Source organism: Ammospiza nelsoni, chromosome Z (genome assembly GCF_027579445.1).
Source record: "Ammospiza nelsoni isolate bAmmNel1 chromosome Z, bAmmNel1.pri, whole genome shotgun sequence".
Lineage (NCBI taxonomy): Eukaryota > Metazoa > Chordata > Aves > Passeriformes > Passerellidae > Ammospiza > Ammospiza nelsoni.
The window spans coordinates 75,055,820-75,344,177 of record NC_080669.1 but is presented as its reverse complement, the minus strand read 5'-3'; positions in this window follow the sequence as shown (position 1 = coordinate 75,344,177).

The following is a 288,358-nucleotide window of genomic DNA, read 5'->3' as shown; positions in this document are numbered from 1 at the left end:
AACATGTGTTAGTGCTTCTTGGTTTACAAGATGTTCTTTCAGCCTTCTTGTGCTCAAGAGAAGAGAAAATGAAATTACAGCTGTAGGATATTGCTGCCTGCCATGCTTTGTGGAAGTTGCTCTGCTGCCATTGCTGCACAGAACTTGCAGCACTGTTTTTTTACAGCTTTTGTGAGGAAGGAATGTGCTGGAATGGAGCTGTAAGGATGCTCACATCCTTGAGGGATGAGACAGGCTTCCTCTGGTGCTTGCACGTGCTACCTCCCTGCTTCCAGCAGGTTTGTTGCCTACCCATTCATTGACCTCAAGTTTAAACATTTTATTTTTTATTCAAGGCTTTGTCTCTACAATCTGGTTTACATCCTAGGTGAGATCACTAGAGGAGGATGAGAACTATTATACTTCCCTTGACTGTAATGTGATTGTATATTTTTCAGTGACTAAAGAACTGTTGTCTTCTTTTGTTCCCAAACCATCCTGTATCACCTCATGAACTCCACCATGATGTTCTCACTGACTTTCCTACTTTCATGTCTTCCTTTGTGTGTTTCATGTTGGGTGCTCTTCATGGTGCTGTAATGCATTGCAACCATAATGCACTATCTCACCTCCAGGTGTGTCAGCTCTGAAAGGGCAGGTTGTGTTCCAAAACCCTGCTGTGGTGCTGATGGAATGCCTGCTGCACCACTGCCCTCTGTGCACAAGCCCTTGAGAGGCAGTTCCCAGGGCAGCAGAAATCAGTCCACAGACAGCCCTGGTTTTGAACTGATTTCCACTCTACTTTGTGGCATTCCCCCATTATTATCTTCTAATATTTTAATCATTGGAGGAGTCATCCTTAATTTTTTCAGACATTTTAGCAGCAAATGTATATATGAATGGGAAAACATCAGAAGTATGCCAGTCAACACCCATGGCTGCAGACCGATCTGCTTTTAATACATCTTAGGATCAGGGTTAGAAAGAAAAATGCTCTGATTCTACTAAGGACAGCTTGTCATTCTCCAAGGGTGAGAGGGAACAGCATTCTTCTCAAATTTGTGCTCCAGCTGCCAGACTTTTCAGATGATACAAGTGCTTTCCATAAAAGGTTTGACTATTGAAGTCAGTGGTTTATACTAGTCCTGCTGATCTCTGCCTCAAGATTATTGCTACACAAAGAAAGCAGATTTGGGAGAAAAGCAGCCAGTGCTGAAGAGATGACATCCCCTCATCAGTAACTCTGGAAATGAGGCCGTCATTCAAGAACAATTGCAGGAGAATAACTACCATGTAGTGGTAAGAAAATGCTGTAAACATTTGTCCAGAGAGTGGTGCTCTGATCTCAGCTAATGAAATGTGTTCTTGTTTGTTCAACCCTGCTGCCTTGGGGCTCAGGCAAATTCCTGTCCTAATCTTCAGCCTCACCTGGAGACACACCCCAATATGTGGAGATTTGCAGGCAAGGAGTGGAATTCACTCATGGGGAAACAACTTGAAACATCCTGTTTTAAAGTGAATGCAAAAGGGGCCAAGGAGAATGGAATCTACCTTACTACCACAGCTAAGAAACAGATGACTGAAAATATGTTGCAAAGATTATCTTACTGGTTTAGTAAGAGTGGCAGTATAGTTGTGAATGAGCACTGAGTTACTCCTGCTTTTGCTGAATATTATCTTGAGTGGCTTGACAAGTGTTTATTATATATAAAGTGTCTATATATATAGACAAATGTCTATTATATATAAAATTGCCTTACTTCAGCCATCTGCAATGGAAATCGCAAATGGGTGCAATTCAGAGATCTGTGTAGTCCAACTAGAAGAAATGCACTGGTTTAAAGGTAAAAATTAAAATATTAATCAGAACACTACTTAACTTTTGTCTATAAAGATTTGTATGTGAATTGTCTGTGAACTCAGAGCCTTTAAATATTTTTGTTTATGTTATACTCTTCGTCACATGCTGTTTTAAATTTGCAGCTGTTGCTGCCTCAGATCTGGGGTAGTGAGCTCTTTAGGAAAGACTAATTTCTTTGCTCCCTTTTTCAGCTAGGGTTCTTGGCAAATTTATGATGTTGCCAAAATATTAAAAAATTTCTGAAATAACTACATTAAAATCCACGAGTAATTTGATAGCACTTTTTCTCAAGTAACAGAATAATGGTCAGAATTCCATACATGTTTTTTAAAATGAAAAGGCCTAGTTTTCAAGGGCAGTGAGAATAAAAGTTCTTTTCCTGCCTTGAGAGAGTCTTGGAAATAGGGCTTTGTTCAGGGCTTAATACTTGAAAGGAATCTAACCTGTATTCAGAATTAGCTGTTGTTAATCATGGTGTCATAACCCTCAAATATTGTACCTGGTAAAGTTTGCTGGACTCAGTTATGTGCCAGTGACAAGGTACTTGTTCTCTGCTTAGAAGCTGCTGTTTCCCAAGACTTATTTTGAATTTTGGCTCAGGTTTTATTTGAGACAGCTAATGGGAGTGTGTATATTATGGTAGGAGCTGTGCTTTTCTTTTTTGATCCTAACTTCTGCTTGAAGGCAGGAGACCCTGTTCCATGGAAGAGACAGAGGAATTTAATTGAGCTGTGGTACTTGGATATGAGACAGAACTGGCAATCATATGGCTCTGGTATTTGTTCTTTTTCAGGAGAAATACCCATGAAAACTGTATTTGTTTCCTGCTCCACCATTCTGCCTGATTCCTCAGCTAGTTAAGCCTACTGAATTACACGACAATGCTGGAACGTGGGTTTAAGGTCTAAAACAATTGATGAACTGACTCATAACACTAATTGTTTTAAGTCTGAAGTAATGTTCTGTTGTGCCATAATGACAATGACTCAACAGAGTTTGTCCCTGGAGAGGATAAACTTTTACCCTTAAGAAAGTTTTCCATACTTATCTCTTATTTCTTAATTTAAATTCAATGATGTAAAAGACATGGAATTGAACTGAGTGTTAGTGTTTATGGCTTTCTTCTTATCCATCTATCTAAAAGGCAAAAAGAGCAAATCAATACCCCAGAAATGCTGGCCCTAATCCTAGGAGCACCTTACATTTCCACACTGGGAAATCACATTAAACCACTCAGATTGCCAGTTTCCTTAGAGTCCTAATCAAATCAACAGCAAAATATTATTATCTTATGTTTAATAGGTAGCCAAATCCAACCCTCATTCTGCCTTCTTTCAGTGAACCAGAGATCTTAACTATAAACTATTTGTTTTGTCAAGTGGGAAAGGGGACACGAAACTTTAGGTTAGAGAAAGACTGGAGAGTAACATTTATTATACTTATAATTTCTTTTATTACTCGGGAGTTTTGGATGTGTCTGATGTGAGCTGATATTTAGCGCTCAGTTTCTAAGGACAGCAAATCTTTGCTTTCAGAGTTCAATCCAAGGCCTTGGTTTGCTCCCTGTGGCTCATGGTAGAGACACAGCACCTCATATCTGACAGGAGATGGACAGCAAAAACCTTGTTTTTCCTAAAACTCTCAGATTAAGACTTTAGGCCATTCTCCTAGCTCCTTTGAAAAGCTTATAATCTGTGAGAGCCATATCACTGGAACTTAATTTTGGGCTTCCTTCTGCCTTCTAACTAGTATGGTGCACTTGCTGCTGGTGGTTGGTGTGAGCTCTTTCCTGCTCCCAAAGGATGGGACAGGGCTGGGTCCTTACACTGCATCAAAGGAATCCTTTGCACTAACCTAATTGTTCTGGTGGAAGAACTACTAAAAACCTGGAGAAATCCGGATGGACATCCCCATAGGATTTTTCTTTCAAAAGGTTCCTTCCACAACTTCCAGAAAAATTCTTCGCTATGTAAGACAGCCTTTAAAAATTTAAAACTGCTGTGTAATTTCTCTTACAGCTTTCTCACATTCTTGATGAGAAAATCGGTTTTCCCACCCACTTTTCTTTTTGCTTGCTGCCACATGTATGTTGTGTAGCGTCAGCTTTATCACCATACTGCTCTGCAGTGGTCTCCTCACCTTGGTTACCTTTAGGTGCTCCTGACACTGGCTGATGTTCCTCTGTGGCTCCCAGCTAAACGTTTCCCACCTGTAGCCTTGTCAGAATAAAACACCTGTGGACTGTGCACACCAACAGCTAAGCCTCCTTTTATTCAACTTTTCCCTGCCTCTGCCCTCCTTTGGGGCACAGTGTTTCTATATCTGTTGTTTAGACTGTTCAAGCACCAGGAATAATATTTTTTCTTGGCACAGAAGACAGCAGGCTGAGCCTCTGAATGACTGTGACTGCCTCCAAGATGCAGCTGCCAATACACAGTATTCTGTTGGTAGCTATTGTGATAAATAAGTTAGTTGTAATGAAAAAAACAAAGCTGTGAAGATACACCTATGATGCCATCAGAAAGGAGAATGAGCACAAAGAGTCTGCAGCAAGTACAGCTTGGCAGAATGAGCAGGATGAGCAGTACTGGGGAAAAAACAGCCTTGACATGCATTGGAAAGGAGCAGCTGTACTTTGGTTTCTGATGCAGACACAACTCTGTGGCATGAAGGTGTTGGGCCATAACTACAGTCTGTGTAGTATTAACTAAAGATAAAGTCTGTTTTGCATAAGAAGAAATTTTCTAGTATTGGGATTTTATAATTTTGTCTCCAGCTAACATTAATTTTGTGCACCTGTCTGCCCATGTTATCTTCCAGACAGACAGAGATACCAACAGGGATTTGTTTTGTCATGAAGTACGTTGTTTTACTTGAACACAACAATTAATATGGGAACTTGGAAATTTCTATTTTGATCATTTTTCTGTAATATCTTTAGCTCATCTTTCATTTATTTTGTACATTTTGTAATATTATAGCATCAATCTTACACTCTGTTGTACAGCATTTAAAATATGTTCATTGAAGAAAGTAGGAAAAGTTAAACTTCCTTTCCCTTTAGCTGCTGCAATTTCTCACAGGGTGCACTTGATTTAGCAGGCCTACTTGAGCATTGTTGGATAATTTCCTTTCATATTTAACCCACAACCCCCAAAAAGTGTAATTTCATGGGGATTAGAGGATATTTTCATAGAGTATGTAGGATAGTACTGGAGTTATTCCACAGTTAGCAGAGAAGCTCGAGGCAGCAGCCTGGTTCAGAAGCATTAACAACTGTGTTGTAATGGCTCACCTGTCCCTAATCTTTACTTTTTTGCTATATGCACACAGCTTCCAGACTGTGTGATGCAGATGACAGTCAGAAATGTACCCTGTTTTCACCTCTAGCCCATTTGCAAAAGAATTGTGGTTATTTTCCTTTAGGTAACATGGAGTAATCTAGGAGAAAGAATAAAATACATTTATTTCAGATAATCTGTTGGAAGTCTCCTATCTTATTATTTCCCTTTGAACTAAACAGAAAGTGTAACAAGTGACCAGTGCAGCTACTTTTCATAGTACAACTTAGATTTTATAGAATGCTTTGTGCTTTATAACTAGAACAAGCTCTTGCTTCTAGCCACTTATCTTAAGTCAGACAGATGTGGTAGGGGTAAAAAAAAAAAAAAAAGACAGGACAACATGGAGCTGAAAGGAAAACCTTGCAGAGACATGCTTAGCACAGTCTTCCCAGGATTGCTACACATGCTGCACTTCTGATTACTCAGTGTTCATACCTGTTTTTCTCTTACAAAAACATTATGATTTGGTGCCAGCTGTGGTTTTACTTTTATTAAGTATTACCACTTTTCCCAAATAGATTAAAATACAGATGTAGAAAAGTTCAAAACCACCAAATAGCTGCTTCACCAGAACCATCTCCTTAAAGATAACAACTCTAAATTAACAATAATGAATGCTATACACATTTAGCATTCAAACTGTCTGCCTTGGCTGCTTATGCCCTTTGCATCTTTTAAAAGTGAGAATTTGTAGCATACTCACAAGATCTATGTATTCTGCTTCTGGTAGAATTATGTAAGATGTGGATTTCAGAAACCAAGATAGCATAAAAGTGATATCATGTCTTTAGAAAGAAAAACATTCAGTGAAAGCTGCTGCCTAATAGTAATAATAATAATAACAACAGCAAAAAGATTTTAAATCATTTAAATCTCTTTAATAAGACATTAAACAACTTAAAATATGTCTGATATATGTAAGCATTGGAAGCCTTGACTACATAGTCAGAATTCTAATTTTAAAGATATCTAAGCTGGGATTTCCTTTCCTCTCCACTGTAATGTGAAAAATTAAGAGTAAGTGTGATGAGTTTCTACTGTAGTGAATTCTGGAACTCATAATCCAAAACCCACATACAGCTCAAGCTCTTCACCCCAAGTAGCAAGAAATGCATTTAGACTAATGATTTTTCCCCCAAAGATGAAAGATATGAAAGTAAACACATTCTCGTTATGGCGTGCATGGTCCATAACATTTAGTTCAAGTGCTGAGGGAATTAATAATTATTCTTTGGCCTCTTTCTAGTGCTTGAAATGACATTTTTTTTGGGTATTGCCAGTATGCAAATATGGCCAGGCTCTGGGGAATTTTAAGTATTTAGCCCATTTAGAAACATCATTCTGATATACATAATAAACTTGCAGCTGTATAAAATCCTAATTATTGTAGCTATACTTGAGAAAATTGCGCTTTTGTCTTTATAGACTATTATCCACTTTGTATAATTGTCTAAAATACATAAGAAAACTGATGCAGAGAAAGATGCCAGCTGTCCAAGGAGTGGAACTGTGCAGGAGTAGAAAAAAGTCAGTTTGGGTCAAATGCCTGGCAGGTGCAGAGAGATCCCTGATCTATATGGTGTGCTAATTAGTATTGAGAATTTTATTTTCAAGGAGAGATATTCCATCTGTTCTGCTTTAGAAACCCATGTGAAATGGAAAGAAGTAATAAGTTGAATAAGCTGAAAAGTATTAGTGAAAATAAAATAAGCATTAAAAGCCACAGCAAACTAGCCTGGGCTAATTCATAATTGTCTGCTTTTCAGTGCATTAAAACCCTTCTAAGTTCTGGGTTTATTTGACAGATTCCTAAAGCAGTCAACCTGACTTCTGTGTTTTATTTTGCCACTAAATGGGTGTAAGTTAATTTGGAAGTCTCAGGACAGTTCAGTGGCCCAGTTCTGCTGGTAGTGCCTCACTCCTAAGCTCCTAAACTTCCTTTTTCTCAGCATTTGCTGTCATGTCAATGCACCTCAGAGTGCAGTGATGGTAACATCAGCCTGTGTGGGTGCAATTGTCCTGCCTGCTGATCAGAGCTGGTATCCTTACCTGTGCCTCCTGTGCACATGCCCGTGCTTTTATGACTCTTGTGTTTCACTTTGCAGAGGAATGAAGCAAACCCACGAAAACTGAGCACTGCTATGGACAGATACATTGGTCTGGACATGGTTTTATTTTACATACATCTCACTAAAATTTGTATTAGAAAAAATATTCTCTGACTTCAGTTCTTGTAGCAGGTTTTTGTACGATTAAAGTACAACAGATGGACCATGTTTTTAAGCTTGATTGTATGTGGAAATAAAATCATAATCAGTGTGATTAATCTACTAGAAGTAACAGCTGGTTAAAATATTACAGATGTTCACAGAAATCCCACTCATCAGGACACTTAGTGGTTTTATTTATCTTCCCAAGGGAAAGAAAAGATTCTCAAGAGTGGTCTGGAGCATGGAGAGCTGCCAAGGGTGCAGTCTGATGAAAGACCTTTAAATTCTACAGGAGATTATAAATGAGAATAAAATGATACACAGTGAAAATGCCTTATTCCACCAGTGCCAAAGATCTGCAACCAGATCTACCAAACACTGCAACCTCATCCAGGCCAGTTTAGTAGCACAAAGTGAGCAAAGCATTTCTGGACAGCTTTCCTGTGGATTTTCAACAGGAAATGTCGTGGCTGGGACTGCATAACTGGGCATGAAAACCATATTTCAGGTAAGGAACATGGTGGACACAATAAATTAGCTTGGGTGAGGGATAACAGCCAAAGGAAAGTAAATCCTTGTGAATCTGGGTATATTTAAGAAAACTCCTAAAAGTATTTAATATTGAACCATATCCTGTTTATTGAATTGTCCTAAAGAGAGGGTGGAGTGGTAGATGAGCTTGAAAATATTGTTTGAAGAGTGGTTAAACATCTTTTGCTACTTCTTCCCTCATGACCTCATACACTTCTCTATTTTTGTCAAATGAATAATGCCTCAAGACATTGAATTTAATGACCAAACCCATGTGGTTGATACAAGGGTCAGGATTTTACTCCTGGGGTGTTTTCCGTGCTAAGAGTATTTAAACTTCCAGGAAAATAAGACATCAAAAGAACCTTATAAAAATCTTGACAAATCTCACCTGTGTTTCTGTTTCTCTTTCTTATGTGCTAACCCACTAACTGAGATTAGCAGAGGAGTCATCAGAACCTGCTGCTTTCAGCAGATTGAGTTATTGTCATAAATGCAGCCTTGAACTCCCCAGGTTCTTGAATGTGCCTGAATATTTTCTTGTGTTCAAACACCAGTGCTGGGTTTCCTACACAAAAATGCAAGACTGGCCTCCTAGCTTTGTTCTGTAGCAGTAACAAAGCAAGAAGTGATACTATTCCATCTGTGCTTCCCAAAATGTCCTGCCAGAATGTTATTACTGTGGTCTGAGTACCAAAAGGTACTGAAAATTGTTGAGAAATGCACAGAATGAGAAGATAATTCTGTGGCAGAAGAGAAATCTCATATTTCATGTAAATGGAAAGGTCACACTGACCTCCTAAGAGCTTTAATTCAAGTAGGTTTCCTTTAAAGAATATTTAGATGTTGACTGAGACTTTTTTGGCTGTGGTATGTGCCAGTTATCTGAAAGGGTATTTGTCTATAGCTGAGAGTCACCAAGTGTTGCATCCTTATCAAACAGAAACACTGATGGTATGGTACACAGGGAAGACTCCCCATAATTACTATCCTACAGTATAAAGGATAAAGCCTGTTAATGAGATTTATTCAGCATAACCTATTTCAACTTTTCAAGCATTTGAGTTGATATTTTCCCTCATAAAGTAGCAAAGAGATAAATTTAGCAAAAGGCTATCAACTGACAGAACCAAATGATTCTTTATTGGAGCAGATTCAGCAGTAAAAATATTTGGGGAACATCTGTAGGAGCTCAGAACATTAGGGGGTAATGTGAATGTCACTGATAGCCAGATGGCTCTGGACCCATGCAAGGATGGTTGTTAAGGACACGTGTGAAAAAGAACGGGAATCAGGAGAAGAGACCCTGTAGGTCTCTAGATTTCTGCAGGAGGCAGGGCATCATTTTTTGGGACAAATGTCCTTGTCCTGGCTCCTGGAGAAATGCAGCACAGCCCAGCACAGCAGGAAGTGGATAGGGACTATAATATCAACACCACTCAAGACCCCCAAAGCCTCCAGAAAGGTCAGACAGAATGAACAGCTCATGAGAACTGATTTGCATAGAAAGAGAGAAATTTATCTCCAAGGTGGGAAAAACTTCTCTGTATAAAGGTGCCCCCACCAATCTGGGTCACAGGACACCTCATCAGCTGGATCAGCTCTGGAGCCAGGACTGGCAATCTCTCTCCTTCTCCTATTATGCCTTTCCTTCTCTCTTTAATCCATCTGTTTCTCTTCCCTTCTTTAATCCATCTCTCTCTCCCCTTTCACCCTACCCTTTTGTTCAAAACCCACCTGTTTCAGACATCTTTTGTGAAAAATCCTTTCTTAGGATTTTTCCTGCTGGAGCTGAAAAATTTCAGCAACAAATGTAAAAAATTATTATCTGCTGCTGTGGAATGCAACAAGTCCACCTGTGATAGGCCCCTCTTGAATGTTTATGATTAATGGCCAATTAAGACGGAGCTATCTCAGAGAGTCTGAGAGAGCTGCCTTTGTTATCATTCTTTTCTATTCTATTCTTAGCTAGCCTTCTGAGAACTTTTCTTTCTATTCCTTTTAGTATAGTTATAATGTAGTACATATATCATAAAATAATAAATCAAGCCTTCTGATCATGGAGTCAACATTCTCGTCTCTCTCTCATCCTGAAAACCCTTGTGACCACTGTCACACCCACCTCTGTGTCCTTGGACAAGCAGCTCAGGGACTGATTTATACCAATGCCCATGTCCAGTGTGTTATTTACTAATGGAACTTTGTAAGTTTTTGCAGAACCTCTGATTTCTGTCATTCATTTCTACCACAAACATCAATGATTCTTGGGTGGCTCTTCCCCCTGAGGATGGGACACCACAACATTTTAACATGTTTCACTCAAGCCACCAATCTATTAAAGAAAATATTGCTGCAAGACCACAACAAAAGAAGAGGAAATAGTGTAGTAATTTAAATGTTGCAATATATTTTCACACTGTCCTCAACCCTTTAATAAAAGTTTTCTAGAGCATTACACACCCTGTTGACATGATCTAATTCAAAGGAAGAGCCATTGCTTAAAGAGTTGCAGAGCATGACCAGATGGGTCACTACTGCATCAACAAATGCCTTAATAACACAGTGCTGTGTTCACCCCTCTTTCTGTGCTTTTTGCAGGAAAAGAATAAACTGTGTAGGTAGGTTATGTATTCCTTAAAGTGTTACATCTGGAAGAATATGATTTAAAGTATATATATTTCTGTTTGCCAGAAAGTGAATGAGTTTATTCTCCCCTAGCTTGGAATAGCAGGCACTTGTACATCCACTGGGTTTTAACTGCAAACATAGAAGATTTCAAAAGGAAGCAACTTGAGTAGTAAATTATCAAGGGGTATGGGAATGATGCAGTGTCAAGCATCAAGACTCTTAATAAAGATTTATCTCTTCATTGTTTTGCTTCTTAAGGATGTGCTTTTCCTTTATAAATCAGGATGATCTACAAAATCAAAGACTTGACCAAGACTTAGTTTGCTATTTCCTTTATCCAGCTATGTAATCCGTCAGTACAAAATCAGAGATGATTGCAAGTTTTGTTTTTATAAGTTCATCTACTAGTGAACAGTTTAAATGACTTTTGTTTAATGGCCAAGGCTTGAAACTGTTGTGAAAAGTCAAAAGATTGCAAAAAAATATTAATCAAGTTCCCCTGGTTATTTTGTCCACCAAGACAATCAGAAGCTGTTCTCTGAACAATAACCTAAATAACCATGTTGCAGATCTCAGGTCTCCAATAATTTGCATTTTTATGGAAATTTTTTCTCACTTTGGAAGTTTTTAAAAAGGCCAAGTGTTGACCTTTTAGACTGTGTTTTGTAGTTTCCTGGTTATTTCTTTTAGCTACCTCCTTAAGTGGGGAATTGCTTTCAACACATCCTATAGAGATAATAGATGTATAGTCTATGGTCAAATGCAGGGAATGTTGGGAGCTAGAACTGGTCTTGCCTTAAGAAAGACCTGTTGCACTGTAATGCCAGGAGGAAGCAGTAGGTTCTGTGCTTCACACAGCAGGTGCTGATCTATTGCACCCAGCCGTTGCTGCCTGTAATTCCTGTTCGCACACGCATGGCCCTGGCAGTGTTCTCAGTCCTGCTCCAGGCTCTGCCTGCCCTGTGGATGCAGCCCAGGGTTGGATTTGCCTCTGCACTGACACCTGATCAGCCTGCTGTCTCCACCAGGAGCCCAGATCCCTTTCAGCAAAGTGCTGCCCAGCCACACAGAGCCCCACGCTGCTCTGGGACCTTTGGTCCTGCCATCCCAGCAGCGGGACTTGGCACACATCTTGGTTAAACTTGGTGAAGTTCTAGCTCACTCACTGCTCCAGCCTGTGCAAATCTCTCCTTGTAAGATGGCTCTCCCTTCTAACATGCTCACCTCACCAAAAAGCTTAGTGCTATCAACAAACCAGCTCACTCGTGGAGATGCTGGACAGTGCATCCCAGTACTGACCACTGGGAGACCTGCTGGTGACCAATAGCTCTGATGTGCAGACATGCCTCATGTGTGCACCTGTATGCTAACAGCCACCTGTATGCTAATAGAATATTTGTATGAGTTGCAGATACATTGAAAATCCCCAATAATAAACACTTTTAAGGTTTGTCTTTGCATCCCTATGTTCAAAATAAATGTGTTGCAGCTGTTACTCTGTCAATCTTTTGATCTGATAATCTGAAGATATGAACTTGGAAAAATTTTTGAGAAGATTCTTCAGGAAGATATATTTACTCTTAATTGTTTTAGACTTTACTTTTCCATGTTAATCTATTTAATATTTTTTCCTATATTTGGATATGTATATTGTGAGACACTGCTGTACAACTCTGAAAATTAAATTCCTTTATTTTGTTATGAAACTTCCAATTAAGTGAAATCTTTTACCTTACCCAGGAGGTAATATTAGAATCCTTAATTACTATGAAAATTAGCATTCTACATTTGATTTCAAAGTCTGGTATATCTATCCTCAGTTTAACTCTGAGTTTTGTTTTCAGTAACAAGTTTTGAAGCTTATATTTCTCATTAGGTTAATGAATCATTCATTACATTTGATTATAACTGCAACACTTAGTTCTTTCAGAAAAAAGAACTCTACTATCAAACATTAATTCTACTTTCCTGTCCATAACATATTCAGTCTCATGCAGTCTACAGTGACAACTTGAAATTCAGGCACATTACAAGATTTATTTTAAAGTCTTTAAAATCAGTCCTTTTTACCCTCAGCTGAGCTTTTTTCCTCTCACATGCTCTGATCTAACATTCTTCTCTTCAGCAGAGCCTTCCTCCTCTTTGTAGCTTAGTACTTGTTGCAGGCACTAATTTTTCATTATTTAAACCAAGTAATAGTGAAGAAAAGTGAATGAGAACAGCAGAAGGACAAGAAGACTTTCTTCAGCCAGGAATCTTTCATTACCAGTAACAGTGTGTTTTAGTGCTCCAATGGTGTAAAATTGTGAAAGTCCCAACAAAGTGCTCCTTATCACTGCAAGAGAATTTTGTATGGATTCTGTGCTGAACTGTGTTGGTCCTTGCATAAGGTCCTTGCTATATCTAGAAAATCTTGTCCAAAACACAAAACTGTTTTCCCTGCCAGCTAGCCCACACACAGTCAGTGACCACAAACACACACAGAGCCTGCTGTTATCACTTATACAAATCTCACATTCCAGCACTTGTTACTCACTTCTCCAGCATCCTTGCCTACCTTTCTGAGGGTTAGAAAAATCTCATGCATGGAGGAAAAGGCTGGCAACCAGGAGGTGATAACTTGATTCTGCAGGTAAAGCCTTGTGATCAAACCTTTGCTGTACATCTCAATGAGCATGTGTGCCTCCATAAGACACTGTGATTATCATAAAGTGGATGCAATATTGGGAGTTGCATCATAGATGAATCATGCTATCAATGGGTGCTGCTTTCATGCAGGGCAGGGAAGACTGATCATGTTAATATCTTCCATGAAAAGTGATAGCAGCAAGGTGGATACCAAGAGAATTTCTTCCCTGTGATGACTACAACTTGCTCCACAGCACAATAGCAATGCATTCCCTAAAACCCCAATACCTTATATAGAAATTTTCTTGTAAAGTTTGAAAAAACAATAAAAGAGATAGGTAACTTGGAGCAGGAAAAATTGTATTTCTTTTTATTTGCACTACCATGACTTGAATGTTAATTTTTAATTTTAAAACCTGGAATGTATCCAATTAACTAGCCTTTAGACTACGGTGTGGAAGGCAGAGTGGGTGAAGTGCAGAAGAGGTGTTTTCTCTCTCTTCCTAGTAATGCTATCCCTGTTCTTGTTGAAAGACAGTTAAGTTAATTTTTACATCCAGGTTTCTTCCTGGAAAGGAAACAGATTACATAAAATCTATAATACTTGAAATTTCTTTGTTATGATTGATATGGCTACTTGCTGATTGAAGTGTACTGTGCTATTTGCCTTTTAAAAATGGATTTAAAAGACCTATTATTTAATGCTAGGGGGATTAGCAGAAATTTATTTTTAAAGATTGTTGAAGTCTCAGGGCATTGTATATAAAGGAAAACAATTAGGCACTGACTAAGAGTTCTGGCAAGCATTTCCTATCATGAAGGCTGTGATTTACTTTGCCTCCATTTTCAGTTTTATTCCCTGCTAACATTATTTCATTTAAAAGGAGCAGCAGGCTCCTGAGGCAATAGTTTCAGATGCAGCTGTACAGTCCTGCCATACGATCCATTAGTCTGAATGACGCAGAAGTTAAAAAAAATGGATAATTACTTTGTATTGTAGAATACAATTAATCTATATTCAGACTATGATGTGGCAATTAACTTGAAGGAAATAAAGAAATGCCAATTTCACGTACTGAAATTGCAATTCAGTTTGTAACATGTGAGGTAAAAAGAGATCCACACACAGGTCTGTTTTCTACAAACAATGGGACCCAGAGAGGAATTGGATATGCTTGATAAACCAAAGCTATCATTCTCAGTAGTTGATGTGAAGCATGGCATTTTTTAAAGATCTGTCAATTAGGAAGTTTGGTGTTACAAATAATTAGCTAAGAATTCATGCCAAATTCTTGTGTTTATAGAGCAAAAGCCAAACTCCTTCCCTGCAGGGAGGAGGCATAGCCTCTGGGAGAGGATGCAGTCTGACTTTTCATAGGAGGCAGTCAGTCAGAAAACACTGAGAGCAAAGTCTAGAAAAGTTTTTTTTCTTTATTTTTATTGACCTCTCAGGAATAAGATGTGTGGCTTGGTTTTTTTCCTCCCATAATGCCTTTTCTCTTACAGAATTAAAAGGCACTTCATCTTCAATCTTCCATCTCAGGAGGGTGCTTATAAAAAGTGCCAGTTGTTTTGAGGTAATGAAACTGTGCCCTTAAACTCTGACACTGCTTAATTGCCCAAAGATTACCCTGATTATAGGATAGTTGCAGATTGAAATCTGAAAGTTCAGACTGTAGCTTAAAGGATGTAGACAGCTAATGTGCAGTAACTTGCTATCCTTTGAGATAATTTCTTTGTGTGTTGAACCTCTGGATTTTCAAAACAGTCTGGAGTTTTAATGGAAGGGATATGTGAAAATTCTTAGACTGATCTGAGGAGGGATAGTGGACTGCCAGGTATTTTTCCCCCATAAGGCAGTGTGAAAAGCAGCTTTACTTACATCAATTTCTCCTAAAAAGTCAAATTACAGGAATGGAGACCTGTGGCTTGATACATGTTGCTGTGTGGAATAATTTGCAGGATAACATCCTGGTGACAGAGCAAACTTGCAGAGCTGCAGAATGAATTCTTTGACCTGTATCCTGTTAATCTCATTTCAGGACTCCTTATGTTTGTGGTCCCAGGGTGGCACAGTGGTTTGCACTTTGGCAAGTAGAGAAAAGCATTACTGGGTTGTAGTTAACATTATTACCAATACACCCATCTTTAGGAAGACATGCTTTTATTGGCAAAAGCATTTTTATTTACATCCAGGCTATTAATAAAATTATGATTATCATTGGAGAGCCACAGTTCCTGTTGTCACCTAAAAACATCCCCATTCCACATTTACTTGTCAGTGGCATATACTTTGATGTCTATCAGTCAGCTTTATGAAACTGCTTGTTTGGCATGCTAAGGATATTGCATGGTGTTATTTTTAACCAGAATGTTATGCAGCACCAAGTCAAACAGCTTGTTGTAACAGCAGGCAAGTTGCCTCTCTGTTGTATCTCCACCAAACATGCAGTCTGATTGGCAAAAGCAGTTTCATTTGACAAGATCCAATTTCTATAACATGATGTTAACAAGTATTAATTATGTTCCCATCCTTTCATTTTTTATCTCTTGCATTCCATGTTAACTTATCTCCTGCTTCACCTGGATTAATTGATTGATAAGTATTTAGGTCATTTCCATGCTGTTGTCAATAATTGATTGGTAACTCTCAACCTGTCCCTAGTTTTCTAAGACACATATAAAAGCAGCATTAGTGAGATATTCTTGTCTATCTCTTTTAGGATTCTTGAATGGAAGTCCTCATGATTAAAAAATTTATCTGCAAAGATGATGCTGGATACAGCATCCTCCTTAATAACACATGAGCTAGACAGGACTTTGTTTTCTTTCCTGTACACTGCTGCTTTTAAAACACCCAAAGACACAAAAAATCCACAGAATAAATACAAGCAGTTCTGCCTTTTTATATATAATTCCTGCTTAGTGTACTGAACTATTACAACTACTACTATTACTTTTTCCCCCCACCAGGAATTTTTCACCTGGTTTTTATCCCTCTGAGTTATGGTTTTACACTTGATTTTTGAGCTTTTGGAACATTTCTCCTGCATTATCACTCCTCCTGAATTGTGAGTGCTATGCACTCCTTGTTTCAGTTCTAATTTCTTCTTTCAATTTCCTGATTTTTTTTCCTATGAGAGGACAGTACTTTTTTCCCCTTCATTTCCTTTCATTTAATTTTGAAACATTTGCCTTCAATTGTTGCTCAGTTTTATTATTTTTCTTCAGCTTTGGACGTTTGATTTCTGACTTCTGAGTTTTTCTTTATCTAAGTAGTCTATTACACTTAGGCTGGAATCCAATCAAGTTTCAAGCTAGATTTTGTGTTTCAACTCTTTATGTGAAGAAAAAAGAGCTGGGATGAAAATTCAGGTGTGAAGGTCATCAATGTTTTCATGCATCCAGTTCATACATTGTGCTAATCTGTTTGCCATTATGGAGTGGACACACTCCAGACAGAAGTGCTTTGTAACAAACAGGAGCGCACAGTGAGTGACTGTGTGTCTCTCCAAATGTCAGTCTCACAGCACCTCTGGTCAATGCCATCACCTGAGTATTTGCTATCCTATCTCCTCTTTGGCACTCAAAACAGTAAAAGAGGCCATGAAATTTTTAATCTAGATGTTTTAAGGCTCTTCTTGTCCTTGAAATGAACTTTTTTTTTTTTAACTTTCTGCCTCAGTATTTACATTTTTGTATCTCTTTAATTTACAGAAGCTATGTTTCATCTCCAGGCGCCTGAGCCTTCTGGTGTATGGTATGTCCAAATAATGTATTCATAGGTGTTATTACTACTTTCCCTTTTGCTACTGGTTTCCAGTTGAAAACTGGCACTATCAGGACAAAACATAGACTTAAATAATAGAATTTTATCTACCAAATTGCAATTGAGTGTAAGAATAAAGGAAAACAAGGATAAATGGTGAGATTTAGCTACTAGATTGAGTTACTAGAAGTGTTCTGATCATTGCCCTATCACATTATGAAACCTTGAAAAACTGGGTGTGAATAAAAATTGATTTTCCTGGAAGAATTTATCAACAAAGAACAACACAGTGATTTGCTCAGTCTGCTTGATCAGATTTAGGAGTACTACTTCAGCAAACGAAAGCTAAAATGGATAATTTTTCTTATTTGGGCCCTTTCACTGTCCAATTTTCCTGTCCAAATATCAGTTTAACCATGGTGACGTTCTGTTGCCTTCTTTGGTGCAGGATTTGTCAGCTGGCAGGTTGTGCTGCCCATTTCCAGTCGGGGCCTCCTGTGAAGCTGTGCAATGCCACAAGTTTCTTCTTGGTGACTCACAGCTCTTTTCCCAGCATTACAGCCCTGATCTTTTCAGGGAAGGGACTCTGAATGGAAAAGGAGAGCTGGATCATCCTTTTGTTTTGCTATTGTATGTACCTCTCTGGCTCCTGGTAAGCTGCCAGTGGTGGATGTTTCGTTCTTCTTGCCTTAGCAGGTACTGGGACTTTTTGATGTAAATGGGGAGGTCTTAAAAGCCCTTCTGTGTGAGTCAGGGCCACTCAGCTCGACATAAACTCAGTGGGATCCTCACATTCAGCAGAGAACATTGTCCTCCCAGAATTTCGGGTTTATTCACAGAGATTTTTATTCAGCTTCAGCCATAACAAAAACAAGCAAGAGGAGTGTACCTCCCTCACTTTTTCCTCCAGAAAATTCACAGTGTGTAAACAGAACAAATCATCAGTCTACAGGCTGCCTTCCTCTCTCTTGGTAGTGCTTACGACCTAGTTTCTAGTTAACAAATCCCTGCCTGTTTCCTGATTTCATTGCTCTGGCCAGATGAGATAAGTGTGGATGGAGGGAACAGAGCCTCCTCCTTGCATTTCCATGGAAGCATTTCTAAATGGGACAGTAACATCTAATTCAAATCTATATTTGAAATCAACTTCCAAGTACGTGTTACAGTTGCCAGGGGTACACCCACATCCAGCTTTAAGATCTGCTTCTGTCAGACTTTCCTGCTTCCATTTAATCTCCTAGCTGGTAGTCAGGGCCTAGTAATAGCTTACCCCAAGCATTTTATTGTTTAAGTCCTCCAGACCCTAAGACCAATCCCCAAAATTCTCAGTAATGTTTAAAAGTAGCTATTTGTCTAGTTAAATTTGGGTTAATTTTTTTTTTTAATTTATTTGATTCATTGGTTGGTCTTTATTTTAACTTGAGGGTACCAGTAAATCATATTTTCAAGACTTTCCCTAAACTTATGCAAATTTGAAACCCATCTTTAGAAACAACATCTTAATCTATCCTTACCTAAACATCTGTGCAAAAGTCTTTTAGAATTTTGCCAATATCTTCATTCTCTTTACTTCAGATCAGAAGCCAGAAAAGGTCTTCCAGGCATTATTAAAAAAAAAAAAAAAAAAAGGTAAAACTGAGCAATTTTTTTAGAGATAAGCTGGGTAGTTTCTATGTCAATTGCATGTTGACATGTTTGTTCACTCCTGACTGACCTGGGAGATGTGAAAAACTGCCACCCATCCATGTAGGCTTGATTTCTCTTTTCTCTGTTTCCACATAGCTTGTTCTTGTAACTGTGAGTTCTTTACAGTGCATTGATATCATAAGTTAGGTCAGGGACACCCTCTTATTAAAAAGAATTCCACAGACTAAGAAATGGATTTATCTGTAGCCATAAATGATATTTTTCCACATCAGCAATAGTGTCAAGGGTCTGAAATAGCTTTCAGCATAAACCAAATTAATTTATTAAACATAGCTCATGTTATCTTAACATTTACTCAAAATTTCCACTGCGTATCTTCTTGAGGCCTTCTATTGCATGAAGACCCAATCGCTCATTTTCTGGCAACAAAATGAACAGAAGTTTTATATTAAATTAACCATCAACCTTCTCCACTGATGTGGATTAAACTTTTTCTGTCTTTTACACCTGTTAAGTGCTGACTTAGCCACTTGATCAGAAAGTTCAGATTTCTCTTATATTGCTCTAGTTTTACTATAAAATATTTTTTGTAATTTAGATGAAAATTTACTCTTACTGTGAGAAGAGAGACAAAAAGCTCCATTTCTCAAAATAATCCTCAACACAGTGATGAAGCCTGATAATATTGCTAATACCTAAAAATGGCAGTGCAATTTTAACTGCTCTGCGGTGGTCTTGAACTCCACGCCTTTCCAGTTTTAACACAAGCAAATAAAATTCACATTTATTAATTTAACAACAAATAACTATGTACTTTGTTCTTACATCTGTCTTGTTTTATTCTAGGTTATGAAAACTTTACTTGGAAGACAAATGTTCAATTCTTCTTAAGCCTGATTTCCAATTGTTCCCTCTGGAAATATTATTTATTTAATAATAGCGCTGCAAATAGGCAGAGGAACAGTAGAACTGAAAGTGAGGGATCTTTTGGTAAATTCTGCTTATGACAAAAAAAGGCAGCAAAATACTTACAGTACTCTCTTTGTTATCATCCACATTTGCAAAAGCAACACTAAAGCTGAGTTTTACCATGGGACCATGGACAACTCTGAATCACACGGATCTCCTAGATGGGCTAGGTCTGAAGTATTGTATATGTCTTATCCTTACAAAACAATCTCTGAAAACTGTAGACTTGTAGCTATTACCCTGTATCAAAGTCAATACCTTAGTTTCCACTGTAAACTGAATTTCATGACATCTGAACACCTTTGGAATAAGCAACTGTTCCCACTCTTCTCACCCAGCCAGGAATGAAAGAGACAATTATTCTGGCCTCAAAATTATTTGTTTAAATATGAAAGGAAGTGGAGCTTATCTGCTGTCTCTAATATAAGTAGGAATTCCTTGATCCTGCCATCTCTACAGAGGAATTTTTTAGCATAGTATAAAATGCTTTTTAAACTACTTTGGAAAATGGGACTGATAAAATTTCAGCTTTAGTAGAGAAAAAGGCGAATCTTTATCCTAATAGCCAAAATATGGGCCATTTTAATTACAATTCTGAAACTAAATTTGGTTTAGACTTATGCCATACTATTATATGCCATGGTTTCGACTGTCATACTATCACATACCATGGTTTGCGGAAGTTCTAACATAGCACAGCAAAATATTTTTGGAAATTTATGTTTCCCTTATATTTGGAAAAAAAATTTGCTAGTTACCTTTCAAGGTAAAGCATTCAGATCATATTTCTCTGAAAGTCTTATTTAAAGATGGTGCTGTTAAAGAAGAGCTTCACCATGAAGTTTTACCCTTCTGCAGAATCAGCTGAAGGAGTAGAAATATTCTTTCCTTTTCTAGAAGTCAATGCAACAAGCAATGCTGGGTAAAACTGCAAATAAGGTAAAAGAGTGAATAGTAGGTTTGGAGAGCTGAACACTGCCTGAAAAAAAAAACAGAAAATCAGACCAATTTTGTGGGTGAAGGACAGTGCAGCACCAAGCCTTCCATCTCTTCTGAAATCAGCTTCACATAGAAATATGCACCAAAAATATGGCCCTTGTGGGTACCTTCAAGACATTTCTTACAAGGAAGGGAAGTTTTAGGAAGTCAGGGTTATGGTCTAGAGTAAAGACTTCCTGAGATGGTCAGCTTTAATCCTACACTTCTTCAGTTTATCATGACGAGAAGCGGTCTTGGATTTTGTCCTCTACTGAAAAAATGCGTCCATGAAACATTGACATGACCACAGTGCATTGCAGCAATGTTTATTCCGTTCTGATCACTGCTAAAAGTCACAAGGAAATAAAGTTACTTGAAAAAGACCTCCCATGTTGGCAAAAACTATTGCAGATTCAGATAATAAAGAAACTGGAATGAAATAAAAAGGGAAGCAGATGGTACCAAATAACCTGAATATCAAATCATATGAATTTACACAATTTAGCAATTTTTTTAAGATCAAAGTGGGAAAAACCCACTCCAGAAGTTGCAATGATAGTTTTCAGGGCAGAAAATACTAATACACATAATACATGGAAATACACATGGAAAATGCAGTACGCTGCTGTCACACCAGGTCAAAACCTGTTTCTTGATCTGAGATCAAATTCCCTTCTCTGACTTATCAAGTATGTGTAACAGTCCAAAGAGCAAGTCAAAGTTTGCTGTTTTAAACAATTTACACTTTGAATCAAAATATTTCTTTATGGATGTGAATAGAGTATCATTAAAACAAAACCTTCTTTTAGAGGGTTTTGGAAACACAATTTGTACAGGAATTATATGAGCTTAAACTGGAAAAGCATTAAATGTCTAGTGTTATGATTTTTCAAAAATGCTTTTTTCTTTTTTCACCCCCTTTGAGGGTAAAAAAACCTGCAAGAAAATATAGTATCATTATGAGGAGACATATAGACATATAATGTGTCAAGACATGAAAAAGCTGGGCTCGGCTGACTGGAGGGAGAAAATTGGACACCTATTAGAACTGAAATTTCTCCTTCCCCACCTCTTCATTTTTAAAGCCATAGCATTAATTGATTACTTTTGTGCCTGCATATACTAGTAATTAATGAAAATCTTCTCATAACAGATATTTCATTTAGTCTAGTTTCAAATGCAAAAATTCCTTACATAAAGAAATTCTGTCTTTGAGGCCTCTTTATCTCCCAGTTTGGCTTTTACTTAGAAGAAAATATGTTGCTGAAGACTTTTTTGATATTATTTTTTTTCTTTCTGGCTCTTATTGTATCTATATGTATACCTCCCTGAAGTCCAGCACCCTGAACAAAATCAGACCATCTGTCTCCAGAGCTCATTATACTGTATACAAACATAAATATCAGATGTTCCATGTTTTTAGTGTGAACACATTCTTCTTGAAGTTGGCAGAGTAGTGTTTTCACCTCTATGTAGTGTGATTTTTTTTTTTTTTTGGTTACAGCCAGACATAATTATGTTAATGAAATATCCTCAGGGAATGTACTATTTCAAACAGAACATCTAGTTAGGATATGTTTCTATTTTATTATTATCCTGGGTCAGTGGTTTTTAGAGCTCATCTTCTAGCCAGAGTACCTACAGGTTTCAACATATTCCTTAGCTCAGTACCAAGAATGTTAATTGAACTAATAAAGGGATTATTACGTGTTTCATAGATTTCTTTTAATGTTTAAAATTCAAGATGCCCTAAACTCACCCTATTTTAGACTTAATTTTTTTCTTTAACAATCTGCAAGACCTGCTTCTGGGCTACTTTTATCTATATTCTCTTGGCAGGATTTTCTTTGGTTTTTTGACATAAGTATATCTATACTCCAGGTTTACAAAAAATATGTTGATATGGGAGCACTGGATCCTAACTTATTTGAGTAGTAGAGATCTAAACTACATCTGCCTCTCTCCAACCAAGTTGTGTAACCCCAAACACACTCTGCAGTAGAGTTGTTCTCTTCCTCCTCAGAGCTCAGCACACCAAATCCCAAATCAGTGATGCATATCATCTGCTATTTCCTAGAGAGCATCTCTGGGCTGCTCCCTATAAGGACACTGAATTGCTTGACTTTTTTATATAGGCAAAAAATTGTTAGTGCCTTCAGCATACATATCAAAGCAGTCTTTACCATGGAAATAAAGAGCTTAGTGTCCTAATGAAAGGCTTTCATTCAGGTCAGTGACCTCTGCTTAGCCTTAGATTTTCTAAGTTTAAAGCTTAAACAAAGCCCCATTACAAAATAATTCCACCACCAAAACCTGCAAATGCCATTTAAAGACCTTTAAAATTATATTCTGCAAGCATGCAACATGGTGAATCAGACATTCATTTGCTGCTAGTCCTTCAAACTGCTCAGACAGACAGCAATGGCACCCCTGTTGCATACTGCTGGAAACAAACCACACCACTACGGCTGTAGCCCTATGGTGTGAGTGCAGTGCATGTCCCATGAAATCCCTTCTTGGTGCAAGAACATTTTTCTCTAACAAGCAATATCTTCCTATTACTCCAAAAAAACTCACAATATGTTATTTTTATTCATCCCCAAACCCAAGAAAATTTTAACAGCCCTGCTGCTGCGCTCGCACAGAGCGTATATTCCGTACTCTTGCCATCACACGGTAGAAAACAAGAACTTACAAGTCTTGGGTAGCAGCAATCTCTCTTATGCTGTTTGTATCACGGGCTCCTTTAGCTTTGAAGAACTAACAGAGTTATAATTGTTGCTCACTCTAGACCTGAATGAAAATATTCCAACTGTCACAAGGTGACTCTAGCGTCAGCCATCAGAGTCCCTTGGCTTGTGTTGCGTGAAACACATTCAGAGAAAAAAGGGAACAGAATTGCCTCTAAAGGATTAGATTACATCAGGTCACCTGTGACCCCATTTACTGTTTCAAATTGCAACCCTAGTACTCGATTGCTAAAAATGTGTTGTAATAGTACATCAGCAGCATTTTCTATATTGTATAAAAAGAGATTTTTACAAGGAAAGGGTATTGTACGTAGCAGTAATTTCAGTGATGACTGTGCACAATTCTGAAGTAAAGGAAAAAAAGCACTACTTTTAGTACATTCCAAATAAATATCAATAAGAAATTATAATTTTAAGTTATATTCTTGTGGGTTTTGTTAGCTTTGCCTGTTTCAGCTGATAACCAAAGAAAGAGAAAATTACAATAGAAGAATATAGAATAAAAGAATATAGAAGAAAAGAATAAAAGAAAAATATTTTACAGAAGTAAATAGACTTTTTCCTGTAAAATTCACATCAAGGTAATTCATTATTTCATTTTCATCAGTTTAAATGCAGACAAAATTCATCATGTCTAAAGAGTAATGGACTTAATACAACATAACCTGCTTACAGTAGATACACATCATCTGGCACAAGTTTATTCCAGTTTTATATGGTTTTGGCTTTGATCTGAACTGGGCCATTTTGCTTCTGTTGTGATATTCATGCTAACTTTTATAGTAATGGAAAGGACAGCCAAAAAAACCACAAAACTGGTAATTCTCCAGTGACATCAGAGTGCAAACCTGCAGTAACATGAGCTCTTTATCCTCTTGTCCTCTTGCAGTTACTCCCTGCACAAGATGGGAGTGTGTAGGCATTGAAGGAGGGGCTGGTTGTGTGCAAGTACTTGCTTCCAAAGCCCTCCAGTGCCTTCTGGTTCCAATTTTTTTTTTGCATTTTGCCAGGTATATATAAATAACACTCCTCTGTTTAATAAAAGAAAATTAGCTCAGTTTCAAACCTCAAAGACACATGCCCCTATGAAAACATTGCAAAAATGAGGTATGTATTTTCTTTCATCTTAATGGTATCCTCTAATTTCCTAAATAATCTGTCCATTAATGATGAGTTGCCATCCCTACTGCAGAGCCAGAGGGAATGTGTCAAATATGGACTGAGAGCACAACAGTTTATAGACTACCAAAGAAAAAACCCAGGAACTCCTAAAAGTAGTCAGATAACAGCAGCAATGAAGAAGAAAAGAGCACTTACACTTTTTTTGAAGAAAAGAGCACTTAAAGCCCCCAGAAACATCCACAGCACGTGTGGAGATTGCTGTAAAAGGCTGTTTTGGTTTGACCTATGAAGAAAGAGCAGAAGAGCATTTCAAATAGTCTGAAACAAACCTGATATGTCCAGTAACCTGTGCCCAGGCTGAGAGTAGCCCTGGATGAGAGTAGCTTCTTGTTCCCTTTGTGTTTGCATAAATAGGGACTCCTCTGCACTTCAAAGGTATTAATAGAACTTCTATATTGCCTGGTTAATGGGACTGCTCACACTTGCCTCCAAATAAGGAAATATTTGCCTTTATTTAATTGTGTAACACCTTTCTTCTGCCACTGTATAATTCTCTGACCATAGGGCTGAGCACCTAGTGGCCACTTACAACAAGAAAAAGACTCTTGTTGTCTTCCTTTATTTTGGATCAGATTACTAAGCTAATGTAGTGTGGCCTAATGTACAGACTACTGGCTTCAGACTGAAGAGATCAGTGTCAGGTCCTGACTGAAAGACGTTTTTTGGAACATTTGGGACAAATATGTTAATCATCATGAGCGCTATCTTCCCTAGTCTAGGAACTATTAGAGCAGATGGAGTGTAGAGCTTCCTTCCCTTCTCTTTTCCAGCACTAACCCTTTTGGAATCCTTTTGGATCACATGGGTGGACAAAAAACTCAGTGCCATTAACTTTTCTTCATTGTCCAGCTTTAGTTATGTCTTGTCCTGTTCTCTGCACTCCCCAAAGGTTTCTTTAAAGAACTTTCTTCCCCTAAGGAGCAATAATTTTTTACCTGGAGTCTCACTTGGCTGTAAGTATATGCTTGGCTAGTTGTTAAGCAGTGGGTGGAGGTTTCCTTTCTTCCACAGGCACCCCCCTCTCCTGCTGTACACCATCAAACACCACTGAAAGCCAGTGCATTGACAGAAGACACAATGGGCAAATCCTTTTCATAGATGATGGGGAACAGGGCAGGTCAAAAGGAGACCCTATGATCAGAGGGCAGGTGTGTTAATAAAGGAAGTTTGGAAAAGAAATTAATGAAGTTCAAGATAAAACAATAGTAAGGAGAAAGGAATAAAGTGGTTTTTTACTTGGTTGTTTTAGGTAGCTGCCCTGTCAGAATCTGGTGATAATTTTACCTAATAAACGTTCTTAGTTCTGTTGCATTCACAGGATCACTGTTAGCATAGTAAATGTGAGTATGTTATCTACTACAACTTAGATTCAAAAATAAGATTGAGTTGACTGCTGAAAACTATGGCAATAAGAATGTACAGGAAAAGAAAGAGAAAAATATCTTTTCTTGGCAGCACATTTAGGGCATAATAGTACATAATAAATAATATTACCTATCTTTCATTAAGTGTTCTTCCTCATATGAACAAAGTTGGTCATGTGCATAAATAAATCAGTTCCTTAATTGATAGGGAGACACTTAGAAACACAGGAGGTTTGTGTTTGCTCTAAAAGTAACAGGCTGAAAATTGGGAGTAACCAAATATGGTTAATCTGAAGCTGACATTCATTTTTCCAAGCATCAGTGCCCTTAACAGAATGTTCAGTAAGAAACTGTCAGGTTGGTGGGAGCACTAGCAGCAGTATATATATAAATGCATGGGAAGGTATTAATAATGTGTTTGCTTTTTTATTATGTATTCTCTAGAAATCTGCTTCTGGAGGCTGTCCAGTTTGATCCAGTACAGCTGTTTGCAGGATTTGGTGTGTGGCAATGAGAGTGGCAATGCATCTGTTTCAGTTTGGGAATCCAGCATCTGTTCTTCAGACCTGATGGTTCTACATAAATGTGAAATGTGACTCCCCATTATGAAGAATCATGGCCATGTAAGATGATGAGAAAATGGTCCCAAATTTAAAAACACTTGGGAAAATTTATCAAGTAAAGAAAATCTCTCCAGCAGCTTTTTTATGTCTTAATTTACCAGCGGAAAGTTAAATTTAAAGTGCCTGTGAGTTCAGTTAGATGTTACTGAAGTGTGTCATATTGGCAAAATAGATGAGTCTGTGTTTATTATTGTTTGACTTTTCATCATGTTCTCATGCTTTATCTGCTTTACTCCAGAGCTGCTCTTTATCTGTAATGATATTTGATGAGATTGTTCTAGGAATGAGGAGTGGCACAGAGGAGTAGCTGGGTAGTGCCTGGAATATTGATATCTACAAAGTTTGCTTAACTTCAGACTGTGCTGCTAATGGTTAACCAATCCTTCTTTTCTTTCTCAGATCCATGGTTTTGTTGCACAATTGTCAGATCTTTTCTCATGATTTTAGTTGTCTCCTTTCTGTTTTCTTCCTTGTTTCATGTTATTTCTTGTCTCCTCCTTTCAATGGTCATCTTTACTGATGATTTTTCCCACTCCCAGAAATGAGGTAGGAATATATTATTAATAGCTGGCTATGTAGGCACAGGAGGTGGTACCCTATTAGGTCCTCTGATGTTTTGGATCACAATTTTGAATTAAGATTTTTTTTTTTAAAGTTTGATATTAATTGAAACAGAGATTGAAATTACATAATATAAAATCCATAATACAACATTTTGTTGTCAATATCAGACTGGAATTAATTCAAATTAAATAATTAGATTAAATTAAAAATAATCCATCCTTGCACATGCATTCTTAAAAATCTCAGGTTTGTGGGTTCTATTACCCAGCTAAAGATCCGGACCAAAACCAGTCTTATTGATGACTCATAACTGGCATAAGGAGAATTCATTTTGTATCAGGAGGGGCCCAGAATAGCGTATCTGTTTTCAGTCAGATGGATTAGAACTCTGGCATGTTTTGGCGTTTCTTTCACTACAAAATTAGCTGTTGAATTATAAACTGAAAATAATATATTATCTAAAATCTAAACCACAACTTAGGACTAATTATAAAACTTCCTCTTACATTGTACTTCTTGTGTTGTGGTGACTTTTCTCTTCCTTCCAAGTGGCAAAGTAGGGCACAGATGTTTCTTGTAACAGGTTCATTCCAAATTATTGTGGTACCAGGCCTCTTAAGATTGGAAGTCTGGGAGGTGGATGTGTTCACAAGACAATATTTAGGCATCCTTTTCCTGGCATATTTGTCAGGCACATTTCAGGCAAGTATTAGCTTCACAAAGAACTGCAATTTCACATTTTTATTTAATGAATATGAAAGATCACAGACAGCCCACTGAAGATGATGAGAGGGCTATGTAGCATGGTGGGAAAGACAGGTACCTGGACTTTTCCTCAAACCAGACAATAGAACTCCGAAATAAAATTCCCCCGGTGCTTTGCCAGCATTCTTGTAATTGCTTACCAAACCTCCAAATTTCAGGTTTCATTTGGGTGAGGTCTGGATTATGATTTGGTCTCCACAAGTGATGTCTGTCTTGTGTTTTTCCACCTTTCACTTGTATGAAAAATATAGTCTTAAGTAAGATCTTGTATCAGTAGCATTCAGAAGGATCATGCCCTTAATGTCTCTCTCACCTGTAGCTCTATGTTTTCATCTTTATCAACATAATAACTTCCAAATGCAATCAATTCCCCTAAAATGCATGTGAAGTTCAATGGCATAAGTCAGGTATCTGTCCTCTTTTCCTTATCTGCCATTTTACGTCATGTAATTTAGTTTAAAAATTAAAACATTTTAAAATGGATTTTGCTTATAAATTATTGGAAAATAGTGATAATATAAACAAAAAAGGAAGTAGTTATTGAAAACAACATAAATTGCTATTTCTGCATGCAGGAAACAACTTTCTAGATTTATGAGCTGTTAGCCTTCGTTTAGTTTCAAGCTTCTCTAAAATAAAGAAATACAGACAGTATAACAACTATTGAAACTGGAGCATATTTTGCCTTATGTAATGAACTGCTATCATTAAAAATCATGCCCTGCAATAAATTTCATGTTGCCAACACCAGAGCATGATCCAATTATTTTGAGCTGGGATTTGGCAGGGTTTGGCTGGGTCTTTTTTGCGTCTGTTTATACCAGCATCTGTATGAACAGATTAAATCGTGTCAAGATTAGGATAGAGTGTGACAGCTGGGTAGAATATGTACTGAAATAAGTATTTTGAGCAACCAGCTTATGAAAATGAAGATCTGTTTGTTTTATGAAGGCCAATGTGATCAGTGCAGGTGGGGATTGTTTCTGAAATTGAGGAATTCTTGGGGCTTTCAGCTTTGCCTTGCTTTCAGCCTTGAAACAGCCTAACGAGCACATTTTGGTGTAGCAGGGGGATTATTTATCATGATTGCCTAAATTTCCAAGAAACTGAACTTGATGTCCCAGCATGTCCTGTCCAGGCCTGTATGTTCCAGGTCCAAGCAGAACAGTCTGTGTTCTTCTGAGTCTCTATACCTCTGCCTTTCCTACTATCCATGTCTGAGTTGAATAATGTATAGTTAGTAGTCACTGGCAAGTTCCAGAGAAGGGAATTAATGCAAGAGCTAGCACTGCATTAATTAATGCAAGAGCCAGGACTGCTGGGCTCTCATAGCTGTTTGTCTGCTGCCATAGAATCACAGAATCATAGAAACAGGATGTTGAGATTGGGAGAGAGCACTTCTATCCTTGCTGCCATGGGCAGAGACAGCTTTTGCTGAAGTTGCTCAAGGACCTGTATAACTTGCCTTATCTAAAAATTTTACATCCTTTTTCAACAAAAATATTACAAACTATACCATTTTCTCTTATCACCACAGGGAAATCTTTATGAGATCAGTAACAGCATATTAACTAGATTCTTCTTGTGTCTTCCAGATGAATGCATGCTTAAACAGCAGAATACTGATCAGTTATGCTGATCACCAATATGGGCTGTTATTCTCTCAATGGAAAACCCACTAGTGAAAACATGGAATGTAAATATATCAGGCAGCTTTTTTAGGACAAAAGTAGTCTTCCTCAAATCTGTGTAAGTTTACCTTACTGGAGACAGGAGGAAGATGGCATTCATAGTTTCCTTACTCACAGTGTAAGCCTTCTAACTGGAAAAGGAGATGAAAATTACCAAAAACAATGAATGAACCTGTGGTAGTGGTGGAAGATACTGCTCAATAAAAATAATTCTGAATACTGTAGAACAATCAAAGAGATTAGCCAACTCTTTCCAGACATCTGGTTTAGCCTGGGAGAGCTGGATGTGCTCAAGAAAAACTGAATGTAGATGTGTCTTGCTCCAGAAAGAGGGGAAAAAGAATTTGTGTGCAAATTCCCATCATAATGCGTTTTATGAAATGGGAGTGAAAGACCTGAGTTCAGAAGTCAGAGCAAACATCTGATAATGTCAACATCTCCCTCTGGGTTAGTCACCACATGCTTCCTTTATACCCAGTTGAGGGATAGATAACACCCCTGGCGCTGAAGTCATGCTGCCCTAAAGCAGATGTCTAGAAATAGGTCAGCTGAATCACCCCACCTGGGAGCTGCGGCAGCTCTCCCAGAAGTCATTAATCTGTGCTGCAGACATCTCAAATCAGGATGAATCCCAGCCTTAAGGTCTCTGTTCCAGCTCAGTGTCTTGCACAAACAGCTCTCTGCTTGGGCAGTTTCTGTTGTTCATCTGATCTGGCACAACATGAAACAGGCAGCTTGAGACATGAAATGAAGGGCCCTGCAAATCTGTGTGTGTTGGGAAGCTCTTCAGTAGGAGTAGGGTGTAAGAGAATATGCAGAGGCCTTACCTGGAGTACACAAAACAATCTTTGGCATTACTGATACCACTATGAACAGAAATTAGATTTTTAGTGAGGTACTAAGAAAATTTTGTGGAAAATTTTATTATGGATTCCTGTTTATAAGTTCTGCTGGCATTTCATTAGCTCCATGACAGGTCCACCAATGACTCTGGGACACTTGAGTAGGTCCTGATACAAGCACTTTTGTACAATACCTCCACTGCAGTAGTAATGTCAGGTCTGAGACTTGGCAACATGTGTTCCCAGCTTTTTTATGTTAAGAGCTTTTAATGTAGCTACTTCTGCTTCTATGTCCCTGTGTCAAAACTATGTATGCCTGTGCAATAATTATGATTTGACAAAGATGGAAACTTCACTGAACATGATTGCTTACTCCCTGCAATGCCAACTTATTCTGCTAAAGAAGCCAAAATTGTCTAAAGCAATGATTGATTTTCTGAAAAAATTGCCACGTATCTACAGCAATAAACCAACCTGATGTTTCTGGATGCATGCAAATAGAATAGCAGATTCAATGTATGCAAATAGAATAGCAGATACAATGCCCAAATTGTCACCTTAATGTGTCAGTTGTCACTGAAACAAGGCCATTAACACTAAGTTAGTATAGGAAGGTCTGTTTTGAGACCTACAGACAGAGAAGACAGATGGTTCTAGCTTAACCCATGTGGCATTAGTGCCGCTGAATGTGCGACACTGAGGATGAAAAATCTGTTTATCTAAACTAGGAGATAAGAATAGAGGAAACCCTCACAATGGGATAGCTGAGCGAGCGTTTTATGCTTACATAAGCAGAGATGGTGGGAGCAAGTGAACTTCATGAAGGTGAATATTTGATGAGATGGAAAAGAGCATTTCAGCACACTGTTAACTAATTCCCGTCTTGAGCAATAGCTGATGAGCATCACACCTGGAAGACTTCTTCCAATAACTTCAGGGGCTTTAATCAGCATGTTCTGGGTGTCATGACAAGCCACTGAATCAGTCTGTTTATTCCCTGCTGTGCTGACTCTTTTGCTTCAATAGAGGTGTCATAACTGACCCAGAACTGTGTTTCTGTTTGCCTCTTCCTTTTTTTAAAAGCCATCTGAGTTGCAAGCTTTGGTTCAAGTTGATTACATGTCTTTTAGTCTCATTAAGTAATGTCTGAGTTATAGTGTTTTCCCTTTCTCCAGGTACTTCCTATTATCTTTAAATCCAGTTACCACTTACTCATTTGCCCATTAACTTAGAGGTCATATTGTTTTGTCTAGGAGCTAAGAAACAACAGAAATAAGAAAGCACGCAGTATCCAATAAGGCTGAAATAAATAACATTTAATCTCTGCTTAAGATTAATTTTGATAAATGCCTGTTTAAAAGTATGGGTCTGGATGGCTGTTTGATGTTTTCATTGCAAGTAGAGTGCAAAGCGAATGTATGTCCAGATCATTAGGCACATAACATGATGCTACTTTAGTTAGTCCAATAGCAAAACTGGTGTTTTGCTGAAGTGAGAGGGGACTATTTTTCATTAACTGATGACATAAATCCCCTGGCAAAAGGGTTCAGGAAAGAAGTTTCTGTTCTCTGAAAAGGCATGCTGAAGAGGCTGCATGAAGCAGCACGTACAGCAGGGGTGTTCCGTTTTAAAATGGATAGATTTTTCCATCAAGGGAAGCAGCCTGAACCTGGCCTTGAGCTGATACAAATGTACCCCTACATTATTGCAACTGAATATAAAGGGAAAAACATCTTTAAAATGGTGTTATTTTCACTGGTTGAGTGCATACTGATGCTTTATGCAGATTTTTACATGCACATGTCCAGATCCATTTGGTATCCAGGATTCAGTTCGGAAAGGAATAAAAAGGAATTTCTTCTCAGTATGCACAGCCACAGCTTGGTCTCACCATCATCCTGAGTCAGTAGAGTTTTGTGTTTCTACAGAATTTCAAGCTCTGTGACAGTCCCATGGTATCTTAGCTGATGGTGTTACGGAGGTCAGGATGATCACAACCCAGCTTTGGTTGTGATTGTTGTAAATTTGGTGAATCAATATATATACAGAGGGATAACAGTGTGAAAGAAGCCAAAACTTCATTCATTGGTATAGCCATTAGTGTTTCACTGGCATTCATAAGAGAATAAATATCCACAGAGTCAGGAACTCAGAAGAAGATAGTACTTAAATAATGTCTTTTGGGAAAAAAGCCTCTGTCAAAATATAACATTTCTGTGAACATTTTCAATGGAATTCAAAGTTTGCAAAGTAAAAGGCTGGAGATATTATGTAAGGCATGTTAAATTAAACTTCAAATTTAAAATAACATATAGATCAATATTTTAGGATGTCTGGCTTGGAATTTTGATATATGTGCAACAGATGATACAGTCAGAAAGACATATTTTATCCAACATTATAGTTTACATTGCTGATAATTACATTGCAGACTTTAATAAAGTTATCAGCACACCAAACCAAGTATTTACAATTTTAGGAGAAAGTCTCAGGTATTCATTGTAAGGTGAAGATTTAACATGATAACTTTTACAGTATTTTTTTTCTGTGAAATACTAATTGTAATAGTATTGTAATAGTCATCCTCTTAGTCCTATTCAGGTAGGACTCATGAACATACTGACTATTAAAACCTCAAAATTATTTCCACAGGATATTAGTAATGATGAATGATTTTGAAAAATGCTGTGCTAATCCCTAGACTAGAAAGAAATTTTCATTTAGTCAAAAAAATGTTTGTAATTTAATTCTGCATAATGCCCCACTCTTGCTGGTGAGAGGAGTTTTTGGTTTTATGAATATATGTCTTTCATTTGATTGTACTTCACACAATTTTGCAGTATTGCTGGGGTTAAAATGGTGTTTCAGGTCTGTAACAGAACACATTTTTTCAGACAGGCACATATCTGATTATGTCACTTGAAAATAAGGGTTACTATTTTAATGTATTTTGGTATCTTTTGTTCTATTCAATATAAGAAGGGGAAGGATGATTTTTTTCTTTTGTATGAACAAGCTTTCTAACTTCTCAGCCAAAGAAACAGTCATTCTGACTGCAGTGTGATTTCTTTCATATTAGGCCAATAGGAACAGCGAAGAGTATTTTAGTTACCATTTTCTTACCAGTATTCTCAGCATTATTAATTACCATGGATCTCCAAGAATTTACACACTGAGGTCCCACTTGGGAATGAATAGGACTGCTCCCATTCTGAAAAACACAAGCAGATCAAAAGCAGGTTACTTGAGTTTAAGCAAAATAAAGCAACAATATTTCTGATGTTTGCCACAAGATGTGTTTAGCACTACCATGACATTTAAACATGGCAGGGATAACTGAGAAGCATGGGTTTATAGGTGTGGCTGTTTGTACAGAAGCAATTTATACAGATCACAGGAGAGACAGAATGTTCAATATATTTTTAGGCTGTGCTTTCTAAGCAGATAGGGAAATAAAGGCTAGATTACTTTGGAGTAAGAAACAATACAAACATGGCTGTGTTAACATGCTGCTGTCATGGTAATAATTCTAAAATCATCACCTGTCTCTGCATGCAGCTAAAATATCACCCTGAGTTCTGAATGTACAAATCATAAATATTTTAAAAGAATACTTGTTGCGGATGTCCTATGTCTCTATGGTCTCTTTTAAGTAGTTCCTGAGCTGAAAAGGAGACGTGCCTGTGAAGTGTGCCAAGGAGAACACTTTGGCTTGCTGACTGTTTGCGTCTTTTCAGAAGCGTGACCTGCAATTAAAGCAAGATGGAACACAGAGCTGGGTCCTTGACAGCACTTCATATCAAATCAAGTTTAACAAGATCTCTGCTGCTGCAGCTACGCTTCCAAACCCCTGTATTTCTGATGCAAGAAACCTTAGTGACTCCACTGATTGCAGTTTTATTCATGTTCCACCAATGTTTGTCAGTTTTTCTGCTTTGAAAATTCTTATTTAAAATGGCTTTTGAAAAGTACAAAATCAGTGCAGACATGCACAATGCATGGAGCTGTTATTCATCATATTTTTTACCTAATACAATGTACAGCATCCCAGCCAGTAACCGCAACATGGTGGAAAGTTTCCCATCCTTTTCAGCTTCCTATAAGGAAGTATTGAACCTGTACTTCCTCTATCCAGTTGTTCAAATTATATATATATATATTTTTTTTTTAATCAGGTCTCTAATTTTACATTGCTATTGAAGATGGATTTCAGATAATTCAGAAATTTCACCCAGTAACTTTTGTTAAAGGCTGAGATATCAGAAAACTGTACTTAAATGTTCTTTAATTATTATTATTAGTATAATAAATAGTAATGATTCTATCTTTTCTAAATCTTTAGAAGGGAGAAAAATTGTTTGTTTTTCTGAAGTATTATACAAAATACTAGACTATTTTTGGGACAAATATGCTATAAAAACTAGCATCCTTTTGTTCTGTGCTATGCAGGTAAAATAACATGACAAAAATAACATCCCAAAATTTCCACAGAAAACACATTTGCTAATTACTTTTATAATTTTATATGTGATGTAGTTTAAATGTGGTGCCAGTGATATAAGGGATTTTTAAGGGTGGAAATAACTCAGGGAAATGCCAGGAAAAATATCTTCTCATTTTTGATTGATAATTTTTGAATCATCAAGTCAGAGTGATTTGATAGCTTATAACATGATTCTCCTTAGAATGGAGATCCAGATGATTCTCATCCAAAGGGCATTGGTAGTTCATACCATAGCCTAGGCTGTGGAAGTGAACCTTGGAATGCCTGTACTTCATTTTCTTTGAGTGTTTCATGTGACTGGATGCTGGAACAGGTCATGAAACAGATAAATGGTCATTTTACAAGTAATTCCTACTATGACTCTTGTGAAAATCACTTTGGAGTGATGATAGACCCCAAATTTTCCTAAATAGTGAATGAGTGGGAACCACCCATAGAAATAAACACAGTGTGATACAGTTTGGGTCCATGCAGTATGGCTCTTGCCAGTGTATATATCCATTTTGTAGATTTGGAAATGAGAACTTCAGCTAAAATCACAATTTCATTATTGCCTTAGAGAGCAATTGAAGCCTTTCAGGCGCTGCCAAAGACATTCCTAACCCAGTCCATTCATAATCACATCTGCTTATTCAGCAACATCCTCTGTTCTGAAATTTGAATTATTTTTATTTTTACCTCTATTGAATTCACTCCTTTAATCACTATGTCTGTCATTTGCTGTCATTCCTACCAATGCTATATTTGTTAAATTGAAGGAGTAGAGAGGTCCAGCAGCTGGGATCCCGTCATCCCTGTTCTAAATTCCTGGAGGCCTCTAATCTAAGCCTACAACAGGCTCTTCTTGGATTTCCCTCTGACTTCCTGACTGCCTGCTCTTTATTTTATATCTCTCCACTTGCTGTTCATAATGAATTCCAGCAACTCCTTCACATCTCCTGTCTTTGTGGCCCTTCCTGACTCCCAAGACACACTTCCTTTCCAAATGACACTTCCCTTTTCTTCTTCTATTTAGTCTTTAAAATATTTTTAATGTTCTATCTGAAGATGCCCTACAGATAAAGAAGCAAAAATTTGTCAGGCAACATGAGAAAAGTCTGGTTTTCCTTGCTTTTCTTAATTCAAAGTCTTCATAATACTGGTTGGGGGTGTTTAAGGAGTATTTTGGCCCATGCAATTCTCAAAGCACTTTTCATAATTTTTCAAATCAAACAGTTACATGCATGGCAGAACAAGAAACTGTTTCATTATGTATTTGTAGCAGTAAAAAACAAGGCATTTCTTTTGTTAACCATAAATTAAATTTTAAAAACATATCATAGCCTTTCTACCAAGGTCAAGACTGACAATGACATGCACTTGTGAGAACCATAATCTTAAAAGATAAAAAATCTGATCTATTTGTTTTCTTCTGTGCTTATTGAGAAACCAACAGAAGAAAAAGGCAAAGAGGATTTTAAGGGATTCTCTCTCTATTGAAAGGAAATGAGAGATAATAACTTCCCTATTGTTGCTTAATATGCCATGGCAAACTGTAATAATAATAACAATGAAAAATTACTTCAAAATGATGAAGAAATAAGAGAAAAACCCAGAATTAAGATTTTTCTCATGGAATCCCTAATTTTCTTCTGGTGTGGATTCAGATTTATTGAATGTATGACAATTCTTTAAAGTCCTGCTGAGTATTAATCAGGCAGACAATAAATTGATTAACAATTGTCAAAATGACCATCTCCAGGAATGTGTGGATATGCCACCTCATCAAAGACCTTTATTTATGAAAGGACTCAGTGTGGTATGATGTGAATTCAGTCACGTTCAATAATTCCACCAAGAATTTGAAAGCAACCTTAAAATCACCATTCAAAAATCTCTTCAGAAATTTTATAAGTTTAGGCAAATAGCATATAAAAAGAATTGCCTGATAATGAAGACCTATTAAGAATGCCTTTTCTCATAAAGCTAAATGCTGTGTTAGTCACCTGGAATCAAGGACATTTCATGCTTTTCTGAGTTTCAGCCAGGTTACGTGTCTCCCAGCCTCTCTCTCCTTGTCTCCATGTAAAAGCCCAAGAGTTCTGTAGGTTTATTTTTTAATTTCAGCACCTTTAAGTGTTACTTAGGCATTTGAATTAGAGCCCCCATCCATTTTTATAGAAAAGAGGAGTGAAGAAGGCAATTTCTTCCTTGCACAAAAGAACCTTGCCTCTTTTCCTTTGCCCTAATGAGTTGGGAGGAGCCTTGTACTCCTGGCTTTTGGCAATGGTGAATACGTGTTCTGGTGGGACAAGAATGGAAGGCCGGCTAAGAAACCTCATTGTAACTGTGTTTATGTGAATTGAGATTCTTCAGTGGCTTGCAATTTGTCAAATATCCATGTGCTTTCAGAGAAACAAGCAAATCTCTCTCAAATAACATCTAGCAATGTCCTTAGCAGTCTTTTTAGAGTTCCAAGGATTTTTTACAGATGAGCTGCCCAACTTTTAGCAAGGGCAAAACATATCCTTTCTTGTCTCATTCAATGTTTCATGAGTGAAATTTTGCAAAAATATTTATCATAGATATGGGAAATTTCAGACCCCAGGGGTGAAGTTTTGCAAGTGTATAAGGAACTAAAACCATTTTTTTTACTAGAAAAAGGAAGCCTCAGACAATTCTAATCTCATAAGAGACTAGCAAAAGCAACTTCCTGAAGTTGTCCTTGATCCAATAAGTGACCAGGATGTTAGACAGACAAAATCACTGTGAACAGTTTGCAATAGACAGTCCTTTTTCCTTCCTTTGTCTTAGTGGAAGAGTATATCCATTTGCCATATTCTGTCTCATGTTCAACTTTTGAACATTTTCCTTTTCTCATCCTGGTTGGCCTTGGAGAGGGGTGTGAAACCATCAGTGGTCAGGCACCTTCAGGGCACAAGGGTGCTCATCCCAGCCAGGTGTTACCACAACCACACCAGACATGCCCTTACCCTGCATGAATTCTGCTTGAATCCCATGCCCTTACTCTGCATGAATCCCTGCTGACTTCTGAATCAGGCTTATTGTCCGTGTGTTCTCATTCAAAGCTTCCCAAGCCTGAGACAAAGAAGTTTAGGAGTGGAAATCATATCCATCTGTGCACCTGTTGCACATAGAAAGAGGCAAGGGCTTACCTGGCAGTCTTAGGGGTTCCTCTGGTTCCTGAGGACTTCTACACACATCCCAGTTCCCACTCTGATTCCTTGAAGCCTTACTCTGACCTTGTGTTTTCTGTTGTAAACACATAGCAACATGCATGCTAAACAAACAAATAAACAAATGAAAACCACTTTGCCAACACCAGACCGTCCCCTCCTTCTCCCCCTGGGGAAAAGGAAGAAAACAAACAATATGTGACAAATGTTAGTCGTGTTGCTTAGTGCATGAGTAAAAACACTCAGATGACATGGAAATGACCATGAACAAAGAGAAATAAAATCACAGAATAATTGAGCTGGAAGGAGGTCTTAGGAGATCTTTTGAATGTATTGGAACCCCCTTAAAAGATCTCCTTAAATGCTGAATTTTATTGAGGTAAAAGAAGTCTGAGATACCCAAAAGAAAAAGGAAGCGGGGGAAGTGAGAATTACAATAGTAAGTTTATCATAAACAAACTAAAAGAAGGAAAAACAAACATTTTAGAGGGAAGTAGCATTTAAAGGAAGCATAGTAATTTAAAGTATAAAAGTACCATTTAAAGGAATCATAGAATGTCAGGAAACATAAATCCTCAGTTGTGGGTGACAATGGATCGGATATGTTAGGGACCAACATCAGGGACTACTGCAAGCTTTGCTTGTCTAACACTTCAAACAAACTGTTTCTGAACAGCTTTCTAAAAGATTGGATTAGTGCTCCGAGTCATCTGTGCAGATACCTTAAAGAGACTGGTGAAATTGCATCCTTGAAGTGTCAGCTCAGCCTTAATGCATACTGAGTTGTGAATTCTCATTTGAAAAGTGCAGGGAGGTATTTTGAGGCAAACCAAAGCTAGTGGTAGTGTTTTCTCCAGGAGACCTCATGCTAAATTAAGATGGTTCACCTGCTGCTTTGTGAAAGGCCAGAAAGCAGTGAGCTGCTTTGTGCTGTACTCACCCCAATCCATGGTCAGAGTCTCAGGCTCTCAGGAGAGATTTTGGCACCTGCAGTTAGACTATTTAGAACCAACCAGCGACTACCAGCGATGGCATGCAAGGGGGCCCTGGGCAAAGACACTGCTGGAATGAATTAAATCCTTGTTCTTCAAGAGCACTGAAATGGGTAGGAACTGATTTGGAAAAACTGGTGGACTGGAGTTTGCAGCTAGTTGAAGCCATGTAAATCTGATTGTCTTCCAGTATCACCTATGTTAGTGAGGAAACTGGTGGAACATGTGGTCTGTGCTCAAAACTTTGCTTCTTGGGAATATTTTTGTGATGGCAAATAATGCAGAGAGTTATGCCTTTCCTGGGAATTGGTTTAACAAACCCTTTTGCCAGTGTAAACCATCTCTGCTGGAAACAGCGTGGGAGAAATAGCATACTCAGTCTTCAACCAAAAGTTGGGGCAGAAAACCAATGTCAGTGATTGCTTGTTGTTATTTATTGAATACTTTTGTTATTTTGTTTGTTTTCTTAATTACTCTAATTGGAAACATTCTGTTTTGAGAGGTTTATGGTCAATTAATCACTTGCTGCTGTAGACACTAAAAAATTCTAATCATGTATTAGAGATGTGTCAGTGTTACTTAAGGCTGGTTGATTTAATGCACTGCTGATTATATAAAATCATAGAACAGTTTGGGTTACAAGGGATATTGTTATGGTCATCTGGTCCAACAATTAGCTAGGACTTCTTCAACAATCAGGGTTTTCAGAGCCCTGTTCACACTGACCTTGGATGTTTCCAGTGATGGAGCATTCACACCTTCTCTGGAAAACCTGTTCCAGTTCCTCACCACCCTCACAGTGAAGAATTTCTTCCTGATATCTAATCTAAAAGGAGGATTATGTAGGTAGGTGGTGAAGTGGGCTGCTGTGTTTAACTCAGCTTGGGATGCAAGATGATGATTTGCAGGTCAGAAAAGGGATGCTACAGTAATTTTTGTATTCAGTTTGGACAAGGGGACATGGTGGGGCGAACCAGAAGGACTGCTTTGGTTTGTCCTTACAGGATCCTGGTCAGGAGCAGCTGGTGTGCCAGGTCAGGGCGTGAGGCTGAGGCTGAAGGTAGGGCTCGGGGCTCTGCTGCTGTGGTACAGCTCCTGCAAGGAGGAAGGTGAGCTGTGTCAGCACAGAAATGCCTGCTCTGTGAGACTTCAACCCTGTCTCTTGCCATTGCTGAATGGGCAACATAGGAAAGGTTTTGGCATGGAGAGTGACTGTAGTGTTTGCCCTTCCCTGGGTTTGTGGTGACTGAGTGATAGTCTGTCTGTGACACCATGTCAGAGAAGCAGGAGCTGAGCAGCCCTGAAGGTCTGTTTTTCTTAGAAAGAAGGCAGGGGGTATTAGAAATGTCTTCCATGTCATGGAGTCAGGCTGCAGAAGGAGGATTGTGTCTCCCAAGAAGGTGACAGTGCTGCAGGGCCAGTGACTCCTTCTGAGAAATGTCATCTGCTCTTCACATCCAAAGCACAGTGGCTGCTGGTTAATGGTCTCTGTGGCAGCCACATGGATGGTTAAATTTAAAAAGGTGGGAAACTTGATAACACATGAAAAGTATGGTAATGGGAATGAGATTTTACCTGTTGTATTTTACACAAGGTTTCCACATTTACATATTCTTTCAATGTTGGAACTTTACAGCTGTACATGTAGATTAATTGCCCTCCTATTTTGATAACTCCATGTTTTGTGTAGTCTTTATATCTATGGTTTCAAAATTGATTTATTTGCTGAAAGTCCTGACCCTTTGAATCCAAAAGGACACGCATTCCAGCTTTTTAAGAGGCACTAAACTTTTCATTCCATCAGAAATTTCTCCCTTCTCTTGAAAAAACTTGAATTACCTTCTGAAGCTTGGCATTTCTGGGATGATCAAGATGACCAAGGGTACAGGCTGACCTCCAAATGTTGCAAATGGATTGCATAGTTTCAATATTTTAGGCTTTTATCTGCTGTGTTCAACGCGGAGATATCAGGTGGTCTCTGGGTCAACACTTCTGTTTTTCAATGACCATCGTTTTCAGGGCAAATGATAAAGATCTGGTTCATCAAAAAATCTCAAGAACCCTTGTGAAGACCTATGCAAAGAATTAACTCTATACCACCACATGCTTCAACAACAGCAAATGATTAAAAAATGTTGAATTGCTTAATTTTAGTATCACAGTACCTATGCTAAAAACCTGTATAATGTTACTAAAATTCAAATTCCTAAAACATTGTTTCCAATTACATTTTACAGCTACCCAATGTGAGCACGCATACTCATGGCTGTCTCTCCTTGTTGGTTCAGAGTATGCCCTGCCAAATACTGAAATGTTTAGTTAAGCCCTAATGTTCCAATAATTGTTCTTTCCTTCTTGATGCTGAACCCTGTGGTTAGAAGTTGCAACATCATAATAGGCAGTAATTTGTTTCTCTTAATTCCCTGGGAATAGATTTCCATGCTAGAAGGGGAAAATAGTTATTGAAGAGGTATCTCTGTGAAGGAAAGAGAAGAATGAAGACATGAATTTTGCGTGAAATAGTTAACTAATTGACTGTAATGATATATTTTGGCACAAATCCATGTCTGTGGAAATCAGCTTTATTGATATGCCTCTAAGACTGGGAAGAGGGTTCTAAGCTTCCCATCCCTCGGTAACAGGAGAGACTCCTCCTTGTGTTTTCCATCTCTCTGTGAATGCATGTGTGCCAAGAATTTAGATAGATAAAACAACTGTGCTGGTAATCTGTGGATTTTCATGCAGTGGTAGGTAGACAGGAAAGGGAATGACTCAGTCTGGTGCCTTAGTGCTACCTTTCCATTCAGCTCTACATACATTCTGTCTGGTCCTCATGGTTTAGTCCTTGTCCCTTCCTTTACCATGATTTTGATAACAGCATTGTAGTGAGCGATGGTGATGTAAAGCATGACATCAGAGAGTCACGTAGTGCTGTAAATACTGTGTTTGATGCAACAGGGTTAATGTTGGCCAGAAGAGAACTGGGCAATACACTGAAAAACCAAATCTCAAAGGAAATTCTTTCTTTTCCAAAACAGATAGCTTACAAATGTCATCAGAAACAGCAAGTTCTTTTTCTCTCCAATTCAAGAAAGGAAGGAAATTCAGATCTCCTGATATCTAGAGAAGCTTCCTCATGTCACCTGCTGCAGCTTAGATCCTTCAACATTTCTAGTTGAAGGCAGAACACAAAAGGCGGTCCTCCCATGAGCAGTGAACATCCTACCAGTAGAAAATATCCACAAAAGCCCATATTATCAGCAATGTGATCTTTTTGTCCCACAGACATTCTCCTGCACTCATTTGGAGCAAAAGAAAAAAGCACAGAACATGGAGAGCCCATGAGGTTGAGGCTGTAAAACTTTGGGAAGTAATTTTTTTTGTTACCTCTGCTGTGAACTTCCAAAAACATAGACTCCTCACTCTTCACAGTTTGGCACATCTGGCAGGACCTACTTGGGAAGACAAGTGGAGAGACTGGGGAGTTGATTGCCTAGGTAATGATGCTCTGCAGAAAGCCTTGTCTGGTTCTGTTTGTTGCTGAAACCACTCCTCGTATAAACATTCAACCTCCAAGTTTTTTTCACAAAAGGTGAAAAACATCCCACAGTGTTTTTTCAGCACAGTTGATGGGATAGAGTTTAAAAAACAAAAGTGGGAGGGAAAAGGATAGAACATATTTTCTTGTATCAGAACAGAGATGAAAAATTTTTCATGCGTTCAAATCAGCCTGTTTTCCAGAAATTAAATAAAAACTGACAGCTAAGGCAAGTGTGCATCTAGGCCATGTTCTCATGTAGTAGTTGATAGTTTCTTTGTACAGAATGCTTGAAAAAGGACTCAAATACAATGTATACAAAATACAATGACCAGTTGGAACCACTGGCTATGATTCATTATGAGTCAGCAGGCTTGAGAACTGGGAATAATTTCTGGTGTGAAACTGCAGACCTCAGGTCTTTAAACCAAAAGATTGTAATGAGAATAAACTGTAAGAATTTATGTAGTTTGCTTTCCAGCAATGTGAAATAGCCAAGAGAGAGAACTTTAGCATGGGCCACAGGGAGTAATACTCTTTGTAATTAAATTGTAATCCATGTAATTCACTTGAATTTTTATAAAATTACAGGCAAAATCATGCCTGATTCCAGAAGCCTAGTCTGGAAAAGAAGTAATTCAGGTGAGCTACAAGAGTTTATCACAGACAATCCTAGTAAATTTCTATTTGGACACAATGTAGTTTAACATTTCACCCAAAGTCATACTTGAGATGATAGCTGCTTTCAAAAGTTTTTCAAATTTAAAACTTTCTGCTAAATTCAGTGCTTTACATGGCCCTTTGGAGGACCGGCTAAAAGAGAAAAGACAGTTTCTAATCTTAATTGTAACAAAGTATTTTATTTAGACCCCTTAACAAGTTTATTAATGTCTATATTTAAATACTATTAAAAAAAGACACAGTTACCAAAACCAACAAATATTTAAGCGCTTTCAGTTTCTGAAATTGATTTTGTGGGAAAAAAAAAAAAAATCCAGAGATTCTAAAGGCAGCTGCTGCTCTTTATCTGTAACCTGGATGGTTACTTAATGGTCAGCTCTGCAGATCTGAGTCAGTAGAATATGTTTGGAAGCGTTCCTGAAAGATCTTGCTACATTGCATGCCTTCAAAAGGCAGTGAGAGATGATGCAATGTCTCCAAGAGATCACACAGCAGCCAGGTGATTAAATCAGCATGGCAAGTTTCACAGCAGTCTGAGCTGATAGCAGTGCATCTAGAAATGCTGGAATCCAGTGAGGATAAACTGTTTAGGTCATGCTACTAATGTATTTCAGATGGGAGTTCCCAGGAACTGTTGTTTCTCTCAGGCCCACTCTCTCTCTAGATCAGAGTTTGGTTTGTATATAATGGATGAATTACAAAGTGTACTGTGTAACTGCCAAAAAAAATAATGGACTCTGCTATTCTGAAGGCTGGCCCTGAAGGTAACACATCTCATTAAGGTGGGATTTTACTCCAGGGACTGACAGCAAGATTTTTTTTGCTACAATTTTGCTAATATATATTCTCTAGTTTCTGTTGGTGCACAAAATAATGGAACAGGCACCCATTTAATCAATTTTCTAAGCACAAAACTAAAAAAAAAAATACTGAGGGACTTATGGGATTCTTTTGTTTGTTTGTTTGTTTGTTTGTTGAGGGGTTTTGTGTGTTTGAATAAATAACATATTTCATTTGTCAGTGTTAACTGTGGATAGAGAATTTTCCTGTTGAGTTACATGGCCCTGTCATGGGTAACACAATGGAATAATTTATGTAGTTAATAATCAGATGAGTACAGTCCAGCTGGGAACGGGGTAGGGTGGGAGCAGCAAAGCACCTGTTTTCAAGGTAATTTATGTGCTTGTAATCAAGCATTTGGGCAGTAACTCTCTACTCTGTCCACCACAGGTGTTAGCAGTAAGTTTGATATGGCTCTTTGTGGTTTGTAAAAGCACAAGTCAAGATGGTTGACCGTCATGTAGTCTGACCTCTTGTGTAAACTCTATGGAGAACAACATTCCTCAGGGCCTGTTTAAGTAAAGCTTTCTTAAATTAAAATAAATAAATCCACTCCTGACTTTGCTTTGATAGGTTTAAGCTTTAGAACGATAATAATAAAAACACCTTGTTGTTAATTATTTTAAGCAGAAACACTTTATCTTTTGCTTGTTAACACACAAAGAGAGCAGGAACTCTCTTAGGAAAAAGCCTGGGAAAGTTGGCCTGGCAACATGCCCTAATGCTCGAGTAATAATGGGATTTACTGGGCTAGTGGGGTGGGAAGCAAATTCCAGTAAGAAATAACAAAAATATTTCTTACAGGGAAACTGATTGTCTCAATGACTGAATGTCCCCATGCTTGTCTGGCTTGTGCTGAGTTCAGACCTCGTGTGCTTCATGTCTGTAAGTTTCCCTTTCAAATAACTCTTGCATGAAACATCCAATGTTGGTGGGCTTGTCAAGGGCAGTTTTCTTCTTTTAAACATTTTTGGGTCCTACTGTACCTCTTGAAGATGAGAGAGAGATGTCTGTGAAAGTAAATAAATTAAAAAATATCCTAGTTCTAAATCAATAGCATCTAAAGAAACATTCAGAGACTTTTCACCAGTATTTCAGACTCTTGGTGTGTTTCTGTGTTCATTGTACCCCATTACATTTCTACAGATGATATTTGCCTTTGGCTGCTAATAAAGTTGAAGTGCCTTCATAACTTTTCCCTCTTCTTCCTATGAATTGTACCACCAAATCTTCATAGAAAGATTTTTTTTCTCACTATTGGTTAAGTCCCGGTTGAAATACTTTGAGCTTAAGTTCTGCTTCAACAGAAGTGGGAAGCTTCAGCAGGCTCTGTTCTGTGTGCCACTCTCAATCATTTTACAGCAAATGTACTCACTTTGGTGACTCTAAGCTGAGAGAATCATCCCTTTTACTCTGTAGAAACAGGATTGATAGTGATCACAGCTCCCCCCTTTAGGTTTTTTCTTTGAAGTTGAAGAACAGTTTTCTGCTTAACATTTAGAGAAAGTCTGATTGGAACTTGATTTCTTGATATTTAAGCTTCCCACAGTGTAACTTTTAGTCATTAGTTTTTCTCCTACACTTCACATAACCAGGCTGAAGTTTGTTAGGTTGAAGTTAAAGTGAGATGCTTCCCCTAAAGGAAACCTTGACAGTTGTGTAAGATTTAACCCTTATGCTGCTGAGGGCTGAGGTGCTTTCCATCAAATCATAAACTGAGAAATGGCCAGAAAAATAGTTATTGCTGAATGGATGTGTTAATTGCTTCTCAACATAGTGTGTGGATGAAAGTATTCACATGAGCAGAGGATGGGAGCTCACAGCATGGACAGACACATGAAGGCCTGTTGGTAAAGGTGCAAGGGCAAAGAACCGGGCCAGTAAACCACTATCACCCTGTGAATTTAATCTTTAACCTCTGATATCAATGGAAGAACTTTTTTCACTTACTCTATGAAGCCCTAATGCCTATCTCCTAAAACCTTTCTACCATAGCTGGTTGTGCAACTGGAGTAGGAGGAGAAGCAGGCTTGGAAAAAAACCAGCCTTCCACTGACAGAATTTGTAGTTTATCTGCTGTAGAATGACTTTTTCCTTAAAAATTTCCTGTATGAGTAAACACGCACAAGTGCTTTCAATTCCTTGCCCTTCTTGAACTCCCTTGGGTTTGTGTAATTGACCTTCCTCTTTCCATCTTTGTGGTCACATCATTCCGTAATCATCAGCAACGTCTGCATCTTCATCATTTCAGCCATCACAGTGCTGACAGGGCTTTCATTGTGGAATAAAGGCATACTTCTTCATAGGCATATCAGTGTGAAAATTATCTGCTTTACTATGACATTGTCTAACATCCTCATTCAGCCTTTGTTTTTTTTCTGGCATCTGTAAAGAGCAGTGACTCTAATTGACTCCAGAGCCTTGACACCAGACAAAATAAACCACACCATACCTCTGCTTTGGTAGTGGGTGGGCAGGCAGCACTTTGATCTCTGCTCACTCAGTGCATATGATGCTGGTCCCTGCTTACAGTGAATGCTCTTTGTCCTGGCAGGCTCATGAGCAGAACCCGTCAGTGGGGAGAGAAATGCCAAGGAAGGGGCATTTGACAGGAGAAGTACCTGACACCTCTTGTCAAATGCCATGTTGGGTGCAAGGCTTGGGTTTATCTAAAGCTGAGTTAGGTGGAAGATTTGCTCAGCTCTCTGTCTGTTTGTTAATGGGGGGCTGGCTCGGAGCGTGCCAAAGCTGCAGCTGCATTTTGGCAGCTTGATGGCAGTGACAGCCTTTGCTCAGGAGCAGAGGCCAGGGCAGCACACGGCAGGGTTTTATTTCTTCAGGCTCTTCAGGAGTGGACCTTCAAGAAGCCTTCTGGAAATAAGCATTATGTGATTAGCAAAACTGCTGAGCTGAGATCTGTGCTATGGAGACAGTAATGACAAAATAGAGAGTCTAAGTGTCTCCTTTAGGGCAGCAAATGTTGAAAAGGAGCGAAAGATCACTCAGATGTGACTAAGCAGTAATTTTAGTGCACTCAAATCAGTAAATATAGGTGTACAAAATATTTAATAAGTACATGTTTTTCGATGGTCAATACTCTACTATTCACCGTGTTTTAAATTTGGAATTAAAATATTATAAAGTATGCTTACTCTACACATTTAAAATGCTATATACATTCACAAAAATGTCACTTACCAATCCACTGAAGTCTGGTGTCATGTAAGGGATCTCAGCCTTGGGACACCATCATGAGTGGTGTCCCTGCTCATAGGGAGATCACTGCCATACAGCCAGGTCAACAGGGCCTCATGGTGCAGGCATTTGTGGCATAAAATGCTTGATTTGTAGTAAGATTTTCTGCTCTGCTAATGCCATTTCATCCACTTATCAGTCCAATCCCCAACAAAAGGGTTTTTTCCTTTTTTTTCCTTTTTTTTTCCTTTTTTTTTCTCCTTTTTTTCCCTTTTTCCCCCTTTTTTCCCCCCCTTTTTTTCCTTTTTTTTTTTTTTTCCTTTTTTTTTTCCTTTTTTTTTTCTTTATTTTTTCCTTTCTCTCTCCCCTTTCTCTCTCTCCCCTTTCTCTCCTTCCCCTTTCTCTCTCTCTCCTTTCTCTTTTTTTTTTGGTTGATGATAACCTCACACAATTTGACTGATATTGATTTAGCCTACTTGCTGAACATCAGCCTGGACCAAAGCCTCGTTAGTTCAAACAGGACTGCATCCATCATAGCTAATGAAGAAGATTGTGGAGCTAGTGAAGCCAATTCACCTTTCTCATGCTACTTCTTGCTGCTTCTCACAGTTCAAGAATTGTCTTCAGGTATGGCAACAAGCCACAGCAAAGAAATGCACTTTACATCACACAAATGAGTACACTGCAGGGCCTCACAAGACAGGAGGTTTTGAAAACAAAAAAATCAGTCTTTAAACAAATTAGTCATATTAATGTAGCTTCCTTCCCTGAAGTCATAAATACAGATTTCTCTTGGCCATAGATTGCTGAAAAGCTGGAGGATATGCAGGAGTACTTTTCCTTGTAATTTTCTTTTTTTTTTTCTTGAAGTACTGACTCTTACTCTTTCACCAGATGAAATGAAAGAGCTCCGGCCTCTTTCAGAGTCTCATAATGAGGAAGTCCCCAAGTTTTCCAAAGACAAATAACTGGTGATGATGAACTAGAAAAGCGATAAACAGTGGAGAATGAAAAGTGTGCCCTTGAGCTAAGGGAGATTCTTGTTTGTGCCTTCTGCAGCTGAAAGCTCAGACCACTGTATAGCCTGTCCTGCAGGCTCTGTGCATTTGGATTTCCTGAAGTAAGTCCTCATCTCTTCCCTGACTGATTAAATGATCTGTGCCTTGGATCAGAAAATGTTTTTGTTATTGCCTCTTCAGATTCCTCATTCCCACAGGGATCTGGTAGGAATTTTGCTCCTAGATGCTGTTTGAGAATCTGGACTGAAGATAGTCATAGATGCTTGGTTCTGTTTGGCCTTACCAGTGCCCAAAACCTGCTTCATTATTTGCTGCAAGATCCCTGCAAGAAACATTTTTGTCGAGCTCGTGAGCTCTCAGAGAGGTTCTGTGTTCATAGATATACTGGTATTTTTTCCTCAGTGGTATATATGTATAACTATTAAACAGATTAAGGATATTGGGTTTCATTATTCTAGTAAAGGCACTCCCTCATGTTTTAGAGAGCATTGCAAAGATAGGGCAAAAGGAGGTGTACAGGAAAAATAGAGATCCTGCTTTTAGCATCTTCCCACGTAAAAAGGGCAGAAAAAGTAAATCAATGTCATGTATTTAAGATAAGTTTTTAAATATATAGCTACAGAGAATGTTAAACACTTGCTATAATTGCTTCAGTTAAAGACAGATGATAAAACATTACTTTTGTGTATTGATCAGGATGCTTTATCCCATATTTTAGGTGTGTAGTTTAGAAAACATCTGTATTTTTCTCTTGCCCTGTTGCAGGAGCTTATCATTAATTGCACATTCAGTTGCTGGAAAAGTTATTGTTTTTCCTCATACCAGAGATTAGTGATGTAGTCTGAGAAATCAGAGGGATCAGATGAGCACATTAAATAAAAATCTTGTTCTCATTCTGATATCCTGCTAAGTAGAAAATAGATGAGTGAAAGAAAGCATCAGGGAAATTAAAAATCACTTAAAAGCACATTTCTCTTAATTAGGAGAGTTTCCTCAGATTCCTTGGAGATATTGGCTGCTCTCTCTGGCTGTGATTCAGAAAAGCATTCCTGCTCAAGTTCTTAAGGACACACTTATCTCCTCTTGAATCTGATGGTGCTGGAGTCTGGGGAAGTCTTTGTCTGCACTTGCAAAGGAGGGTACAGCACAGGACTACACGAAAATGTTCTGCCTGCTGGGTCTCTGCATGCTTTGTTGAACATGGGAAAAAGTTTTGTGCAAGTAGACCTACAGAGCTCTTATTGCCCACACCACTTATCTTTCACTAAAACATGCCTTGGGTGCATTGCTAATGTGCATCCTCAAGTGAAGATGCAAAGCTAGAATGATTCAGCTTTGATCAGACTGATTAGAAGATTTATCTGAAGGATGACCTTTGATTGGAATATTGTTTCCTTAATCAAGCAGCCAGCTGATTTTTGGTGCCAATTAAGTAAGTTCCAGAGGAGTTACTGTGACAGTGATTTCCCTTCCAGTATGTTTGTGCTTTGTAAACCTCCCCAGCCGCATCCAGGTTCACACCAGGTTCAAGTGTCATCAGGGCAGTTTGCATGTGGTCAGCACGGGGACATTGCTCATCATTTATCCCTCTCAGAGTAATGCCCTCGCTGACAGTTTTAAATCAACATTCTCTGCAGTCCACTTCATAAGGAAGACAGTCATACAAATAGCGCTGTGCAGATCATGGATTTCTTTGGTGTGTCTGTTGAGCTAAAATGTCAGCGGGAAAGTTTGCAAGTTTCTTTTACTGTTTCTGCTGCACTCCTAACTGATACCAGCCAGGATACTTGTAGATCTAAACAAACAGGTTTGGGCAGAACAGGGTATAACATCTTGTTTTGAATAGCTGTCAGTATTTTCTGAAGGAGTAGGTGAGATTCATAAAACTGCTACTTGTAGGTTATGAACTCCTAAGCCACATCCGAAAATGTTTCAGCCTGTCTCTACAGACATCTAAGTATTTGTTTTAAATTTCCAGATTTCCTTTAAAAGCAACACACACTTTAATACAGTTCTCTAGAAAAGAAAAATATTTCCAAAATGAAAGCAGTAAGTCTTTAAATTTTAATTTGTTTCTGTACTTCTTCTTTATCACTTTCTTCAAGCCTCCTGCTTAATAATGTAAGCCCTTCAGTCTCATCTGTGCAAATTGAGTGAATAGAATGTTTATTTCATATCCTCTAGGAGGTCATTTTGGCATAATGGAGCATTTCACACAGCCTGCTTTCCACTTTTAATTTCGCTGAACTTGCTGACTACACACGAGCTGTTGACAGGATTCAAGTGGGAAATCTTTAATTGTCTGCTTGAAACTCACAGCATGATGTTAGAATAAAATACAAGATAAAAACATTCTAAAATCCTATGTTAAAAACAAGAGTGTTCTAGATGCTTTTATAAATAATAGCCAAAATTTTTGTTCAGCTTGTGCTTCTCACCAAGCCTCACACCAGCTCTGATACTTCAGATAGATATATTGTGCTATTTATTGAGTAAATGGAGTCGCACACAAACCTCAGTTGCTATTGCCAATTTCAAGGCAAACCAATGCTACACTTGAGTAGTAGCATTATAAATAAGGTATCATTTAATTTTGTATATTGAAGGAGAAAAAGAAAAAAACGATTGCAAGATAAAGCAGGTATTACTTTCTAAAAAACCTCTAGGAAAGACACAGTAAAAATTCTTATGAAAATAAAAGCTAAAGCAGTAGAATTCAGCAATGACTTAGCAAAAGTAAGAACTATAATGATTTTTTTTTTATCAATCAGCAACTCAATACCTGTGTTCCACTGTGAGGAGTAAGACCAACACTGGAACAGAAGCTGGAATAGCTGCAAGAATAGTTTTACATTTCCTTCACCTTCACTGCTATAAGGTATTAGTCAGAAAACTTGTCTGTCAAAGGATTATCAAGGATAAATAGCAAAATCATTATAAACCCATAGACATTGAAGTTGTAAAAATACCAAGAGGAAAAGTTGCAACGAGAATTTGTTTTGTCTTTTTGTGCAAGGTATTGTCCCTCAAAATTCTAAGAACAATATTTTCAGGTGATTTATTCTCTCTATCATGCAGTTGTCATAATAGATTTCCTGAAATAGGTGAAACTCCTGAAACAGATTAAACTCAGAGTCACCTGGTAAAGGATTTGGATGGCACAGGTTCTCCTTCTCCCAAGTAGAGTTTAGCAGTACTTGGGCATGAGCTGCCTGCTCAAAACTGTGCAATAAACTGTGCTCAAGGATCATGATCATTAACCAGAGAACAAACAATGGAGGGAAAGAGGTGCTCTGTGATAGTCTGATCTGCTCACAAACTAGAATTATTTTAAGCAAGATAGAAAGGTTTATCTGATGAGATATTCTGCAGTTGGAGGAAAAAAGAAGAAACAGTATTAATTTGCCACATGGCTGATGATATAGCTTTTATTTAAGATTATTAAATTTTTTTTATTTGTGGAATACTGAAGTTCAGCTCTTACAAAGTTTTGTCTCCTATTAAAAAAAGAGTAAAAAATTTTAAAAATAAAAAACAATAAATAGAAAAAACAAAAAAACAAAAAAAAAAAAAAAACAAACAAAAAAACAAAACAAAGGTATTTCCATAGGAAATACAATTGTATAGAAGGAATTGATAAAAGTCATCCAGAAAACTCTGTGAGATGCTACTCTTAATTTCTAAATTTTCTGTAAATCATGGAATTTCCAAAGAATGGGAATAAAAAAGTGTTGCATCAAACCCTGGGACAGGTAAACAGGCCAGCTAGGATAATTTGAGCCTACAAGATAATAAGTAGAGTAATGGATCCTTAGACAACAAAAAAGAATTATATTACTCCACCAATATGTGCAGGATTGTGGAAAAAAGATACTGCAAAACAAATGTAATTTCTTCTGCTTTAGTGGAGGCTTTGATCAATTACCAAGATGTGACACTGAACCTCTGAAAAGTATCTGATACAGTAGTCTGCAACATTTACTTATATCTGCTGTTTTCTAGTTTCTCAGTGTAGGTAGATTAAGAATTGGATTTTAATTGATCTTGACACTTGACTATGACTCAGTGAGGAGTCACAATTTAATTTCATATTTTAACCCTGTGGTATATTGATTTCCTATAGGGGAAAAAAGATGTTGTTGCTGTTGCTATTGACAAAAGTGGCTGATGACATCAAGGTTGAGGCATGAGGAAGAAGATGATAGATGGTGGAGGGTGTTGTAGGCTGATAAATAAGTGATTGAAAAATAAAAGTTACTGAAGCTACTAAGAAAAATGTCTTCTGGAGAAAGCAAGAGAAAAAAACAAGCAAACAAGGAGAAGAGGGGAAAAAAAGTGTGGGTCTAACTTTGGACAGTACCTACCAAGCTAGAAAGACCACAAATAATTTTATATGCATCTCACAGATGATTTCAGATATCTTTGGTATTTGCTTTAGCTTTTAAGGTTTCAGTGTTGCAATATCCAGTAAAGAGTTCTTTCTTAATTTACAGATGCCTGGCAGTCAGTGGGTGTTTTTCCCAGACAACAAAAGATTACTGATCTCTTCTCATGAAAAACCCAAGGGAAAAATGTGAAATTTAACTTCTGTGATACTCCTAAAACATTGAAAACTATTGATCACATAAAAATTTAAAAGGATAACTTATGTCAAACACACTTTCCACTGAAGTAATTCTTGTGTAATGAAGAGTTCAAGCATGGATTTACTTTAGCCAATGGATGTCACTGTTGCTCCATTGCATCTCAGATCCAGCAAATTTCTGCCAGTACTGAAAAAGGCCATCTGTGCTGAAATGAAACGGAGGTGAACAGAAGCTGCAGGTAGGACGTTCTCCTGGTGGGGATGATGATATTGTTTAAGATATGGCTTAGAAGAATCTGCCTCATCAACCATAAAATTTATACCATTTCTTCAGGAAAGATTTTGTACTAGTATCCAAGCATTGGCTGCCTACAAAAGCTGTAAGATGGATGTCAGAGAACAGGATTGACAGGGGAGGAAAGAAATCCTTGCATTAAATCCCAGGAAAGTGTGCATTTCTCAAAAGTAAGAGAATGTTGACAGTCTTACACTGACAGGTCCCCAGGAAAGAAAATCATTATAACCTAGGTGCTGGTGAATTTAGCCCTACCAAACAAACACAATAAGGTGGTGAGGACAATGATGTTAGTAACTAATTGCAGAATAGAGAGGATCAGGTGCCATCAGGTCAAGCAATCAGTCCAAAGACAAAACCCAGAAGGAAAATGACTTTTTTTATTTTGCTTTTATGAGGAGCATAAACTTTTTTTAATGCTAAAACCTACTAGGGAGAAAAATTTGAGAACAGACAAAAATTTTAGGAAGAGGAAGAGGATTATGGGAGATGAGGGAAGGAAAAATCAGAGCAAAGACAAGTCACTCCTTCTACCTCTTACTCATTTTACCTCTTACATCCCCAGCAATAAATTGCAATGGTCTAGAACTCCATCTTGGCTATAAGAATATGAGTACATGCTGTCCCTGTCCATGCACATTGCACCAGAAAACCCCAGTATCCTTGTCTGTACTGCCTGTCAGCACAAAAGAAAACTTCTGCCATTCCCTAAAGTGCTGTGACAATGCTGGCCAGCTTAGGCCAGAATTGTGTCAAGAGCTGTGCTAACAATTACAGCAGATACGTGTCAGGGCCTGACTCTTTAACCCTGGCCAGGAGTAGGCCCCTCAGATAAATGGATACATTAAGGTAAATAAGGTCAGCAGCCTAATAAAGAGTCATGCCAGGCCTGGCCCAGGATACACTTTGTTCAGTCCAAAGCAAGACTTGAACTTGCCCTTGTACAACCTACTGTGAGCATACTTGGCCACTCATTTTCCTTGAAATGCAGAGGAAAACCCCAGGAAAATTAGGCACCTGGTTAGTACTGGAAAAAACCTTCTGGAGAAAATTCTGGAGGAACCCTGAAATGAGCTAGGTTAAGGACTGCACAACACAGTGTTTCTGCAAAGGTCTCCAAAGAGTATGCTGCTGTTTCCTAGATCCTGGCTGGACTCTTGTATTCCACAGGGTGCCATCCCATTTAAGGGTACCAGAGCAATGCTGCACTTTTTCTTACACAGGGGTGGGAAAACCTCCTTGGGCCATCTCTCTCCTTCCTCTTACTGACGACAAGCTCTCTGCAGGATCTGTGTGTTAGTTCTCCTTCAGCACCGTGATGTGCATGGGGACTTGCTGTGTGAAGTGCAGGATGGGAGGATGGAATCCATGCCTCCCTGAATTCAGGGATCAGGGAGGCACCAGCCAGCAGGGCCTTACTGGTCCTGTGGTCACAGGATTTATGGGCAGGGAAGTGATAGCACTCTCCTGGTTGTGTGCATCCAGCATAGAGGAAAACAGAGAGGCTGTGATGCTGTTCTGCACAGTGCAAGGGACACAGGCCTGGCTTCAGCGTGCCACAGAGAGAATCTGCAGAAAGCCTTTTGTGAATCTCATGCTTATGAGGGAATGTGATCTTCCTGCTGGGTATGGCCCTTCTTTCTGGCTTCTTTCTGGTTCCTCTCTTGGGCTGCATGAGAGAGACAATATTGTTCCTGTCAGATAGTGCTGCAGATCTGCTCATCACTGAGTTGTTGGTTGCATTTGCTGTTTCCAGGCATCAACCAGTCTATCAGGTTTGGGTTTGACAAAGGTTATTGAAAATTATTGAAGTTTTTACTGTGGTTTGGGACTTATAGTCTGTCCTCAAGGAGAGATTTGTGTATGCATACACACACCTAAGCTTCAAGAAAATAGAAGTTTTAGAAATTAAAAGGTGCTTGATTTCTGGAAACGGCCCTTTGCTGTGCTGAATGGGAGCCTGCAAGGAATGGGGAGAGTCACAGGGTTTTTCTTGTTCACTCATGATGAAAGTGTGGTTTTTATTTCCTACCTGAGCACCTGAATTAGCACAGCACCCTTTTGTGCTGTCCTGTGGGAGGGAGCCAGCACTAAACCTGAGTGAAACAACCAAATTACCACAGTGTCTTACAGAGGCCCCATTTTCCCTAGAAACCCATTGCCAAGTGCTGTTTTGACCAGACCTGCTGAGCTGAGGTAAGGTCTAGCGGCTGAGCTGTGGCTTGAAGTGGTTTGTGTGCTATGCTGAGAAGTCATAAACAGTTCTTATGTAAACGGTTTATGAGGGAGTGGGGAACCTTTAGCCATGTTAGAAGCAGATCTGAGCTGATAACTTCATACCACACTGTTCTCACAGATTATTTTGTTTCATAGAACAACAACAAAACAAGCCTTTCCCTCCCTTCCCCCAGCTGGGTGCAGGGGTGGTAGGCTCTGTTGGCCTCCAGGGACAAGGCAGATATGGGAGATATTCACACACAGCTGAAGGCTTGAATTTAACAGGCTAAACAGGGAGGCCTGGTCAAAGACCTGCTGTGACAAAGCAAATCAATGCAATCCCTGGTGTAGCATCTGCAGTTGGTGTAGATGCAATGGTAGCTCAACCTGTCTCATCATATTCAAGACACTGAAATCAGTTACTAGTAACTTCTAACACTTTACTAGATTCTAACTTACAGCAAAAGCAGAAAGATGTCTTATGAAAAAATACAAATAATGCAATCACTTCCTTGTTTAGTTTTTGCTTAATGCAGCTTTATAAGGGAAAAGAAAGAATTCAGCTCATGCCCAACATATTGGACAGGTTAAAAGATCAAGATAGAATTGAAGGATAATACAGCAAGAAACGTGAAACTCCCAGTCTTCCCAGGAATTATTTTACAAATCTTATTTTTTGCTTTTCAAACCTAATTTCTAACATGCCTTACTTGCATGAATAGCATTTCTTTGCTTATAATACAAGACTGAGTTTACATGGTGACATGGCTGTAGAAACTAAAATAGCTCCTTACAAGTTAATTTTAGAAAACTTGGATTGTTTATTTGTGAAAAGTCCTCTGGCAAACTGTTCAAGGAGGTAAGGAACTCAATGACTTCCCATGCAGGAGTCACAAATTGAGAAGTATTAAGATAAGTTGTATTTTTCTTGTAAGTTTGAAATTAACCTGTCATGGTTCTATACATGTTTTTCTGCAGGCTCAAATCTTGCATTTTGTTATGAGATGGCATAATCACAACATTCTATTTTTTTTCTTGGTACAGTGATAGGAATTAATCAAAAACTCATCAAATGCAGTAGATATTTCCTCTTCTCCATCTCTTTGTTCAAAAGCACACATACACCTCATAACTGGTCCAGGATGGACCAGAATGCTGTAAGAACTTGAACAGCAAAATGTTCCTGTTCAAAATGCTATCCCAACTAAAGACTGCAAATACTTCTGCAGAAAACTGGCACATCAAGCAAATTGAAAACTGTAGGGTTAGAAATTCTCTTGATGGATAAAGTTAAGCATGAGTCTCAGGTAAGTGCTTCTAGCAGAGAAAATGGTATACATCTAATTGAGCCTCTCAGTAATTTCAACAATTGTTATTTTCAATATGCTTATATCCTCCTTGTTTTATATGTACCAGTATTTATTTCTTCTCTGTATTCAGTTTCTGGGGTCTTTTTATTTTTCTTTTTCAACAATTTCCTTTGTCTTCTGCCAAATAATTTTTATAGTCTTTTCTTTTTCCTCCCTTCAGTTTCCAGGAGAATTGCAGATGACAACTGGTGCTGTTTATGGAATGATTAGGAATCTGAAGAGATTGCTTATTCTTATAACTGGTGTCTCCAGACCACCTGAATTAGAACATTAGCTGATGTTGGCACCTTAGCCTGGCAAAGGAATTCAGATGATCCAGGCACTGCCTGCACACACAGATACCCTAAAAAATTCCTCTAAAACTCCCAAATATGCCAGCTTCTGATGTTTGTTATTAGACTACAGCAACCAAATACATCTGTAACCTCAATCTATTTGACTCAGATTAATTTAGTCAATGTCTGGCTTTCTAGAAAATGCTGTTTGCCATGGGTAAAAAATGGCATTCTAAAAAATAAAAACTCTGAAGCATGGCAAATTCTGAGACATGCTTTGCTGATGTGAATATGTTCCATTGCAAAAGCTTGAATACCTACTAATAAGCTGTTGAAAATTCAGGCAGAAGACCTTATTCCAAATGTCTGGAACAATGTTTTCCTAAAAATACTGTTTCTAGATGAGCACATTCAGCATGTCAGACATAGTCCAGACATGGAAATGCATCTGCCTTCAAGTCAAACCACAAATCATGATGTCTTAAGGCCCAGACCCAAAAGCCTAGAAGATATCTTGGCAGCTTATTTTGAGTTCCCAGATGCAGGCAGCAATGGATTTACCAGGGGCTATTTACCCCACAGCAATAGCCATTGCAATGCCCAGCAGGATGCATTGGCATTTAGGGCTGGGTACTCATGGCATAGTACTCCTTTCACACTGAGATCAGAACTCTACCATCCACCGCCCTTTTGAAGATCAGTATGTCCAATATATTGATTTTTGCCAATTGCTGTAAAAACTGAAACTGTAATGAATGCATAATGCTAGTGTAACTTAGCAATGGCTTTTTCAAGTACATAGTGACTTTTTAATCACCTCCCCCTACTTCTCTCTTGTGGTGGTTTGACCAGAAAGAAGTTGGAATTCTGGGATGTTCTGGTCAAACCAATGGGTGCTTGGATTTTGATATTGGCACCTGGGGTAGCCAGTGGGTTTTAGGACACACCTCCGAGAACACCCAGGGGTTAAAAGCAGAGCTTCGGAGCTGGGAGGTTCTCTTGGGACTTCGAGGGACCGAGGTCGGAGCGCTCCCCCGTTCAGCTGCTGCCGCTGGGCGGGGGAGGGGCAGCCATGCGGTAGGCCTGGGCCTGGACAGACATGGGAGTGAGGAGGCCCTGGAGGATGGAAGGGTGGAGGAAGAGCCCTAAGAGACATCGGACAGCCTTTCCCCCCCCCACCCCCGGAGACAGAGAGAGAGAGAGAGTGCAGCCTGTGTCGTTACCTTGAAATTCAGTAAATATGTGCTGGCAGCAGGCAGCCCAGCTGAGGAGATGGGGGGGAGGGGGGGGGTGCAGCCAGGAGTCCAGCCGCCTGTAGGAGTTTTTAACCCCTTTTGGACAATGAAAACCCTACAGAACATTAACCCTTCTTAGACGTGATAAGAGTGGAGGAGGACAAAGGAAATGAACCAGTGATGGGGGTCTGGACCAGAGAGAGAGAGAGTGAGAGATGTTGAAAGAAAGGAGAAGATGGAGTGGCATTTTATGCTGGACTCTTTTGTGTAGCCATGGACAGAGCCATGTTTCCGTGAGATACAGAGACTGAGTCCAGGGGGAGAAATGTCCCAGTGCCAGAGAAGATTCAGTGTGGGTACCCCTCGGCCCCAGGGGGTATATAAAATATGGGGGGGACGGATGTCCCAAAGGTGAGAAGGTGAGATACTGTGTTTTTCTGGAACTGGACAAAGCATCCTTAAAAAAAGACAACCCTGGAAGCAGTCCTGATCCCTGTTCGGTGGTGAGAGCACCGGAACAAGGACGGAAGAGGCCACCATGACACACAGAAGGACTCCCTCTCCTCTTGAGGAGCTGAAAGTCTGAGCAATCTGAAGGGTGGTGTTGGACCTAGAATTGGTGATTTGGAGGATGTATTGTATTGGGAATTTAGGGGGGAGGAGGAGGAGAGTGTTTTTGTGAGGTTTTCATTTTCCTTGGGTTTTTTTTTTTTTGTTTTTTTTTTTTCCTTTTTTTCTTTTGTGTGTAGTTTAGTAATTGTTTGTGTGTAGCTTAGTTAATAAAATTTTCTTTATGTTTAAGTTTGGAGCCAGCTTTGCTTATTCCTGGTCACATCTCACAGCAGACACCGGGGAGAAGGTGTACTCATGGGGGCTCTGGCTTTGCCAGGCCCAAACCATAACATCTCTATATTTTGTTAGTGTAGCTTGCTCTTTTTCCATGTCTTTCTTCATGTCACAGTGTCTGCCAAACTCACTGTTGGTTGCCTCTTAGCAGGAGATATTCTGTTGACCAGGCCAGATGCAGAGATGATCCTCTCTCAGGGGACCATTATTGCCCCTGACAGTTTTACAGTTCATGATAAGCAGAGAAGCCATTGGCAGCTCCTTGTCCCAAGCAGAGAGCTGGAGAGGACCCATAAGAAAGGGATGGGTTCACTTCTCACACGTCCTGCTACTTAAGGAGCCCACAGGGTGAACTTTGTTCTGTTTAATCCTCAGCTCACAGAAAGGGCTTAACTCTTCAGGCTCCATTTGTTGAGTAAGGAGCCACCTAAATGAGTTAGTGACAAAATGCTGAACTAATTTGGTGCTTTGCTCCAGGAGAACTTGTATCTTGGGTGTGCGGGAAATATCTTAACCACGTAATAGCCAGCAACCCCTTTCATTCAAAAGACAAGGAACTGGAATGTCTCTCTGGAAGTGGAAGCTGCCCTCTGTCTTCATTTCTTACTGAGGAGCTTTGAGTACTGACCTGCTGGATATTCTGGCATTTTCTTAGATTTTCTCACCGAAGTACTATCCTTTTTTTTTTTTGCATAGAACAGTTGTCATTATCCTGGATGACGGAGTCTATCAGTCTACAGCCAAGTATTTAGTGAAAGGGTTGGAAGAGTTATTTAGATGGAAATCTTCTGACACCTCTCTGAGTTCTCTAAACATGGCACTGGTAGTAAACCCTTAGGAGGATGGGGCAACTATTTCAATTTTTGTGCAATGCAAGTAAAGCACTACCTTTTTTCACTAAGCAGAAAACCCCCAAATGAGCTATAAGAAGTTCTGGAAATGCCTGGTAAATCTTATTGATGGCTTCTTGGAGCTTTTCATTTAGGATTAGGACAGCTCCTCACTTAGGATTACCATAGAGAAATAATAATATTTTTCACATCAATTGCGCAGCTATTGTTATTACTAGTACTAATGGGAGTAGTAATTCAGATACCGTAGAGACCAATTTAACAGCTATTCTAAAAGCCTGTACAGCAATATGCACAGCCCATGGCTTGGATATCCAGATATGTGTTGGAGTTACCTTGTCTGGTGTAGGTTTTGCAGGTTAAGGGTGGAGGTGTGTGTGGTTTGGAGAGGGTCCCTTCCCTACAGGTGACTGGGATTAGCCAGGCTTAGGGTGAGAGCCTCTGCAAGGTCTTGCTGACTTCGGCTGAGGCTGCCGCTCCTCAGGGGATGCTGGAGCCCTGCTTTGCCACTGTCAAATAATTACCTCTGGAGCCAGACTTTATGTCAGGGGGCATGTGCTGCCAAGACGAATATCTGTTTTCTTCATTATTTTGGACTGGATTCCATAGAATGAACTGGTCCACGGCTGACATTTTCTGAGTGACCTAGATGAAGTTAAATGCTTGATTAAGCTTCCTTCTGCTATTCCTTGCTGCCCTTGCCCTTCCTGTATTCTGATCCATACTTCCATTATTTTCCTTAGTTTCTCTGTGTTTGCTTACTTTAAAGTTTTCTTGGAAATTTTCCACCAAAATGAATTGAAAAATTAGCAGAATATATAAAAGAGTTTTCCTCTGTTTCTTTGAAGGGTGCCTTTCTCTCAAATCCCTCTTGTTTTGATCACATTGTAGTCAAAAGTACTGTCAGACTCTGGTCAGAATTTAAACAGAAATTAAATGAGGGTATTTGGTAATATTTTACAATTGTTTCCTCAATTTTTAATAATATTTTCTTACATCATCTTTTGATGAGTAAAATTTCAAAGATCTAACATGTACTTTGCTTTCTTGACTTTCTCAAATAAAAGTGGATTTTGGATTTTCTTTTCGAAGAGAAGAAAAAACTTTTCAAAGTGGATGTTTGATTTTCTTCAAATTCACAGTGAATTACCTGTATCCTCTCAAGTCTCAAAAAATAGAATTATTTTCTGGAGCTTTCCTTTTCATGTACGCCTTAGATGCATTGTATCTACGAACTAAAGCAATTTTTTGGGGTTCTGGGCTTTATTTACTCACCATCATTGCCCTCCCATGCCCCCAGCCACCCCAAGCCAGGGTTGGGTTTGGAATCCTTAAATTGATGAGAAGTGTAATCAGTTTTAGCATGCAGCACTTATGTTCTATACTTTCACACCAGGGCATGGAGAGATGGAAAATTTGTAACTTCCCTTACTTCTCCTTGAGTTTTGTGGATATTTCTCACTTCTCAATTATATTTTTCATTTGAGAGAGAAAATGGGTGCAACTTTAAAGAGTAGTGATCAGATAGTACCTAGCCTGAGATCTTTTTTTTTACTTTCTATTTCTTCAAAAATCTTGCTTAAGGCAAAATATTTAGTGCATGTCCCTATGTTAAGGTCTGACGGAGGTAAGAGGCGAGGTGCTCTGCTTTCAAGGTGCAAAAAGTTCAAAATCCCTGATATACATGAGAGACACAAACCTGGGTCTCCAAAGCATATGAATCACTTCACCACCAAGGCATTCTATGCACAAGGGATTCCTCCTTAACCTGTTGGTTTACGCTGTGCTGCATGAAACAGGTTTGCCACACCAACTCTCCCACCACCAAATAAGCAGATTAATTCTCATTTTCTCTAATAGTATCAAAATGTGTGGCCAAGCTAGAGACCTATCTGTTTAGAATTTATTTATACTTCATTGTGTGTGCACCAGACGGCAGCAGAAAGTGGGGGAATGTGGCCAAATGTCACCAATGTTCCTTTTCAGCTGTGAAGGCTAATTACATATTTGACTGTGTTTGTAAGAGTGTAGCCAGCACATTGTGAGGTTGTTATTAACACATTATTCCCATTCACTTAGCAGTCCCAAGGCCACATACGGAGTGTTAAGCAAAGTTTTAGCCAATGAGTACAAGAACATTTGCTGACAATCTGGAGAAAATCTAGGACATAGTGAGCAGGGTCTGGAGCATGATGTACAGGGAGAAACTCAGGGAGTAAAGGTCTGCTTAGCCTGGGAGACAGAGGGCTTGGTCACAGCTGGAGTGATCTTCTCTGAGTGCCTTATTGAGTGCATAAAAAAGATGGAGCCAAAACTTCAACATGCACAGCTATTTTCTGAGAAGAAATAGTCATAAATTGAAACAAGGACTTCCCATATGGATATACAGGAAAAGTTCTTCCCTCACAGATGCCTACTTGGTTCCCACAAAGGCTATAAGACTTCACTTTTGAAGACTTTTAAAACGCAACAGAAGTTAAAGCAACTTCATCTACCTTTGAAGCTGAGCCTGGTTTGATATGGGTGACCCCAAATGAGATGACTCCAAGCCTCCATTTTTATCAAAATTATTCCAGGACTTTTACCAAAGAATTTTGTGTCTGTGAAGTTAGATGGTTTTTGAGACTGCCATTGCTTAATAAATGCCTGTCATAGGCATTCAGAGAGGAGTTTAGGCGCCAAAGTCCAGCTTTTATGTCTAGCCTCCCCAGACTAGGGTTTCTTGACTATTTGACATTTATAAATGAAGGCCTGTTTTGAACTTTACTGCTTGCTTTCCACTATCTTCAGGTCTGCTTTTGATTAAGAGGCTGTGATGTCCTGGCAACAGCACCCAACCATCTACAGGTCCTACAGACTGGATTTACTGCTTAAGCATGGGTTACTCCACACAGCATCTCCACTCCTCCTGCACTTTGGATGCAGAGCCTGTCCTGATGGATGCACATGGGTGGTGGGTGCTGCACCTGTACTGAGCCACGCTGTGCACCTGGCTGCCCAAGAGTGTCACACACATGCAGCAGCGCTGGTCAGTCATGGAACAGTGATCCCTGAATATGGGCCTCTCTCTGGGTACTCCAGAGAGCCAGCTGCAGACTCAAAACCTTGTAGCCAATGTAACTGTGAAGCCAGCTGCACACTCAAAACCTTTCAGTTAATGTAATTCTTGAGTGGGGATCAGTTAACATCTCTTGTGTGCAGCAGACACACTATTCCTGGCATTTACCTTCCGTGTGGGCACTTTCAAGCACTTTGATCTCCAGAAATAGGATATACCTTTGTAAATGGTTCTCTGTCCCAGTTAAGTGTCTAATGGAGCAAATCCAGTGATCAGAAATGACTATTAGGCCAAGTAATCTGGCATAGCAAATCTTGCATAGCAAAAGCATTTACTTCCATCCATTTGGAACAGCTTTATACCCAAACCTGTGAAATTTAGGTGTTGTTCTGGGGCGAGGAGGGGGTAAAACATGTACTCATGATGGCTCAGACACTGAAGTATGCATTAACATATTTGTGATTTCAAAGTAAAAAATTACTAAAATCTATTTATTCTTTCATTAATTATTATATTACATTGGTTATAATTAAGTTAATATTAATAGTGTTATTTATTATGAGTTGATTAATTCAAACGAGGTATGATTGCCTGAGAAGCTCATACCACAGTAACCCATAAAATTATTTGTTCCAGGTTTTTACAGTTTAATATTCCCAAGAAGCTGTTTTGTGGTTTTATTTTAAAATAAAACACATGCTTTTCTTCATTGAAATTTCACTCTTAACTAGTGGAATTAATGACCTGATATGCTAAACCTTACACTTGCTGCTTTTTTTGTTTATTTGGTCCTTATAAAATAGTTCATAACCTGAGTAAGGAATTACTTGTTGGCCTAGTGCCATATGACTTTGGGCAAATTTTTTAATGTATTGTTATTAAATAAACCTTTATAATTACAAAAGCAAACAGCAGCAACTTCTCTGGTATGTTAACTCACATCTCATGGTTGCTGAATCTGGTTTTTTTTCTTGGTCTCAGTTTATTGAATGATGCATCAGGACTGAAATAACTGCATCTATTGGAAAGAGGTGACGGTTGAAAACTTAATGTGTCTGTCTATATGTACATATAGTAGGGAACATTACTTTACATAGGCTAGTGCAGTGACATAAAAGATATCTGAAACTGACCAGCTCTTTGTCTTGTTTCAAAAGTAAGGGTTTGTGTCTATTTACATTACTGTGTAATTTGGCATCTGGGCTGGAGTTCCTCGGTGTTATTCCTGATCATTTGTTCTCTCACCTTCATATAGGACTGGTTTCTGCTGATGTTGCCAGCATTAACTGTTATTGAGATCTGTCAAAACCTCTTTGTTACAACACATTCATCTTAGCTTACTGGCAACTCAGCCAAATATTAGCCTCTTAGGCTACAATTTGCTATGAGGTGACATTGGGCTCACTTAATTTCTTTTTCCAAAACGTTTCAGCCAAAACAGTTTAGCCATTTCCAAGAAAATGATGGAGAAAATATATTGTGTTGCAATGTTAAAACAACCCTGGCAACCTTTTCTTTGAGTAAATATGTACTATCCATACTTTGGAGAAAAGATTTAAAATTTGTTCAGAGTACTGTGTCCTTTCTCTTAGGAAAGTGTGTCTTCCCATCCCCATGAAAAATTTGACATAGTTTTTTGGAAACTCTGAATTTACATGTGCAGAAGTTTTACCTTTTGGCACTAAGGAGCTAAAATCAACTTAAGTGACAGTCTGTCACAGTTTTGACTGCTCTGCATGCAGAGTTTCACTAAACTACTTTGTATAACTGGAAATTGCCAAGTATACACAGCAACATTTCAACTCAGCTTTTTTTGTGTGTGTAAAAGGTGAAAAAAGGGGAGAAAATTATTTCAGAGAGAAGGTAGACACAAAGATTAAAGAGAAGTTGAAACTTCTCTTTATTCTCCTTATTCTCCAAATATCAAGATGGAAACAGATTAAAAATAATAATCTTTGTGAGTGATTTGTGAGAGAGTCAGCATATGCAAATAAAAATGGCACTGAAATCCCAGGAAAGAATGCAAGAAGAAAGCTTCTAAGACACTCCAAGAAACTATTCTCTTCCTGAACTGCAAGCCTAAGTGCAAGAGGGATTAATTTAAAATATTTTGCAGCCAACATTTTGCTTTTGCCACTTTCAAGACGAGTTTTCATCTCAAAACTGATTTCTGACTCTGTGTACCATTTCTGAGAGCACTACTGAATTACAGAGCTCTGTTTTATTTGCTGTCCACAACTCATCTGGGTTCAGTATGGGATGCAATAATGGAACAAATGAGGTTGGAGGGAACTCTGGAGTTCATCTCAGCTGAGTGCCCCTGCTGAAGCAGGCTGCCCAGAACAGTACTGAGATGACTTTTGAAGACCTAAAAGAAGGGAAATTCCACGATTCCTATTAAAAAAAAAAACCAAAACCAACAAAATAACCAAAACCAAAACCAAACCCAAACAAAACAAACTAAAAAAACCCCCCAACAAAACAAACAAAAAACCCCACAACAATCCAACAGAAAACAACATGTTTTTTCTTTATGTTCAGAAAGAGATTCTAGAATATTATCCAGCTTTCCTGACACTGCCTCCCTCTAGGGCCTTACTCTATGTGACCCATCCAAGCAGATCTTTGAAGCAGCCAAAATCTACTCTCCTGAATCCAGGACTGTGGTCCTTCCCTTTTCTGTTCACTATCTCACGGTCATTTCAGCATTCACATACCCTAATGAGCCTTTCCTTTTATGGATTCCAGTGGAATCCCTCTCCTCATCAGCTTTCCCACCACTTGGGTCAGAAGTGGCCACAGGTGACCTTCAGGAGCCTCCTGAATTGCTTGTGCCACACTGTGTTGTCCCTCCAGCCAATAATGGTGTGGTTGAATCTCCCCATGAAGACAAGGGCTTGTGAATGTGAAGCTACATCCAGCTGTCTGCATCCATGTTTGTCCTGAGCAGCAGCCTACAGCAGACACCCCATCATGCCTCATTGTTCATACATGTCTCTTCTTTAATCCTAACCCATGAATGTTGGGTCATGCGTGCCCACCCAGAGCTCTGAACAGCTCTTCTGCTGTTCTCTCACATACAGAGAAACTCTCCTGGCTCCCCTTCCCAGGCTGTCCATCCACGAGCCTGCACCTTGCCATTGCAGCACTCGTCATGGGAGGCTCATGCCACCATTTCTGCAAGATCACACAGGTCTCCAATTCCTCCTGTTTATCCTCCAGACTGCATACATTAGCATACAAGTTCTTGAGAGAGACATCCTGGCTGCTGATACCCTTAAAAGTTGCCAAGGCTTCCCCATGGTGGTGTCTTTCTTGCTTACATGCAGGAGTTTGAGGTGGCTTCAATTATGCCTTGTTTTCATTATGTATTCCCTGTCTCTTCCAGCATCCTAGGCTTTGTGCCTGTAAATTCTGTTCATCACTGCCTACCAGGACTGCTGGTAGTTCCCTCCATGTCTTTTCTAGTTCTAAGTGTTTACTGACTCAGTAAAACAAATGTTTTGATAATTTACAAGGGCATTTACTCATGTCACTCTAAATTTTGAGTGCTGAGCTCTACCTTAGTGGGTTTTCCTTGCTATATGAAATTAATTTTCAGAAGACTTAGAAATGGAACGTTCTGTACACAATTAAGAAGCATTATTTTTTTGTTTGCATGACAGAGTGCCAGGACAGGAGTAAAAAACTTTGTACTGCAGTTCTGCTGGTGTAGCAGATACATTGTTACGGTTCAGGGGTTGTTGTCCAAAACTTCTTAAAATTGCATTTTTAAAACTTACTCTGATCATGTTTGGGACACCCTCAGGAAAGTGACTGTTTTGCTCAGATATGGTAGTGTCTCATGGCCATGGTGATTCTGAAGTGTTTCTACAGGGTGCATGGAGTAGGCCTTCTGAAACTCTCCTGCACCCAAGACAGGATTTGAAATCCCACCTACTCTTCTTGCTGACACTGATAAGCATGGTCACTTGTGAATATTTGGTCGAGATGTTTTTTCTACCTGCCCCCTGCCTCCTGCCCCCCTTTTTTAAAGAAATTACCTTTATTGTCAGGCTATAGGTACAATTTTACTTTCTCTCATATCAGCCTTTACCCACCTAAGAGGCTGCTTTACATAAATACCATTTGAACACTGAAAATGCTTGTTCAGATGCAACTGCTTATTGGGCTTATACAATTTGTCTGCAAATATAAAGAAGAAATGCACTCCTGAAGTTCTTGATTGGAAGAAATGGTTCGGATTATAATTCAGATGAGTGCATCTTCAAATACTTATATTGTAATTATTATGCATCTTCAATTTTAAGATGCATAATATATAGATATAAGATCTATATTATAATTAGATATAAGATCTATATTATAATTATCTTATAATAATATAGATCATTATAAGATCTATAATTATAATGCATCTTCAAATACTTCAGATGAGAAGTATTTGAAGAAAGTATGCAGAATTTTCTTGAGCAGCCTAAAGAATACCAGCATTGAGGACAGTCTGAGGGAACCTGGCATAGTTTTAATCTGTCAGGTGAGAGGCTAAGGAACAATATTATAGCAGCCAACTTGAGGGAATGTCATAAAATTGATGGACCTGGAATCTTCTGAGAAGGGATAGACAGAATAAAAAAGGACAGAGACCACAAATTCTTTGGGAGGTTGGCTGCTAGGAGAAAGGGAGATGGTGCATCTCTGGAGGGAGTTGTGCAAAGGGCCGTGGAAATTCCACTATTGAGTTTGTCATGGCTTTGCGCAGCCAAGTTTCAAAAACCTCCGGTCTGGTATTTTTCACGGACTGACTTCAAGCAGCTTGTCCTGGATGGGTTCCAAGGGTCCCTTCCAGCCAATGCTTCCATGATTCTTGTGTATATCTGTGAGCTTCTGCTTTACATTTTCTTGATTTTTGACACATGTAAGGCCAGAATGTCAAAGTTATTTAGATGCTTAACTTCTGCTGAACTCAGTGGGAGATACAGAGGCTTTTACTTTAAAAGGAAAGTAGAAGAATAAATTTTGAAGATATTATTTTCTTCATCGTAATTAATTTAAACTAAATTCTGTATACTTACTGCTCAGGATCCAACAAGTATGGAAGGGGAGAACCTGGTGTTGTCCCTTATCAGGAAATGGCCATAAAAATGTGTCACGGAATCAAACATGGGAAGGGGGCTATCCAGTGACTTGGGACATGCATGAAATGTCCACATGAAGTTAGTTGTGACTGATGCACTTTTTCTAGTTAAATTAAGTGGAAGGTAGTAATGAGAGATTACTGAGGTGACACCTCAATTTTCAGAAATTTCTGTTGGATGAGATTTGGAGATGAATAATTCTTTATTTTTCTTTGAAACAAGGAAAAACTGCTTATCTTTCCTTGGTTTACCTTCCCCTAGGAAAGAAGAGAATTATGCAATAGCAGTGAAAGAAAGAATTACTTAAGAGGACTTAATTTCTTCTATCCCTATTCCAAAACCCAGATGTTGTTAGGGAGTTTGTCTGTTCATGTCTGATTGTCTCTGAATGGGAACATAGAAAGCAGGCCAAGGTTGGTAACTTCCAGCAGCCTAAAACATTCACTGGAGAGGATTAGGTTTGCAAATAACTGGACAGGCAAAGTCAGATAACTTCTGGTAAATCAATTGTGTGGGATCAGAAAGATCCAAAAGGGGCCAGAGATCCAGATACAAAAATTTGTGGACTGCACAGAGTATTCTCTGATTTTAAACAGTGAAAATGTTGTCTTGATGGGGAACCTTCCTATCCTTTAAGATGAAGACTGTAAAAGTTTATTTTATTTCTGTGTGTTTGCACACTCATTTGTGATTCACAGACACATCCTTCTCTTAATATATTTGCAAGGTGTTCTTTTGAGGCTCAGTTTTATTCATCATTTTGGTTTTAAATGTCCTCTCTCTACTGTAAAATCAAATTACTTATCTGGTTTGAAATTTCATTGAGGTCTTCAGTGATGGCTAACTAATACTGGTAGAGCAAGTTGCTTACCATAAATATTAAGATAGTAGATTTTTTCAAAAACATTTCTCATGGCACAAAATTTATTCTTAGTCAAGTTGCAATGAGTTTCCAGGCCAGGGTGGAACAGCTAAAAGTGAAATCAACTTATTTAAAATGTTTTTGTTTGCTAAGCTGTAATTCATTTTTACGGGCAATGAGTCCTTTCCTATTTTTAATATTGGGAAAATAGGTTTGTTTTTAAGCAATGATAATAAGCGTGCAACTAAAGCATCATAAAATGGATGGGAACGACACACTTTTTGAAGCGCATCCCAAGGTCACATTTATGTTCATTCTGAAGAAAAATACAAGTTGGGATGGAATAAGGAAACTTCAATACGTGCATGGCAGTTTTTCATTTCTTGGCAGAAAATCCAACTGCTAGTTGCTCAAAAGCTGGGGTCAAACCAGGAACATCTATCCCTAGAGAACACTTTGCTTGAACTTGGTTCCCAGTACAGTTTTGCCAGGTTTCCCAATCTCCAAAACTGGCACAAAGCACAATCAACGTCTTCAAAATCACTAAATTTGAAGCAGATAGTTTCTTGTATGGAATTCATATGTTTTAACTTATACAAATACTCACTTTAAATCTGGGAAGAAAAGCTAGTATTAGTTAAATCGTAGTTCATAACAAATTGTTTTCCTCTGCTCTTTTCATAATCATGATCAGGTTTGAGAATGTTCTTGTGATTAACTTCTGGAAAGGGTTAGTTTATTACCACACTGTCTGAAAGGGCTCAACAATTTGATTGTAACTGCTATTGGTCCCATTCTACTTGAATTATGAAGTTATTGCCATGGTATTTATATAAACCAATTTCTACTGTCCTTTTGCTTTAATGTTTCTAAGGAATCAAAATAAAGTTATGATCAAAGGGGCAGAAGTAAAAAGGTGGTCTGCTATGTATGTTCTGAAGTGAAAGATTTCCTCAAAACTGATGTTTAGTAAGACTATAGGTCTGATAAGTAACAGACTAAATTATAAACCTTAAGAAAACTTGTTAGACATCAAGAATAGTCTTTAGTTTTGTTAAAGCTGGTTTAATTGCAATTCAAATGCAAAAGAGTAAAAGACCTCCCTTATAAAAGTAAATTTAGGTTTGGAGAGTAGAGAGTAAATTATGACAAAAAGACTGACATCTGTTTCCTGTTGTCAAGTCGTTATTAAGTGCCTTCAGAATTCTTATATTTCCCTGTGTGACAGACAAAAATACATACTTTAGGGTGAATTTAGATTTTGTAATTGATATTTTATAAACTGCATTATTTACAAGGGTCTTTTTGCAAAACATGTATTAAAGGGACACTACAAAAATTATTCACTGGATAGAGTTCCACAATATGATGTGGTCTCCACAATAAGATGGGAGTATGTAGGGGAAATCTGCTAATCACAAAAATCAGGGCTAGAGGGGACTTCAGGACTTCATTAAATTATCCATCTGCCACAAGGCAGGATCAACTGTACAAAAATTATTACTGAGAGATGTCCTTAAAGACCTCCAAAGACAGACTCAATAAATTTCCCCACAACCCGTTCCAAAGCTTCCATCTCTTTTCTGTTAGGAAGTTTCCCAGACTATCATGGCTTTGGTTTTGTTTACTTGTTTTGTTGTTTTTTAATTTATTTCACTCTGCTTTTTCTATCATGGTGAATTTAGGAAATACCCATTTTATCCCCTTCATCTTTAAAGTTAATCAAAGAACACTCAGTTCCATATGAGTGTATTGTAACTCTGTCAAGATAGGAACAATAATTCTAAAGCACTGATAACTCTTCTACACTGACTAAGAAAGTAGGTTATAGAATTTTCTGTAAACTGACAAAATGTAATCAAAAGTCAGCAGTAGAGGCTGCTTTTTTCAATTTGTTTCCCTGTGCATGCCACTTTTAGGCACCATATTGAGTTTAGCTTTTTTCTTGCATAAGTTGAGAAATCACGTAATTTTGGGAAACAACTTCCAAGTAAAAAAGCTTTTTTTTTTTTTTTAATTGGTCTTGGGATCACCAATGGCAAATTCCTGTAGTAAGGTTAAATTATCAAGTGTTATACAAACCAACAATGAAGGGGTTTACTTCTAGATACTGTATAGCTTTTGGAGTTAAGTTTAAAAGGCTTTTGGAGATAATTGCTAAATTTGCTAAGACAAGCAGCATACTACACCTGCCATGCAACATTAGCATGCCTGCCTAAACAAGACAACAACAAAACCAACAGATTATTTAGGTGTGATCTTAATAACATGGATTTAGAAAGCTTTGAGTGCATTCCTCCAGATCAGCTGCAATTTAAGTGAAGGATGGGAAATTTTTGCGTATGTCCAAGGTTACTCAACTGTTTGTGCAATTTTTTAATAATGTTGACATCTTTTTCCTTTGCTTAGGAAAGACAGGACTTGGAAAGACAGAACTTTGTGTACTGTGGTAATGTAATAATGGATTTAATTTTTTAACTTCATTATTGATACTCCATATAATCTCCAACATATAATCTCCAACAATAAATCTCTTCCTGGAGGAAGTGGGAAGTGCTCTCTGTAGCATTCCTTAGTGGAATGGGAGCTCAGAGGATGAAGAAATAAAGGCATCACATGATACATAATGTAAACCCAAGCCAAGGCCCTTCAGCTAAATGTAAATAGCCAGCAGGTTGTCTTTTACAACAAACAGTTTTGTCAAAATAAGGCTAATATCTTTCTTAATGTTTTTCTTGTTGGCTCTTTTTTGTTGGTTTTGGGAAACCATGAGTTCAGCTGCAGGAGCTTTAGAGTGTCTAAACTTGCCACAAGTGTACTGTACTGTGAAGAGCTGCATTCCAAGTTTTCAGTCACGCAAAAAAGAAAAGAAGTTCCAGTAAGTATCTCTTTCAAGGTCAGACTGCGTTCATCACTGAGACAAGATAATCAGACACAGTTAATACTAAGACAATTTGATTGGACTAAAAGCCTCAGACATATATGAGACCTGGGGCATCAAAGCCCAGATTCCAGATCTTCTGAACTACTTGCAACATGAATCTAACCCAGGAGGCATCTGGAGTCCTGAGATTCTTGCATTTTTTCCATGACAAATTTTCTGAGGGATTGAGGGTCTGCTTCTGCACAGGACAGAATGGTTCAAATCTTGACAGGTCTTTATTTGCTGTCAAGTATCTAACACATAGCTAGTCTCCCTGTATTTCATATGGAAGGATTTCTACCCTTTACCTCCGTCTTAGATCCATCACAGCTCAATAATGTAATGTGATTGCTGGGTGTCACGAATACTCCATTGCCCTCAGTTCCCACTTTCCACACTCTGCTCTGTTGGTTACAGCCTTCACCCAAAGGCCCAGGCACAAGGTCAACAGGAAAGCCACGAAAATACAGATTAAATATAAGTGGGAATCTGTATCTTTTGTGGATTCCTTTTAATATGAAGTGTGCTGATTAGTGATCTTAAAGCAGGACTTTTGAATCTTGGAAAACATCTTTAGGTGCTAGTACAGATATGCTTAGCAGTTTTTGAAATCCTGGAGTTGTCTTTTAGTAAACTACCCAACCATGAAAAGTACAGTGGCTCTTGGGAGGAAGTTACTGAGTAGCCACTGTTTTTCCTAGTGGAACTATTTGAGTAAAAACAGTAAACTCTTCTCTGGGGTGCAATTATCCTCAAAAAGTTACTTAACCTTAAAGCAGACCTTTTGGGAAATATGGAAATATTCTCTGTGTAGAAAGTGATAAATACTAGGAAAAGAATGGTGCTTCCTAAAGACTTGCTTCTTACATGATGCATGGGCAGAGTGTGGGAGAGAGGGCTGAAGTAACTCAAAGAACTCCTGTGGGAGACTCCTGTGTTTTGGGCTGTCGATGCAATCACTGCTACGATAAATGGCTCAAATTCTTACTTTATCTGTATCCAAAAAGACACGTCTAATCAAATGTCATTACCACAGGTCATCTTTCTACTGATTAATATTTTCTCTAAGTAAGTTCTCAAGTGAACAGTGAGGTTTCTTGTGTGTTCTTTTTTTAAACTATATCTGTCATGTCAAGGTTAAAGAGTTGTGGGTAAATAAACATGCTGTTGATATTAAGCAGAACAACTAATCTAGGGTGAAGCTGATTTATATGTTCTGAGTTGTAAAATACTGGAAATTCTCAAGAGGAGATCAAGGCTGTTGATAGCACAGTTGCACTATGTTGCATGAAAGAAAAAAATATTCAAGCTAATGTAAAGAATTTTGTTATTGGTTTGTTAACAATCAGCATTTCAACAAGTCTCCTGAAATTCAAGCTCATCCTTAATGTAGTACAGTCATAAATTATGGAATTTCAGGACATATGAACCAGGTCAAATATATTTATCTCTGATAGTTCACTGTATTTTCACCTGATTTCTCTCATGAAAGGTAAAGGGAAAGCAGTTGCCAAGTTTGCAATTAGAGTCATCCTTTGCTGAAAACAATGGGAACTCCTTTTCTGAGTCTCTTTGAAATTTTGAAAACTCTTTTTTTACTTTAAAGAAAAAGTTCAGCAAGAATGCATGATCTCAATTACATCCTTTCATATCAGAGGAAGAAGGTAGACTAACACAATAGTCATGAATATTTTTATTTCACAGAATCATAGAATGAGAAGGCTTGGAAGGGACTTAAAAGATCATCTAGTCCCAGCCTCCTTTTCCATGTGCAGGGATATATCCCACCAGACCAGGCTGCTCAAGGCCTTGTCCAACCCGGCCTTGAACTCTCACAGGGTCGGAAATCCACAGCCTCCCTGTTTCACCACTCTCACAGTAAACAATTTATGCCTTATATCTAACCTAAATTTCCTTTCTTTCAGTATGTACCTATTACTTCTACATTTCCTGGTGAAAAGATCTTCTCCTGTATTCCCCCTTCAGATACCGGCAGTTTGCCATGAGGTCTCCACACAACCTTCTCTTCTCCAGGCTGAACAGCCCCAACTTTCTCAGCCTGTGTTTGTAGAGGAGGAGCTCCAGTCCTCTTATCAGCTTTGTGGCCTCCTCTGGACTTGTTCCAACAGATCCATGTCCCTCTTGTGCTGGGAACACTGGAGTTTGATGTGGAGCTCCCAGTGGGATCTCACAAAACCAGAGTAGAGGGGCAAAATCCCCTGCCCTGGCCTGCTGGCCAGAATCCTTTTGGTGCAGCCCAGGACTCCCTTGGTTTTGTGGGCTGCGAGCACTCACTGTGGGCTCATGGTCAGTTTTTCATCAGCCACCACCGCCAAGTCCCTCCCCTCAGGGCTGCTCTCAATCACTTCTCTGCCCAGCCTATGGGTGTGTCTGGGATTGACATGATCCAGAAATAGGATCTTGCACCTAGCCTTGCTGAACTTCATGAGGTTTGCATGGTGGCTTCTCTCAAGCCTGTCAAGATCCCTGTGGATCCCTGTTATGATTGATATTCCTAACCAGACTCAATTCTGGCCTTAACTTACTTAGATTTATCCCTGGTTTCCTACTAAATTTCCCTGTATTCCTCATAGGCTACCTGTCCTCCTTTCCAGCTTCTGATTTATTTTTTGCTCTGAGTTTACTCAGCAATTTTTTATTCATCCATAGAGGCCTCCTGGCACTTTTTCCCAATTTCCTCCTTGTTTGGATGCGTTGCTCCTGAGCTTGGAGGGGTGATCCTTCAAATTCAGCCATCATTCTTGGTCCTCTCTGCCTTCTAGGGCTCTGTCCTGTGGGATTCTACAAAGCAGGTCTTTAAAAAGTGAAAGTCTGCTCTTCTGAAGTCAGGGAAGTGAGTTTGCTGTGTGCCCTGTTCACTGCCTCAAGGATCTCCAGTTCCACCACCTTGTGGTAACTGCAGCCAAAGCTGCCTTGGAATGCTGTATTTCCCACCAGCTCCTTCTGTTGGTGGCACCTCTCCTTGCTGGATCCTCTATCACTTCTCTGAGGAAGTTGTAGTTGAAACATTCAAGGAAACCCAAGGATTGTTTGTTCTCTACCATGTTGTCCCTCCAGAAGATATGGGGGTGATTGAAATCCCCCATGAGGATCAGGGCTTGTGAGGCAGATCCTGTCAGCCAACAGAGGGGTTCATCAGCTTCATCCACCTGCTTGGGTATAGTAGATCCCCTTTCTAATATACTGTGTCCTTGCCCTGTCCTTAATCTTGACTCAGAAGCTGTGGGCTGGCTCCTCACCCTTTCCCAGCACAGTTCCATGCTCTCCAGCTTGTCATTGACATAGAGGCCTATACTCCCTCCTCACCTCCCTAGCCTGTCCTTCCTAAAAAGCCTAAAACCTTCCACTCCAATACTCCAGTCAGAGGTGCCACCCCACCATGTCTCTGTGATGCCAGTGATACCATACCCATGCAGGTGTGTGCACATCTCCAGTTTCTCTTGTTTGCTCACCATAGTATGTGCAGCTCCCAGGCTGCTGCTCTCTATCACTGGCACCCACATGGAACACTAATAGCAGCTAATAATCAGTGGGATCAACAAGGCTTGGCATCTTCTCAGTGACATCCCTCATCTGGACTCCCAGAACACATTTCCCTTGAAACATTTTTGAAAGATGACTGCCTCTGTACCTCTTAAAGTAGAATAACTCGCTGGGTTAGTTGTTGGTTTCTTTATTCATGGAATAAATGGTTGGGCTGCTCAAATTAGTCATGGCTGTTCTTCCAGTGTGCAGCCTGCCATTCTAGGTAGGGATGTTCAGCTAGATGGGAATATCTGGTTTAGGAGGAAGCCCCTTCCTTTTATTAGGTCCTTTCCTCTTCCTTTCCAGCTCTTTTCCTGCAGACTTGCTTTCCAGAATATCAGTTCCTGTTTCCTTTCCAGGCCATGACTCCTGGTGCAGGGCTTTGCACGTCCTCTTCTTGAGCTCTGTGAGGCTTTCATCAGCCTATTTCTCAAGCTCTTTAAGTCCCCCCTGCATGGAAGCAGGACTTTCCAGTGTAGCTGTCATTCTGCTCACTTTTACAGAAGAGAAACATGAAGGCTTAGTGCCATGGATGTTTTCAAGCTGGTCCATGCTTTCTCTCATGCAGTTCCCTGGGGCTGTGTCACACTCTTAGCATTTCGTTAACTGACCCCTTCTTATAGAAGGTGATAGAAGTACCTTGGATTTCCACATATATGAATTTGAAGCCTACTAGATTGTTTCCTTCCTCTGCTGTATTTAAACTGGATGAAGATAAGGATAGGGTATGTTTTTGCTGTTTTTCTGTAGTTTTTTCCTGGACAAGAATACACTTGAAATAAACACAATTTAAAAATAGCATTTTAAGCATCCCTAAAAGAGACCAAGTAAAGAAGTGCTGTGTTCACTATCCTCTTCCCTCACACGAGGGACACAAATGTGACGACCACATATGCTTGTTCCTTTGTCTCTCTAGAAGAGTAAATAATTTGCTGTCATGTCACACTGACAAAGGACATCTGGAGCAGCACAGCTTCAAGATATGAGAGCCAGGGATAAAGCATCTGGCTGTTTTCTGGAAGATATGTTTGTTCATATCATAAACAAATAGAGGCTTTATTAAGCTTTTTGTAACTGCTAAATATTTTAGAGATATAGCGGCCAAATTGACTTTCAATGGTTTTCTGTAATGAAACATCAGTCGTAAACTTTATAAAAACATGGGTAACATCAATTACTTTATGAGCTTTTTTTCCCTATCTAAAATAACAACCATTTGGTGTTTTGGTTGGTGATTCATCCACATATTTTATAATCAGTCTGATATTTTTGATTGAAAGGACTGTCATTACTTATATCTGAACACTTGATGTCTTCATATCTCCAAATCTCAATATCTGGTGAGTTTGCTTTAGAACAATTAATTCTGGGGGCAAAACAACTTCAGAAAAAAAATGCAAACAAACACAAAATTTACCCAGAATTGCTAAGGTGAGACCACATGGTGAGTGATTTCTAAGTTGATGTGTGGTCTGTCAGACTGGTTTTCTACTTTCATGTACTAGAGGAACTCAGCTCAGCAGCAGCATCATCCTGCTCAGACCATTTTACCACCTAGCATACCATTTTGGTTTGCATTGCTTACTCTCAGTTGTCTAGAAAGCTAAGTTAATTCCATGTCCTTCTTTCAACTTTAAAATATCATAGCCTTTTATGGCTAATCACATGTTTCTCTATGCCCTCTCATTGGAATAATTAATAATTTAGGTAACACTAGTTTTGAAATAAATCACTGAAATGTAGCATTGTCCTGTGCTATTGTATGCAACTGTAAGAAAGTTAATCTGTGGGTTTCCATGGCAACCAGAAAAATTAACTCACTCTAAATGAAGTCACTGTTGTTTCTTTAAACCTAAATGTAAATATTTATAACTAAAGATATCTAGGCACCATCTGCAGTTAGGTATAAAGAAATTAAGGAGAAAGCAGAGAAATTAAGAAGAAAGCAGAGAATCCCTCCAACATTTTTGGAATATATAACCCATAAAGATGAAATTTCGTTAGATCAGAGATTTTATGATAGCTATATAGTATGTCATCATCTATTTCAGATTAAAGAAAAATATTTTTGAAATTTATTAAAGTTTGTTGTAATGTTTAGATTATGTTGGGGCAAGAAAAACATTTTCAGAATAAAACATTTTGAGTTGAGACAGATTTTTTTCCTTTGGTTAGTTTTTTTTCCAAATCTGTATTATGAGCACATTTGAAGACTCCTCAAGAGCTCTGTGGCAGCCTGAAATTTTGAAACTAAAATATATTTGTTTGGAGGGTTTTTTTAATTTTCTGTCTCATTTCAAAGAAAGTATAGTTACATGTCTAAAAGTCAAATGCCTATGGAATATTTCCTCCAATATAACCCCACTAAAAAGTCTTACTGGCAATATTTTAAGGAGATGTTGTTGAATGGGTTTGCAGCAGCTTCCTATGAGGTAATTTGAAATAGTGTCACAGAAGATGTAGTGTTGGTAGTTGCAGTACTAGAGGTGTTGTGTCATTATTGTGTTGCATGTGTGTAGTATGGCATGAAAGTCATCAACTATCATACTGTCATGGACTTTACAGATCCATCCTGCTATAATGTAGTTCTGGCTTTCACAGAGAACATGCAAATGTTTTCATATTGGACTTTTCATTCCTGTACTCATAGCATGTTTGCCTTATCCAACACTGACAAACCAAAGTGTTTTTTGGCGACCTTATGTTCTGTAAGAAAGAGAAAGTTGACGTTGACTCCTTGAGCTGTGGTTTAGAAACACGATTTTTTGTCAATTCTTAACAAGTAAACAAAAAAAACCCTTTTGTAAATGCTATTTAATTTGCCTTTATTGTGCCTGTCACTCAATTGCTTCAGAGAAAATTTCATGTTTTCAATATGGTTTGAGAATACTGGCTTCCAGAAGATTTATTTTTAACGTATTCTAGCCTGTGAATTTCTAATGTACTTGGGAAGATCATCCTTCTACAAACAGCATACTGGAGGTGCGCCTAAGGTTCATCCAGGGTTCAGATGCTTCATTACCAACAGGCAGGAAATGAACAGGTTAGACTTCAGACCAATATTGCTGTGCAAATAGCAGGAAAATTTGCTGACTAATATCTGCTCTCTGATTCATCACTTACAATTAGCATTGTTGTCCTTTGAGACAGCTGAAGCATTGTAAACACCAGCAGTAAATATTTCATTTATTTGCTAGGTGGCCCAGACAGGATATGGAGGCATGGGGCAGTGCAGATGAAAGACTGGATAGACAAGATAAAAGAGGGGTGGGAGTGGGAGACAGAAGGAAGATTACAGAAATTCCATAATAGCCATGTCACTGCAATGTTAATGTATTTTTAATTAACGTGCAACCTTTCTGTGATATCTGATCACGACTGAGACAACTTTCTGTCTCAATATGAGTATTCCCATGATTTCTGCTTCAGACTTGCACTTTCAGTAGCACCTGTCCAGGCACATTGCTTACAAATAAAAATTAGTTACTTAATCAGCAACTTCACATTTTTGCTAGGTTCTGGGCAAGATGACTTCACTGGTCCTGATCTTAGAACAATTGGATAGGAGTCAGAAGAATGAATCTCAAGGAATATGTAGTAAACAAGAGATTAATTTCATATAAATTCAAAATAAATTTGTCCTAAATGTTGTTCTCTTCCTTGTCCTGTAAAACATTTTAAAAATATATTCACACATTTATGCACAGGAATAATTTCATTTCGGTATATTTTTTTTTTCTGTAAGAATCCATGTGAGTTCAAAACCAACACTTGTTCACGTACCAAGTATGACAATTTAACAAATACAGGAGAATCTCTATTCATTTCTTATTTCTATGGCCTTATTTTTACGGATCCTTTGATAATTAATGCTAGCTTGATAGAATGGTGTACTTATGGGTGTAAAATTATGTCTAGAGAGACATCAAAAAGGTTTCCCTCACTTTACATTAACTTGCATTTTTCTTAATAATAAATCTGTTTCTGACTGTGCTGGTGTTCAGAATGAGTTCAGCGATGAAACAGACTTCTAAAGGTGTTTGAGTGTCTGGGCAGCAATGGATGGATGTTTAGGTAGAAGGACCCAATACAATCCTTCCACTGCAATCCTTCCATGTATTTATGGAATGACTCTTGGTATTTTTATTGTCTGAAGTGCCTACAGTACTAGAATAAAACACTAAATTAATACCAATAAAGATTTATCTGTGCAAGGTGACCTTAATCTAATGTGGGTAGATCTAGTTTTCTAGCTATAAGTATCTTATATTTCAAATTTTAAAATTATTTGGAAGCAGTTTGGGCAGTACAAAATAAGAAGGCTCTGATTTTGGAAAACTGTGACATATGAGAGGAACCTGGATATTCTAGTGACCATTCAGCTGAATGGGACTTTTCCCCCCCAGAAAAGCTGTAATCAGTTGGAAAAATATGGTCCTGGAAGGTGTGAACAGGAAGCATGAAAGCTGTAGATATTTCTTCTGTATTTGGCTGTTGTAATTTTTTGATGTTGTGTCCAGTTTTAGTATCAGTGTAAGAGACTATTAATCAACAAATTAAAGCCACCCTAATAACGATGGAATTGGAAAACACATTTCCTACAGAAATGTTGAAGACATTCTGTCCCTTATCTGTTAAAAATGTTGAACAATGAATAATGGACTAGTATATGTTAATAAATATTTGGTTCTAGAACATGAATTTGGTAAAAGACAGCTCTTCATTCCATTAGACACAAAATTCAAGAGGTGTAAGTTGTATCTTGACATTTAAAGAGGAAAAAAATATGTTTTGCAATCCAAAGATTACTTAGCCTTTTGAGGCTAAGTAATCATTGGAAGACCTTGCCCATGGTGTTGGTGTACCTTGGCAATCAGGATTAAATATCCTTGGAGGAGGGCAAACAACAATGGCTGAAAACTTGATTAAATATAAGAAATGTACTGTGCAAAAGATCAGATTTATAGAGTGTTCACTTCTGGAGTTTTTCTACAATTGTTGTGTACAAGAATAACCTACATAATGACTTTTACTATGTACAACACTAAGTCAGTCTTGATTTACATTTCCATTGCAGATTTTCTGTGTGACTATAAAATTGTTCTCCAGTAGACTTTCCGAGTGTTTATTCTATTCAAAACACCACTTGTCATGGTGAGCATTTCAGCTGAAGGGAAGCCATCCCCAAGTCAGTAAGTGTCTTTATGGACATTGGTCCTTACGAGGTAACCAAGAGAAGTAAGGTCCAAAGGAAGAAGTGGGAAAGCTCATTTCCTCAATTACTATGAATACCACATTCTAAATTAATTTGTAGGGCAGAGTTTAAAAACATATAACGAAGCTGTATTTCTAATGGTAGCTATTTATCATATACGTTATTTCTTTAGTCAAATAGTAAAGTTTGTGTGTAGCTATTTGAAAGACAGGATACAATAGGAACATTCTTTCCCATGCAAACCCTAAAAACTATTTTAGTTACTAGGGTATTTTTACTAACTGTAAAAAGCCTCAACAACCATATATGAGAGTGATGAAAATGAACAATAGTGAACAATAAATATTTGTTATTTTATGTGTTCCACACTACACCAAACATAAACTTGTTGGGAAGAAATAGTGATTGTCAAGTTTCTGCCCGAATTTGTATTGCCAGAAGCCATAGGTTTTAGTCACAGTGACTGACAGTAACATTTTATTTCTTCATTCACCAGTATTTCAGCACTCCAAGAAAAAGAGTTCATGCTGGGAAGAACCTAGCAAAAGCAAACAAATCAACAAATAAACAGATCTGACTACTCAAACCTTACACAAAATGAAGTAAGCACTCACTAGTTGTGAGAATTTATGAAGCTAATTTATTCCTGAAACAAGCAGAATCCATAGAAGTGATTATTCTCATTTATCCTGCCCTCTTAAGAATACAAATACCAACCTCAGGCGGAAAGCTGCTGTATCTTGGAAGGCTGTCTGTACTGGTGTTCCAATGCTTGTGGCACTGCTTAAGTATCTGATACCTGGTACATCCTGTTTTTGAACATCTGTGTGATATGCGGCCATCCATGTGGCTCTGGGTTTAGTTCTGGCACAGTTGCAATTACTTGAAGCTGAGCCTGAGCACTTTCAAAATCACGTCTGGCCCAGTGATGAGGCTTGTCCTTGTTGCCGTCACAGAGTACATCATCTAATCTCTTTGCTGCCCCTGGAGTTTCTGCATTGCTCTCCTTGCAGTTACTCTCTACTGGGTCTGAGAGAGGAAGCAGTCCTTAGGAGTTCTGGATGAGAAGGTGATGTTGGACAGTTTTGGACCGTAAGAAACTGTAGAGTCATATTTCAGCTGAGTAGTCCCTTGTAATCATGAGGAGAGGTTGCTGCAGAAATGAGGTGTTTAAGATGACAGCTTGAGGAGAAAAAACACTGAGAAATTTATGTTCTGTTCTTAGTTCTTATAAGATGATGTCATGGTAATTTTATTCACTGAAGAAAGGAAGGCTGAGAGAATGGTCTTTTTATTAATAAGTAATTAAAGGAGATCAACGGGATAAACAAACAAAGCTGGAATATATACTCCCCCAAAATTCCGGTGAGCGAATATGAGAGAAAATTTAATGAGGGGGAAAAACTGTCTGCCATTAGGGCAAACTGATCTCTACACCTGGTGAGGTTTTGGAAGAGGAAGAAACTGTCTGCATGCAGCCATTGCACTCAGGGAAGATATTATCCATGTTTATAAATACATTAAGGGAAAGTGCAAAGGCAACAGAGACAGGGTTTTTCCAGTCAGCCCCAGTGACAGAAAAAGAGGTAACATTCAGGAGTCATCTGGACATGGTCCTGGGCAGCCTTCAATGGGTGCCTTCCTGGGCATGAGGCTGGACCAGATGATCTCCATGTATAAGAATAATTTTGACCATTCTGTGATTCTCTGAAGAAGCAACAGATACCTGCTCTTCCTGGCAGCAGTAGCAGCAATGGTGGTAAATGCAAGGAGGCACAGACGCTATTTTTCTGATTTGGAATGTGCCTGTAGGCCCCAAAGTCTCCACAGGGGCCAAGTCACAGTGCAGTGGCAAGGAAGGGTTTCTTCTTATTTTACACTTCTTCCTGAACCCTACACAGTAAATTCAAACACACAGCCAGACAAGGTTTCTCCAGAATAGGTCAGTCAGAGCTGCAGTAAGGAAAGTGTCTATAGGCATTTTCTCCGGTGTGAGAACAGCACAAAGAACCTGAAATAATGGGCATTTTCCTGGAGAGACACCAGGCATCTCAGAAGATATGGTATGGTTTCAGTCATGAATGTCCCCTGTCTGAGAAAGACAGACAGACCTGCTTTCTTGGCAGTTCTTAGGCTAGAACAATCTGACTCAAGTAATGAGCATAAATTTTTACTTAGATTTCATGAACTACCCATTTTGCTGCTGAAAAACACTTCATTTTGTGACAATTATACAGAACACAGGAAACAAAAATGTCAGCAGTGTTACTTCTCTTTTTTCTAAGTTAGTGGGAGGAGACTAGGTCAGCTCTTCCCGTGTGAGAAAATTGTCCACTCTTCCAAGAGCTGGCAGATGTTTCAGTCCAGACTCTCTGTCTCATGGCTTCCCCAGCTGCTACACATAGGCTCATTTTTGGTCTTCATTCTTCTGAGAATAAATTGGATTATTTGGTCTTTACTGATTACCCTCATTCTATCTGCACTTCAGCTGTCTGCTTCCTGTTCATTGCCCTTAAATACAGTCCTACCTTGGGATTGCATTTTACTCGTGGCAATTTCTTGTTTATCTCTGGGGAGAAGGAGGAAATGCCTCTATGAAACTTAGAGGGCTTTGCTTCAAATGTTTGAATTCCTGCAGCTGTCTGCTCATGATGCTAAGTACCCCAGGAAAGCTGTGCCAGTCTTTGGCAGGTCTGTGATGGCCACAAGGGCTGTTTCCAGTGCCTGCTCTGACTTTGGGCTCAGGCTGACACAGAGGCAGATGTGCAGCAAAGCTCTGAATCAGTGCCTGCAAATGTGAGTGGGTCTGTTTGGTAAACAACCATCATAAACAACCATGCTTAAACAACTCAGAAGGCAAACGGGACAATATGGGGCAGGTTCAAAGAGTAGAGCAATCAAGATAGCCATTCATAATTTGACAACTATATCATTAGTGGTTTAATAATCACGGCAGAAGCCAGAGAAGGAGAAGTAGCAGAAAAGGTTTCACAGCACACAGCAGGGACAGAAACCTCAGGAAGCCAAAAACAGAACTCATGCACATACTGCAAAATACAGAGGAGTTTTCAGCTGCCCTAGAACAGGGAAGTTTAGCTGCAGAGGGAACGGATTTACTTGAGTGGAAAACATTTATAAGCATAGAACCCAAGATGAAGTAATTGACACGAGTTCACAGAATTGATGAAAGTGCTTTGCAAGATTGAATGACCCTCTTCAAAGGCTGAGTAGATTTTTTCTTTTGGGTATTTCTTTAACCAGTTCCCTTGCAGAGTTTGGGGATGATTTTATTGCCCCTGAAGTCACCAATTTTTGTTTTAATGTTATTGCACTGAAGGGCCAACATCTTAAGTGGTTTAATTGTAAGAATAATGATTGTAAGAATATTTGCAATAGAAGATGGGACACCGTAATAAAATCTGCATTTGGATGCTGAGACAATATAAAATTGCTGGAAGTTTGCTACAATGTAGCTAAAATTCTCAAAATATTATCAAAAGACAGGGAGTAACTAGACAATACAAAACTACTTGATTTTATGGGTTCTTGGTTTTAGAATGACCCTAGAGAAGTGATTGAAAATAACAACCAATGTACAGCTCTAGATGCCAGCCTCAGTAGGTCAGTGAGAATATATTGGATTATTATTATTATTATTATTATTATTATTATTATTATTATTATTATCATACCTCTGTGTTATACAGAACGAGTGGTCAGCACTGCAAAGCAGCTATGTTGGAACTTCTGCTTCAAGTGCTACAAAGCCAAGCTTTTAAAAGAGCGCATGTATAGTTTGTATTGTTCAGAAAGTTACTGGCCAATGGGTAGTGCATGCAAAATGCCAAGACTAGAGCTTAGCATTATCTTTCTACCACAAACTCCATTTGAAAAAGCAACTTTCCTCACAAAACAACCAACAGAAATGTTTTGCAGCTATGTTTAGATAACAAATGCCCTTGTTTTTCCCATGACTTTCTACCCTTCAGAATCCCATTTTTCCCCTGATATCATTAATTACTGAGTTCAGACTTGTCTTGCTTTTCCTGGACTATTTTCAAGATGTAATTTTGTTTTATATTATTCCTTCCTGACCTATATCTTTAGCATTGTAAACTCTTCTGTTAGTTTAATTAAACTTGCTTGAGGGTAATGATTTTTGGTTTTAAATATGAGCATGCTGAATCTGTAGTTTTCCTAGGCTGCTGCTAATTTATTTTTAAAAACCAAAAGAAAAAAAAAAAAAAAAAAGAGAAAGAACAAGACAGTGGGGTTTTAAGGGAGTTTTTGTTTTTTTAGAAGGTTTAAAAAATGAGTCATTGTGGGCACCTGAAATCCAAATACATATATCTGACTTGCAAAGAACCATTTCTGAATGCCTCTGCCACAAATTGTCTTAATGAACAAATTCAAATTTTTAAAAAAACCTAAAAAACATCCAATGCCCTCTCTACCCCCAGACCCTCAAACCCCATCATCTTAATCCCTTTCTCTCATCAAACAATAATAAAAAGCATCAAAATGCTGAGTTTATGTATCTGGAAGTGTAATGGAGTTTATGCTTCTGCAAGATGTCAGTGTAGTGCACGCTGAGGGCAGTGCAAGGCCACCAGGCCTCAGGGGGTTCCTGGATTATATTTTTCTTTCATAACTTGGAGGTGAAAGGTGGTTAGGAGTTGTATGGAGCTGAGAGAGGCAGTGTGGCAAGCAATCCAGGTGATCATACTATTAATGCTACTTTTCCTTTTGACAAGGTGCAGTTTGAAACACCCATTGTCCTGGGGATTTGGGAGCTGCTGTTTCTACCAGATGCCTCTCTTGGAATGCTGCTGCTTCCAGTCTTGCCTTGTGGCACCCAGGAGCTGCAGATGCACTGCAGTGAGTGGCCTGTGTTTGAACCGAGTAAATTTACTTGTGGGCCAGGTCTCTGGTGTCACTTTCAGGTGGAACAAAAGAGCATTAAAGGAAGAGCAGCAGTTACAGAACATATGCATGATTGTAGAGAGGAAAGTAAACAAAGTTTATGCAGCTACTCCCAGCTGTAAATATCATTTCAGCAAAACACATAAAGGCTTAAACATAATACTTGTATAGCAGTTATAGAACCCAAATTAACTCCAAAGAGAGGACCATTGTGGAGGAGAAGAGGGTTTCACAAATGTCAGCAGAGAAAAGGATTCATTCAGTGTCTGCTGTGTTCAGCAAGCCTGGATAGTGTGCTGTTTTCAGCTCTTACCTCTGGGCTCACCTCCAAACTCCTGAGACTGACATCAAAACAGGAATCTTGCATGTCAGAGCTCTCTGGTAGCTGGTATGAAGCAGCGTGTCCAAGAAGTTGCTCCACTGACTGCTGCCTTCCCAGCAGAGGGTGCATCTCCCACCTGTGTACCTCTGGGTGCTCTGGGCCTGGCACACTGCAGAAGGGTTTCTCTAGTGTGGGAAGGGTTACTGAGACTGAGTTAACAGGTACCTCAATACCTGGCCCGGTCTCCTGCTGGGAAACCAACTGTGCAAGGCACTGCTTCCTTGCTTCCCCCCTCATAAATTACTCCCTTTAAAGCTTCTGTCCCATTCAAATCTCCTGCAGTCCGCTGGTGATGCTGCACCCACTGTTTGTGCTGTGATCCTGGAAATGGGGTAAATGCAAAAGCATGAATGGATATGCCAAACGTGCCACCACTGAACAGAAACTCTTTTATGAGCCAGCGGCCATATTGCTAAAACAGCTTTAACTTCAATATTTGGATTGGTTGAAGATTCTGTTTTAGAGGAGACTCCCCTAAGAAGTCACATCCTGTGGACATGGGCTTTACTAAAACGCCATTTGGGGGTTATTGCCAAGGTATACCCCGGATAAGAAAATATGTCAACAAATTCAAACCCCAGAAAGCTGCGTGGATAATGTTCCTCAAAGTCATATGACCAGGGCTCAAGTTCACATGTCAATAAGTGTAAGAGTGATCCATGTCTGTAAGTGTAACAACAATGGCCAAACTCAGCTTCACGAAGTGGAAAAGAATTCAAAATATTTTATGGGGGGAAAATATTAAGGTAGCTTCTAACTCTACAGACCTGATGAGTCATACATGGTGTGTCCTTGCTCAGTTCTTGGGCTGTAGCTTGGGACCAATGTAGTAAATCTGTATTTCAGTGTAAGACAGGCAATGCTGTCTTACTAAATGTCTTACCAAAATACTCTGAAGATCAAAGGGAGATCTGTATGTGGATGTAAATTGGTGGCGCATTTTGTTGCATTGCTCCTGGATTTGTGGTTGTAACTGTAGTTCTTACTGTATTTCTAGCCATAGGCTTACTGGACATGGACTGTATATACATTACTTTTCCAAGTTTATCTTGGCTTGAAAGTAGACATGGAAAGACAAGACGCCATTTAATTCTGTTACACACTGGAGATCATAAACTCTCAACAGATTTTGTCTCAAAAGCATAGCAAGTATTGATACCCCCTTTTATTTAAAGAAATATTAAGAAAGTACTATTTAAGCATATTCCTCTGAAGGAACGCATTAGTCACTGAACTGGGACAACAAAAGCAAGGACAAAAATAAATGCATGCTATAAGATAGTTGCAACAGGAACTAAATTCCATTTTATTTTTTGCAGTTTTGCAAAGCAGTAAAAATTATTTCTTTGCACCATCTCTATCACTGAGTATCAAGAGTAATAAGTAAATAGTGTAATCTCATGAACCTGACATTCTGCCACACTGTTACGTGCATATCAGCCAGATAAAATGCAAGCACAGATAAAATGCAGTGTTTCACATTAAAAATAGCTTATGCAATAATCATGTAAATTACCACAGCTTTTAAATTCCCAAGGACTTTTGTGAACTTTTACTTAATCACACTCATTGTCAGGTAACAATTAAGAAAGGACCTCAGGATTTGGTTTGCAGTAATAGAATTTTTCTTTCTTTTTCATCATGATAGAAATACTTCAGACTAACAGAAAAACTTCAAACTAATAGAAAAACATGTCAAATACAAAGATATTATTAGTCAAGCTAGGTGTTTGGCCAAGACAAAAATTTTAATTGAGTCAGAAGTGCTTCCCAAAAATGAAAAGTTTGCTAAACATTGCCATTTTTAATGGTAGAGATTAGAATATTAAAATGTGTGTGGAAGACAAGGACAAATCAGAGAAATAAGTTGCATTACTAGTACATTTAACAGAAGGGAGTTTGAAAGCCCTGTCAAAGCTGACACTCTGACATATCTTTTATTAGTCTCAATAATCAAGGAGAAAATACTTGATTCAGTCTTTCTGTTATAGATATTGAATCTGAAACTCATCAACCCTAAACAGAAGGACCCTATAAAATACAGATTCCATATAATTACTGTGGGAGGTGAAACAGCACAGAAACATTTGTGGACATTTATTGTTCTTTCTGTCATCTGCACAAAGTACAGTGACCTCTGTGATGGGACACAGCCAGCAAGTGTTTTATTTTATTTTTATTTTCTATAGAAAAGTCACAGTCTGGTTAAGGCTTTGTTCAAGTGCTGTCTTGTTGTGACTGGGGCTGATTCTTCACAGCCTGTATCAACACACAAGGTAATCCTGCCCCAGTGGCAGAGCCATGCAGTTTTTATCTTCACCAGGATTTGTTCAACCTAAACGTTTTGTAGTCTGTCTATATGGATGCTTTGCTGTATTGAGTCAATTTATTTTGGGGAAGAAAAGTCATCAGTGCTTTATACTTCCTTGATTTAGGGTGACTCATTGACATAAAATAGAAAACACACAGATTAGTGACTACAATTGCTTTTTGTAGTGATGCTATTGTGCCTATGTGAACAATATTCCTTTACAAAAGAGGACTTAATGCCAGTGGGTTCAATTAAAAAAGCATGCTTAAAAAGAGAAAAGTTTTTCATTAGTGGTCTTATTTGAATTTCTCTGAGTATAAAATCATAGCCGTAGAAGTGAAAATTTCTATTTTTTTTTAATAATGCCACATTGCCCTGCTCTGAAAGTATGGATGCTGGATACCTAGATATCTGATATGATAGGCACAAAAAGTTTAAAACAATGAAAATATCATAGCAGTCTGCCTATTTTGAATAGGTTCTTCTTGAATAGGTTTTTCTTTCTCATATCTTTGGAGTTGTCCTTCTCAGCCGAAGAGATGTGTCCTATACAGTGTAAACAACATATGGATTTCCCACTGTGATGTATTTATCCTGGCAAATTTAAAAGCTGGGTTGATCTTGAAATACTTTCTCACCTTTCAGCCACAATGTGGATTTTGCAGTTAACGATGTAAGCTACATATTCGTTGTCTCTGGGCAAGGCATTATGTTGTGTTTTATGAAAAATATTTAAGAGAGATGTGTTTGAAGCCCTGCTATATAACTGTGAGGACAAAAACATCTCGTGCTCTACCTAATCTGCATCTGGCACTCATGAAGTGTTTAAGTGTACATTTGGCACATCTTTTTAACCCCTGGTTTGCAAAGAAGGGCTTGGAATGGGTCCAGTTTCCAGTTCAAAATATATCTGCTCGTGTATTAATTGCTTGAACAGCCTCAGTGACAAAGCCCCAAAGATTTGCTCTAGTAGTCAGAAGAATGACAGCCTTGGTGGGAAGGGCTGTGGATGCCCCAGGCACACCATGGTGAGTGCCCAGGCTCCCAGAGGTGACGCCACTGCACCGTCACTCGCCAGCTGTGCCGGGCAGCTCCTTCTGCGCCAGAGCCGGGATGAGCTCTGCCTGCTGCCCGCCCTCAGCCTGGGGACAGAGCCCCTGTGCGCTGAGGAAACACAAGGAAAGGTGAATCATGACTGTTCAGACAGAGGGTGATTTAGTTCTTCCACAGAGAGGGTCCGCAGCTTCCGCTATACGGAGCGTTACGCTAGGAATGTGGAATGGCTGGGAAATCATCTTTCATCTGTATTGTGAGGTTAGTCAGAACATGAGCTAGATATTAAGCATGCACTCTACTCTGGTAGATAGCTCAAAATAACAGAAAGAAAAAAACAAATAGTTCCCACTGTGCTTATGAAGTGATTCTGACAAGAAAGTCTGTTCATCGTTGTGGAAATGTAATTTTCCTTCCGATCAATGAAAGAGTAATCGTCGTGTTGTGTAGATCCACATTGTCTTAAATGGGGATATGTTTACAATCCTTTTGCTTTTATGCAGAGTGTTTTACCATTCAGTTCTGTAACTCCACACTTGTTTTATTCCAATTAACCAGAATTCCTCCAGGAGTTCCTGCTCTTAGGCAAAGCTTAAGTATACGGTAAAAAATTAAGGAGTCAGTGAAGAATGCTGCCCAGAAACCAGTCATCCTGCACTGAGTCTGGCACAGAAAACAAGAGTTGTGAAAGAAATGGTGGAAGCAGGCAGATTGCTTCTATAAACTTCACTGATGGCAATAAATACAGGAAGAAGAAGATTGAGTAAAAGAGGATTTGTCATGAGATGGAGGAATGTTAAGGGCAGCAGAACACACAGTGAAGAAAATGACGTGCTAATACCCCATGTCTTTGGAAAGGCTGCAATTAAGAAAAATACATGCATATAAATTTGGACTTGAAGTTTGGGTTTAGTCAAAACAAAACATTTACTAATTCAGAGAGGTGAAAGGAGAAAGGAAAGCATTTGAAATAACTGAACAATTATACATCAACCCTGAAAAGACACCAAAGACAGGATAGTCTGAAGAAACTGCTGGAAGATCAGCTCTGAATAATGTCAACCAGGAAAGACAGAAAGATAGAAACACCGGCACAGTTTTGGAGAGAAAAAATTCCACTACGGATCAGAGGGGTTCCCCAGCTAGTCTGATTGCAGCCACGTTCCTGCTTCCACTGGAAATCTCACCACTAAAGCAAGACACTGAATTTGCTTCAGGTGAATAGTGGTGGGCTAGAGTAGCAAGTTATAATGCAATATCTTTACTGACCATGATCAATTCATGGAACATGAGTAGATTCAAGGAAAGAAACAAAAATAAATCTGCAATACCATGTTTTCAGAAGGGTCTAATTTGCATTAACTATGCTGAGGTCTTCAAAGATGTGAGTGCAAAAGGCAACTGTAATTTCTCCAAGTCAAAGGCACAACTACCCAGAGCATGTGTACCAAGCAAAAGGAACACTTGGAAGTAATGCTTTCAGTCCATAAGTGTGAAGTTGTGCCTCGGAAAATCCTGCCTCCTCACATTAGACAATGATCTTTGAAGGGATGTGCCTTGCATAACAAGTGGGTTATGTTACTTGGGGAATGGTGGCTGGTAATGTGGCTGCACATCATTTGGAGCAGACCTGGAAGAGCAGAACAGGCCTGGATCACAGCTGCTCAGTTTAGAGCACAGGAACATAAACTGTCTCCACTTGCCTGGTTAAACATACCCTACAATGCAAACAACTTATATTCTAATATTAGATCATCCTAATTGTCTACAAAACTACATTTGACTGCTGCCCTGGTGTAATACCTTAAAACAGAAGATATCTCTGGTGGGAACTGCTTTGGCTTCCCAAGTGACAGCCTCCATTACACATGGTTTTGCCTGCTATTCCAGTGCTGTTCCTATTAACAATGCATTTTGCTAACTAGATGTGCTTTTCTGTTTGGAGTTTGTTTTGTGTTCTCTGGTAACTGCAGCCTGTGCCTTGGCAAACTTGTGCAACAAAAGTTAGCTGCCTCATCGGCGTGCTCTGCACTTCTCAAAATATTGCAGTTTCCTTTCTTTTAAGTAGTCTCATCCTCATAAACATGTGACTTTAAAAAGCATAAAAGGGGTAATCTAGTTTATCTCTTCACTTCTGAAAAACAAGCTGTGTGCTTGCACAACAACATATCCAGAAAGGAACTTTGCTGTGTTTTTTAAATTTGCTTTTTAATGATGGGAAAGACCGTTCATTATGTAACAGCTAGACGTGCTTGTCAGCAACATTATAAAAAACAGCTTGGATGGAAAGAGTGGCAGATGTATCCCTGATGTTAGCTGACTGTAAACAATTTAGGAAGAATTTGACCCTTGGTTGCTCATGGGATAATTCCCTCTCTTCTCAGTTTGCTTTCCCCACTGACACAGCACGGAAGGCCTCTCCATAACTCAGCAGAGATATATGAGGTATTGGAAATGGCCCAAGTCTGAAAACTCCAGACTCCAGAAGCAGTCTGGAGGCAGAATATGACACCAATGATGAGCTGATCAGGCCAGCTAAGAGATGGAGACGCGTGTGTCTGCTGCAACAACATTTTGACACAGGTTTTGTATGTGCTCCTGGGTGGACCCTTTACAGCCTCAGAGCTTGCCCGTAGTGTCATTTAATACTGTCATTCTGCCTAAGCCTGCCTGGTGACATCTGCATTTTTCAGTGGCATAGAGATCACCCTTATGAATGGTGATGTACCTTTTTCTGAAAGTATAAACCTTGACATTTTAAAATTAGATACTTACATTGGTGTGATGCCAGATCATGCCTGCACAGAAGAAAAAGCCCTAGCACACAAACTAAGGAAGGAGATATCACTTTTCTCCTCCCTGCCTTTCTGTGGAGTGTTAGAAGCCAGTTTATAATTTATACTCCTTTCAGATTTCCAGTTTTGCTGTAAGTTGTCATTTACAGTCATCTCACTCCATGGCTCTGTATGTAGCAAAAACAAATCAGGTTTTGGGCAGGGTTTTGTTTCTTTGCTTGGTTTTGTTTGTTTGGGGTATTTTTGGGTGGGAGGTGTTCATTTTTATAAAAAGAGTCTTCTCTGGGTCTTTTTATTCTGGTGAGACTTTCTTTGAAGCAATATTTTTTTGCACTTTCCACATTCTGTATTGACTCTAAAAGGAAAATCAATAAGCATATCAGAGCCAATATTAACATTAATGTAATTCATACTGTGACAATGAGGAAGGTCAAAGTTGTGTGGTGATACAGTGCACCACATTTCCTTACAAAAAATTGCAATAAAATTTTGAAGGAGATTTTCTTCCAGGAATAGTGTTTATGATTTTACTGCATGGTGTGACCTGCACAAGTAAGAATCTCTGAAATACATCAGTAAATGTTGCTGTAGCCCCATGTCCAGGCATAAAAGCCTGTTTGCAATTGATCTGGGGAAGATGTTAACAGCTGACTGAGAGCCTTGTTAATTATTTTGTCAGAAGCTCAGAGTAGATTGTATGATGGGCAGTATTAGGGGATTGCTTATTCTGTTTATTTTAGCAGATACCTAATTATCAAATATAGTACAATGTGGTGGTTTTGGTGGTTTGTCATTTTTTCTTTGAGAATTCAAGTTGAGAACACACAGAAGTCCTCTTACTTCTGAAAATCACCTCCTTTGAGCAGATGAAAGCATTCAGAGTGTGCATGAATAGATAAAGGAAGAGGGATAGATTTTGCACATCTATTCTGTAAAATTTATAATCTCTTCTTTTAAATCTATTCCCAGCCTTATTTAGGAGTCTGGCCATACCAGATATTCCCATTATATCAGTCTTAAAGCAAGAATGTGCTCTTGGTAGCTAACAGTGTGACATCACAGTAAAGTTATTTTAAGAGAGAAGCATGGTTATCTTAATGAGAATAGTCTTTGGTGCAGTTCTTGAAAAAAAAAAACAAAATTCAGTTTGCCCTTTAGGTGACAATGAAATTTGAATTTGTCTCTTTTACCTTCACAGTTCTCAACTGCTGGGAGCAGGAATTCTATCTAAGCTGAGGTAATTCTCTGTTGCTTTTCAGAGGATGAAAAGGCATTAAAATAGTGCTTAAACTTCTCTAACAACTCTCAGATCTCTAGCAGCATCTCTGGTCAAAAATGGTGTGCCTGGTACCCATTCCTAGGCAGCACTTGCAATATTAATTAAGTTTGCCACTGATGGAAGTTCAATCTGCTTTTTTATCTGGCATGGAAACTACAGACATTATATTTTAGGAGCTATGGAACTGTAAGACCTTTCTTTTTGTTGTTCCTTTCTGCATTTGAATTATCAAGTATTTTTAATACAAAGATCTGGTTACCCAGTGTTGCAGGAAAATTGACCTTTGGCATATCGAAATGCTCTGTCTCTTAGTGAATAATTAATGAACAGCTCTGGTAGGCTCACAGAAATCTGGAGCATGAGATAAAGACAAAGCCATTCCTTCATTCTTTGAGTGCCAGATGAGGGCACTCATGGCTAGGTTGTTATCCAAGGGATCTGTTGCCTTGTTTGGCTGGATGCATTTCCTGGCATGACCATGAAAATCTCCCAAAGGTCTTTTTTCACCATGTGGAAGGAAAAATGGCACAGGAGATATGGGATGAATTTTTTTTTCAGGACAGCAAAATTAATTTACTTCAGAGTAAAGTAGGCTCTTGCACTAGAGAAATGAACTTTTTCTATAAATGATACCATTTCTTGCAAAATAGGCGGCCATTTCCATAAAAAATTGTTTGCTGCAAATTTCTTTCTGTATTTGCAGTACCTTTTATTTTCTTCTTTTATTTTTTTTCTTTTCTCTTTGGCTTTAGATTAACATTGGTTAGTTTATTTTAAGCCATAAAAAAGTTTTGATCTTTTTCTAAGGTAGCCTATATTACATGACCCTTGATTTTTACATTTTATGTCAGACAGCATTACAGGTTATGAATAAAACCATTTTAAGAATAAGAACCCTTGACAGTGATTATGCACAGAAATTTATTATTACTGAAGGGTAAATACATATTTTTTTAAGTGTCATAATTTGTTCCTCCCAAAAGTTCCATTTTACCTCAGGCAGAGGAGCAAAAAGTAACACCCTTCAGGTGCCCCATGTAACAGCAATAGTACAAATTACAAAAAGGGCAAAGAATCAGAGCATGTTGAGATGAGGAGACATGCAGGACCTCTGATCCAGAGCACACAAGATGTCCAGTAGACCAGAAAAATCTAGACTAAGAGAAATTATGTAAACTGATTTTTTTTCTTTGATAGATGGGTAATTGCATGATCTATTTCATTGACTTAACTGAGACCTTAATATCTTCTCTCTGGTAAGTCAAATAGTGTGACATTAATTTTTTTAGTACAGCCACAATGATGGATTCTCTCCTGATCCATTTGTTTGGCCTGAGAGTCTCCATTTTTGGTGTGTGTTATGCATTTTTGAGAGGATATGAACTCTTCTGCTTGCTCATCCCTGCTCTTTTTAATGAAGAGTCTGAATGAAACATCTATGAGAGGCTTGATTCTGTTAGGCACATAGAGTATCCCATTTGCAGTAAATTAGGATAATGAAGACCTATACAAATTGTTCAGTAGTGCATGCTTATGAAATTGCTAAGAGAAGGACGTACAGAAAACACACATGGAAAGAATAAATACAGCACAGGAATTCAGCTGGAGTCATCAGATAATCAAGCATAGAAGATATATTTTTGCATATTAAATTCAGTCCTGATGTAGGAGGATCCAAATATCACTGTGGCTCATGGGAGATGCTGCCATAAAAATGTGGAATCTGCCCATCTGCTATCAAGAGAAGAAAGACAACCTGATCAATAGCTCAACTGCTTGGACATATTCACTGTTCTACACCTGCACAGTCTATTTCTGAAAGTCTCAAGTTCAGCTGATGAACAATGTGCAGAAAAGTGGTAGAAAGGAAGTGCTGAAGCATCACCACTAATTGCAATCAGTAAAACAGATGCCCTGGAGAGAAAAATAATTCCCCATGAATAATTTCGTCACTTCAAGTAGATTATTTCTAAAGGTTATGCAGTATTCAATTAAGTTAGTCTGCATCAGAGTAAAAGGAGCCCAGACTGCCATGTAGCTCTATTTCAGTCCAAGGCAAAGCAGATCTATGAGAAATCTGACATCCCTCAATTCATCACAGCACCCCCCTCCATGCTGGGGGACTGATTTGGAGGAGCAGCCACCTGTCTCAATCTTGTCCATACCATCTACTGGAAATGTTCTCCCATGGTTGATGCCCTCCAAACCTTTCCTGAACTTTCGCTTGGTTAGTGCTAATTGTCTTGGGACAAAATTCTGTTACAATGATAACAGCAGGATGGACCATACAGCACTTTAACTGGTTTCTTGGTCATCTCTTGTTCAGTAGTTTATACTTAGTCTGGTGTTTGGGGCATCCTCCTTGAACCTTTTTAACCATACAAAAAAACCAAAAAAACAAAAAATAAAACCTAAAAAATTATCTTTCTGATCTTGTTATTTCTCACATTTTCTCCTGTATCCTGTGATGCAGGGTGATGGGGGACCTATTATAATCTCTACTAGTCTGGATGTCAGTATGTTTGAAAAGAATGGGAGTGTAGCAGACCTGTTCCCCATCATGCCTGAAAGTTGCTGAGGGTTCCAATGAGAGAAAGGCTTTAACTTGGGACCCACACTTGAACATAAATTATGAAAGAACTAAACATAGCTAAGTAAGCAAGCTGTTAGGCTGCCTGCTCAGTAATTTTGAAAATTTCAGACTCTAAGCCTGAGAGTTAAAGTTGTTTCTAAATGTTAAGGAAAGAAAAGCCCATCAAGTCTGTCTGCAGATATTGGTATCAAACTTTTTATTCTCCATTAATGGAAACCTGTAGAAAAATCTCTCCTTGCTTTCTGCCTTCAATAGGGAATGCTAGAATCTGAAATCCTACTGTAACATTCATCAAACAAGGGGACAAGGGCAATTTTTCCTTGCTGTTATTCAGTATAAGGTTATCTCTTTTTGAAATGGTAAATAGCTCCCAAGTAATTGCAAAGGATCTTTTGGGAGTGGCCTTTAAAGGTCACTTTAACCCAGTGTAATGTAATTACTGAATTACTTGGAAACATGTTTTAAAATCTCATTAGCCACATTCATATCTGTCACACAGAAGTTTACTCAGATATCCATACCAAACACACGGGAGTAAGGTCAAAATCTTCTTAGAAGCAAGTGCATGCAAAATGATTTTTTTTTTCATATGTATGATACCAGGGAAAGAAACTATCTCAGAGTTATTCTAGTTTCATCTGCACAGGCAAAAAACATTCCACATTTTAGTTTTATGTAAAAAGTAAGTTGAATGGAAAAAACCTGCATTCTGTTCCCTTTTCACCTTGTTACAATCATGAAATCTACAGGACTGTTGACAGGGCTGGTTGCAGGCACTCCAACATACTACAGAACTCCCTGGCTGATGCTGGAAAATGCAGTGAGACCTGGCATAGGAAGAAGCAGATTTTTCTGTATTTTTAAAATTATTTTTAATAATCCTGGACCATACCATGCAGCTTCCTTAACTAATTTTTGCATGTATCATAACAAAAAAACATGCCACAGTATGGTTCCTGCTTCGTGTCTAGTATATTTAAGTTTACTGTGTTTTCTGTATGTTGACAGACTGCACTTGCATCTCAGTTAAACTGCAAGCTCACTGCAGAAGGTTTTGTGCAGCTTGATTTCTCCAGGATGTGCAAATGCTCTTACTGACAATTGAAATTGTCCTCATTAATTTTCATCAGAGTTGCAGACTGTGTTTGCCATGGTGGAGTCAGATAAAATGAGACAGAGAAGTGACCTGGAGCTCGCCAGAAGGAATGAGCGGTGAATGTTACCTCAGAAATATTTATTCAGCCAGTCTCTCCAGCAGCGTGTCCCACACTCACTAGTCTGTGCATGTTAAGTGTGGGTTTCCTTCATGCTGTATTTGTTTCCAGAGCCATGGGGGTGTTTTATGTCAGGAACTCAGCACTTAGTTTTGATGATGGAAGTTGTTTGCCTTTATGATTTTAACATAAATCTTAGAATCACATTCATATGGCACAAAGCAATGGCAGGTAAAACTTTCCAAATTTTAATATAAGGCAATACTCTTATGATCCTCTGGGACATGAAATAGGATTGTTAAATTGTTTGACACAGACATACAGTGACAACTATGAGAAAGTAATTCTCAAATCTGTTAGAGATATATTATGTGGAAATAAAGTGATCAAATATTCTAGGGACACTGCCAATCAGATTTGTTACACTGACAGGTAGAAATGCTGCCTGATGCTTAGGGGCTCTCCAGTTTCCAGAGAGTAAGGGAAGGATTTGTGTCAAATTTCCTGACCTGGAGTCAGCAGGAGTAAGGCAACAAGCGCCAGCATGTGGAAAGGTACCCTGCTTTGCCCCTAGTACAGGGAAATGATTAAGTACTTTCTTTGCTGTAACACATTTCCCTGCTGACCAGACTTTTGCTGGAGCTCTGTGGTTTTTTTCACACCAGAATTATCACCAGCTTCTGGATAGCAGAAAGTGGACATATCTAATCAGAAAACATATATAAATTAAAATGTTCAGTTCCAATTTGGGATGTTTTTGTTGTTGTTTTGGTGCCTGTTTTTCTAATGTATTTGTTTTAATGGCATCTTAAAATTGATGCTTGAAGGTAAGTATTATAAAATCACTTTGGAAAGTGGATTTCCTTTGCTCAAATGGCAGCCTCTGTAATGAACTAATTCATGATTGTTTAAAACATGGAAGTTCCATCTCTATTATCTCTGCAAACAGTCACTGAAATGGAAGGATACCAGCAGAGCTTGGCAAACTCGATCAGTTTATCATGAAATGATGAAAAAAACCCCAAAAAATTAGAAAATGGTCACTTTTTTTTCCCCATTAGTCTGATCTTTTTTTTGCTTTTTTCTTTTGTAGCACCATATAAAGCTCCATATCCCTGTTTATCATCCCAGAAACTGTCATCCAGTCCCCTCCTCTCAAACACACAATGATGAAAAGGTAGAGAACCTGCAACTCCTGACACTCCTTGAGGAAGGGACACTGGGAACAAGTGCTCCTTTTGGTGCCTTACCAAATGAGAAAATAAGTGATGAAATCCTGCCCACCTTGATTTGCACCCAGGTTGCTTGGACTTGGATGGTCCTTTTGGGTCCCTTCCAGCTCAGGATATCCTATGAACTGCCAAAGGAAAGGATTTCCCCTTTGCTGGGCAGCAGAGAGAGAGGCCTGCTGTTAAAAAGAAAAGGCAGGGATGCACAGCTCTGTCCCTGGGGAAGGAGGGGAGCGCTGACCCCGCCGTGCTGGCCTGCACAATGCCCTGGGAGTGCATGCCTGGGGCCAATGGGATCAGCTGGGATCGGCCGGGATCAGCCGGGATCAGCCGCGCTCCGTGCACACGGCCAGGTCAGCGCAGCCCCTCCATCACTGCCCAGGAAGGGAGTGATATACTGCTTCCAGTTCATTGTGGCAAACAAATTCTTAATCCCCTCCTTCCCAGCCTATTCTGAAGGAGAAGACAGCTGAGAGAAGCTTGGCCCGAGTCACACCAGCACAAAGGCCTTTCCCCGGGGCTGGATGGAGCGCCTTTCCCGTGGGATGGGGAACGGGGGAACAGGGGAGCAAATGTGCTGTGTGGGCTGCTCAGGGGAGGGACACCTACTGCTCCAGAGCCACCCTGCTCCCCGGCATTCAAAAAGAGTCAGGTGGCATCTGCTCTGTTTGGAACACCACTCTGAACAAATGTATCTTGTACCCACATAAAAATAAAATAGATAGATAGATAGATAGATAGATAGATAGATAGATAGATAGATAGATAGATGATAGAGAGATAGAGAGATAGATAGATAGATATAGATATAGATATAGATATAGATATAGATATAGCGATATTGAGATAGAGATATAGAGATATTGAGACAGAGATATAGGGATAGAGATATGGAAATATTTTCAAAGCTATGTTTTTCTTTAAGAAATTTAATTTTATCATCTTCATGCTTATTTATGGAGGTTCACCTAATAACTAAGACTGTTTAGTTATCCTTACTAAGTTACTCTTAAAACTGCTACAAATTGCTGGGGGAAAAAAAATGAAATTCATGACTGAGTTTTTGACATCTTGTCTTCATGCCCTGTATTTGATGTGGGTATTGAATCTTTGAGTGTATATTTTGTTACTTAAGGACAGCCTCTGATTTCTTAAGTTTCTGTTCGAGTGCTGTTGAAATTTTCTTTGTGCATGTGCTGGTACACCTTCACTACTTATGAAAAGAAATTAGGAAATTAAATCTTAAATGTTAAATTATGCACATAGTGAGCTGCCTGTGAGTTAATGTGGCCAGGAAATAAGTCTGATTTTAGACATATACATCTAAAATAGCCTCCCAAAAGGAGGGGAAATAATTTATGTTCGAGTTTTGAAGTGAAGCTTTAACAACTGTAGGAACAAAGTAGCATGACATTACTGTCTGCAGCTACACGTATCTCTTATTATCTTGTATTCCTTAACATAAACATTGAATCAGCCTCAAATTTTGTGAACTAGAGGAGCACAAGTAATTAAAAATACAGAAATTCAAATATATGAAATTTAAAAACTAGATTTCTTGTGCAGAAAGCCATAAAAAGCCATGAACTTCAATTTTGGTATCTGTCTGAGTGTCTACATGAAATTTAGCCTAGAAAAATCCAATGTTAATACACCCTTGGCTCTGAAATACATTTTCTATCTAGCAAATTATAATACAAAATGTGTTGTGTTTAGTGGCATCAGTTTTTAACTGCTAGTACCAAGGGTTTGCTAATGTAAAAGTCACTGATAGCACACTTAAATTGTGCTTGATATTTTACTAATGAAAGAAAAAAAAATGTGCTGTGGGAGAAAGCTGCTGCTGTATTTCTTCTCAGACCATCTCTCTTTCACTGAGCTAATGGAGCAATTCTGTGCTTCAGTAGAGCTGCAGTCATTCCTGTAATTGTCTGCAGTCTTATACTAAATGCTTCATCCAATAAATAAATTTCAGCTTTAAGATATTTCCTCCACTTCAATACAGTGTGCTCAAAGATGTAATTAAAATGTAGTGCTGAAGTCTAACACGAGTTTACCCTTGTCATTCACCGTCTGGAGGTTATGCTATGCAAAGAGATTATTTAAAAAGGAAAACATACTGGTATTTTATTTCACCTGAAAGATATAGAAATAATTTTCATTTGTTTGCTATAAATCAGGAGCAATTCCTCTGTTTACTCATCATAGTAGTGGAGTCATATATGTTTTGACCTGTATGACAATGGCTGTGCAGAAGAGATGAAAATTGAAAAGCCAGAAATAGAAAAAAACAAGGCTTTATTCCTGCTCATCCAAATTTCTTTGCATCTGTCTCAGAAAAATGATGATAAAAGGAGGTAAAACTTTCTTTAGCCTGATTTAATTGGGTAATGCCAGTCCAAAAATAAAAAACCCAAAACCACAAACATTTTTCTTTCTTCATCTGATGTAAAAGAAAAAAAAAAAGAAAAAAAGTCAACAAAACTTCTGTTTTCTCAAGGCTTGTAAAAAGCTTGCTTTTGTTTTGTGTTTTTATTACCTCATTCCTGATGTTAAAACAAAAAATTGTAGAATGAAAAGCACATTCTCAGAAGGCCAGTAAAGAATGGATGATTTTAAAATACATTTATTTTTTAACCTAGAGCATGATTTCAGGTCATACTAGAGGAAGTGACATATGACTTTTACATGCTTTGGTCTGGCCTTATTGAGATATGGCAGTGCAGAGTTAAAGCCCCCGGGGTTATCAGGTGTTAGCTGACTAGCTGGGCCAGCCTCGTGTCCCACTGCTGCCAGAAGGAAAAAGTCTGCCCTGTTTCAATTCCCCTCACTCCTGCTGTGCAGCCCCATCCTTGTGTTTGCACAGATTTTGGCACGTGGTTGCCACTCTGCAAGCTGATTTATCTAACTTGGGAGCAAAGACCTCACCCTCTGCACTGGATTAGCTTTCTCTCACATTAGCAAACTGCTCTGCATCACCACAGGGCTGAGCAGAGCAAGGGGAGGTGCCAGGGAAGAACACTGGGCTTGAACTGGGGAGTAAAGTGGTAAGAAAAGGAACTTTCTGTTTCTGGGGGTAGAAAGCCATACTATTAAGTCACAATAGCTAGAAAATTCACCCTGAGAAGCACAAGGCACCTGACTGCAACAAAAATCAATAAATCAATAAAAGACCTCGATACCTGCCACTAATAGGGCTCTGACAGTTTTCTGACTCCTTCCTCTGCAATGAGATTTCTATCTTCCTCTTCATGTATCTTGAAGACATTTTCTTGGCTCTGAGGGTTTTCTGACTCCTTCCTCTGCAATGAGATTTCTAACATCTTCCTCACTGAACCTGCCCATAGAGCTCCTGACCATTTTCTGTGTGGTGAGGGAACATTCTTTCTGGTGACCATTCTACATACAGCTTTTGTGGTAGCCATAGAGTTAGTAAAACTATTGTAAGAGAAATTCGAAGTAGAGTTTTTAATGTTTATTATCATTAAAATATAGTCCTACTGAAAAAAACAAATTATTTCCAAGTATTAAATAGGGAAGTCTGAGAAAATTTGTACACCCCAAACACTTTTTCATTTTGAAACAAGACTATTCATGCAAACTATAAAAAAAACCCAATAAATTTATAATACAGTTCACATGCTCCCAGACAAAAAATATGTCAGGTATAGAAACCTTTCTTAGTTCACCTTTTAATATTTTGTCTCCTTCATTTTCCCTCCTAGAGAACACTCTGTGTGTGGGATATCGTTGGGGATTGATTTTTCACTTCAAGAAATAAAAAAAAGGCACAGTTGTAAATATTTGAGTGACCTTGAAAATACACTGATAAATGAAGAGCAGGTACTAATCACTGCTCTTTGAGGGATTATTTTCAGCTGCCTTGTCAAGTCGGGAGTTGCAACAGCAAACCAGTAGCAGAATTTCAGATCTCATTTCAAAGACATTCCAATGAAGAACTGCCAGTTGTGACACATGCGCTTTTATTATCCCACAGCTGATTGATATCTTGCTGCAGGCCACAGTACCTGTGAAACATTATGTATCTTTTAAACAATTCCAGTTGCTTCTGCTTTAAAAGTATGGTATTTACAATGGAAAATGGGCACACCAAAAAAAGATCTCTTTTTCCAATATATCATTTATTTCCAGATGTTTAGATGTCTTGGGAGTCTATTCAGGATGTACATACAAACATATATATACATATATAACTGGACATATATATATACATATATCACTGGGCATATATATATGTGTATATATTGATGTTTAAAAGCACCTTTGTACTGACACAAGCATTTTAGAATATGTCTTAGAACAGGTTTTTTTGGTGGTTTTTTTAAGTCAAAAGGAATAAGAGAAAATCCTGGACAATCATTTTATGTCCAAAATGAACATTCCTTCTATTATCATTAATCTTACTATAGGGAAAGTGTGAGAGAATCAACTACTGGCATTAATTGTACATCTGTTTCCACAATACTTGTCCATTTTTTCCAGAGAATATATCCATAAAGATCTCTCTAAAATTAAATTAGAATTGTAGAATGGCCTGGGTCAAAAGAGACCTTAAATATCATCTAATTCCAACCTCCCTGCTGTGGGCAGGGACACCTTTCACTAAACCAGATTATTCCAAATTCCGTCCCACCTGGCCTGAATATTCCAGAAATGGGGTATCCACAACTCCTCTGAGCAACCTGTGCAAGTGCCTCACCACCCTCACACTGAAGAATTTCTTCCTCATATCTAATCTAAACATAGTCTCTTTTAGTTTAAATAAATTCCCCCTTGTCCTGTCACTACATGCTCTTGTAAATAGTGTTTCTCCAGCTTTCTAATAAGCTCCCTTTGGGTACTGGATGGCCACAATTAGGTCACTCTGAAGCTTTCTCTTTTCCAGTCTAAACAATCCCAATTCTCTCAGCCTTTCCTGGTAGGAGAGGTGTTTCATCCCTCCTCTGTGCTCGCTCCAGCCGGTCCCTGTCCCTCCTGTTCAGAGGACCCCAGCTCTGGATGCAGTGCTCCAGGTGGGTCTCAGCAGAGCAGAGCAGAGGGGCAGAATCCCCTCTCTGCCCTGCTGCCCACGGGGCTCTGGGTGCAGCCCAGGACACGTTTGGCTCTCTGTGCTGGGAGTGCCATGGCTGGGCCATGTGCAGCCTCTCACCCACAGCACCCCCAAGCCCTTCTGGGCACGGCTGCTCTGGGGCTGCTCATGCCCAGCCTGGGCTGATAGTGAGGTTGTTCCTACCCAGGTGCAGCACTACCCAGCACCAGCACTTGGCCTTGTTAAACCTCATCAGATTCCAAAGGGCCACTTCTCCAGCTTGTCCAGGTGCCTCTGGATGGTATCTCATTCTTCAGAAGTGTCACCAGCACCACTCAGCTTGGTGTCCTCTGCTAATTTGCTGAGAGTTGCACTTGATTCCTTCATCTGTGTCATTAATGAAGATATCAAATAACACTGGTCCCAGTAGAGACCCCTGAGGGACACCACTTGTCACAGATGTCCCTCAGGACTCCAAGCTGTTAACCATTAACCTGTTGTGGCCATCCAACCATCTTTGTGTCCAACAGTCCACTCAATGAGGCCTCTCTCCAATTCAGAGAAAAGGGTGCTGTGGGGGACTATGTCAAAGGCTTCACAGAAATCTAGAATAAATGACATTTGTAGCCCTGCTCTTGCTCACTGATGTAGCCACTCCATCTAGATGATCACTAGATTGATTGGGCAGGATTTGAAGTTTCACTGGAAGCATATACTTGAGTCTGAAGACAAACTTAATAAACAGGATTAGTTCAATTCTGAGTAATAAAGTTGCTTCCTTGCCAGCTAATTTATACAAGAAAAATGCTTGATGAGCTGTGCTGGTTAATGTCATTGGATTTTACCACCCCTGTTAAATTAAACACCATTTTACAGTCTGCACTTCTAACCCAGAATCCACTTGGTGGCCCAAGCTTTCTTGAGCCAAGAAAATGTCATCAAGATGATTTGGTTTGATTTCAAGAGCAAAAGTGGATGCTTAATGTTTACCCGACGATAATTTATTAAACAATTACAAGCAAAAAATTATGGAAAGCTGGCTTAAGCTGTGCTCCATTCGTTGTTGAAGAAAGTTTTATTGAATGAAAAAGCACTTGGAGATCATCCACTTAAAAACAGAGGTCTTGAAAGGTGGAGCTCTTGAAAGTTGAAAATTACAATGGTTTGATTCTGTGCCAATGTTGATTTACTGGTTTTGGCAGGGATAGAGTTAATTTTCTTCATAGAAGGTTGTATGGGGCTGTGTTTTGTGTTTGTCCTGGAAGCAGTGTTGGTAATACGGGGACATTTTCATTGGTGCTGAAAGTGCTCACGAAAAGCAAAGGCCTTTTCTCCTCCTCATCCCACAGGATGAAGTGACAGATAAAAAGGAATGACATGGGATGAAATCATGGACAAATGAAAAAGATTTACGTTGAAATAATCTCAAGTTAGTTGCATTGTATTGTAAAATGTTCTTTGATTGATACTTTGACAGAACTGGGGAAGTTCATGGCAAGAATTCAGAGTTCTGACCCATTTATATTGCTCCTCTGCAGCAAGATAAATGAATCACTTGTTAAAATTAGGCTGATTCTCTTATCTGCACTATCACTTTTAAGACAATGATGCCACCCAGGGATGTGAGTTTAGTTTTCAGACTTAATTATACATCAAGGTTTTAGCTGAAAGGTATGTGTAGTTTTGTAAATCAGTCTCTTCAGCTCCTTCATGTAATTACAAAGCTTTACCTCAAACACTGAGATCTTGTCAATGAGGTCTCTTCAGAAAGTTATTTTTTATGTAGAATTGTCTTGTGAATGAAAGTGGGGAAATAACCGAATGATTTCTATTGAGAAGAGTAAAGCAGAGTTAATCCTGCTGCTTGTGATCACATAGTGCTAGGGCTGAAGCAATCAATTTTGTCATAACAAGCTGCCTTTGATATCTATTCTTAGTTCTGCCCCATAGGTGAAGTAGATAGAAACACACTTAGAACAGAAATATTTCCTGTATATATAAGGCAAATATCCGTCCTGTGAGGACCTGTTTGGAGTTGGCTGGAAAGTCTATACATATTGTGCCTGAGCAATTACTTTTTTAACACATTTTGAAAGATTAGTTGAAAATTAAATATCAGAAAAACCTCATGTGGAATTTTCCATCCCTTTTTATCAGCTCTTCTGGTCAGTTTTTTCAATAGAAATTTATGAGAATAAAAACTAGTCTCTTTGGTCTCCTGGAGCAAGTGCCTGATATGTGAGTGAGATCCATGGTGCACGACTGACATGGAGCTCACTGGCCCTCATGGCACTGGAGGGATGCTGTGTGCATACAGGGTGGGCATTTGAGCTGTCAAACATCTGGATGACTGCACAGGCCTACAGACAGCAACCTGACCAAGCTGGGGGCAGAAGGAGGCAGATTTCTCCATATGGCAAGCTCGTGAGGAATAGACAGAGACTTGAGATTGATGAGATGTGAAGGGTGAGGAGACCTGAAGCATCAGAGTGCTAATGGGAGAGACAAAGACCCTACAGGATGCTGGGAGGCAAAGCCTCTGTTAGTGGGAGGGGAAATGTCTTATAGCCCTAACCTGTCAAAAGCAGATTTACCCAAGTATGGCTTATTTCCTTCACTCCATTTTTTAAATGAATTTTTTCTTTCCCATACCATATGGAACAGTGGTAATACAGAACTATCTAGAAACACTATGTCTTTTACATAGAAACCCATGTTTGCAGCTGCTGCCAGTGTTAGAATTCTGGGATTGGAACAATCACTCCACTGCAGTGGTTTTCACATGGTGATCGTGTCACCTTCTGTCTGCCACTTATACCAGAGAGCAGACATAAAACATAGACAAAAGTACACAGATATCTTTGTCACAACATCAGCCAAACTTCTTGTCATGGTTTAGCTCCAGCTGGCAAATCAGCCGCATGCAGTTGGTTACTGTCTCCCACTTGGGGGAACAGAGGAGAGAGCCAGAAAGGTAAAGTGAAAAAATCATTCATGGGCTGAGATAAGAGAGTTTAATAGCTAAATCAAAAGGCACATATTCAAGCAAAGCAAAACCATGGAACCAGTCATCACTCCCCACAGGAAGGTAGGTTTTAAGCCACCCCCAGGGTAGCAGAACTCCATCACATGAAAGATGTATTTTTTAAGATGTATTGGGCTATTTGAACATTTTCTAATTGCTCATATCCTCCTGAAACTGCACTATGTTCAGAACCAGTAAGCTGTTTTTATCAAAGCTCTGCAAATTCCACACTTGATAGACATTTTTGCCTGATTTGCAAAATATTTCAGTATGGTTGCTAACAAAGATGAATAAACATTTCTGCTAAACGTAGTACCCTGCTGTTCTGACCAAGAAATCAGGCTTGTACTTAGAACACATACCAAGTTTTTACCCTCTCTAGCGGCATTATCTAAGACAAATGTGCATGTCTTTACTAGTGCCTTGTCTACGGTATCTGAATTGAAAATGGGATCTATTATCAAAATAAAGATGAAAACAATCTCTACTGTCTTTCTGACCGGACACACTTTTTTGCAAGAATGGAGGTGGTTTGGAATTTCTTTTTGGAGTGGTGAAAAGGACACAAAGCACTGAAAAAAGTTTTGCTTGTGGGTGTTACCCATAACAATATTGGAACCATTGCCAAGGTAACACAAGGTTTCTGTGTATAAGGTGCTACCTCTGATACAGCTGGAGCTTCAAGTAGCCAGAGTGCCCCTAACCTATATAAAGACCTTGTCTAAGCTTTTTAAAATTCACTAGCTAGCCACTGTCCTGAGGGGCTGAAAAAAATGTAGGCTGAATAAGTCTCCATGTTTTTTAAAGCCTTTGGTTTGTGTCCATTAACTCTTTGCCTTGAACAGATTTATATCATTTGTTTCTACTATTAAGATAGAAGATTGCCTTTAATTAAGTAAACTCCATTATGATATTCTCTGCTAACTTATCTCAAGTAACTCTAACTTCTCCCAGTTAGTTTTCAAAGCCTTCATTTTTTCCTTTTTGTGTTTATGGTTGAAGGGTGGCACTGTATTTGAGTATTATAAATATATGTTTGTTACATAGAAATAAATGTATACAGCTTTAGAAGATCCCTCCATAAGTTAGTATTATTTTCAAGGCATTAAAGCATCTCACACTCTTCTATCTTTAGGTACTGAAATAAATTAATGAATATGTTTAAAGCCCCAATATGCAAAGGTAAAGAGTCTACATAGGCATCATCCATTCTTCATTGCTGAGCTGACAAACAACTGACATCATGGATGCCATCATGTATCATAGAGCATAAATATCTCTCCAAATCTGCAATATTCCCTTTAGATAATGTAGTTTAGAGTTATACCTTCTGATGGTTTTCACCTAAAAGGAGAAATTTGATTCTCTAACATGGAAATTGGAGTCTTCAGCGCTTAATGGGGAGACAGACAGGAGCTATGATCAGTTCTCACAGCTCTTTCTCAGCAGATCTGGTGCAATTTGTGTATTATCACTGTGGAGAGAGGGGGAGGCAGGAGCTGTCTTCAGGATCTGTGGTTTAAAAGTGCCCTATCTACTTCAGTTTGCTATTTGGTGTTTAAGGAGCACTGATACTTGGGAATTGTGTGCAGAATACACCTAAGCACAAGCAGGTAAAATCTCATTGCCTGAGTATTCAAATCTCATGTCTACCACTATGCTTTAACAGAGGGCCAAAGAGCCACCTGAACATTGTAAAACTCCAGCTAGTATTAGGCAGACTCATGCAGAGCAATCAGGCAGCCTTCCAGAGTGCCAATATCTGTAGATAAGAGATCTGGGAGCTCTGGGCATTGCCAGGAGCAGGAAGGAGGAATTACTGCCTTTACTGTACTTCACAGACTTGCAAGAGCTGGAGAGGGGGCAGAAGGGTTGTCCTATAGATGTATTTTATTTTATTTTTAACAGGAAATTGCTAGGCTTTGAAAAGTTTAGTTTGTCTACTTTCCAGGCAGTTAAACTTTCCCATGGTCCAGCCTTACATTCACTGCATTTGAAGTTTTTGTTTTGTTTTGCTTGAAGAAGTCACTGATATGTGAGGCTGCAGCAACAGAAGACAAATATTAATCTGCTTTAGTTTTTGAGGTATCACAGAGCAGCTGATAGGAAAGTGAGTATTTGATATGGCTGTTCTAATAAAGACAGGCTGTTTGTGGCTTTTTCCAAGGGTTTGGTAATTTTCACTTTGACCTCTGTGGTGCTTAGACAAACAAACTCTTTAGTATTGGGGTCTAGAAGCAGATTAGCATTAGGCTCAAGATAAATCTTTTAGGCTGTCATTTTCAGCTTCACTAAAGACTGTTGAAATAACAAAGGTTTATGCACAGGACCATAGCTTTGGAACAGGCTGCTGTAGAGCCAGGGCATCCTACATGGTGAAAAGCAGGGATTCACATCTGCTGTGTCTTTTGGAAAATCTGTGAACTTTCATGAGTTTCCAAGCACAGAATGAAGGAGAGAAGCCAGAGGATTTGAACTCTGTCACAGCATGCTGCAGCCAGATTTGCTGCAGAAGTGATATAGATAATAGCAAGACATAATCCTCTCTAAGGTGGTAAGAATGGTGGTACAGGGCAACAATCATCACTTTTTAATTGGTTTAATAGAATAATACACAATATTTCTACAAGAAAATATTTCATTATTCAAAATTACAGCTGTAGGAAACTCCCTGGGTGGGGGGGAAATATGCCTGGCAAGAAACTTTCATTTGTTTTGGTTTTGCTTTTTCTTTTTTCAAGAAATTGAAAACATTTTTCAATTTTGTGAGGTTCAGCACAGCCAAAATAAAGCCAACAGAGAGTAGAAATGCCAAATAAAAATATCAAAACTGTTGGTTACAGAGCCAAAGAGTGGGTCTTATTATTTTTTGTCATCATTGCAGTAGATTATATGAAGTAGAAGGGTTTGGGCATTACAGGCTGTGACCTTCAAGTTTGCTTGATTGTTCATTTCTAGTTTTTCCTAGCAGAAATCAGGAACTGATTATGGTGAATGAATTTTTCAAAATAATTGCCTACTTCCACAGAATTCTTGCTGTGTTGAGCATTTTCCCAAGACAAGACTTAATTTGATTACATCATTCAAATTATCAAACCCTATAAAACATTGAGTCTTTGCCAAATAAGAATGCTGTGTATTAAATAATTTTATAGTTTCACTCTCAGAGCCTCAAGGATGTCTGAATTTTCAAAATCAATTCACAGGCTTTTAGTAAAAGAGAGAATGGTTTTGAGCTAACTAGGATAAATCCATACTAGAAAGATTTTTTTTAATATGAGAGTGGTGAAACAAGGGTACAGGTTGCTCAAGAGAGGCTCTGGGTGCCTCATCACTGGAAGCTTTCAAGGCCAGGCTGGACAGGGCTCTGAGCAATCTGCTGTGGTTGAGGGTGTCCCAGCCAATTGCCAGGGAGTTGGACTAGAGGAACTTTACTGGTCCTTTCCAATACAACCCATTCTGTGATTCTTCAATTTTCCTACCATCAGAATCAAGCTACAGAACCCAACATATTTCAGAAAGGCAGGTATCGTATAAATCTAATTTGACATTTTCTTTCATTAAATGGGGGAGGAGGAAAGAGTAGAAACAGAGGTTTTGTTCAAAGACACAAAACTAATAAGAATGGGATCATGTAAGAGCCCTGAATCCCACAGCCTAAGAATGTTATTGAGTGTAAGCACTGGAATCAGATAGATATTTCTCAGAAAGAGACAAAGAGTTTGTGGGTGTATGCTTACAGTAATTACAGCTGCAGAAAAAGCACTGGTATTCACCTTCAGTGCTCTCACTCAACACGAATGAATTTACCTTCCCAGACAACAGAGCAATCTGAAAAATTTGTTTCCTTGACAGCTCTTTCCATTGGTTACAGGAATATTAAAAAAAACTCTGCAGGATTCTGAAGAGTCACATGAGCAAAAAAGATGTATTTAAACAGCAGTGGTGGAGTGCACCATACCCAGACAGCTCTCTGACCATGCTATCTGGAGCATCTTAACTCTCAAACTTCTTGGCCTACAGCTCCCAACACAGCAAATAGTCTGGTCAGTGAGGCAGAGTCATGCACGCTTTCTCCTGTGGCTGTCCATACTGAATTACAGAATTACAGGAATTACAGAATTACAAGAATGCAGCTGTTTGAAATCTCTGCCCTTTTGACCACATTGACTACAATGAGAGATTTCTGGCTTTATGACAATGGTCTCCCACAGGATAAAGTAGGATGAAAGTCAAAATCTCACAGTTTGGTAGTTTCTCATCTCCTACAATCCAGGCCTATCTAGGAAAATATTCTTAATATGATAAATTAAAAAGCAAACTAATAAGAGCTGGGTAATGTGGTGAAATTTAATTTAGTTTTATAAAGAGGTACTGTAATGGCATCTTTAAAAAATGTTAAAAAATGATAAATATCTTCCATATCTTTAAGCATCTTTAGATGAATCACAGTTCAGATTTTTACAGTTCAGATATTTATAACTTTAGGAAACACAGAACCCAGAGAGAACCTTTCAGAAAAGCATTTCCATAACTATAGTATCAAAAATTTATTTAAGAATTGATTGCTCATGGAAAGCAAATACATGAATGTCCAGAATAAGATGGGTCCTGTCAGAAGTGTGTGTTTTGTTCTTGTACACTACTTACTGTGCTAGTACAGAGCAGCATGTGCTCAGTGCGTTTTGGTTTTTCCCCACACCTGACTGTTGACAAATAGCTCAATTCCAAGTCCTTAGCTTCACTTATCACATATGAGCATTTTAAAAGAATCAGAAAATAAGACGTGGAATTTTAGACACATTTATCTCTAGTGCTACCAGCTAAGACACTTTAATCATCTTTAAAATATTTATTTCGCAAAAAAAGAATGTTTGATATTTGATCTTTTTTGTTTCACAACTAAGTAGCATATTATGGCATTCACAAGAAGTAGTATGAGTTTGTCAAGGAGACTGATACTCAGTTGCAGCATTTCTTGACCCATTTTTCAAAAGGAAATTCCTGCTAGAGGAATAGATTCTGTGTTGCTTAGAGAGATCCATTAAAATAAAAAATCTGGCTCATGGAACCTGGTGCTTGCTTAATGCCTAGTATGGGTTCTTAACAGTAGATTAAAAATAGCAAAACTTGGCTTTATAGATGGAAATACAAATTGCAATCATGGAAGGAAATCTTTCTGTTTTGGCAGTGTTGTTTTGAATAGATTCTTTTATAAGCGAGGTGTTACTTGATTGGGGTTTTATTGGGTTTTTTTGTTTTTTTAATCACAACATGAAACTCAAAAAGGCGTTGGCCTTTTATTTTAAGTGGAGGAACTGAAATGTAAATGGTGATACTATCTAAAATTGCTGCAAGCTGTCTGCTAAGTGAAGGCCAAAACTGCATTATCAGGGTTCTAAAATTAGATATATATGTTTTCATTTCTGTTTTGGCTTTTTCTAAGCATAGTCACATTCAAAATGCTGAGAACCTCCTGATTGCACGTAGACAAATGTAAGTTGCATTTCTAAATATCAGTGTTTTCCTGCTAAAATATAGCTGTCCTGTCCTTGCTATCTGCAGACAGAAAACTAAGGTAGATGATATCTTGCATTATTTCAAAATAAATTTACTTTACTGACAGAAGCATTCAGCTGTGCTCCTACAATCCATTGCCTGTGTCACATATGAGTCTTGTATTAAATAACTTCTTCTCAAAAGATTAGAGCCTGAAACAAAATAGAATTTACACTGTGTACTTAAGGAGAGATCATACTCTTTTTCACCTGCAGAAAAGTTGAGCAAAAACTTCAATGACATTTTTCCAACCTCTAATAATAACTGACTGCTACTAAATGCAAATATCATGGAATTATTCTTTAAAGGTCTAACCCCTTCATAATACATTGGCTTAATTAAATTATATCAGCATTCTCTAAGGCAAAAGAGGCATCATGTGACAATAGTAAAATTAAAAATACTGTTGAAGTACATTTCTATCAAATGAGGAGGTTAAAGAACAGCTGCAATAACTGAACTTTCACATTTGTTATTACATGCAGCAGAATAAACAGTCAGGTAGTGTGAAGAGAAATCAAACTCTTCTTCTACCTTAAAATGCTCTAGCCTTGAAATAAGACTGCATTTTGCTAAATTTAGCAAGTCAGCATTTCTGTTTCCATCCTATAGAAAGTTCTGGGGAAGGGCTCTGCAAGTATCCTGATTTCCAAATTCTCAAATGCTTAAAGGCACGAAACATGGCTCTTTATGTCATCAGTTTCCCCTTTTGTGGCCTACCACCAGCTAAATCACACATACGGTTTACTCTTGAGCAACAATTTTCCACTCACTTTTTGGGAAGAGATGCCAAAGGAGCAGCATGAGAGTGGTGCTCATGGGGACCAGGAGGTAATGAAGGTGCACATGCTATGTCAGCAAGGCAAGTGTACAGTGCCTAACTTGGAGGACCATGCTGAGGATTCCCTGAGTTCCTGAACATCAGAGCCAAATGGGCATCATCAGGTGGTTCAAGCAGATCTGACCACCTAACCGTCCCAAACTGCCTTTTAGAAGGTTCTATCCATTGACTCAATATGAAGAAACTTGATACTCACATCCTGTCTCCACCTCACTGGAGGTTTGTTAAGGGAGTGATGAATATCACTGGATATTAAAACCTTCCAAAGTTTCTGATATCCCTCAAGACCACTTTGATGAAGTAGGTGTCAGTAAAGGTAAAGGAGGTATTTTAGGGTGGCAAAGGAAATTGTTTCACTTCAAACTGCAGCCTTCAAAGCCTACTCAAACACGTCTCACACAATATTCCACTTGGCTGAATATATAGAATCCACCAGGCTTAGCATAGTTTTAACAAATAACCACAATAAAGATGAAGTATTTTAATCGGTACATCTTTTTACCATCTCCTTGTCCTCTATCTTCTCATAATGTGATGAAAATGTTAGATTTTAAAATAAAATTTTATAAAATATAATACAATATTAGTCATGATCACACTGAGAAAGTATTCATTAGAAGTCACCTTTGACTTATATAATTATTTTTGAATAGCCTAATAAATTTCTATCAGGGAATTGAGTTTTGGCTTGGAAACAATGGCCTTGCACATACGTAAATTAAGGCTTGAGAGTGGTTTTAAGGTCTTCTGCTGTGCTCAGTTTATACCTCTGATCAGGAAATAACCATGCACCCATTTAAAGCAAGTAAAAGAGAATAGTGGAAAACCTCTGCTTGATTCATGACAGTAGTAACAGATAGTACTACTAATAGAACAGGATGTTTTGGAACTGAGTGGGTTGTTCCTGAGATGTATGTCAGGTGGGAGAGGGACTCCAGAATAGCAGAAGTAGGAGGGTTGTAAGAAGATAAAATAGGCTGTGTAAAAGCATGAGACAGTCTTTAAATTATGAAATAGATTATATCTCTTGTTTGTATTGTATGGCACACAATACTTTAAGGAGGTGGCTGAGCATTGGACTGGAAGCAGTTTAAGGTGTGAGGGCTGGTATTCCCACCACCACTGTTTATGGTTTGAATGGAGTCCAAAACTATGTGAGTTCATTCTACAGATATGTTGGATAGAAGCAAAATAAAATCCAAGGGAATCATCTTCTGGTGTCTTCCCAGAGCGAAGAATATTCCCTACAGTTTCACCAGATGATCTTCATTTTCAAAATATATAGCACTCATTCTCCCATAACCCTTTGTAGAAGATCATCTAACTTGCTTTCAGGGAGTGGTAAAATTTTGTTGTTCACAAATGGGTCCCCAGTACAGAAAAAGTGTTCATGCAATGTGTGTGCTCTTGTATAATGAAGCATTTCTGGTTTAAGGTGTGCTTTAACAGAGTAAAAAATTACAGCAATAAAACTCACTAGATATGTTCCTACATGTCATGAAAACCTTTAAGAGGACCATAGGCATTGTGCCAAAATGTGTCCATATAGCTCCCAGAATAGAACTCAAGATAATAATAGAAAAACAGTAAATATATACACTCAATTTCACATTTCAAGAGTTTTTCTGCAATTATGATCAGAAAACATGTATTCTAAAATATTCTGATTTGAGGTGTAGTTCTCCATATTTAGTATTATCTTTTTATAAACTCAATATTTGAACTGTGAGATCAGCCTTGACTTTATGATGTGGAACATGGAAAACAGCATCCACTGCTCTGGGAGAACAGAAGCACTTAATTCCCATTTTCCATCACCAACCAGGAAAAGCAAATTTAAGGTGTATGGGTTCTGTCAGGAGTAAATAACCAGTGGTTTCAAATAAGTGGAGAAATTCCCTGGGATGAATCTGGGGTATATCTCCTTTGCCTCTGAAAGAGAGCAACAAAATCAGCTTTTGTTCTTAGCTCTTCCAAGGGAAGTTACAGAAGAGTGGTTGGCAGGGTCTGTGGTATCTACCATTCAGATGGATTTGGGGTCTGGGAGTTTTTACTGTGACTGTTGTTTTTGTGATGCTCTGCTATTTCTGGCATGTCTTTGGAGCTTACAGCTAATTGTGCACCCAAGGGAAATAGGAAATGCATAATTTTTGATACAGCAGTTTAGACATGGCTTTTTAACTGCTCAAATGTGTTAGTATGTGTTCCATCTTGCCATGTAGGATGTTATTGTATATCATCTGTCAAGACAACACCAAGTAGAAATATTTTAGCTTTTAAACTGGTTATAAATTTAGAAGCTGATAGATGTCAGAAGTACTTTTGTTGCTGTTGTTGTTTTAAAGTAGTTTCCCCCTAAAGGACAATTTAAATAAGTTCTCTTGTCTTAGTGCACTTATCCAAAGGCACTCTGAGTTCTGTAGCTGGCAGTAACTGCCATCAAGGAAAAGCTGGAGAAGTTACCAAATGTATAAAGATGATTCTTAAAGGCAATTTTTTGTGTTTGGTTGGAACTATTATTATGAAAGCAAATCTGGAATCTCGTTTTTGTGACAATCTCAAAGAAATAACCTGTCTAGAAACAAAAGTTCATATTCTGTTTTCATTAAGTGAGAAAAATAGGGACTGAGACAAATACACAGTTGTAGTTTGCCTACATATCAGTAAAAGTTTCGGTCTCTTAGAGATTTATTTTTCATTTGAAATTAAAAGGCAACCATGTAATCCACAATATAGCCGTTTTAGTCACTGTACGACTTATCCTATCACACTGCTGTCTTTACTGCTTGGCATAAATCAATCCCGAATGGAAAGATGGAAGAACTGAGCCTGAGCTCTTTATGCTCCATTGGAACAGGAAGGGATAACCTGAAGAAGAATTCACAGCCACATTGCTGTCTCCTTTAGTGAAAGTGCTTGGTCTGCTCAGACCAGAGTTCAAAAATTCTCTGGAACTGTTGCAGGACAAATTCCTTGTCTAACTGTTAATGGTTATAAGATACGGCATCTTTGCCTGGCTAGACAATGGCCCAATTTGGCTCTCAGTGACCTCTCCTCCTCTATTGAAGCTTCCATCATATCTTGGTTATTTTACTGTGGTTGGGATGCACTGCAGGAAGACCTTCTCCATTCCTGTAGGAAGTTCAGGGCAATCCCAAAGGTTTGTAGCTTGACTGCTCAAAAACAGAGGTGTTGATCATAGATTCTCTTGGTTTATCATTGAGTTATGAGAAAAATAATTGGCTTCTACTTCTTGAGTAAAGACACATTGAATATAGTTTAGGAGAATCATTTATCTTTAAAAAAAATGTGTGTGCTAATGACAAACGTACAACAAATTATCACTAGAAAATTTCCAGCATGCAATCACCTTCAATGAATAGGAATATATTTTTCAAATATATCTCTTGGGAATTTCCCACGTTGTGACCTATGTCCATTTCCCATCTTTTCACCAAGCAAATCTGAGAAAACTCAACTCAATCTCCTCTATAATGACCTGAAGACAGAAATTAGATTATTCCAGTCCAAACAAAGCCAGCCTTTTCTCTTGGTCTTTTCTTGTACATCCAGTGAGGAAGAATCGGGTGCATTGAGAAGGTGCCTGTACATGTGATAAGGAGTCAGATTCTCTGGGCACAAAGCACAATACACCAAAATATCTACCTAGGTGCTGACAGAATTTGATATAAATAATAATTCAAGTGAATTATTATTTATAGCATTTATAGTTTAGTTTAGCACAAAATATTTATTATTTGTAGTTTGGTGATAGCAGTATATAACCCCAACTTTTCCTTGACTTTCAGACACACCATCAATGTGTTTATCTATGCAAGTAAGGACTTTGGTGCTAAAACAGATGAAGAATGTAAATATGAGAAAATAATATTGGTAGAAGTGGTAGGTGAATGATTGCATATTAAACTACAAGAGCAAAATTGTCTGAATGTTTTACAGAGTCTCTCTCCATGCCCAAAAGTATCAGATGAGACTCTTCTGAAGCACGGGCTCCATTCAAGTGATTCCCAACTGATTGCAGCAACAAATACCTCAAAAGTATGGTGAAGGCTTTGGGAGCAGGAACTCCTTAGAGATGAGACCCAATGGTGCACCCCTTGCTTTCCATAGCAATTGCATTAATGAGTCATTTGTATTCCAAGCAGTGAAGAAATCTGTTTCTTGCCCTGGGTTATAGGGTAGCCCTCCTGTGCTGGGCTTGTCTACTTGGGTAATATATGTTGCAATGGGTTCTGCCCTTTGTCACTTTAACAGGTATTCTGCTGATTTTGAGCAATGAGAACTGCCAAAGCAGATAAAAGCTATGAGAAAACAGATAACAGTTTACTTTATGTGCCATAAATTATAGAAAAATCAAACAATGAAAAATGTAAACACTTGTAATTTTTTTCAGTATATTCTAAAGTGTCTTTTCAATCATAAATAATTTTTAGGGCAAAATAGAACATATTCCTTAAAGAAAAATGTTTAAGCTCTCAAATTGATTTTAAGATTTTATTTTTAATCCCTTTGAGTGATGAGACTTCTCTGATGATAGCTATGTCTTGAGAAACAACAGGCACTAAAAACTAGCTTGGAGAAAAATATAAAAATTTAGAAAATTAGGATAAGCTTCCTAATGTTTGATTGATCCTCTTTTAAAATGAAAAAGTTCCAAACAATCTAAATGTTAATTTATACTCATCACAACCAACTTTTAAAAAACTCTGTTGTCAATAAATATTTCCCCCACCAAACCCAAACAAGTTCTTTACATTTGAGCTAATATGTTGTGTCAGGCTCCGGTCCAATGTAAATTCATTCAAGTTAGAAGCCTTCAGTACAGAGGATGAATAACAAGTACTACCAGAGCCAGGAGTTATTATATGTAACTCTCAGGCATTATATAACTTCAAAAGAAATACCTGGATTCTTCTACTGAGGTTTTGTTTAAAAAAAAAAATATGTCTTTAGTGAAGTCTCCTCAAGAGCGCACTTTGGCTTTGGAAGAATATTTGGCAGAATTTTTTATTGGTTTAAATGCGTACATGAGTGACATAAATTACTATAATGAATGTTCCATCATTTCCCCTCTGGTTACAGAAGATAGAAGCAATATCTCTGATCCTCTTCTGCATTACATAAAAAAGTTGGATAGTCAGAAATGGGTGTTACAGTTCCCAGTACTGGTGCAGGGACATTCAGTACTGTGCTGCCTTCAATGGCCTTGGGGCAAAGTTTGGTATTTTTGGACTACAAGAAGGAGCCTCATTTATTCTCTTCCACAATTACTGATATGCAACATGCATGTAAGGTATTAATGGTAATAAAGGTGTTGTCCTAACAGCTGCTGAGCTTTCTGGACTTGTTTCAACCATGTGCCTACAGCTAAGAGGAGGAGTAGACTCATTGCCTTCAGCTTAACTATCCTGATGAGTAGAACAGCATACCCACAGCCCTCAGGTAACTTGAACAAATTAGATCCCAAATAAAATGATTATGAGCAATCAGGAAGAAAGCTGAAGGGGAGCAGGAAATAATCTGATATTGGGATGAGCAGAACTGAAAGTAGCTCTGATCTGAGAAGAAGGGACTGGTAAACTCCTGGTACGACCACACAGTGTGAATTGTGAATCCAAATGTGAATCTGTTTCTGTCTGAATACACGATGACTGTATATATGACGAAGAAGAAATGCTCACATTGATGGGAAAGGAAATGGGTTGGCAGACACTCCTGTGACAGATGAGGGAGTGCTGACAACTCACTTTTTATCTGCATTTCATTAAGAAGGACTATGCTGAAAAGGAAAGTGTATTTATAGTTATATTTCCATAGAATAACTTACTGCAAAATTAAAGAAGAAAACTCAACTAGCTTTCCTGTTATTCAAGACACATTTGTTTTCTGAGGCGTTGGCTCTGTTGTTTCACAGGGGAAGAGCTTGCATGCAAGACTGGATGTGTATTACAAGAATGGTAAACACACAAACAATAACACCAGATGTAGTCCCACACAGCTACACAGTCAGCTTGCCCAGTTGGTTCAAGTTGCTGAAAAGTAACATGACAACAGCAAAAAGGAATGAAATCAACACCATAACTTGGTTTGAGATGCCGTACTGAGTGCTGCTGCTTACATGCAGGGAAGGTGTGGCCGCGCTACAGTCTGGCTTAGCTTGTCTCACTCTGTTCAGTAATGGTGACAAATATGGTCAAGAGATTAAATATTCATCATGACAAAAAGTTGGATTTTGTATTTGTATTTGTTTGCACTTTGAATTAAAAATGCGCAGTAATTGAGGAAAAATGTATATTATACCCTATAACCGACACCAGACATTCAAGAAGCAATACAAAGAATTTCTAATGAGCAACTTATGAAATCACAGTGCTTGAGGTGGCTGAAAGCTAAAATTTCCATTCTATGGGTAATTTATTCCATTTAAATTAAAACAGATAGTAAAGCTTTTCAGTGGAACAAAATTTTTCAAACGTTAAAATTCATGCCACATGGTGTACTTGATGTTGATGATATTAGATGATGATGATGATGACAATGAACAAATGAAGTTTCAGGAAAAGCTGTTCATTTTTCAGATGAATTAAATTATGTGGGGTTTTTTTAATATTAAGACAGTCAATATTTCAAAATTAAGATAGTCAGATTGAAATACTTATATTGTCAAACTTAAATGTTTTCCTCTACTGAAGCAGAAACATTATTGTGATGTGATATGATCAGAATAAAAGTATCAATCAACATGCAATGTTTAGTTTTCAATGAAACTGCACTTTCCTATGGGCAGAAACTTTTTCATTGAATTTCTGGTCATCTGTCAACAACAGAAAACCCCTGGAGTATTCAGCAGAATCTGCACCCTGCTGCAGACACTGCCAGAAGGAGCAATCTTCCAAAACAAGGTATTTAATGGTCTTCCAGTAGCTATTTTCTTGTTACCTTATAACACTTGTTTGACATTGGAGCTTTGCTGATTATTTTGCTTGTTTAAAGTTGTGGATTTCTGCAGAAAAGATAAGAAAGAATTAACTTAGTGGTCTAACTTCCAAAACTTAAATAACTATCTTAAAACTGGGAATACATTAATGGCACAAGTGTAACAGATAATGAACAAGAATACCTCTCTAGTAAAAGAAAACAGTGAGGAAAAGACATGAATGACTGTGTTATCATAATTTTAGTCCTATAAAACCTTTGTTATCTCAAACTAGCGAGAACAGAGAGCCATTTCAGGACGTCAGCAAAAGTGCTGCATTCCCATTCAGGCCTTGCTTTTAAAGTAGTATATGAGAAAAAGGTGGACACTCCCAAGGAGATCCTGAACATCGTATGAGTTATGAAAAGAAGCCTGAACTATAAGAAAGAAAATGAAGTAAGTAGAGATTCCCCACTGCAGGGAAGAGAAGACTGAGAAAAATATAAATATATAAATGCAAAAAATTGTGGAGGGAGATGCGAGAGAGGCAAGAGATCCTGTTCCAACTACCTTTTAAAACCTGTCTGATGTGGTTGGCATGCACTGCAGCAAAGGAGATTCATAATGCACACTGGGAAAAAGTTCTGGAGACCAAAGCAAAGCAATGGAAATGTTTCTGTAGGAAAACTGCAGAGATTTCCTGACTGTAGCTTTGTGGTGAGAACAGGTTGAGCAGATATCTGGCCAGATGCCATGGGCAGGACCAGGCAATCTCTGCAGAACCCTTCTGTTCCTTGTCTCTGTAAGTCTGTGGTCCCAAACTACAGCTGTGGCTTCTCCTATCCCTGGGAATGACTGTGCACTGAGATCTTTCTCATTCTGTGTTCTCATTCTTGCTCTTCTGTCTCCTGGAAAGCAAGACAATGTACAGAGGCAGGTTTTGATGCAGAAATGAGTTTCAGAGGTCATGTAAAAGAAAATGTGTGAAGGTATGAGAGATAATGTCAGATTGGAAGCTGCAGTGCCAGCAGGATAGCAGGAACATTAGAACGGATCACTGAATATAGTTGCAGCAGTGTATCTCTGCAGCTTTCATGAGCTGCTATTACTGCTCATGCATCTATTTGTGCTCTGACCAAACTAGAGGGCAAATGTCCACCACTTCTCCTTGGGCTTAATCACTGTGTAATGCCAGCTCATGTGCACATGGCCCATGGTGTATGAAAAGGGTGTGTAACTGGATTTTCCCAAGGTTTTGACATGGTCTTCCACTGTACCTCTAGTAAAAACCAGGCTCTGGAGCCGGAGTTGTCATTGGTTGTAAGGTATTTTGTCCTGGTTTAAGTGTACAGCAAATTTTTGGGCAGGAGATTAATCTTCTGTAAAATTCCTAGCATCAAGGGATGTATAAAATGTTGTTTCTCTTAGCTTGGTTACTTTACTGTGAGCTGGGTTGTAGCTTTGGTTTTAGGAGGCTGGTATTTTAGGCAAGTTATTTTTTTGTTTACCTCAGTTTCACATGGCTTTCTATACCACAAATTGACACCTAAATCCAACAGAAGAAACTTTGCAATGTGTAGGAAGGTTCTACACAGGACTATTTTTTTCAGTCTTATTACTGCCTTTGCAAGGAGGCAAGATTTTGTGTGAGAAGGACTACTTTGTTTTCCCTTCATAATGCTCATGTGATAATTTCAAGATTAAGATTTCCACTTAGTACTTTGTAATTAGATAGAGAGACTCTTTAAAAACTGTTAGAACCATAACAGGAATGTCAAGATGCTCAGATGGCGAAAATGGACATTTCTCATATCCGAGAAAGTAATGTTGTGGAAGGCAAAATTTGATTATTAACAGAGTAATTATGTTGCAATATCCATAGTCTCATAAAAAGAGCTGGATCGCTACTGAAGAAAATTCCTGTAGTCACTCATCTTTGTTCCAGGAAGTCTGGCTATTGGTTCAGAATCACAGTGGAAACTAATGTCTTCATAAAGATTAAGAGCCAAAAAATTCACGTATTTGTTCCTTTAAAGCACCTGATTTTTTATGCCAATATTTTGAAAATTATGGAAAATTATGGAAAAAGTATATGGAAATTATGCCAAAAGTAATGATCTGGCAACAAATGGGAAGATAAAGTGTTTAAAACTGCCAAATGGATACAGCAGAAAAAAAATCACTTTGTAAGTGACCTTTTGGTCCATCAACATATCTGGTGAAATCCTGGTTAGCATTCACAGCCAATGGAGCAAAAATACCTACAGGTGGAATTTGTGGCTCTCAAAGCAGGAGAACTGCTGTGGTAGGTGTCTGTGAGGCCATGTAGGTAACAGTGCACCAAGGACTTTGCAAACAGCTGCATAAGCCAAAAGATGGGCTGTTGTGCTCCAGGAGGACCAGGACAGCCACAGGCAGCCATCTATCCCTTCAAACATTCAGTGCAACTCATCTAAGCCAGTTTCTTTAAATGCCAGTGTTTTCAGTGTTTTTAAATGCCTCCACAAAAGGCAGGGAGAATAACTGACTGTATTGCTCCTGATTTCTCTACAAGGTAGTCCGATGAAGACAATCTTATTAAATCATTAGAATAATATTTAGAAGCTTAGCCACACTTGAGTCTCTTCATAGTGAGTTAAACATAATTTTCCTGTTTATTGCACTCCAGCAGCTGGGAGCAGGTGCTAGTGCTCTGCAGGGACTCATAACCTCATTCCTCGTTGTGTTTTTTACTTCTATTGGAACAAGTATTTGCTTTAATCCTTAAATAATTTGTACAAACCTGGAGGCTGTTCTTAAAATCTGCAGGGTCTAGGATTGTCTGTGTTTTGCATGATACTAATTATTTTCTCGGTTTGTCTTGGCAATTTGCTGTGGTAATGTGTTTACCTTGAATTCCCTGCTGGCTATGCCATGGAATTAATAGGCACACAGACAAGATATCAGCAGCAAAGGAAATATATCAAGTTAATTACATTGCATCAGTAAATTAATTTCATTAGCATATTAAAATCATTGTGCCTCAAACAGAAATAGGTCTTATGAATTTGGATCTGGTTTTTAAAAATAATGTATTTTTTGTTTGGCTGACTGGATATTTTGGTTCATGTCTATTTCAAGGTAGGGATTGGAGTCATGCATGAAAACAGGATCGTGTTTTGGTGCCAGACAGCCATACACAACCTGGTTTTACCAACAAATTCCGTTGTTCTGCTCTTTCTATTATCTTTGGGTTTTGCTTATGTGAAGACAGAATGCATGAGTTATTTAGTCATGACAGATCTTTTTCCTCAGTCTGTTTTCTTAATGAGCTATGCCTAAATAAAAGAAAAAGAACATGCATTACTATTCTCAAGAACTCATTTTCTGTGTAAAAGTTTGTATGAAACACTTTTCATGCATCAAAGCCTTCCTTTTAAAATATAATTTATTACATCTATCAATACTGTGCCACACCTAAATGCAAATAGCACTCATCTTTAAAATATGGTAGCTGTTCTTTCAAAGTAGGAAATATAAGGCTCATCACAGATATTTTCCTGTTAGTGATCAGTGGGCTTCTCAAATTACCTCCATTTGTGTAAAGCATCATTAATTTATAACAGCAGTTTATAGATTAGATTATTACATTGAAATGAAAAGTGTTAAAGCCAGCCTTGTATGAGAATTCTACTTTGTGGAAATGTTGCACTAACAGTAATATCTGATATGATTTAAAACCTCAGTAAACAGAGGCATTTCTAAGACCCCAGACTGCTTTTGTCCCATGAATATCAAAGCCCTCTTCTTTGTTTTCCTTGTAGAGTCCTGTTATGGAAATGCACATTTTGAAGGTGGAGACAGAAAACTTTTATTTAGTATACTGCCACTTATTCAGCTATGAATCATTTGTACTTTATACTCAATACAATTTCAGAGAGATGAAGTAGCAAAGCCAGAACCAGAATCTGTAGTAAAATCACAGCCCTATCCAATCCAAGTGGAACTTTACTGATTTTTATCCCTTTTTCCTTGTGTTGCCTTGAGTGGCAAGGCATTTTGGTCGCCAATGTAGATGTTGCAATCTTGTCCTCCGGAAAGTACATTCAAGAGGAACTTTGAGAGGAGAGAAGCTCTAGCACTCCAGCCCTGAGGTGACAGATGTCTTGAAGGCACTGGGCTCTCTGTTGCCTAAAATACTTCGAAAGTGTGTGTCTCTGTAATATCACCCACTACATAACCACTAGAGAAATGAAGATGGAATAATTTAAAATCACATCCGAGAGAAGGTCTTTAAGTTAGTTTAAGACTGATGAAACAATGGCAGCTCAGTTTCAACAAATCTGTTTGGAGTTGTGGGTGTTCTGTGCAGGTCAGTTTGTTAACAGGATGATGCCACCTGCCCTGAGGAAGACCTGAGAAAGGTCTTCTGAGTTGCAAGTAAAAACAGTCAGGTTTCTAAAATCATGCCATTTAATACAAGATACTGAATGCCTCCTCTGTGGTATGCCAGACTGCATTTTTCCTGTTTTCCAATTTCTCTGTGGACTAAAATATTCTCTGTTGACAATGCTCCATTCAAGATGGAGAGTCACCAACAGATCTGGGTTTCTGCTGTTTTCATGGCTGAGTGTCACTGAAAAATAGCAAAGGGTATGGGGGGGAAACAAACAAACCAAACTATTTTCAGAAACTGCTTACATTGCTATATTTGTGGGACTATTCAACATTTGCATGTCAATACTCAGTTGTTAGCAGGTAGTCAGAAAAAATCAGAAAGCTTAAAATAAACTTTAAGCACTGCAACTTCAATTACTTACTAAAAGAATATCCACTCTTTGGTACAATGAAATCAGAGCCAGAAAACTTATTCTAAGACTAGACTATAGAAAATTTAGAGAAATCTTGATCATATTTGCAAGATATTTTTCAAAATGCTGCTGTCAGAGGATTTTATATTGTAAAACTAAGACAGACTGTATCTCGTTTGAATTTCACTGTATAAAAAATGTTGCTATGTGTTATGTCTGATGCAAAACAAAATGCCTTGTTATCATTTCTCTTTTTTCCTTTTTACTTTTCTTCTTTTCTTTTTCCAAATCCACTGCCGTGGTCAGAGACATGTTCCACTAGACCAGGTTGTCCAGGACAATCTCCAGGCTGGCCTTGATTCTTTCTTCACTTATCTCTTCACTTACATCTTTAGTTTTACCTTCTCTTTGTCTCCTCTTTTACTCCTCTCACCTGCCCACTTTTCAGTATGTTAACCCAGTCTTATCTGAGTTTGAGTGAGGTTTCACCTCAGACTTTAGTCTAAATAGAATCAAGGGCAAGCCATACTTGTGTAGTAATCCAAAATGAAAAAACACAAGGAAAGGATCCAAAATGTGCCACACTCCACTTTTCAAAACCTTCCTAAGACTGTGAAGCAGACACTGAAGCCTTGTCTGAGATAAACACCTTCAACATTTCTGTCCTTTAGCACTTTCCTGGTTCTATCAGATTCAAGTAATAGCACTGAAACTAAATTAACATTTGATTAGCTGTAATCTCTGTCACTGATAATCAGATCCCTCTTCTGTGAGCTCTGTATGATCAAATTTATTGTTTTAAAATATTTATACTTTGTTTTGCAAAGCCCTAGGAGTGGAATGACACTGGATTTACAATACAGTAACTCAGTTATAGTCTCACTTAAAAATGAGAAGCCCAGAGTACACAACAAGCTATGTTACAGAAGGACTCCAGCTCTGTAGTTCATGTGAATATGCTTACAGCACTTTGTCAATAGTTTGATAAATGATGGGGCAATCTATGACAAATTTTCTTATGGGAGAAGAGTTGTGAACTCAGAGCTGTTTGCTGTTTACCTAATTTTCCTGGATCACAAATCAAATTATTTTGAGAGGCTTTTGCATCTGCTTTTGAGGAAAGTATGTTGTTTCTTAAGGAAAAAAATTATTTCAGATCAGAGGAAGGTGGTTATAACAATTGTCTCTTCAGCTCTAGAGGAAAAATATAGTTCTGAAAACAAGTATTTGCTATGATTCCCTTCTGGGTTTTGGTTTTGCTACTAGTTTTTCTTGGGGGTGAGGGAGGTGTTTCATGTATGAGTTTTTTATGCTTTAGTAACCCATTTTGGTAACAAAAGATGCTGTACCTGGACAGCACCAGACATTTTATGGTCCACTGATAAGTGCTGTCTTCTGTAAATGCTTCTGGTTGGCTCTGGAAGCCACAGGAGGAGCATGGCTGTGGCACCACGGGGGTGTCATGGCCTGTGTGACTCATGCAAGCAGACAGGGCCTGGCTGGAGCTCTCCTCAGCCTGGGACAGTGCCGAGTGGGTGAAGCTTCTGCTTCACCTCCCTGGTAGGTGCTGTCCTCCATAAATGCTTCTGGTGGGCTCTGGAAGCCACAGGAGGAGCATGGCTGTGGCACCACGGGGGTGTCATGGCCTGTGCCACTCGTGCAAGCAGACAGGGCCTGGCTGGAGCTCTCCTCAGCCTGGGACGGTGCTGAGTGGGTGAAGCTCCTGCTTCACCTTCCTCCCAGCTGCTCTCTGTGTGACTCATCCGGCATCAGGGCTGTGTCCACAGCCACTCGAGTCCATCTGTATTATTCAGAAACCATGGGCATGCTGAAAATTACCTTTATTTTTTTGTTCTGAAAATATAAAATTATATCCATATCATGTAGTTACATGTTAAAAAAATATTTCTGACTTTTGAACTGGTTTAGGGTATAATTTAGTATCTTCTCATATGAAGATTAGCTGATGGTACTGTCCTCCTGCAAAAATACGTGTCTTTTAAAGTATTCTTCTGTTTCTTAATTTATTTCACTGCAGTTTTGCAATCTGCTGGCAGTTATTTCAAGACACAGAAAACAGTGTCTGGAACACACTGTATTTAGTACAAACGTACTGAAAAAAGCAGCTTCTAATTGGAACAGAATACTTTAGCAGTAGTACAATTCTAAGTGAGACAAAGCTGCAAACAAACAAACAAAAAATCCCCAAAGAAAAAAACCCGACAAAGTCCAAACCTCTAACCAACTAAAAAAATTTTGTATGTATTTTCTTCTTAAAAATAGATGAGACTTAGTAATGGTGGTAGCAAAATAGTGACTTGCCCTTCATGGAAACTGATGAGATTGCTTAAGAGGATATTCTTTTAACAATTAGTGGTTTTGTTATTGTTAGGATGAGACCTAATTCAAGTAGGGACAGGGAAGTTAATTAACAGACAATTCACTTTCCAAAAAGGCTATATCCTCTAAATCTGGAATGCTGGTATGAACCACTGCAGGCAGAGGCAAGATTTGGACCAGAGCAGGCCCCACAGCAGCGCATTCTGTATCCAGAGAGTAAATGAGGGCATGCCACAATGCAGTTACAGTAAACATACCTTAGAAAATAGAGATTAATTTTGAAGAATTCAAATAGCGAGGGGATATGAAATAAATAACTGTTGGTTCATGCTTGAAATTAGGAAAACACAGCTGTTCCTCGGTAAAACAGGAAAGCTATAACATTATTTAGTCATTCCCCGTTGGCGTTTATTTAGCAAGTGGAGATTCTAGAAAACAAAACAGATTCTCTTTTTAAATTTAGCCATTCATGTAATTAGTGTTTCCTTCATCATATATGGAGGAAGTGGACCTGAGTTTTTGAATGTCTCAATTCTGTTAAGAGTGAGAGAATTATCCCTCCAGCCAAGTCCTGTCCTCCTTCTGTGGGAAGCAAAGTTCCCATTGCAAAATGTGATGAAGAAAAAATTTGTCAATAATTTTTCTCTCGTTCACATGGCACATGTCCTTTTAAAGACAGACCTCTTATTCTCCAGCTGTCAAGAATATGAGTATAGAGAGAAGGGAAGCATCATTTTTATGGGTCTGTGATCCCCAAGAGCAAAAATAACGAGTAGGTATGTTGCTTTCACTCTCAATCAGAAATTATTTAAATTTATTGCTATGTTTAGTCTCAGAAAAATTAGGGTTTTTCGTAAAGATGACTCAAAAAAGTCTTGTGATTTTGAACTGGAACATTTCTGGTTCTGATTATGGCTGACAAAACTGGTCATTTAATAGGACAAAATAGGGGAAAGTATTGTAGAAAAGGCAAAACTATACATTAGTTCTCCTTCCAAAGGCTTTTTAGTGTGCAATGGCATGCTCAAAACAAGTTATATGGGAACTAAAATTCACATGGCAAATGCATATTGTCAGATCTCTTTCTATAACGAAAACTCATGCGCATTTTTTTATAAAACACTGTGGGTGAATAATATCCAGGACACTTTCTAAATCTCTCACATCATCCATAACCTGAGTAATTAATTACTATCCTCTGGGCTAACACTACCTGTACGTAATGCATTATAAAATGAGAACAGTGTACAACAGCTGCATTATGATTAAATATGCCTGAGAAATTACTCTTTGTGGAGCTTTACTGAGATCAGGACAGATTTTTTCTTTTTATGAGATACAATGGCATAAATTTGTAGCAGTTGTTCTGTGAAAAATGAAGGAAAGAATATATAAAAACATAAATTTTAGAAGTAATACTGAAAACAATTAGGTATAGATCATATGGAAATTACTGTCAGCTAGATGGCTTAAAGTGAAATGACCTAAGTAAATCACCATAACACCAGTATTTATAATAGATAGAGATTGAAAGTTCACATTATTATTACGATGACTAGTGATATATGGTACGTTGATGAAGAGAGATTCTGTATTTCTCTAATACAAGTATAATTCTTGTGACATTTTTATAAGTGTTATACAGAGAGTGTAGTTGATGTACTAAATTTTAATGATTTTCTTGAAAAGTACCAAAAAATGCATCCCATATATTTTTCTATGGGCTACTGTTTGCCCTATGCCTCTATCACAAATTTTAAAACTGCTTAATTTTTTAATAACATTACAATTCAAATGCCTTTACAATATGCTGGTATACTTGCAAACATTGAAAGAGGATATTGACTTTTTTATATTCTCAGATTTTTGCTATTACATTTGGTTAATGTGGCATAAATTGATTTTTCAGTGGTCAGAATCTGCACACTCAATTTTCAACAGTAGATTATACTTATTTTCTATTGTGGTTTGAAAAATATCCTAGATTCTGAAAAGGTTTAATCTTGTCACACGGTAAAATCTGTGTGGCTCTCTACTGAACAGATTACATTAGTTATTAGCCATTCAATGGAAAATTTAAAAACAAGCAAGTGAAAAGTGACACATTCCATATGGTTTTTCAATTTCAATTGTAATGTCTCCAAATATTGTAGGTGTTTATTGACTGAGTTAAAGCTGTAATTTGACAACTCGACAAGTGCATCCCACACATCCCATTGCTGGCAGAGGTAAATTCTCAGTAAAATTTTTTAACTTACTCAATTTGCACACCCACATCTGCCTGCACACAGAAAAGAAATGACTAACTGGCTTTCTAGAAGTCAGAGAGCACAGGATTTCCTGGCTTCTCCCCATCACAACACCTGCAATTTTTATAATTGCTTTATAAGTCTCTTCCCTTAAGCCTCATAAATACCCTCACAGGCTACAGGGGAAGATCCACAGGTTCAGGGTATTAGCACCACAGTGATGTTATTCTTGACATGGAAATGATGCCTGGGATGTTATTGTTGGCATAATATTTGCAGGATGGCTCAGGCAAATTTCTAGAATGGAAAGAGGAGCATGTGTTTGGATCAGAAAGGGCTTATGGATACAAGCTAGTCAATACTTAGCACAGAATTAGTGCGCTGGTGTAGGTGATCTCTAAATGTATGAAAGTGCAAATCTCTGGCCAAAGGATCCTGCTGGAAAAAGGGTTCACATTTTTTAGGGATAACACCTTCTGCAGCTGCTACCATGTCCAAATAACACAAGTTCTGGAATTATTCTGGACCCTGTGTTTTGCAGCCCAAGGTATTATTTAATATGTTTAATATGTTTTACCATTCAAACTGCCTGTCAGAACATGGGAACTTCAGGTATGACACAGAAAATAACCTCACACCATTAACAACTGGGCTGTGGGATAAGAAGGCATGGGAGCCTTGGGGGTTCAAATTCTTCCTAAAGAGAGTTGAAGGAGTGTGGATAGGGTGGCAGAGGGAGCCAGTCTCACAGTCTGCGCGCAGTCTTGGAAGCAGTCCTTAGGGTGAGATGTAATTAGAAAACCTTCAGGGTGTGCCCTGGAGAGAGCCAAAAGCACTACCAGGGAAGCAGCATAGACAAGCAAGACTCTGTGTGTGCTGTCACCTCTGACTGACCCAGAGAGTTACATCCTAATGACTTGTGTTGCAGCACAATAATCACGTATGTTTGAAAAGGGGAGAGTGCTCTGTACACTCTTCTCTGTACTGCTGCATCCTTCACACAGGATTACTCTTTTTCCCAAGTTATTATATGCGTGAGCTTCCCAAGACCTTTCCATCACATGATTTTGAAGTTTTCACTTAATTACTGAAGTACACAGTGGTTGTGTCAGAATATTTTTTTCCATAGCTGCCTAGTATCTGCTCTTGTCATTCATATATTGATACATGGCGATTCAGCTTACCTAAAATAGGAGTAAGCTGGATATTTCCAGGCAATGTTGACTGTGCAACTCAAGCACTGAACCTCTTTGCATATATAGAGCCTTCCTGACAGGCCCCACCTTCCAGAGACATTGGAAATTCCAAACAGAGCCATGGTAACCCTATTTTCAGAGATGGAATGGTGGCTGATGAGCATGCTTAATGCCTTAATCTTTGCATATGTTGGCTCTTTTCTGTTTATCTTGATGTAATTAACTGAACAGTCCCCATATTAGTTCATTTAGTGTCATGAGAATTGGTATCTTCCTCTCGTATCTGCTGCAGCTGTCCTTCCCTGGTTTGACTCCAGTGCACACACTGTACTTCTTGCAGTGACTCATATGCTGAAAAATGTCATAACCACATGAAAACGCAGAGATGGCCTACAGAAAGCACACAGATGCAATCAGATATGCCAGTGGTAAATAATGCTTAACACAGACCAAAAGAGCACAGAAAGCCTAAATGTTTCACTAGCAGTGGAAATGAATGGGAGCAAGCTGAACTTTTCAAATTCATTAAGGAAAATCACCTGACTCATATAGGTCCTTCTATGCAAAAATTACTGTAGGAAGGAGTTGTAGTGAGGCAAATAATGTCCACATGAATGTGCAACATACCTCCTGTGAACAAAACTCGTGACTGTAATTAATTATAAATTCTATTATTTTCGTTCTTAGATTCTTAGAATTACTCTTCATTAGTCACTGGAAAAAATATACATTCCAGTGGCCCATGCACCATCAAAAATAAATCTGCCAAATTTTGCACTTATATTCCTTGCCTGAAAATATAATTTGTATTGTCATATAATGTCATAGGCATTTGTTTAGAACCTGAGTTGAAGCAGGTGATGTATTTCTGCTTCAAATTGCAACAGTCTCTTTGCAGTCCTTCAAATTTTCTTGCAAATTCTCATCTTGTAAGGCTCAGTCTACTGCAGTGTGAAACCTCCCTACAAACTATAGAGGGCAGGTGAGGATTGTGAAGCTGTGGCTGGGCTTGTACACTCCGTGTTTAAGTGCCTCATAGGAGGCATTTTCTAATGTGGACCCAGGCCAGATGTTTCTTCCAGAGGGTGACTTGTCCTCTCTCCTTCTGTAGAGAGACGACTTCTTAGTTTTAAAATACATTCAGGAGTTCACAACTCGAGATAAGGAAAAGGAAACACAGGTGAAAGTTGCTTAGTAGACGGAGTCTAAAATCAAATATTAACAAAGGAAGTTAGATAAAAGAAAGACTGTTAAGTTTCCACCTTTCTTTTGTTTTCCTGCCATCAGAGGTGAACTTGTGTCAACAATTGCCAAAGTATTCATAATTCCAGCATTCAGTTTTATCTGATGTAGGTCATAGAGTTTATCTCGGTCTCAATGTGGTGTGGTGTGGATTTGGGTGGTTTTTTGCTTTCAGATTTAAGGAGTGCAAACTGCAGAGCTCTACAGATAGATGTTTTTAGAGTACTGGGTGGGAAAGCAGCAGTGTGTATATTGACACTGCTTTTTCCAAATGGCTAATGACAGTTATTTCTGAATGATTGCAAATATTGCATTTAGAGAGAGAATGAAATCAGACCTCTCATTCAGGTATTGTATAATCATTTGGAAACATAATATTTAGCTACTTAGCTCAGTAAATAATTTATTTTCAATGTAGTGTTGGGGGGAAAAAAAAGAAAGAAAAACACAGATGTTTAGATGCATAAACTATCTAGTGGGGAAGTGGGTGTAAAATCCCAAAAGAAAGGAAAAATACTGTCAAAATATACAAAGGGATTTTTAGGCTGGTGTCATAGGGAAGATGGTAATGGTGTTGGAATGCAATTTTATCCACTTTCCTTCCACTGCATGGTGTCTTTCTAACAAAGACCATAGCCAGGAAAAATCTGTCTGGTTTGGAATTTTTTTTAAAATGGTTAACTACATAAAAAGTTATATAAATATAGCATATAGGAAAGGAGCAAGAAGGACCATAGCTAGGTAAGAGGAAAGGTTTCCATCTACACTTTTGATTTGTTTAAACTAAAATTTAAATTTGGAAAGTAAATTCTTTATCCTTGTTCTTTAATGTACTTAAAAGGGAGATTAGAGAGGGGAAACACTAATGAAAACTATTATTGTGGAGACTAGCTTTGTTTTAAGATTTTTCAGCTACATAGAAAGCTAACCCAGGTAGATATTCTTATAAAAGTGACATATTCAATTACTTAATCAATCGGTTAATTTTATTAATTACTTTTCAAGTTTGTAATTATAAGATGGCCCAATTTTTAATGAAAACATGAGGTAAATTGATATTATGCAAAGTATGATTGGATATAACAGTACTTCACAGATACTGTGTAACCTCACCAAGGTTCACCCTTAAAAGACAGTTTTTCATTTAGAATGTGTGTCCATGTAGTAATTACTAGACACAATATGTGGATAAATTAATAGCATTATTGTCTAAGCACAGACAAATGCATATCCAGACATGTACATGTAACCACGTATTTACTGCAGGTGTCAAATTTCCATGAGTGAATTCTCAAAACCACAAGTGTACATATGAAATCTTCAGAAGCAGATGAGAACAAAGCTGGGTTTTCCCCCCAGACATTTCCTCTCTTTACTGAAGCTGAGATACCAGGTTTGCACACATGTCTCGTCCAGACTTGGTATACATGGAGAAAGTCCCAGTGCCTTGAGAAAACACATTTGGCAGCTGCTAATATATTAATCAATTGAGTATTGGATTAGCCCAGCTGTTCCCTGGAGCGAGTGCATTACTGAGAACAGCAAGTCAATTGCCAACTTGCTTAATTTGCTTTTGCAAGAATTTCATCACCAAGGCTATGAATATTTATCTATTTTTTCTCTCAGAGAGATGATCCAGGCTGAGGGAATAGCTTTACTGATAATTTATGGACCTGAGACTATGGCCTTGTTTTATTAAACATGATTTATTTACAAGTCTCAAAATAATCTTTTTCCTCCTTAGCCTTTCCCCAAGAATTACAGATTACAGTCACACTTGATTTTTACCTCTGAGTTAATATGTTATATTTGGTCTTTTTGTTTAATGCTTTCTCTTCCTAAGTGTAAAAAAAAATATGGTAAACAATGCCAACTAGAACATTTAATTTTCCTGAGACTACAGCACCTATAAAATTAACCAAAACTACCATTTCTCTGGATTAAATGTAAACTAGAAATTAGTTTTTTTACTTAAGAAATATTCAGGCACTAGTTAAGGCAGTAATGGACATGGATGTTACAGCTCCTCACCAGTGTCTCTTTCTACGCCAGGCTCTCAACCCATCAAGCAATTTACACAGAAAACATTTTCTTTTCTGTTGATGTTTTCATGAATACCACCCTCCTCTGTTTTGTCGGTTCTCTGTCCCCTTCAATAGCAGAAATTTACAAAGTTTAGAGGCTGTACTGGGTAGTACATGTGCAATATGGGACCACATCAGCTTCATTCCTCACAGATTAAACTGCAGGCAGATTCCCTACCCACAGAATTGACCAACATGTATTTTTCTATTTGGAGGAGAAAATCTTCCTTCTTGAGACCATATCCTCTGCTCCTGCTTCCAAAGGGAGCAGTGAGATCTAAGCACAGCTGCAATTTGCAATTTGCACACACAGCTTGGGAAAACTTGTATTTTTGATGTATTTGATTGTATTTCTGTGATAGTCTCTATTCTGTGAGTCCAGTAAAACGTATCCCAAATACAGAGTTTGGCTGTGTCTAGAGTTTTTCCTGTCCAGAGAGCAGGGGCTTAGCTTTTTCATGACAGTAGACTGTTAATTTGGTGTAAATAATTTTAAGAATTCTAATGGTAATATGACCATTTTGCTCTAAGAACTGGATTTAAAAAAATCACAGGAAAACACTATCTTGTTTCCAGTAACATTTCTGATTGTAATTAAAGGAATGAAAGCCTTAAACTTGACAATAATTTTTAGTTATTTTTGTACTCTGAAAATATATAGTTAAATTTTTGTATGAAGAAGTGGATAAGTTCTTCCTGCTTTTATTTTTCATCCAGAAAGATTACTTTGCCTCTATTAGAAAGATCATTGTGAGAAGCCAATGTAACATTGCTTTAAATGACCGATGCAACATTCTAGAGTAAACCCTATGCTAGACTCTCTGTCCTTCATCACTGTAGGAAAATTACCTTAAATTATTATTTCTTGTGAGCAAAATAGTATTTGTTTTTTTAGTTTTCTGAAACACTTTTAGATTTTAAATAATAGTATTAGTGTCCAGTTACTGGATGTATGCGTGGATCTGATCTGCTTTACACAAAAACAAACCAGAACTTACTCCTTTGAAATCCCTGAGATTGCTTTTGCACACAGAGACCAGAAGCAACCCTAGAGGTTGTGAAGATTGCTGATGGGGAGGGAAACAAAAGACTTTTTTTGTGTTAGCTTTTAGCTGACTAGCTAAGAGATGAGTCCAAGTAAATTTCTAAATACTTGGGTACTTCCTTTGACATATCCACTCTAGCATATAATTGAGCAGCAAAGTAATAAATTTCCTGGTTCCCAACCCCTTGCAAAGTGCCTGTCTTTATGACAGACAGGAGTTAACAGTTCTTTTGACCACAGCAATGGGGAGCAGGCCAAGATGTGGTGAAAACAGGGAGGCACAGTTGAAAGCTTAGAAATGTTCTTTCCTTTCCAAGAAGCAAGGCTGCAATGGATGGAGGCTGTTTTAGCCTCCTCAGCTGCATTTTGGGGAAGTGAAGCAAAACCCTACAGTCTCAGTAACCATGATAAAGCCAGATTGTGCTGGCTAGTATCCATGAATAAAAGTAATGCTGCATTTGTTTGTTGTTGTAAAGGATGTATTTTATACATGGATCCAACAAAAACTTGGTTTGAATTAGTAGTGTCTATCTAAAATGCAATGAATCATGGTGTTTACATCTGAGATAAGCAGGAAATCTTGCTTAAATGGTTGTATAATTTCTTATGGACACTTGAGTGGTGAAAGTTGCCAAGATAATAAAGCTTTTATAATTGAAATAATGAGGAAATCTCTGCTAGGAAGTGCTTAATTCAATTGAGAAGCAGAATTCCTAATTGATGCAGAAGCCTCAAAGCTCCCATGACAGATTATGTAAAACTGACACAACAAAACAACAACCAAAAAAAAAAAGGCAATTAAAGGGCAGCAAGGAAAGTTTGAAATGTATAGGCAAGTACTAACAGAGAATTAAGTTGTTTATCTGACAAATTGTGAGGGCTTAGAGGGTTTTCTCTATAATATCTGACTGACAAATTGAATTCCCAGAATGGAGATCTGTTAGGGAGAAAAGTACAGTCCTTGGGGCTGGACAGCCACATCATTGCTGAGCTGCTAATGGATTTGTGCCCAGTGGCACAGAACCTGAGACACTGAAAATTGGCATGTCAGGAGGGAAAGGTTCTCTGTGTCTTCTTCTTATGTATCTTGATTAGGAAATCTCTGATTCTGTACTCTGTTCACACCACTCAGCATCATACTCCACAAGCAGATGTCAGTGGGGCTGCATGAGAATAGAGCTTCAGGCAACGAGCATCACGGTGCTCTCTGTCATTAGATCAGTAATGCGAAAATATTGTTTTACAGAGTGTGCTTGTGTTACCTTGTTGCCTATTGAATGTTTTTTAATAAACCTGTACTTCTTTTTCATACTACTCAAATTAAGTATGTCTTGATAAGTTTGCCACAAAAGCATGAATGTGTTAGCCCAAAAATTCTTTTAACAGTTTTATATTGCAAATGAATGAACATAAAATGACCAATAATTTTAAAGCGTCACATGGATGATTAATTAAGCATGGCTCCACTGTTTAAATGAGATCACACCTGATCATCCTTATTTTTTCTGCCTACCTTGTTACTTCCAGCTGAGAGCCAGGGTAAACTCTTAAAGTTCTATCACAATAGATTGTGTCTCTTTAGCAGTTTGAACTGCAAGTTAAAATATATAGTACCTGCCTAGTGAAAAATTCACTTTGTGTTGTAGTCTCTCCCTCTTTTGAAATGTTACCTGGAAGCTTGGTACCATATATTGTATCATCAAAGAAATCACCAAAAGATCTTAGAACAATTTTGCAGTAGCATTAAGGTGCCCTGGGTGATATAATAAAAACTTTGGAGGGCAAGGAAATACATTTCTTTTTGCTGTGTTGAAAAGGAAGGGGAGCTGTTATAATTCTAATCTTAAAATGAAATTAAAAGACATGGAAATTAGAAAATACTTATCATGTCTCTCTTCAAAACAGGGAAGAAGACAGATGTGAAATCAGATTTCCAAAGGTTTAAAATGTCTTCAAATGTCACTGAGAGACAGTGGAACTTGAATATTTAATCTCTGTGTCAGCTTCAGAAATCACCTCCTTACATTATTTCTCTGTGTATGGTTATGACAGATACAAACATCAAGACCTGAACTCTTGGAGACTGTGATCAGGTTAGTGGTTTTTTTGTCAACACTTCACTAATAGTCTGTAATAATCTGTGCTGAGCTGTGCTAAACCCAAGCAGAGGGAAAGAAGAGAGTTGTGGCACTAAGATTCTAGGTAAAAGATGTGCTGATCTTATGTAACTGGCAGGCCTTTCCTAAGAGGAAATGGAGAAAACATCTCTGGAGAAACTTCTTGGCATACTGGTGTCCTCCATGTGACAAAGCTTACTCCTACCCCACTCCTACCCCAAAAAACATTAAACTAAAACTTTCAAAATGTCTAGGGGGGAAAAAAAATTACCTCCAAGCACTTTTAAATCCCAAAGGAATTTTCATAGGCACGAGTCTTTAAGTTTGTAAGTTTTGGAGACTCCAGAATGGAACTATTCCTTTTAACTCATAAAGTAAAGAGATGCTCATACCAAAATGCTAGGATATATTTTCCAATGCCCTATAACAGAAGTAGATTTTTATTCAGCATTCCAGGCATTTTATTTTGCTCTGGTCTGAATGATACTGAGGCATTTTATCCTTATTGATTTACTGATTTATTTTCACTGTTCTTTCCTTCATATAAGAGAGTCTTTTTTACATTTATGAGAAAAAGGTAGTCCCTGCTATGGCAAAACCTACAATCAAATAAGGAAAGAGTAATAGGGAAAAAAGCCACAAAAACCAGGAAGGCAGAAAATTCAGCTTTTTTGCTTTGGACTCTCAGAATACATTCTACAAACATACAGAAAGAAGAAAAACATGTGTTGAGAGGACTGGATTCTACCCAGTCCTGGACAGAAAACTGAGCCAATAGTCAAGCCTTGCATTGCCACCAGAGATTCAGTACATTCTGGCTCTCTCACTCTTTGGCTGAGTGAATCTCAGGTTAAGGGAGCGCTGCTCTTTGTCCTTGGCTTCCCAGCTGAGCGTAGATCACTGCACAGGCTCTACCCTGAGAAAACCTGACTACCCTTAGCTGCCTAAAAAAGGCAAAGTTGATTCCCAAATAGCTAAGCAGCAGAGAAAGTGAAGAGCTACACATCAGCAACTCAGTTGCCACCAAGCATGATTATTTCGTGCTGGTACTGGATCTCTCCCTTTGCCACTGAGGTACAATGGCATTTTTGCACCAGTAATTACACTGAACCTGGAAGTGACTGTATATCCCTCCTTTAGCACCAGCCTTTGAATCTCCCAGCTTCTTGTGGAAGGAGAAGAAAACCTTTGTGGAAATGCAGAAATTTGACAGCAATCAAGATATTTAGTAGCTGGAGCTGAGCCAAGCTGGCTGAGAGAAGCTGATGCTGGTGCAGGTGGGGGCTGAGAGGCACAAGAGATGTGACCCTCAGATCTGACTCGCTGTAAAGAATTTCTCAGACTTTGTGGAGTTACTGATACTGAAATATGTTCATGACTGGAAAGCTCAAAGATAGCAATTATCCACTCCCAAATTTTTTTATTGTTTGCAGTGAACATGACTCCTTTCTGTAATTGAGTTGGGTTTACAGGAGCATATGTAGAATAACCTCAAAGACAATTGTGGAACATTTTAGTGTGTCAAAAATGGTCGATGTGTGTTTACAGATAAAACTTTAATCCTCCAAAACTTTAGGAGAGAGATTTCAGGACTTACAGTGCTCTGAAAGTAAGAAGTTGATGGACCTTGGCTTGAAGTCGTGTAATTTAAGGTGATTTCCTAAGCATTGCTGCTGTCTCCTGTAGTATTCCCTCTGCAGCCTTAGATGGAATACACATATTGAGACATGTTTGCAAGAATGAGTGAAGTGGATTGAAAACCAGACCGCCTCTTTGCTCTTTATGCATGGCCTTTGGATTAGTTGATTTATGGTGTCTGGAACTGTTCTCTCATAAACTTACTTTATGGACAATGAGGTGGTTTACGTAGGAGGTGAAGTAAATTTAGAGGTTGAGGCCTTTCATGTTCAGCTCTAAAAATGTTACATCGTCAAGTGCAGGTCTGAATTCTGTTTCTGTGTAATTATTTCAGGAAACAATCACACACAACAATCTCACAGAAAATTCCCTGTCCTTAACTGCCTTTAGTGAATCAAGATCAGGTCAGGCACAGGGTCAAGTTGTATCTAACAGGGCTTCCTGAGCTCAACCTTGTTTGTCCTAAGCACAGAAGTGGCTAGAAGCTGGAAATTAGTTAAAAATCTACTTACTTGGCTTTCCTGTGAAGTCTGTGGTGTTTCTGAAAGCCATTCTGCCAGCAATTTATCCAAAACCTTTGCTTACAAAACTTTACAGGAAAATTCTGTTAATAGTCTAAGGCTGTGTGGTTTTGTCTGAGTGGGTTGATAATCTGGCAAGCAGGTCAATACAAGTTAATGCTTGGGGTTTTTTTCATTCAGCTTTCATTTTTAAGTGAAAAGATATCTTGTGCAATAATTACTATGTTACATCCATTCCTTTTTGTGCTTCTAAAGAGCATTAGTAATTGTTCTCTTTCCCCTGTTAGTACTAAAAATTAATTGAAGAAATGCAGTAGTGTCACATGTGATAACTGACTTCTTTGGGGCTGTCGTTGTAAAGTTTATCTATCACGCTGCAGAAAATTAAGTTTGAAACTATCTCCACTCCCTAACCTTTAGAAATTCAAAGGGGTTGATATAATCTTTCAATAGATAAGTCAAATAGAAGATCATCTTTTTGGATGAATATTTTTTTGCTCTTTATTCTGTTGCCGTTCAAACTCTTTAAGATGTTGTGAAACTTCTCTCTTTTGCCCTCCAGTGGGTCCTAGCATACAGAGAAGTCATCAAGGAACAAGAGAATCACTAATTTATTTTCAAACTTAAACAAAAGTGTTCTCCTCCAATAACAAGTGGAGAGAAGAAACAGTACTGAGAGGGCCGTGCTTAAAGTACATTGCATTTTGCAAGAAGTGTTTAGAGTGCAAGCTTGGCAGGGAGATCTGCTATATATATATAGACACTGTGACAGGGCAGCCAGCTATGATTAATGGAGGGCTCTAAGCTTAAGATATACTTTAGTTGGGATTTTTCTTAATACAAATCTCTAGTCAGGTGATCATGAGAGAATCTAGGTTTGTTTGTTTAAGTGGTTCCAGCTCTTGCTGTTACAAGACTGAGAGCTCAAACTATGTGCACTACAAAAGTTCAGGATTAAAGTTCACTACATGACAGTCCTTAAATGTACAATTGTTTTTTAAGGGAAATGGCTTTATGAATACTTGGAGTTGAATATATTGGGTGTTTCATAGAAATCTTGTTGATACATGTTGGCTCTATTCTTTATCTGTCTAAGCCATATGATATAAACCACAGATGCCATTGAACACAAATGTTGCTGTGCATGTATTTAATTTCACTTCCCAAAAGAGGGAAGTAAGGCACACAGTAGCCAAGACTTTCAGCCTTTCTTCTCCACTGCTGCCCCCTGTACCACCTTAATTTGTCCCTGAGGCAATGAGGCTGGATGCAAGCTGGCTGTTGTCTCCTGCAATGTGACTGTGCCAGTTCACCAGGAGCAAGTGCCACCTTTCCCTGAATAGTGTGGAAAGCCAACTGCCTGCCATGCAGTCCCACTGGAGTGAGAGCTCTGCTCAACATCAGCTGGAAGGCAGCCTGTGAGAAGCACAACAGTGGGGCACCAGATCACTCCCTCCTCTGTATATGATCAGCACAGCACAAAGTCCAGATGAATATTTTTCCTTTCTGTCTTCTCAAAAGGCATATTGGCATTTCCAAGCAAGTAGAAGTGACTTTATTTTTAAATGCCAGCAGGACTGCTTATAAGGAAGATGCTTTTATTGAGTGCAGCTGGCACAGTGTGTCTTCCAGTGTTCTCTGGGAAGAGGTTGCAGTCGGAACAACAAGCAAGCACTGTCACTTATAGTAAGACTATAGTAAGGAGGTTTATCTGTGACAAATACAAGATCTTACGTAGAGAGTCTCTGGAGCAACATTAGAGATGTCCCTTGCACACATTTGTGTCTTTAACCCTTGCAAAACTTTGATAGAAGTTCAAGGTTATTTTGTACAGCAAACCACACAGTCAGCAAAGATGTTGTCTGAGTGCCAGAAGCCAGGGCACTGCTGTTCCTGGGTAATACACCTCATTCTAAAGAAAGATAAATTTCCTGGACACAGTGATATAGGGACCTAGCTGGCTGTGGGCCTAGCTAGAGCTGGCTGAGGCTTGAGGCACCCCATGGGAAGGAATAACGTGCATATATACACCAAATCAAACCAAATTTTCTTAGAATCTCATTAGAGTGATGACCCTAATCACCACCCTTTTTGTCACATACCAATTCAATGAAGAGAATTATTTCCTTGTAGTAATTAAGTGAGACATCCATGTTGAGGAAAGGGTCCAGGACATAGGGACACTCAGCTGTGAGTGAGGTATCCTGAGCCCTGGAGAAATAAAATGCCTCTCCTGTGTGCAGAACCTGGACAGAATATTCTTTATCTGAGCAAACCTGAAGTCCCCTCACCCTTGCAATGTCCATCATGGCATTGATTCTGAGATTCTGTCCAAGCTTTGCACGAAGTTCACCATTACAGCAGGGAGTGGCTTTTCCTTGGAAGGGTGAAGGAGAAATCCACTAGGATATTGGCATTGCAAAGCATGACTATCAGAAATGTTACATCCTGTTACATCAGAATCACTCTATTTTGAAAGCAACTACATGAAGGTACAGACATCAAATATTCATCCTTTTTACCAGGCTACATTTAAAGCTTTTGATAAAGGCCTCTGTGAGTCTGGGCAATGAAAAATACCTACACATCATTTATTTCAAATTTTATATCACTGCCAAAGCACTATTTTAAAAAGAAATTTAATATGTCCATGAAGTCAACTCAACCTGGTAATTGTTTATCAGAAAATTTTGATTACAGTCATTCTACAACAGGTCTATTGGATATTTTATGAGTCATAGTGCACTTTAGCCATTTCAGAATAATGCACTAAAATTATCCCAGGTAGCAAAAGTAAATTGTCTGGCTGGTGTTGGCAAGACTTCTGTCCACAGTGATTAATATTGCAAAATAAAGAGGAAACATAAGTGAGTTCAGAAGAAAATAGGTAATTTTGGTGGCTGAGTGAAGTGTAAATGTTATGCCATGTAGTCTGGGAGCAAGAGGAGATGAGATGAAAGGGTGTTTGAAAAAGTAGGAAGAGGATATTTTAAGAAAAAAAGTCTCAAACTTTCCTTTCCATTTGAGCAGTCAAATAAGGATATAGCTTAAATTAGCTGAGATTTTGTGGTTCCAGATGGCATTTACTCCGATTTCATCTGTAATGCAGGGGAACATTCCTGATCACCATTGGGTATTCCTGAATCCATATATGTTCAGGAAATCCTGCCACTCTTATTCAAAGGGTGCAAAGATCAAATATGTGCTCAGCCTGCCTGTGCCTGAAAGTCTGCCAGAAGCACAGAGTCACCAGGAAGTGAGAGTCACTCTGAAAATAGCTCAGGAGAGAAATGAGGGCATTTGAGTAATTTCCCTCTTTGTTTGACCAGGTAGGTTTTTCTAGGTGATCACTATACCACAGTGTTTTCTTGCCACCCCCTCACTCAAATATTCCTTCTTACCTGAAACTGAATCCCTTGGTACAGTTAGTCCTTGATCTGTGCTGGGCAAGGGTTTCCTGCTTAGGATGTTGTATGGGCTCAGCACAGCTCATGCCATATTGTAATTGGGTGATTTTTTTCTTCTTAAATAAGAAAAGGGATCCAAAGAGTGATTCATGGATGAAAAAAAGGATGTAGGGCACAAGATCTGATCCTCAATACAACAATTTCAACATAATCTTATTTGACTGACAGTCAAATAGCCAGACATATGTCATATAGACCTTTTTCACTAGCCAGGCATATATCTAGTTATCTCACAAGCAAAAAGTCCTGAGCAGCAGCAAGCCAGAAAACCAAGCAGAAGGCAGTCAGTGCTAATCATCCAAACAGTCTGATTTATCAGCAGAGATTAAAATTCTCTTGCAAGAGCTGTTTGTGGGAAAAGTCTCTGTTAGCCCTTGTGTCCCTGTGGTTGAAATCATGAAACAGAATGTTTCTGTGTTTTGCTATGAGACTGAAAAAAAGAGATTTATCTTCATTGGCATAAAAACTTCTGTTGCTTTAGCACATGGTGTTCTTAAGTGAAAGAAAGAAAACTGTGTTTACCATGACTTGAAAAAAATCTCTTATTGTGGCAGTTCCAAATCATTTTACTTCAGTGGTTGGGATATATCTCTTTCAGGTGAAAACTCAGTTTGATTTTTATTTTGCCTTTTACTTTTTAATTTGTAAAATTTTGTCAGAAGAACTGACATTACCATTAGCTAATATGTTCTTAATAACAGCTATTGCCAAGAATTTCTTCCAGGGTACTTGAAACTGATGTTTCCAAAACAAAGAGAATTCAGATTGATAGTTGAAATGATAGAAAATAATGATTTCCTAGAACAAAACCTTCGATGACACTTTTGTAGCAGAAAAAACATAGCAAAAAACTTTTTTGTTCCTTTTGCATCCTGATAATTTTCTTAACATCTTTGCTGTTAAGAAAGAAAATTAAAATGAGTATTAGCTTTCCTTCAAGATGTTATCTGCTATCTCATTGCAGCTGGTGGGCAGAATGTTTATGTAATTGCTTTGCCCAGCTCTTAGAAACCTGATTTGGAGAGAAGCTCTTTCTTAGACCCAAGGGAGATGTGAAAATACAGGGGAATATTTTTTGTGTAATAGCAGAAGTATCAGATGACATGTTGTTCATCTTTTCATATCACAGCAATATCCTTTCATCAGCTATATATCAAATTACCACTCTTTACAAAGAATTAAGTGACATCACTAGATAATGTCTAGTTCTCATTGGGCTAGCTAAAGACATAGTACATAACTGACTAATTTTAATGTTTATGGGGTTTACATGGATTAAAATCCATAGTCTCTACAATAAACTGCATATTACACATATAACACAATGATCAGATAAGTCACACTCCTTCATTTTTTAGAACTGATCTTTAACATCTGCCAAGAAACCTAATGAAAATGTTTTGCCTACAAAGAGCAGATAATTTCCAGATGAATTTGATTTGCTCTGTTGAGCAAGATATAATAACTCAGGCAGTGTGGTATAGCTTAGTTATTCAGATCCACAGTTTATGACAGGTTTCTCATTATTGAGAAAAATACCACACAAAGATAGCTGTGTACTGTCTTATCACAATTACTCAGACGTGGGAAAACGTCAGCAATAGGCTGAAGTTCAAGGTGCCCACTGATAATCTTTTCAATTAATAAATTATTACTCAAATAGGAAACTACACCTCCCCTTTTTCTTCTAAAACAGCTTTTTCTTTGATCTTTCATTTATTTATCCATGATATTAAAATTGATATGATAATGAAGAAATAGCCTGATCAGCTGGTCACAAAACCATTTTCTTCAAGGGCAATTCAGTGACAAAGCATGGGGAATCTAGCTTCTGACAATAGAAAAGCTATACTTGAGCAGGGACTGACTTGTACTGCAAAGTGTTTTAGTAGGAATCTCTAAAACAAAAAAAAAAATCTTGGATTTTTTGAGGATATCAGTCAATGAAAGAATGGAACTGTTACTGACAGAGCTATATAAAATCAGGATGGGCTGAGATGAGAAACTATAGCACGTTTGAGGAATACATGCTTTCAGATCAAGGCAGCAAGCTAAGTGGCTTACCAGCCTCTTAGCAGAGTGTTTCCATCTCTAATGGATGTACTTAGCCAGTGTTGTAGAACATTTCTTTCTTCTAGCTATGTACTTACCCAGCCTAATGTGAGTGCATAACCAACGCAGCAGGAAAGTTGAAGTTATATTAATGCTTGTTTATAAAATGGTCCGAGATGCTCAGAAGGAAGAAACTCTAGAAGAGCAAAGCATTTCTGTACGTGAGCATGAATTGTGAAGCATCATCTGCCTCCTTCTGCTTTGGTCTTGGTACACTTCATGTCTGTAAACACTCACCTGCAAAATATTTCAACCCCAGAAATAAACATTTTTCAGAACAGCTGATGCAGTGTTTAGCAAGGTTTTACTTTGAAGATTAACAATGTCAAATTATAAAATGTTAGCTTGTTAAGAGGGCCGCATGCCCTCTTCAAGCACTGGTCAGAGTCTTGGAAAGGAAGGGGATGAAAAATGAAGTGCTTTGCCTCCTGTGTTTGCAGCACTTCACCACATTGCTCTGTGTTGCAAAGAAGTGCTCAGACCCTGCCTTGAAAGTAGGAACAATCCCTTGAAAGTAGGAAAAATCACCACCAGAGCAGTTTTGTTGTAGGAGACTGATGGCTGTTGCTTGTAACACATTGCTATGAGAGGGAGCTTCCTGGCATCTTGGCATTACAATTGGAACTTGCCAGAATTTCCATCTGAGACAAACAATACCTCAGTTAATGTGATGCAGTAAAAGCCACATTATCCTGATATGGTCCTATTAAGAAGATAGCTGAATTTTTCTTTTTACTGAATTTTTCTTTTTACTGAATTTTTTTTAACCTTCTCCTACTCCCAGCAAATCTTCACCTGCCTGCTCATCTAAGAACAAGTCTTCAAAAAGGGTGATCATATACACCAGTCAAAAATTATGTAGTTATTCTTTGTTTCATTTTCTTTTAAGCAAAAATTGAAAAAAAAGTTAATTTCTAAAACACTTAAGGTGTTTTCCCCAAAGTTATGGTCTTCAGCTAATTGGTAATTCCTTGAACCTAAATTATCTTTTCCACAACAATCTCATTCATCCAAAAAATTCCATCAACAAACTAAACAAATACCAAACAAAACAACAGACATACCAAAAAATTGACAAACTCAGCAGAACCAAGCCCCCCTCCCCAAAACAACACTCCCAACAACAAAGACAAAACCCAAAACAAACCAAAAACATAAACATAAACCAACCAAACAAACAAACAAAAAACCCAACCAAACAAATAAAGTATGGTAATATCCATTTAGTTTTAAAGTTCAATTTTCTTTCCTTGGTGTCCACAAAGATTTCCATTTGGCTCCAACAGGATTCCACCTTGGGAATTCTGCTAAGGGGAATGACCTTTCCTCTCAGGTTTTCAGATTATATGCTTCAGGCTGCAGGAGGAAGGGGATACTTAAATTTGCGGTTGTCTTTGTTCACTCCCCCAACAGGAATGGGTTTTTCTCTCCCTGCAGATGCCTGCTGTTGCAAAGGAAGGCCAGGACAAAGATGCAGCTCCATCCCTAAGTCTCTAACCAGCTCCCATTTAAACTAATTGCAATTCAAACTTTCTAACCAAAATTCTGGCTGGGGGAGGGATTGAAAGCACCAGTTTAATGTTGTCAACAATGACTCCACTACAACAGAGCAAATGCACAAATCCTCACTGTTGAAACAACAGGCTTTATCTCTATGGCATTGATTTTTTTGGTCTAAAAACTCAGCTGAGTTTCCTTACACTTTAAAAACTGTCAGAAGGAAACTGGATGACCCTAATTTCTCTTGCCTGCAAAATAAGGCCTTTGCACAGTTAAAAAAATTTCAGCAAAAACCGCAGACCACCACTTGTAGCAGTGAATTATTGAAAGTGTTTACAGGGGTGATAGTGGTTTTTGTGCTAACAAATACTTATTATCAATTACTTCTATCTAAACTATGATTATATCTAGGCTACATCTAAAAATCATCTTTCTATGATGATATGGCCATGATAGCACAAGAGTTTACATGATCTGCTTATGTGCATGCCCACAAGTGGGATCAGGAAAAACCATGGTACTGGGGTTAAAGAGAACCCAGCAAGCAGTTGGGTATTTGATTTTAAATTATAATTTTAGTAGTTCAGCAGAGGTATGAAGGATATTTTTATGTGCTGGAGAAGACCCCATTAAGTGGACTCATTGAAGACACTATTTGTTACCCACTGTGCTTAGCTTTAAGTTTGAAGCTACTGATTTTTCACATTATACTGTGGCATCATAACAGTGTTTAAAGGATAACCTTCTACCATAGCAGGAAGGTGACAAAAGTTTTAATGTTTTCTCAGACCAAAGACTACCTGACTACTTAGCATTGTCTTCTTTCTTCTCATCAGAGGTGACAAACTTTGGACACATTGAATATTATTGCCCCTGTTAATAAGTGGGGTAAACAGATAATTGGAGAAATGAAGCATCATCTACAAGGACAAGTTGGCAAGATCTCTTTTCTGATACCTGACCTACAGTAAAAAAGGTGAACTGTGTCCTCTATAAAAGCCCATACTCATGGCTGTACAAAATCTGATACCTGTTCATAAACTTAGGGTATGCCTTTTGTCGTATGAGGTGTCTCATGATTACAAGGGTTTGAAGAATCACTTAAGGAGAGATCATTTCATAAAAGATATTGCAATCTTTTCAGCAAATAGAACGTTTTGCATTTCATATTTTTAGAGGCTCTGATTTCAAACAAATAATCATGGTTCCTTTTTTCTTGCTGTTATTATGTGTTCTCCAAATCAAAGTGTCTGTTGGAGATATTTGTCACTTGTATCATCATATGATTCTCATAGAGTGCGGGAGAGCAAGGCTGTGAAAAGAAGGATGAAGAAGACTTAAAGAGGTTACCCTTCTGTTCCAAGCCAGGATCAAATATTTCTAAACCATTCTTTACATAGTCATAAAGCATGATTCTGTCCTATAGTTGTTGACAGAGATATTTGGCAAACTCCTGAGATAACCTGGTACCAACTATCTTTGCTATTAGAAAATAAGTCTCAGTGTCTATCCCAAATGTACCAGCTGGTGGTTTGAAACCATTATTTTTTTGCTCTATCCACAGTAGAAATTATTACCTCCCCTTTCGAAATATTCTTTTGCATTTTCAAAAGCTATTATTATGTCTTGCCATAGTTTTTTGCTCTTTTATAAGGATAAACAAATACAGTTCTCTCCTCACAGGTCATATTGTCTAGACCTCTGACCTGCTTGTAGCTCTTCTCTGCACTCTCCACTTGATCTCTGTGTCTCCTGGGAAACAGCTGAGAGCTCGCCTGCAGCCCGTGAAACAAAAGGATTACTCCCTCTGCTTCCAATATGAAACTTCATTTGGATGTGGCAGTAAGTCTGGAAACTTTTTCTGCTTTGGGCACAGTTTATGACCAGTGGTAAAAACAAATACCTTGTCTGCAAACCCGCAACCAATTTTTTCTAGAGCACTACTGCATAGTATTTCGTAACTTTAAAAATTTCATTTGTCAGGAACTGCTGTCAAATGTGAATCCTCAACACTCAAATAAAAGAAACACTGGTTATTCCTAAATCCCAGACAGACCCTCTGAAATACTACCTCATACATAACTACACATTGTGACAGTAAATCCATCATTAATACACTCCAGGCTTTCCAATTCAAACTAGCCTTAATCTAATAGATACTGAATCTAAATATTTTTACTAATGTAGGTGGTTCAGACAGATCCTCCCTGAGTTAGCATACCTTTCCTTTTGTCAAAAAATTGGGGTTTTTTGTTATAGATAAAAACAAGGGGGGGTTTTTTGTTTGTTTGTAATTGACAAATCTGCACTTCTTGTTATTTATTTCTGTGTTATACTTGGGATGCTTATAATACTTTTTATTTTAGCATTTCCAAAAAATTTATACTATGCCGGTTAGTCACCAGTGTCCTAGATGCTCCAATTCCATTTTTCAAATTAATTTGCTGTTTTCAAATCATCTTGAACCTCACCCAGTCATAAATTGTGCCCTGGGATGATTTTATTCCTGCCCAACCCAGTTCAAACATGTAGTCCATATAAATAGCCACTTGTTTTCCTGATCTAAGATGACTTTTTCCCTCTATGCCTCTCATCTTAATAGCTTGAAAGAGTGTAAATTTAGATTGGATATTAGGAAGAGGTTCTTTACTGTGTGAGTGGTGAGGCAGTGGACAGGGGTATCCAGAGAAGTTGCGAATGCCCCATCCCTGCACAAATATTCAAGGCCAGATTACATAAAGTCCTGAGCAATGTGATATAAGATTCCCTGTGCATGGCAGGAATGTTGAAATTAAATGATCTTTAAGGTTCCTTGCAGCCTAAACCCTTCTATGGTTCTGCAATTCTATGTGCTTGTTTATATCAGCTTTCTCAGTCTGACAGTCTTTGTGCCCAAAGCATGCAACACACTCTCTTTCATTGTGTTCACTGCTATTTTCTTTCTCTTCTAAATTTTTCCTTACCAAAAATGCAGTTGCAAAATTTCCTATGTCTTTAAACCTTCTGTGTTTGCTTTTGTCCCCGCACATTTGAACTTGTTCTTGAAATACATCCTCTTTTTAAAAAACATACTTGGAAGTTATGTATTTATTCTGAGCTTTAGTTAAAAAGGTGTTGTCATGATATGCTTCCAATGTTTTCTCTGTGATTGGTAGTTTGCATTTTCATTCTTAGCTTTGTGAAAAAACACCAATCTCTCATTCATGTCTAGAGGTCTTGAGGTGGAATCAGTTTATCTGTAATAAGCGTGCCTGCTGGTTCCTGCCTCGCTTCCCTCATGCTGAGTCTGATATCCCAATTAGGCAACGTCATAGGAAGATTATAGGCTTTACCCTTCTCTCCCTTCACCTTCCCTCAGCCCAATCTCTTGCCAGTCCAGAGTCTCTTCTCTAATATTACCTCCCATCCTGCCTGGAGTAGCAGAGCATACTTGACCTATTCCTAGAGGCCTGCTCACACTCTTGCTTTATTTCTGCGATTCACCAGCACAGACTGATTCTGAAACCATAGGCATAAACAGTAATTCATGTGGGAAAGGAGGATTGCAGTTCAAGAGCAAGGCCTGCTTCAGTCATATCTGTCCATTTAGGGCCTTTAATATTTATTTTAACTTCAAAGAAGAGAGTTTCTACAGCTTCTGTGGGCAGCTGGTACCAGCGCTGAACCACTCTTATTGTGAAATTCTTTTTTCCTTACGTCTGGCTGAAATTTCTTTTGTTGCCACTTGTGTCCATGGCCTCCTGTCCTTTGTACAAAAATGAGCAGTCAAGGCCTGATGAACTTTTGTGGTGTATTAAGGTGTACAGGTGAAGCTGTAAGAATATGAGAAATCCAGGCCTGATCTGCATGTACCTGGTAATGATCATCTCTTCCCACTCTGTAGTTCTGATAATACTGCCCTAAGGGGTGGGGTTTTCAACCCATCAATTTGGAAAAACATAAAAAAGGGAGGAGGCATGATGTGGCGATACTTCTGGCTAGTGCAAATACTGCTGTGAAGGTGTGACATAGGAGAAAGGAAGTAGACTTTCACTCTAAGAGCTAAAACATACTCAATTTTTCAGCTAAAGTGTTGTGCAAAATTTTAAGCACACATAGCAACAAAACATAGAAAAGTACAGCAAAAACCCAATCAATCCACCGAACAAAAACTCCAGCATAAAAATAAACAAACAAAAAACATCAACAAACAACAATCGAATTGAACCCAGAAGCAGGTAACATATTACACAGACTGGATGATTACTCTGGATATCTTATTTCAAATCTTTGACAAAGAACAAAGGTAGAACACGTGAGATTCAAACAGTAGACTAAAAAAAGAACTTGGCATGTGAGAAAGCAGTGAGCTCACTCCCCTTTTCCTACCATTAACTTTTCTCTCTTTGAGAGTTTGTTCCCTTTTTTTTAATCTCCACATATATTTGAGCAGAAGTACTGGTGATGAAGATTGCTTTTGTTAAATGAGAGGTGCTGTGCTTTAAAAAGGCATCTTCCTGGCATTATGTCAGAACCAAGGTCAGGTTAAGTGGAGAGTCAGAGAGTCGTGTTTTATATTGAGTGACAGTGTACTACGAGCTGGTAGCTAGCACCTGGAAGGACAATGAGGGCGAACCTCTGTGGCACTTCTCAGAAATATTGTCCTTCTTGTTCCTCCATTGAAGACTAAAAATGCCCTTCAGTCAGGTGGTTTGTGATTCTGTGATTAATTTACTTGATGGTAGGTTAAAACATTTTATATAAATATTAATGACTATTGATGAGTAGATCCGAGAGACAGATTACACAGTGTCATTTTCCTTCAGCAGAGCTCTCAGGTGCTGCAGGAAGATGCTTTGGCTGAATACTGCCCCAGACATGAATTAGGATATTTCACAGATCCTCTGGTTCTTCTGTTACCTCACAACTCAGACTCTGCTGTCGTAGACATCTTTTTGTGAAAATTCTTTCTTAGGAATTTTTTCCCTTCTGAGAAGCTGAGGCCTCAGAAACAAAATGTAAACAATGGTTATCTGCTGCTGTGGAATGCATCAGGTGGATTTTTGATTGGCCCATCTTGGATCTTTATAATTAATGGCCAATCAAGGCCGAGCTATCTTGGACAGAGTCTGAGAGAGCTGCCTTTTGTTATCATTCTTTTCTATTCTATTCTTAGCTTAGCTAGACTTCTGAGAGGAGATTCTTCTTTCTATTCTTTAGTATAGTTACAATGTAATATATATATGATAAAATGATAAACCAAGCCTTCTGAAACATGGAGTCAACATTCTCATCTCTTCCCTCATCCAAGAACCCCTGTGAACACTGTCACACTCTGCAACTCCATACAGGGCAGAACATACATGCACAAGCAGATAAATACACGTAACCACTGCCAAAGAGTGCTCATTGGGGCACCCCTCATGGCTTAGGAGCAGATTGAGTGCAACTTCTGTCTTTCAGGAAGCCTCAAGCATTAGATTGCTCCCTCAGGGGAGCAGTCATGTAATCCCTGTAATCCATAGCCCTTGCTGAGGAAAAAAAAAGAGCGACTAAGGGCTGTTAGAGCCCCGATCCAGAGCCAAGGTTAGAGCCAAGGTTTCCTCGGCTCCCATTTAGCCCACCCCTGGTGTGGTGGAACCTCCAGGAGGACTGTTATCCTCCTGGATATCCTCCACATCCCTCACTCCCACTGCCTGGGCTTTTGGCCCCTCAGGGTGTGTGCTGTATGTCCTGGAGCTCTGAGTCGGGAGGGGTTATGAACCATGTGCTGCCAGGACTTTATATTAGGAGTAAATACCCAGTAATATCTGTGCAGGCATTGCATAGAATGCACTGGGTTTCAAGAAAATAAAGGGTAAAGATGGTGAACTTCCTCTATAAAAGCCATGGAAATTTGCTTAATTAAAGCCTGTCACCTAAGCTGCTCTGTACTACAAGTTTTTGAAATATGGGACTACTGAGTGTCTATATGATTCTAATGGCTTGGTAAAAAATAGACAAAGCTTGGAATTAGAAATTCCCTACTGAAGCAAATGAGTATAAATCTAATATTTTCATGATTAATTTACTTTTCTCTTTTTTTTTTAATTGTGAAACTTAGTGTTTGAGTAAGATCAAAGCACATGATTTTGATTTTACTACTATTACTGATTATTCCAAATGCTCATTTGGGTCACATTTATGGAAAATTCTACAAAAAATAAAAGCAATTTCACGTTTTTTGAGAAAATAGCATTTTAGACACATACACAACAGTACAATTAAACTGAAAATTGAAATAAGAATAGTAGTTGGAATTGTTTACTCATGCCATGGTCTTGTTTTTAAAAGTCACCACAAAGGCTTGAGAGAATAATAAAAATGCTCAATTATAGTTGTACCATCTATAATCCCTCACAAGCAAATAGCAATCTGAAGAAATAATTAATTAAAAGTTTTTACATCATATCAAAAACAGTGAAGAGAGTAGATATTTCATTACTCATCCTCTGCCTAAAGATATGTATAAAAAGTGCATAAAATATAAAATGTTTCTGATCTTATCAAACTAAATGTTATTAGTTAAAGCATCTGTCTGATATAATAAAACCCAATCCTGCTCTGCCTCGTAATTTTTTTGATGACCATATTAGATATCAAGGCAAATTGTTAAAAAGAGAATATATTTCTGAGAATTGCTACCTTGACTGCTGGTATGTCACTGAAGACAGTGACACGATCAAAATTATGTGTGAACATGCACACCTGCAAACACAAAGAATTCTCATGGAAGTGTAGGACTTTGTTTAACATTACTCTCAAAACAAGGATTTCTGCATCATTTCTATAAATCTGGTTATGTAGGCTTCCAGCTCGTTTTCTGTTTCAAATAACATTTTGCTTCTTTCCTGCTGGAAATGAAGAGAGATAGTTAACTGCTTTGGAAAAGTGATTGTGTTCTTTTCTCATAAGCTGCCTTTTCAACAGTGGCCATTATTCATGCTATCCAAACATGCTGAAAAAGAGTTCTTAGTGTGTAGGCCTGTTCCTTATATTCTTTAAACTCAGGTGTCACTTAATGGTTTCCATTGTCTGTGGCATGAATTCACCCCAAAACATTTCCGCTTGTACTGAACAAGATCGGGATAACTATAATATTCCTATTCCTGCTTCCATCTGCACTTCTCCAACAGAATTTCTGAGAAATTTAGATTGCTGCTCACCGATGTAATTCTCAAAGGATAACACATCAGGAAATCATCCTTTGCACTCTTAGAACTATCAATAATGCAAAAAATCTACTGGAAATGGAAAAACTGGAAAATAGTTTTGTGGTTTTAGTTTGTAGGCTTTTGTCCATACTTGCTTGTCTTTTCATTAACACAGAAATTTACTCATAAAGGTCTGTCTGAGGAGACATGCTAAGAAGAAAAAATTAATAATAATAATAATTTAAAAATTGCTAAAGCCTTTGGAGGGTTAGAGGAACCATGGCATGTCTTGAGGAAAAAAAAATAAAAGAGGAAAAACTTCAAAAGGCAGAAGAAAATCATTGGGGAGGGAAAAAAAGGAAAAGACATCATCTAGTACAGAAGATTAAAGAAAAAGGAAGCTGCAAAGTTCAGGATGGATTAAAAGTAGGTGAAGACTCCTTCAGCAGAGTCATTTGTGCAGACAGGAGAGTCACAGAGAGGATCTACTTTGAGAGATAACTGCATGATAGAAAGAAAGAAAATACCAAAATCTTTGCCAAAATGTTGCTCAACTTCTTGTAATTTGGGGACTTGTCTTGCAAAATATCTTGTGAATTGAACAACTCTTTTTTTGCCTCCAAGAAATGTGTGAAGAAACCACAGCTAAAAGGAATGAACAGAGCTCAACTGTAAAGTCTGGATGCAAATCAGGATGTGGTGAGGTCTGTTTATCAGAGTGTCGGGTGTCTGATGTTCTCCTGTTACATTAAGGATATATTTGAAGTAGCTACCATGTAAGGATTGTGCAATGACTCAAACAAAGTGACCTTGGCCATCTCCCTTCCATTCCCCTAAGGCTTTGTCAAAAACTCCCTTCATCCCATTTGGCACTTAGTGAAACCAGACTGGGTTGCATTTCACATGCCAATCAAGCCTTCTCTAGTGCCAAATGTGGGAAAGTCGGTTTTGAGAAGGGCTTTACCTGGAGCAGAGATTGATATCTGCTCATTTTTCATGGACATTTTGCAGGAGGTATAAAGAAGTAATGAGCAAAGCTCCTGTTGGGTGAAGAGATCAGAGGAAGTACTGGTGATGTAACAATGATGACTCTTATTCTGAGCCTACTTATAAAGCAAAGATAGACAATTTTGAAAGCTTTTCTGTGGTTTGCTCTGTCTGTCCTTTTTGATCAAGATAATATCAGAATCAGGCACGCTAAGTAAAAATAAGTGGTGTTTTCAGAGACCTGTGGGCGTTTCTTGAGAACACTTCCTCTTCAGCTGAAAACCAAAGCTGTTATTTTTAACCTAATGAGCAGCACTGTTAACAGGGGGATATGCCTGGTTTGCGCAAAATGCTACCTGCCTCTTTTGTTAGAAAATATATTTTTAAAAAATTAGAATGCAGGTGTAAAGAAAGGTAGATAAACTTGCTGAAAATTTAAAAACTAGAGAGAATAAAGGAAGAAACACAATTTAGCAAAAGCGTTCAACTTTGTCGCTGCTTGGCTTAAAAGACCATTTTTTTAGCAAACAAAAACACAGTTCTGCCCTTTACTTAAGACAAGAATCAGTTTACCTGGGGAGTTGTGTGGTTTCTATTGCAAAATTTCTGTCTAGATAATCATACTGTTGTGACCTCTGTAGTCTCAGAACTTCATCATGGTAATAAAATTATCCCCCAAAACAGAGTTTGGCAATAAATTATAGTATTTGCCTTGTTTTACACATGTCACAGATTACATGATACAGCCCAACTCATGCATCATGTCTGGAGGTTATCAAGAGGCAAATTCTGAGAGCCTTGCTGTCCCTCCCGAGCATTTTGACATAAATCAGTCATTCTACTCTTTCTCAGTGCAAAAGGTTTGCTTGAAAAGTACTGTAATAGCACACAGCACTCTTGACAAAATACACTAATATTTATGAAAGCCATAGAGTGGGCACTGAAACATGAGGACCTGCAAATTGAGTCTCTGTATCTGCAATGCAATGAGTTTCTTGCACTGGAGACTGATCCATGTGACATTTACATCTAGCAGCTAATCTGGTAGCTAGTCTGCTATGCAAAAGCAGACTGCAGTTTTATTATTTTACAAGTGAATGGTTTATTTTTTTGGAAATTGGCAGCAGCCAGTCAGAATAGTAACAAATGAACAACTGCAATATGGTTAATAAAAGTTGTTACTTCAGCGCATCTATTTGTGGGCAGTTTCCTTTGTATTATTGACCCTATGTAGCACTTGCAGAAAAAAATCCCAGAGCAAGGGGGACACTGGTTTCTGCCTGGGGCATAGCTGAAATCTGTGCAGCTCATTCTGGTCGTGGCTGCTCACGACTCCCCATTTCCAGTGCGGGGAGGGAGGTGCTGCATAGAGACAGAGACAGAGACAGAGGGAGAACATATCTCTCCCTGCCTCTCAGGAATTCTCAGTCCTTCCTGTCTTTATGAAACACAAACTGAAACCTGATTTTCAAAGTGCCAAAGCAACACAGCATATTTATCTCTTCTCTGGTGATTTTGCTGAGAGTGTTATGGAAATCATGGGTTAAGAATTGTTCTGTACATTTGAATGAGAGAGAGATACTGATGCTATTGCTTTTCTCACATTTCATTATTGAGGATTTTCCCACCATTTTTAAACCCTTTTTACCTGACAAAAGGCAATTGATAAATCCCTGGTGGATTAGGGCCAAAATCTACGCTGGCAACTAAGCACTGAAGAGGGAAAAAGCCTTACATTCCCATGAAGGAAAAGTTCTGATTGCTGAAGGATTAAGGAAGAATCTAGCCTGTAGAATTGACTGCCCTGTCTTGGGAACCAAACCAATGCGACAATATGAATACTATATACCAGAGATTTTGTAATGTGGGTGTGACTTAAAGTGCCACGTAATATGCACTACCAGGAAATGTTAACGCTAAGAATTCAATTAATTAGTTAATTGAGTGTAAAAAAAATGTTAAGAAATCACCACTGACTGAGACATACTCCAAGTGTGAGTAAAGAGCCACATATTAGTTCTAGCAGGATTTCAAACATATCCAATGGGATGGAAATATATATGGAAATCACAAAAAACAAAGCATGATTTTTCAAGAGATCACCCACCAGTGTGCTCGTGCTGCTCCTTACATCTACTGCCCAGCCTGTTCTTAATATGGGCATCCTCCTCCCCTCAGCACATATTCAGATTCAGGTGAAAACAAAGTTTGCTGTCGCAGAAAGTTTGTGACACTTAATCCTATCTAAAGTCAATGTGGAAAAGAGATTATTTCTCTCCTGCTGGCTTTTTCGTATCTGAAGACATGGTCCTCTGGTGTCTAGGCTGAATACTGTCAACAATTTCAATTTCTCTACAGAGGTAATATTTCTAGATATTTTTCTGTTCTTGTATTTCTTTTTTTCTTTGCATTTTCTTCATTTGCTTCATAGTGATTTGGAAAGGGGAGGAATGAGAAGGAAGAAGGAAATTCCCTTGATTTCCCCAACACAGATAAAGTATTTAACAATTTAATGCGGTTTTACTAAGGCCAAGTAAAATTGTTCCTTTTCATAGAACCACTGTTTACCTTTTTCACAAGATCATGACACCATTAATTCACATCTATTTTTGCACTTATATTCCAGACCCTTTTTTTCTAGACTGTTCTCTAGACTCCTGTGCTCCACCTTGAACTGGTACAGCTGGTTGTCCTTGACAAAGGAAATCTTGTAATTGGGCTAAGTTCATTTTATCTGGCTTCTGTTTGGTTGGTATTTTCCCTTTCTCCCCACACTCAGGACACAGTGCTTTAATTTACTGAAACAATTTTGCATTCTAAGACTGTCCTTACATGCACTGGTAGTCCCCTGTGGCTGTATATACAGCCATTGTGCTCTGGGCTTTACAAGATCTGGAAAAGAACAGAATAATTTATAAGTAGAGCACAGCATTAAATTCTTTGGGGGTTGCTTTTCTCAGCAATATGAATAAATAAAACACACTCAGGACTTTTGCCTATCAATGCCAACCAGACAGACTCCATATCACTAAACTACAGCACACAGTACATGCATCCAAACTGTGTGTGTATTGCACCTAACTCTCTGTTAGCTACAGATCTGGGGGTCATCTAAGATGGTAATCTTCATTCCACACAGATTTGTACCAGAATAGTGCAATTGTCACAGTAGCAAGTCCCACTGGCTGGGGACAGAAAAAGTCCCTCTTTTCTGGTTCTCTGTTTAATTGACTGGAATTGATTTTGTTAGCTGTTCGGCAAATGTTAAGGTGTTACCCAGGCATCTGAAAACTGATGGCACCCTCCCTGCTGTGTGCAGGTCCATAAGCACTGACACTTGTCTTCGAAGGGAGTCATCAAGACTCTCTTGGAGAGCTCTGTTTTGACTGTGTAGATGGGAATTCCACCTGCCTGCTGATGTAAAGCAGTAAACTTCATTTCAGTTTCAATCTGAGCCTAAAGTTTTCCTGAGTGAGTGATTTAAAAATAGGGCCAAAGTCTTACTGAAAGTTACAAGGAGAAAGATTACTCCTGCTGAATGCCTCACTGATCCCAAGTACAGCACATATGCAGAGTAGCATCACACACAGAAAATGTTCCTGTTGTTCAAGAGTTTGTACCAGGAAAGGGCTGAACTCCAAGCCTATTCAGAAAGAGTGGTTTCTACTTTTTTGTAGCTGGCTGGATGCATTGTTACTACTAGATGTCCCACTTATTTCTGAAACATTATGTTAGCATTTGTCTGTTGAAGGGCAGCATAATCTTTCTTCTCTCCCTTGTGACCAATCATTCATCAAAACATTAAATGCAGTACAAGATTGGGCATGAACCCTCTGTACTGTGCTTGGCACCAGCAGGGCAGTTCTGTAATCTCCAAGGCTGATGTTTGCTAGCTCATTAGAGACAGAGAGCTGCAGTGTTTATCCGGCTTCTTGTCCTGGAGCCTACCCTAGGAAATTTCAGTTTGTGCAAACACCTATAGGCTAAACAAGGCAGCATTTATTTGTATTACTTGTACATAAACATGTATTTGTAGGCTATGCAGAAGGCTTTATCATCCACCTGCCCCCACAGTGACCAGGGCCAAAGTAGATTCTGAAAATACCACTAATCAAGCACGGTATTTTGAAAGTGCATTCAAGATTAATGACAGATTTTGAGAGTCACCATGAACTGTGGGCAGCCTCAGCTAGTTCCCTTCATGAGTGTGCAATGCAATGGGTATCACAGAAAATTCGACTAGGCTGAGCTTGGAGCACAACCACCAACAATCTCGGTCATCACACACCCACATCCAGGAGTTCATGCAGGATTTCATGGCTCGTGTTGTTTGGCTAATCTTTTGGAGAACAGATTTCTGGAAAGCTCCACCTCTAAAAAAAAGTAGAGGTGATGGTGGATAATATCCAGTGGTCTCAGCCAAAACCACCTGCAAGCTCTCTGGGGCTGACAGGGAGGGCTGACAAATTCCAGCTCTCCTACACATTTCAGTGCGTGGGTATTTGTGAACTCCACACTTACAATTTTTACAGCAGGATTGTTCAGTGTTTTCTGCATAAATGATATTTTATTATTTTATTCCTCTTCGAAATACTCTTTATTTCCAGAGACCTAGGCATTGAAGAACTCTGATGCTGAGGAACCATATTTTGCAGGAGGACTAGCCAGGCGTCCAGGCAGTGAAATGCCTGACTGTAAGCAACTATTAATAATCTCCTCTCACTATGAATTCAAGTCCAACTGTTTTTCTCTTAAATTAATGCCTTTACAATTGTGATATAAGTGATTATTTTTCATTTTGGGTCAACTAAAATTTCTTTTCTAGACAGAACATGTAGCAAGTTCAACAGGAAAAACTGAAGGAACCTAATTCTGCCACAGTAGGGGTGAAAATAAAGTTTTCATCAGGATGCTACTGCACATCCACCAGGACAGTGGGAAAATGTAGAGGTACCTCTCCATACCCTCTGTATGATATGTAAATTCAGCCTTTTGATCAGACAGAGACTATCACCTGTATGCTTCCCCATTATGTGAGACCGAGTTTCCTCCGTTACCTAACTCTGGGACGTAGGCCAGGATATTGAAGTTTACAGAGTGGATAAAAAGAACAAAAGAGCACAGTACAGCAAAGGGACCCGCACTCAACTGAAAGGATGGGCAGTAGGGCAGTCATGCCCTCAGAGTGCATGCAAGCCTGCCCGGATGTCTGTGCTTTGCTCCACGTGGGAGGATTTTCCAGGGTCTGGTTGATTGCTTGGAGCTTATCTGCAGCCTGGCCTGCTCTGGGTGGTTGGATCATTCAGTTCTAAGTGTTTCCTCTTGGTTTGCTCGGGTGATGAATTGTTTCAGTTTCTCTGGGTGTTACTGTGAAATAACTGTTTTTACCTACATGGCATACAGGGAGTTCTGCAACGATCACATGAAATGTAGCTTATGCTATTTACTCAAACAGTTCACACATACACCTACAGAATAGGAACATAGTCTGGAGGGGAAGAAACGCTGACCAGGGTCAAGAGTTGAATTTGGCTTCTGCATTTTTGTTCTTTAGGAAGTCAAAAAGTGCTGGTGCATACCAATAAATTAATTTTTTACTCTCTCAGGATCATGCTGCTGCCATTTTTGATTGTAGTTTCTATTGTTTTGTTTCTGTCTGGAGACTCATGCTTTGGTTTCTTTCTCAAATAAAACAATGTGGTCTCTCTCCACCTCTGCTACTTACTTGTAAAGTAATCAAGAGACAGCAACGTGCTGGATAAGACTCACGTTATTAAAAATGTGAGTCAGGCTCTAAAGCAAAAAAACAAATATTAAAATAAAATTCACAGTTGACTCTTTTTTTTCTTCCATGCTGCTCTAAACACTTTAATAACTTTCTTAACACGTTAATAATTTACAGAAGCTGCTCTGGATTTTATTTTAAAATTAAATATTTTAATTCTCTCAAAGCAGGATTAGTCCAGGAGGCTATATATAAAGCATTAAATATGCCATTAACACAATATAGTACAGCTTTTCCACATTTTTTGGTCATTCCAGTAAACAAGTGGACTTTTATTTCACTGAAACTAAAGCAGACCGTGGCAAACATTGACTAGAATGCACAGTGCTTCTCATATTCTGCTTCTCATCAGGGCCCTGCTTATGTTAAGGGGCTTTTTGTGCCCTCACAGAAGACAAATTCGCAGAACATTTTACATGATAGATGCAAGCTTTTTTTTGTCTGAAAGGCGAGAAACCTGTAGGAATCAGTTTTGTCAGTTCCTTCTTTTTTACCTTGCTTCTTCCGCTGCTCACAGCTGCCTGGTCTTTATCCCACCTTCATTAGAGAGAGAGAATCCTTCACCAGGAAAAAAAAAGAGAAAATGTTCACAGCAGGAAAGGTGTGTCCTAATCTGGGCCAGGCTAAACTTCAGGCAAGATTGCTAAACTGTGCATTAAGTTCATTGTGTTTCTAAATCTGTATCAGCAGCCACTTTAATACGAAATAAACCACGTGCCCATTTGAGCTCATCAGCAGTTTCTTTTGTTTCCCAGGTGAAGTTTCGTTTGTCCATTGTGATTTTCAGAAATGAAAAAAGCATCCAAACAGACAGACGTTTCTACATGTCTCTCTTGGAGACAATTGTAAATGATATCTGAGGCATGAAAAGTTTACTTTAGTCTGGAACATTAATTCTGATGCACTAATAATTGGATGCAGTTTGTTTTTGTTATAACCCCCAGAGCTACTTCAATGCACAATTAAGTGGAAAGGAACCTCAACACAATAGTTGTACCACAGACAGCATGACAAGCAAAATGCAAATATGTAGACACTTACTATGGTGTCCTTTGTAACCAATAAATGAGTATAAAAACATGTAGAACAGGAACAAGGTACTAAATAATTTTAAGCGAATGTGTAGTGATATTTTTGCATTTGTATCTTAGATATTAATTAAATGAAAGAAAACAAAACTATATAAATTACTCTCTTAACTCTGATTCTCATCGTGTATACACAGTTAGGATGACTAGTTTATTTGCACACCTGTGTTGACACTTGTAATTTACCTCAAAATACAGAAGTATGTGCAAATTAAATCTGTTAAATCAATGACTCATAACAAAGATGTTTGCTGTTTGTTTGTGCATTTGTTTTCCAGTTAGTGGTACCTAAAAAGTCAGTAGGGGCGTAAATTTTCATCTCTGATTTCAAGATAAGTGAATGTGATAGCACTGCAGGCAAGAGATTATCCCTCTTGGCTTTGTGAGAAACTCCCTCCCTTTCTGCAGAGAGGAGGAGAAAGAGGGATTCCATCATTAAGAGATGTAAAATTATCATGGCTGCTTCTGTAGGCAGTGGAAGGGATATGTTCCTGTTTGTAATGATGCTGCTGACACACTTTATTATCTCCACTGCTTTAATTTATTTAGCATACTTAGAGTAGTTGTCAGATTTCTTCTAAATTCCTAAGAATTTTCCAGGTATAAAAGATTAGGATTACTGAATCTGCGGTTTGTTTCCATTTCTTTCCTCTTTGACCATCATGTAGAATAAGGCCAGTAGCACAGCTCTGATAGGGCACATTCCATCTGGCCATTCGCCTCTACTCTTCCAAAAGCCCAAGATTTTGTGGCCTTTATGAAATTATATCAAATTCAAAGTCTGGAGATACGGTTGAAATATTCTTCATATTCTTTACAAGCATATTGGTATTTTTCTGCTGGCTGCCAGAGTGTCTTGTCAGTGACCTTAAGCTTAGCACAGTTATCTGTAATTTTGAGGTCTAAACTTTGTGACTCCGGTGGCATTGTCAATTTTACATGCTTGAGCACAGATACAAGCATGGGAATTGTAAGCATGGTCTCCCACCATTTGCAAAGGCATGGGCTGAAGTGGAGCGGTACTTTGGGTGCTCAGGCCTTCAGTCTCTCACCACTGAAATAAAGCATTTTGCATCTAATTTGCTGGACAAGGATGCTCTGTTGGCTGCACTGGGGCCAGGATGTCTGGGATGTATCCTGCCAGGCCTCATTGCCAGTGACAATGTCTGGAGCATCCCCTAACCTCCATTTCCCTTTCTCTTTCCATGTGGAAAAAAAATAGGATTGAATTTAGCCCCTGAAAGAGTCAGTTAAAGAGAAATGATTTGACATTTTAAAAACTTTTTTTTCATTGCAGGCAATTTGTAGTGGAAAACTTTTTTTCAACCCTGTGCTAATAAACTCAGGAAAATTTGGAGCCAGACAAATACGTATGCGTCTAGGCTTCCACTGCATTTTCCCTTTTATACTCACTTCATTTCTGGGCACAGGCTGCTCAAACAGGGTATGCATGTGCATGCACATATATAGTGCTGTGACACAAAGCTCTTTCCAGTGCAGTCAGTTGACAGTGTGTATATTCTGACTCTAGGTCCCTCCATCTATTCTCAGAGCAGCAGTATGCAGTCCTGCAACCTCAGAGGGTTTTGTCTGGAGCTGGGAGGAAAAAGCAAAAGTATTCTGTCTGTTAGGAATGGCAGGGAGAGAGAAGGGCAATGGATGGGCCAGCTGGCCAATAGGTTTTTAGATAAATCAAATTTCTGCTCTATGCTTAGGAATAGCCATTAATCCTGTCTCTGGGACTTGAATTTGTTGCCTTTTGACAGAACTGGGAAAAGCATTGCCCTTGTCATCAGACCAGATTAGGTTACAGATTTGTCAGAATATGTTATTTAATTGTTCTCCGAAACAGATTGAGGGCCCTAAAGAAAGCAAATATGTAGACTAGGACAATTATAGAATTTTATTCCAGCAGCTATCTCCTGCCAGGTGTCTGGTTCCAGGCCGTCTCTGTGAACAGGGGATGGTGAAGGCATCCCTTTGAAAGGGTGGGCAACGGGAGTGGACAGCCTTATCTCTCTTTACCAGAGAAAGTGGTGGGCCTGTCAGCATATTTAACATGAATACCCTCTGAAAACTGCTGCAGAAAAGTCTGCAGAGAGAAAAAAATCAGTAGTATGTTTTGTACAAATTTTTACTTTTTTCTTCATCAGACCAGACAGAGAAAATAAAAATTGGCTTGCTAGCCTTTTTATTCTCTGACAATTCTAAGCTTTTGATCCCAGGAAAATCTAAAATACTTTTGCTGCTTTCTCTTATTTTGTAGAGTCCCTTTTATTTACTTTAATAACCCGTGACTGACATTTGTCAGGGCCAGCCTCAAGGGCTGGTGGCTCAGGTCAGCACCTGCAGGTCTGACCATAAGCCACCAGTCTGAAGGAGTGAGATGCTCAGAGTGTGGTTCAGCTCCACGCTGTTTTTTCAGCCTGTGGAGCCCCTGGTTTTGCTATATTCTGTATTTTCTTTTTGTTATTATTTCTGCAATAAGGGGTAGAGTTCAGTTTACAGGCTAACTTGGTGTTCCACCTCGCTGCAGGGGTTTGATCAGGGGACACCACAAACCTTTTATTAATCTGTAAATACCTGGCTAGGTTTGTTAAGCTTTTGAACGCTACTTCATGAATAATTGTTTATGTGCTAGTTGATATTTTCAAATAAACTATTGAATGAAAATCTATCCTGTGCCTTTTACTGTAATGATCTTTCATCACCACACTCCTTATCTTCAATTCTGATGAATTAATTTAATTTTACCAGCCAAACCATCCCATTTATTTAAACTCCTCTGTTAAAAATGTATGAAATTTCTTGAAAAAAGGTTTTGTCAGATAGTTTGAATTTTGTGAGTTTGCCTAAATACCAAATGCACTAAGCCAAGAACAGCAGCAGGGATGTCCCCCAGCCAGTGCAGTTGTGTAGGTGACACTTTGCCCTGTTTGTTCCATCCAGCACACGCCTCACCTCAGGCTGGCAGCCTAGCTGCAAGTCTCCAGCTGTGCCTGACTGAAAGGACAGACATAACATGAAATAATGGGCTGAATAGTACAAACCTCCTCAAGCAAGAAGATTTAAGAACATTATATATGTTACCAATGTACCTGAACTAAGCTCTCTACTTTGAACATCTGAAACTGAGAATTAGAATCTGGTTTTGGTTTCAGATTTGAGTATATCACTGCTAGTGGAAAGGTATGACATTAACTCCTTCCTTTTGCCTGTGGTTTGTGTCCATGTCTGCTCCTGCAACTTGGAACTATTCAAATGGAATAGTTTCTGAAAAGATATCTAATCTATGTGCTGTTATTTATCAGCTGAAAATGGCTCCAGGATGCTTCCTCTGAAACATTTAAGCACTGGTTTCCACCTCTTTGTGGATCATTCTTAGGATTAGAGCAAACATGTTGTATCAGAAAAAGTATCTATGGATCTGGTGTTTTAATACTGGGAGGAAGTATTTGAAATACTTTAAGGAAGCTTTTCCATGGAAGAAGGAACATGAAGCTTGTCCCCTAGAATACCCCCAGAAAATTATATGCAAAATAATGGACTCATTTCTTCCCACCATTGAATCAAAAGGCCTTTATAATCATATTTTTAGTCAAAGACAGAGACATGAATCATCATTTTCAGCTTCAAAAATATTTAAAATCCAAATATTTTATGTAAATACTGTCAGATTCATGTTTTAATACATCTTTTGCTGTATCAACCTGCATCTCAGTCTTAGCAACATGTTAAGACTAAATATTATGAGAAGTTTATATTTGAGCATTTCCAATTAAAAAAAAGCCAAGCAATGAAAAATGTGGAACAGCTTTATTATGCATACTCCCTAAAGATAAATATTACTTAAATTCTTTGCCAACTCCTTGACAAGTTAAGTTATTCCAAACAATAATAAATGCATGCCAGTAGCTTTCTGCTTTGTGTTGAATGCCCATTTATTAAATATTTTTTCCAATGGTTTCTTTCCAAGAATATTTAAAATAGATTTAACTATATGGGACATAGTTAATTGAGAGCAGGTTGACAGAATCTATTTCTCTGAGAGATGTGTGACAATACTATTTCCAAGAAATTTGACACTTCAATTAACAACGTGCCCTACTGTGCTTTGGAAGGGATCAGCTCATTGAGAAAAGAAGGATCTGGGTGTTTGCTAGGGTCAAACAACAAAACTGTCATACCTGTAACTTGTTACAGGAGCAGAACAGAACAGATCTAAAAGCAGTTCATTTCCCTATTTGTTAGAAAGAAATACTTTACTAAGGAATACTTTGCTAAGAACAAAGATACAGTGAATTTCACTAGTGTAAAATCAATTCCGATAGCAAATATAAGATTATATTGAGACAAGTCAGTAAGGTAAAGACACAGATGGAAACTGTAGTGGGTGTGAGCATATGCAGTGTCTGAATGAAAAAATGCACAATGTTAAGGAGGAGCATGTATTTTTAAGCTACAAAATTATCTGGATGGAATACGTACATGTCTGGCATCTGGTACGTGTTACATGGCTACCTTTGTTTTAAGAAACTCTACCAGACCTGTGTTAAGACAAGTCCCTCTCTATTAATGAGATCTGTAGTTCACAAAAAGACAGCTGACATGCTGCCAGTTCAAGTGCTCTGAGAAATGTCCTCCAGAATGTCAGCAGTTCAGGCTGGTGCCCTTGTGCCAGGGCAGCCCGCACAGGGGAAATCTTCCCCCGTTTGTCTGGGCACACCTGTGGCATGTTTTCAGCTGCCAGCATCACAGTCAAGCCATCAGGGACTTCATCCCAGAGCTCGGACCCTCATCTGCCTGGTGGGAATTTTCTCTTTGATTTCTATGCAAATGTGAGAACGGTCATTAGGAGCAACATTAATTCTAACTTGAGGCTTTGTCTCAGCTGTAAATGTAAAGTGTGTTGCATGGCTCAATCTGATTTAAAACACTCCTACATCACAACTGAGATTCTCTTCCTTCGCTCTTCTCCCACCAAGCTCCTTTTATGAACTCTGAATAAAACCATGAGGTTGTAAGAGGATTTATTCTTTCTTTGCACTTCATTTCTGGTACTAACTTGCCACTCCATCTCTTGGGTCAATATCTAAATTAAAAATTAAGCCATCTCTCCTACCTCTGAGTGTGATCATCTATAGCAAGGACTGCCTTCCATACTATGGATATCTTCCCCAAATCCTGATCTCAAAGTGGCATATACTCTTTTTCATGCACAAAGAGCAGGCTCTGTAATAGGATTTCAAGCAGCAAATTAAGCTCTAAGGGGAGTGACTAATATTTATAGTAGTTCATGTTTTCTTGAGAACTTTAGCTGTTTGGGGAAGGAAGGGTCCAAAGGTTACATTTTTCTGCATTTCTCCCTCTTTAACTACTAGATAGAGTGTATAATTTATGATTCATCTAAAAATGGACCTAGACCTTTCCTACAATCATTCCCTCTTGGGGGAGGTTTGGGACAGCCCAAAAAGTTATTTTTATCAACTCCTCCACTCTTAAAGATTCTGTTTTTAAAATGCTAGAGCTAAAATCCTTCAGCATTATAATTCCAAAACTGAAATTGCAAGCAGTGCACCTTCCAAGCTTGATATGAATAAGACATATCACAACTGAAGAGGATCACCCAGAGAAATGAAATTTTGACATTTCTGGTCTCCCTCTAAATATTTTTATAAAAATAAAGCATAAATCATTATAATTTTTTATAAAAATAAAGCATTAAAGCATAAATCTGTAAGAAGATTCCATAATCTGGCATAGACTTTGAACAACTCATATTTGTCCTGAGCTCAGGACGATTCATAAGCCATAACTACTATGTGCTACCTGAAAATAATCCATGGCACAATAATGCATGTTCCTCCACCACACTGCATAGTGCTGACATGGTAACTTCTCTTAAGCATTTGAATCAGGAGAGGAATCATAGAGAACTTTTTGGGGTGATCTGGATTAAGTCTGTAATCTTTTGACTGATTTACAAAAGAGTGCTGAAATAAGATGCAGTCACATCTTTCCTTATTTGTCTGAAATTGAGTGACAGGTCTTCTCAAAATGTAATCCAAAATAAACTTTCCTTTTCCTTTAATCCATCAAAACAACATGGCCATTCATACTCTGTCAGCCATTTGTATACCACTTCTTGTGTTCTGTTTTACAAAACAATTTATATAATTAAACTAAAGAATTCCTTCAGGCTTGAGTACACAGCATGAGAGCAGGTCTGAACTAGAAATTTTGTTCCAGTGTCTCTTCAAAAGGCAGTAATTGTAGTGTCCTCATATGCCACTGAAGAAGCTGCTTGCTCTGCTGGCATGCCTGTCAGAGTTGAGGCACTGGAGGTTCTGTTGCTCTTTCCCTTGTCCTGAAGGGCTCCTCAAGTCCTCTTATTTTCACCCATTCCTGGTCACTAACCAGGACAGTGTTTACAGTCTCCTGTAAGTCTTTCTTCTCAGTTCTCTTATGACCAGTAACTGTTTGAAATAACTTCACAGCTTCATTAAACAAAATTTCCTTTCTTCACCTAATGTCCAGTCAGAGAAGGGCAAAAACCAGTAAAAGGTGACTATCTCTCTTAGCTATCCACTATAATTTACTTGCAAGTTTGGGATAAATCCCCCTTCTCTTGACCTGCTATCACTTCCACGGAGATAAACAACTCACACATGGCTCTTTACAGCACCTCTCTGTCAGGTATACATTAGCTTCAGCTTGTCCTTCCATTCTCCTCATAAATTTTCTTCTAATAGCATAGCATACCCTTCAACTATGGCTTTTGCCTTAAAATAAATACAAATACATGCTCTGACACACAAGTGAGAGGATGATCCTGATAACAAGACTGCCTTGCACATATGACTCCAATAAAGGCAATGCATAAAATATGTTGGGGATATGAATGCACAGCATAAGTCCTATTTTACAGCTACCCCTTACACCATTACCCCTTTTCAGGGGTAATTAACATATCTTTCATGGACATACTTAAGGCACTTTTATAGTGTACATGTGAAACCAAACACTCTGCTGATGCTAGATCATATCATGCCACTGAGTTCTGTGATCCCTTTCAAGTAACCTCTGATGATCTGATCTACACCTCTCTTAGGTCAGAGGTTATCACCAGCCATTTAGGTTTTGTATTTCTCTTCCACCCCAGCCCCACACCACCCGTTTCCTTGGTTACATTACTGGTGACCTTTAGAGAAATTTTGTGTGCATTCTGCATGCCCATCACATCTCTCTCCTCACTGGGGCTGTGCTGTCTCCTTGCCTTGCCTTGCAGGTTTCAAGGCAGCCCAGGGTTTCTGTGGTGCTGTGTGAATTCATCCTGCCTCTGTCACGCCTTGCCCCAGCACTCACTGCACACACCCTGTGCCTGGGCTGAGAGGTCTCCACTGGCAGGCCGGATCGTGGCAGCCTTCCGTGTGGCTTGCACTAACATATCCTTCTCATAAGAGATGGGATTTTAGGGTTCCTTCTATTATTTTTTTTATTCTTCTGCCTTGTGTGGGGGGGCTGAGGTCGTGAAGAGATTGATCCTTTGTGCTGCATTTCTGGTGCTGGCAGTAAAGGCTGGTGTGACCAGGGTTGTGTAAGAGGGCTGCAACTGCTCTTCATTACCTGCTAATGCCACCCAAAACTCAGAGTTCAGCTTACCAAAAGGAACAAAACCAGCCATAGGGCACTTCCAGGTAATGTAAGTATATGGGATTGTTTAGTGTCCTTAGGACAGCAGAGGATAATGAAGCATTGAATGGCTGCCAAAGGCTACAAGAAATGATGGTTCTTTTTGAGCAGGTTCCAGTATCACAAAGTGCACTCTTATATATGATCCCTCCATACAAAAGCTAAAAAGACATTTCAAAAATATTGTGCATTTAATCAATGTTAATGACATTCTCTTTAATCTAGTTACAGCTGTCTGTCTCTGTGCTTCCAGGGATAAAAGTTTTCTCCTGAAGTTTAATGACTGAACAAAACAGCTTCTGGAGCTTGCTAAACCCTTTTGAAATACTGATGTGTTTATCTGCTGCCAATGGCATGAGAGTGGATGGAAATGGCCTTTGTCTGGTCCCAGTGGCTGGGACAAGACCACAAGGAAATTAGTTTTGAAAAATCACCTTCCTTTAACACAAAACTTTCCAAATTTTTTCTCATGTCGTCGCCTATTCATGAAGAATTTGGCAGGAGTGTACCAATCCAACTGGTATTGCTTCATAAAGCCAAGCAAAACAACCAATAAATTTGATAGTAGAGTCTTTGGCTAACCAAAAGCTATGGAAAATGAGGATTAAATCTTCCTTTTCTTCTCCTTCCCTGCCACTCCCAGAAAGCTTTATGGCTCTAAAATGGGTTTTCAGCAAAATTTAAGCCCCATAACTTTAACCTGTGATTTTAATAGCCAACCCACTCAGCATTTGTGGTGCCTCTGAGCATGTCCAGAACTGCCTTGCATCTTGACAGGGCTGAGGAGGCTGGCACAGCCATCACACTGCATCCCAGCCACATCCCAAACTTGGCCTCTTTCCTGCTGAGCTCCCCACAGGCTCAAACCCAGGCAGCTTTCCAAGGTGGCACCAAAGATGCACTGAGGCCATCAGGCTCTGCTACAAAACCTGTTGAAGGCAGTAATTTTCTTTCCTCTGTTTTTTTCCCCTTTTTTGTCCTTGCAAAGGAGAAGTATTCTTGAATGCCTTCCTCTATTTTTGGAGGTTTTTCCCCCTTTTTTTCATTCTTCCATAAGATAACAGTATAGCAATCAAAGAATTCATACAAGAAGGAGCGGTCAGACGTAGATTCAACCACACAGGGTGAAAGTGTTAAATCCACGTCTCCAAGTATGTCAGGACAAATGGTTTGAGAAGCCATTTGTAGAAAGTAAATGCAAGAAACAGCATTTCCAATTGTATCAGAGTATCAGCCACAGTTTCCAGGAAACATGAATCAAAAATTTTTGTAGTAATTACCCATTTGTAGGGGCAATTTCTTGTCTTAAGGAGCCAGATTAAGCGCTTGAAAATAAATCTATTTCCTTGATAATTACTGTCATTTCTCATAGAATGAAAGCAAAAGAAAGTCATCAAAGAAAAATTATACTTAAGTATGTAGGAGCTGGTATCTCTGACATTATTATTCTTCCTCTGCTTTTACTGAATTCTCATATTGTTTGTCTTAGTGAGGGAGTTGTAGTTGTATGGGAAAAGGCTTCATCAGTGTTTTGTTATTTTGGAAAGTGAAAATTTTAAGGCAAAAATATTTTCACGGAAAACCAATAATTTCTGTTTGGGAAGGCTGCCCAGCTGTTGCTCAAGTAATCTGCTTGTCCCACGGACTTGAGGACTTATGCATCTCTTGGGAGGGAAGGGGATAAAGCTTACTTTTATTCAAATAAACACAAGAAAGCAACAAAAGAGGTAATAAATGCATCTTCTTGCGTCCTCCTCTGTTGCCTTTCCAAACTCTATAGAGAGGTGGAGTGTTTCACCACAAAACTCTGGAAACAGCCTGCACCAGCCTCTCAATTCCAGCTTCTGCTATTCAGTGCTTGCTGCACAGCTCACCAAAACTCAGAGAGAGCTTGATAAAACACATGCAGTTTGTGCCTATCTCCCATTTCAGGTCAGAGCTGATTCTCACCTTTTGAGTATGGTCCAGGGAAGGAAATATGGAAGAAGATTCATCCTGGTTTACAGGCAGCACATCAGTGAGGTCAGAGGAAACAAATTTGTTTCTTAGGCAAGAGGAAGTTTGAGAACAACCATGAAAAATGCCATAGTCATTTTAACTAATTTTCATAATGTTGGGCACACCTTTATAGTTTACAGAAGTTACTGCTTCTACAGTGTCAACAAGTGAAGAGCTAAAGAAAAGTCAGAGAAAATATCCTAGTGTAACAGCATGGCCAAAATTTTAGCCTAGATTTTCCCAACAACTTTCCCCTTTTAATCCTGGAATACAATTGAGGCTTTGTGATTTATCTTGACAGACCTGGCCTTCAGATATACAGTACTTGTTCCAGAGAGACTGTATATCATTTTGATAAACTCTCAAAATTCCCTTCAGAGCCAAGAAAATGACATTTACTGAGTCATAGCCCATCAAATATTTATGAATCATATCACATTAAATAAAAATAGAAAAAAAAAAGAAACTGTGAGAGAAAATAATGTTTAGATTCATTTCCCTCTGTTTAATTCCCATCTAAAATGACTTCTTTGAACATCTGCTTAAATACAATCCATTATTTTTCCTCCACATAAAACAAGCCTATTTCAAAATGCTTGTAAGACGTTGCAATGTGCAGCATATGGTATGTTGAGATGTGAAAGGCAAAACTGATGACTAACACTGTAGGCATTATTTATTAACTTTAATTCATACTATCTCATATCCTCCTGTCAGCTCACTCCTCCTCCTCCTTCTTTATTATTACAGATGAATGAAAACTGATGCTTCTGCATTCTTTTTAAACCATTAAAATACGTTAATTATTTACGGTAAGGTATCAGTATGAATAACGACAGTCTGTCCCCGAAGCTTTCAGCCTCCTATTGCAGCAGTTTCTTTGCTTCAGCATAGTTTAAAGCAAAATGCAAGAAATTATTCTGAAGAAGAAAACCCCACACTTCTCATCAGAATTTTACAAGTAAATAATATGGCAGTCTTCTGAAACAGTATTACACTCGTACATTCTAGTGTTAGGTGTCCAAATGGGTTTTCAAAAGCTGTTTTATCACAAGGATAAAAACCACAGGAAATGGGAAAGGATGAGCTTATGCTGCCCAGTGGCAACTGAGGGCACCTGCATGCCCTAGGCCAAGTCAGGAGCTCTTATTACCTGGGATTTCGTAAACTGATCCCAAGGCAATATCTTTACTCTAAAAGCACAAAGGATTAATTTTTTTAAAAAGGGAGGGAAAAGTAGCGACAGTGCTTTAATATTTTAAAAAAGAACAAGGCATTACTGCCTTCATATTGCAGTGGGGAAGATCCAGCTTCAGTTCTTCAGCTTTGGTCATTATCTATGGGAATTTAAATCCATTGCCTTCATCTGCCCTGGGAGAGATGTTGGACAGTGGTCAGAATTATTTGTTGCCTCTCACTCCCCTTGAAAATGTGTCATAGTGAGCAAAGGCCTGGTGGCTCAAAGTGTCAGAGAAACAAAAGCGTGCGGGGCTGGCAGTGTGGGGCTGGCAGTGTGGGGCTGGCAGTGTGGGGCTGGCAGTGTGGGGCTGGCAGCCCACTTGGGGGATCAGGGTGAGCAGATGTGGCACTGCAGCCTGTCCTATAGGGGCTGCCCGAAGCACTTCAGCCCTCCCACGCGTGTGCCAGCCCTCCCACGCGTGTGCCAGCCCTCCCACGCATGTGCCAGCCCTCCCACACGTGTGCCAGCCCTCCCACACGTGTGCCAGCCCTCCCACACGTGTGCCAACCCTCCCACACGTGTGCCAGCCCTACAGTAACAGGACAGCACAGTGAGCTGGCCGTGACTCCATCCGCAAAGAGCACCAGTGCCCCCTGCTCTGAGCGTGGCTGGGGTTTATACGTAAACTGAATTAAGTGGAGTTTTTCAAGCCTGCATGATCCCCCAGGCCAGATTCAGCTATTGCTGTGTAAATACAATCTGTGCGCTCATTCCACATAACAGGAATATATTACATGTGTGAGAACCTCAGGACTAAGCCTTTAGGGCTTAGACTTTTTGTAGATCACAGCTATTAATGATCACTGTTTAATTTCAATGGATCAATATATCCTTTTATGAACAAAAAAGTATGGAAAACAACCAGCTCCTCTGTTTTTAATGACTTCTAGTCATTCTAAAGGACTGCTGTTTTCTCTTTGGAGTGAACAAACCACAACAAAAATAAATGGATTTTTTTTAGAATTGAAAGTGATTAATCAACTTTTTGATGCAGTATGATTGGTTCTTGTCAGGGCTGGCTGCAGACATGATTTTCTTTACATGAAGTACATAGTACAAGTTATGTAAGCATCATGCAACAAAGGTGAATGAGGATGTACTATATGGCCTTACAATTGTATGGCAAGTGGTGAGGGATATGATTCATGTCTGTAAGGCACTAGATGCAACAAAGTTAAAACCAGACCATCTGTATCTCTAACAGAGGAATCAAAGATTGAATCCTGCAGCTTTAAAAGCATAATTATGTACAGATGCAACAAAATCAGTCTAATAGTAATTTTTTTAAAATGTTATGGGAAATTCTGAGTTGAAGAGATAGAAATTAAAGCTAGGAGAGGTTATTTTGGGGTACAGCTATTTTGTGTTGCCTGTTGTAATTCTGGGAGGGAACTCCTACCCCAGCCACCTACTTTGTGAGCACCTTGAAGTACCTCTCCAGCTGCAAAGCCAAGGACATGACCATATTTCTCACAGTGAAAGATCCATGAAACCAGGACACCTGGGGTCCTGGTGTGGAAAGAAATGCCCTCACACTTCCAAGCAGAGGTTGTGCTCTCCAGTGCCCTGAGCAGTGCTGCTGCCAGGCAGTGAAACATCCCGAGTGGAGCAGCAGACACATCTGGAGACATCCAGAGACATCCAGACACATCCAGACACATCCCTGCACTGTGGGCCCAGCCCACATCTGCCCCTGGGCAGGATGCGCCACACATCCCCCAGCCTCAGCTACTTCTGCCCACTTGCAAAGGGACAAGGGACAGCTTGGCTTTGGTAACAGCTTTCCAAAGCTTCAGTCTTGTGTTTTCTGTGAGCCTGAACCAAATGAGAGTTTTGAGGAATCAAAGTATTTGGGGGAATAATTTCCAAAATTAAATAAATGCAACTTTGTTATCCTAAGTATATATTGTACGTATTTGCAGCAAGAGCTGGACATAGATGTGGTTAAAAACTCTGAAGGAAGATGCCATGACAATATTTTCAAGCCAGTAAAATACAGGAAATGTCAAAAATGTTTGGGGGACTCAGGATGATGAGATTAGCACATTAGTTTTATCTATTTGTAGAATTCAGAGAATTTAGGAAAGACTTTGTAGAGCTTCTTGGGGGAAACCAAACCTCTAAACCTCAGGAAATCCCACTGTAGGTTCTCATGAGCTGGACTGCCAGGGCTGTCTGGCAGGAGAGAGTTATTATACATCTGGGAAGAGCATGTGATGCTTTCCAACCTCCTTCATAAAAACAACTAAAAATCTTTCACATCACTAAATGATTAGGAAACAAAACAGCTTCAACTATGAAATTCTTCCTTCACATTGTTTTCTTATACTAAATTTTTGAGTTAATTTAACTATAATTTTTGAGAAATAATTTAGGGAAGTCATAGCTATTGATTACACAACCCATCTTTAAACAGAGTGCCCTTGAGAAAATGTATTGTCCAGAAACTGGAGCAAATATGTATAACATTATAATACAGATTTAATGTTTAGTTGAATAAATTAATTTTAGAATTATGCATATCTGTGAATAATATTTTTATCAGCAGATACTGACATACTCCTTCAAATTTCTGTCAGTCTAGCACATTCCTAGTCTGGTCAATTCATTTGTTTTTTTCTTTTTTTATGGACAGCTGTTACCAGCTAGCATAAAATCAAAAAGTGCCTCTTTGATGATTTCATTTGTTTTGGGCTTGTTTTTCACCAGAACAGCTTTCTCAAATTCAGTTCCAAAATGCCAAATTCGTCTGGTCTTGTGGTCACTGCACATTTTTGATTGCCTTTCATCACACGACTACATGGATCAGAAGAAATAAGGGATGTTCTTCTGGGGTTTTTTGATGAGTCTTGTCAGGACAATGGGTCAAAATCTCTAAAGGTTTAAAAATGTGTTCTACAGATTGCTTAGTGTCTATCATCATATCAGCTATGTCAAGTGGCACTTTCCCTGTGAGGTCACACATGGAGATATAGAGCCCAAATAGCCATCAATGTCCTGTCCAGAAAAGCATTCTGAAACAAGTTAAACATGGAAAATGAAGGCAAATGAAGTATTTATGCACTCAGAGCAAAGACACTCAATGGCCCCAAACATTTTTTAGCTCCATTCATTTGCTTCTCCTGCTCCCTTTTTGTGTGAAGTTTCCTTGTATCTGTGAGATCTTAGTGGGATCCTTTGTGTCAGTAAGAATTCACTACAGCAGGGAAGTATTGCAAAATCTGTTCCTTCTAGGGGAAAGTGAAAAGGAGGGTGCTTGAGCCTGTGTGTTGGGACCAAAGGGCAGGGAGGGGAAGGGAAATCACCGCTTGCAAAATATCCGGAATTCAGATTTCCTCTTTTGCAACTTCTCTCTTTCAGTTTATTATGTTATTCCATGTCTGTACAGTTTTTTGTTTTTGTTATTTTCATTGGACTGCTTTTCAATGTAATTTTTTCTTTAAAGTTACAAAGACCATGTGCCAAATTTTGAATAAAGACAATCCAGTATGAAGCCACTGGGTGGTTTACACTAGCTGAAGATCTCAGATTCAGGTCACCCTCACTGCTCCACTAGAGCAAGTTGATTTCATTTGATGGGATTCCCATGTTTCCAGCCAGGCACTGAATCCTCATGTGCTGAAGCAGAACTTAGGGCCTGAAGGGCAGTGGGGATACTTCACAAGCAGGGGTGCATTTGTACAAGCCACTCTCTCTTTTTTGTTCTGGCAGTGTTCTCAGGTAACGTCACTGGGCAGGCATTCCCCCCAGTGAGGAATTCCTCCCCAGAGAACTGAGAATTGCTATCCTGAAGCTTGTGGGACTGTAGTAAAATTCAGCTGTCATACCTCAACAATTTAGCTGCACAATTTTAAGAGATTTTAAAATCTAACAGAAGAGATTGTTCAGTTCGTGAAGAAGAAATGGCTTAATAATTTGGGGGTTAATAGTGGGTTTGCCACTGGAAAAATGTATGAATGAATGTGACAAAGCCAGAGTGGCATAGTTTAGACCAAGGGAAGGGCATAAACAATAATGAAAGAGGGAACTTCTCCAAAAGATATACTAGGTTGATGACTATAAGGATTAGAGTTGTATTTTCTAGAAAATTGGCACAAGCAGCAGCTTTTGTGCAGGTTTCCCCACACTGCTCCTTGGCCTTTGTGAACCTCTGCTCCCTGCAGAAGAGATGTGCCAGCTGATGTCCCTCTGGGGAACCTGACTAACCTGTTCATGCAATGGCTCTCACCAGCTGCTTTTTGCCACTCAGGTAGAGTTGAGGATCCCAGTGTTGTTTAAAAGCACTACTTTTCAAACTAATTAATTTGGGGGAAAAAATGTGCATGAGCTTTGATTTCTCAATTACCATCAGCACATTCAGTCTCAGGAAACCTATTACTTTGCATGCAGGATAAGTTCTTTTTCTTCATCAGCTTGTCTAAAATGTCCTCACTAGTCTTATCAGGAAAGTGGTCCTACAGGTCAGTTTTGAACAAACAAAACATATACTCTGAGCTACATCCACATCTTTTGTGCATGAGATGCATTTGTGTACTCTTACATTTGCCTATTTCTCTGTTGCTTAAAAGCTCATGGAATAAACTAATTTAAAACTACTCTTTTCTGTTTGTAAAGAAGGATCAATTGCTTTGGATCAATCCATGAAACAGATTTAGCTCTATAGTACCAATTCCTCTGTTAGAAGTATTCCATTCCTCACATTTCATAGTAAAGGTAGTCAAATATGGTAGTGAGGAATTCTGTACTTGGCTGTACTTCACTGTTTTGCTTTTTTGTTTGCTTTTTTTTTTTCTGCTTCACAGGGATTTCTGAATAGCTGAATGTTGTCCCTTTTAAAAGTGCATTTTTAAATTACATTTGCGTGCAGCTACCGAGACTAATTCATATCTACAAGAATTTCTACAGTGGAGTAGTTTGGGAAAGTGAACACAACCATTCAAATAGAACCATTTCATACACTTATTGAGCCTTTCTAGCACCTGCCCTAGTTTTACTATCACAATTTACTGAAAAATGTCAGAGAGCCATGGAGCTGAGTCTTCCATTGTAATGTCTTTAATGAAAAGAAGCTTCTAGACAAAACTCAGGCCTGGTTCCTTCAGAGATCCTTATTGTTTTAGCAGACATATTTGAGTTTTAAATAAACCTTATTACTGAAGATTCAAGCCTCAAATATAGCTCCTCTTTTTTAAGCCTCAAATATGGCAAAAAATGTTTGCATTTTATTTGATCACACAGAGTCAAGAGTTACAATCATCCTTAGCCAGGTTCTAATAATCCTGATTTTGTGTATTAGCCTGCAATCCTGTGCCAGGTTTGTGGGTTCCTTGTGCTGCCATTCTCAGCATGCTCCCCTGCAGCTGGGTGATCTTTGCTCCAAAGGCAGCTCTGACAAACTATTCAAGCTTTCCTCACAGTTCTGTTATTTCAGCTCTTAGAAAGAATGTAACATTGTGAACTAAAACACTTCATTGCACACAGGATGACCTTGTTAAATTCTTGTGAATCTTTGCTCTCATGAGACTTACAAAAAGATTTTTGTTTCTCAGATGTTACAAGACACAAAGTCTTGTGTATTTTTTCTGCTTCTCATCTCTTTCTTTGCAGCTTTTCTGCTAACAGCTACTAATTTGTATAAATATCATGATACATTTTATAGTGGCTATATTGGTCCAATTTTCTGTAGCCTATTACAACTGGAAACATCTCTCCAATTTCTGATATACATCTTTTTTAACAAAAAAACATCCAAACCAAACAGTAAATTAAACAAACATGTCGCAACTTGACCATTGATAATATTTAATCTTCATTTCTATCAGATGTCAACAGATTGAAAGGATCTTCACTACCTTCCTCATATTTGATCTCATCTCTTATCTAGATGATAAGTTGCAATGCATGTTTTGTTCTACTTTAGGCTGTAATCTTCATACTTCAGAAGAGTCATATTCATTTCCTCAAGTTTTCCAGGGAAAACTAAATCAGTGGAAGACAAAAGAAAATTTCATTTATGAAAATGTGCATTTTTGTGTAGAGAAGGAATGTTAGTGAAATTTTGTCAAATTTGTCTTCATCAGCCAAAAATAAACAGATATTTAAATTTTGTTTTTACAATCACAAAGTGATTACCCCTTCTCTCTAAGAAATAGTACACTAAGTTTTTGGGACCAAGATAAGTTCGCAAGCACAATTCAGTCTCTGAGAATGGGGTTCTGAATATATTTAATAAGAGCTAATGATAATAGGTCATATAAACAAAGGCAAAATAAATGTAATTCAGGTCCCTGAGACACTCATCTGAGCAGTGAGAGCCCTAGGTGTTGCTTTTCTCACGCACACTTTATGTGCAGAACTCAGCAGCTGCAGTAGCCATAATCCAAAAGGGGCAGCTGAAAAACAGCGCCAGTGCCTATTTCCAGCCCTCTGTTTAAAACCAGATTTGTTAAGCTGGAGGATGTGTGGGATTCATCACCTTCCTGCAGAGGCCCCCTTGGTTCCTTCCAAATATTCCCTTCTGCACCCCATGAGCCATTTGCTCAGCAGCACAGCAGGCACCTGCAGGTGCACAGAAAACACCCTGGCCAAGGCAGCCCCAAGGCGGTGAGATGGAGGATATTCCTCTCGGGTGCAGAAAAACAGGCCTGTGGGTCTTCTGACAGGCTGGATATCCTTGGGCAGCCTCCAGTTCCAGGAAAGATTGGTGTCCTGTTTTCAAAGAATGCCTGTAGGCGTTTTCCCGGCAGATACTGCTGTGGTCTGCAACCCACAGAGAGGAAGGTCCAGGACTGTACAGCCACTTTGGACACCAGGGGTTCATGTTTAGCATGGTGGGATGACCTGGCACCTTCCTGCTCTGGGCCAGCTCTGGGCAGCTCTCTCTTCTAAACACACAGAGATTTTTGTATTGACATCCTGATGCAGCTCATTCTTGCTGTAAACAACAGGTGCTGAACCTGGGGGATTAGACTGTACACCAAGAACATTGTATCTAAGCTAGGGGTGCTTGTGTTCTGCTTTGGATTTCACCTGTACCTTTTATATTGATCTTGGCTTGTGACGGTGTTCACAGGGGTTCTTGGATCAGGGAAGAGACAAGGATCTGACTCTATGTTTCAGAAAGCTTGATTTATTATTTTATGATATATATTACATTAAAACTATAGTATAAGAATAGAAGAAAAGGTTTCATCAGAAGGCTAGCTAAGAATAGAATCGAAAAGAATGATCACAAAATCTTCTGTCTCAGACAGAGTCCACGCCAGCTGACTGTGATTGGTCATTAATTAGAAACAACTCCATGAGACCAATCACAGATCTACCTGTTGCATTCCACAACAGCAGATAACCATTGTTTATATTTTGTTCCTGAGGCCTCTCAGCTTCTCAGGAGGAAAAATCCTAAGGAAAGGATTTTTCATAAAAGATGTCTGCGACATTAGCTCAGGATGCCCAACACATAAATTGAGATTGTAATGACTAATTTACACATAATCATTCATTTGGTTGTGTTTTCACACCACACAGACACACATACAAGATTAATATACTTCCTATTGATGAAGTTCCCTATAATTTTGTAATTCATGCTGCAATTTACCATATGTTGTTCATACCTAGATGCCTATGACAGCTAAACTTTAGGTTATCAGAGAAACACTGAAAAAAATGGAGCGTGTGAATTAACAGCTATTCATTGACTTCCGGATTAATTAAAGTTTGCTGATACATCTTGCAAATGAATCAAATCCCTTTCTACCTACTGATTGGCTTTGACCTGACTCTTCCACAACAAATCCATCATGCACTTTGACATTATAACTAGATATGTAGTATATTAACATTCTGATTGTGTACATAATTTCTAGTCAAAAAAGCAAACATTAAATAGAAAAATAAAATTGTTTTTTTAAAAATATGATAAGTAGTATTTTTTCCAGAGCCAATGTAATCTGAGTGACACCATCATCCTCTATTTTTGATACACCTTTTCAAAAACTTTTTTAGGAATTGAAGCCAGTAGCAAAACTGGAATAGACTCAGAGGTGTTACAGACTTCAGCACAAATTTCACTCCCTGGTGAAACTTGATTTTGCTTTATTTATTTGCATACACAAGAAAAAAAGTGACAGCATTTGCTGAGTCATGCCACTCCAGAAATTCCAGTGTGGGGTATCATGAAAACAGGATCTAAACCAGCTGTTTGATAACCACACAGAGAAACCTAAAGTCACCCTACTTTCTCCAAGCGTAGCCTTATCATGCAAAGGCAGAGACATCTGTGACAACTTTACAAGTTATAGTCCAGCCAGATTCCCATGGGCACACAAATTTGCAAATGTGACACTGAGAGAATGGTAGAAGTAGGATGTGTGCTCACCTAGCAAGACATTTTGAGAGCTGGTGTCCCCCCTAGGCCTCCTAGCATATGTCTAGAGAACACATCACAGGCAAGAGCGTTCTTTGGCCAAGAGTAAGAAAAACATTTGTGCCCCCTGTTTGTCTGCTTCAGCAGCATAACCTGCAGTCCCTTCCCTCACCTCTTCACCTCCTTAGCCATGGTCCCCTTTGTCCCTTCTATTTTCCCAGTGTGGGCAGCACTGGCAGAAGCTGCAAAGGTTATGGAGCACTGGAGGAAGCTCAAGGGACAGCAGCAAACCTGCAAGGAGATGGTGAGAGGACAGGACAGAGCAGAGGCCAAGACAGCCAGCCCCACATCCTTCAGGGGGAAACTGCAGAGGGTCTCTTTGGGGGTCAGGGAGGGATTTCCTCCTCCAATCTGCTTCGTGCCCATCACTGCCCCCAAGATCTTCTTGAAGGTGCCACTGAGCTGTAAGCTTCCCAAACAGAAAGGCAGAATGATATAATGACAGAATATCTTGAGCTGGAAGAGGTGAAACTAGGAGTTTCACTGAAAGCATTGTCCAGATGCTCCTTGGATTCTGACAGGCTTGGTATCATGACCACCTCCCTGGGGAGGCTGTTCCAGGTAATACTCCAGTGAAGAACATTTTCCTAATAGCCATCCTGAACTTTCCAGTGCAGCTTCATTCCACTTGGTTGTGTCCTGCAGCTCACCCTCAGGGAGAGAAGATCAGCTCTTTTAATACCCCCCAAGAGGAAGCTGTACCCTGCTGTGAAGTCCCTCCTCAGCCTTCTCCAAGCTGAACAAGGCAACTGAGCTTGGCCTCTCCTCATTAGACTTGCCCTTGAGACCTTTATCCATGTGGGTGACCCTCCTCTGGTTATACCCCAATAGTTTGATGTCTGTCCTCTAATGTGGTGCCCAAAACTGCACTTGCTCCTGCTGAAATTGATATGGTTGGTAACTGCCCAGGTCTGTAGCCTCTATAGGTCTCTCTGTAAGGCCTCTTTATCCTCAAGGGAGTCCTCAGCTCCTCCTCATTTAGTAATGTCAGCAAAGTTACTTAACTTTGTACACTAAGTAGAAAGTTACATGATGTGCATTTGATTTCTCTGTCCAGACCATTTCCAAAAACACTAAAGAGCACCAGCACTAACCCTGAGCCCTGGGCCACCCACTGGCCACTGACTGCCCACCAGCCTAAGTAAACCCCACTTGACATAACACCATCACCCTGTTGTTCTCCCAATGCTTTATGGGCATGTCTAGCCATGTGCAAGACAGTTTGTCCAGAAGGCTACAGTGAGAGATGGGAGAGAAAATTTTGCTAAATCCAAGACCTCAGAACTACTGGTTTAACTTTAAATTAAATGGCTGATCCCTGTCATAAAAGAAAATTAAGTTGGTTAAGCAGGAATTCCTGCTCATGAACCTGTGCTGGCTATGACCAAAGGTTGCCTTATGTCTCATGTGTTTTTCAGGAACTCCCAGAAAAACTTTCTGTATAGTTTCACCAGGCACAGAAATGAGACTGACAGTCTTGTAATTACCAGGATCTTTCTTCTGAACCTTCTTGACAGTAAGGACAACATTTGACAGTTTTCAGTCAACTCTGTGCTCTCTAGGCTCTAAAGGACATTGCCAAATAATGTAGGGAGGTCCTATAACAAAGGTTGTCCTGACCTTTTAGTACCCTGGGATGAGCACCATCAGAGCCCACAGACCAGTGTGCTCCAGCTGGGGCAGGTGAAGGTATCTGCTTTGTATAGAACCAACAAAAAATTGTCTGAATATACTGAAAGTCCTAGTAATAGGATTGCAATTGTTCACAGGTTGTGTCACTGTTAACAGGGATGGGAACATTAGATGTCTCTCTTCAACATTGCTGTAAAAATAATTTCCACTCCTGACTAACAGCAGTGGCCATTCTGCTTGTGGCACTGTTGCAGGCTTGGGACAATTTGTGTCACAGAAGCAGCTGAAGAACTCCTGCAGGCAAATATTGATGCTGCAGATGGGAACAGAGGAGAGGCTCGGTGAGTAGGATGTGTCTCTGCTGGCTCTCCATCAGCTTTGATGGAGACCACAGATTGTGCACTGGGTGGGCCTCTAAATGTGCGAGAAAAATTAAAAGGTTAAGCTTAATTAAATTCCTTTAACAATAAATGAACTCCCTTATTCCCAGTTCTGGCAATTTAGCGAAACCTTGAAAGCCTCTATTTTCATTTGAGAAGGTGAGGCAGAGTTTGTTCATTCTTAGTTCTCTTAAGTTTTTGGAATAACAGAGTTTTCTTGTATTATTCATCGACACACACCAAGTTTAGAATGTGTCTTTATACCTCTCTTAACCTGTTTCATACTAATTGATGGAAAAGGTTGCTAAGAATACCTTGAATTTTTATGAACAAAGATTCTAAGGTCCATACTTAACTGGAAATATATTTAACTGTAGCTTCAGGGCATATTGTGTTTTGCTACGCTTGGTTTTCTACATGTTTTAGTTTTGGTGAATGTGTGTAATAAAAATGCCTCTATGACAGCTCTTCCACTTCACTTACACAGAACAGATTTTTCTCTGTTATTGGGACTTCTGGTAAAAAATAGATAATTGTTTTTCATTCATACACAATAGTCATTCTTAATATAGTGCCATCCTTAATAGTATGTGTGCCAAAACCAGGCATCATTGATTTTATGATTGTTTCTTCAAAGGTAAGTTTACTGTGAATTAAAGTACAGCGTGTGCCCTTCCTCACAGATATCTGATCACCTAGCCCTTTTTCTAATTGTGCGCTTTGATTATGAGACAAATTAAAGTGCATTATTTGAATTGCTTTTGTGTTATTGATACCAGCTCAGATGCACATGTAGCCAAAACAGTTGTCATATAACTGAAAAAATTCATTATTTTTTCTGCATCATCAGAGCCAAGAACAGGCCCCACCTCATTTCAGCTGATTCCAGTTAATCTTATTTTTTTGTGAAAGTATATCTACATGAGGAAAACCTATAATAAACAGCCTTCAAACACAGAAAATATTAAGCAAATAACTGGATTTATCAAAAGGCAGAGACAATCATAATGTTTTGTTTAGTTCTCATATTGATTTTTTTCCACTTGAATTAACATAGTTGATATTGTCTCATAATCCATAATATGGTTTATTTCATGCAAGTGCTCTCTAAGAGATAGAGTGTCAGGAAGAGACTGCAAATGTAATCTCATAGATTTGGGCTAAGAATGATCTTAATTTAATTAGGCCCTAAGTCTCTTCTCCTGTAGCTAAAGAAAAGGCACCATAATATTGCTTTATTTGATTGCAAGGTCTTTGGGATCTTCCTCTATGTTTGTATGCTGTCTAGTGCCATGGAGACTTCTCCTCAGTTAAGGCCTGTGGGTGCTGCTGCAATATAAAAAAATGGGAAGAAGAGGAGTGAAGTGCCATAGGAAGTTTCTATAGACATTCTGTATGCAAAGGTAATGTTCTCTGCTTCCAGCAAAAAAATAATCCTGGTGGGAATATAGACATTCCCTCAGAAAAATTTAGTGCAGAGGAGTAATCATCCTTATGGCTGGTCTTGCTTCGGGAGGGAACTAAAACAAAATTAGGCTGAGAAGCTTGCTTTTCGCTGAGGAGACTCCAGGAACATATTTATGGTGTGAGCTTGCCCTTCAGTCTAAAAAGCAATAAACAACCATCATGAGAAACAGCAGAGTCAAGAAGGGTTTAAAGGCTGGAATTTATTGGAACAATGTTTCCTCATACCTAGTACTAAATTTTGTGTTCTGAGCATTCATTAAATTTCCTTGTTGGACACAATGAGAATTGGTCTCAAAACCCCCCACCTGTCTCATCCTCTTGTCCTGTTTGGCAGTCCCCTGCAGGGCCAAACCTCGTGGACACAGGGAAACATTCATCTGCAAGGGATAAAGCAAATGGGACCACAGTGAGTTTGTTCAGTTACTTTGGAAAACTGAATGGGGGAACCAGAGCCCTGTGAATGAGGTTCAAGATTTCAAAATAGAATACTTGGAAATATACTTGTTGGCACCATACTCTTGCTCCTGGATTCCCTGTGTAGCTCTGCCTGTGCCCAGCCTAAAGAGCCCCACGGGCCAGAGACCTGAGCTGAGCACAGTGGCACAGCACAGCCAAGCACTAAGGCTCCCGCTTCCAGAGTCCCCCTGACACCAAACAGGGCCCCTCTCCTAATGAAGATCCCATGGGAAAAGAAACACTTGACTTTGCTCTGAGCAGTCTTGAATAATCTTTGCAGGCAGACCACACCATCAACTTTATTGAAACACCCCTTGCATTTCACAGTCTGCTCCCTGCAGGAGGCCTGACAGAGCTCTCCAAAATCTACAGTGGACATGTGGCTGACTGCTTTAGAATTGGATTTGTTTTCACCCACCAACTTGCACTTCAATCCACACAGTAGGATCCCTCCATTTTAATTCATGTCATCTGTGGGTTGGACTTAGGACAGCTGGAAAGAAGTGCCCTGGCAGCTTCTCAGGTTGCAAATCACCTTTTGCCCAAACAAATAAATTGTTCAGTCATACTTATCACAGGGCCTTGTGCAGAGAAAGAAGGAGACAAATTATTTTTCTCACACATCACTCCTCAAAATGCAAAGGTAACGTCACAGAGTCATCCTCTGACACCTAATTTACATTTTCATACCATGGGGTAAACATTCTCCTCCTCGCCATGCGCCTATTGGGTAAGGAGTCGATGTTTGATTTCCTCTTCACAGCCAAGAGAGCTGGCACAGCTGGTGCGAGACAGCACGGCACAGATCTCAGTGGTTTTGGGAGAGCAAAAAATTACAGTTGTAGAAATGTTTCTTGGCAGGGAGCTCTGCAGAACATTTAGTCCAACCTCCTGCTCTAAGTAGAACTGTTTCCAACCCAGGATCATCTGTAAAGACAAAATAACCATCGAGATTAGGAAAAATTCTTCAAAACGTTATAAGACATCAACAATCTGTCACTTTGGACTACTGGGGTTTCCCCCTAAATAACAGATATTTGTTTTAAAAATGCAGTGGGAAAAAAATCAGTCTTTATTATGGTACCATGCCTCAGAGAATTTATCAAATGTTATTATATGGTAGATAAAACCCTGTTTATTTTCCACGTGAACAAACAGGAGGCATGTAGAAGCAGCTTTAGCAACCTCCTATAACCTGAACACATAATCTCTTCTTACCCCAAGCTTCATGCCAGGCTTAGAGGTGTGAACAGTGAGAACCACTGTAATCACAAATCTTCTCAGCCTAATGAAATATGACAGCTAATAATTTTCACTATTCACTTTTTTCTTCCAATACTGCTTTGGTCAGTTGTAAGCAACACGTGTACTTTCAGACCAAAAGACTCACAGCAGGTTCCACACTGACTGTGAAATATTTATTTTCTTGAGGAATTCCCTGAGCATTTCATGAAAATAAATCATTGAACATGGAGTTACTGTAAAGCAATCATAATCTAGACCTAAAGTGAGCAGTGCTGGGAATAGGTATGAGGAAAAGGGTTCATACATTATCTAAGACACAGACTTATTGCCCATAAACATATTTTTTTTCCTGTCAGTGAGATATTGTTTGTCTGGAATTGTTTGTCAGTCCTCTGCTGAACATGCCCCTTCACCCTTTCTCACCCCAAGGAGCTTGAAGCCAACAGACAGACTGTTCTACAAGTGGCCTATTGCTCCTTTGAGAAATCAGGAATAATGATAGCAGTGGAGGGGCAGCCAGGGTCGCACCAGAGGTGGCAGGGTCAAGGAGACTGCTCCCCCTCGCTGGACAGCTGACCTTCTGAAACCCTAGCAGAGGAGGTATTTCCATTAACCACAAGGAAAATAAAGTAGATTTGACATTCTGGCAGCCATGCAGCTGTGACAACAGGAGTGAAGGAGGCCAGAGACTGCCTGGACAGATGGATGCAGCACAGACTTCAGCGCAGTCTTTAGATACACAAAATGTGTCAAGAGGATTTGTGCTGTTCTAGACCTTAATTTGCTCAGGCACTCTTGTCTAGCAGTGTCTAACTACATCACACTGCCTTCTCCTGTATTTTATCATCCCCTGTGAGACAAAATCTCTCTATTTACCTGGGGAGCTTTTGTCTCATTGTTATCCCAGGTACCTTTGGAAAGCCAAACATGTTCAAGTGACTACATGGGCAGATTTAGCAGATTTTGCTCCATTCAGAATCTTTCCAAGGCATCCTTCATAATTTCTGATTTTTTGAAAGACAATCTATTGCTCCAAGTGTGGCAGCACCTTTACTTATTGACAAATCCTTATGCAAACCTGTTTTAGACTGTGTTTGCACTGTTAACACTATGCAAGTCAGTGAAGGTTCCTGTGCCTCCATTTGGATGTTTTGGTGAATTCTGTGTAGGAGATCCTCATTTATACTGCAATTACAATGTTTCTCAATCATGACTGTAAAATAGTACATTTTTGGTTGCTTGGCTAATTTACATATGATCATTTTCAACTTCCAGAAAGCAAAAGAGATAGCACAAAATAATTTATGGAAGTAAATAAGGGTAAAAACTATGACAAATTATAATTTCTGAGTCTGCAATCTGCTTACCTGCAGCTTTCTGTGCAGCTTTCTCCCAGATCAAGGGATGTTTCTGCACTTAATAGGAGATAAAACTTCCTTTCATAAACAAGCATGAGAAAGTGTACAGGAAATAGAACTCAATTAAAATTTATGGCTCTTACATAAGGCTGAAGCCTACAGTAAGCTGACTAATAAATTACCAAGCCAAATAGTACAAAGCATCTTACAAATAATGACGTCTCTTGCTGGATTCAGAATTAGTAGAACATTAACCATCAATAGTCCCAATATAAAGTCATGCCAAAAGGAACCCTCAAATATCAAGAATAAGAACAAGGAAATAAGAACAAGGAACCCTCAAATATCAAAAATAAGAACAGAGTCTGGTGTCTGGTTTTTGAGAGAAGCTAAAAAACAAAAACTTGCATGAGTTTGACTACTCTCTGTTCTTTTGAAAATTGAGATTTGTCCCACGGAAAACAGAGATGCAAAAAAAGAGGAACAGACATTGCAAAGTGAAACTCTGTCACACTTGCAGTGAGATGATTTTCCAAAGCTGAACACACAAGGACTGCACATCTTATGGGCAGGAACATGCAGGACTTTTACAAAGTTGAATTTCTCACTATGTAATTAACCATAACTGCAGTGATCTACTGAAAATATTCACTCAACAGCTCCAGTTTGTTTCCGTAGACATCTTTAATTTTTCTGCCAATTCTTGCTGGCCTCCCTTCTCCAACCTTTCTACTTTTGCATGACATGAGGGGACAAAGGAAAAAGAAAGGAAAATACAAGATACAGCAAATGAGAAGGAATGAAAAGTTTAAAACTGAATGCCAAAACAAAATATGGCATTTTCATTTAAAAGTTTCCTGAAAAAGTTCATCCACTCTGTCACTCTACCCTACTTCCAAAATTAATTTCCTTTCAAAACCTTTAGAAAATACTTTGACACATTCATTGTAGGGTTTTTGGCATGCATTTGGAACAACTTTAGCTTCCATCTGTACCACACTGAATCATGGAATAATAAAAATAAAATTAGATGTTAAATCCCATGGGTATGAACCATGAGATATCCTGAGCCACAGGAGATAATGGGCCTTTGTCACCTCAATGTTGGATTGAATTATAGTATATCTTCAATAGGAAATATAGAGCTGAAGAAAAAGGCAAAACCAGACTTTCAGCATTTATAGAGTGTCAAAATTTAGTTCTTACTTTCTTATTTTTCCACACAAGAAGAAAATCAAAGCACACAGCTGCCATAACCTTCACAATTTTACACAGGTCTTGTGACAAGTATCTTTGCATTTTTCTCCTCTCAGCCATTTTTACAGGAATGTTCTACAGAGGAGAAGTTCTTATAATGTTAAGGTAGAAGTGTTACAAATAGGTAAATTATCTTAAAATTGTATTTCATTGATCCTGGAAATAAGACACTGTCTATTCCAAGAATTTGAGGAGTGCAAATTGATTGTTGGAGTTTGAACTTCTTTAAAACATTGAATAGCATTCAAATCCAGTTTCAGTCTGATGAATTTTTCTTTGCATTTTAACTGAAATTTCTGATTCATTCATTTCTGATTTTGCTTCTAACCTTAATAATGTTCCAACTAAGAAATCATAAAACTGTTGTGGCATATCTGTCATTATTGTGAAATGCTCTGGCATGGCCCCACATGATCTACAGGACACTCTAAGATATTTATGATAAAATTTAAGGAGGTTCGGAAAGTGACCTGAACACTGACCTATGTTTCTTTAATCAATTCCAAGACTTTTGAGGTGGCCTGTCCTGGACCACTTTGTCACCAAGGGGGTCCTAGGTAAAATCTAAGGACACAGACAAGATGGACACTACTAGGGAAATGCCCTTTGGACATGGTGTTATTGTACAGGGAGTAAAGTCCAGAAAATTATTCTTGTTGGTGGCTTCAGTCGGAGAAGATAAAGAAACCTGAGAGGAGAAAGGGCTCTACAGTAAGATTTTCTGGAGACCTTTCTGCAGTTTGCTTTGTGATCACCCATGTCTTCTCTCAGGGTAGTGTGATTTCTTTTATGCCTAAAACAAGTGCCATCCTTCTCAGTTAGCCACAAATTTTGGAAGGCTGACTCTGCTCTGTCATGATGGGTGCTGTCAAATGACTGGTCAAATTCAACATACAATTCTGGCTGTGAGTGCGTCAGTCACTCTTTTAATCCTCAAAGTTCTTCCTAAGTAAACACAATGGCAAAAGCATGTACACTGTTTCAGACTAATGTATTCAATTCAAGAACTCCATTACTACAGTTATCTTTGAAGTGTGGTATTCAAATGGCTCCCAAAACTACCAGAAATCTTTTAGACTAACGTTAGATGAGCACTATTGGTTGACTGATTTGTTGTTCTTGTGGGGTTTTTTTCCAATTTACACCTTAGCCACTAAGGTAATTATCTGAAGAGCAGAAAGTCATGTAAAAGACACTGCTCTTAGGGCATCTGTAGAGGTGAATCACTGTCTTGAATGATTACCAGCAAAAAACCACAAAACTCAAGGACTTATGTCCTTATAGAGGAAAAAACTTTCAATTCAATTTTAATGGATAATGTTACAAGGTGAAATAAAGTAATTTCACTGTGTTACAGCAAGATTTTTATGCTCCTAAAACATTTGCACAAATAAACTTGTCACGTTCTGTTGACCTCTTCACTCTTTCCATCAATACAAGGGCTGCTGTCTCTTTGTCAGAACCAGAAACGTGCTCTGTGGAATTTTTAGCATGTTTTGCATTGGCTTTCTATACTTTAGAAAATCTCACCTGTTTCTCTCGATCTCTCTCTCTGAGGCACTGCCAAGTTTTGGTATGCAAGTCAAAAAATGTATTTTCTGAAGAACAAAAATAGGATTGCAACAGGAACCAAGTGGTAAATGTAACCTGAAAATGCTTGCGTACAATCTCAGGAAAAAGTCTGGTCTCCTTACTGTGGTTTTAGAAAAAAACAGTATTAAATTTACATTGTCATTTCATGCAGCACTACATTATCCACTAGTACACATAGTGCTTTTTCCATAGAAGTCCAGCTGTTTTTCTGATTGATGCAAATGTGAAACTGATTGAAAAAAGTTTTAGTTCAAAAGTCAGACAAATTCCAAGGTTCCAAATTCCAAATTCCAAGTCTTTCTTTGTTTCAGATTAACCTCTATAAAACCAGTAAATTTAATGTGCTAATTGTTAAAACCTGCGAGTTAGTTTATGCATCCTAGAAACACTGTTCTCTTCAAAGTTTTCTAAGAAGTGCTTATTCATCGTAAACAAATAAGAACTGCACATCTGAGACAGTCTCAATCAAATTTCAGTTTTTTCTGAATCAAATCAAAATTGAAAGAAGGCAAGACTTGTTTTTAAAGTAAAAAATTCATGATCTATTTTAATGTGTGATATCTTGAATCCTTTGAAAGCACAGCATTTCAGTTCATATTAATATTGCATATGCTAATGTCTATTGTAAATTGGGAAGTTTATTGAATAAGAAAAATTTCACAAATATTAGCTTTTACTGTCTTTAGGATTTGGTACTTGAAGTTTACAGAGTGATAAACGGAGACAGCAGGCAATGAAAAATAGCAAATTTAAGTATTAGGAAAAAAGAAAAGTGATCTTGGATATTCACCTAAGCCAATCATCTACATATGCAGAGTGAGTCACCAGAACTGTCCAGACTCCTGATAGTCTCTTGGGCATGGTAGTCAGCTGTGTTCAGTATTTCATTGACTCAAACATATCAGTTCACTGCTTTACATGCTTTCCTATTTTGTCAAATTTCCCTTTTCTGATATCCTTTATTCCCTGGTGGTCAGTTTGGCAATTACTACTGTGTGGTGTTCACATACTGAGATAGCACTTAGTCACCTCTGTCGTGGCACTCCTATAACTATGTGAACCAAGTTTGTGGGAATACAGTCATCTTAGCTTTTCAGCACAGTAACTTCTTAAAGTTGGAGTTTGATTTCTATTTTAGTTTATTTTTTTACTTAATCTCTATTTTCGCAAGGTAATGTTTGTTTCTGCTTCTGCAACACAGACAAGTTAAGATATCTGTGGAATTGTGCCCTGGATTGGGAAGTATTTGTATTTAAATCAATTAAGTGCAGAAAACTAGGAGTTTACCTATTTCTAATATTTAGGATGTGATATGCACTTAAAAAAAAAACACCACCACCAAAACAATAATTTGAGCTAATCATATATTTTAGGATAGAGGACTGGAGAATACCTGGTCATGTCCACAACTATCTGAACAGTCACACACCAGACAGAGTCACATGCGGGGAACCATATCCACCACTGCTAATGACATTTAAGTCCCAAAAGCTATAAGATATAGGTATAGAGTTGGACAGACTGAGAATTTTGTTTCTTTTTTAATTTCCAGTTACAGAAAGGAATTAATTACATGGAAATGCTCTGGTTGGCACAAGCAAATAAATATTGGTTTTGAAGAATAAGACAGCAACACATCACTATCCCAGCAATTCAGGAAATAGTCCCACTATGAGCTCTGTCATGCGTACATAAATTCAGGTTTCTGCTGAGATCAGTGCTGTCTTGGACATCCAGACAGATTCAGAGGCCCAAGGGCAATATGTGTAAGAGGAATAATCCTCAGAAGGGAAAGAGCAATTGAGGAGGAGAAAAATAAAATTGTGGTTTATCATCAGAAGGTAGAAAAGTCAGCCAAAACATAAACTGAAAGAAAATTGTTTTCTCTGTTCAAGGGAGCTAGCTAATTAAAGCAGAACAGCTGGCTGATCTGAGACTACACAGTGGAGTTTAATAACCTCTTAACATCCCAGAAGCGGAGCGTGTGGTCTGATGGACAGAGGTGCTGAGTTCCTGAGGCACTTCAGAGTAGGAAACTGATGCTCAGTATATTCAAAAACAGGATCAGCGATCTTAACCAGGATTAAGAGTCCTGTAGCTTGTTCTGATAGTGACATTTATTTGCACAATTCACTCCTACTCCCTTCTGGCCTTGGAATTTCCAGCTTAAAATTTGTAATAGAAGGAGATATTTTGGCACCTCTTCAAACAAACCAGACATTTACAGATGTGTGTGAAACATTCTGTGACATATGAAGCCAACATCTGTAAACATAGCTGCATTGAGCATGGTGGGAATTCAATCTGCTTACTCAGAGGTTGGACATGAACTCACAGAAAAACTGGGACTCGCCCAGAACCATGGTGAAGAGTCAAAGTCAGAGTTCCCAGCACCTGAGTCACATCCTCAGCTGAGTCATCAGCACCTCTGTCCGTGCACGGCCTCATCCATGATGCCTCATGTCCTCTTCCTTTCACTCACTCCTGGTTTGCTTCTAATTTAAACTGAGCAATTCTAACATTATCCTAGATTGATGTGTGCACCTCTCTTGGCCAAGCTGGTTGTCTCCTTTTTCTTCTCCTTTCCCACAATTCTGTCCCACCCAAGATTTGTGTCAGTGACTAAGACCTTTCCTCCAGGTTCTATAAGAAGCATGGACTTGGAGCACATCTCCTTTATTGTCCATTACCCACCCTTCACTCACTCTGCCTAGGAGGTTGAGGACAGCAGGACAACTCCAAACCCCTGTCCAGGGAGGAAGACCACCCTGATTTTCACTGATCAAAACAAAAACTTTCCCTAATCATAAGCATTACACTGTTTTGTATGGTCAGAACAACAATCAGTGTGTTTTCAGACTGTGATTGTCTTCATTAGAAAATTAGCACAAGATATAGATAGCTTGACCATTGTTGTTTCACCTGGCCCATCTCCACACAAAACTCTGTTACTGTCTCAGGGTTTACCTATAAAAATGAAAAATGTGTCTCTGCAGCTAGAGTCAACTTTGTGATGCCATGGGTGAGAAGAAAAATAATAATAAAATTTTATCCTTCAAAAATAATCTTGTGATCTGTAAGCCATCTTGTGACTTGGGAAATGTGTTGTCATAGCTGAGTTATGGCTGACAGAATGTCAATGCCAACTCAGCTGCATTAGCTGGGGACTGGGTCACATTCAGTGCATATTCAGTGGTTCATAGGCAGCCACTTACTCTGTATTTCAACATCAAATGCAGCAAGGAAGGTAACAGTGATAGCAAGGAGTTAATTGACACCTGCCATCCTCTCTTCTTCTCTCACATTTTTTACATTATTTGACATTTTTTGAGTGTCATAGCTCTGTCCTGGGGTAACATCTGTTCAAAATTATCTTTACTAACTCATTTTTTTAATAATGGACCACCATTTTCTGTCTGGAAAAATTATAATAAAAATGTTTTAAAAACAGTCTTCTGCTTTTTTGTTCCAAAGAATTACAAGGGATAATTTAGCAGCGGTAAAAATACTCAATATTCTCTAATTTAAATTTCATATAACAATGACTGCATTCACCTGCAGTAATTGTTACTCATCGCTTATACCCATGGTCACAATATTAAAAAAACTATAATCAGGTCAGACAATACTGTAATGTAGCTACAATTCCTGGTCCTTCATGAGAAAAGTTTCAAGTTCTTACCTAGTTTTTACTGACTAACACTCAAATCAAGGATGTTTGTAGCTCTGTGTGGACATGCCCCAAACAAATGGACATGCCTCTTAATGGGCAAAGAGCAAACACAGCTTTACAGAGAGAGAAAGAAAAACAAGCAATCTCTCATGTTGGTCAGATAATATTTGGGAAAATTACAAGAAAGGATATTTAATATATTAAAGTTCATGTAAATGAGTCTTTGACACCACCACCTGCTGAATCAGGACTATCCCTACATATGAAGCAAGCAGAAGAATCATCAAAGCTTCCTCGTCCCTGTCTGTAGTACCATTACCCTGTGGCAATGTTGTTTTATAATTAAAAGTCCTAATGCTCTCAAATGAACAGCAATTTACTGGATGAAGCAATTTAGATTCTCAGAGGTCATAAAGGCTTTGTCCAGTTAAGCAAAATAAATAAATAGGTGGGGTAGCTTTAAGTACCATGACCAGCAGCTCTGCGAGGTGCCCAGCTGCTGCCGGGCACAGGCAAAGCTGGAAGATTTGGAAACACAATCCCTGCACACTGAGCCAGGCTGTGCCAGGACTGGCCCCAGGAGTCACTGAGCACAGGGATCCATCCAGCGCCGCCCCTGCCCCAGTCTGAAACATTTGGCAGAGGCTGCAGGTTCAGCCACTCCGGGGCTGCGGCCCCAAATCCCCTTGTGAAGGCTTGTGCTGTTTTTCCTTCACATGACTTGATGGGATGTGCTCTCATGTTTGTGGGCAGTCAGAAATACCCTTTGCTCCATGTGATAACAGCTCCTGGAGAACTGAGAAGCCTGATCCAATTGCCTTCCCAGCCAGGGAAGATTCAGGACCAGGTCTCTCTCCTTTATCTGATCAGGGCAGCCACTCCTGTAATTTCTGCTGAGTTCAGTAGCCATGGCATGTTACAGAAGCCAGCTGGGAAGCACCAAAACTCATTTTCTCACCTCCCGCTGCGTGTTGAAGCTGACAGCCTAAAGGCTCATGGATTCTGAGCCCACTCACTCTTCACAAGGGCACAGGATGGACAATTGCCTTTCCACTATATTTTGAATCTCCCTTAGGCCTAGGCACCGGCCTGTCCAGTGTGGCAGAGCCACACACAGGCTCAGGAGCAGCCCTGCAGACACTTTGGGAAGGGTCAAGTTGTAAAACGAAGCACTTTGTGATCTTGGGTCCTGGGACTGTTGGGTGTCCACTGAGCAGAGGGGGACTGGGTGGTATTTCATGGGACGATTCAGGTCAACCAAAGTCTGTTCTTGGATTTTTAAATGTTTAATTTGATCCAGTACTGAATTATCAGATTTTCTGGCAATAGAAAACATGGTTAAACCATAGCTTCAGTCCATCTAAAGATAATATATATGCCCAAATAATTTGGCAATATAAATAACTCTTAATAAATCCAGGCCCTCCTAAACTGACCTTGTTATCCTATACCATCAAATCAAGTTTCATAATGATATGTAAAGACAATCACATTGAATTAAAACTTCCCATTCATCATGTGAACACAGAACATTCACATCTCCTGTCACACTGGCCTCTTCCCTAATATTATAAAACAATAAAAGGAATTGCATTCATACCTTCCTCAGCAGTAAAGTAAGAGTATTTGCCAGATCTGTGCGCACCTTTGTCAGAATGCAGCTTTTTTTTCCCAGCAAGCCTGGTACTCTTCTCTTTTGCTAAGGGGCAAAATACAATCACATAGTAAAATTATTTTCAAACTCTTTTCATCTTCAGAAGGAACATCAAATTAGAGGAAGGATGAAAGGTGTGAAGTTGAAGAAAAGTCAACAGTTAGATCTTAGCTATTTCATCAGCTATTAACTTGAGCAAACCTTGAAACCTTTACACATGTAATGCATTTATATTTTATCATTAATTCCACTGTAGAGCATGGCATATTGCAGATGAGTGGTTCAAATAGATTAAGACTATGAAAATATATAAAATAAAGGCTTAATTTGTAAGGGAGAGAATAAAATTATCAATGACTACAAATTACCAATGTCAATTACAAATTATTAATGACTGCATGAGAAAAATAATTGGAAAATATCTGTTTTCCTCATAACAAAAACCAAGAAAGATGCCTAAAGTTGTATGTCAGGCAGTCTGGGCACGGCTTCAGTGCTGATTAGGGAAGGACTTGCGGAGCTTCTCCTCCACTTTGCGATGACAGATTATTCCGTGCAGTTGTACTAAGAGGGATTTAGTCCTATTAGCCTTCTTCCCTCTGCCTCATAAATCATTTACTGCTAGCAACAGATTTACTTAGCACATATCTCAGTGATTTAGTAAAGGTAATGAGCAACAAAATGGTTTGATTTGCAGCCAATCTACACTACTGATATCTTTAAAGTGTTTCCAGCCTGGCCACTGTTGGAAGAGCACTTTTCAGGGCAGTTATCAGAACAAAGCTGAACTTCCTCAGCCTGCTCAGGTCCTATTGCTCATGATTTTCCTTCAGAAAAGTCTTCAAGCTTTGCTTTGCAGCCTGCAAATTTGCATATAAATAGATCTGAATCGGTAATTATATTGGTCCTAGCAAGCTTTTTTATCAATTTTTGCTTTTTGAACATTAAATAGAGACGCAAATTGTTTTATGCGTCGTATTTTCACATTCTTTACCTTACACATTTATTTACATCATAAGCAAAATAAATCCATTCTGGTCAGATAATATCTTGTAGTCTCATGTGCCTCACACCTTTCTCTGTTAAAGCAGCCTGTGCAGCTGTGTCCTGTGAGTTTTCTCATACAGAGTCCTGATTCCCACTTAGATTTGTCTGAGACAGAGAAATTAGTTAATTGGAAGGGAATCTTTAACTGAAGTCTTCAAGTGACAAACCAGATTCTAGACATTCAGTTAATACAAAGATATCTTTCACTGAATTGAGAGCAAGAGGAAGAGGGTGGTGAACAAGAACAACCAGGATGAATTTTCCAAGGACAAATGCCTGGCTAACCCAGCAAGGTGAACTGAAAAAGACAAATTCTGCCTGGTTAACCTGAGCCTTCATACAGGAGGTGCTTTGAACAAGGGGAGAGCAGTGGACATCAATTAGCTGAAGTTTAGGAAAACTTTTAACTGGTTTTTCAGGAATATCCTTGTTGTCAAACTGGGGACATATGAACCAGATGGGTGGACTACCCAGGTGGGTTGAAAATTATCTGAACAATGAGACTCAAAGGGTCGTGATTAGTGATTTGATGTCCAGGTGCTGACTCACCACTCACCCCTTGGACTGATCTTGCTTAGGGGCTCATGGGCAGCACAATATTTTTGAGATTTTAAGAACCACTTGGGCCTAAGAACAGAACACAACCAAGGCAAGGTGGAGAGGGCACCAGAAAGAATACCATGGTCAACACAATGGAGGGCAGAACTGTCTTTCAGAGGGATCTCAGGCTGGAAAAATGGACAAGCCAAAAGCTCATGATGTTCATCAAAACAAAAGCCAAGTCCTATCCTTGGCATGAATCAACCCTATGCAGCTGTGCACTCTGGAGGTCACCTGGCTGGAAAGGAGCTTTGAAGAAAGGAATCTGGGAAACCCTAATAGACAACAGGTTTAGGATGGGACAGCAGTGTGCCATTGGAGGATGGAAGAGCTGCACACAGAGCTGTGTGAGCAAGGAACCAGCAGGCAGATCAAGGGAGGCGATTATCCACCTTCATGTAACACTCTTCAGGCCACACCTGGAATACCTGTCCAGCTTTGGTTTTCCCAGTAGATACTGATAGACCAGGAAAAACAGACAAATTTCAGCAAAGGGCTGCTAAGTTCTTCAGGGACTGAAACCCTTTGAGGGGCTGGAGGTGGGACAGTCCGGTCTGATTTCGATGACTTTGGAAAGGATGTTGCACCAGACAACCTCCAGAGGTCCCTTCCAACTTAAACAATTTTATGGCTCTAAGACTGCAAGTAAAAAGAAGCTCAGGTTTTTTCTCACTGCAAGTGATGTAAAAATGAAATGTAGTGAAAGAAAAAAAAAAAAAAACCCACACCGACCAACAAACCAAAAAAATTCAGATTTTCTAAAGAGAAATTCTTCATGAAACACAGAACTTTTTCCATTGTTGCAAGACATCTGAGAAAAATTGATGCCTAAAACTTTAATTCATAGCAGGCAATATACTGAATTTTATTCTCAAAGAACAATTGCCCTGATTGAGCATGTGATGAAAACTGCTGTGGGGAAAGATGCTCCTCAGCAGATTTGCTTAGGAGTGTCCCAACCCATGCATATTCACAGCCCACATGCCCTCCCAGTGTTGGCATCATTAGCATTTTTTTCCAGAAGTCAATCAGTATTTACTGTATTTTGCTATTTACCAGCACAACATTAAGAAAAATTCTTACATGCTTTCATTCACACATTAATAAATTGTCCACATTGTCACACGGGATACATAAGTGGTAACATAAATAAAGCAGACACTGAAACCGGACACACTGAATTTTATTGACCAATCAATCTAACAGCATTGCAACTTATATAGGTTTTGTTCATTGTTTCTCCTACCTACCATTTTTACTTAACATTCTAGGAATAGATAAAACATGGGTCTGAAACATTATGGTGTTATCTGGCATTCTTCAGCTCTATGTACTCATCTGCCTGTGAATATGCCCTAACCAGAGCCTATCAATTTCTTCTGGCACACAAGAAAAGGACACTTTCTGGTGATGTTGTACAAACCTGAAAAAAAATTATATCCCAGTGTAACTTTAAAACATTATGTGTGTATGTGTGTGAGAGCAAGAGGGACTGTCTTGCTAAACAGAGCACTCAGTAAAGAGCAGAAATCCTGAATATGAAACACAGTGAGGTCTTAGAGTGACTGTCTCAGAAATCTTTGTAAGGTGCCCAGTTCTTCTGCTGGCCCAATATCTGCTAGATAAATCTATTCAAGGCCTCAAAGAAGAGCAACATTTCACTTTGGGATGCCTGTTAAGCTTGGACATTAGGTTCCAAGTACTTTAGTGCTGTGGACACAACTGTGATGCTAGAAATTAACAGAGCTGCAATTCTAAGCAACTAAAAAATATTAAAGTCAAAACCAAAGAAACTGCAGAGTTAAAAAAATTAATTTAGATGACAATTGAATATAGAATTTCCAGACCATGATGCCATATGTTGGCATATAATTCTGTTTTAGTTCTGCTTTGGGAATTTATGTCTTTTTTGGCACTATATAATTTAGTGTCCAAGTTAATTTTGGAATTCATGGAAAGTGAATGGGAAAAGTGCTTTAAAGATGTCATTTATATTTCTTGGAAAAAGGATTTCGCATTCATGAAAGACGTGCTTTAAATAATTTCTTTGGGGATTTAAAGAAGGATGTACATACAGAGGGTCAGGGGGGAAGCTTAGCAGCATGCATAGGCAGAAAACCAGAGCCTTGCTCAATCAAATGCCTTCAAGGGAGCAACATGTTGGCTTTGCTTCCAGATGTGGAGCTGAATCCATAACCTTATTAGGAGCTAACCACATTTCAAGTTCCATTTGCAATGATCACAGATTAAGTTGATTACCCAAAAGATTGCAACAGCTATGGGATTAAACAGACATTTATGTGTCTATTAACATCATTGTAATTAGCTCTTTGTTCACACATTACAAAATAATTCTAAACTAAGCTATGAAAATCATTTACACAGCTACTGTCCTTGCCTAGTGCTGTGTGACATTCCTGAACAGTGAGTGGGTACAAAAAAGGGCTTATATAACTTGTTCTTTCATTCTTTTGGTATATGCACAGTCCTATATGGTTTATATTCATGTACAGAAACATAAGTGTAATTTCTATACTCTAGACACTGTAATGTTGATCATGTAGTTCCTCTTTTACAATTTATGTAGATCATAGCCTACAACATCACACAGTCATGTACTGCAATAAGCAGGGCTTAAAACTACCACAAATTTTGAATGGTTACATTCAAAACAAATGGTCTTGATTTTAAAAGCCTGCATAATATTTAGGCAGCTCCTGACCACAGTTAGCTCCCTTGTTCTGGCACATGTTTAAATGTCCCATATACCCAAAAGGAAGCTATAACTCTACTAAGTCATGCCTTAATGGCTGTGAATCCATGACAAAATTTTGTCCTCCGTGTTTGTAGGAGGAGGTCACTGTTGGTGTTGCTGACAACATCTCTCAGCAAGCCCTGCTCTCTGGAGGGGGGATGATGCAGGGGACCTGACAGCTCATCCCCAGAGAAACCCAGCCCTGTTTGCCTCAGCAGATCTGGTGGGAGCATCCTTCTGCCACTGCCAAGAGTTCTGATTCCTCAGCAGCTTCCGTGCCAGCCCCACCATTTGTCTTTTGGGGTAACCCTGGCTTGAGCAGCACAGTCACACTGCCCAGCAGCTCCTTGTGACTCAGAAACCACGACCCCTCTGAGCCAGGGTGCAGGGCTGGCACAGCAGCACAGAGAGCTGCTGACCTGTGCCACATCCTGCCTACAACCTGTGTCATCCTCAGACACCACTTGGCCCTCAGAACAGCCCTCCGTCCGCAAAAGTATTAGGCAGTTGTAAGACAAATGCACAAGGGAATGGTTTTCATTATACAGTCATATCTTTTATTTGGAACTTTCTCTTTCCCACCCTGAACTAGAGCCACCATAAATGAAGTCAAACCAAATATCACCTGGAAAAGAAGGATAAACTGAACCCTTACTGAGCTGACAATACGGCATGGGCTGGGGTTTGTTTACATAGATTAAAATTTCTGAGTATGTAGACAATGACTTCATGACATGATATTTGGAAAAAATTATTTGAAGACCAGGTGGTGGAAGCTGAAATGGCATGTTTAAATTCAGAATGTTTAATTTTAATCCACTCATTCTGTTAATATTGCATTCTTCATATTCCTGGGGATTCTTTCCCTCCTTTTCCAGGACCAATACTCTTTTTTATATGCTTGAGCATGAGGCAGTGAGAGGAACAACTGCAAACTGCGTCTCTTTCCAGGATGAACCACAGCATTTGTGATATTCACTTATCTTTTCCTCAAGATCAGGAAGACTTCTCTCCTTTACAGATATTTTTTCAAAGAGCATCTTGGCACTACCTTGCTTTAAAGCCTGGCCTGGGTTAGAACAGCCATTATACTTGTAATTCATTTGCATTTATGGCAGTTCATACTTCTGTTCTGTAACAGAACTGTAAACAAGAAGAGACTGCCTTCAGAAATGAGATTCTGGGCTTCATGGTAAAACCCTAAATCTCTTACCTGGGCCTTGGTATTTTCACTGTAATGGAGCTGGTTCTTGGTAACATGTAATTCCTGAACATGGGGTATATGCTTGTTTTGAAATGCACTATAAATTACCAGTGATAATTGCCTTATCATAATTTTATGAACATAAATATGCAGCGAAATGACATACAACACTGTCAACAATGTCATTGGCTGAAAAGAATGGCTAACTGTTGTCAGCCACAACTAAATGCAGAAATTAGTCTAAATCCAGTTTAGTTATGGAATTCCCTAGAATATGACCTTCACTAGACACCAACATCTTTCCAAAAGCATAATTTAGTCAGATAACAACATATTATCCTTTGTACAGTCCTGCTCAATGTCTTACCCTTACCAGAAACTGTCTTCCAGCTCACATGGGCGGCAGCAGCTCCCAAATATATTTCCACTGGCCAGCTGCCCCCCACATACATTTTTTGTCTTGCACCAGTTAGCTCACAATGGCTAGTGGCTCATCTCAGCCCTTCATAGATGGAAATCATATCTTCCTGTTCTGTAGGATGGACAAAATCAAATACTTTTGGGGGTTTATACAGGCACAACACCTACAACACCTATCCTGAAAGAGAACCACCAAGTACCCACCTTACAGTTCCCTGGCTGAGTGCTGGAAAGGGCTCTGAAATTCACAACATGTATTCAAACATGTTGCATACTTGATGCAGATCCATTTCAAAGTAACATCGTCTTGAAAAATGTGAAGTCTAACCACTGCTACAAATTACATAAATACATACAGAGATGGCTACAAATTACAGAGGGAAACATTAAGTCTCAAAGTAGCCCCTAAGAGTATGTGGTTGGAAAGAACCTCTGAGGTTTGATTCTTTTAATGACTTTGAACTGGAGGATAAAAAGGAAATTATTCTGATGTTCTGCTTCTTGTAAAATGCTCTGTGGGTTCGCTGATGAGACTGCTAGCCATAGCTGTGATCACACTGAATTAGCCATAGCTGTGATCACACACAGTATTCCCCTTCAGGTATCTTTCTTTGATATTGTGACTAAGGCAAACAGATTCAATGGGATTCAAAGAAAGAGCAATGATTTGTACCCAAGATCTGAACATCAACATCAGTTGAGGAGATTCATTAAACAAAAAATAATTTCAAAAGCCATCACCTACTATACCTGACAGTGTAAGGCCGGTTTTCCTTAGAAAAGTAAGGATGAAAAATTTTGTAATAGCAGGGAGCCTTGCAGTTCTGAAACTTGGTAGCTGAGGCATGCAAACATGACAATTTACTCAGATCTCTGTGCATTTTGAATATTGACTCCCTGTGCCCCTGCATTGAAGGCAGATACATCCATCAGCAAAGAGCACGAAGGTAGCTGCATGGGGTCTGCCAAGTCTTATTTACATTTCTGCTGTTTCAGTCAGAGGCCAGCAGTTGTTGCCCCTGAAAAAGTACAAAAAAGGAAATATGCAGTCTTTCTGTTGTGGGGTTTGGGGGTTTTTGAGGGGAGTGAGGGGAACCGAGTTCTAGGAATCACAGAAATTTAGTATCTGACCTAGGTTTAGGCACCTAATTTAGACTTGCAGGCTAGGAGGAAGTCTTGCCAGATTCCTGGATGTGCTGTTGAACCAGGTCTTTTCTGTTCATGGAATATCATGGTGTACTTGAGGACAGTCACATTCCCACTATGAAATCTTCACCTGGAGTTTCACCACAATGCCATGGAATTGCCCATTTACATGATGACACCTGGCCCCTGGCCTCTGGCATGAGGCCCAGAGCCACCATGAGCATCAAACACCACAGGACTGCACCAGACTGTGGCTCTTACAGCTGAATCCACCAACAGAGACACCACGCTGCTCAGGTTATACTGAGAAGAATTTTAAAATTATCAGAAACACAAAAAATTACATATGTTTCCTGACTAAAGTTGTATGACTGTGAAGAGCATTCAGTCTGTAGGGACATATTAGCAGAAAGCTTTCTTTTCTGCAGGAGGGCGTGGAGCAAATGTACCTGATGGTGGACAGGTCTAAGTGACCAACTTCATGTGGCTAACAGCATCTGGTCCATTAAAAAGGATGGCAGTGCTAAAGAAAGTCATAAAAGAAACATCTTCTCATCAAGCTGCCATTATATTTGAGTAGTATCATCCCCATGTGAAAAAAGTTGATGGCAAAAGCATTCATATTGTGGCCAAATAGTTGAATGGAAGTTATGGACTATGTTTGTGCTACCTGGATGGTGTCTGCTCTTTTCTTAAGGTAAGAAATGTTTCAAAGTTTATAATTTTTAGTCATTAATTTAATATCATGTAATATGTAATGATTGCTATAATGACAAGCATAATCACTGAGCTTCTGCTGATTTCTTTGTCTTAGAAATCAACAGAAAATTCAATAACACACTTTTGCATTTCATTTTTTGATGGAATATAATGTTTTGCCAAAGCCTACACTTTGCAGAGGTGCCAGTGGATCACTACAGTTTTCAACTTAAGGCTCATTTTCTTTGAAAAAGAAATTAAGAAAGCAGTCCTTTTCAATTTTAAAAGGAGTGTTTCAACAGAATTACTCTTCAAAATGCTTGCATGATTTCTTTTCTATTCTAACCCAGAATAAAAACAAATTTTGAAACATCAACATCTTATGTACTGGAACTGTTACCCACTGGCCAGCTCCACTTTTTATTGAATCCTTGTGTTCCACATAATGAGAAAGCACTTTGTACTGTTTGTTCCCAAGTCAGACGTGACAGAAAATCTGACTACTCTTTCATTTATGTATTTCTTTATAGGCATTTTCTGTGGAGCTCATATATGGGAGAAACTCTTCTGTGGATTGGATTACCAAAATACAGTTTTGGGATTTTCAAAAAATCTAACAATTACAAAAACCACTCCACCCTCCCTCCACCCCCTCCCCCCACCCCCCCCCAAAAAAACACACAAAAAAAAAAAAAAAAAAAAAAAAAAAAAAAAAAAAAACCCAAAACCCAAACAAATGAAAAATGGAAAAGAAAGTAGTTTAACAAAGAGAGTGTTAATTACAATTTGCTTCATTTTGTACTTTTTATATTTGTGCTTTAAGATTTCAGCATGATGAAAATATGGTAATAAACTATACTTGAAGATTTTGTGTAGGTGATATAATTAAACATACATAAAATCATAATGTGTGGAGGTTTCAAAATGTTTTAGTTCTTCTAGAATGTCTAAAATGTGCCTCCTATAACCAAAATTTGAACATAACTTTTTATAATATGCGCATAAAACTGCATAATCACATTACCAAACTGCATCTTACCACTTGGGGTTTTGTTTTACAGATCTCTAGTTTGTGGGCAGTTTAATAAACAAGGATTGGGAAATCCTAATTACGTCTGTATGTCGTTTATGAAGTCAGTAAATCTACTTGTATAATGTTCAGCCTAATCATGTGAATTTCATTCTGTCCAAAGTATTACGCTCATTTATATAACCACCCCATTCGTTTCCTGTTTCTGTATTCAGTGTAGAAATAATGAAGCTCTTGAGACTGCTCAGCTTGGACTCTTTCTTGCGATTGCCAATGAATGGATTTGGTTATGTAGATTTTCCTCATGCATATTTGCAGACAATTATAGCTCAGCACTGTACTCATTTTATGGGAATAACTTCTTGTAGAAAAATGACACATTTAGTTATCTGTAACATAATTTTTATCATCTGTTTTGAGTAAGAACAATAGCAGCAAGAAAATTTTAAATTCGTTTTGTTTTTTAACTTTATTAGGAATTAGGATAACCATGAATTTTGTAGAATCAAGGATTATAAACAATGGGGACTTTAGATCAACAGGAACTAAACCAAAATAAAATACATCTTGTGAGCATTAGGTACTAGAATCAGATAAAAAAAATAATTTCACAATGTAATTATTAACAGTGTCATAAACTAAAACAATGAAGATGACATTTAACTGAAAAGATCTGGGTTTTAAAAGTTGTAAAATTCACTAGAATATATTCCATTGAGATATTAACCAAAAGCTCTCTGAAGTGAAACTACGTTATTCTAATGCATTGTTTAGTTTACAAGAAAATATATAACCTTAGCTATCTGTTCAAAAAGTTTAATTCAATTAAATGTTCACTTTTATTTTACATTCCTTTTGTTTCATTGTCTGTGTGCTGTTAACATTATAGGTAAAAAAGAAAGTCTGCACTCTAGTTAATCATGCTCAGAATTGAAACGGCAGGTGTTTTTCAGGATGAAGAATTTCTGTAAGTGGAATAATGCAGCCCCACTAAAATGCCAAAATTTTTTTTCATGTTTGGTTGGAAAATTCTTTCCCATATTTCCAAAATTAATTAGCATATCTTTTGAAATCATATTTCCATAACGTTTGTCATCCAGGAAACAGAAGGGCTGGGCTTATTTGAATAAATACAGGTCTCTCATTTCCCTAATTACTATTTAATGTTGTCCTCCCTCCATCATTAAAAATTCATTTCTGAAATCATAATTAAATGACTAACAAATACAGTAGTTTCTACTTAGTAAAGGAAATAACTAGATGATTTCCTACATTTTATGCCATTGTGCTCTATAAACATCATATGATCTTATGCTTCCCCATGCTGGAATCAAATCCTTCACAGCTAAACATGTGAACAAAGGGCAGAACTCTGCAGAATTTTTGTGTGTAATGTTTCATTGGCTAAACTTACAGCCAAAAAAATGTTCAAAATGCTTTTCATAATGATTTTTTTCTGAAAATGAAGGAACAAAAAGGAATCAGGGAAGGCCATAAGGGCCTTCTGCAACTGAACACCAAACATTTGACACAAAACTACCAACAAGATGAATTGTTACTGAAAAAAATGATATTTTCTGATAAGTTGGTTACCACCAGGGAGTGTGATTATACATTTTCTTCTTCTTTATATGAACTGCTATAGAAATTCATTTGCAAGGAAGGTCTTGATGTGTAAGCAATACTCGGATATTGGTCAACACCTGCTGCAGGAAATTTCTGTTCTAATGACAGAGGGGAAATGCAATGATGTGCATAATCTGAAATGGTGCTTCTCTCCAGTGTTAGAAGGTGAAGAGTTGAAGAGACGAGTGCTAATAGTAGGCACTTTTATTTCCTTTCTGTGGCTGGCAGAACAAGAAATGCTGAGGTCAGTACTGGGAATCAGGTTCTGAACTCTTGTTCAAATCATATTAAAGAAATTAAAGATTGAGAATGGATGAAAGTTTTTAAGTATTAACCTTTCTTCCTTAAAATATGGAATAATAGATGTTGTTTTAGAGGACTAGATTTAATGTTTGCATTAAACAATTTGAACCTTCAGGAACTGACTATGTACATTCAGTTTCTGTAGAAAGCAATCCCAGTGCCTGTACTGATAACTGAGATCTTAGCTGCTCTTCAGAAAATAACTGATCTATACTTTATTTTACTATGGTTTGTTCACCAGAGCCTTCTGGAATGACTGATACCATGTCCTTTACACATTATTTATGAAGAAATTGACTACTGCAACAATAAAAGAGAACAAAAGAAAGTAGTCTGCTTAAAAATGAAAACCAAAATAGTGTCACTGATTTCAAGGAGTGCTCAGAATGGTCCTTTTCCTCTTGCAAAAACAGCTGATATTTGTGAAAAGCCTGAAATCTACCACCAACAAACTCCTGATCTCAGTTTGAAGGATAGAAGCAAACACCTGATCAAAAAAGGTGGTTTGGGAGAATCAAAATAATCAAATATGTTCCTCTAACTTACCAACAGAGAATGAACAGTTAATGAAGAGAGTGAGAGGTTATTTAGGTTGATGTCTTACATGTGAAATGCTTGGAAAAGATTTCTCAATCTACTTCCAACCTGTGCAGGTAAGTTTTCCCTGAGTGGTACAGAATCCCAGTTTATGTACATCTGCAACAAAGTCAATCTGTGCAGTTCTGTGCCCAACCAAATAAATTCAGGGCCAGTGGAATACTCAGAGGTAATTACCCACCCTTTAAACAACAGGCATAGAAACACAAGATATAGAAACACAATCTACACTATTTCAAATCAAATGTGGCTTCCATGGAGACGTTATGTTTCCCTACACTTCTAATACAGATGCATCCAGAGGAAATGAGAGTAAGTGGGTTTTGCTTGCAAATATCTCTCAGATTGAAGAGGCAAGCAACCCTCAGTAGTGAACTGAACAAAACAGATGCTTCTACCCCACAATTCACTTTCTACCCCACAATTCGCTTGTCCTATTTCAGATTACTTATTTTAGGATTAATTGTTTTTTTACCAAATTAAAGTGCCTGATTTTCTGCTGACCACAGTCTAAACAGATTTAGAGGTACACAGCTTTGCTGGGAACTACCAGCATATGGAAAATAACCCTTTCCTCTCCATCTTCTCAGAATTAGTTGAGATCATACAGGTTTTTGTTGAGATAATAAAGATTTTTGAAGAAGGCAATAGACATGAGTCTCAAAGAGACATGCTATTACAAGGAAAAGTTTCAAGGATTGTTCTGACCATGGAAGAGAAAGGACTGACATTACTTCAGTTATCAGTGTCTCAGCAAAGGTAGAGCCTTTTGGTCTCAGCAGAAAGAAATCCCACATTAATAGAAAGGGAAACAGAGTGTGCCAAAAAGCTGTGCCAGAAAGCAGATGCAGGTTACTGGAAGATGCTGTTGTAGGACCTCATGAAAAGAAAAATTATTGAGGTTGTCATATTGCCTCACACCCAAATTTGTGCAAGCCTTTCACAGCTCTGTATTTTTGCCTGTTTGCTGGCTCCCTTTTCACGGCTGGTGCGGACAGCAGCACTCAGCAGTGTGGTCCATCAGCTGGGCTCCTGGCCCAGGCTGTGCAGACACAGCTCTGTGGGGGCCAGCAGAGCCACACCGTGCTGCCAAGGAGCCACAGCTGTGCTCTCTGCTGCCCAGAGAGTCACGGCACCACACAGCTCTCCTGCAGGCTTTTTGTGGCCTGTTTTGAGAAATCTGCTGTGATTTTCAGAGTTGCAATGCCGTATAAAACCAAGTCAGTTTCAAGCAGTTTCAGGTTTCACTGCTAACCTTCTAGGCCATGCCCTGAGTAAGATGCAGGCAAGCATTTCATGACCTTAATTTCTCATATGGTTGACTCATTCTACCTCCTGAAGTCAGCTCTCGATTTCTTAATGTATTTTCCTTTCATCTTCTGCTCATGGCTGTCATACTGGTTAGAAGATATTCCTGCTATTAACATTGGGAGTAGTAGTCTTCCCCTTCTCAAGACAACTGGGAAATTTTGGGCAATGATCAGAATCATCACAGGAATGTAACATATTTAGTATGTTCCTGGCCATATACAAAAATAAGTAAATCTCTTTCAACCCTCTTATTTATAGACCCCACTATAAAAAATGCCAGAAGCCTCCTTACGTGTGGGTGGCTACATGTGCTTCCTGGCATGGATATCCAGCACAGCTACAACCACACCAGATTTCCTCTGTGCCTTCCATTTGGCTCCTTCCACCTCAGGCATGTGGAACCACAGACTGAGCTGCAGCCTGGCATCACCTTCCTTCCAGTGCCCTAGTCACAGAGGATTAATCAGAATATAGGGATAGGCCTCTTGTTTATGCCCTATCCCCATTGTGGGACCACTCATATTACCTGATGCCCCACCCTTCCTACCAAAAAGCCTTTTTGGTGACTCAGTGTAACTGACAGCAGTTAAGAGCCATTGCCTCCTACACACCAGACACTGCACTGAGCAGAAGAAAAAGACAACCACCCATTTAGAATGATTTACAGTGGCAGTAGGTCTGGTTTGATGGCTTCTCTCAGAAGGAAATTAAAATTACAATGGCCAGCTGTCTCTTCAGTTAACGGATCATGAGCCGGAAAAATATGAATTGTGTCCAGTTATTTTGAAGGCTTTAATTGTCCTCTTTGATAAGAAGAATACTATCAGAAACATTAAAGTAACAGATGGTGGATTACCAGATCAGTTAAGGGCATTCTCAGTTCAGCAGCTCTAACTGAAGAGGAGAGGGGTCTTGAAATTCTTCCCCCTGCTTGTCCCCAATGACTGATCATACAAGAGCTTTAGTCCCCTGAAAGCAGACTGACATTTCAGTACTTCTTCATAATGGTAGATGTGGCATTGCAGAAAGGGAGCTAAGAAATCTCGTTGTGAGGTTGAGCAATGATGTTACTGTGCAGAAGCAAATGTGCCATTTGGCAAGAGGGAGCACATGTGTTTATGCTAATTGTCCACAGCCATCACTGCAGTGATTCTTCTACTCTGAAAAGTCTGCAGTGGTTTCAGTTTCAATTAAGTTCAACTCTACAACCAGTTGTGATTAAGGTGTCTAGAGAAGGACTTTGGCACCAAATATCTCAATTTGCACTTCAAACTTTTTTTTACTTCTTTAAAATGAGAGAAAATTTTATTTCATGCATTACAGGGATCATTAGCAATTAAACTAAACAGGCAGCAAATTGATTTCAAGAATGAAGTGTCTGAAAAATGTATGTGCCTCAAATGCATCAAAGAGATTACATGAGTGGAATGGGAAACGGTCATTCACTGGAAATAAGTGGAAAGGTTTTATTCAAGGAAAAAAAAAAAACAACCAGAAAGCCTTGAGAAAGGCCTGAGAGATTACAGTAAGTATACACCAGGGAGATTTTTCAGACACAGTATTTATTCTAAAAAGGGATGAGAAGACTCAGAGACGGTATACCAATGATGAAGTAGAAGTTGAACAGATCAGCTCATAAGCTTTCCTGCAAAGTGCTGAAACATGCAATGTTTTCTGGGATAAAAGACTTCTGCTACTGAAAAAATTACCATGCATATTGAAGAATAAGGATGAGCAGTGTTTTACTCATCTATAAAACTTTCTGAGTCAGAATAAAATTGTTTAGTATAATATATATTTCCTTTAACACTAAGTGTAGGTGAGATTTTGAAGTATGATGCACTATAAAGTCCATGACCCAAAACATTTGATAAGAAGGAGGAATTTTTTTTCTTGTGGGGCAGTCCCTGAATTCCTCTGTTATTTATTCACTTGCTAACTGCCCTGTAAACTCAAGAACTCTGATGGCCTATGGTGAATCATTGTTCTTTGATTATGTCTTTGAGTTATAGTGAATTACATAAGTTCATTGTGATGCAGACTTGGAAATTATTCAGTGATGTTTTATCTTTTTTACTTATTCTTTTTATAGATACATGGATCTATTTTTTTAACTATATTAGAGCACTTTGAGGCTTACATTGCCAAGGTACTGCAACACTTCTCAAGTGCCTGACATTACTTTGTTTCTCACTTTCTATCTTACAAGAAGAAAATATTTTGTGAAGATCACAGAGTGTATTCTTGGGTTTCTCTCTCTGTGGAAGAGCCACAGATTTTGCAGCATGCCTTTCAATGTGAGAATTCTGCAAATTTACAAATTTCATTCAATTTAAACATGGACTTTTTCCCCCCAGAGTTTGGTCTAGGAAGTAAATTGAATCTACTACTTAGCAAACAGAGTTTAATCAAAAATCCAAGACACACTCAAGTCTTGAATATGAGGTAATTTTTACATAACTTAGATGTGTAATAAATGTTTTAGGGTGTTCTGTATACCAATGACAGATAAAAAGCTGCATTAGTTTTTCTGACTTGGCTGAACTGAGGGAAACCAGAGTCTTAAAGAGACTCTAAAATGACACTGGAAAAGGGGAGAGAGAAAAATAATCTAATGAAAATCTCCATCTGACAGCATATATTTTAGTGAGTTCAGCCAACATGCTTGAGATAGTAATGCAATATGTGGAACAAATTTCTTGTTACCATAAAAACTCAGGATGAGTGTTCCTACTTTTAATTTCATCTCATGCTGGAAAATACCTGGATTTATTTTGATTTGAATTTTGAGATATGAAAATCATCAGCATGCCTTCAAGTGTATTTATAGACTTTTTGATTTTGCTTCCAATTTTTCAACATTTTCAGTACCAGTCATTTCTAATATTGGCAAGATTAACAATACCACAAGTACAAGAAACCATGGGAAATCAACAGAGAAAAAAATCCTATGCAAACTCCAAATTAAAGTGTCTATTAAACATCAAGAAACCCAAAATTCCTCCTGCATATGTGTTGTAGCTCCTTAACACCAGCCATTGTGGCAAGAAGGAAAGAAAGACATTAAGGAAAAATGTGATTTGCCTTCCAGAGCAAGGATGCATAATCTTTGATTTAACAGATGTAAGGAAAAAGCACCAGCAGATGTGTGCTAAAAGGAATCCTTTTTAAGACAAGTAATTCACCTAAACAGTGTGCATGTTTGGGTTGGGTCATGGGTATCTAGGTATGGGTGATAGGAAAACATCATGAGTTTTCAATTCCAAAACCAGCTTCCCAGAATCTAAATGAAGAATGATATTTATTGTAAGCATAATGAATTAATGTGCTGGAAGAAATCACACTCACCTGTGATTGTTTCTCTCACCAGGCAGTAGCTGGGTAACAGCAGGCCGGCAACAAGCAGGAAAAATTCCAGGTTTACATAACAAAACACTTTGATTTCTTTTGTGCTTCATCTGCAACAGATTTGTTATGAGATTACTTAGCTGCTGTCTCCACTGACACACTGGCCATTGTGGATCTGTCCACCACCTGAAAGTGCCCTTAAACACGTGTGACAGAGGCAGTTTTGCTCATGGCTCTGGAAATTGTAAATTTTGTGTTGGGAGCATGAGGTTCACATTTCCCAGAGAGTTCAGCGCTGTGATTTCCTGGCAGTGCTGCTCCTGGTGCCGCTCCCGTGGTGGAGCAGGGCCCTGAGGAGCAGCAGCAGCAGCAGCACGGAGCCTTCTTGTGCGCCGGGACAGGGAAACTCTGTGCCCGCAGCACTCCACCAGCAAGCCCAGGGAAGAAGGCTGCTCCAGGGACTTGCTGAGGTTTACAAGGCACATCTAAGATCCTGCTCAACCCACCTCCACACAGACACATTGTAGGGAGATCAGGAATATCTTCATGCTAACTCATTTGTGTTTTTATCTGTCACCAGTCATAGATGTGCCTTAACTGCTGCCATAAGCTGCTAATCAAGCTCAGATGAGCTCTGCCAGATAAGTGCTGTTTAATGCAAAGGTGGCTTGGGTTTTGTGGTTTTTTAGTTTATAAATAAAATCGTATGCAATAAAAGGAAGTTATTTTGTATAAAGACACTGCAGCCCAGGCCAAAGCCACCGCTATAACCTGGTTATAAGGTATTTTATAGTTCAGGTCACATCAGGCTCCTATGGCAGATGTTCTGTTCTCTTTCTAAGGGTCTATTCAGAAGTAAAGTCTCATAGTGGAAGGACACTTTGGCTCAGTTGTGGCTCTGCACAGAAAAACAGCCATCAGCAGTCACAATTCAGTGGCACTCATCAGAAAGCTGCTGTTTGCCAGCTGGGTTGGGGTAACTATGTATGTGGATGCTCCCTGCCTCAGGCTGAGGTGAAGTAATCCCAATTAGCTCAGCCTTAGTGAAAGAATGCCAAGCTCGTATAAATTCCTATGCATTGCCACAGACAAGTAGCACACATGTGGACATTGCTCTGACACCGTTGATGCGCAAGAATGTGTTTGAGTCCTTCCTCTTTAGAATCAAATTGCTATTATAATTGTTTTTTAATTATATGTCATTTTCCCTATAAAAGAAAGTGCTTTACCAGATCAGCCTGATCCAGTTCCTCTTCCTGCCCATTACCAAAACATCAGGAGCTTTATAGGAGTAGCATCAGGGGCCTAAATGTCATTTAATTTGTTACTTAACATGACAGCCATTTAACTTGACTGCAAGCGAAGCACTTAACCATTTTCATCAAGGTCAGTTAAAGCTGAGTATTTTGTTCTCAGGACCATAAAGAGTGAGCTCCCCATTTCTGAGGGGCTGAAATGTTATTGTTTTGTTCACAGCTCTGCGATTAGTAACATGAGGCAAAAATGGTTTTTATTTTAAAATGATACTCTAGTTAAGCATGGGTGGGAAAGGTCAAATGATCATATAACACAAATATGAACAGTTTTTCATCAGCATGGTTTTTAGTGAGCAAACTGGAAACAAACTTTTTTTTCCAGACCAAATACACTTGGAATGGATTGCCCTTGGGAACATATTCATACTTGTAATAACAGCTCTAGTGCTGGATCTAACTTTGTGAAATGGAGTCACTGATAAAAATATCAAACATCTGCATTTCATTATGATTAGTGCTAAAAAAAAAGGAATTCTATTTAATCTCTCAAAGCATCTCATCATTGTGAATAAGGGAGGTTAGGAAGTTCACCAGAGTTTTGCACACAGCTCGTTATACAGGCAATTGAACAAGAAATGCAAGACAAAGCTGACAATCTGCATAAGCATGACTATACACGAGCGAAAAAGAAATCCCTGACTACATAGTTAAAAATAAATTAATATTTCTATGAAATACATTAATAACAAAATGTTAATGATCAACCAATCTTTAGTCTGTAGAGTTCCTCGCTTTCCATTTTCACATTGATTTAAAGGCTGTTGGAAAATTGAGTTTCCCTCTCGGGTCACTGCCCTGTGTGTACAGAGAGGCTCAACATCACTTTGCAAACACTTGTGACTCATTCTGATTAATGTAAATCAGAATAACTCATGTATCACTAAGATGGCACGATTGTACATAGCACTAGAATTCCATAGAAAGAGCTTCCCCATAGATTCATTCTCCTGTAATTTCCAGGAACTCCTAACTTTTCAATGCTTTTTACATACAGTGAGAAATTAGGAAAGAGGTGAGACAGAGTGGGAGGAAGAATGAATGCTGAGCTCCACACAGACCAAGGAACAGAATAAAATTTTGGAAAATGTATGTCATTCTTCTTTGAAGAATGTAAATCTCTAATATCTTCCTCTCAGCTTCTGTAACTTCTGACACTTCACATTTATTTGATGATTACCGGAATGTTTACTCGTAGGCTCTTAAATGGCCTTGCCTTTTCCATTTTATCTTCCTCATCTTCAGTAGTTTCATGTATCATGTGGGCTCTGCCACAAGCCAAAGAATGAGCATGGCTTTGTCCCAAACCCATCACTGAAATTCCTGAGCCATGCAAAGAGTTGGCTCTTTGGCAGGTCTAAGCTGTCCCTCTCCCAGGCAGCAGCAACCCAACACTCCCTTCTCTCCAGAGACAAAGATCTCACTTTCTAAGATGGGAGTGTGTGCCTCCTGAATGCAGCATCATTTTTGCATTGGTTCCAAATTCAATAACATTTTCTGGTTCAAAAGCAAGCACGATTTCCCTTGAATAGTACTGTGCAAAAAGCAGGACCATCCAAACTCAACAGAGAAAACATGGATTCCCGAAGAATCTGGACTGGTTCCTAAGTTTCTGGTAATATTATTTCACACAGGACATCTGCTTCTATTTTTGCATTTCCTCAGCTTATAAAGATAAAATTTGAATAGAGAGATTTTGGTGTTAAATCATAAGCACAGACGTGCTGAAACTGCCACAGTTCTTTTAATGGTAATGCTTTAGAGAGAGAAGTTGGGAGCAACTGGAATGGATCAGCTTCCCACTGTGAGTATAATGTTGAGGTTTTCAACTTCCAATATATCAGAAGACAGTGCCAGTTGCTGAAATATGCTGGTAAGTTTCTTAGCAGAGCTTCTAATTTTGTCACAGTAATTATCTTTAAGGTGTTCTCCAAATGTGCCACTTTGGGAATTTGTGTCTGTGAAGCCATTTCTGGGAAGACCTTTCACAAATTCCATACACAAACAGTAAAAACTGTAAAATGTGTGAAATTGTACTAGCTCTCTCCCTTAATACAAAAAACAGCAAGTTGAATCCAAAATTATTGCACCATATGGTCCACCTTTCCAGACCTTCTCTTGCTCATAGCTAATGTATGACTGTAAAAAGTTACATAAGATGATGCCTTTTGAAGCCATGCACCTCAGCTTGTCACTTTGATAGAATATAACAGTTCAATGTTTCTATAAGGGATTTTCTTCAGCCTTCAGATGTTCTCTGAACACCTGATTTTCTTAGGCATTTAAAGTAAACACTTCAGAGACAGTTTTTGAAAAATGTAGATTGCAACACATGAACATTTATTGCTTAGTCTTGGAATCTACAAATTAGCATGAGATCTTAAGATGAGTCAATGGGAACCTAACTTTCTAGCATGGAAGGAGAGTTCAATAAATCTGATCCCTTCTTGGGGATGAGAGGCTGGGCACAACCTGGGAATGTGAGCCCTGCCCAGGGAGCCAAGCTGCATCCTGAGCTGGGTCCAGAGCAGTGTGAGCAGCAGGATGCTGCCCCTCTTCCCTGCCCACATGAGAGCCCACCTGCAGCACTGCACCCAGCTCTGCAGCACAGGACATGCACCAAGGGCAGAGGAAGGCCAAGAAGATGAGAACGCTGGAGCACTTGTACGTGGAAGGCTGAGAAAGTTGGGTTTGTTCAGCCTGGAGAAGAGAAGGCTCCAGGGTGACCTCAGAGCAGCCTTCCAGCACCTAAAGCTATGTAAATCTCACAGAAAAGCTAAAGAGGGGCCTTTTACAGAGGCATGTACTAACAGGACAAGGAGACGTGGCTTTAAACTGAAAGAGGGTGGATTTAGGTTGGATATTAAGAGGAAGTTTTTACTGAGAGGGTGGTGAGGCAGTGGAACAGATTCCCTAGATAGACAATGGATGTCTCATCCCAGGAAGTATTCAGTGCCATGTTGGATGGGACATTGAGCACCCTGGTCTAGCAGAAGGTGTCCTTGCCTGTGGTGGGGCAATAAGAACTAGATGATTTTTAAAGTTCCTTCCAACCCAAACCACTCTATATTCTATGAGCAGCCCTACTAAAGTTCATGCAAGCATGACTGAACTGCCATTTGAAAATTTCCAGATTCCAGAAATTGAAAAAACTTTCATATTTTTAAAACATTTAAAACATTAAAAGCCTAAGACTAAATCATAAAAAACTGTGAATTCCCAGACCACATCTACAAGGCCGTTGAAACGCTAATTTGTTAATTTGGGATCACTGGGTTCTGAGACCACCTAGAACCAAGAGAACTTGTCAATGCTTAGTAGCAAAATGACCATGCCAACATTTCCAAAACACAGCAGGAAGTATGTCCACTTCAGATATTAAATAAACAGAAAGACTGCCTGCTTTCCACCGGAGTTCCATTAGAGTCTGAACATCTTCCCACAAAATGATTCATTTTTTTGCCAATAAATGTCAATGTAATTGTAAATAAAAGTATTATGGTGAAAAAAACCTCAATTTTCATGCTTTCAGGCACATTTTTTTGCTTCATTTTTCAAAAATGAAATCTCCTTATTATGTAACACCACAAAAAGCAAGTGGTAAACCAGCAAGTAGTGATTGCCCTCAAAAACTATCCCAGTTCAATGAAGAATGTAATTCTCATCTTAACCATTCACTTATCTTCTCTGAATAAACAAAAAAGCTGGAGAAGAGGACTGCCAAGATGATTCTTATACTTAATATGCCTTTTAATAAGTAAGACTTATTAGAGTTTTCTCCTGTATTTCAAACAGTGCATGAACTGGTGACCTTGCTGTTATGTCAGACACAGTACTTGAAGGTTTTGGAAGAAAGAGATGAAATAGAAATCCAGATGTGAATGCATGTTAAGTGTGCCTCTGATTGAGAAAATAATCTGCATCTCTTGAGCAAAAGACATAATTCACAGGCCATGTTAGGGCTTGTGGTATGGCACATACTAAATATAGCCAAGCTATGTAAAGTGGAGCAATGAGGTTCTTTGGCACTTTTTCAGGAGCTGCACAGAAGAAAGGCCAGCTACTTCCAGTTCAGATCAATATGAGTCATTTATCACTGGAAGACCCACTTAATACAAACAGGGTCTTGCAGAAAGCTGGAAGGAATGAGAATGTTACAGAAAGCACCTGTCCTCTGTGAGGGGCTCCTGAAAAGACTTCTCAAGTACAGACTCATTTTCAAGGCTGAATCTCTTCTCAAGGTTATAAACACTTACCTGCAAGTATGGGGAAATACAGAGGTTTGTTGTTGGTTTGCCAGTGAAATAGCACACCTGCAAGCAAAGCCTGAGATCAATAAGTGAGCTGGGTTTCAAATACATCAGTGACTCTGTAACAAGGAGATTTTTTTGCTCTGGATACCTTACTGAGGAATCCACCTCCCCCTCTTCCTTATCACGAGTCAATCCAGCATCTTCTTGCTGTCTTGCTGCTGAATACCACAGGACAATTCACCATAACTGCACCCTCCGTCCTGTCCTGTACTCAACTCTGGAACAGCATCAGCCTTTCTGCCAAACGAATCCTGACTGTGGGGCTCCTCCACAGCATCTTGGAGCTGGGTGAAATAATCAGGGTGTCACTGGATCTGCACAGGGGAATATTCCAGGAGAAGAATATTATCTTAATTTTTAAGGAATAGAAAAGAGAAAGAAGAAGGAACAAAAAGAAAAATTGAAGTGGAAAGAGTGGAGAAAAAAGAAAACAAACAAACAAGCAAATCCCCAAAAAGAGGAAAAAAGGGGAAAGGGAAAGGGAAAGGGAAAGGGAAAGGGAAAGGGAAAGGGAAAGGGAAAGGGAAAGGGAAAGGGAAAGGGAAAGGGAAAGGGAAAGGGAAAGGGAAAGGGAAAGAAAGAAAAAGAAAGAGAAAAAGAAAGAGAAAAAGAAAGAGAAAAAGAAAGAGAAAAAGAAAAAGAAAAAGAAAAAGAATTTTTTTATCATTCTTTAAAACAAACAAGAACAATTATGTAAAATTATTTAGATTTTACATTTTTTTATTAGACCAAGGAATGGAATAGCTGGTCTCATTCTTAGGCCAATATTGTTTTTCTCCTGAGTCTGCTGGAGACAAAACTACCTGCAAGTAACCCCCTGCAAGTAACCCCCTGCAAGTAACACAAGTCAGACAAGGCATGGATGGTCAGGGCAGGAGAGGCATTAGCCCTGAATTTTCCTTCAGTTGCACTTATTTTTGGTAATCAAGCAAAACAGACAAGCTAGGCTTTCAAAAAGGGAACTGATGTGATAAGAAATTTAAGGAGCGGGATTTTTAATGAAGTTTGTGGCCGTAATTAATGGAATGGAGTGAAGATCTGGTACCAGTCCCAGCATCCCAACACAACTGGTTCATAAGGTCATGCCTGCACAAGTGGAGCTTTCTCAGATTATTCCTCTCCTGTGGTGGCTTTAATTAGGGCATCTTCCTGTAAAAGAGCCACAATGCATACCAAAAGCAGCTGTTTTGGAGGCAGGCCTGTTTCTGTGGTCTCCTGCCCCAGAGGGAGCCCAACAGGGTGTGAGTGATGTTGCTGGGTATTCCAAGAACAAGGGGAGTGAGGAGAGAGGTTCCAGGCAGCCTGGCATGTTTTTGGATAGACATTTTTGCTGCACAACTGGAGCAGTTATGACTGACACTTTCTCCCCACCACTTTTCTCCTTCTGGGACTCCAGACACACACCAATGTGCACAGACAGACAAATGTCCCTGAACTCACTGGGAGCTGCTCTTATGGCAGCTGTCCCCAAGAGCACTGTGAGTGGGATGCTGTTTACCCTGTTTACAGCATCTCTATTTTGGGTCCCTCCTTGTTTGTGTGGAGTGCCTGCATGTGTTTGTGAACTGCATGTTGCAGAGATAAGGGAATGTGGGGTGCTGGCCAGTTCTGTTTTCCATTACTTTTTTGGGTTCTTTTCCTGCTTCTCCTTTATGTCACCTTGTCACTTTGTTGGTTTTGGGGGGTTTTTTTTTTGTATCTCCTTCCTTCTATAGCAATGAACAGAGTTTGCTCCTTGGCACATGCCATTCCAGCCCCTTTCTCAGCAAGAAAACATGTTTGGAAAGTAAACGAGAAGACACGGAGCAAGAGGTATTCTGTATCTAAAAGCAGATCATATCAAGCTGCACAAATTTGGTGCCTTGTGCTCTAAGAATAATATAATGTGGATCCTAAACTGATATTGGCTAAGCTGTGCATTTTGAGGGTAACTATTCCTTGAATACTAGAGCAATAAATTCAGAGAAGTTACAAAAATGAGAACATCCTGCAACTGCTGCTAAAACAAGAGCAGCATTTTGGTACATTGTATATGTAGGATAGAGGGTGCTGTTGATCCCCAACCTCCAAATATGTCTTTGCAACTGCAAAAGGTTATGACTATGCACTTGCAGGTTTGTTTCAGATCTGCAGTGTCAAAAATCAGCTGGCTGGGACATTTGCCATTTGTCTACCATGTCACCATGTTCTGCTGGGCTGGCACCAGTGGGGACTTTGTGGAGAGCTGAAATGCTCGCCAGGCCATCAAGCTATCCCACCCCACCTGCCTGCAAAATGTGTAGCACCTCTTATGTAAAAAGCACCTACCTGTCTGAAGGAAATGCAGGGGTCCAAGAAATGGTGTTCATACTAACAATGAAATACTCTTTGTCTCTGTGCCAGTACAGCTGAAATGCTTGCACTTTGATGAAAGCAAGTGTAGAAGGTATTGCTCTGGTGTCACCTGGAAATTGTCCAAAATTCATAAACCATTCTGTTTGAGGTGTCCACTAAGCTCACCAAAGTCATTAGGAATCCCTTGACTCAAAAAAATTTTACATGAGATCTGTTCTAACGCATCAGCTTCTTTTGTGATTGAGCAATGTAAATCAATTTCTTGCATACCATGATGCATTTGATTTTTTGTTTTTTCTTGTATGGATTAAAGTATTTTGCACAAATGCAAATTGCATTTATAAAAAAACCCATTGGTTTTAATTTTGCAGCAAAAATACTTGTGTAAACATGTAGATCTGTTTGCTAACTAACTAGCTAACTAACTAACTAACTATACTAATCAAAACTACAGAAACAATTTGGGTTGTAAAAAATATCAATGATGGAGAAAAAGTAAATATGCTTTCAGGGTGGTGTTTGTTTAATTGGTTGGTTGGGGGTTTTTTGGGTTTTTATTTAGTTGGTTGGTTTTTTAATTTTTTTTTTTTTAAGTTGACCTCATAGACACAGCATAGCTTAGATTAGTGTGAAAGAGCACCTTTCCAGGAGCACACCATGTTAGGTTTCACAGTAAAGAGCTCTCGACTGGAGAAATCCACTACTTGCTGCAGTACTTCCCTCTGGGATTTCTTTATTTTGTAACACTTGTTGTTTTTGTGTGCTTTGGTTTGTAGTAAAACCAGATTTAGGTTGTTTTCTTAAATCAGCCTAGATAATTTATAGGCCTGTGTTAGATGCAGCGTTATCTCAGACTTTGGTAAATATAGCAGGCTCAAAGGCAGAGTTTTCAGTGGGAAAATAGCTAGATTGGTAAATGCAAATGTGCTTGGACTTGGATAAATGCTGCAAAATATAGCTTACATATCAAACAGCTGAAGTTATCCTGCACAGCAAGAAAATAGCAATAAGGTGTGTGGGGCTGATGAGCACTGAGATCTAACATGGTATCAGGCCTGACTCTGCTATGGAGAGTAGTGTCAGCTCCCTGCTTCCACACTTCCACTGAAAACATCCTCAGATAATTGTCCTGGGAATAAAAGGTTTCATTCTGGCCTCTGGAAACACTCCGCTGTGATAGCAGGGAACAGAAGGTTACTTTGGTGCCATTCTGGTTAAGGAAACAGTAATACATAACAATAATACAACTCAGCATTAAGGTTAGCATAGCTGGAAGGAAGCCAAGAAAATAGCTTTAGCTGATACTATTTTTTCTCTGTGATGCTGTCCACCACAGCAAACAGAAGTTCAAAGGAAGCACCAGAGACCTGTTTGCTGGAGTTGCCCACACTGATGCCATTTGCTGTGCACTAGGTTTCCGAAGGTGGCATTCAGCACTTGGAAACAGGGTACCTTCTGGGTCATAGGCTCTGGTGCCCAAGCAAAGGTATCACTCTGAGTTGTGTTCTTTCCCTTCTTCCTTTCTTCCTTTCTTCCTTTCTTCCTTCCTTAGGAAAAGCAAATTTCTTTGGCACCCTCGGTGGCTGCTCTCACATTTACTGACTGTGTAGGGATTTAAAAGCTGGGCTGATTGCAATCGACAGAGCTGAGACCTGGCCAGGATGGACTTTGTCTGAGGTCACACCAGGTCTGAGCTGGACCTCAGAGAAGTGGGATAGGAGAGGACTAGGAAACCATGTGCTTAATGCCGCTACTATTGTCTGTAACACCTAATTACTGGAGCAGGGCTAGCAGTCCCTGCTAGCTTGGTTTATCTGGCTAAGCCCTGGAGAGCTACTGTTGGTTGCTTAAAGTTTTCCTGCTTTTATCCCTAGGACATTGGCTGGCTCCTGACAGATGAAGTATGAAGCAATCTGTCTCCCCTCTTGCCTGGCTCAGACATGGCTCACCGAGAGGTCCCTTTGGAAAAACCTCCATAATTAGAGTGCAGTTTCCAGCACTGTGCTCCTTCCCCTTCTTTTGGCTGCCTTCTGCTTTGAATACAAGAACTTGCAAGAAATCTTCCCGAGGCAGACATGGAGATATTTTGAGACTCTTGTCATTTGCCAAAGAACTCCATTTGCAAGTCTACACACCGACCTGTACAATTCCTGAGGATATTTTCCAAAACAAGAAAAAGAAGCTCCCGGTTGTTTCTTGTTTGAAGCCTCTAATCCAGACCTATTACACCTTGCAAAAAGCCCTCCTATTGTTGCTATTTTATTCACCACATTTTTCCTGACGGAGAGGTTCTTTGCATAAATTAAATCTAGCGATTGCATAAGCGTGAATTTCATTGCCATGGTCCCTTAAAACATCTTTAATTAAAAAGAAGGAAACTACACGTCCGTCAGCCACTTCAGGCTGAGGCCTCCAGTGATTGTGTCCTGAGTGATGAGGAGGAGCAGGGGCTGTTTCCCGGCACTGACAGCGTCTGAGACACCTCAGCACTGCCAATAACCCGGCGCTTTCGTCACTTGGGCTGGGCGACGCTTCCATCCTGGAGCTTTGATCCTTGAGTCACCCCAGCGACAGGACATGGACACAGACACAGGCAGAAATACCTGAACTGGCTCGACTGACTGTGTTCAGATGCAGGAGCTGGAGAGTTAAGTTTGCACAGAGGTTTATTATACTGCCCCAGAGTTCTATTACTTCTGTTCTGACTTCTATTACATCTATTATGACTTCTATTACTTCTATTACTCCTTCCATTACTACTACTATTCTATACTATTATACTTCTATTACTGGTTCTGCTTTTTTGTCCAAAACCTCTGGACAGATCCCTAAGTTCCTGCCAGTGTTGTCTGAGATCTGTTACACAAGTGTGAGCAGGGTTTAGCTGCACTGCATGAATTGCCCACCACGGGCTGCAGCCCCACAGCCAGCACGCTCTGTCTGTGTCTGCATTGTAATGAAACAAAAGACAACGTGCTCCCTCCACACAAACTAGAAACAATGCCTCGAGCAATGTAAAGTACTCAACAGAGTTGAAAATGGTCGTTTAGCATGAACAAAATAATTATGTACTGGTGTAATATTTGTGTTTTATTAAAGAAAAGAACTTCAAAGCTCATCCTTAGCCCTAGAAGTAAAAAAGAGAGGTCACAAACATTTATTTTTTGAATATCAGAACTCTGTAGTCCTGATAGTAGTTTTAATATACAGAACTCTGTAAAAGATATTAGCAGTGCCTTGATATGTTTGACTGAAGCTTAATAGTTTTGAAATCACTAAAAATACTTTTTTTTTTTCTTTCTTTGAGGAACAGATGTATTTAGAATCAATTTTCAATGAGGGACAAGGATTAATGAAGCAAATTACCTCTACTTCCATCATGCTAACAACCATAACCTTTGGGACCTAGAGCAGAGGCCATCTTTTGTTTTGAGTATTTTCTTGGCTCCTTTTTTAACTTCTTGCTGATTAGGTTTTTTCTTTTGCCTCGGTTTCCACATGCTTGTGGCAGGACAAGGGGTGGCAGCCAACATAAGCCCCATCACCCACTGTCATTTCCAAGCACTATCTCCAGTCACATCAATCATGGAGGTGCTAAGGAAGGACATAAAGATGGTGTCCTGTGCACTTTCAACAAATGCTGACCTACTGAAAGGCTGAATTTTTGGCTTTTTCACAAAAATGTAATTTCTGCCAAAAAGTGTCCTCTTCAATCAAATTTCAGAGCCAGAGAAAATATCCACGCTTTTGCTTTTCAAATATACCTTTTTATAAAACAATTTACTCCAGAAGTGTGAAAGATAGCACAATTCCAGGATACATACCACAGCACAAATATAAATTGCTTCAGTTTGATTTGGCCTAGTGCAGAATTGAGGTAAGTGTTAGCAATTCCATAAGTTAGATTAATTTTTTTTGTGAGTGAAGTTCAAGCTCCTCTGAAGGAGGTACACAATTCTTTTTTTAAGGCATGAGCAGCCTTGATCACATGAAAAATCAGAAATTTTAGCTAAATAACAATTAATGTATGCAGTGGGGTTTTTGTTGTTATTTTTTTAATATTTATTTCAGAATTATTATTCTTGTCTGAGGATATCACAGCCCAGGTCCCATGGAAACTTTGCCAGCTGAATTACTGCCTTATCTGGGTGTTTTTTACAGCTCCAACATCAAGATTTCTAGACTGAGATGAAATGTTAATAAAGGTATAAACCACAGCACTTTCTCTTCCTAAAAAGATATTCCTTAAGTAGATATCCTTCATGTAATGATAATTTGTTTTAATTAAAAAATACAATCTGTATTTTAAAATCAAACTCTCCAGAGTGACACAAAACATGACAGCATGTCAAAGAAAGAAGAATAGGGCGACATTATTCAAGGTAATGGAATAGTTTGCCATATTGAAAAAGACAGTGCCTCTTGAAAGGTACACTTAAATGTGTATTTTACTGCATGCAGATTTATTATTTCTCTCCCAGTGGCATTTCTAGTTTGGAGAGCCCTAAACTTGAAGTGGATCTAGAAGGAATGTGGCTGCAACCACACTGCCTATTCACCCAGGAAATTAGAAATCTTTGCATCAGCTCTGAGTCACATGTTCTTTAGAAGCTTGTATTTACAGCTTCATAGGTTTCTTAGTTTGCCACTGGGATATTATGACTTAGGCTGCTGTCTCAGTGGTCTGGAGACAATGCTTGGGTTCGTATTTTTCTCACTTACAGAAATACTAATGAAGACATTCCCTCTGATTCCGAGAGCCTGACCTCAGTCTCTTTTGACTGATTTTGCTCAGATGCTAACACTTCAGAGTTTCACAAAAGCTTGTTTTGGTCCAGACTTTTTTATTAAAAAGACAAAAATGATAATGAGCTGTGAAAAGAAAGTGATCTAACTTGCAAAAATATTGAATTGGAGATTTATTGCCATTCACTTACAATGCATGTTGAAGATTTACCTTGAGTGTTCAAGTGTTTTAGTTGTCCTCAGTGTTACTATGCTGCTTTTCTGAAGTCATAACGATAAAGCAAAGAGAAGCCATCAGTATTCTCTGGACAGCTAACTGATCCTCTGACTCATAACAAAGACAAATAATATCAATTTACCAAGAGGAGAGAAAAGAAAAAAATCCTACAAAAATTGGTGGTGACCATGATGGAATATTTACCCTGGTTCCTCATAATGTAAATAGTATTAAGATCAAACACAAGAAAACTATAGAAAAGACTCCTATAAAGATCAGATTGTTAAAGCATCTGTTTTTAAGAAGAGAAAAAGTGTTAATGTGGTTTCAGTGCTGAACTTCACTGAAAGAGTACATTTTTAATCCCATTGTATGGCAGCAGTGAAGCGGAAGACATGCCAGAATTGTCACAAGTGTGCAGGTAAAAATCATGTCTGTGTGGTGGTGTTGAGGCTCTTTGTTCCCAAACTCTCCTGCCAGGATCTCAAAAACCAGCAGCACAATTTCACAGCACCTTTGCCCAGTCCTGCTGGCTGGGGAGGAGTTGGTAAATGGCCTTTGCACTGCCCTGGTCACAGAGGGTAATTTGCTCCAAGAGCTGCTAGACTGAGCCAGACATCCCAGGCGAGCTGCCCTCTGCCAGGACAGACGTACTCATAGCCCACAGCATCTTCTGAAACCCTGTGAGTGTACCAAAGCTGCATAAGAGCAACTTCAGGGTGGCAGGGAATAGAAATGTATGGCATGATTTCTGCCTAAAGGACCCTACCAAAACTTGCTTGAAATGAAAAAGAAAAGGGACAAAAAGGGATCACTAGGTAAGGAAGTGGACTAGAAGTGCAGAAAAATGAAAAACACTCTACTGATGGGGAAAGGATAAGACAGCTGTTCATGGATAAGCAGCTCATCTGACGGGCGATATCATAATTTGTCATCTTTGGAACTGTCAACATGATGAGAAATGGGTGGTGGATATGCTGAAAGTCGTTCAAAAACAAATTTCAGGTATTTCAGGTGCTGGTTGATGCCAACAACAGGAACACCATAACACAGGGATCATTAAAAGTAGGGCAGGAGAGGATTTCCACCCAACACAACTGCAACAAAGCTGTATGGGAAGGTGCCATAACAATGAGGGGGAATAGAGCTTCTGGTTACAGGAAGGGCAGGAGAACAAGAATTTGTGGTAAAGAAACCAAAGCAACACTAAAGAGTGCTTCTGGGTAGGAAGTTGATTTGAAGGGAGGAGTGTGGAGAACAAGAGAAAAGAGTTAGAGGCTGTAATTTTTAGCAGACATATGGGACTGGAAATATCAAAGAGAAGATACTTGTCTGAATGCTAGCAGAGGTTTTTGTGCTCAGCCACATAACAAAGGTTGTTAAATATTTGCATTAACAAACTCAACTCAAAAAGTGGGATCATGCAAAGAACAAGCTGCATACTCTAGTACAGTAACATATGGGTGGAAATTAATTATTTCCAGGACATGCAAGATCTGGAGATACAATACATGACCAAAGAAGAGAGGCTTGTGAACTAGGAATGTGTTGAGAGAAGAAAAGGCTCAGATATGAGTTGACCATAGAATAGCAGTGAAATGTCAAAATAATGCACTTATGACAAGCAAGATATTAGTCAGGATTTACCCAGATTATTTTTTTTAATTGTGAAATATTTTGGTAACAGTTTGCTTATTTGTGCTTCTGGCAGCCATGTTCAATAAAGTTTCAAAAAGAGCAAACTAAGAGGCTGACTGTTAAGGTAGTCAAAGGTATGCAACTCTCAGATGAAGACACCTGAAAAAGACTTCACTACTGTAGGAAAATGAAGGCTGAATAAATATGGCTGAAGGGACTGTGTTTGCTGTCCATAACTTTCTGATGAGGGTTACATTAGAAAAGAGCTACTTATATTACAGGACAATACTGACACAGGAGCCAAGTATTTCAATTGGCTATCTAGATATTTTTGCTGAAAACTGTAAATTTAAAAAAAAAAAAAGTGATGGTAAATTCAAAAAAGGTAATTCCTGGAGCAGCGGGCCAAAACTCTTTTGTTTTGCTAAAATACAATACCCCCCTTCAGGATGTACTCTTAGGGGCTTTAAATCAAGAGATGTTGCAATTTTACTGTGTCTCTGTGGAATTTTCCCTTTGGCCTTACCACGTATTCAGATGTCCGTTCAAAACTCACCATGAGCTCCAGATATGGTCATAGTTTTCAAGCGTTTTCTTCTGTGGTACACATTCCTTAGTTTTTATACTTTTCCAATTTCAGCCAGAAAACTAGCCCAGCTCTGGTAGCCAGGGTGTTTTTTTATTTGCATCTTCTGTCTTTTGGCCTTCTACTGTCAGAGAAGCTGCTAGTTTTATTTGCCTAGTTCCTATGCCTAAAGACAGAAATGCTGAGAACTCCCAAATTTTCATAATCCTGGTCTCTGCAGCTGGCCTCCGAGACTTTGCCCTGCCTCAGCTCTGCCTCTTTGCTCAGGCTTGGCAGCCAGAGCCCATCTGCAGTGATCAAAGGCAGGAAGCACCCAGCACTCCCTCAGCCCCAGACCTCGTTGCGACACAGTCCCTGAGCAGGCCCTGCAGTAGGGCTCTTTGGGCTGTGATCTACTGCACACCCACACAGAGCTCACTGACTGCACTGTGCCTCTGCCCATGCAGGATATATGGATTTCATTCCGCAGTGAGGGCACTTCAGATGGGAAAAACTGCGTGCCATTTGGAATTCTCCAGTGGTGGAAAAAAAGCAAGAATTGGACCCACGCAGCCTTTTGTGGCTTTTTAACAGATAAAGCTGTTCTGAAACATGACTGGTTTGTTTTTGTTTTTTCTTTTTTTTTTTCAAACAAACTCAAGTCTTCCTTTTACTTGGCTTGGGGGTTTTTGCAATATAAATTCAGGTTCTATCTTTCTTCCAAGATTGTGTGATGACAGGGGCTCTGCTGAATGATGATGTCATGATAGACTAAAGAGAATACAATTGAGCAATTTGACAGGAAACCTGACTTTTTGTTGGACTATGCTCAGTCCTTTGTTTTTGACTGTTTAACCACTCTAATACAATACGTGATATTTTTGCCATTTCCACTAAGGCATAATGGGTCACAGTAAAATTCCTAAAAAACTCCTTAGAGTTTCTCCCAGGGTAAAGAAGAACAATAAAATTGAGTGTCCAAATGGTTTGTTGATTCAATTCAGTATGTAACAGTGATCTAACTGGATGGGAGTCCATTTCAGTAAAAATTAATATCAGGTAAGAAAACATTAACCAATCCTTGTACTTCCAAAGAAAAGCACCAGATACGATGTTTCTCAGTGTTCATAAAATGGCAAAAAAGGGACACTTTCAAAGTCCCTTTCAAATCCACTTTGAAGCAGCAGATCCTGCCTCCCAAACTGTGTTTTTATCCATAACAAAGAAAAGTCATCTAATATTCTGGAAGACAGAATGGGTGGTTGCTTTGCATTTCTGAAAACTATGATTTCTTTTTTTAAATGAAAAAGATCCTTTGATTTAATCACTATTTTGCTAAAGGAAATAAAAAAATTGAGTATTCTTTCTATGAAGAGCTACCATTACTACAGTTTCTGGTGTGATCACAAGTTGTCTAATAGGAAGACATTGTCTAAAAATATCTAGAAATATATATGATCATAGATTTTCAAAGTGAAGTCACCCACCATTTAAAAGAGGTCCATAAGTGCTAAAAACCATTAAGCTGAATTATAAAAATATCCCATTTTTTAATTTTCCAAAAGTTGGTGTAGTCCAAATATTTTAGTATTTTAGTTTTTAAAAAACTTGAAGCCTCTGCATAAATTTCATGTTATTGGTTTATGAAATATTTACCTAGAAGGGCTGGATGGCCCATGTGGCTAAAATCCTTTCTGAAACATTTACTTTAAAAATACTCCACATGCTTAACCTTTGAACTTGCATCTTGCTCGGAACTGAAAAGCAGAAGGAAGCAAGACCTTGTGGCTCTTGTACAGGCACTACTGCATGTATTTCACAAAACAAGGGATGAAGGAAACTGTGATCAGATAGTCAGAGACTCTCAGACTGGGCATGTGAAGAGAAAAGGAGGTGTCACCTCACACCTCCATATCTCACTCCTGCTTTGGAGGAAACAGGACAAGGCATTTCTCTGCTGGTGGGGCTGTGCTGGGGATGGTCGCTGCAGCAGCTGCAGGGATACAGGCAGCGCAGGATGAGCCCATGAGACTGCAAAATGCCACGGCACAGGGACAGGGCAGCCCTGCTGGTGTCCCTCTGGGGTCATTCCCACCTCTGACCTGTGCTGGGAAAAGAGGATTTGTCCATGTGTTTGGGGAACAGCTCCCACTAAGGGGCAGAGCCACTTCCCACAGGTGAGAGAGGAGACACCAGTAGCTAAAACTCAGCTAGGCAGACCTAATGCAGATTGTCCTTATCAAAAAATGCAGGCTGGGCTGTGTGAAAGACTGTATGGAAATACAGCCCGCCTAACCCTGAAATCTGATCAGCTGAAACTGAGCTACAATACACTATTCAGTTAACCTCCTTACAAATAATTCAGTTGATTTAATAACATAACCTCTTTTTTTCCTTTATTGAACCACATTATTTTGGTACAAAATATGATTCTAATTATTCATTTCCTCCCCTTAAGCAGTATCAACATTATCCACTTTCCAGGATCAAGTTTCTATTAGGTGTATTAACTCAAACTCTTAGCTTAATTGTCTTTGCTGGTCTTGTCCTTGCTGATAATTTGGCCCTCTATATTCATTTTATATGGCCAGGGGAAAAAAAAAGGTTTCTTTCTTTGTTTTTTCCACTGTTACCTAAGTAAGACTAAACTTAGTAGATGAAAATGACCTTGAGCACAGAGAAAAAAGTATCTGACAATGTGCCTCAAATCTAATGCAGTAATATGTGGTGAAAGGCTTGGCCACTGCCTGCATGGATGTGCTGCAGTATTCTTGAGCATGCTGCCCTTTCCCAAGCACACAAAAAATGCAGCAATGGAGGTGCTGCATGTGTAACCAGCTCATTTTTGCATCTAACACACTCAGGACAACACCAAATCCTGACGACAGCAACCAGTTCTGCACAAGAACTGCAAGAACCAACAGAATGTTTCTGAGGTCATTTTGACTGAATTTATATAAAATACACCTTCCAGTCAATAATACAGGCGAGCTAATATGCCAGAGAGCACCATCTGCAGGGAGCTGCTCTGGAATCTGCAGGTCCCAGTTTCCCTGGTCACCCTCTGTGCATTCACATGCCACTGTAATGCAACTGAAAAATGAGCTGCTGTACATTGTCAGAGAGCTGAGAGAGAAATTTTCACAGTCAATATAACTGAATTCATAGGTCTTTGAGTAAGTAAATCAGAAGTTGTCCAAATGTTTAATGCTGGAGTTGGATGAACTGAAGAACAAGCAGAATCTGCAAAACATGTGGCACAACAATCAGGCATATTCACTGTATCTGATATTGGATGACACATTGACAGAGCACAGGCTGACTTCTTTGACTGGATTATCACATGATGGGGAGGGACAAGGAAATGTTCTTGCTCAGGAGATCAGTCCTGGGCGGTTTCTCTGTCCAGCACAGCAGGGAGGACACTAGTGATGAATGCAAGTCCATATCCTGCTGTAAGTTTAAGTGAGCTGAAGGTTTTAATATCTGATAGTAAAAAATAAATCACAATTTAATGGTCCTCTTGATGTTAAGAATTTATACTCTGAACATACTTGATGTTCAGCTGTTAATAGTTACATAAGTTATAGAAACAAAACCAAAAAACCCCCAAAACCAAAACAAAAACCCCACCATATCTCTATAGGAGAGACAGGGCCAATTATCCAGGCAAATTCCCTTCTCTGTCCTATTTTGACTGAAAATTATAGTGATGTAACTCTTACATATGAGAAAGTCAGAATAAAGATATGATCTGCAACTTTTCTACTGTTGTATCTCCTGATATTTCCAGGAGATGCTATGCAACAGGTGAAAACACATAAAAATATATTCTTCCTTTTTGGAAAACTCTAAGCTGTAGATTGAGCTTTCCCCTTTCTATTTCCATGTTTTACTGGAAATTTCTGTTTATTGAAATCAGTTTAAATGATCCATCAGGTGAATAATTGCATTTTAAATGCTGGCAAGAGGCACAAATGAAAGGCATCAGTTTCCTTAAGGTCCCTTCTGTACATAGTCTGCAAAAAGAAAGAGCATACCATTTCACAAAGACAGCTGAAGTGCAAATGATTGAGTAACAAAGACACTCAAAAACACAATAATTTGGCTGTCATTAGCTAGTCCTTTCCACAATCAAAAAAACCCATATCCATAAATGACAAGATATACGTATTTTATTATTTATATTCCTTTCATCCTGAATTTGGGAGAACATAGACTACAAATCTACTAGGGTTTCTGTGCTTGAACTTTAGAGCCAACTGGCATAGCTGGTTCTTTAGAGCCAGCTATGAGGTTCTGAACATCCCCCTGAAGCTGCCTCACCGCTGGTTATGGTAGTCTGGTGACTCCCAGTTGATCAGTTACTTCCTGCCTCTGGATACCATGGCCTCACATCCACTAAGCACCAGCTTCCTTGGGCAAGGCCTTGCTTTCTGAGCTCTGTGGGAAGCTCTGTCAGGTTCCTGAATTGCTTGTGGTGCCATGGGTGGCAGTTTTTTACTCCAAGAAGGAGTAAAAAGGCTCAATCCCAAGAAGGAATTGCCTAGTTTATAACAAAGACAGAATTGAGAACCATGGTGGAATGAGGCCAGCTTGCAAGTAAGCACAGAAAAATCCTAGAGGGTCAGACACCTCAAATTATCTTCCTAATATTATTGATTATTGGCAGATACCATCTGTTCATATCACAAACATGGGCCTGCAGTGAGCCACAGGCATTAAATGCATTTTGGTGTTTGCATGGAAGTGTTGTTAAGTTATGCGTTTTTCATAAAGAACTACATTTGAAATGCTGTGAAAAGTTTATTAATATCCACTGGCCACAGTGAAAAGTTAATGGATTATAGAGGTGGATAATTTATTGGTTGTTTAATTAACAACAAAGGTGGTTAAGAATCCCAGCATAAGTATGTCAAACCTGTCTCTCAAGTAAGAAAATGTTTATATTTTCACTTGAGAAGAAAAATGTTCGGAAGAACAAAAGATGTGAGTTTGAATTAATCCTTGATTAACCCAGGAAGTCACTGGATAGAAAAGGTCCCTCTGCCATTGAAACTGCGATATTCTGATTAAAATTTAAAGATTGCAATGTGTGCCAGAGGTTTGGAGACTGACTAAACAGCTTGCTAGCAGCAACCAGACTTCAAGGAAAGCCCCAGCAAGAAAATACATGCATGCTTTACTTTTATTTTCTAGTAATCCTTGGTACTTCTGTAACCATGTTGGCTGTGTTTGGATTTTGTAAGTAAAATACTTTTACTTGCTTTCACCCTAACCTGACCAGGTCAAAGCATCTGGCAAACATCAAAGCACACCATCCAGACAACACACAGGCCTTCTTATCTGGTGCTGGCTCACTCCTGCAGAGTGAAGTGCTCCAATCCATTTCTCCAAGATATCTAAAATGGAAGCACAAACTATTTCCATTAAGGTATAGGATGAGCTTTGCAATTCAGATAACCAGAGATAAGTTCTGGTGCTGGTGGTGTGTCCAAAGACTGTCTAGAAAATGAAAACTGGAAGAACTCTAATCACAGACATTAATTGTCTGTGGTTTATGGGCTCACAATTAAAATGCTAATACATTCGAGAATTTTCATCAGCTTTAGAACAGCCTACTGTGAATCTCATAATATTTAGTGCAAGTGAAACTCCCATTCAGAAATCTCAAACTTTCAGTCATTCAGATAAAAGGAGCAAACAGTACCAGCTTGCCTCCAGTAAAAAATGACCCAGCTCAAGCAATGAAAAACAAGCAGTCAAGCAGAGCAAGTCACAAACAATTTCATAACCATGGAGGTGCAACTGGCACAACTAGAACTATTTAAAGTCTCTAGCTGTGTCAACTAAGTGAGTCAATGATTGTTTGACGAGAGAGCAACTTGTTACTAACAATGACTGATAATCACACTCCGTTTAGTGATTCAGACTCTACAATCAACCCGGCTCTCTGGTCAGCCAAAGTGGAGATTACATGAGATACTTGAACCTGCAATTTCAGTGTTTCCCGCTTTCGCAAATTCAGAAATATATGAAACATCTTTCTGCCATTGTTTTGGCTGTTTTGATAGTAAATGAAGATCTAAAAAGATGTGCAGGTTAAAAACTACAGGAAAGAATAAATTTTTGGTTGAACTCAATGAATGGTTAATGGTATAACATTAATAACATAATCAAAATTATTATGCTTATCTCATAAGCTTTATTTCCATATTTCTAGTGTAAAACTCTTGCATCATTTAGACAGAGAACTTTTAGGGGGGCATGTGCTCTTGACTTGTCCAGACATTTTTATATTTCTTTTCTGGCATACATGTCCACTTTTCCCAGCCATACTCTATAGTTTTTATCATTGAACCTACTTTAAGCTAGACAAGGAGTAGCCTCTTGCCATGATGCTCTGTGGTGTCTGAGATGTAGCAATTCAATGAAAAACTTTTAGTATCTTTCAGTTTTCATGGGTGAATGATTTGTGTTTAAGGTAAGGAGTGAAACCTGCAGTTTTAGTGTGGTTCGATTTTTAGATATTGTCGGTATGAACGCATCTGTACTAAAACCAACATTTGTTTCATTTCATGTAGATTCAAACTACCTGAATAGTCCTCATCAGTCTCCAAGGGAAGCAAATAAGGACAGAAATGAAGCTGTAAAGCTAAACATACTTTATAAAATCAAATGAAGAATGTTAGATGTTGCTTAGAACTTATGGAGAAGACACAATTCTGCAAACAACATATTGGTTCCAAACACAAATGGAAATTCATAAGCTTTAAAGAACCTGATCCTGCATGCAGACCATTCTAGTGAGCCCACATCTGGTAAACAGATAGACAGGAAATTCCCATCACCTCACCTTTGCAGCCTGCCCAGAGCACTGTCTATTTCTGGCCCCCAAGAAACAAAGAGGAACTCCAGTGGGAGCTCCACGGCAGTGAGGACGTGCCAGGCCAGCAGAGACAAGGCAGCCGAGATAACTTCTCCCAAGGAGGAGCCTCACTGCTGTCTTCAGACCAAAGGGGTGATTACAGTGATGACTGCCGCTGATTCTTCTCTCAGGTGCAGGCAAAGGGCAAAAACTGCACCTGGCAGCAATGAAAACCAAAACCACTTTAACAGAGAAGATGGCTGGGCATGAGCGGGTTGCCCAGGATGCCGTGCAATCTCCATCCTTGACAATATTCAATACTCATCTGAAAAAACCTCAGCTCACTTAGAAGATGGTCTTGTTTTGAGTGGACAGACTGATTAGAGACCTCTGGAAGCTGGAGTTGCTCCATGACCACATAATTTCATTAGAAATTGGGATTGTAAAACACAATGTTATTTCAGGGCCTCAACAGACCTGAGGAAAAAAAAGGCAAGAACTTGAAATTGGGACTTTTTCTTACTGATCTTTCCTTTCAATCATAAGAGATGCCTCATCAAAGCATTCTAAATGCACGAATATAATTTTGTATTCCCTTAAAAATAAGTAAGGAAATAAAAAAGAAAAGATTGTTTCTTATTTGTCTTCTGGGATTTTATGATGGTTGAGGCTTTTCCTTTTTTCTTTTTCTTTTTTCTTTTTTTTTTTTTTTTTTTTTTTTGCATCACATAGCGTGATCAAGTTCTTCAAGTTCTTACTTATAATCTTTTTAATGTTGTTTCCAGGGACTTTTCCAGGAAAATACCAAATATTGCAAAACCACATAACAAAAAAAAAAGAACACTGAATGAAGATTTTTCTCAAGTCCTTATCTTTAATTGAACTTACAGTTCTTAGCTCATGAGAACAGTAAACATGGGTAGAAATCATTCAAGACTGTATTGGCTTCAGGGATAGTACAGCAAGTTTTATTAGCAGCTACAAGTGAACATTGTGTTACTGATTCCTATGAGGGATTTCTGAAAATCCCCTTTAAATTAACCTTTTTTTCCCTTCATATGTACTTCCCTTAAAAATGTTGCCTTTCTGCACTGGCTATGGAAAACTGCTGCTGACATTGCTGTCAGGTTCCATATGTGCAGATGACTGTGCATAAATATTTAAATATATGTGAGGAGATAACAGGAAATACTTTTCCAGTGTTTTATATGTACTTTATGTAATTTAATTTAAAATCAATGTCAGATGACTATTTTTTCATACTTTACCTGGTAAGAAACCGACTTCTAATACTTAGGTATTCCAGATCAAGTCATCTTTAAAAACAAATGTATCCCTCTGGTGTATTAAAGTGGACATAATTAAATAAATACAAATACTGTTAAACTGGGAATGTAGCTAGAGACACTTGCTAAAAATGAGTCAGGCTGTTCTGAAATTAGGACATAAAAATATTTTTCTGAGCACATATATCTTCTTGCCCAGATGAACTAGGATAAATGGAATAGTGGAAAGTTTGCAGGCTGGCTCTTGAATATGAGAAATTAGACCCTTCCCTTCACAATCTCCCTCCCTCTTTAGGCACCTTGAAATTTTTCCATACATCATTTATTCAAATTTAAAAGTCATAAATATTTGGCCAGCTTGGGGGATGGACATATGAATAAAATTTACCCAAATTTGCACTTCACAATAAATGCTTCACAAAATCATGTGGCTGTAATTATTGCTCAATAGTTTCAGATTAGATATGACCAAGATCAAAGGGAATATTTTGATGAATCTAAAATGTTTTGCAAATATTAATACAAATCTTTGAAGAGTATTCTTTTATAGTCTTATACCTCCCTCCAATTTATGCATCTTTTTTACATCATATCTACCATTAATGAAATTAATAATTCCTCTCCATGAGTAGTTTTCATGGAGTTTAAAACCTTAAAAGCAAGCCATGTGAGGTGGAGAGGTTGCATGAACTGAAACCTGTGGTGCTGCCTTAGCACAATTAACTGTAAGACCAGAAACCAGCAGCTGTCACACACCACTAACTGGGTTACAGTGTCAGTCAACAAATGAAACAAATGCATGACCTACTGAAGAGGCATTGCAAAACTACTTTCTTTTCTAATTTTAGCTATCTGATACACTAGTATTTAATAGCAGGCATGTGACACCAGACAAATTCATGATTCAATTCTTTGCTCAGAACTTCCCCATAGCTACTCAGTGTACTTGTACATTGTCTCTGCCTAGTTTCCTTCTTTCTATGGCCTTTATTTCAGTGGGTCAGAAGCTTTATCCTGAAAAGTACAGACCATGAAAAGCAGTGTATTTCACCCTATTCCCCCTTAGCTCAAGCTCTGTCTCATTTTGGAATTTTTATTACTCTGTCCAGACTTATTCTGCAATATTTACTTGAGAAGTCTTGATACTTCCAGCTGAATTTGCCTGAATTTATGGCATTGTTCATAAGAAATTTACTTGCTGTATATCATGGCTGCCAAATATAACAGATGTTCCCTCTTGTACTGCTGCACGGTCATACAGGTGATAAATGTAATATAAGACATCTGAAAAGAACATTTGTCAGAAAAATACAGTAAAACATGAAATATCCAAAGAGTACTTGGAACATGCATGAGTATTTTGTCAAAGATGGCAAAAACAGTATCCAAGTATGTATCCTAACAGAGCAGAAGAAGAAAACCAGGGCAAGACTGAGTGAAAAATAATCAAATTGTAGTTTTTGGAAATGAAAAAGAAACAGGAGTAGAAAAGGGGAAAAAAATTAATTCTTGATTTCCAAGAACTAAGTTCAAAAATTTCAGGCACCAGAGCTGAGAAACAATTGCAAGTGAATAAAGAAGTTACAATGAGCTATTAATCTTCTGAAGAAGTGGGGGCCGTAACAAATTCCCCATTACACAGGTGGGACACAGGAGCAGAGGGGCCTTTCCCCAAGGCCAAACACAAAAAACAAATATGCAGGAAGGGGTAGCTAGGACAGATTGCTGAGGACATGTGTAAATAAGTATTTATGGTAGAAACCTGAAAGAGACGCAGCTAATGAGAGACTTGAAGAAATTTGTTCAGGAAGCTGAATGAAAACCAGTATGAGCAGTGGCCACATGTTCAGCAGGAAGGAAAGCTATTGCCAAATGAGATGGAGAAAGCCAAAGCCTTTACTGTCTTCTTTATATCAATATTCACTAAGAAGATTCAGTAGAACCATCTGTCTAATACCAAAGACAAAAGGATGATATTCCAAACTAGAAACATTAGGAGCAAATTAAAGAGCCCATCCTTCTAGAGATTTAATTTTTTTAACCACATAAATCTGCCAAACTAGCATTTAAAAAAAGGAAAAAAAGGACAAAACCAAACAACAACAAAAACCCACAAACAAACAAATCCAAACAGAAAAACAGTAACATCTTAAAAATCCAAAACCCTGACCAAAACAACCTCAGAACTGGTGAGTAGTTAATACTGAAAATTCAAAATTCTCAAACTAAAACAATGAAAAGAGCATTAATGTGCTTTTTCATAAAAGTTAGAATGAAGGCATTGCAGACCATCTGATTTAACAACAGTTACTGGATTGTTATATATATGTAGATATATACATAGATGAAGAAGTAGATATAGATATATATTCCTAAAGAAGATAACAGCAAGTTGAGCAACAGAGAGTTGTCAAAGGTCCTGTCCTGTTGAGTATTCTTACTGGTAACTGGGCAGGAGAACAGACAGGAGGTTTATTGCACAAACTGACAGTTGTCACATTGAAGCAGATAAGGAGAAATCAAAACAGGTCAGACAAACCAGAAAACTGCATATGCAGAAAAGTGTCAACTGCACAGGAACAAGAACAACAAGCTGAAGAAAAGGATCTCAACATCCTTATGAAGTACAGGCTATTCATCCTTATGAAGAACAAGAGCTCCCATGGTGATACTGCAAAGAAAATTCAAATTTCCAGCTGGAGGAATATACCCCACCAAAGAAGAAATCCTTCTGCTCTACTTAGCACTGGCAGAGCCCCAGCACTTTGTGCTGTTTGGGAAGCTTCACTAGCTTGGTGTTAATGAGAAGAGTGCATAGGAGAGCAGTCAGGCATCCAAAAACATGAGAACCAAAACACATGAATTGTGGGAACATGCTAAAGGAAACGCAGTGGGTTGGGCTGTTGAAGAGAAGCCTGAGATCTGGCACACACAAAGCTTCAGGCCAGAAAAGACTCAGAAAAGCCAGGAGTCCTCCTTCTCTACAGCAAATAGGATAAGCAGATACACCACTTTCACTGCCAGATTTAACACAATGAAACACTTCTAAACCAGTTTGAGAGTCTGCATGCACTGATCATCACCATCACTTGAGGAGGAGAATAGACAACATCTGTACATATTTGCACAGCTACAGAGGCAGAGTATTTGGATTCTGAGGTCCATTTTCTTACCCTCTATGGCTATTGCCATGAATGACCTGATGAGTGCGAAAAAAAAGGGCTGTGCGATTTGAACATCTCTCTTGCCTAGCACCATCGTTCAGTCCTTTTGTCTGTTGAAAACAACTGGGTTTTGAGAGATGCCTGATGAAAAGTTATTTTCCTAGAATATTCACTATAAAGTCAAAGTCAGAAAAATTGGACGAGTAATTCTATTCAGAAGACAAATGAATAGTTCACAGAGAAATCTGGCATTAGAGAACATCCTGTCTCAGGGAAGGAGCCACTTCCAGACTTCTGACTCCAGCATGAGTCACACCTCAGCTGTGTCAGAGGGCCACTGTGGCCAGTTGTCAACGTTCTTTTTCTAGGATATCAGCTAAAATCCACCTGCTGACATGCACTGAATTAGCAAATGTCACCATGCAGCAGTGGTTCATGCTGCTGCAAGGGAAGAGATGGGCACAAGGATCCAGGTGATCTCAGAGCCAAACTATGAAATATAGGTTGCACCTTCTGCCATCTTGCCATGAACCACATCGAACTGTCTTCCAGGGGCAAGTGGCCCTTCCTGCTGCCAGTCTCAGGACAGGGGCCCCCAGATCCCCCCATCCCGTTCCAGCTTCAGGAAAGAAAAAATCATTCCCTTGCATCATTTTAAGATTTAAATAATATTTTGGGTTTTCCTACTATCTTACAGTTTTACTACATTTTCTGACACATGAAAGCTACAATATCTTATGCCTGCTTTAAAAATCTTTTTTTAATCACTTATCATGTTGTCTAGCACAACATTTCATCAACTTTCTTATCTGCTTATCTGCCTCCAGTGAAATTTTTTTGTGAAAAGTGTAGCCAACATGACTCAACCATTTCCGAGCAAAAGACAAAGAAAAAATACACTGTTAAAAGTCCGGACAGTGATGTTTTTGTATCATAGCTTTTCTTGTGTAAGATACAAATTTTAATTGAGGCATCTACTAACAGTGATGGCAGCAAAAGTCAGAAGTAACGTGGTTGCATTTTCCCATTACTCCAAATTGTGTTGCTTTTACAGAAGGCACTCAGAAATTTTCCTGAGTATCTCAGGAAAATAAAAATGGTGATGTGATTTTAGGTCAGGCAAGAGCCCTTCCATGATGCCGCACTGTTTCAAGATGGCCTTTGGGTTAAGGTGCATGCACAGAAACAAATGAACATGAAGCAGATAAAGCTTGTCCTGGCCCTGCCCCTTGCCTGGCCCCTCTGAGAGATGGAGTGGTGCCTGAAGTTACCTGAGTTCCTCACAGATCACATCACACTTCAACATCACCAATTATAGGGCCATTTACTGAATTTTTTCCCAAATTACAGATTGCAGCTCCTAGCACTGGTATAAACCGGAAGTAAAAGGAGGTCCTTAGAGTATGTGAGAAAAATCATCAATGTTTATTGTTGCCAACCTGGCTTGCGGTTGATGAGCTGAAGCTTGAAGAGGTGAGCACCAGTGCTGGAGGCTAGGATTTTTCCTTTTTTTATCTTAGGGAATTTTCTCGCATTTGTTGCAAAGAAACAATAATGAAGAGAAACAAAAGTAACCACAGAGGGGAGGAGGAGTGCGGCAGGCTTTACCATCCTAGCTGAGGGACATTCTCCTGGGAAAGGAGGAGATATGGCGGGATTTGGGCTGGGGCTGGGTGCAGCTCCTGGCTCGCTCTGGCTCTCCCTTTGGTGTTCGGGGTGCCAGAGGCCACGGCCGCTCTGGGGACGATTCGCCCCCACTGCGGGGCTCTGGCTCCGTCGCCTTTCTCCTCCCGCCAGCGGAGCTCTGCTCACAGCAGCAGCCGCTGCTCTGGGACCTCATCCACACCCGACCTCCCCAAGGGGGACCCTTCAGCTTCTCAGGGTGTCTCAGGGCAAACCCCGGGATCCTGAGACCCTTCCCCATCTGATGCCTCAAGATTTTAGCTTTTATAGTTTTCAGATTCTCTACTGCATTAGTGTACAACTTTGAACTCTATACAGAATGCTAGTTAGCTTTCTTCACGTTTTGGTCAGACTAAACAATCCTTCTGGGCCTGGGAACCAAGGTCACATCATTTGCCTCAGGCCCTGGAAGGTATAAAACAAGAGTGAATCAGGATGGTGGAAGCAAACTGAAAGTGACTTCACTGTCTGGAGCTATAATTGGACAATTAACCTCTGATATGCAAACAGACCAAAATTATATCTGTCTGAGAAAACTAGTGACTGTTGTCCTTCTTGGGGGTAGCCACTGTGAGGCTCCTACACTGCCCAAGGTGTACCTTCTGAAGGCCTTTTAATAAAGGCTTTTATTTTCTAACTTTCTTTATTTTCTAACTCTCTCTAGACTCTGTTCTAGGGATCACCTCCAAGGGATCCTCTCCCAGTGCTGGCTGCTGGCTGTGCTCTTGCTACAGCCACAGAGTTTCTGATACATCTCATCTACAGCCCTGGGATCTTGTCATCCAAGCAGATCCAGCTTGCTTCTTCCAAGGTCCCTGCTGCAGCTCTCTTTGCCATCCAGAGGGTCACTGGGACCCCTGGGGGTTTGTAAAGCAAACTTTTCCCATCCCTTCCCACCTTGGCCCAGCCACCATCACCCCTGGCAAAGAGGTGGCCAAGCCCCCAAGCCACAGCGCCGCCTGCAGGCATGGAGGAATCATGGCACTCGCCGGCCAGGAGCCAGCAGCGCCCCTGCTGGCGGCGGCCGGAGCTGCACCGAAGGGGAGCACACCTGCGGCCGGCGGCTGTGCGGATTTGTGGTTCTGGTTGCTGTTGTTGCTGCCAGTGTTGTTTGTTTGCCTTCTTATACACACTAACAAAAAATTGTTATTCCTTTTCCCGTATGTTTTCAAAGCTATAATAATTCAGAAGGGAGGAGGTCATATTCTCCGTTCCAAGGAAGGTTCCCTCCTCCCGTGGCAGGCACCTATTTTTCAGACCAAGACAGCCAAATACAGGAGCACAGAAGGCTTTTCCCTGTACCTCAGGAATGCTGATCCTTGAGCTGTTACCAGCAGCTAGGGTCTAGGAATGTTTCTCTTGCCTAAGTCATGTACAGAACTCATTAGCTTTTGAAGAGTTTCTCTGGAAATATCTTCTCAGAATATGACCCTCATTGGCACACCTAGTCACATTTTTGAGGTTTTATATCTGATACATCCTAGGTAGTAATTTTTCATTTCTGGGGGACAAATAAAAAGTAAGAAAGAAGTCCAAATTAAAGTGAAGTCTGCCAATTTCTTACTTTAGAGGAATCACTCAGTCTTACAACAACTGAAGTAGGGTGGAGAAGGTCTATAGAAAGCAGCAATTCTATTGCAACTATCAGAATTTTCCTGAAAAAGCCTATTCTGAAGAAGAATTAATTTTTTTTTTTAAATTAGAAGTACACAGTTCCCACTTGTGTTCTGCTAAACAATCTCACTTTATCTTGAGATTTTCTGGGCTGGATGTCATATCAGGATGCCATTATACAGTATTCCATTTACAAAAGTATCTTGGATTGTTTTGTGACTCACTGTTACGCTGCCCAAAAAAGCAAAATGGAAAAATAAAGTTGACTTTTCTGAGTAAGATAACTGAAAATAACTGTTCTCCATAAAAACTTCATTTACTCAATTGTACCTTAGAGAAGAAAATAGAAGAACTTTTGGTAGACAGCATATTATTCTTAATATTTCAGGCAATAGATATAACCAAGACAATGACCTGGAGCTAGCACGTATCTCGTGGGTTTTGTTCCCTCTTCATACTGGCTACATCCCATCTTTATTTTTGGCCACTTGGAAAATATAATGCAGGTCATGTAGCTGCAATTCCATTCTTCCACAGGGGATGATAGGGAAAGCTTCTCTCAGCATTTCCACTTCACCTTGAAGCCTGGGGCATGATGCACATGTTTTTTTCTCACAAACCCATGAGATTTATTTCCACAGCACACTGTCTTTAAATTATATAGGTACGCTCTTTTTTGGGTTGCTGCATTCTGAAACATGGTAAAGTGATAATAGAGTATTTGTAAAAATGAACCTGTCCAGATGAGGCAAGGACCAGCCAGAAATTCATTATTTATCATCCAGAACACAAAAGTAGAAGCAAACTCTCCTCTGATCACAAAACATTTTCTGGTTCATCAAAATTTTACTCTGCTACTGAAGTTATCCTCTCATGTCCAGAATAGCTGCAGTTCCCTGATAAAAGCAATGTTACACACTGCACACACTGAGAAACAATACTTAAGTGTAATAATAGAAATAAAACGTGGACCTGAAGGTTTATTTGCTTCATCACAATGGTTTTCAAGTTGGCAATTAGGTGAACATTTTACAATGTATGACTAAATTTTAGTGAATAATTTGTGATTTGGCTGCATCAGATTTTCTTTCCTCCCCTAATAAGAGTGTGTTTGGCAAATGTGTTGAATCTAGAGACAAACTGAGCAAAAAAACCTCTTATTTCTCATTCTATGTTGTGTGTTATTCTATTATGATTTGCATAAATGTATTGACTCATATACAACAGGTAATGAAAATATAAATATGTGCTATGAAAATATAAATGTTAGTGCTTAGGACAGAAAGAAAAGAAGTATGTCTTCTGAAAAAGACTAAAAAGACTTTTTTTAATTATTTTTCAGAAGACCCCTGTGATATTACCAAGATTTCTCTCTAAGCAGAGCTGTGGTTTCAATTCTTCTTTTTAGATAATATTGTGAAGTCACTCTACTGTCCTCTTTTCCTTGTCCTCACTAAATTATCTGAACTGTTCATGAACTGTATTCCTGTTCATTTAATCTCACTTTTCCCAAGGTTCCCCTACACTTTTGAAGAATTTTACTAGACTCATTGAAACTTTTTCTGTAAATCAAGTGAATTTTGCTTAGCAGCCTCCATCAGCTTGCTCAGCTAATGTCTTCATATATTAAAAATATTAAATACAAGGCCAGAGGTTTTATCTGATTAAAAATCCAGTCTCTCAAACACATATTATTAGGGTGGGTAAATAGTGAGGCTGCTATTGCAAAAAGAGAAAAAGAGCCAGCCCCTTCTCTTCTCTTCTCTTCTCTTCTCTTCTCTTCTCTTCTCTTCTCTTCTCTTCTCTTCTCTTCTCTTCTCTTCTCTTCTCTTCTCTTCTCTTCTCTTCTCTTCTCTTCTCTTCTCTTCTCTTCTCTTCTCTTCTCTTCTCTTCTCTTCTCTTCTCTTCTCTTCTCTTCTCTTCTCTTCTCTTCTCCTCTTCTCTTCTCTTTTCTCTCTCTTCTGCTTTCAATGCATGAATCATATAACCTCTGTTCCAAGAGAATTGTTGCTTCAAAATAAACATCCTTTACAAATTATTATGTATTACAATTATGTATGGAGGGATTCCAAAATCACCAGAACAAGCTGGATTTGAATAATGTGTCCTCCTTCTCACACAAATTAGCAAACTGTGGGTTCAATCTGATTGAAAATAGGATTTAAGGAGTGTTATTTTTGAGATAAATCTTGAAATTTTACTTTGCAAAACTCTAGACGGAGTATCAACACCACATTTTTTAAGTAGCTTTCTGTTTGTTTAGTTTAATTTTCAGCAACCACTGTAGCTGCAGCTGCTAGTGACTGGTACAGATTCTGTCACAGGAACTGCTGTGTCAAAACACATATGTCTTTAATGGGGCTTTTGGCAAGCACAGCACAGATGTTATTATGGAGGTTGATACAAATAAAACTAATGGTTTATTTCATGCTTTACAAACTGAAATCAAAGATTTTAAAAATTCAGTTTACACACAAAAAATATTTATAGAGATAAATCACATAATAGGGGTGCAAAATATTTGTTATGTCTTTGTTGGAAAATCATGAACTAAAAGGACGGTGGCTGACAGTTATACGTAGATCTAAGAAAGGATACTTTTTTAAAAGTTAAAAAAATGTGAAGCTGTCAATGTTGCTGTCTGATTTCAAGAGATGGGATTTCTAAATCTTGTGAAATTACAGCTTTACAGACTTGCTACATCTTTCAAATTAAATACACTTGGCTTAATTCTGGCAGCTGTTTGGCTCCTAGTACAAGTTTTTCTTCTTTCAACTGCAACTCAGATGTCACATCATAAAAGCACTTTTAAATATTAGGAATTCCTGATTTAAAGAATGAATGGTAATTCTTTTTTGCAGAGGAAGATGAACTATTTTGTAAGATAAAGGCATGCCTGGAGATTAGCAAACTGCAGGGTGCCAAACTCCTACAGATGCAAACCATTTCAACACACTGTGCTGACCCAAAGCTAATGCTCATAATAGTAGGCTGTGGATGTTCTCAAGTGAATTATTTAATACAGCCCTTTTTCTGTTGACATATTGTCTGTTTACTCAGATTTGTATGAACTACTTCAGAGGAACTGATTGCATGCAAAGTTCTTAGAGAGAATTAAAGGACATGGCAAAAGAATATGACATTAATGCATTTAAGGTGTCCCAGTAATGTTTTATGCTCTTGCCTTCCCCCTGCTTTCAGACTTGAGTGAGACTGCAGTAGGGTAAGGACTGGAGGAGCCCAGACCACACACAGCAGTCGTGGGGCCCTCTGCACACCCTGCTAACCTGTGGTGTCCCTGCAACCCCTGATCTCCAGAAAGGAGACCAGACACCCATTGTCCTGCCTCAAGGCACGGCACTGATTGCACAGACTCCATGGAGCAGCAGAGAAAGCTCGGTGAGTTCAAATACAGCAACAAGTATGTTTCTAAAGGGAATGCTGAATTTTCGTGGTTATATTCTGTGGCTAACTCATACAACTGTACATTGGCTAGAGCCAATTCTATAGAAATTGGTTGGAATTTGTTTTCCATACCAGCTGAAGTAAAATACAGCCCAACCTTATTTTTAATATTTTACGTTTTTATTTTCCACTGCCAATTTCAGGTTGAATTTTTATTCCTCTGTGTGGCTTTAGCTGTCCATATTTAAAAAGTCATGGCAGTCAGGTGAAGTCTCAGGAGACTGGAAAAAGAAAAACATAGTACACAGCTGTAAAAAAGGTAGAAACCATGACTCCGGGACCTACCAACCTATCAACCTCACTTCTATGCCTGGGAAGACCATGGACCATACTCCTAGAAGCTGTGCTAAGAAACATGGAGGACAGGGGGTGATTTAGGACAGCTAGCATGTCTTCACCAAGTCCTGCATAACCAACCTACTGACTTTCTGTGACGAAGTGACCACATTTGTGGACAAGGGAAGGACTAAATATATAATTTTTCTCAATTCCTGTAAAGCCTTTTGCATGGTCACCTACAACATCCCTCTCTCAAAATTAGAGATGGGTATGATGGGTGGACTGTTAGATGGATAGGAAAGGGGCTGCACAGTCACATCCAGAGGAGAATGATGAATTGCTTGGAGTCCTGATGGAAATCAGTGACAAGTGGAGTCTCTCAGGGGTCCATTTTTGAGCTATGTTATTTAATAACTTCATTAATGACGTAGATAAAGGGATAAAATGCACTCTCAGAAAATTAGCAGATGACACCAACTTGACACTCGTGAAGAATGGGATGCCATCCAGAGGCACCTGGACAAGCTAAGTAGTGGCCTACAGGAAGAGGTTTAACAAGGCCAAGTGCTGGTGCTGCCCCTGGGCTAGGACAGCCCCTGGTGCCAGCCCAGGCTGGGCATGAGCAGCCCCAGAGCAGCCGTGCCCAGAAGGGCTTGGGGGTGCTGTGGGTGAGAGGCTGCACATGGCCCAGCCATGGCACTCCCAGCACAGAGAGCCAAACGTGTCCTGGGCTGCACCCAGAGCCCCGTGGGCAGCAGGGCAGGGAGGGGATTCTGCCCCTCTGCTCTGCTCTGCTGAGACCCACCTGGAGCACTGCATCCAGAGCTGGGCTCCTCTGAACAGGAGGGACAGGGACCGGCTGGAGCAAGTTCCAGAGAGGGTCACCAAATTGATTAGAGTCTGGAAAGAGCAACCTTGTCTAGTGCGAGTTGTCCCTGTCCCCACCAGGGGCTGGAACCAGGTGATCTTTAAGGTCCCTTCCAACACAAACCATGCTATGGATTCCATTACCCTGAGACTATTGGGCCTATGAGATAACTGAAGAGCTCAATTTCGTTTGTTGCACTTACTTTGGGGATTGATGAAATTCACTGTGATGGTTTTGGTTTAATTTCTGTAAAGTAGAAAGAAACAGGATATAAGTAGCCCATTTTTGAAGGCCCCAAAGTTCAGTGTGATGAAATAGGCAGATGGGGATATTCACATACTGTGAAACTATGTGTGTGTTTTACGTCAATGCATGATGAACCTAGTTCTGCAAGATTCTCTCGCAAATCAGTTGTTGCTCTTTTAATTTCTTTGTGTTGCAAAAACAGCTTCAGTCCTAACACCAACTATGCCAGGAACTGCACAATAGCTGAGAAAGCAAATTTGGTTTACTTTCCAAGGACTTTCTCAGGGCAAGATGAGTAGCTTGAAACAGTTGGGCTGCTTAGGTTAGGAAAGCAAAAAGAAATTGTTCAATTGTCTTTCTTGCCCACTGGTGTAGGAAAAATATTCAATTTCATTTGTTCTGTTAAAACATGCAGCTTTCAAGAATGTTTATTGCAATAATAAAGGCCATCTACCACTTGGTAAAAAAGCTAGCTATGGTTGTCAAAGTCCTTCACTGGTGGATTTTAAGACAGATAGTTTTATAGTTGGTGTCAATATAGCCAATTCCCTTCCAAGCAATACAATTTCTCCAGTGGTTTTCTTAAGATCTCTCCCAGCTATGCATATCCTAGACACTTGGGAAACAATGTGTAGTTAAATTGGGCAGCTTCAGAAAAAGGATGTATGTCGAAAGCATTTGTGCAGTGACTCACCATTGTGCAAAGTAAGCATTTGAATGGTTATTTACTTTTGTTCTATTTGTCCTTCAGATTACTTTGTTAGTGGACATCTGGCACATACCCAAGTTTCAGCTACCTCACATTTTCTATTGGAGAAGATTTTTGTTGTCTCTGAAGAGGAATTTAATTATTTGTAAAATAATTTCAATAACCTGCAGGTAAAAGTCCAAAAACTAGAGAAATCCCTTTTTTTCCATGAAGTTTTTTCAGAGTACACCAGATGATATGCTGCAAAAAGTGGATTGTACATCATGAAAAAGGTTTTGTCCACCCACATAAATATCTTTTCCAAGGAGAAGTAGCAACATAAAACACCCTCATCTACACTATGAGATTCCAGACAGCTGGCAGTATGGATGCTGCTGGAAAGAAAACCAGGGATGTTAAATCTATTTGTTTCTGTGTTTGAGTGGGTAGAACAGAGAATTCACAAGTCTATAAGGGGTTTGCAGGTGAATATACATATACATTGCAGCTATATTTCCTTCTGTTTCACACCCACACTACATTAATTTTTTCAGGGGCTATCTGGTTTATTTAACTGAGCAACAAGAAGCTAGCAGATTTTGGCAAGCAAATTCAATAGTGCTCTAGTAAACCTGTATATCAGATTAAAATTTATATTCTTTATATAGTCTTACCAAGAAAAAAAAAAGGGGTCATGGGAAATTAACATTACAGGCTTACAAAAAAAAAAAAAACCATATGACACCATATCATGAACACAGATTATCTTCTCATAATATATTTGTGCAACTCTTTCCTTCATTCTAGCAGTGTTCTTTCTCCTCTGGTTTTTGCTGTATTGTGGAACTTGATTCCTGATCTGGAATGGAGTTGCTACCACATTTATTTCTTTTGTCAATGTTGTTATCTAAGCTCCCTCTGTGTCCACCTCTTTACAACAGCAAAGTCTAGAAGAGGAGAATCTCTTAAATAAATTCAGCACCAGAACTGTGGAATTGTTAAGAATCTATTCAGCAAACACAAATTCTTGTGCTATCGTTTCCACTGTGCTTGATTTAAAGCTATTTATAAGGCTTTTCAAGCTATAATTCAACAATTTCAAACATTTTATATGTATATAAAGTATTTGTATACATATGTATACAGTCATTAAGGGTAAAATTTGCACAACCCCTTCATGAGGAGCCTGGCCACAGAATTTTGCAAGCTTAGTTCTCAAATAATGGTATAAATCTTACCAGTGACAGCAGCAGAAGGTAGCAGTGACAGCTGTGCAATGAGAAGCAATAATATAGAATAATCATATGTTCCCACTGAAACATAATTAAATACTTAACATGCAGCTTGAGGTAACTTTCTGTGCCTGAAGGATATGATTGAGGAAGAAGGTGCTCTCCAAGTTCACCTGCAATGCCTTCAGTAAATGTAGGACTGTGGACCTAATCCTACACTACCCTTAAGCCGATGTAAACTCTTTTGAAGTCTTTTATCTTGGACAGAATAAATTTGGGCTAGGGAGAAGAAGCTGACTTGAGTTTTGCTCTGATAGCTGTCCCACTGAATATGACTTACAGCTTTGGTTAATTATGACCTGATTTTGAGCTAATATTTAGAAAAGGGAATAATTTCCTTTGAAAAACCCTACATGCTTTTGGAAAAAAAAATCAAACTTAGATCACTTTCAAAGAAAATTAAATAGCTATAGCTGAAAGTGTCCCCATGTATGCCTTAAAAATAGTGAATAGACAGTGAAACTATAAAATAAAAAGCAGTTCACAGACCATTTATAAAAAGAAAAAAAAAGAAAATATAGAAAAAATCCCAACAAGCAAAAAACCAAAACAAACTAAGGAAAAAAAAGAGAGAGAGAGAGAGAGAAAAGCACTATAAATGTTCTAAGCATTGTTCCAGTTGCAACATCATTTGAGGGGGCAGAGGAATAGTTCCTCCAGGATGCAAATCATTCACAGAAAAATGTGGGATTTGGTCAGAGCAAATTAAAACCAGATCAACTAATTATGAGGGGACAGCATTCAGACTTCTACTCTTCTGAAAAGAAATGCAATAAGTTGCTCTGTTCCTGGCAATATGTACAATAGGATTCAAATCAGGGCCCAAGTGTGAGCTCAGTGAGATGCTCAGATCACTCCAATCTCTAATAATGCAGATAAAAATTAAATGGAGATGTGTTTCTGCAGGTTTCATTCACCTAGAAACATTCATCCACATTCCCACGCTGTCCTACTTCTTACCAGAGATGTAAAAGGTAGGGACATGCCACTGTCACAGCTGCTCCCTCAGAAACACTGAGATAGAGGCTGATGATACCTGAATAGAGTCTGTATCATAGCCATTGTTTGCTTTTCCACATCTTAACCACAAGATCACCCTCACCCCAGCACTACAGAGGGCTGTGAGCAGCGTGGCTTCTCTGCTCTCCTCAGCCTTCTCACCACGATGGGCACATTTACACTTCAGCAATTAGCCCTAAAGAAATCAGTCCCTTCCTAAAAATCCCCAGAGATCCCTTTGACCATTCAGATAGGTGAAGAATAATGAGCTGGAGAGTGTATGGATATATGGGAGCAGACAAGCTGAGGAGTACCAGAGATGCTACATGGACTATCTGCTATTTTAACTCCACAGGAGCACAAAAGCAGGAAGGGCAGTGACAGCCCCAGGACCACACTGTGCCTAGATAAGGATTGTCGGTGACCCAGGTGAAGTTGACACTCGTTCCTGCAGGAGCCCTCTGGCACCAAACTCAGCAATCTGGGCTTGGCCAGGATGGGAATAAGAATTAGTCCCATTTGTTTGGCTCTAGACTATGCTAGAATAAATAGCTGCTTAGCCTTGGAGCTCAAGTGCAGATGCGCATCAGCCAGTTTGTTATACAAATCTGTTTCTCTTTTCTCATTCTGAACACAAACCAAAACCTCCAGAAAGGAAAGATAAAGATTATCTTAAAAAGAAAAAAAAAAAAGGCTATCTCTGACCTTCATGGCACATGGATTGCTCTCTGAAAACAAACAGCTCTATGAGCAATAACAGCACGGATGAAACTTGATTCCCTACAGTTTTGTGTCCCCGTGTTGCTTGGTAATGTCCTGACTCCAGTTCTTCTCCACAGCCTTTATTTATATTCATTTTGCTTCCTGGTGCAAGATGCAGGCTGCAACATGGGGAGGCTGGAGCCAAGCAGGACACGCAGTCTGCACAGCCAGTTCAGCTCTGTGGGCTGCACAAGGCTGGCTACCAGGGCTTTTAAATCCCAACGGCTACATAGTCCATAAAAGTGGAAACAGCAGCAGCACCTACACAAATGAACTGAATTCCTCTAGAAGATGAAATATCTTCTCATGAGCAGCTGCTTCCTCTGAAGCACATGACCTTGTTGTGCTAACAGTGAGTGACAGTCTTTTAATTGACCCTAAGGATTTTAACACATAAACCTCATGAATTCCCATACATATATCACAAAATTTTCCATGGCAGAGTTTCCTATCGGGAAACACACTTGCTGTTAACATATGTGGATATATATAGAAGACTTGCATTTACTGATCTTTGGCATTGAAATAATTATTTTATACACAACCATTCAAGATGTAAAATACTGCAGATAGGTCCACATTGCTCCATTCATGAAGAATAATCTGATTCTTACACAAAAATTAGACTTGAACACAGTAATTAAATAATTCAGAGAAAGTTAAGGTGATTATGGGAACAAGAGAAATTTTCACTCTAAAATCTTTGTTTTAAACTTGGCTCAGTGTTTGTTTATGCTGAGCCACAACTGTACCTGAAGGGATTATGGAGAGATACTTTTGCAAGAGCAGGACAAGAAGCTGAAAGAGGGTTTTAAACTGAAAGAAAGAGGTTATTAAACTGAAAGAAAGCAGAAACTTTCTACTAAGAATGTGGTGAAGCACTGGACCAGGTTGCTCAGAGAGTTTGTGAATGTCCCATCCCCAGAAGTGTTCAAGGCCAGGTTGGATGGGGGTGTGAGAAGCCTGGTGTTGTGGAAGGTGTTCCTGTTCAGAACTACAGAATTACATGGGCAGAATTACATGGTCATTATATAAGGTTCCTTTCTGTCCAGGCCATTCTATGATTCAATAGTTCTGTGATTCTATGATTCTGTGATTCTATGATTGATTCTACAGCTTTAGATTCTATGAAATGCAAGCTGGATTGTTAGGTACAACATTGTCTATAATGAAAATGAACCAAAAAAAATGCCCAAGTTTCTTGATAAAAACGAGCTTTTGTGTTTGAGAAAAAGATGTAGGTAAAAGAAATATTTTCTAAACCAGACTGGAGCACTAGTTCCAAAATACTTGTTGAACAAGTGAGCTACATAAAGCATGATTACTCAGTTCATAATCTGGCACTGTTTTCTAAGACAGCATAGAGACGTATGTTCTTACACTTTGGCATTTGCTTCTTGGCTGATGAAAAATCACTATCTCCATGTACTGTAAAACAGAAATCTGTACCAGACTTCTGAGGAAACAGGTCAGTGGGTTTAGTAGCAGACCGGACAACAAGAAAAACCTGATTTTTTCCACAGGCTGGTTTCAAAAGACTCACATAAATCTATTTTAGAAGCATCCGGATTTGGAGAAATTTAATATTAGGTATCTACCATGCAGCTATTCTGAGAACAATTTTAAAGGCACTGGAAATATAGAGTCATTGTGGACCTTCAACTGGTTTGAAAGTTAGAAGGGTTGTCAACTGAACTTAGAGACTCTAACACTCCATAGAGTAAGTTGTTTCACTTTTTTTTTTTTTTTTTATGAAAGGGACTTAACTGAAAATCACAGAAGTAGATAAACTTTTGTACTTTGAAAATGCTGGCCTTAGCTTCTCTGATATTTCTCATCCTTAAAATAAAATTAATGGACAAGATCTGGTAATATCACCACCTACTCCCATAGTTACCAAATTTGACTATATAAACATACGTAACGTTGAAGTGGGAGTTTGTTCTTCACAAATGTGTTCTTCAAATAATTTCATTTGAGAGTACAGAGGTAGAAGTTGTAAAAAACAAGGAAACTGGTGAGATTTTTTTCTGTTAAATGTGATTAATAATTTATATATTGGACCCTACTGCAGTTTCACACAACCTGCATAACTCTCCTAAACATGACAGGTTCTTACTGTAAAGAACAGAAACTAGATATCAGCATTCTGTAGTAGCTGTTTCTGTGCTGTCTAGCAGGAAATTGTTTCCAACTTTCCTAGGTTATAATGGCACATTCTCTTTGCCCATCCAGGTTCATGCAGTGTACAGGCTCTCATTTTCCAGCTGTTCCACTTTGTTTCCACATGATTATGACAGAATTCACTCCATAGGCAAAACAGTAAGAAACGTCACAAAGGAGAATATACATCAAAGTGGAAAGACACACCAGACCCCTATAATTAGCATATTAATTTCATCTCAGCTTCTCTGTAGCCACTAACAGTGTGGCACTCACTCTAGAGTCAACAGGAGATCCACAAAAACCAGATGTGTTGCATGGAGCCTTCTGTTTTTAAAACATCCAGAAATAACCTCTTTTGTCTGAAAGGGTTAGTCCAATTTCATTTTTCCCTTTCCTCTTCTGCAGTTACCTTGATTAACACATTTCACCAGCAGAATTGTATACTAAATGTAAAGCCTCATTGCTTTACACACACACCCGAGCGCACAGAGATGTCTCTTCCTCTTTCACCTCAGTATTTTCCTGTTGCTCAGTCTGTGTGAGAGGTGGCCACCCCTGCTGGATTCTGGTCATTCAAAATGAGGTGCACCTTTGCTGGTGCTGGCTCTGCATCACTGGAGAGCCATCATAGGACCTGAGCAGCTGCTGAAGCTCCCTCTGCACTCAAAGGAGACAGCAGATCTACTGTGTACAATTTAGATCATCCTTCAACTATAACATCTTATAAAATTTTTGTAGCAAATCACTCCCCTGCAGGTACCTCCTCTGCATTCATTGCAATACAACCTTTATGCATTGAGAAAAATGTAAGATGATCTCAGCATAGGTAGCCATGGAATTAACCTCATGACTAGGCTTTCCAGTGTTATGGCAATTTAAAGCATATAGGACTGAATTTATTACTTTAAACAGAAAAATCAGCTTAATAATATTAACAGTTTATATGCAACACCTTCACCTATGAATATATATTTATGTGTTCTTCCTTCTCACCCCACAATGTAGCTATCATCAACGTTTGTATCATTGTGTATGAGAATATGTGAAAATTTTCATTGAGCAGTTTGCAAGAAGTGATGGGTTAAAATCAAATTAGATTTATATTGTTTTGGTGAAAAAAATAGCTGCTACCACTTTGATGTGAGGGGCATATTTCAGAGATTTGTTCAAAATGTAGGTTTATTTCCATCTACTTCCTCCAAAACAGTCACAGAGACAATAATTTTGCCTGGGCCCCAATTATGTGCTCACATTGGGTGGAGGTGACTGACGTGTGTATTTGCGTGGGAAATAAAGAGGAGTCTGCTTGAAAATAACTTTTTTTGTGAGGCACAATTGAGAGGCATGAAAAGCTGACTGTCTCATTAAATTAATCCTTACAAAGGTTCCATTTGTCAAAACGCATTTTGAAAAACTAGATTTATAGAAATAATTCTGGAATTTGGACAACAAACTTTCCTTTGAAAGGAAAGTTTCTTGCTCAGGTTCTCCTAATACATGGCTGTTCTGATGAATACCAATCAACAAGTTTATTTTTCACTTTGCTTCTCTAATTTCTCTAATCTACAAACTAGTGCCTTGTTGTATAAGATAAAGGACACAGGATAAGAAGTGCTAACATAAAGATATTTCTTCCAGGCACCCTTGACTAAATTCTGACCATTTACACCAGATATATGTTGCAGTTAAAATTGATTTAGGCAGATGTTTGTTTTTCACAGTTTTTGCATGATCAGAATTTTTTTTCAGCTATCTGTGGGAACTAAAGGTGTTCAGAGTACGTTGTTAGGATAACAATAAGGTATTAGGATAGGAGTGTTTTTCTACTTGTAAATGTGAAATCAAGGTAGCTTATGGACTACAGTATTAGTCTGTATACTTTCAGGATTTATTCTTCATGCTGAACAGCATTTATGCTTTTTCACATGGTATTTTGCCACCTGTGTTCTTAAATATTGGAGTTTTCTGCTTCTGTACTGCTATGGATTTATTTACAGAAAACAGACCTGTAAGGAGAAAACAAGGCAAAAACTTTTAATATCTTTGGTTTACTAGTACCTAAAAATAGGATAGGAGTTAGTCGCTCAGCTATTTAGGAACTTTATCTAGGGCTTGTGAGTGTCATGCAAATCAAATTTTTCCTTTGACATTTGGTTCAAGATTAGAATTCTCTATTACATATTCATTATACATCCTTATTTAAAAGAAAAATGGAACAGCTTCCACCCTGATTAATTTACTTATAGCCAGATTAACACATAAGGGAATGTATTGCATGTTGGATATAAGACCACTGGAAGATCGTGGTCTTTTCATGGTTTAACACCATATGCCAAAGAATTCCTTGATGTTCTACAAAGATATTATTTCCTGCAAAAATAAATCCCTTATATACTTATTTAAATAACAAACCCTTTTCAGTAAAACTCTAACAAAAAAAAAAAAGAGTAGGGGGGCATTTGTCAGCGTGTGTGCGCAACTTCCAGTAACTGAGCCCTTCAGGGTTAACGCCTTTGGGCTCAGAGGGAGGCAGAGCTCTCTCCCAGCAGCTGCTGAAGCAACAACCTGCTCCTCATTCATACACCCACGCACAGGCAGGCTGGCACAAGGCCTGGACGGCTCTTCCAGAAGCACGCAGTCAACGGATAGATAAAAGGATCCTGGCACTAGTTCCTCTAGGATGGCTGTATCCCTGGCAATAACCTCATTTATGACCTCTTAAAATGCGTTAAAGAGACAAATTAGCTTGGCAACCAAACTCCTCTCTGATGGCGAGGAAAGAAGAGACAAGTCAGCGCAGAGTAGCTCATTGGCTTACCTGTCATTTTTTGGCACATTTGCGCAAATTTTGTATTTCTCCCATTTCCCCGTGCAAGAATAAAACAATGACCTAGACAGCAGCCCCTAGGCATAAAATTCACAGAATCATGGAATATTTTGAGTTAGAAGTGACCTTTTAAAGGTCACTTAGTCCAACGCCCTGCAACCAGCCAGAACATCTTCAACTAGATCAGGTTTCTCAGAGTCCATTTCAAGCTGACCTTGAATGTTTCCAGAGACAGGACATCCAACACTTCTCTGGGAAATCTGTTCAAGAGTTTCACTACTATCACTGAAGAAAAAGCTTTCCTTGTACCTCCTCTGAATCTACCCTCTTTTAGTTTAAACTATTAGCCCATGTCCTACTAAAGGGTCTGTCCCTATGTTTTGGGCACCGAAAGGCCACAGTAAAATCTCCCCAGAGCCTTCTCTTTTCCAGCTTGAACAGTGTTACCTCAATTACTAATTTCTCCCACTTTAGCTCTTTCCTGGTTTACACAAGAACTCATCTCAAATCAGACACTTAAGGCTTCTCTCAGCTAAGCACTTCACACCTAAGGCAATGGGGGCTCTGGCAGTGCCTACTCTGTGCACCTGTGGCTGTCTCTGGTAGCCCACAGCCAGCCTAACTTGCTCTCCAACTTTGCTGTGCTCGCTGGAACAAAAGAAATAGCATGCGTCTGAAAATCTGATCCCTGGGCATTTTTTGTTCTACTCTTCTTCTCTGAAGAATGTCTTAGATGTGACTGCATGACGGACACCTGGACATCACCTTAAAATTTCCAAGGTCCAATGTTCAGAAGTGTTAAGCATATTATCACCCTATGCAGTGGGAGTATCTATGGGTGTTAAATATCCTTATCCTGCCTTCTTTTGGGTAAGGAGCAACCAAAGCATTCATATTGCAGTAAAGTATGATCAACACCTGAACTTCTGAAACGTGTGACATTTTGTGTGAATCCATAATACCTGATAATAACTGTTTTTAAACCAGACAACTTCACAGATGCAGAGAAGATGCACCTGAAGATTAACTGTGAGGCAAGTCCTCAAGTCCGTACGTGTCCGCAATGCTGCCGCAAAGCCTTTGTGCATTTGTTTTATTTGACAGGATATCCACAGATGTGCCATATAGATTATTCTGCCAGTATAATGACAAAGACCACAATTGCATCTTCCTTTTGATCAGCTCACTTCCTTGCTGCTTGGACCACAAATGACACTGACAGAGAGAACACAGTGAACTCCTACAGCTACTATGAGCATTGTGGCAATATTTTCCGTAGACTTCCTCTGTACCATTGCTGTTTTGTTTGCTGGGAGCCTACATCAAAAGAAAGAAAACAAGAACATATTCTCTGGCCCTGAAGTCAACAACCTCTCATTCCTCAAATCAGCATCTAATTGAGACACTTGTGTCTGGCTTACGGCGTCAATACAACGTCATTGCTCAGTGTTTTTTCCTTTTCCACTGACACCGCTGATGCACACTGTTAGACAGTGCTGTTTAATTAAACCACAGTGACAGGAAAAGTGACCCAAAAATGCAGAGTCTAATAAAGCCATGAGCATAAAAATTGTACTTCTTCACCTTAGACATCCAAGATAAAACTATGATGTAGTTTTTACCATAGCGCTGCAAACATTTTATATATTTTTGTATTTTTACTTCTCTGTTAAGTAAAGCAAGGTAACACAGTAACAACTACAAGAGCTGCAGCTTACGCAGAGTTGAATTTTGTTCACCCCAGGCCTGAGGCATTGTAATTCTGTGTAATTCTGGAGGGACAGACAGACAGACATGAATTTCAGGTGCTGTCTGAAGTTGTCCTGCAGGAGGTTAACTGGACAGAAGTGTGCAGGTAAGACTGTGAAAAGGACAATGACCTTTTATTGCCTGGCTCTGGTGTTTTTCTCAGAGAGCTTTTCTTCTGTGTCCACTGCAGAAAATACTGCAGCTGGTAACCATTCTACCATTCCAAAATATAATTTGAGCTCAAGTTCTCTTTAAAAGTGACTACCAGTAGTCATTTGCTTTTTTCACCATCCCGGAGCTACCTTTCTTCTATGCAGCAGCCCAGCACCTTAAGTACATGGTAATTACGAAGGGGTTTTTTCCTTACCTTAAACTTCACAGTTAAAGAACCAAAAATTTTTTCTATTTCAGCAGTGTAAAAATGTAAGAAAATCCAAGATGCACAAGAAACCAGATATTTGCTATTCAAATGCCACAGTGATTCTGGACCTTTGTAACACAAATATTTGCCTCTTAGCAAAAATATCTATGCAGCTCTATTACTTTTGTATAATTCCCAAATGCTATGATATCTGTCATCTTAATTCAGGTAAGTTTTTTCTTCTGAAACTTTTCAAAGATCTCTGCTTTGAAGTAATTAGAAGGAATCACAAACATTTGTCAGATCCACAGGATGGAGTTGTACGAGATGCACCAAATCAAACTTGGGGGATCTTTAGAAATAAGAAGGAAGGGGGGAAAAAAAGAAATTTGGTGCCTTTTAGCAGGGTGGAGTAATATTAGATATTTTTGAAAAGGAAATTTTCTTCTAGCCTGACTTCCTGAAGGCCTATGTGACAAGTTAATGCTATAAAGATACAGGAAGTGATTAGACTAAAGCCTTTAGTCCAGAGCACACAGAAGGCTGCAACTGAAACTAGTCTTAGAAACCCACTGTTATGTTCCACACAACTTTCTGGTACAGAACAAAGTTACGGATCTATAATTAGTCTCCAATGAGATCTGCTTTTGTAAAAATAAAATAGAGAAAATGCTTCTGGCTACTCCACAATATGCTGGCTTCATAGAGTACATTACAAAGCAAGGTTAAGATAGCAATTTTTCACAACAATATCTTTAGAAGTGTTTCCTAATCTTCATTATTCCTGCTCCATTGCTCTTTACAGAATATTGTTTTTTTTTTTCTTTTGGGATCATGATTAATCTTATGGCAATATCACATCACAAGTCAATGAAATTGAAATATTAAATGCATTTTCATTTGTTATTAAGAGATTAGGATTTTGAATTTGGGCATTAATGAGCTGCTTCATCACTGCATGAAGTCAGTGAGTATATCTAGAGCTCAGCAGCTCTAGAAACAAAGCCACCTAATTTACAGGGATTTAGATAATTAATTTTGGATTAAAAACTTCAGGTGAAAACTCCTTTCTTTATAACACAGTGAACAGGATGCTTCATGTTAGGAATACGTTTAAATTAAACTTAAGTCCATGAAGTTCAATGCAAAGAGCAAATATCTAAAACACTTTGTACTTCTTTATACATTTTTAGAATCTGTAATAAGCAGAATTAGTCTCTATCCTGGAACAAAGGTAGTGGTACAGTTCCTTAAAAATAATTCACAAAACTATAACTTCAGTGGAATTACAGGGTGTTCCAGGGTAATTGAGAGGTAAGGGTCAGCACCAATAAAAGTAAAAATCCAGAGGCAGAGACAGTTTGGAAAGGCTCTGCTTGGGTTGTTCCAAAGCTTTCAGCAAACGCTGCAGTGCCTTGCCCTTCCAGCTGCCACCATGCATGCCCAACTCATTTCCCTGCTCCCATTTCAAAGTCAGATTGAAACTCCACATGAGCCCTCTAAGGATGCACAGGTAATTGCATTACTCCTTAGGATATTTTGTCCATCATTCTCCCAGCCTAAAGTCTCAAGTGGATTGCAATCCCCTCTTTTACAGGAAGGAAAGGGAAAGCAAACACTGAGTACCTCCATCCCACAGGCAAAGTACAGCCTAAGTCATATAATGTAATATAAATCAGAAAGGACAACATATGGAAGGGAACAAAAAGACATTAGCAATTAACATCTGATGTCTTAACTAAAGGTATTGATTCAGACATCCATTGAAGGACCATAAAACTAATTTCTCAAGCACTATTGCTTTTACTTTGATAATACCAACATATTCTTTTATCTAAATCACATTCCTTAGGCAGTTGCTAAATGACAATATATATTTCATGGCTGTAGGCATTGTACACAAAAGGTAAAGTAATGTGGCTTCAGGAGTATTAGCAATTGGCATCCTATTATAAGTGTACAACCTGAACATTTATACTAGCAGGCAGCAAAGGGACATTTTCCTTTATACGCCATAGCATATGAATTTGAAGAAAGACCTTTTTCCATTCAGAATTCAAGTTCCTAATCTCAGATGAGAGCAAAGTCCAACTCCCAGGTCGCTCACATGGCAGCCACAGAGATCTGCCCGTGTCTGCAGCGAGCGCCCATTTACAGATAACGGGCAGCACTGACGTCAGCGCCAGCACAGGGCCATGTGCGCTGCACAGCAATCTTTCTCTTTGATCTTTCCCACTGACTCCATGCTGCGCTGATTGCCAGGGTTACCGTAGCCTATGCCAGCTAAACATAGGGAAAATTAAGTCAGTATTTACTAAAAACTTACAAGGACCGTCCCAGTGTCAGAAGATCACATGTATTTCTTGCGTGACACCATGTAAAAAACATTCCAGGTCTCTTCTGAACCTTTTTATCACTGACAAAGCTAGGAGCACTTGAATGAAAATGTTAATAGTTTTAATATACTACAGGTGTGAAAGCGTATTTTTACATTATGTCTTGATCTGAGGAGTCTGAAATTACTAAACATACCTTCTTTTTATCTAAGGTTCCATTTTACATCCAAAAATTTATAAATATTTGAGCAGTTCAGGAAGAATCATTTAGCTGTTCTTACACTCATGTCCCTCAAAGGAGGCAATGTTTTTATGTGGGGTATTGTTTATACCTGAAGTATTTGGGACCAGATGTAGCTTCCAAAAATTCTTGGGGTTGACAGAAACTTAACCTTTTTATTTGTTTTTTCAAAAAAAATTTTAAAAGTGGAAGCATGTTGTTCTTCAGCAGCATGTCAAGGAACTGGCAGCCCTGTCAGACCTTCTTGTTTCCATGCATCTCCTTTCATGGAAGTGGCTCTTTACCAGAGGGAGATTCTTTTCACCTAAATGGAAGCTCTTTCTTAATTATGTCAGATCTCATGCAAATGTGTCCATGGAAAATGGGCATGTGCAAAGGGAACCCTTTAACCCTTTTCCTATGAGGCATCACAGGCACCTGCCAGGTTAAAACTCTCTTTTATGGTTAGAGGCGTGAGCAGCAGTGAGCACCTGCCTGTGAAACACCAGAGGAGACACCAGAGGGCTTCAGCCCGAGCTGGTAGCCCTGCTACACTGGGGAAACTGCTTCCCCAGTAGCAAAACTGAGCATCTTTGCAGCAAGAAATAATTAATAAGGTAGAAGAGGCCATGCAGGAGGACATGCAGCCTTGCATTCTAACAAACAGTGCTTTCTCCCACGAGAGAGAAATCCTGAGTCTCATTCCTTGCTTCCATGTTGTTCAGGGACAATGCACAGCACAGCAATCAATACTGGAACCACAGCATCTCCCTTTCTTCCCTTCCCTCTCCTAAAGGGTATGAAAGCCTGCATCGCAGCATTTGGCTCCTGTGCCTCACCAGACCAAGGGAGACTTCTCTGGAGAGAAATTACATTTTTACAACTATTTGAACAGCAAACATTCTTCTAACTGTTCAGCTGCACTAATGGCACATTTATGTCTTTTCTCTGCTTTGCTGTGAGACAAGCCTTCAAACCTTTTATTTTAACATTTAACCTTAAATTCAGTTCTTCACTAACCACATTTTTCAGCCAGAATAACATCTTCTATCCCATCAACCACCCTGGGGACCTTACTCTGCATACATGATTTGGTTATAAAACAAACCATTATATTATTCCTTACTAATGGATTATACTCTGCAGAAGTATTTTTAAATGTAGCTCCTGCTAATTCTAATGAAATTCTAATAATTTCTATTTCTAATTTTCTCCTCCCTATGAAGAATGAACCTAACTGCATCATAAAAGATTTTGTCATCCATTTCATAACTTGGGTTCGGTATTAAAATCTACCCTCGGGTGTCACAATGGGCCCAACCAGTGTGATGGTTTCCCACGAAGGTTCATGAAACCTGTAATTCTTGTTCCTTTCCCTGGGTTTGCTCAGTCTCACTTTCTCTTCTCCTTGAGGGACTCAAGAAGTTTGCAGCTGTGAGTCATCAGTAAGTAATGGTGGTGACTTCTAGAGAGCTGTATCTTGCCACTCACTGCCACTCAGGGAACAGGAGGATCTGGGAGCAGAGGGGTTAACCTGACTGACAGCTTGTCATTGGGGATCAGCACTGAGAGAACATGAGACACTGACATGGTATTTGGCTATTCTTGCTCTTCTTCATTCCGCTCACAAGTTTCTCAGAGTCACAGATTCTCAAAACAAAATGTTCCACTTTACTTTAAAACCACAGGCTGTTCATTCTCATGAACAGCCAAGAGACAAGCTGAAGTGCAAGCTAACAACTTTGCTTGTCTGGGGCTGATGAGCATGAAGGGTGGGATGGTTTTAGTTCTGACAGCTTTTTCTAGATCAGCATGATTTAGTATCCCAGGTGCACATATACCAGGATCAACAAAAACACATTGGCAATTCTAGATCCAATGAGTTACATCTTTTTGGTGAACACTCAGGCTAGCAGAATTGAGAGCATTTGGTCAACACTCTCAGGGACACAAAAACATTCTTGGGGTGGTCCTGTGCAGGACCAGGAGTTGGACTCAATCCAGGAGTGGGATCCTTGTGCGTGTTTTCCAACTCAGGATGTTCTGTGTTTCTTATCCCACAGATTTTAGTGATTTCTGTACAAAAATTGACATAAACCCAACACACTCTGGCTATCAGCAGTGGAAAGTCAAGCAGATACCTAAATACAGATTTAGCAACCTCACTGAAAAATCCTTCTATGTAATTTTGGCCATATTGCTTAAAGTGGTTTTGGACAAGGATTTTCATAGAGAAGTTTAGAAATTTGTAGTGGTAGTGGTAGTAGTAGTAGTAGTAGTAGTAGTAGTAGTAGTAGTACTACTACTACTACTACTACTACTACTATTGAAACAACACTGTTGACTTCTGCTCTTGTACTGCACAAATCTGATTTACTGTGCTAAGCAGTAGAATATATGATCACATCTCTTTCATTGAAACAGGATTCTTCCCACGCTGTGTGTTGAAAGCTGAAAATACATTATACTGTACTGCCATACTCATAAAGATAGCAGAATAAAAAGGTCTGAAATTGATGTAGCCATGCTCTGTAAATGTTCTTTTTTATTTCTAGCTAATGTTACTGTTTAACATTATCTAAAATAGCTATAAAGATTCATTATCTTCCATGGGCCTGATGTCAAGATGGCTGACATTTAATTAATTACTAAAATTAATTAAAATTTGCGTTTAAAAAGAAAAGCTACCTCATCTGCATTATGGATGAGAAAAATTGGGGGGAGAATGTATAAGGAGCGAGGGTTAGAAAAAACGTCAATCTACTTTCAACTTGAACCATACCTTTCTACTTAGCAAAAATAGCTGAGATTTCAGAGCATTTTTACTCAACACCATTATACAGAATGTTTTAAGAAACCCTTTGGCAGTGTGGAAGGCTCTCTGATGGTTCAGACACCATCTGCAGTGCTGAAAGGCCATAGTTCTCTCTTGGCCTCATCCAGAGGAGGTGGTTTGACCTTCAGGATTTCAAATTACAGACTGTGAGTGCCCTGAAGGTGAGGAAGACCTCAAGTCATTCTGCTTTTCCACCATCACATAAGATCATGGAAATTACCCAGAAAAATTTTACAGCATCAATTTTCCAGCTCAACTGTAGTGTGGAATGGAAAATAAATAAAAGGAGAAATTAATATAGGGGACGTTCAGACATAAAATAATTACAGAACTTCAGAAAGTAAGTAATGACAGAAATTAAACTCATCTCAAAGTAAGGTAATGTGAAATTCTTTAAAATCAGTTAACAGAAAAAAAAACATTTTTGTGTATATGTTCTGAACTAAATTTTGAACCTAAAACAACTGTCCATAAATTTAGAGGTCACTGGTTTACCCTAAACACTGAGAAGAAAGACTAATGTTCTCAGCTTTGTGTTGTGGTGGTAACAGTTCTCAGGTGCTTTTATTACCATCATTGTTATTTTTATTTTTTTCAGGCTGTGTACATCAATGCCATGATTTCTGAGGTCAATATAAGTGACAGAAATTGGAAAGAAGAATATTGATTTAGGGAGAGGATGATGTGGGGTTTTTTGAAATATCCTTAACTGCTGCTCTATTCCAAGCTGATCTCTAGTTACTCCCTGAAAATTAAATTGCTGCTGGTTACTTTCCAGTGTACTAAACAGATGAATCTTACAGCCCATTTATCTCAAAACAGATTAATTTTGCATATCAAAATGCATATAATCTACCCTAATGACAATGCCTTTCCAGTCACACACTGTATACATAAGTACTTAAACAAGAGGGTGAATTTCTTTTTCATTCCTACACAGTTCTGTAATATGCTGTTGTTATTATGTGCTAACAAGTACTAGTACACAGAGAACACAAAGTATGTGTGCTGGATTCCTAGTAACTGTAAATGAAATATTCTCTGTATCTGAAAAAACCCAGAATGCAAATAGCAAAGGAGAGACTAAGTCTATAGCACAACAGAATTATGAGAAAATCCAATACCACTTTGAGTACAGATGAATTAATATGATATATGACTGTGGACTTTTTGGATACTTCTCACCATAAGTAAGCATCCATTTGGATGTCCTCAGAAACAACAACACATTGAGAAGCATCCAGATTTCTACAACCAGCATTATTCTTGTGTTTGAATAAACATTTCCTTTTCTAACCGCAGTCCATTCATTTATTTGTTTCTGCTCTTATTTCCTTTGGAATCTCTAACTGTTGTGGAAAAATCCACAGGCAAAAGCGAGGCATGAGGAAAAAATGACAAATTTTCCACACAGGGCTCTGTCACTGGTCTGGCATGTAGCAAATCTGTGGGTCTCTCTAGATCCACCACAGTCAGCAGTACCAGGACTACAGTATCTGTAGTATGCTGATCAGTATCTCAGCACCACAGGAAATATATTTAAGGGAGTAAAGTCAAGTGAAAATCAGCTCTAGTATCATCTTCCTTGCAGTTGAGCCCTCAATTCTAAAGAACTTTTCTCCTTCTTTCTCTAAACTGATTTGTCATCTTTTCTTGCAGTTTTCACTTAAAGTCTTTGATAATAAGTTCATGGGGAAAAAAAATTGAGTTTGCCTTTAGGTCTGAAAACAGATAGTCCAAGATTTGTTCAAACTTCCCAGGCACAGATTCACTAGAAAGCCCTTGTTGGGAGTTCCTCAGCTAATGCCAGGTTAGGAGGGTTCATCTCAAGGGAATTCACCTCATCCCATCACATTTCAAAAACTCATATCAAATATTTTCAAAGAGTTAATGTGTTTTAAAATGGTAATAATAATGTGGACTTTATATCTACTTGTACATGTGTGTTTGCTTGTTTTATATATTTTCTCACAGGAAGAAAAAGCTGCTTTTCCCAGCTTTCTCAAAACAATCTTCATTGTTTCCAATGCATCACATCCTAAAAAGAGCACAGTGTACTGAACAATTACCTCACTCAGGAAGGTTCTTGATAATAGAAATGCTTTTAATGCAGTTTGTCCTCCCAAAGGATACTTCTACATGGATAGATGCTTTCCAAGACCAGCTGGCATTGAAATAAAATGCATCAAAAGCATCTAGAAAAGATGGTCCTCCTGAACTTGCATTATGCTTTATCCCACTCCTCACATATGGAATTTGCAGCAATTTTTTTTCTGCCAAATCTTTGCTATTGTTTTAGCACACCATTGTTTTGCAGTAAAATGTAAGGCAACAAAACTCCTTGGAAATGTTTTGTGAAGGTTTTGGTCTTGATACCAGTTATTATTATTGCTCCAAATATTGTTGTTATCATAACGCATTGGAAACAGTAGCACTGTTAAGAAAATAATTGTTAGGGTGTCCAGTAGGATTTTCATAGTGTGAGGATCAAAGCTCACACAGGGCCTAAACATGAGTGATCTTAGAAGAATTGTGTTAAGGAATTATGTTAAGGATGTACATTTCAAAATACTTACATCTTACTATGCTCTAGCATTGATATGAACTACCCAGAAGGACATTACAAATTTACTTCATTTAGATGTAAACTTACATTTTGGTGAAAGTAAAATCTCCACTGTGATCTGAACCTAAAACATAAAAGAGGTATTTCCTGGACCAGAAAAACACACCTCATTGAAAGGAAATTCAAAGCTTTTTGAAAGTTTCTCACTGTCTAATTAGAGAGTTCTTTTCATATTCTCAGTGGTAAGCCTGGAGGAGCTATTCCTCCAGTGGAGCTCCTGGAGGAACTGTTCCTCCAAGTCCAGCTGGCAGCAGAGAAGGCAGTGCATCATTCTGTAGAAGTGGATTCATTTATTTTCTAGGCTTCCGTGGGCATTATCGCCTAACAACCCCTTGGCTCTTGCAGGACTGTGAACACTGGCTTGGCAGTAATCTTTCCTGCTCTCCTCCTTTTCCAAATTGCTTTGCTGTGATTTTTGGAGGTTAGTACTAAAGGTCTTGACGTGTTAAAAGGCTTCAGAAAATGTTTTGTGAATAATGGGCTGCAGAAGGCTGTGATGCACAAGAAACTTTTCCAATGCCCGCATGCAAGGCATGGACTCTCACTTCTGGGGTCACTTCCAGTACAATGTCACAGTTCCAACTGGAGCATTGTAAAACAAAGACTTGTTTTTTCTGCATTGAATGGCGACTAATATTCATATCTTGTTAGCAGAAATAGGTTAGCTTATTATTACAATTCAAGGCCTTTTGGTTACATAGACCAGTATGCTGGCTGGAGAGGGCAGAGGTGTGTTCTGAGGTCTGCAGTCCCTGGGAGATGTCAGACCAGAACATGGCATACATGCTCTGAAGGAAACACCAATGGTTTTCATCTGCTTTTTTGTACCTTTTCTCAACCATGACGAAAAGAAATCTGAGTCATCTTTTTGCCCTTTGACCCCAAACTGCCCTTCAGTTTACTGTTTATAACTGTCTGAAATCTTTGTTCTCTTGCTCTGGAAAAAATAATTTATGCAGTCAATAGAAGGACCCTTTGTTCAAGAGTTAGTGATAGTGTTTCCTGCCACAGCCAGATAAACATACAATGTCCTACCCCCAGAAGTTTTATTACCAGTAAGACAAAAGCACAATAGTCTCATCAAACAGACGGATCAACTGCAATCCACTTTAAATGAAAGCATGTAAACCAGGAAATCTGGGACTTCTACAAGGCTAAGCTGTAAAAGAATTTAGTAGGAAGTCATATCAAAGCTTAAAGATATAAAACATAAATATGCCATGAATTCTAGGATAGTCTTTGATCTCAGCTTTGGCCTTATTAGTACGTTTGTCAATGGATACCTTCAAGAAGGACCAACCTTCCCTTTTTACTCACAAACACTGTTACCACTGCTATTGCCTCTGCAATGGCACAATGATGCCATGTATGGGGGTTTTCTGAGTGGAATGACAGTTATCTAACCAGGACTTTGGACTTGGAAATCTTAAGAAACTTTCCAAATGTCAGTTAGTATCATCATACTCATAAAGCTGGGGAAATCTGAGGATCAGAAAAGTGATGCCAAAAGTAGGGTAAATTTTCATTTTGATACTCCAACGTGGCTTGCACTTCCATGCACTTACTCAGTATTGACTCTTATTTGCCATCCGTATAAAGATAGGCATGGGAGAGACAAGTGATTGGAATCTGCGCACGGGGTGATTCACAGCTTCTTGCCACATGAAAAGAGAAACAAGCACAGAGGAAGAAGAAATAAGGTTTTCCACTTCAAACATTTCAAAGCTGTTGATAAAAATGCAAGCCCTCAGGTTTTGAATACTTTTCTGGAAGCTTAGTTCAACACACTGCTGAAAGTGAAAATCTGAATTAAAAACAATAACTATGTGAAGATTATTGAAAACATTTTAAAAAATCATTTTTGCTCCCCAATAATAGGTATCTTAAATGAAATTCACAGATTAGAGCAGTTCTGGACAATCAGAAGAGCAACTTCACACAAATTGTTGCTACAGAAGGGAATGCCAGGGTGAATCCAGTTCTTTAGAAAAAGTATAGTTGTTGTTTTTATGGGTAAAAGATGCTCAAAAGAGTGGTACAACACAAAGAGATTTTTTTCTCTATTGCTTGGATTACATACAGCGTTTCTGTAGGTGCCTTGGAACAGCAGCATCAATGCCAGAAGTACATACAGACCCTCACCAGTAATTACTGAACAATGTTGAAAATCTTCCTTTTTAAACAAAGCTTAAAAGAGGTGGCTGTCTTAAAATTTTGAGTCATAGCTATCACTTTGCATATGCTTCTTGTGGTATCCTTATGGAAATAAATAACGTCAAAGTGAATAGCACTTTCGTGACCCCACTACATTTAACTCCAACATATGTCAAGATACCTAAAATGGAAACTGTTCTGAGGGTTCTCTTATATCAAAGTCTAGAAAAGAATTACAGAATACTGTAAAAGGGTGTCTGCACAGCTGAGAGTTGGCAGAGTTCATCAACTTTCGAGTGTGATGAATATTAGTTGAAGCTCTGACATTTTGCAGCTCAGAATCAGTGTCAGAAACTTTCACAAATCATCTTCTATCAGCCTGCTTCAGGGTCAACCTGTTATGAAAAAAGTTCTGAAAACTTGTTTATTGTTTTACCCTCAACAACTGTAAGAACCATTAGTCAAACTTCAGAGGAATCTGCAGGAGACAGCAGCACTGTATGTCAGCTTTCACAGCAGCTGGCAGCAGCCTGGATATTCATCTTCTGCAGAAGTGGTTTTCTTGAAATTCTACAAGCTGCTACAAACAAGTTTGATGACAATATGAAGTCACTGCGAGGTCAGTTGTAATCAGCAGCAAACCCTGTCTGTTACTAAGTCAAGGTAAATAGCAATAAACTGTGTCTGTGTTAGGTTTAAATCGAGGTTTAGCCAGTTAATCTTTCTTTAACCTCACCCCACAGTCCTAAAATAGACTAACACCAAAACTCTTTGAAACATTTTTTAGGATTAGGACATATATGCCAGTAATTTCACCTCGCTGGTATTCACACATGTGTGTTAATTGTTTCACAGCACCACTTACAATTTTAAAATTAAAGAAAATGTTTAAAAATCTTTAAAAATCTTAGTTTCCTTTGTTATGCCTTGCATCTATCTCATAGCCACATTTCATGATTTACAAAAATTACCACAGGGAGACATTTCAAGATGCTATAATACAAGAAAAGACTGGGATTGTATACAATTCGTTGCCTGCCTCTCTCAGCCTTCAAGTTTTCCAAGCCCTCTGCTTTCTAGATTTAACAACCCTAAATATTTCAGGGCTGTCAACACTTCACTGGTGATTTATCTTGTCCATCTTGAAGATCATGAAATTCCTTAAGGGTTACAGAAACACCATGCCAAGAGTATTTCTGCTACCACCCTGTTCTAGCAAAACAGCCTTCACAGTCTGACAGCAAGCAGTTTTACCATTTTGGGGAGGACAGAGTGCCAACACTGAAGCTATTGAAAAGGCAAATTAAACTGAAAACCTCCAGGAATTATGTAATGATTAATATCCAAAAGCTCTTGTGAGAGTTTAAACGTTTATTGAAGAAAAGGCCATATGTGAAAGCAATGTATTTGCTTAAGATAGATCTGCCTTATCAGCACATTCTGATAGGGATTACTGCTTTTTTTAAAAAAAGTAGAGCAATAAAATACCAGGGGAAATGTCAAGCAATAAAGCATCATTGTTATTGACAATGTTCTATTTGCATATCTCTGGAAAGCTGATATTTCTTCAAAGATAGCCATGAAAAAATACTACAAAACGACCCTTGAAGAAAGAAAAACCTTTATTTTTTCCCCTCAGCACTTTGAATCTCTCTACTACTGCTTTCAATGCTTCTAATTATCAAAAAGCCTGAAGTCATGAGACAAGATTCCTTGGCATTCATTAGCAAACCAAATTGAAAATGAGAGAGAGAGATCCCATTTTGAGGATCTGTTGACCTTAGCAGACAATATAGACACAGACAAGAGAGAAAGGAGAGATTGATATTGACAAGGAGAAAGGAGAAAGTCTCCTTTTTAAGGAGAAAGTCTATCTAAGTATTTTAGGCCCTAAAACAATGAAAAGCTCCTTTCTTGGATTAGTAAATGCATGTCTGTGTATAACTAACTGTCAGCCTTTCATTGTCATTTCATTGTCTTACGGCATTTTGACCTCCTTATCTAGAAAACATACATTTTATATTTATATGACAGCAGTATGATTAAGTCCCACCTAAACCATGTGTTCAGCAGATCTTGCCTCTTTCCCTGTGGCCCAGCCCCAGTCAGGGTTGCAATTCCATAAAAACTCAGTTTCTTTTTTTTTACCAAAAGGCTGAAAACTCTGTGGGTTTATTGATCTCCTGAAAATTTGTATCTAGTCATGCTTGTCAGGCATACGGAAAATCTAGTCTTTCAACCATAGGGCTACTGCCCTCTCTAATGAGGGACTTAAGGAGAGGTGCATATTCACAGAGGAGCTGTCAATATGTATTTCTACATTGTATTTTACATGATATGTAAAATAAGAAAAATAACATTATATGTAAAATTATATGTAAAATAAGAAAAATAACAAAAGATCAGAGTGACAGGCTTACTAGGAATATTCCTAATCTCTTTCTGGTTCACTGCTTTTCAAGAGGTACTCTGAACTTAAAAATGAGCTTCTCAAAGAAGGAAAACTGTCTGAACTGATTGGCTTTGCAGTTGTGTTTATCTGGTAACACTAATTTCGGGTCTCTCCTGACCTGCACAATAGCATCTCCTGTGGCCTCAAGCAATGAAGCCTGCTACTCTGGTTTTTGAAGGTCAAACTGAAGGATTTTTTGCATTGCTTTAACATGGGCCTTTGATATTCCAGGCATTTGGGGAATGATGCTCAGAGGTCTTCCAGCAAACTTTGCACACCTTGGGAAGGGTTAGTGAAAACAATGCTAGTGATATTTATACGTAAGCTCTAGGTATCAAAACCCACAGGTACTATGTACAAAACCTCCAAGGAACAAAATATTAGTGTGACAGAGGCAGAATTTGGATATGCATCCCCTATTGCAGTTACAGTAAAGCCCCCAAAACAAAATAGTAAATTCATCTGGAACGCCATGAGTTGATGCATGCAGCATATGCAGCCATGCACAGGTTTCCAGGAGCAGCAAACCCCCGGCGGAGCTCTCCCATGCCAAAGGATGTAGGTAGGGACTGCACAGGTGTGTGGTGATCCCACAGTGGGAAAACAGGTGGTAACAGCCAGGCACTACTCACAGCAACATGCGGCTGCAGTCTGAAAGACTTTCCAGACTAGCCATGAAGCAGGAGGAACAGGCATCACTTTGCTACCTGTTGGAACTGCCTTTCCTTGCCTGTGCCAAAGGGGGACTGGGTGTCATCCTTTGTACTCACAGCTTCCCACCCAAACCCAGAAAACTTGAAGCTCATTCATTTTGATCACTGCAATTTCTTCCAGTATGAAACCTTGCACATCAAATGGGTGAGATGAGACCTACCTGCAATTGCCCAAGTGCTCCTTTAGGCAGTATTTGTGCACACACTTCCGAGGAGGCATCCAGCCAGGTCCTTCCCAGCACTGACTGGAAGCATTTCTAGCTCACTAGGCAGCAAAAGGAAGCAACAATGCATGGTAAGAAGCATTCTCTTTCTTTGGGCTGCATACCTAACTCTCTCCTAAGCTCTGTCATCAGCGATTATCCAGAAAGGGAAGCGCCAAAATGTGGGGTTTGCTGAGTCTTGTGACTGGAGCAAAAGCCATACATTACCAGCCTTCAAAAACAAATTAATAAAAGATCCTTTTTGCTCAAGATCCTGACTAGATGGGAGGGTCTCAAAATCAGTTCTGGTGCAAGGTACAACAGCTCCTAAGGGAAGTTGAAGTGCAGAAATATTCTAGAACTTGCGTTTTAATCGGTGGCTGTCAGAGGTCAGTGTCTGCAGATCACGTTTCCAAGGCATCCCAGACAAGAGGCATTCTGCAAAACTTTCCTTCCAAACATTGTCTACTCTTTCAGTCTTGCAGTTACTCTGAGCATCATAAGGAAGTGATCTCCAAACATCTTGTTACCAGCTTCTACAGTCCTGATCCCCTTGTCACTTGTTGCCATGATAGTTATTTATAGTGCTGCTTTATGCACTGCAAACAGTTTGGTGTGACATGCTCCAGCCACAACAATTGCTTTTAAATTCTGAAATGTGCTGCTCCCAGGAAGTTCAGGGGCAAACTGTTGCTGCCATACCATAACAGGACTCTGCAGAAGAGGTAAGAGACTATTGGCCAGATTTCAGAGAGCATAGATTCACTGGAAAATGAGTCTTTTGCATAAGGCCACTCTTGGATGCCCGAAGAAAGAAACATTGAGACATCCTAGGCCTCTCAAGTTTAAGAAGCATTCAGAAAATATTTTGCCATATAGGTAAGACTAGAGCAAAGAGGAGAAATCAATGGTGTTGCAATGTAGCCTTCATTTCTGCAGGCCATGCAGAAAAGCCATCACAGGCCTCAAAAACTATTTTGCCACATTGCCAAATAGCCCTTTTCCCAGTAAAGTTAATTAGTTTGAATTAAGCATGATGCAAACTTCACTATCCTTCCCATTTGTTGGACTTGCTCCTTTTTCAGCATTCTTACAAATTTGTAAACTGGGTTGTATTGTTGGGTTCACACAGCCAAAGAATCCTCTTCTGTTTAATGCAAGGCCCCTGCTACAATAACATTCATGCCCTCAGAGAGTCTGCCAACAGATAAGTAAGGATGACAGCATTGTGTGATTCATGGGTGAACCTTTCCACAATCACCTTATAAAGCAAGAGGATTAAGGACAGGAACCTGTGACTCCATCCAGTTCAGGTATGCACTTCCAATATCCTTGTTTGCTGTGTTGCTAGGTGTTCTACCTACATACCACATCCATCCCACACTGCTGTCAGGAGCTTAAAAAATTATCAGCAATTAAATGTTAATAATGGCCTGAGCCAGGCACAGTGTCAATATCTGTTATGTCCCCCTGACATACTTCTGTCAATGTCTGTAAGTGTGCGTGCCATTCGAGGGCGTGGGTTAGTGCTAAAGATGGTGTCAAGATGGAAGACTGATGCTGAGAAAACTGAAACAAACAAAACACCAAGAAGTTTTGAGTCACCAGCTAACACCTTCATGCAGACTTCTCCCTTATTCTGAGCTCTTAAGTAAAAAAAGAGTATTTACTTCCAAAAATAAATTAAATTATTCATATTCATGGCCCTAATTATTCATAATACGCTTTTCCTAATTATTGCTGCACATTCAACAAGGTTCTTCTTTTAAATAAAGGATAGCATCCACGTGGTTACAATCATTTAAGCTCAGTATGGGAGATGGGTAATAGGCCAGTACAACATACAGTTTGACAAAAGGGGAAGAACAGCATAATTAACTACAAAATTACAATCTAGACTTCCCCACCTAACCACCCAGAGCATGTTCTCATCCTTAACTCTTTCTTTGGGCTCTCTCTCAACAGTTTATGGGTTTGAGGATACCATTGTCAGTCACCTGTCTGTTCCCACACACTGCAGGAAGCTAGCCCACACAAATATCACTCCATCCAGGATATCACTGTGGGAGTCAGATGGAGTTAGCTGCTTTGGCACCAAACCCGTTGCTATCACAATTTCATGTTGGATCTAACCCAAAATTCTCAGATGCAGTGAAAGAACTCAGCATGGTTAAAGCCAAATGAGTTGAGCTGAATAGCACTACCTATAGAACTGGTCCTAATACATCCACAATACATCATCTAGATATTTTGGACAGCAAAGTTTTTCCATTGAATTCAATAGACCTTGAATCTCTAATTCTTTGAAAAGAACATTTTCAGGTGTATTTATAGTAAGGCTTTTCCTCTCAATTATTTAACACTGCCATTAAAATCCAAACAATTACTGCGATTTTTATGCTTTATGCAGTGATAAATGTAGTCCACACTTGCCAAATCAATTCTAGCTTTACTGTCATGTCTCCCAGGAGCCATGGCTAGCACAAGGGTCTAGCTGTCACCTTCTCTACACTGCCAAAAAACAATCAAAATACTCTCACTTTTCCAAGATGGTGAAGCAGTTTAGCAGCACTGAAAAAAAAAATAAATCATTATTTTATTTTATTTTGTCATTATTTCTCTGCATTTGGGGAGAAATAATAATAAAAATATCACTCTCCATAGATGGATGTCTGCTTTAGTGAGAGGTCCAGTTTTTCTTCTGTCAGTGTAAAATGATCACACTGCATCTAGTCATGCACTTTGCCTTATGTGTGTGCTACTTTAAGAAGTGAAAGTCATTGTTTCTGCTGAAGCATTTGTCTTCCAGGGCAGCAGGGGAAGTCCTCAGGCTTGTGTTGATGACTCTGCTCTCTGACCACTGGCTTTCTGGGACACCAGGGACTCAGACTTCTCTGGGGTTTTCAGTTTATTCCCCTTTGAGACTTACATCATTGGAATAGGTCACAAATGACCTTTAGAGACATGTGGTATGCCTAGCAGTATCTTTCACCCTAGATAAGGAGTGACTGCCATCCATTTCATCAGTTGTAATTATAATGCTCGAGAGTTTTGCCTTAGGGGTAGGTGTGCTTGGTTTAAAATTCTTCACTGTCATACCTGAAGAAAACTGGCAAAGTACTCCATAAGCTCATTCACTGCTTGTCTCTTTTTTTTTTTTTTCCAGGAAAATTAGTCAGTCTAAAAGCTTCTACCTGCGTAAACAGATATATGTTGTACTGAAGAAAGTTCAAGGGAGCACTTCCAAACTATACTCCATTTTATAGCACAGAGCTCCCCAGAGCTGATGTAGCTGCGTGGTAACTGAATGGTGGAGAAGAGAGCAGGGAAAATATCAAAAGAATTCAGGATAAAGAGAAAGATGACAAATCTGAACCACCTGGGGTTAACAATGCTGGTAAAACATGCAGATTTAAATGGCTGAGTCACAGTGATTTTTCCTTCCTTTTACCACTGTATGCCCTCCATGTACTGCTGAAGTACATCCCTTCTGCCTGTGATTCCCACTGACCTGGACAAGGAGCGAGACAAGGCCAGGCCCATGCAGCTCCCTGTGTCAGAGTAGAGAGTGCATCACTCAGGGACGTGACTGTGCAGTGTGAAGGAGCAGACCAGTGCAGCCTGTGGATTCACACCCATGACTGTACCAGTCTGTCTCATCACACGTGCCTCTTTGCACTTAAAGTAGGAAAGGGCAAGGCTTGGATTCCGGGATATGGTGAGCAGCTTAAGCTCACACAGTTCGGGCTACGAGAGGTGAAGATGATTTTTTGCTGTTTCTGCAAATGAACTTTTCCGTCTTGCTTGCTTTCTGCTGAGACAGGAAACACCAACAGAAATTGTCTATCTAAATGCAGCACATTTCATATGAAACAGAAGTTCTTGTGACAGATCTCTACTCTGCACTGCAGCATATATAGCAGCCTGGAAACCTGGATAATTGTCAGTGCTGTAACAAGAAGATGTGTAATAACATGTAAATATTTCTGCATGTTAAAAATTATGTCATAACAAAATTGACTTGGCTTTTACATGAAGTTCTGTACCTGAGATGAGTCACTCTGGTGTGTAATCTAGCAACGTTCTCTTTTTTTGCAATTGTGTTATATAAATGCTTTTACAAGGTGTGTATAATCCAGCAACACTGTGAGGGCAGGATTCCCAGAACACCCGAGCATGTTGTTCTCCACCGAGAAAATGTGTAGGTGAAAAAAAGTCTTGTATTCCAGTGAAGACTTCTTTGCACTCAATCAAACAATGAGATAATTAGCAACAGTTAACATCAGCGCGATTTTAACAATAAAGACTGCGTAGAACTCAGGATGGGCAGAGCCCTTTGAACAGAACTGGAAAGCGTGTCTGCGTCGTGCAAGGGTGTGCAAAGCGAGGACCTGAGCTAGCACATACCCAAACTGGTCTGTCTGCATGGCAGAGCAGAGCGCCAGGCCACCCGCGTGTGCCGTGGAAGCAGGAGAGAGCCGCAGTGTGACACCACGCCCGAGTAACGAGCTTGGCATCAGCGCGCTGACACGGCCACCCTCCTCCAGATTCCAGGGCCCCAGCAGCCCAGGCATGCATGCAACGTGCTCTGTTTCATGCAGGGCTAGGCTCAGAGTCACACTTTGGATCAAGTGCAAAATGAAGGATTCAAGCGAGTGAAGAAAAGCAACCTCTCAAGTATCGGAAGAACAAGGTGAAGAAGATTAGAGATTACTTTGAACAAGGAAGGCCAGTTGTGGAAAGCTAATAAAAGTTTGAGGAGATTAGCTAGTAAAAGATGGGGACATAAGTCAGTTCTGCAACAGGCCAGTGCAAAACACAGTAATAACCATGCAGCTCAGTAATAGGTGGCCTTGTGCTGGCTTACTGCATCCAGATGAGCTTCATCCCCAAGGACATGTTGAAATTAAATCATCAATATCCCAGAATGTTTTGAGATATCACATTTGAACTACACCAGCATGAGAAACCTGGGCTGTATTACCTTCTCTATAGCTCATTCTCAAATAAGTATTTGCAATGCTACCTTTAAATCAGTTTTCAACATGGCTCAGGAAAGATTGAAATTTCTAAAAGATTGAAGTTTCAGAAGTGATCTTGGAACTCATAACTCTTCCTAGCATTATGCTAAACATTGTATTTTTATTAAATATACTATCTCTTATATAAACCTTCTGTAAAATACTGTGACAGAAGATAATCTTGCTGGTTGGTGTGGTGTTACAAGCTGGTTAAAACCATATTTAGATTATGTAGCATATATTGTGCAGATGAGAGACAATGCAATCAGTGAATGCTTTGTCAGAAAGGTCTTGGTAGTCACTGTTAACATGCAACCACCTGTGGGATAAAACTATCAGGAACACAAGTTGGTAAATCCACAGCAAACAAGAAGGAAAAGTCCCCTCACCATCAGTGCTGGAAATTAAATAGCAATTTGTTCTGTATAAAGCAATTAAAAACTTTCGTTGAGGCAGAAACTTTATAACTTAATTGCTAGAGTATTTGAAATGTTTACCCTATTTTAAAATCAGCTCTTTCTATGCGTTGCATACAGTGGGAATACACCTCAAAAGTCAAATTTTTGTTTGTTTGTGCATAGGAATAAACATCCCTAAGGATGTAACTGTCCCTGGAGATTAGAGAAGTTTCAAGGTCATACCCTCATTCTTTTCTCTTCCAGTCACTTGTAGGAATCAGGAACACCTAGGACCTTAGCACACATCAGATTCCCTGTCACCAGGTCAGCAAACAAGGTGCCAGCAGAGATCTGATGAATCCATATGTCAGAGGTTGCGTTTTTCCTGACTGAGGAAGGGCTGCTTTCATTAAATTCCCCGAACCACCCTTCCTAACAACGTCTTCTGCTAAAAAAAATATTTTTAAAAAGGGAAGAATAGAATCGAAAGGTCATCTTTCTGCCTGCATTGCCTCATATTTGTCACTTCTTATGCTGCTTCCTCTTGACATCTATTTATAACTTCCTTGTATGAGCTGTCATACCACAAATTTATATGACCCAGTTAACATGTATACAATTGCTTCAAAGATTGCTCTAGTAACCATCTTGGATTTCTAGGTCAGTAATTTAGATCCTATTTTTGCCTTTGCCTTTGTCCTACTTAGGAAAAGGACCAGACTGCTTCCAGAAGATTGCATAAAATGCACCAATGACTGTAACCTGGCATCTGCATAACCTACACTGTTTAAAGGAAGTTTCTGATTTCTGCCTTACTTCCCTAAATGCAGATTCTCTGCCTTCTCACTTAGAATGCATGACATAAGGAACATGTTGAGAGGAAGAGAGAAGCAATCAAAGGTAGCTGCAACCAAAGCAGAGGAGGCCTTTTTGCGTGCTCTGATCAGCGTAAACAATTGCTAAATCAGGAAAATCCATGCCCCTACAGTGAGGGAAAAGTTGGTTCATTCCAGAGGTACTTATAAGGTTTCCATCCTTCAGTTTCCATCCATTCAGTCTCAATGCCACCTTCTTCTCCTTTCAGAGACCCTGTAGAAAACCTTGCTTGATGTGTATGCATATTATCAAAATATGTGCTGACAGTGCTAAGCCCAGCAAAATAAAAGGAGTGGCCACGTCAAAGCTACTCCCAGAATACAGAAAGGACACAATGGACAGATATGTTAAGGCAATGGGACTTATGTAATAATGTTTTTATCTTTATCATTTGATTAGGACTAAGTTTACTGCATCTTCTGCAGGGCAGTAGGAGCTGCAGGCTGCAGTTGAGATGATTCTTACCCAACTCATAATGCAGTTTCTACTACAGACACAGGACAGCCACAGGACTTTCACAAGGTTGCCTGAGAGCATTTTCCAAACTCTTCTTCAGCTCTGGCCAGTTTGATGTCATGTCCACTTCCCTGGGGAGTGTGTTCCACTCCGCTACCTTCCTTTGGGTGGAGAACCTAATCAAGAAGCTTGACCAAACACCCCAACAAGAGATCTTAGACCTTATAAACTGTTCCTGGTCCTGTATGGCAGGATTCAGCGCAGCTCAAAGCTGAGCTGTTGGTCAGCAATGCTTAGGTGAGCTATCCCAAGATAAATAGAAACTCACTGCAAGCACTCCAGGAACGTGGGTGTGAGCAGTGTCTGCTCCTATTTTGGTGGTTCTTGCCGTGTCACAAGTTGCCTCATGGGGCTATGATGCATTTGATGGGGAAGGCCCTGAGAGTCCCTGGCAGAACAGGCAGCTCAAAGGCAAACTGGACAGACCTAATAACCCTCATTCAGATAATCACTCACCATCCTGTATTGCAGAGAACTGTACTGGACGTGTTGTGCCGCACAGGCGCACTGTCTTTCATCCAGAGCACGTTCTCTCCATCACTGAGATTGTGAGCTACTTGTTTGCTCTGACCAGGTGACATTTATTATTATTACTACTACTACTAGTAGTAATAGTAGTAGTAGTAGTAGTATTTATTTGAATTTGTTGTCATTGCTTTACTGAGGCACCTTCTGTCTCTAAACTGAGTTTTGGGAAACCATAAAGACCTTGAAAATATAATTTTATGAACAAGTATTTCAAAAACAAGCAATTTCACAATTTCATATAAATAAGAGAATGAAATTCTAAATGCAGTAATCCAACTAAAGCAGCAATCTGTATTTGACAGCCTGACTGGTGACTGATTTGCTTCTATGTGCCTACAAAGAACTTCTCTTTGTGGAAGCAAATATCAGCATTACACTTGAAGAACTCTGGAATGCAGTGTTTAAAGCTTTTTCCACAAGTGTATATGCCACGGACTCATTACAATTGTGTAACACTGCAGAAACAAACACACCCATGCTCTCCTCCAAGCACATGGAAAGAACCAGGACATTTCCTCAAGGTGTCCCCACACTTTAAGGGCTGTCCTCAGCCTGGGGTGTGCACAGCAGAGCACACAGCAGCCTCTTCTCCTAAGTCAGGAAAAGACTGGGAGAACACACGGAACACTGAGCATGACATTTTCCTTCTCCAAGAAAAGTCATGTTCAACTAGATTTCCCTCATAAAGAGTCCACATCATCCTGGTTATTAACAGCAGAGCAGATTTAGAATCACAGGAATTTCCAAGCTCTGAAAATACAATACACTTATTTTATTCTATACCTAGAATTTTTTCAGGTGTTACATCACCCTTAGCAGACTTTTGTGGGCATCCTGTTACATTCCCTGATTTTTGAGAACATTCATATTTCTGTTTGAGGCCTGCAGTTATACCACTGTGCATGCAATACACAGGGACTGAGTCTTTTCAAGCAAGTTTCCCAGGACATTTATTTTATATCTATGAGTTGTCACAGACTTGCCCTTCACTGTAATGTTCTCTTGTCCAAATTGATGGTGTTGCAAGTTTCAGTCTTTCACTTATCTTTTCCCTCAGATCTCAGATTCAAAAATTGTCATGCCTGTCTTTGTCATTCATTGTGTCTATCATGACCTGCCCTGCCTATGCCTGCCACAAAAAAAAAAAAAAAAACACTTTAAGGGAAAAAAAGATGATGTGATTATTCCACTGAATATTCTTTTGTAAGTTTCACTATTATGTGGTATTTGAAAGCCCAGTGTGTTACAACAGGGATTTTTATGTAATGTGCCCAGCAAAGGTGAACGTAAACACAGCAGAAAACAGCATTTTCTGGATGCTGTTCCAGTCCACTCCATTGCTACTCCCGTTTGAGTCTCTGCGAAGTCAGTGTAGCATAAAATCTCAAAATGAAAATTTCTCAGGGCATGTTTTATGCCAATTGAAGTTAAAAACATAAATTTTCAGACTTTAGAGAATCAAGACAAACTCTAAAGGGTTCCTTTTTCTAGAACATCCAAAAATTTTTTGAACAAATTGTTCAAATTTGTTTCAAAATGGGCTACTTTTGCCTTCCATCTAATTCCATTCCATACAGAGAGAAGTAGCGTAAGATTTCAGTCACAGAGAATCAGAGTACTTGAATCAAATAGAGTTCTGGAAGGAATGACTCATAACTGTGATGAATTAAGCACAACACTTATTTATATAAATATAAATATGCAATATCAACATAAAAATATGTGTTAAGATACAATCCACAGAGTGTTTACAATCCAAACAGAGAGGAGTCCCTCCAGGCACCAGCCTCACACTTTGTGAGCCCTTGCTTTCATATGGCATTGTGTCTTGGAAAGTGTTGAGGTAAATATTTGAGATCAAATAACTCTCTCTGGTGAATCAAAACAAGAGGCTGGGAGAGCATGACCCTTAATTTAATCAAGAAATTTTAGAATTCTACAAGAGCACTCACCAGGCCTGATTCTGCTCCCAGGTATATTACTGTTGACACCACATATTTTAAATTCAGGACTAAGGGAATGATAACAGCTATGGTCAATCTTGTTCTACTTGAGAAAAATGCATCAACAGGTATTTTAATAGGTTTGCATGAAGTATATATATTTGATGATGATAACATTCCAATCATAGGGACAGTGTAAGCCAGGTAGATTTCAATGATAAATCTGTACTTTATGGGCTTGTGTAGAAGTTTCTTCACACAAATTATTTCCACAGTTTACCTGTACGTGCCCAAGCAGAGTTCCACATCTCTGAGCAGTTACCACAACCTTATTAATTGAGCATCTTTTTTTACTCTGCATTACTTTCCTCATTGTGTCAAACAAAACTTGTTGTAAATCAGTGTAGCATAATAACTTAATATACTTCATATACTCACCAAATAAGATAAAGAAATATTGCCTTGAGAAAGACAAAAGTTAGTATTTTTTCAAAGAATTAACTGTAAGACAGAACAAATATTTGTAAGGTGACCTGCATCGCAGAGTTAGGATACTTACGACAAAAATATTTGGATATTATTCTACATGTTAATGTTAATTACCCACAGGAGATGGGTATTGTGGGTAGGAGAACTACCTGCATTAGTCTGGAGTATTCACATATCATAATTATCTTAGCTACGCCTAAATGTTTATAATAAATAGTTTTGCCTCTTTTATATTGGAATTATTCTTAGTTTAGTAGAAAAAGATTTTTCACCAAATATCAATCCATTTCTCTACTCAGTTACATGCACTGAATTTAATCGTGGCAAAAAACAGAGAACATCTGACTCATTTCATACAGACTGGATTGGACATTTAATATTGTTGTGATGTGTTTTTAAAGTCCCCCAGTTTTCTCCCCTATTTTATGTATGCTCCCCCTCTGTTCTGTGTTAAATGGTTCCTCCCTACACAGTTTTCCCGCCACTCTAGACCTGACAGTTAAGTTACCATGGATACCCCTTCCCCCTCCACTGCCAATCTCTTATGTTATGTAATTTCCCCTCCCAGGCTTTACCTTATAAGTAAGTCTTCCCTCCCCCCTGGGCCCAGTCAATCACCCCCACTCCTCCCAAGCTTCTAGAAACTTCTCCTCCCTGGGGATTGTGGTTGGCTGGTGTCCCGGGGCCCCTCCTTTGCTTTACATTTAGTGGCTATATCCTCATGTCAGTTATGTTTTGTACCTCCCTACCTATTCATGGATTGGTTTGCCGGGTTTCCCTCCCTTCTCCACCCCTTCACTTTAAAACCTTGTTGTTCCCTCTGTTCCTCGCCATTTGCTGGGGGTTCTACCATCTGTTGGTTGCCGTCTGCTGTGGGATTCTCCAATAAACCGACGTGTTTTCCCCTAGCAAGTGGTCGCCTCCTCATTCGTCCCTTGTAGCGCAAGCAGTCCGATTCCGCGATCCAGCCCAGCCCAAGGCCAAGACGCCAAGGGGGGCTGGCCTCCGATGCGTAGGGGCGTCGGCCGCTCTCACCCCTTCAGCTAGCCGGACTTAGGGCCGCGTACGCCCTAGCGCAAATATAAGTGAATTGCAGCCATGCTAAACTACAAATATACCCAGCTAGAATCTTTATAACTCTCTAATGAATTTCAGAACTACATAATTCTTCAGGAAATATAATATTATAAAACAATTATCTCATGTTATTATGCAAAATAGATTAGGTTGGCTTTGGAAATGTAACAATCTACGCTCATTAAATCACAGTCTCTGACACCAGCAAATTTTTCCAACATTCATATGACTAAAACACACACTAAAGCTGAAGAGCAAGAAAAAAATGGTTCACATTGAGAGAACCCTGATGGAGTTGTCTCAGTATAAAACCATCCACCTTGGAGCACTGTTGCTTACCATGTGCAAGACAAATTCATGCAAATATTGCCAGTAAAGAAAGCTGCACCTATTTGAATAAATCATGGGGTTTTACTGATATATTTAAATTGGGGTTTTGAGCAGTATACTGATTTATTCTAATCTATTTTCAAAGCATAACATAACCTCGGCATAACAATTATATATATTTTTAGACTTTTTAAGCATATGTGAAGCAGGATGAGTTGTCAGATATATATAAATCAATTTTAAGGTTTAAAAAAAACCAACAAAACAAAATACCAAAGAAACAATGACAAAGTAATGTAACATTTAAAAACAAACAAAAAAAAACCCAAGGAAGCAAACAAACAAAAAACCACACCAAAACCCACTGATCAGAGCTAAAGTAACAGGAGCTTGAAATATGTTCAAATGTGATCAGTGTCAGCCAACATCTTAACAGACTTCACTTACTGGCACAGCTGCAGAAACTATGAAGGTTCATATAAAATATCATCACAGATTTGGGATGAATTTTTTGCATGAGAATTTGACTGTTACCTCCTTCTGAAAAACAACTTTTTCAAAACTAGTCACTCTGGTTAATTCTCATAAAAATCATTGTTTACAAAAAGGGATGATTCAATTAAAATAATTGTGAAATATGCGCTGCTCATAAAACCTCATTTATTTACACCAATAAAAGTTAAAAATTTTTGAAAGACAAAGAAGCAATTGAGATCATCTTTCCCCAGACTGAAATAAAAGTGAAAGCCAAGTCAAGGATCAAACTCCTGATATTTTCTAATTCCTGTTAAAAACTGAAATGTTTTTCCAAACTCGGGACTGGTGCAGATATATGAAATGTTCAAAAGAAAAAAAAGGAATCATTTAATCAGCATCTCTTTTTTTTGGCTTATAAATAAATCAAAGCAAGACTACCCATATCTCTGCTGGCCCTATATTCTGTACTGCTGTTCTTATAATTGAACTCTGATTTGTAGAATTTTCCTCATGCTGCAGACACTCAGGATATCATCAGGTCTTCAATAGGCATTTGCAATGATGCATGACAGCACAGGCACTCTGAAAGAGACAACACACATAGCAATAACTCCAAGGGGTTAATACTCTGCCCTTTTTCTGCTTGTTTACTTGTCTGAGCAGAATGGACATGGCCGCTTCAGGATGGAAATTATTCATTCTTTTGGCCCAGAGGAGACAAGCAGGGACTGATTGGAAATGGTCTCCTGGTTTGACAACACCACATTAATTAATACTATCAAAATGAGCAACAACTTGAACACATGCACATGTTGATTTAATCTAGATTGCATTTCCCCAGTTTTCTTGAGGGAAAACAAATATGGATAATGCCAAAATAAGACTACAAAGTATGCCCTGCTTATATTTTTTCCATTAGTTAAAAATAAAGGAAGACTCTGAAATAGGTTTCTGGTTCACAATAGAGATTAAATGTTTTCTATTGCCTGGTTTGGGGCATATAGGTTTTGTGCCTATCATGGGGATGCAGTGAAGTTCTTCTTCCACATCAAATTTCCCAACATAACTAATGGCAAAAATAGTTTATATTAGTTGTAATAGTACTTGGGCATGCTGAGTATAAATCCATGCATGCAAACAAGATCCCTTTGTGGAAGAAGGAAAATTGCTGCAGAGATTTTAGATAGACCACCTGCCCAAAATGCATCAAATATGGACTTCAGTCTAGGTTTGGGTCTCTGAGAGTAGCAGGGCAAAAATTTCATGTGAGAAGCAGCTCGCTTGTTGTTAACATTTGGAAGTCAAGTGGACTCTCAAAACCACTTAAGCTTGGGCTTTAATAAATCTTTTCCTTTATTCTGAATGACAATTTTTTTCCCCATTAGCATTGCAAAAGGTGATTCTACCTCCAACTGAAGGTTCAGGCTTTTTTTTTGCTGCTTCTAACCCAAATATGGTTATCCTGGCTTGTCAGATTCCCTTTTAAATCTAAATTGTAACTAAAATAACAAAAATACTTACGACAAAGCCCACTCCTGTTTCCCTTGGAGAAGCACAGTAAGCCAGACTGTGAAGCTGTGCAACAAGCATAGAATTTTTTTTCCATTGATAGGTAACATTGTCTATATAAACTACAGCAAATCTAGAGATGCTGCAGCTCCCACAGTGCATGGCAGCAGAGCAGACCATTCTTATTTCTGCCGCATCTTTTGGATTAGGCAAGGCCCCAGGCTTTCTTCAATCAGTATGCTGTGGTTTGGGCCCTACCCCAGATGACTAACATCTTGGTGGAACTATTTTCAGTCAAGGGATTATTTGTGTACTCCCTCTTGAATACTGATCCTACCACATCCACTTTGTGTCACAGCCCTAAACAACAAGAGGGGAACTGCTGCCAGCATTTCTCCTGTGATCTTTGCGTGAGCACCCCCGTCCAAAGTGCTGCCCACTCACTCTTCCTGGCACTGCAAAACTGCTGTGGGAATTGTGCAGCCATTGAAACGGCACCTTCACACACAGACCAAACACAGCTTCTGTTTCCTCATGCCTTGTTTGCAACATCATCCCATTTGGTTATTATTTTTCTGAGAAGAACCCTTTGGCTTTCCCCTGCTGTTAAAGTACTTTAAAAGTACATAAGAATTAAAGGCTCTGTTAATAAGGTGGTCATGAATTCAGCCAACAGGGTTACTAGTGTCACACTGACATAGGGAAACAGAAAGGGTACTCTGCCTCCTTATATTTCAGAAGGAAAAGTAGTCCTTTGCCAGATCCTGATATACTACTACATATATAATGGTTGGTTTAACGTTAAACAGTAAATGACTGTAGTCACACTGTGGTCCTCAGACTTTCCTAGTTTTGATTCATATGAGTGCCTACTCAATGTGCTTCTGAATCTGATTTTTAGTCACCTGTTCATCCTTGTGCATTGCAGAGGGGAACAAAGGCTACTTTCAGCTTTGGACTGCACTGCAGAGATTAAATGCCTTAGCTGTGCAAGCCTCAGCATTGCAATCCTTGAATTCCCATTTGGATGTAGCCCTAACTTGCTATACAGCTCCTCAAGCCCAGAGCAGCATATTAGTAATGCATTCTGAAACACTGAAAAAATTGCTATGTCTGATAAATACATAAAAATCTTCTTCTTGGAAGAACAGTCTAAATTCTCACATACAGAAGAAACCCTGGCACATTCTCCCTGTTTTGGATTCAGGGCCATACATAGAATTTTTCTCTGGACTTCAAGAAGACAAGTGGACCTAAAGAAGTTGTCTGTCGTCCTGTTAGTAGTAGGAAACTGTGGGTGAGTTTAGAGCTGTGGGTGCTGTGCTACACAAGGTGTTAATGGTATCATGACCCTGATGCACACTGCTCTCCTTGGCTGAGGCAATTCTCCAAAACTCGATGGCTCTTTGGTTATGGTTTCCATCTTTATCTATCTATCTATCTACTTATCTATCTACCTATTTGTTTCTATTCAATGTATGCAAAGCCTTGGGGCCTACCTGAAGGTGAAAATACCATCAAGAAGCAGAGGGTGGTGGCCTGCATTTCCTCATGTAACTATGAACCAACGTAGGGCACATAAACTAGCACACCCTCCATCCTCTGCACAGTCAGAGGAGCCAGCTGAGGGCACCTGCGGGAAATCTGCCAGATCCCAATTTACTGAATTACCTTCCAGATGTGCTTGTACTCTCCAATTAGAAATGAAGGCAACGTGAAGCAAGCTCCTAGTTTAGATGTCTCAGATAAGTGCCATGGCTTAGATGGGATGTATCTGGCCTCATGTGCCCCTGTGTCAGCTTCAGGAGAAGCTGACAACACACCCAGCACTAATGTAGAAGTGCAGAATGTTATTCATCATTTGTAAATTGGCACCCTGACATCTCCTTCCTCTCTGCAGCTCTGCACTCAAGGACTTGGATGTGATTTACCCCACTGCAACAGCTGCCAAGTCCACATCCAGATTACCTTAATTAAAAGCAATTGTGTTAGATAAGGACAAGTAAAGGCACATCATAAAAGAAATCAGACAGAAAGAATAATCTTAAATATGCCTCAGGTTAAAATTACTCTGAAAATTGCTAAGAAGGCTAAATATTGTTTATTTCATTTTTAATGTGCCTTTAATATGATGACAAAGTTTTAGTTTGTTGTTCCTTGCCTGAGAAAATTCATCTTCTTCCTTTTGTCTGTCTGGTACCCCAGATGCTTGTAGACAGTTGTCCTTGGTAAGCTACTTCACTCCTAGCTACTTGAAATTGCATTTAACTTAACATTACTTCTGTGTTTCACACTGGCTAGCATTCAAAAACAATTGTAAGGGTTTAGAAACATTTCCTCTAGCCAAACCAATGCTGTTGCATGAATAACTGATTGTTCTCTTTTTCCTCCCCTGAAAGCTGTTTGCACAATATAAACAAGCTTTTCTGAGGGACTGCCATGAAAAAAGCCAGTTTGGCTCTGTACTGACTGTGCTGGAGAACGAATCTCTGACCTGCCTTGTGTGAGGTATGTGAGCTAAATCTCCCAGGATAAAGTGGTTATGCATCTACACAAAGGGAATTCAGGCATTGCATGCACAGTGCATTCCTCACACTGAAAATCAGGAGCAGCCCTAGACAAAGATGACAGCAGTCACCTAGAGCAGTTTTCTGCAAGACTGGCAGGGCAGCCACAGACCCACCATGCATTGGAAAGGCAAGTCTATTGGTCTTGCTTCCATCACCAACAAAGAGTCAAGATTCATGAGAAACACAGTTTTTCTGACAGCAAGAACATTTTCTTTATTTCTTGATGGAACCTGCAGCAGCAGCAGTAGCAAAACCAGGATTGCTCTCTCTCACCTCCCCTGTCATGGTTTTATTCACTCCCTGATGACAGTGGGAGGAACCTGGCAATGGTTTGTAACCCTGTGTGTGGCAAATCCCTTTGTTCCCACATGGCTGAGATGTCCCAAGGCAGGTCTAGTAGGACCCTAGCTGTCCATTTGTGTGAAGAGCCCCTATGTCAAAAAAAGAACCCAAAGGTGTTGGGGGAGATGACTGTCTACCCAGAAGGACCTCAGAACACTGGTGTTTCAGAGGTGTGATCAAAGAAATGTCTAATTGCAGAAAAACCTAGACTAAGTAAGAAATCCCGATCCAGGAGCCAGAGACAAAACTGCAAGGAAGCCCTGTGTGAAATGGACTTCTGCTTCTATGGACTTACGTTTCTCCAGAACTCTTGGAGAGTTTATCTTGCACATGACCTCCATTACACAGCATTAGTCTAAATGCAATTATTTTCTGCATCCATGCAGGTGCACTCACCTTAGAATGGTAGTAGACAGTCTGATGAAAAACAATTGTGATACAGCTCCTGGATTTTAGAAATTATACAAAGTTCTGTACTCAGCAGACAATTAAAATTTGAATATATGCAGAAGCAAGCGTTTCCCAGACCTGCAATTAAACAGCTAACTGGATTAGGAGACTGTTTCTGTGAACAAGTTTTTCTACTGAATCACATTGGCTTTCATCAGCATCTCAAAACATACAGCGTTTCAGAAAACAGCATTGCATGGGGAAACCTGACAAAACTTACTGGTTTTCATGCAAGAAAAGAGTCAACCTCTCTAGGAAAAAAGCTACATTCAGAAAGAAGCACTTTTGTATCAAAATGGTTTATGTTTGCCCAATGAAACACAGACATAAACACTGCATATGCAAATACATCTTCATTTTAGTGACCAAACTGCAAGTTTCACATTCATCTGAGCTACATAAGCATAGGTGTGTGAGTTAACATAGATATCCCTCATCTTATCTTTGTTTCAGCAAGTCCCAAGTGTTTTGCTAGGTCCCAAGTAGCCTGTCTAATGTCCTGGTTTTTTGTCTGTGGGTTAGACTCATGCCACCAAACATTACCCACAGGAAAGGTACACAGACAGGATAAACTACTGGGATAGTTAACCAGGGAGAGACTTCCCGAGAAAGACACATCCTACCCACCCTATCCAAAAGGAATGGTCCTTCTCTACCACAAACTACTGAGATAATTTAGGCACCCAGTTTTGGAATAGATGACTAATTTGCTGGTGACAAGAGGAATCCCAGTCTGCATACAGAATTGGTAGAACAGGAGGCCATTTTTTTGATGTCATCATTAAAATAATAAAACACTATTTAGAAATGCAAAAGAACCAAATGTCCTATGAAGAGGCATTGTTGGATTTATGATATGGTCATTTTACAAAGTACTTAAGGTTTTAGAAACTATCTCTAGTCTTTTTTCAGAATCCATCAGCAAACCATCCTCTTATGCTGCTCAAGCGCTTCATATTATCTTCCTGTTTCTTCATAGTCTTTCCATGTTATAGGTCACAACTGGTTCTCTGCAGCTGATGTCAATTTAGACACATTCTTCTAGGCATTTTTATTGCTTTCCAGATCATTGAATCGTAGAAAAGTTTGGAAAATACCTCTGGGATCAGAAAGTTCAACTTTCCATCAAATACCACCATGCCCCCACTAAATCATATCAAAAAGTGCCATGTTAAATTGTTTTTTGAACACTTCCCAGGACAGTGACTCCATCACTTCCCCGAGAATCAGTTTGAAATCTCAGGATATTTTACCTTCTTTGACAACTTCTTCCAATATTTTTTTTCTCTTCTTTTGACAATAACTATTAATTCTCTTTCTAATATTTTTAAAATAATTTTCAGTAAAGTCTGTCACTTGAAGGTAGTCCATCCTTAGTTAAATATTTACATGCACTTTAATGAAACTAGGGATGCAAGCTGAACTATTTTGGAAATGTGTTTTTATAACTGCATTGGTTACTGTTCATTTTTCTTCATCT